Genomic DNA, 288358 nt, shown 5'->3' on the forward strand with positions numbered 1-288358 from the left:
AATAAACATCAGAACTGGCAACAGGCAGGTGCAACTGAAACCAAACATCAAGTACTATGGCAACAACAGACGAACAAGATGGCAACAAACAGACGAATCAGTCAAGCATCCCAAACTTTTGGATGACTTAATAAAATACGGAAGTCAAGAGACATCAAACAAGTAACAAAAGTAAGAATCTATGAAACAATGGTCCTCCCAATACTCCTCTATGGTAGTGAATGCTGGAATCTCAAAAGGGCTGAAGAGAAAAAAATATTAGTTACTGAAATGGGTTGGCTAAGAAGATTACTTGGAGTATCTCTGATGGATCGACTAAGAAATGAAGACACAAGGAAACGACTAAAACAAGATATAACAATAATAGACAAAATCCAAGAAAGAAGACTGCGATGGTTTGGCCATGTGACCAGAATGGGAACAGAAAGACTACTATCTAAAGCCCTGAATACAACGATAAAAGGCAAAAGATCCAAAGGATGGCCCAGAATTAGATGGATAGACAAAATAAAAGAGGACCTGAAAACCAAATCACGACAACGACACCAAACTGGACAGAATTGTTCGGACTCTCCATAGAGAAGTGGAAAGATTTCATTCGGCCTCGTCATCATCCACATAGATGATGGAAGAGAGAAGAAGAAGAAGAAGACTATGGCAACAAACCGAAATGCTTCACACATTTTTTTCTCAAAAGCATTCAATGAATCAGCTGAAATGATAAAACATTCTCAACATTGCAACAAGAAACAAGCGGTGATTTTACATAAATCTAGTATTCTCTCATTAAACACGACTTCCCCCCCCCCCCAAAAAAAAAAAAAAACACTTGTCAGTGGCTCACGGAAGACCACGAATCAGCAAATACCTTCGCGAGATATGCGCATTTTCCACTGTTATTCCCGTTTTCAAATATTTCACACTGAACGTTACCTGTATGAAATCTGATTGTTATTTTAAATTTATTCACATCTTTCTAAGTAATGGTCACTTCCAATTTCGAATCCTTTACTTAGTACTAAGCGAGATAAAAATGGATGTTAAATTGAAAAGAACAGTATGAAAGAAAGTTTTAAAAAGAATTAAAGTTGAGAAGATTTTACAAGTAAGTTGTAGACTCGGCTATACAAACTTTACTGAAGAAAAAAATGAAAGGAATTTTATAACAAGAACCAAACCTTAGAGTCTCAGTGGCAGACTTGAAAGAAGACTTTGACTGATTGAGCTAGGGAGGTATATATGGTGAAGTTTTCTGCAAGAATAGAAAAATAAGAACACCATGGTGGACTCAAGAGGTTAAAGAAGGAATCTTGAAAAAGAAGACAGCATATTAAAATCTCCTAGCAAATAAGTTGGAAGATTCCTTAACAGAATACCGAGAAAAATGTAAGAGAACTAAGCTGTATGTAAAAGTATCTAAAGAAAAGTCCTGGGAATATTTTGGTCAGAATGTAGAAAATAAATATCAAGTAGGTCGCAAAATGTTCTAGAGGCTATTGAATAAGCTTAGAAATGAAGTAAAAATACTCTAAAAGGAATCAAAGGTGATAAAGGTGACATGAAAACTGAAGATAAGGGTATCCTAGATGAGTAATAATTTGAAAGACTGTTAAATGAACCAAGCAGTGACAAAACTATACTATAAAGTTTCCAAGAAGAATTCAAAGAATTGTACATATGAATAATTGAAGTAGAAAAAGTCGCCAAAGACTTGAAATGTGGAAAGGCAACTGAAGTAGATGATATTCGACCAGAAATGCTTAAGTATTGGGGTGTAAAAGTTTTACAGTGGCTACACTGCATAATTCAGAGAGCCTGGTCAGAAGGTCGAATTCCAGATGATTGGAGTGGAGCTGTCATGGTATCCATATATAAAGAAAGGAATAAAACTGAATGTGAGAATTACAGAGGAATTTCTGTACTAAATGTTCCAGGTAAGATTTATGCAAGCATAATTGAAATGAGGTCGAGAAAAATTGTAGAAGACAAACTTGGACAAGAACAAACTGGATTCAGTACAAATAGAAGTTGTGAAGATCAGATTTTCACTTGAGAAATCGTGGGAATATGAAAAGGATCTGTACTTAAATTTTGTAAATCTGGAAAAGGCATACGACAAGATGCCCGGAGAAAAGCTTCTCAAAACATTTCAATTACATGGGGCGAATGGAACATTATACAGAGAAATACATAGTCTATATTTAAGTTGTCAATTTGAAGTTCGAATCGGAGCAAATACAGGAAAATGGTTTGATGGAAAATCAGGGGTAAGACAAGGATGCACATTATCTCCACTCTTATTCATCATCTATATGGATCACATTATAAAGAAAGTGGCACCAAGCCTGATATTAGAATTGCATATGTTAAACTTAGCTTTTTGCTTTATGCAGATCATGTTGTACTCCTAAACACATCTAGTGCAAGCCTCCTGGATTCACTAACAAAACTGACTAACAAATTTGGCATGAAAATCAGCAATAAAAAGACCCAAACTATGAAAATAGGCAGGAGCATAGAAAACTTCAAATGCATCCTGAATGGAGACCCTATAGAAGAAATAAAATATTTGAGCTATTTAGGCACAGTTTTTAGTGACGATAGCAGGTTAAATCTGGAAATTAGCAACAAAATAAGCAAAACTGGTATGGCGGGTAGCCAGCTGTATAAACTTATAAGGAACTAAAGAGAAATCAGTCAAAACCAAACTAGCAGTATACAAGACAGTGTTTAAACTAGTTTTAAGTTATTCATCTGAGAGTTGGGTTAGAAATAAAGCGCTTGATTAAAGACTAGTGACCACAGATATGATAAATGAGGGTTCTGAAAAAAATTAGCTGAGTGAACTGATCATTAATGACAGAATCATATTAAAACGAATATATTAGAAAGAGGCTTGTATTATTAGAATGCAAGAATGTGTCAGCAGAGCTAATAAGTGAGGAAAGGTTAGCAAAACAGATGTTTGATGCCAAGATGGCAGGAAAGAGACCCAGTGGCGTGTCCAATGTCTAAGTGGATTGATTTAGTCAGAAGTGACTAGAAGAATGAAATGTTAGATATGACAGTACTGGAGTGCTCACAAGTGGAAGAAAATTGTTGATGGGAGATTGATAATAATGTAAACGTAATCATATAGTGCTGTCATAGTAAGTTGAACACGCCTCGGGGACGTGTTCAGGAAATTGATAATGATGATGATGATCACTTCTTTCTCTTGATGGTGTGAAACACGTGAATTTGACGAAACTATATGAGTAATTAATGAACTATTTCACAATTCCAGCTGTTTTATATGGTAAAAATACTGGTAATATAACTTTCAAAAGTCGTGACTTGGGCAACGTCAATGATACCAGATAAGTAAAGCCACAGGTCATAAGAATATTACAGAAATTGTTACTCTTCTGGAAATTCATGTAAATCAGTGTTTATCGAGCATGATATCATAAAGTGAAAATATGATTTCAACGTGACGCACGTAGAGGGACACAGTTGATCAATGTAAGAAGAAAATGAAGAAAGAGCAACAGAATGGTAAAGTTCAATGAAGATGCTATAACTGGTGAAATGTCGCGTCGACAATCATGAGCTGCTACGAAGTGTATCTAAATGTGTCTGACACTTCCGAATAGGTAAGAGAGAAGATAACCATTGAGAACACTATTTCTATCTAACAAAACACTAAGAAATGCTGCTAAGGTAGACGTTTTAGCACTGTTCATCAGAAAACTGAAAAAAATGAAGCTTCATGGCGTGATCAATAGGGTTGTTTTATTTGAAATGGATCGAAATAGAATATTATGATATCGACAAAGTAAAGCCATGAAACCATTACACTTAATCACAGCAATGTAAGGCCATGATTGTGAGTGATACGGCGGATACAGCTTACCTGAACATTCTTGTCAATCATGAAGGATAAATTCCTGAAGAGAATTTATCCTTCATGCGATAGACACTTCCAACAAGATAACGTGCCACGTACGTTGCATTTAAGAATAGTTGGAGGAACATAATAGCGACATAATCGTAATGAATTCATTTCGGATCTCCATCCTGCTGACCTTCTCTGGAGTGTGCAGTGGGACTCTCTCTCTCTCTCTCTCTCTCTCTCTCTCTCTCTCTCTCTCTCTCTCTCTCTCTACCATACAGCAAACGGTGGAACTGCTTCAATTATCACATCCACTTCTGATAAAGTACCTGTGGAATGTTTGCGGAATCTCTTAAGTTGATGCCCTAGAGTACTGAGGATATTCGTAAAGCTCGGTTGGTGCAGCAAGCTTATAGATGGATGCAGTTTCTTCCTACAGTTATGTTGATCTCTTAATATTATCCACTGAGCTCGAAAAGGTCTCAAATGCAAACTTTCTTCGCATAGATTTACAAATAAAAAAATCATCGACAGCTTTTACAGGAAAAAAACTTTCGAAGTTTAGAAGGGAGCATGAGAATAAACACAATTCAGAGTGTAAGTGGGCCATTGAAAATCATTTACTGGGTGAAATATTGTTCACACACGAACAGTTACATAATGCATGCAAGATCCTTTGCCAATTTAAATATGTTTTAAATATAAGTATTGTTTTTGCAAAAAAAGTGCCCTACATGTGCTTATTTAATAATCTTATATGAATAGCGAGTAAGATTTTTCATTAAAAAAATAATAATAATAATACCCCCTTCCCCGAAGTGGCAGGGCCTTGTCGTGGCGGTGGAGGTTGCGTGCTTCAGTGATATTGAGAGCTATTCTAGCGGTAGCATAGTTACCATCAGAGCTACCCTTGTCAGACAGGTCTCAACTGAGGAGCCAGACTAACAGCGTTCCAACCCCCATCTTAATAGTGAAAAGCAAGAAGAAATCCATACCGGATCAGTCGACGCCCAGGTCGTCAAGGGCTGCATCAGACGTTAGGGATCCTGGGAATCAGGTGACAAGTGGGCTACAGGACCCTTTCTAGGCAATCAGGGCAGGAAGCCGAAAAGCGACTGGCAAGTTCGGAAAAAACCAAACGTAAAAATATACTGTAGAATTAAACAGAGAAGTTATGAAATATTTTTGCATATCAACACCAGAAAACCGGGGTTTTAAAAAGCGTATGCATTTAATTTGGAAACAAAAATTCCCCGAATCTGCAATAACAGAATAAAGAAAAGTCATTACATTTCATTTTTAAGGAAATTTTAATTTTCTATAACAAAATATTTACTGAACTTGAGCTGCAAGAGTTACGTAATAAAGCAACAGCTTCAGTAATAGAAAATCATCAGGAGGAAGCTATATCTAACTTTGGAATTGAATTAAATAAGCATCCAGCTGACAACATACCTCAGAATGTTTTGACACAAGTAAAGTATAAAAGGAAACCAGGGATATTAGAACATACGAACTCCATAAATGACCGTATAGGACTACCACCATTAAAAGCTTTACATAAATCCTAGCTAAAATAGTTTCTCTTAGATGCAAAGGCTGTGATAAAACCTTCATAACCGACAGTGTAAAGGAAACAAATCATCTCCTATACAGCACAGTCTATATCGTTACCGTGAAGCTTGTTGCAAACCGCAAGATCAAAAGCCGAGGATGAAATAATCCTCACCATGGAAAATCCGGTTAGAACGAAAGGTCAACAGGCTTCGAGTTGATCTAAGCAACTTAAAGAGTTTTAAAGAAGGACGGTTGAAAAATAATAACATCAAAAACAAAATGATTAACATATATAATTTGCTCAACAAAACAATTGCTTAATTTACCGAAGAGCTAAAACAAAGAATTATAGAGACTGCACAGAAAATTAAAATATATGAAGCAAGAATAAAACCAATATGTAAAATATATGCAATTTCGACAGTTCTTTTCTTTCAGTCTTTCCAGAGAAATAGAAATACAAATAATCGTTCACCAGAAAAAGAAGAAACACTCAATTTTTGGAAGGTAATCTGGGATAATCCTATTGAACATAATAAAGAAGCTTCAATAGAATCAGAAATGAAACAAAAACAAATGCAAAATGTTATTATCACAAAAGAAATGGTCAGTTCACAATCTAGAAAATGAAAAAAAAAACTGGAGTGCACCTGGCAAAGAAGAACTACACGGATTTTGGTTAAAGCATCTAACCAGTCTACATGATGGAATGGCAGAACCATTTAATTATTTGTTGCAGTCAGGCTCAGGCTCTGGATGATATCTGGGAGTACTTTTCTCTTCATGAAAGATAAGGATAAGAACACGGACTCAAATAACTATCGTTCAATAACATGCCTACCAACTATGCTTAAGTTGTTCATTGCAATCATATCAAATTCCACTTATCAGATAATCAGATTTATCCGTTTGAACAAAAAGACAATTTTCAAAAATCAAGAGGAACAAAAGAACAGATCATTATTAATAAAATGATTCTCAGAAACTCAAAAAGACGAAAAACTAACTTAAACATGGCACGGATAGACTACAAGAAAGCATTCGATTCCCTCCCACACTCCAAGATCATAAAATCACTAAAAATATTTGGAATTAGCAAAATATACGTTCGTTTCTGGCTGCTCTATGAAATCATGGAAAACAACTTTAATAGTGAATAATGCGCGATTCGGAGATATTAGCATTAAACGTGAAATTTTCCAAGGTGATTCTATGTCACCATTGCTCTTCAACATTTCTTTGATACCTTTGTCTATGATTTTGAAGAAAACAAAACTTGGATATGAAATTCCTAAACGTTATATTAAAATTTCCCATCTGTTGTATATGGATGACTTCAAGTTATATGGAAAATCGGCCCAGAAAATAGACTGTTTACTGAACACAGTTCATATTTTCAGTCGGGACATCAAAATGGAATTTGGTTTAGATAAATGAGCAATTTTATCTATTAAACGAGGAAAAATTAATGACACTAGCAATTTTAACTTTGATCAAGAGAAATATATAAAAGTAATTTCTGCTGACGTACACTATAAAAACCTAGGAATATTAGAAGCCAATGATATTCTCCACTCGAAAGTTAAACCACAGGCAGCATCAGAATACATCAAAAGAGTTAGAAATATTCTGAAAACAAAACTAAATGGAATAAACAAAATTAGAGCAATGAATTCTTGGGCTATACCAGTGATCCGATACACAGCTGACATAATAAATTGGACAAAAGAAGACCTGGACAAACTAGACTGCAAAACTAGAAAACTAATGACTATGCATCATGCATTACATCCACGAAGTGATGTGGACCGGTTGTACCTACCGAGGAGAATAGGTGGACGGGGTCTGCTGCAAGTGAGACACACTGTGGAAGAAGAAGAAATTGGTTTAGGAAATTACATCGACAATAGCTCTGAGCCAATGCTTCAAGCGAGTACACAAGAGGGCCTTCTAAAAGCAGCAGGAAACAAATCCGATTACAAAAAGGAACAACAAAATATCCGATAAGTGCGCTGGAAAAATAAACCCTTGCATGGCCAATTTCTTCGAGATACTGAGGACAAAATTGACGTGAACAAGACATGGCAATGGCTACAACACGGATACATTAAAAAGGAAACAGACGAATTTATTCTAGCAGCTCAAGAACAGGCATTACAAACTAATGCAATTAAAGCAAAATTTTTGAACATCAATAATAAGAGCAAATGCAGATTATGCGATCAGAAAGATGAGACTGTAGAACATCTAATCAGTGCCTGCAGCAAAATAGCTCGAACTGATTATAAATACCGCCATGATCGAGTGGCCCAAATGTTTCATTGGCATGTATGCCACAAATATGGCTTCCTTATTTCTGATAATGGTGGCAGCATAAAATAAAGACAGTATTGGAAAACGAAACAGTAAAAATTCTCTGGGACTTTGGAATACAATCTGATCGGCATTTGTAACAATAGGCTTCGCATTACAATTGTCGAATATGGACAGGTTTGGATTATTTATATTGCAGTACCCAGTGATAACAACATTAACAACAAAGAACTGAAAAAAAATTCGAGATCTGGGAATCGAAGTTAGCTGGCTGTGATTTACACACACCGAAGTCATCCCAATGGTTATCGGTGAATTTGTGCAATTTCAAAGAAGCTATTCGACTATTTACAGAAATTAAACATAAACGAAGCGACCCATATGATCAACTAAAACAGCATTACTTGGAACTAACCTTATTTTTGGGCTTCAAGTGGTATGTAAAACACTCAAGTTTGGTTTCTACAGTTAGGTTTCCAGATTATTTTAACCATTATCATAATCCAGAGTACTAATACTAATGACATTTGTACTAGCGGTTTACAGATTTTGGTGGAAGAAATATATGCTAGATGCAATTATGATCGAATCATAAATTAATCCATAAAATTTCGATCTGCATTCCTTAATTTGAAACCATAGACCATCAGAAAGGTATCTGATGATATGTGGCACCGCTGTCTCTCGGATAATTGTTATTTATAGGCGAAATAGCCGAGATAATTATAAGCTTTCTCAGTTGAAAGCATAACTATGTGTTTGTGATATAATGCTGTTTCGAATTCAAAATGAACGAATCTCATTGCCGGCAGAAAGTCTTTAGTAACTTAGATGAAGCATGTCTATTCATCGTTGTTTACTTTTTTATTTCTTTTCCCCATATAGAGATGCTCTGCATAAAGAATTCAAAATGAAATCAATTATATAGGCCTGTACTAATTATTTAAGATCTAATTGTCTCAGATAATTATCTAATTGTATGATGTAAATTATAAGACATTTAAATCCAAGATAAAACAAAAAGATAAATAAAGAAAAGGAAATAAAATAAAATTTAACAAACGGTGGATAAATTATCATTATACAATTTGAACATTAATAAGATAAAATATATATCATAGTTTAAAAACCATACCATGGAAAGTGGAAAAGCAAAGTGAATTTTAAAATAAACATTGCGTAAGGAATAATTTCCATCAAAAGGAAGTTTGCACTCGAATTATAGAATGTGAGTATTTTCCAAGAAAAGTCTAATTCTGAAGTAATTATGATCGAAAGTATAGATGAAAATAACAGCAAAGATGGAAGGGTCCTTTGCAGGATAGACGTTTGAATAGGTCTGGGATGTGAAGAAGATTTAAACTTCTTTTTTCACATCTTTCTTTTTCACCTTAAGGCGAATTAGCCGGTCTTCTAGTGTTGGCACGGTTTTTCCTCCCATAAAGAAAAAAAAATGGCCAGAGTTGAAGTTTGTTTCCCAGTTATTGTCTCAAATAAACACTAAATTTTAACACTTAGTTTAAAGTTTAAAATTAAACACCAGATTTACACTAAAGTATATATAATAATAGTTAGTTCTTCATTCTTGGTGTAGGTTTTGAAAATCCTGATATATAAACTAGTAACTATGGTAAGTCATCCATATTTAAAACATATTAAAATTGGAACAGCGACTATTGTAATTGAAGTCGTGCAAGGAGGAGCAACTTTTTTCTAGAGATAATCGGAACATAATCCTCGAAAAATAATTCCTACTTTTCGTTTATATGAAATATAAAACATAAATATAAGATTTAAGCAAAATGTAATTTCCTACTGATGCTTTGTAAACGTTATTTACTATTGGAATAAATTTACTTACTTCCTTTTGTGGATTAAAACTCCATTAAAGAGTTTATTTTTTAATTGATGTCTTTATTTATCATTAATTGCACCTTCGGATAAAAGCATTTTCCTGCATTACTGCATTGTCATGCCAGGAAGTAACTCTTGCTCCCCTACCTATTTTAAAACGTTATTAGAGCAAACCGTCGTTTTATTTTATTTTATTTTTTAACCCAAAGGGAAGCAGCCCATGTGCTATCCATTTGTCTGTTGCTCTGTTTGAATAAGAACTGTCTATTCATAATATGACTTCGCTTACTAAAACTGTTTCTTCTCATTACTTATTTGCCAACTAAAGCCATCCTGTGACATTAATGCTTCTCAAAACAAGGTTAACAGGCGGAGCGCTTAAGTGAGGCAGCGCACATCGCCCTGTTTTCTTATCCTTCTTTCTTCTTGCTACAAGTGTTCGCCACCTGGGAATGCATTACACAGCTTTTTGTTTTCTGTTCGTCCTTCCTTCCTTCCTTTCTTCTTCTCCCCCCCCCCCTTGCTAATAATGTCTTTGATAAGATACGCAGTAGAATATCTATTTTGACACGCACAATACCGTTTTTCTGATCTTCTTACTTCAATGCAACAGTCGCATCTTAAAGCCGGAGTATAAATTTAATTCTCTGTCTTCTTGAACGAAGTTATTTTTATTTTATTTTATTTTTCTTTATTCATAACAAATCTAAGCACACAAAAGATTTTTGAACCAATAGTAAAGTGGATCGTGGTTGGATTACAGTTTGAAAGGAAACAGAGAGATTATTCACATCGGGTTTAAATAAATGTAATATTAGTATTTTTAAAAATATTCTTGAAAACAAGGTTGCTTTCAACAAGAGAAGGAGAAGGGATTACTAATATCAAAAATTAATTCCCAGTTGATTTCTAACAACATCCATTCACGTAGCATTCTAATGTCGAAGAAAATAACAGAATTACGGCATTTGTACGAACAATACCAACACGCTCATTAGAAAACAGAAAGAAGATTACTTGGAACAGGAATGATCATTTTAAAGGGTTTTTAAACGCATTTCTTGAAAAGTAGGAGTAGGAGGTGTTCTCTTATCTACAGTAAACAAAATGTGAATTTAATAATGAATAAGTTTGTGAAATATTCATATATCCCTACGGTTCTTGTAATGCAAACACTTTACTTATGATAAAAAAAAAATATATATATATATACAGAGAGAGAGAGAGAGAGAGAGAGAGAGAGAGAGAGAGAGAGAGAGAGAGAGAGAGAGAGAGAGAGAGAGAGAGAGAGAGAGAGAGATGGGTGTGTTATACGTTAAAGATACCAAGAAATTTTATACTTGGTTTTAATCCTTTTCCCAAGTAAGCAAAACAAAGTTTTGAGCGTGAAATATATTCATGTCTGAGCTACTTGTATATAGAGGCTAATGACTTCATATCACCTGTCTTAATATATAACCCACAATGCAAAGCACCCCCCCCCCCCTTTCTGGAGTGTTTGATGCAGTGCATAATAGGAAGGGCCACTACCCAGAACGGTTTCGACCTTTATTGAGGTCTCATCAGTAGGATCCATGATGCATTGCATTACAAAGTCATTAGCCTCTATATACAAGTAGCTTAGAAGAGAATATATTTCACGCGCAAAATATATTGCATATATTGCAATATATTGCGAAATATATTGCTTACTTGGGAAAAGGATTAAAACCAAGTATAAAATTTCTTGGTATCTTCACACACACACACACACACACACATATATATATATATGTGTGTGTGTGTGTGTGTGTGTAGTTTATTTTTATTTTCATTTCTTACTTCTATTACTATCCTATTCTGTCCTCTCCCACAGTCCTTAATGAACCGTTGGGTCACTCATGGCTGAGCCATGAATGTCTAATGGGCGGTAAATTAGACAGATGGCGCTGTCTTTGTATATATATGTCCTATGTCTGTATCCTGCATGTTCACGGGTCCGGTTTGACTGTTTGCGGGATGAAAAACCCCAGGATAAACTGGGGAAAAAAACCTGCTGTCCACGCCCAAGACCGGCTAACTTTGCTATGGCTGAGGAGGATCCTTAAGCTCCTCACGTCTCCGACAAAAATCGAACCTAGGACACTCCTTCCCCAGGTTGCGAAGCGCACAGCCACTAAGCTAACCGCGCGTACTTTCTACTACTAGAGTTATTTATTCATATACAGATGGAATGTTTTTGATATTTTGAAGTTTAATCATTACTGATGTAATATCATTTCATTTCTCTATCCAAACCCACGTGATTTTTCCAATAGATAAAATTCAAAATTCTTTCCATACGAATTAATGTGTTTTACCAAGAGAAGCCTACAGAGAATTAAACGTGCTTGCAATTTAATTTAATAAAGATAATTTGCGGAATTTATTTAATTTTATTAAATAAATTTTGCGATAATCATAATAATAAATATAAAAATAAAAATAAATTAATTTGTGGTAATCATAAGTTTTTTTAATATTTCATAATAATAACAATCTCTCGGTGTTGATATTTATGGATGCTTCTATGAAATTATTTTTTATAAAAAATAAGGTCATGATTGTTTCAAAATTATGATGGTTAATATTCTTACAGATACTCTGCTGCTAAGTAAAAGGAAAACCAATAACAATTAGAGCAAGCAAAAATATGAACACAGTGGTATTTTGAAACTATCTTCCAGGACTGACAGATAATCTGTCGGTCCTAGAAACGACATTAGAAAAATATTACTGAGGCATTACTACTTTTCCATGTACGCAATTAGAAAGTATTCTTTGCACACCAATATTTATTGTTATTTACGAATACGTCACAACCTATTAACTCTAATATGTGTACGTAATGCAGCGAGATCTTTCTTTCAGTTCCTTATTTTTGATGATTGCCCATGATGGATGGAGAAAAACACAAAATTGTAAAATTTGATGAGTTAGATTTCGCTTTAATTAAGTTTTTTTCATGACACCTGCATATGATTATATTATCCTATATTTTTAAGTGTGATAAGTGGGATTATGAATGGCAACCGCTTCGTAAAGAACAGAATAGTCTACTTTAAAATAAACCTACTTCCTGGCTTTCATACGTTTCATATTTCGTCTAATATTGGCTAGGAATCTAGACGTCGACTAGAGTTACGGCACTCCTCAATTAAATTCAAAAACTGGATTAATACCAGAAGGTGACCAAAGAGATGAGAACGACAGGATTGCATAGTTAAGTTCAAACCGAATTTAATTTCTAAAAATAGATAAATAAAGGTTGGAATGAATGTTCAGTAAGAACGAATTTTGATTAAATTATGAATTTCATTCTCAAAATTACTTGATATGACAGGTCATCCATTATTTTAATAATAGTTCTACTTTATTTCTAAGTTTTCGAGATGTGGAAAGGATTCTTCCTCACAAACTGAATGCGATAGGATGAAAAAGAAAGCCGCTGATACTCGTTCCCGAACTAAATACCTCACGCACAGTTTTTCCTGGATAATAACATATCTGTCAGCATTAGTGCTGACACAAAAGGCAGTAATATATCTTATTCGAACGGAATAGCAACGATGGATAGTGAATAGCAACACAGAGAAGAAGCATGAGAGATGCCCTATTCAAAACCGTGTAATGATGACAGTTAATGAAATGACTAAGAACATAACTGCTTCAGACCAGTGAATAACGAGATCGTATCTGTTCTAAATAATTTATGGATATAAAGTTATTATTACTGATTTTTTAATGTGACTCCCTCTCACTAAATGTTGTAACCTATAGCATATGGGTATCGTGGATAAGCCAGGAATGTTTTTGTGTATTTTTTTTATTATTTTTTTTACGGTTTTTGTATTTTATTTATTTTTATATAATCTGGAAACCTCGTTCCAGAGATGAAACATATAACTTCGAGTCACCTAAACCTTCTAATGACGGGCTGTGGTCTAACAGCCGGAGATTAAATTCATTTCCCACCTGCTGGTGTAATTCTTTGTGATTATCTTACTTTTAAAAGCAATCTCCCAAAGAAACATTGTAAATCTGTGATAAGCTAATAATAGCGGATAAGTACGGTAGTAGTAGTAGTAGTAATCAATTGATAAAGTGATTTCTTTCTCTTTATTTTAGCATTTGGAAGTTGGCACCTTTACTGGAAAAAAAGTGAGTTTGACTGAAGAAGCAAGAAAATTGTCTTAATTTTTTTTTTCAGATTTGTTACTCGAAAGTGTAGTCTTATTGTTTCAGTTAATCAAAGGAATGCAATGCTAAATACTAATTTGTTTCTTTCTATGGATTATCATCCCCCTAAATTACCCCATTCATTTATTGAAGTTCACTGTCTATTTTCTTATTTAAAATTTTTAAACTGAGGATGCGACAACTATTCTGTTTTCTCGTGTATTCTAAGGATACACTCAACATTCATTGTCGCAGGTGGACAAGGATTATGTCATCTGGGGATGCTCTTAAGAACAAACATTGTTCTGTTTCCATACCACTTCTGTCTCTAATCAATAGATTACTGAAATTATTGGCTTGTTAGTATAAAACACTGTCAAATTAGACAATTGATTTTTTCAATATTATTTTAATCAAGGAAATCTTCCAATGAAGTCTCCAAGAAATCGATTTTGTATTACTATTTAGCATGGAAAAAAATATTCACGAAACAATCGGCGAATATATCATGTGTCATCCATTTTGTATAAGTAAGACATTTGATCACTCACTAATTATTCTGTAGTGGTCTGTGTACGGTTAAAATCTCATTTAAATTATAATAATTATAATATTGAGCATTGATAGCTTCCTTAATTTATCTGTCGAATAGGTGTAGCCAAAAAGCAAAACAAGATAGAAGAGATGCCTCAAGTTATAATCCTACCATAAACGATATGTTCTGATAATCCTGACCATTCAGAATTATCGGAAGATAATCAGTGACGTTTCATCCCAAGAAATGTTCTTTCGGGGTTAACAATTCCATCTATAAAGATGTTTCGGTATACAGGAGTTGGATTCTAAATTATTAGTAATAGATTTGCTCCCTTAGGTTATGAGAAAATAGTGTGGGCATTGTGAGAGTAGCAGAAAAATTCACAGAATTGTACTTACTAAAACTAAAGATAGTAAATATATGGATCGAAATACTCAAGTTGTTTGCAAAAATTACTCATAACAGAGGGAAGCAAAATGAAACAACATCACCACCACCAGGAGATATTTTATCTTTTCCCATATGATTTCTAAAGATGTAAAAGCATATAAAATACGAATATGTAAACCTCTGGGATGTTGAAAGAACATGTAGAAGAACAGGAAATTTGAATCACAGTGTTATGTTATAGACGTGGAATGTATGGTTCGAATTTAGTGTTATTTATGACTTAAGGTTATTCTGTTTATACATCTTTATATCAAGTGTTAATTAGCTGCAAGTCTTTCATTAAATATTTAACTATTGAAAAACAGAAAATTAAATAAAAACTTTAAAGAAGAAAAAAATTAAAGTTAGTTTTGTTGTTGTTGTTTTAACATTATGTACACTCATATTCATAAAAATTATAAACAATTACAAAATTAATTTAAACAACTTCCTAAAATTTCAGAATCCAGAAGGACGAGGCAGTTTTCTGTATCTTGTTTATCTAAATTAAGAAAAAAATTAAGAATTTCATACAAATAAGTACTGCAGCTGCCGACATCATTATTATCTGATTTCCTCTTCATATTTTAATGTTCCAATGTTTTGCTTTTATTTCTTCATTTCTTAACCAGAATTCTGTATACGTAGGACAATACCCAGATGCGTTTTGACTGAAAGTACCTTTCTTTGAAATGACCTTGTGCCTCAGTTCGGCTTTTCATTATGTTTTAAATGGACCAGTCCTCAATAATAACGGTATGCATTAAGAATCAATCCTGAATCATATTGCTACCACTCTGTTACTAATGACAGAAAATACCATTTTTTTCTTTCCTTTGTGACATACATGAGGCGATACCCAACTAGTGAAATTCACTCAAGTTTTGATGGATTAAGAAAATGAAAGCAATAAGACAATAAGCATTTGCTTCGTGCTCAAGAACTGAATTTGTAAGAGTTCATGAGTTATAATAATTTAGCAAACGATTTACGTAAACAGAGTCGAATGGACTCTATTCTATCAATGACCGTATCAGTCTCTTATCAATTTTAGTTGCATTATTAATTTCTACAAGGCTGAAAATTACTTTCAAGAGATTAAGAATGGACTCTACTTTATTAGATAGGTTACAATTAAGAGATATTTCATTGCACAAGTGTTGTTTATTGCGAAGTTTTAATTATCAGATTCGTCTGACGCAGGTAATTATAAATGCAACATAAAACCATGTTGCATTGTATTTTATTCTTCAGTTAATCAATTCGCAAGAACCCTTCTCCCATCCTCAGAATAAATGCCTTGGGATCCAAGTACATCGTGTTTAGAAAATTCATTCAAAATTAAGATATTCAGACAAGAATATAAACGTATGTAAAATGAAGTCAAAGTTGTTTATATAACTCAATTAGTTTCAGTTATTACTAAGGGAAGTTAGACAAATATTGTCTAACTTGTTAATGTTACATGTTTGTTAATTTTTAGGTACGTTCGGGTCAGATTTGTAACGCGGAAAGCGAAGCAGCATCTTTGTGATATGCCTATCAACTGTACATTCTCAGACTAACTTGTTAAATCTGCACAAGTAAAAGAATACAGAATTTCGAGAATAAAAAAATCGTATCACGTCTATACTTTCACTTGTTTTATGAATATTGGTCAGGTCTTCTTTTCAAGTTCTGAGTTCTAATATCCTCTTTATATCAAGCAAACTACATCTTAAGATACTGAGAAATCCTAATTTTAAAGTTTAAAAAAAATCGGTTTGTCGTTGTGGATTTGAATTTCTCACCTCTCCTCATATAAACAATGTACCCGACCAACAATATTCTCGAATTAAAAAAAATAACTAAAAAATAATTTAAGATGAATTTGTTGGAGCTCGGTAATGCCAAGTACCAGCGACCGTACATTCGATCTCATCACATATAAACTTATGGCTCTGCATTACCAATGACAGTTTAGTCTTTTTCTATTCAGAATTATTTAATAAATAAATTACATGCATTTGTTAGAAAGTGTACACATATTGTTTAAAGGAATCATCCACGCCTTTGAAATTGAATTATTACAAACAGTCACTGAACTTAACCTATTTTGAAATCTTTTACACTGTTCTTCCAAAAAAGCATATCTTCCTTAATTTACTTCAGAACACAAAACTACTGAAATATATAGTAAAATTCTTTGAATAGTAAAATAAACGAGGAATGAAATAACTATTTAAGTGAATTTTGTTTTTTTTTCATAAGAAATGTGTTTTTGCACTTGACCTAGTTCGGAAACATCGCATATTAGTCATAAACAGTTTCTGGATAAAATGGGGCAAATTACTTTTCAGTTCTTTTATGTTTCTAGTAACAATGTCAAAAAAGATCTCAATATTGTTGGCAATAGCCATTCTGATGAAGTATTTCACACTTGGATGCACGTGAATAGTTAGCTCGTGTGTTGTGCACCATCTTTCTTTGAAACTAGGAGATTTCTAATTACAGCGAAACCGATCATCCATTTTCTTTGCGTTCTTTTTCGTTCTTTTCTTCGAGAAAAGTTCGTTTGAAAAGTGATATCTTCTTCCATTAAAATTAAAAGTTCTCCACCAGTTTGGTCTTCATTATCATATTAATTAACACTTTTGTGCGCTCATCGTGCATTTCAGCCTTCCGACAGCTATTTGAATACGCCAATTTTCACGCTAACTACTTTATTAAATGACACTGAAAAGAATTAAAATTTTTAAAAGTTACGGATGTACTTAATGAGCTTTTTTTTTAAAAAAAATGAAGAGACGTTTAGAAATCGAAGGCGATTATCTTAACGTGTGGAAAGAAATTATACTGACATTGGGAACAATTGCCACAAAGCATATCTATCTCATATGCGAAGAGTACGCAAAAGAGCTTGAAACACGTTATCCTTAAAAATTAATCATGCAATTTGGTCACATAAATTACCAAGAAGTAATTTTTGTTTTCTTGATATTTTGGATATCTTATCTATCATGTTACTCCGTTACTCAAGGGAAGAGAGAAGTAAAAAGTGTGATCTTTCCTATCTCTAAAAAATTAGCTTAACTGTATAACCCTTTCTACCCGGACGGTATTTTTTAAACTCCCCCCCCCCCCCCCCCAACATACCAGAGGCCTCAAGATCTATAGCAAACAGATGGTATTTGTGAGCTAAATGTGATGGTGCAATAATAATGGAATCTGAAATCAAAATATATGGGAAAAATGTAACAAAATTAAAATTTGCGGATGACATTGCATTACTTGCAAACACAGAAGAAAATATACAGCCAATTTCTGATAAAATAAAGGAGGAGTGTATACAATTTGCATTAAACATAAATATAGACAAAACAAAAATTATGCAAATAGGAAAAAGAACAATCTGAAAATTGAAATTGATAGTAAGAATTTAGAGCAAGTAGAAAACTTCACCTACCTTGGAGGAGTTATTGAGTACAATGGTGAAATTACAAAAGATATAAACAGACGAATCAGTCAAGCATCCCAAACATTTAGACGACTTAATAAAATATGGACGTAAAGCGACATCAAACAAGTAACAAAAGTAAAAATCTATGAAACAATGGTACTCCCAATACTCCTCTGTGGAAGTTAATGATGGAATCTCAAAAAGGCTAAAGAGAAAATATTATTAACTACTGAAATGGGTTGGCTAAGAAGATTACTTAGAGTATCTCTGCTAGATAGATTAAGAAACGAAGACATAAGGAAACGACTAAAACAAGAAATAACAATAATAGACAAACTCCAAGAAAGAAGACTGCGATGGTTTGGCCATGTGACCAGAATGGGAACAGAAAGACTACGATCTAAAGCCCTGGATACAACGATGGAAGGTAAAAGATCCAAAGGATCTAGAATTCGATGGATAGACAAAATAAAACAGGACCTGAAAACCAAATCACAGCAAGGGACACCAAACTGGACAGAATCGTTCGGAGTCTCCCTGGACAGACAGAAGTGGAAAGATTTCATTCGACCTCGTCATCATCCACATAGATGATGGAAGAGAGAAGAAGAAGAAGAGAAGAATTGTGTTTGGCAAATTAATCATTCTTATAATTCATTTGACTCCATTTATTTTAATTATTCACCTACGAAGACTTTGAAAAGTTGTAACCTCAGTACATGAGTGTGCCAAGAATTGAATAATCTGGTATCCTACTCTAGAGATCAAACATGAAACTTTTTTCCAAGTTATTTTAATGCTTCGATTAAGTAAGGAAACGGTTTCACACCAGGCGGTGAAAATCACGCACCACTTCAAGACATTAGCAAGCATTTATGTCCGCAGTGGGATTCGAGCCGACAGTCTGTGTTTTTAGAGTTGAATCGTTATCCACTCAGTTTATTATTATTATTATTATTATTATTATTATTATTATTATTATTATTAGCAAACAGATGGTTTGTGGATAAGAGATGCCAAGATATTCTTGAGGAAGTTACAAACTTCAAAGCCAATACAAATCAAAAGCTCAGAGAAGACATAGAAAGACTGCCACAGTGGAAAACAAAGTCTCTTAATTAGTTCAAAAAGAAGACCGCAATAAAAATGAATGTGAACCATCAAAACAGATGCAATAACACCAGAATATACCTGCAATTTCACTTTGATGAGACCTTTCAGATCATTAATTTGACCTTCCAAACATCAGCCTACTTCCAACACAGCACTCAAATGAATAAAAAAAACTAACCGGTGTCATCCTTAGATAAGTTGATTAAAAAGTTTTGAGGATGCAAAAACTGTAAAATATATATAAATTACTGTTATACTATAAATGCTGTGAAAAAAATGTAATCTTATTCAATTGGAAACTATAAATTACTATATATAGTAACTATTATTAACACAGTATACAAAAAACGGAAAAATTTGTACAAAATTCCCTGTAAAAAAAAAAAACTAGAACAACATGTTTTGTAAATGCAAAATATGCAATCATAACTTTAATAAAAAATCATTGAATTAAAAAATACTATTATTATTATTATTATTATTATTATTATTATTATTATTATTATTATTATTATTATTATTATTATTGCAATCTACTTCATAAAATACACAACAGTAAAAAATCCATATGAGAAGAAAAGTACCATGCAAGTTACTCCAAATTATGAAATTCTGGAACTAATCAGCCGTGATGATATCGTGACATTTTCATTTGTCATACGAACCGACAAATTCGAAATTGTCGTGATTACAGCGGCTGCTACTAATTTCAAAGTTATGAAAGTCATGATAAATTAGCAAAAGCAATTCCACTCGCATGTACTTCATTATTTTCTTTGCTTAATAAATTGAAAATTCACTTCTAGAAAGAAGCGAAAATGTCAATTTAATTGAGTAACGACATCTAGAAGAAAGAAGCAGTAACTCACTCAATAAACAAACAGAACTAGTCTCTTCAAGGGTATGAAAAGTTTCGTATGACTAGATCTCCTGACTACTTTCTTATGACATATTCTTTTCCTATGCAGTTTTTCTATTCCCATCAGTGACGTGAGGAACTTTATCTGGTTTCGACGAAAGGTAAGTAAGCAGATCTCATACAGAGGTAGGGGATTTTTTCACCCGGAAACTCGGGTTTTTCGTCCTCCAGAACAGGCAAACCGGTCCCGTGAACACACACGCATATACAAACACAGGGCACCTCCAGGAATAAGGAATAACCAACCTATTCCGTAGGATTTCGGTTGCGAATGTCCACATGGTAAAATGTGTCGGTCTACGCGTGAGCGTAAATTAGGATTAGGATGGGAGTAAAAACTTAATGGAGACAATGGAAAATTCAGAATCCATTATGTTCCACACCCAGTAAGAATTTCTTCTACTCATACATTAAACAAGAAGTAATGGTCAAATTGCGGTATACGAAGCTAGAACTTCAGTGTAAAAATTTTGTATTTTGTATTATTTATTTCGTATTATTTTGTATTTATTTCACAGTATTTATGTATGTATGTAATTATTTATTTTTTCAATAGTAAATAAAAATTTTATCATAAATAGTTAACCTATTGAATTAAATGTTATATATTATCCAAAAAATATTTTATTGTACTTTTCAAATCCTACGTATTGTATTTTAAAAATTTCTTATATTAACAATTATTAGAATGTTTTCTATGATAAAAATGATTTTATTGCATTGTTAAATAAACGTTATGAAGTATAATTCTAAATATGAACGAAATTATAGACGAATTCCAATTTTAAGTGAACTGAATGGGTCAGGAGGGTGGTTGGCTAACCGAAAATGTCAGTTATGCTAAGAATAGAAGATAAACGTCGCTCTGATATTTATACATTTTGGTTGTATTAAGTGTTTTAAGTTCATAATATGCACATATTAAGTAAAAATCATTATCAATGGAAAAAAAAAACTTTAAAGTTAACAGTAAAAATGGGGAAAAAGCTAAAATAATTCCTTTTTTTTACTCATTGTAGTGAGTAAAACATTCTTCACGTCAGTTAAAGCGGAATTTGGGTCAACTGATAATCAGTTAATTCCAACTCTCCTTTAGAGATTCTCTCTCTCTCTCTCTCTCTCTCTCTCTCTATATATATATATATATATATACAGGGTGTTCGGGATAAATTTGACATATTTATAATTAATTATATTTTTCCGTAAGTTACATGTATTAACACACACTTCTCTTCATTTAAAAGTTTGGACCCTTCTTCATTCACATACAAGATGTCAGAAAGGATGGATAGCTGGAACCCACCTGAATCATGGAAGAGAATAACTTGTATCATGATGATTCGTGCCCGCCATCAAAATAAGGATATTACGACTGCTGCCCAATGCTCCCTGAATACAGTAAAAACAATCAGGCATGAACTAGAGACTTGCAATGGTGACTACGAGGATGTAGCAAGAAGAAAGATCCCTAGCAGACGATCTGATTGCGTTCGTACAGCAGAATTCCTCGCAAATCTGCAGGAACAGGTGTTGAAGAACCCTGGCATTGGAATTCGGGCTTTGTTCGTGGAGTTGCTAACTGTAGTCAAGCCCTGGATAACAAGGGTAGCCAATGGTAGGCCGTATGTATGGCAGCAGGATTCGGCCCCTTGCCACACCTCTGGGAAAAGTCAAAAATGGTTGTCTGACAATTTCTACGACTTCACCAGTCCAAATGTTTGGCCTCCAAACTCCCCAGACCTTAACCCCATGGATTATTTTGTATGGGGCGCAGTTGAAAAAGACACCAATCGCACTTCCAGTAATACAAAAGCCCAGTTAATGGATAAAATTAAAACAGTTTTTGCGGCCCTTCCCAGGGAGACTGTAGCATCAGCTTGTTCGAGGTTCCGAAGCAGAATTGAAGCTGTGATCGATGCTAATGGTGGTTATTTTGAGTAAATCTTGTTGATAGTATTGTAATTAACTCTGCCTGTAATGTTTTTTTGTCAATTCATTAAATTTAATAGATACAAAGAAGATTTTCTTTTTCCTTACGAAACTGTCAAATTTATCCCGAACACCCTGTATATATATATAATATATATATATATATATATATATATAGTATTCTGAATAATAACAAAACCAACAAATTCCCTTTCTACTTAATCGATATAAGTGTGTCGAGTTCCTATTCCAATACCTGTTGCATCGTTCAACTCTGTCAACGAAATGACATTTATAGATTTATATATCTGATGTTTAGAAAAAAATACTTTGCATTTTTTAAAAAAAAACCTCGACGATCTGTAATTAAAATAAAAAAAAATCTTTACCGCTTCATATTTCAAAAACTCAACTCATAAACTGAATTCTATTTTTTATTCGATCTCTTTAACTTATATGCAAGTATTCGATCTTCAATCCCACAATCATAAATTCTCATTCAGTGTAAGCGTAATATATTAGTGTTTCTTCTTCTTATTTTTTTTACTTTTTTATTTTAATAACGCCAGCTTTCCATCTTCATCGTTGTACATTTCTGTCAGCATCTTTATCACAGCTATATGTGTCATATGACTCATTTCGTCTCTGCCAAATGCACTCACTCGCTGCGACTATCTTTAATTCTGTGACAAGGTTAAATGTACTGTATCTCCATACACTCGGTGGTGTTAGTTCGCCTCTACACCACATGTTGCCTAAACGCGAGACATTGACAGACCGAAGTAATAACCAACGTCATAAGAATAACTAATACAATCGAATAGCCACTTGCACCTGGCTACTGTAAAAATCTCGACTCGTAAGTCCATTCTTAGAACAATGTGCCTTGTTTCCTCCTTGAACGCGAAAACGAGACGAATTCGCTTCAGTGAGCAGCCGACTAATTTCGCTGACCTCGTTTCGCCTGCGACAGTAGTTGAATTTCCGCGTCAAGTGAGAAGATGAGAAGAGAGATGTGCGAAAGACAGACAGAAAGAGAGAGAGAGAGAGAGAGAGAGAGAGAGAGAGAGAGAGAGAGAGAGAGAGAGATGAACTCGAAATGAAGGGAAAAGCATTCGCGCTTTCCCCTTCCAAGAAGGTGTACTCGGCAGCTGCAACACGATCCACATCATTAGTTCTGCCGGCCGGAGAATTGCAACCAAAATCTCGGCAATAAGTCGAACAAAGAACGTACCGGAGTGACACAGTCCGGGAGGGTTCACTGGAGCGAAAGGGAAAAAGAAAGTCTTACCTAGACGATCGCGTTGCGCTGGCTGCTAGTGAGATCGGCAAATGACGTCACCACTGTACGCACACACAACGCCAATGTTGCGCACACGGCGATTGCTAGGCTATCCTTTTTGATTGGAAGGGTAACTTGTCGGCTGAGGTACGCTTCCTTTTTAGTGGCGGTGCCGATCTTGCAGGCGAACACGCATTTTTGGCGGACAAGTTTTTTTTCTTCCCCCCCCCTCTCGCAACTTGTTTTTGTGCATCCCGCTCTCGAAGCACGTTCTGCATAACAGAACATTTTGCAGGTTCTACGAGACCAGAAAGAGCAAAAAAAAAAAAAAAAGAAGCAAAAAGAGGAGAAAAGTTGCACGCTTACGCAAGCACTTAGCTCGTGCATCCGTCTCTGTCTTCTTGCATTCGCTCCTGTTTCAGTACTGCGAGCTCCTCTTCATTCCTTTTGGATTTTGGTTTCGTGTTAAATGACACTCCACATCTGATTGCAAAACGGAAAAATGGCACCAAAGTACGACCGGAAAAGGAACACACAAAAGACTGAAAGCAGTAAGTGGACTCTTTTTCTACTTCTTTCTTTCTTTCTTTCTTTCTTTTCTTTGATTATTTGTTTGTTTTGATTACGTTTTTCACTTGCACGAGTAAGATTTGAATGGCGGTCAGCGATTGAACTCTGGACATGCGCGATGTATCTACTTATAAATGAAGTGGGGGTTTTCAGAGAGTTCGCTAACCAAATAGGAAGAGTGATGTTCTCTGTTAAAAATATTCTTGGATTGGAGAAATCATATCTTCGTGACATTAATAAGACTATCTGTTACCATCCAGAAATTGTAACTGAACACTAGCCGAAAGACAACTAAATATATAAACTGCTTAATACTGCTAGTTATAGTGGAATTCTCTGTTTTCTGTCTGTGTATATGGTCGTGTAGTGGAGTCATGCTTATAGATCTACTGCAAGTTGGAAACTCCCGAAGTGTTAAAGATATTGAACGGGCGCCTTCTCCCAGAATTCCACCCTTTTAGTAGACTTACACTTGTAGCTGCAAACAACAAAGTGGTGTAGTGTGCAATGTTCGGTTAGGAGAAGGAAGCATTCTTTACAATTTTCACAACTCACATAGTTTCTGACATCATAGTTCGTGTGACCGTGATGTTCAACGGCCAATATTTACCTTTTTATGTTAATTTTCAATGATGCTTCTAATTTTACATTTCCCAAGGATGATCCAGCAAAACAGAATAAAAGAATGCACTTGTGCAACATTGCAATAAATAAATAAATAAATCAGCTAATAGCGGCAGTCTTCGCTACACTTATCCGATGGGTTAATATACTTGCGCAATAATGTAAAACAGAACCTCGTTATGTCTGATATCGGCAAAGTTTGTATGGAACAATATTCTTCGAAATAACCAATGGCAAACGTTTTGGACTTAGTTTCATATATTGACTTGCAAATGTGCGGATCACTAGCTTTCGTCAAGCATATGTTATTATCATATATTATTAATATATAATTATTATACAGAATTAAATAGAATGATAAACAGAATAGCAAAATAACGATATTTAGTATTAAAATTATAATATTCACTGATACTAAAATTGCTAATGGTATTTGAAAAAAAAAATCATCTCATTAATTTTGATAGGATTAATTTTGATTCTGATGAGAATAACATTTAAACCATTTGATTGACCTGAAATAAAAAAAAAATCAAAGAAATGTTGATTGTTTAAAAACTCGTTTTATTATAAAACAATAATAAAGTTGTGGTTTGCTCTCATACACCTTAATAATGGGTCTATTTTCTGAAAATTACGAGAGATAACTGCATCTAAAACTGAAAAGGTGAAAAAATAAAGTACCTTCTTATTATTATTAATAAAATATCTCAGAAACTATTAAACATTACGCCGAAAAATCAGTGAGAAATTTCTTCTGAGTTTTGTTGTCTACAAAATCAAAAAATAAAAAATCGCATTAGTGAATATTAAATTAAAGAAAAAAAATGTATTGTTATATGATTTCGATTTTTTTAAAAATATTTCTCTTATATTGATTTCAACCAAAATTTATAATACTACTAGAATACTGTATTTTTCAAACTTTTATGGATGAAACTGCTAGAAAATATAACACACCTTAATAATAACAATATTCAAGGTGAACTACCATTGTAACATCACACAAAGTTCACTTCCTGGTATCCTTGTTCTCTCCGATTACTATATGGACGTCTAAGGATCATCTTTCAACATACACCAAGAATAGCACATATTATTGCTTCTCTGATCTTTCACTGAAAAGATAAAAAAAAAATTCTTAATAGCATGGATACCAACAAGTCTCCTCACGCAATTAGTATCCCCAACTATGGTCGAAGTTTGCGCTCCAAAATTAATACTCAGCCCGTCTATGGATGCGCTTATATGTGTCTTCCATTTTGGAGACAGCACGGAAGAATGACTAAATTCAGTCCATCCCGTAAAAGGAGTAAATATTGACCACCAAACTATCGACCCATTTCCCTCATCTGACATCAAACAATGAAGAAAGTCATCGATAATCAACTTCTTCACCTGAAAGGTTACCGATTGCTTAGCGATCACTAATATGGTAATCGCAGTTATTTCGATACTCACGAAGCCAGCTGTTAACTCGAATTATCCCCATGGATCCCACAGTCAAGGAGAATGTTTCCATTCTGCTAGCACTTAGTGTCATTTTGAATGATTGCATACTATTTGAAATTTCTCATATCGTTATTTGTTATTTGAATTTTTCACCAATTTATTTATCTTTCCAACTGCTTTTATCATTAAAAAAAGTCAAGTCGCTTCTATGCTAAGTGTATCCATCTGAACCTGGTAATTAAATTTTAATTATCAGTTTCAAAATCACGAAGATTTGTCATTACGTTAGTATTACGGTACCTGCACTTCCCCTTTCACGCACAGAATCATAACACGCTTGAATTTCAAAGGAGAAAGTTTTTTTTGAGTAAGTTTTCTTTTTTGCATTGCGAACTGATAAATTCAAAATTGTTGTGAATTCAGGGAAATCAAAAGTGATTGATTCGCACTGACTAAAGAACTTATTGAGTCTCACAACATACCAAACAGCAGATCCTTGAATGAAAGTCAACTTTTAACAAAAAAAAATAATAATAATGATTGTCTTGAAAATTTGTTTTATCAGAAGAAACAGATGAAAACCAGAACTTTTTAGTTCACTATGAGTCCTAAGAAAAGAAATACGATCAAGTGCCAATACCTTTTACGACTCCATTCACTATAAAACTATTAAAAAAAAAACACGAGAGAAAGAGATTCGTTTTAAGGCTTTTTATTCTCTTCCATTGTGGTGTCTTCCTGCAGGTTATCAAATGTTACCCATAGCAACCAAGCGAGTTATTCAGTAAAGCGATAGTAAAACCATCTGAATATTTTCACTTTTTTTTTTATTTTACTAGTCCTCAGCTTTTGTCCTAGGTAAAAGAAAAACGTTTCTCAAACATTCAATCTAAAGGACTTAAAAAAAAAAAACACCTTTTTACTATTATTGCCTTATAAATGAATTAAGCGCGAGCGTAGAATAAAAAAAAGTCAAATTTCGTTTGCACAGAAATGCATCTGTTCTGAACCATAGGCTTTCTTGTGCCCGAGACTGGCAGTTATTTGTTACTCTGAAATGAACGATCGGTACTTGCACTACAACTTCTGTTTCTCTCCTGAAGAAAATACGTCTAATAATATAAATTTACATCCGGATCGCTATCTGGAAACTTTCAGCGATGACCACTGTTAGGTGAGCAAAGACAGAGAAAGGTTTTTTAAGCAGCAACAGCTGGAATTCCCAAATTTCTGGTAAAATCGATAGCGTGGCGAATACAGGACACGTAATAAGGCGAAATCCTGTTACTTCGGTATTTGTTGGGTAGCAACAAACCGCGCTGGCGCGTAGTTGAGTGATTTTTGGAAAGTAATTTATTTCTTAAAATTAATTTAATATCGGAGTTCTCCGACTGTAGTCGAATATTTTTGGATATCTTGACAAAGATGGGTGAGTATTCTGAGTTTCTTCTTTCTTTGTAATTAACGAAAATACTCGGATATTCTGAATTGCTATATGCAGAATATAATAATTCATAATCTAGATATTCGCGTAATCTAAGCTGATTCATTTCATGAAAGGTCTTAAGAAAAATTAGAAGTAACCGATCACTGATACTACGCATGTGGGGACAAATTTTGGCACTCGGTAAAAATCGAACGGCTTATGAATAATATGCATCATTTAGATATCTATTAACGATCATTTTTATAAGCCTAGCTTGATCAAGTTTTGTTTTCTAACATTTTTGACAGTAATTCATTTAATTATCTAGCTTGTCTTTTTTTGGGGGGGAGGGGGCAATCTAAATAATTTGTGAACTGAATGTTATCAAAATCATTTGATTTGTCATTGTTTATAAAGCATGAACCATTATTGATGTTAAAATTGACGATATCAGTAGCTCTGTCGGTATAGACGAGGCTTTATGGTTGAAAAGACGTGGATTTGAATTCTGTCTAACACGCGAAGAATCTTTCTCAGGGCTTTTCAACTAAAGGTGAGTTAGCAAGTCGCATGTAGAGGTGAAAGAGTTTTTCATTCCATAAACTAGGGTTTTTTCCTCCTGCAAACATAAAGTACTTATTTGATTGCTACCTTATACTACCTACCTTGTCGTTACAAGTAAGTATTGCAGTGTAGCAGATGAATGGCAAGCCGGCTGCATTAAATTGCCTGAAAATCCTAATCAAGTAATTCAAACTCGTCTAAAACAGGTTGACGCCTTTGATAATGAATTATAATTATATAATATAATTATAATTAATCCCCTTATAATGTCCTTTTAACCCTTAATCAGGAGATTTAACCCATCTAAGACGAGTTGAATCCCTTGATGAGGGAGGCGATCGCAAACATTTCCACGACGGGCATTTCGATCATATAAGAAGAGAAATATTCAACCTTTTATATCTTAAGTGATTTTTATTTTTATTTTTATTTTATTTTTCTGTTTAGCACTGATGCATTTTCTTATGGGAATTCTATCATACGTGCGTCATTGTTTGACGTAGCACGGTAACTTGGCTGTTTGTGAAACCCGATAAGTACTTCTAAGTAGCGATTACTTGCCTTATGATTTTTACGTTGCCAATCTTTTTGCTATTTAAACTGTGACTTAAGAAAATTAACCAAACGATTATTCCTATCCTGATGTTTGCGTTCTTTTGATGGGAATTTGTGATATTTCCTAACTTTCCTTCAAACGTTGAATGTCATATATTAACGAATTTCAAAGGTCTAATTGTACCATAAAAAGTTCTTTTGTAAGCAATTCTTTCATAGTTCAGTCTAGACTCTAAATTCCAGACTGAGCTCATTCAGGCGTTTGAAACGTGAAATCACTCAACAATAGAAACGTGACCTATTGTTGCCCAGAATCGTCCTTTACTGACTGCAAACTCAGTTTGCTGAAAGTTTTAGACACGTGTTGTTAATTGCCTTCTTTATTCTTGCTGTTAGCTAAAAATATTATACTTTTTTTTTTGGAGGAGGGGGGAATGCTTTAGTTTATTTAATATCAATTCGATTATCGATATAATGCAACCAAACAGAACCTTTAAAGTAATTAATCCAAATAATACATTTTAGCAAAATAAATACCCTTTGGTTTAATAATCCATGTATAAATGGATCCTAAGATTTTAAATACAGATTTATATCAAAGTAAGAGGTCTATGTATTTCAATAATCCTTCTGAATTTAAGAAACAAAAAATGTACAAGGTTACTAGTTATTAATTTAAAGATTAAAAATTCCTTTTTTGACATTTGTACGACAAGCTTTTGTTCAATATAAAGGGCATTCTCACACTTTTATTAAACATTGAAAAACATGTAATCAAAAAGAAAAGTACATACGAAGAATAACTTTTACAAGCTTCCATAAAAGTTAATTTTTGTTTCATGCATTTATTAATATCTTGAAAGGCTTGAAAGGCTGTCTTTCTGTGCCGGATTCTGTGCAAAATGCCGTTCAGTTTGCTTTGATTCGGGATTCATATTTTAGTTTTCTTCTTTAACACCGGGAGATCAAAATGAGCATAATATAACTAATAATACAGGTATAACATTGAATACTTAAAAATTTAAATATAAATAATAACAATCCACGGTTCTTACAGATCTTTTAAGCCGACGATTGACCAGTTTGGCCTCATAACCATAATTTTAGGTTTAGGTTTACGCCAAAAAACATTTTTTGTGAGTACATTGCACGCCGGTTTGTAGGATGAACAACCTGAGTTTAACGGAGGAAAATCCTGGAGAGAATCCGAACCCGGGTTTTACCAACCGAAGGGCTTCCTCGAAAACAGGTACGCTACTTTTACTCAAAATAAGTACAATAATTGTATTTTTAGTGTATATATTTTAAACGATTTATTTTGATGGATTTGCATAAGATAAAAATTTAAACCTTTTTGAAGAGATTGTTATAGCAATCAATTGTGCTGTCATAGCTGCATGCAACATAGATCGTAAAAACAATGCTTGATGGGATATAATATGACTTTCAATCTTATTATAAGAATGAATATGCATGATACGAGGTTTCCGCATCAAATGCAATAAGCATAGAATGATGTCAGTTTTCTATTTAGTAACGCGTATCAAATGAACCTTGAGTATTGTGAATGCTGCATAGTTTAAATTCAAGCTGAGAGCTTCAAAATATTTCCGTCTTAAAAGTTTGGTTTGTTAAAGATGAGGGTGTTCTGATTTTCTAAGTTTTGTAAGTCTAACGTGTAGCAATATCTATTTCTTCGTATAAGATTTTCCGTCAAGAAGATAAAATGAAAATTATTGATTTGGAAGAATTACGAGAACGATTAAGTCAGGTAGAAGGGAGGAATGTTGATTACACTGGTTAGTTTTATTATTTTGAAATTAATTATCTAAATTAATTCTAACGTATTTTATTTCGAGGTGTTGAATCCATCACGTAAGACTTTCTTTTGTACAGTTGTCTACGGTTCCACAACTTTTTCCCCCCTTTGGAATATTTCATCATGAATTAGTTATGATAATATTTTAAAATTATTCTTACTTATTTGTTCTTTTGTAGCTATTTTGACTCTCAGTGTACAGGTTCTGGTTTGAAAATGAACTGAACTAGGCATGATTTAATCAAGTTTAAATATTTGTCTGGACTGTGAAAGAACTGTAACGTAGTCTGTCTGAGTTCTCATTTTAGCTCAGACGAAGCCTTTGAATATCTCGATTCATTCATTAATCCATTACTATGACGTATTGAAAAGTTATAGACACTAAAACAAGCACGGTGCAATATTTCTGTGTGTGTGTGTGTGTGTGTGTGTGTGTGTGTGTGTGTGTGTGTGTGTGTGTGTGTGTGTGTGTGTGTGTGTGTGTGTGTGTGTTTTCTTGAAGAACTAAGAGTTGCATTCCTTGAAAAAAAAACGGTGTCGGGAAGACTATTACAAAGAACAGTGGTAGAACAGAATAAAGGAAAATGAGGAGAAATTAGTTAGGCTTGGAGATGAACTGCTCGTGGATGTTGACAAGAAGCTACACATTTTTTTATAGATTTAGAGTAAAACGGAGGACTAGTGGTGGTGAGTTCTGTGGAGCAGCACCTCTGAAAATACCTATAAAAAGAGATAATGCAGTAATAGAACATTTATGAGAGAACCCTTTAGAGAGGGGAGTTTTCTATTAAGTGCATACTTTCTTTTCTTTTAGGGCGCACCCAAAATGTGAGAACAGTATTCTATGATGGAACGAATTTGTGATTACAGAGTGTTAAGAAAGTGCTGAAAGAGAAAACCAGAGAGAGAGAGAGAGAGAGAGAGAGAGAGAGAGAGAGACCAAGAGAGAGAGAGAGAGAGAGAGAGAGAGAGAGAATGAGAGAGAGAGGTAATGTTTTCAACGAAAAACGTGTACCGTTTTTTTTCTTTGTTATGTTAAAAAACGGGAGTTTTAGAATGTAACAATTTTAGAACGATAAGTCTTATAACACACACAGTAAAAATTCTGGCACAAATAATTTTTGAGAGAATTAAGAATAAAATAGAAAAAGAAATGAATGAGGAACAGTTTGGATTCCGAACCAACAGAGGAGCTAGAGAGGCTATAACTTGTCTAAAAATTATTGGAGAGAAAACACTAAACCATGGTGGAAAGTTGTTTTTGAGTTTTCTAGATTTTGAAAAGGCATTTGATAGAGTGAAACATAAAAGGCTTTTTGACATTCTATAAAACCCAAAAACCCATAAGAGTCAATAATAGATATTGACTCTTATGACCTGGAAATTTTAAAGATATTATATTGGTCATAAACAGCGTTAGTATGTGTAAATTGAGAGGAAACAGGAGAATTTCCGGTGGAGAGAATAGTTAAATAAGGATGCTTGTTATCATCATTATTGCTTAATCTTTATAGTGAACAGATGCTGTAGACAAACACTTGAGGATTTAGAAGAAAGAATAAAAATAAATGGAAGAATCTTTAATAACTTAAGATATGCAGATGATGTAGTGGTGATGGCAGAAAGTGAAAATGGATTACAACAAATTGCTCAAAGAATTGAAAACTCTTGTAAAGAGTACGGACTAAGAATTAACACAAAAAAGACCAAGATAATGATAATGGGCAGAAAAATAGGAGATATGTAAAGATAAGATGTGGAGGAAAGATTTTAGAAGACGTGGATAGATTTCAATATTTAGGTAGCTGGATCTCAGAGAAAGGAACTTCAGAGTTGGACATTGGAAAAAGAATAGGAAAAGCTAAATCGGCATTTATGGAAATGAAGAGAATTTCAATAAACAAGAACACTATAATAGGTGTTAGAATTGGAATAGTTAAAGCAACAGTTTGGAGTATTGCAAGTTATGGAAGTGAGTCATGGACACTCAGAAAGAGTGATATGGAAAGAATTAATGCATTGGAAATGTCGTGTTATAGAAATATGGAAAAGATTAGCTATACACAAAGAATATCAAATCAAGAAGTTTTAAGACGAATTGGGATGGAAAGAACACTGCTAAAGAATATTATGCAAAGAAAGACCAGATTTGCAGAACTTCTTCGGGACACCTGACAAGAACTACATTACAAGGGAAAGTTGAGGGGAAGAGAAGACGTGGAAGACCAACTAGAGAGTGGTTCAAGCACATCGTCGAATGGAGTGGTTTAAGAATGATAGAAGCGACAGACAGAGAGAAATGGAGAAGAGCTGTTCATCTGCTGCAACCCTCTTGCTAGAGGATGCTACCGGAGGACGACGACGATGTTAAAAGGCAATGGATGCATGTGTTTATGATAGAAAAACAATGTGAAAGTCAGGCCATGAACAGAACGAACTGATCTTTAATGCTCAGCAACTGACAGTATCAAAAGAAAGGGGGGAGTGAAATAAAATCTTTCTCCAGACAGATGAGAAATTTATATTTTGATAGCATTAAAATTCACTAAATTATCTTCACATCACTTAAAAATTAAGAGGAGATCACTATTTAAGTTATTGATTATGGAATTTAGAAGCTTGAATCATTTTAAGTACTGCAAGATTTCCAACTGAAAAAGAGGAATGGAGAGGACTATCATGGAAAAACTGAATCAGAACACAGAGCACTGGAATATTCCATCATTGATAAAAAAAAATCCGATGACATTTCTCTGTCAATTCCGACCCACCATGATACTACTGGACATACTAGAGACAAAACTGATTATAACACACAAAGGACAGGATAAAATGATACGTTGACAAGAAAGCCGGCATGTCAGATGCGATCAAATACATTGAAAATGTTAAGAGGAACACTTGAGTTTCTTCAAACTGTTTCATGGATTGTGTTCAAAGCTGGGTGAAGTTGGCTAGAAGATCTGCCATTGAGATTGAGAATGGTTGAATCCATATTAGGGATTGCTAATTAAAGGATGGATCTCTAGGTAGTGAAGAAACTCACCGTAGTGAACTTCTCTATTACTTTCCAGACTATAGAGTTGAAGTCAATAGGAGGGTAGTTTGATGGTTGACTTTTATCTCTCATTTTTTTAGGTATGTGCAATCAAGGCTTGACTGCATGTTGTTCGGCAGATTCCTGATATGTATTGTATAGGATATTATTCATCATAATATTTATGGTATTAAAAATTCATCATAATATTTATGGTATTAAAAATTCATCATAATATTTATAATATTATATTGGATGTTATAATTCTGGAGCAGCAAAAGTTTTTAGCTGGATTAATTTTATTAGTTTGGATTGGATTAGTTTTACAACTATTAAGATGTTTTCAGGTATTATTTTGGCATAAGAGGAGACATGCAATGATCATTCATGATAAAGTAGGAAGAGCTTGGCCTGGTCGTAAATATAAGAGTTAGAGAAAACACAGCAGTCTGTTTTAATATTAGGTGATGTTACTGTTATACATTGAAAATGTAAGAGAATTTGCCTCTTACATTGCAATGTGGAATGGAGGAATACACTTTTCACATGATTTCAATTATCTGGTCATAGGATTAGCAAAAATTGTTCGTCTCTTTGGAACAGAAGAGCGAAAACAGTAATGCGATCGTGTAAAGAGGGGAGTAGATATCCTGGATGTCATTCCACTGGCATCGTAGTGACATATAAGACACGAGGATGAGATTCGTTAGGAGAAGGTAGATCTGCAAAAAAGGAAACGTAGATAAGACTGAAGTCAGAGTTACCAAGAGGAGCTAATATTTAAGTAATTTGGAGGAAGAGGTGGATAAGAAAAAAAAAGTTGTTCGGAGAATGTTGAGCATTGTGCATTCGGATTGGTTGACGAACAGTTTGTGTTAGAACATTACTAACAGCAAATAATTCGACTTTACTTCCAGCTTGGCCTGTGAAGTTAGAGAAGGGGAGTCAAAGAGAATGGAATATTGAAGAATATAGAGAGAGAATATTGAAATTTCTAAGGAAATTTCAATATCCACGAAATTGTTATATAGGTTATACGAATCAACTTTCAGAGATAAATAATCAAGGAAGTCCGAACGCATCATTAGGAGATCTGTAAAGGTAAAAAAAAAATGAAGGCAACAAAGTAGAACAAATAAATTTGCATCACTTTAATTCAAGGTTTAGGAGCCTTTGCCATAGAATGTCAAATATCACAAAATCAATTATTTTGTCCTTTTTACTAAAGGCATTATGCAGGATGTAAGCAGGACCGTTGAGGTAAACTGATGTTGCGGAAGATGCCAGTTGATGTTCGTAACGAATAATGGATTGGATTTTGATTCATATCATTAATGTTACTATAGAATCTCCAAATAATAATAATAATAATAATAATAATAATATTTTTTACAATTACAGGGTTTATTATCATGCAGAGTATTTACATACGAGGGTGGTCTGAAAAGTTCTCGGCCTCGACCATAGATGGCAACACTATCGGCACGATTGTTTTTTTTTTAAGTTGGTACATCTGTCATAAGCATCCATGGGAAATTGGCAGTCATTCTATCAAGTAGTTTGTTTTATACAGCTGTCTGAAGCAAATGTGTATCCCTCGAAATGGATAAAATTGCGTATCGTGCGGTTATAAAATTCTTTGTAAAAGAAGGTTTAACGCCAAAAGAAATTCATTCGAATTTCATAAAAGTTTATGGGCACTCTTCTCCTTCGTTTTCGACAATTAAGAAATGGACTGCCGAGCTTACACGTGGCCATACCAGCCTTGAAGAAATCCACGTGAAGGACGTACAAAAAGTGTAACAACACCAGAAATCATTGAAGAAGTATATGGTATTGGATGACCGGCAAGTCAAAGTGCTTGAAATTGCTGTGACTGTAGGCATTTCAAAAGAACGTGTAGGATATATTTTTCATGAAGAATTGCAAATGAAAAGGTTTTGCGAAAGATGGGTACCCCGCTTGCTCACAGCAGATCAAAACTCACTTGCATGAAAATCTCTGAACAGTGCTTGGAGCGTTTTGACAAGAATAAAACTAATTTTGTGCATCGATTTATTACTATGGATGAGACTTGGATTCACCATTACACACCAGAATCCAATTAGCAGTGAAAACAGTGGACAGAAGCCAGTTGTTCAGCGCCAAAGAAGACAAAGTCGGTTCTATCAACAGGAAAGGTCATGGCATTGGTGTTTTGAGATGCTAAAGTCACTTTGTTTATTAGTTATCTTGAAAAGGGTAAAACAATAACCAGGGAATATTGTTCCGATCTTTCAACCAGACTAGACGATAAAATTCGTGAGAAAAGACCCGGTTTGCAGAAGAAAAAAAATCATCTTTCATCAGGACAATGCACCTTCTTCACAAAGGTGTTTTGGCAATGAGAAAATTAAGGGATCTGCACTATGAATTGTTGGCACATCCACCCTATTTCCCAGATTTGGCTCCCTCTGACTTCTATCTTCTCCCAAAACTAAGACTCTTCCTCGCTGGTCAGCGTTTTTCTTCGAATCAAGAGGTGATTGCAGCTGTAGAGGGGTATTTGGCAGATCTTGCTGAGAACCACTATAGGGACGGGATAATGGCCTGGAGTATCGCTGGAATAAATGTATTAGTCTGAAGGAGGTTATGTTGAAAAATAAAAATAATTTTGAAATTATAAATTCTTTTTTTCATTGTTAGGCCAAGAACTTTTCAGACCATCCTCGTATATATACAATGCGTTTGTGTAGAATACAAAGATTGAGTAAAATGCAGAGTACTTAATTCTTTCTTAATGTAAATTTACATTATTTTTATGGCTATTTAGCTTATTTTTGTTTATTAATATTTACTTAGAGGAGTAACATGGGATTCTTCCCAGAAATAATACCCGTAAATATACATTTTTTAAACTACCTAAATATCTATCCATCGTATTTACATATGGATTAGTAGGCATGTGCATACAGTTCACTCTACTATGCTGTAATACAACACGTAGTTCAATCATCATCATCAAATTCTGATATGTACCCTCAAGGGGCGTACAGGATATTATAGTACTGCATGAAAAACTTACTATTCTGTCATGTTTTACCATCATTTTATATTTTGGTTTAAGTCAATAAGAGTACAATTTGTTCGGCTAAATCCCAAATTGCCAGCCCATCCTCGTCCGTTCAGTATCCAGATAGATACCCAACAGGATGCACCAGGAGAAGGTGAGGATTGGACATTAGGTCAGAAACACTGGTCGGTTCTCCGCATTCCTTGACAGCAGGGGTCTCAAACTGAAACGCAGCAAAGGGCCAGTCAATTAGATGTCTATCAAAAGCGGGCCGTATTCAATATTATTCTATGAACCAAAACATAAACTAAAAAAAAAGAAAAGCTCTAATAAAGGCCCTTTTTTGCCGGGCCTTAACAGTTATACCACCATTTAAATTTTAAATTTATAACAATTTTTATTTTTAATAAAAATTAAATTAATAAATATTGCTAACTGGAAAGTATTAATAATGTCTGTACATTCGTCAACTGTAATGGAATGTAAACTCTACAAAACGTTTTATTTTTTCAAGCAATATATCTTGGAAGTTCTTTGCTATATCCTCGACATGCTCCGCAACTGTATTTCCTGATGGGCTTATACTTTGAAATGCTTGCTTTTTTTTCCGGACATATGATTTCGACTGCACTTAAAATACAATTTTTGATAAATTCTCCATCAGTAAAAGGTTTCGAAGCCGGAGCAATTATTTTACTTATGACGCTACATTTAACAGTAGCATTACTTGTTGTGATAACATTCGAAAATATCCTCTGTTGAAACCTCAGTTCATTTTTTAAATCTTTAAGTTTGTCATCACGCATCTTTTCTGTATATTTATCACAGCCTTATGGTTTGTTTCATAATGGCGTTTTAGGTTATATTCTTTCACCCCGGCGACACTTTGTCTACATATCAAACATGGAATATTTTTACTTCCACAAAGAAATATGCCTTCTCCCAATTTTCTTGAAAAGTTCTGCCTTCTTGATCTATTTTTCTTTTTTTAACTTTAAATTCAGACATTGTTATGGGAAAAAAGTAAGTTATTGAGGTAACTTTTTATTAACACACTATCATATTACAATGATAACCTGTAACTTATTGACATTGTATCACGTGGCTTAAAATGGCTGCGTGACAAGTGACTTCCATTCAGTTTTGCCAACATCTGATGATAGAAACATGGTACAAAGAATTGTACTAATAAGTTTCACTGTTGTTTAAAGCTGTCATAAAATATTTAGAAGTTTAATCCCCGTAGAAAATTAATTATTTTATTTAAATAATTAATTTAAAATATTTAGAAAATTAATCCCCGTAGGATGTTAGAAACATTGATTTTTAGAAATTAACATGTTCATTGCCAATCACGCGATGCGAGTTCTCAGCAAACGGCCGATCACGTGGACGTCGTTAACTAAATAAAAAAATAAAAAAAAAAGTTGGCCACCACACGAAATTCCAATTTTCAGCTTGGCAATGAACGATATCGCGCGATCACGCGCTGCGAGTTCTCACCAAACGATCATGCGTTATCGCGTGGACGTCGCTAACTAAATAAAAAAAATAAAAAAAAATTTGGCCACCACACGAAATTCCAATTTTCAGCTTGGCAATGAAAGTATTAAATCATTAAGGTTGCGACTGGATCCGGCCCGCGGGCCGCCAGTTTGCGACCCCCCCTCCTTTAAAGGCTATGTGGAGGTCTCCTCTCAGTTATACAGCTTTGACCCTTAAGTACTCTCGAAACTTCTGCAAAGCTTATCTGAGGAAGACAATAGATGGCGCTAATAATATTGGTGAAGACAATTCACATAGGTCAATACTACTAATAATAATGAAATGATTTTATATTAATATACATACTTTTCCTCCATTTTGTCTTTTCTGTTTTTTTTTCAATATTTTTTTATAGATTCTGTATTTAATACAGATATTTTAATAATAATGATTTTCATTATTATTTTACTTCTCTACAAAAATTCAGTATACAAGTTATTAAGTACATTCTTCTTGATATACTGGTACTTGTTTGGTTGTTTCTTTGGGTGGCATTTCTGTCTTTCTGCCTCAAAGCTTCTGCAGAGCTTATCTGAGGAAGACAATAAATGGCACTGATAATATTAGTAAAGTTAATAATAATAGTAATTAATAATAATAATAATTATTATTAGGTGACACCTCCAGGGTGTCCAAAGACTCATCGACGGAGGTCACCTACTTTATAACTGTCTGTCTCCACCAACTACATCAACGCCATTTACTATCCACCACCACCACCACCAGTATTTTCACAGACAATCACAAACATGAATGCCCACGATGGGATTCGAACTCAGTCTTTTGGCTGGAGAGTGGATATGCTAACCACTTGGCCAACCAGGTGGACTATTACATAATAATAATAATAATAATAATAATAATAATAATAATAATAATAATAATAATAATAATAATAATAATAATAATAATAATAATAATTATTATTATTATTATTATTATTATTATTATTGCATTAACAACAAAAATACCTGCCAATGTTCCGAAATCAAACCTGTAACACACGCAAAATACCTCGGTCTCTACATAGATTGCCTCCTTAAATGGACAAAACATATAGAATACCTACATACCAAACTCCGGATCATCGCAGCAAAACACTTCCAAGTAAAAGACATTATTCCATCTAACATAAAAAACTCCTATAACACGGTATCTGTGAATCCCTACTCAGATACGGTATAACAGTCTATGCAAACACATCAAACAGCCACCTAACAAAATTAGAAACATTACACAGGAAAATTGTGTCAACAGTGATTTGAACACCTTATACGCAAAATCCAATATCTGCCCAGCACATGGTAATACACAGAATCCTGAGCATTAAAAATCTGAAACATTACATAACATTAATGAGGAATTACCGTACTTCAACATCATCTATCGAAACAACAGAGACACATATTGTATAACACGACCTACAACAACTCTTTATATCCATACACCCTTCAACAACTCATACGGTTCTTTGGTGAGATCACCTCAGATACCCACGCTACTCAACAACCTACCAAGAAATTTAAAACACCTACATAACTACAGAACATTAAAACACGAACTCAAAATATACCAGCAAAGTTAATATACCGTTAACACTAATACACACATCACAAATCACCAGCACAAATCATCCAATGCCTACATCCCATACACAAACAGTAACAACAACATAAATAGTGAAAGCTAAATCCCACTCTCTTCATAAAAGCTAACCCAAGCTTCGAAGTAGGCGGGATTGATACGCCTCACTCATCTAACGTAATCCTTATTATCAAAGAATGCAGATTATGTAACAAAACAGTCAGTAAGGTATATAACAATGATGAAGATACTGATATTAAAAAAATGTGTATATGTAAATAGGCTGTATAATAATAAGATATGATATTGATTTTGAAAAAAAAACATTTATGTTTAAAAAAATCTCTGTAGTCTACATTTGTACTAAACAGATAATGTAATAGTATACTTTTTTGTATATATGTAAATGCTCTGTATGGTGATAAATAAAATGTTATTATTACAAAAAAAATAGAAAGAAAATACTAGATCTGTTAGTGAACGTACTAGAACACTAAAAATTTATAAAAAGTACTAAATCTACGAAAGTACTAGTGGTGGTCGCACTGGGCGGCACCCCTAAGTCCTGCGTTGTTCAAGAGTCAACTGCATTTATATAAAATTATTCCACAACGAACATCGCTAATATGAAATCTCTCTCCTAACACAATAAATGAACCCCTGTAAATTTATATGTGAAAAAAAATATATAAAAATTATTATTATTATTTATTTATTTATTTATTTATTTTGACAAACATCTTTGACAAACAGAACGAACAAATAACAAAAAATCTAGCGAATATGAAGATTTGGTCAAACATAATAATTTAGCAGTGATAGAAGTGTTGCAAATGGTTAAAGACATTAAAATGAGCATTAACGCACTAACTGACAGGCAACACAATTTGATGAAAGAAACATCAGCACTCCTTCAAGAACATGATTCCCTAAAACTACAATACGAATGTTTAAATCAGCAACAACGTAAAGATCTTGTCATAAACGGTCTTCCTGAAACTGCACTTACAGAAAACCTCAGAGACGTAGTTTTAAAATTAGGCCATGCAATTAATATCCCCTATCCCCCTACAGCTTAACGACATTCAGACCGTAAATCGGATTCCTAGGAAGACAAAAAACAAGGCTCCACGACCTGTACCAGTCATAATTCGTCTTACCAGCAAGTCCACAAGAGACAATCTCATAAAAGCCAGCAGACAGAAAAAACCAGTTGCCAAGGACTTGAACGCACAGCAAGACAATACACCAACCTTCCTATCCGAATATTTAACACCATTCAACCAGAATCTGTTGTACCAAGCAAGGAAAACAAAAACAGAAAAAATCACCAATATTTGTGGATCAGAGATGCCAAGATATTCTTGAGGAAGTCACAAACTTCAAAGCCGATGCAAATCAAAAGCTCAGAAGACAAAAAAAGACTGCCACAGTGAAAACAAACAGTCTCCTAATTAGTTCAAAAAAGAAGACCACAACAAAAATGAATGTGAACCATCAAGACAGATGTAATAACACCAGAAAATATCGGCAATTTCACTTTGATCAGACCTTTCAGATCATTCATTTGACCTCTCAAACAACAGCCTACTTCCAACACAGCAATCAAAACAATAAAAAGTATCTAACCGGTGTCATCCTCAGATAAGCTTATTAAAAAGCTTTGAGGATGCAAGCTGAGACATTACATCTCAAGCGAGAAAAACAGAAAGAAAAAAAATATTACATTTAAATGCTGTAGTTACATCGCTAAAATATAGTAACAAAAATTCTAAAATATAACATTGCTATACTATAAATGATGCTATAAATGAAATCTTATTCAATTGCAAACTATAAATTACCATCTACAGTCAGTAACTATTATTAACACATTATACAAAAAAAAAGGAAAATTTGTAGGAATTTCATTGTTAAAAAAACTAGAACAACATGTTTTGTAATTGCATAATATGCAATTATAATTTTAATCATAAAAATCATTGAATTAAAAAATACTATTATTATTATTATTACATGTTTGCAATTTTTAGAATTTTAAATTTTGTAATTTGTATAATTTTATAATGTAATTATTATATGTATGCAAGACATAATAAAGTGCTTAAAAATTAAAAGAGATCGCGGATAATACCTCGATGAGTCCCTAACTCCCTGGAGTCAGGGACTCATCGAGGTATTATCCGCGATCGTATAACCTCCGTTCAAAACTTGTGACGCAAATACGATGAAATATGCACAAATGCACGTATGAGTGGGGACATAATCGCTAAGACTCAAAGCAGTAGGGCAACCCCCTCCACACAACCTCCAGTTCCCCTGCTTAATTACATAATTAAGAGAGATAATAAAAATATATATATATATAAATATTATTATTATTATTATTATTATTATTATTATTATTATTATATTTTGCAAGGAATGTAGTTTTTGGCTTTAGAGCGGGATTTTCGTTGTCTTTCACAATTTTTGTTGCATTTTTGATTTTTGGAGATTTTTGTTATCTTTCGTGGGAGATTTATTTTAATCCTCAGCGCCACTATTACTTATTATGTTATCTTTTCTGATTTACATAAAGTTGGAAAACTATAGAGCAGCGGCATGCAGCAAACGTGAGGAACTTGTGCACATAACTCCTAGGTAGGTGACTGCCCATATTTCAGGCGATAGTGCCCGACGCATCTTGCTATACACGAAGTCTTCTTCCATGAATAACCTGGCCGGGTTACCAACAACAGAATTATTCGATAGCTGGTGGAGAAACAGCTAAGGTATTAGCAAGTTTCAGTTCGTTTCTATGTACTACCCTGCGGCTGTCCTGTGTAACTTCTTTACTTGGGTACATCGCATGGAGGAGACGCTGGTTCCCCCTTGTTAATTAATTAATTACGGTGTGTTGAGAATGTCAGCAAGACTATCATCTGCACTGCATATATGACTAAAAAAGAAGGAGGGGAAACTGGTAACCTTACTGGAAACATCAATAGCCAGTTCATGCCAAATCATACACATACACAGTGATGTTTTACAACGCCATCTATTACCCACGGATCTAGTCAGTATATCCTCCAACTATAGAATATATGCTTATATTCTTCTTCACCCATAGGCTATGTAGACCATTGGGCACTATAAATATGACAGTCCTAGCACAATATCTCCAGATGTTTCTGTCTTATGAATGTAACAAGTGAAGAATGAAGAATTAATCCATTTTCTAATATTATATATCCAGAAGTTAAGACCTCTAATTTAGGTAAACTAATTAATCTGACTATGCGGTCCAGATACCGGAGCTGTTTCTGACGTATTTTAGAGATGACATTTTCTTCTGTTCTAGCAATGGAGGGATTTTACTTCTAACCTCGTCATTTGTTAAGTATGCCCTGTATGGTATCTTCAACAGTTTTCTCTAGCACTTCATCTCGAAGGCCAATCATCTTCTCTTTAGCAATGTTCAACTCTCATATCCATATAATAATACAGAGTTAACAAGGGTATCGACGAGTTAGAGTCTTGTAGTTAGCTGTACTTTATTATCCTTCCAGTGCGGCTGTAATCTTTGAAGGTTTGAAAGGTTTGAAGGGTTGAACAGTTGCTTTAGCAATGTGTGCTTTAATATCATGTTTAGACCGGCCATCTCTGTGTTGTACGCTTCCTAAGTAGGTTAAATCTTTCTACTTATTCCAATTTTTCATCATCAACGGAAATTTTCATAGGCTTTTGCCCCTTTTTGATTTGTGAATGATGATCTTTAATCCATAATCACCAAGTGTCTTAGAAACCCTGTCTGTTAATATTCTTGTAACGGATGTTCATTCTCTGTTATTAGGCCATTGTCATCGGCGAATCTGAGATTATTAATTTTTTTTTGCCGCGACTGTAATTCAAATGCCACCGTTTCCCAAGGCTAAATTTATATATCCCAAATGAAAGTTAAAAAGCATTGACGAAAGTGTGCAGCCTTGACGCACACTTCTTTCCGTTTTGAAAGGGTAGCTCTTGTTTCCATTGATTTCTATTAACATTTCTGAGGAACTGTAAAGAGTTTTAATTAAGCATTTTTATTATCTATCCCATATTGGTTCAGTATTCTCCACAGTGCCTCATGCTATACTGAATCAAAGGCTTTCTGTATATCTATAACGTTGTGACATACTATTTTATTATGTTCAGAATATATTTCTCCAGTGAGATGTATTGTAAATACATGATCTATTGTACGACTGTTTTTACGGAATCCTGCTTGGCTCCGAAAGTATACTTTATGTTTTCCTCTCAATCTTAGAGAATGAGATTTTAGGAAATGTTTGCTTGGATGACTGATTCAACTGACAGATTCAGGAATCAGAAAAGAGGTGCACCAATCTTTAGGTGCACCTCTTTTCTGATTTTCTAAAGTAGTTCTGCTGCATTTTCGTGTTTTATTGTTCCACACATCTTGGCAAGTTTTGAGCAAAGCACTCACTTCCCCTTGCTTTCAGTAGTTCTGAAGTTATTCCATCTATGCCTGGTGATTTTTCCATCTTCAAAAAATTAATTGCTGCTTCTACTTCTCTCAAAATACGGAAGTTTCCTTCATCCGATGTCATTTGTATTATGTCTTCAAGGTTTTGATTGTTAAGCTTATTGTCTTCTTAGAAAGGTTAGCTGAGTAATCATGCCAACACTGCAAGATTTCATTCTTTCCAGTCAAACAGCTGTCATGTTCCTCCTCAGTTGACCAATTTGTGTTAGTGAAGGATTTTGTTAATCTCCATTTGGAATGCACTTTTAGGATTTTCTTTGTAGTTCCTCTTCAGTCTTTCACATTCATTCAGAATTCAGTTAGTTTTAGCTGTTTTGATTTGGTTTCTTATTATTTTGTTTAGTTCTTTATATTTTCCCCTGCTATCATTATTCTTGTTTATATGGATTTTAAGATTCTACTTTGATCACATAGTATAAAAGCATACTTAAAAGTAGTTCTGCTGCATAATAAAATTTTCTACTATGTAATAACGTAATTTTTTGTTGCATAATAGAAAATTTTCTATATCTATCGCATATGCAAAAACTGTGAAGGAGACCCTTGAAAACATATCCAGTTTATGGTAGATAATGTAGGACCACTACTGTAAGGTTTGTCGCAATTTAAAAGTAATGAATGAATAACTACTGGATATGAAAGCAACATTTACAAAAAAAAGCTTCGTTTTTGCTTAGAAGACAGTAGAGCAGCGGTGGAACATTATGTGATGAAATTATATGGCATTAATGAAAAGTTTTCACATCAAGAAGAGCGTCATAAAACACGAATACCTCTTTAAATCCAACCACAAGAAACATTTTGGCCATCAGCGCATGTTAAACTTGACTTCATTAAACACTTTAGACCTGCCTTTCAGTTCATAACTGCAATATTCCAAAAATTTAAAGGAAATAGTACATGCTAATCCTCATATAAGAGGACGAATTAAAATATACAAAAAAAACTCACTAAAACAGAACTTCTTCCTCTTATTTTTGATCTATCCCTCCCTTAGGGATAGATCGAAGAATAAGAGGAAGATCCCTAAAGTTCCCTGATTAGGGATCACAACGAATTAATACAGCCGGCATGTGATATCTCTGCTCGTACATCCCCTAATGGCAAGTATTTATGCCTGTAGATCTGTGTGTTAGCGAGGCTGGTTTGCCTGTTTTGAGTGATGCAAACCCAGAATTTCTGGAAACCCTCCACTTTCGTACGAGACCCGCTAATCATCATTTTGAAAATATCGGATAAAGGTTCCTCACGTCATAGACGAGATTAAAACTCGGATCTTTCCAACCAAAGAGTCTCCGTAGCTCAACTGGTATAGAGCAGCTCTTTGTCTATGACTTGAGGAACCTTTATCCAGTATTTTCAATTAAATGATGATTAGCGGGTCTCGTACGGAGGTGGAGGGTTTTCCAGCAATTCTGGTTTTTCATCACTCAAAACAGATAAACCAGCCTCGCGAACATACAGATCTGAAAATCGTTTAGAGATATTTTTGAAAAGTTTCAGGACAAAAAAGAGAAGCTGGAAATTATAAAATAACTAGTTGATCAATTTATTAAAAAAATACTGCAAGATGAGGGCAAGGATGTCACTGAAGATTAATTTTCTTCATTCTCCTTTGGACTGTTGGTTTCTTCCACCAACGGTCCTCTTTACCCACCAACAGTCAAAGTGCATGAAAGACGGATAATGTTTATTTCGAAACAAACAAAACAATTCATCGTGACTTGTTGGGACAAAAAAAAAAACATACCGAAGGGTTTCTGTTCGTACTACAATGCGATATATTAGACATGAACTAATACAAAATTCTCATTAAAATAAGCAATATGTTCATTAGCGAATATCAATAGCAGTTAAGTTGCCATTTTAGTATTACAAAAGCCACGAAGGCTATTTGGGCAGTACATTATGTCTATAAAATGCATGTTCCTCCGGTCAGTTTTCCTGTTCTGTTGGCTAAAAATCCTGCTGCTTCTATATCAGACCAGCTAACTGACTTTCCATTTCCCTCGCCAACGTTCCTCACCCACTGGACGGAATTCGAGCTGTATATTCCCACTTGACGAGCATAGGTTTACATCTCTGTAGTGTAGTGTAGCGGGAAGAAAGTGAGGAATCATGAGCTTTTTTCCTCTGGATGAAGGTGAGATACTAGATCCCATACAGCAGGTTTTCTTTTACTCAAAACATTTATACAGCACACCGGCCAGAGAACATGCGATTAGCAAGTAAAACACTGTGTTGGTGTGATAGGTGCAATGTAGAGTGGCCTGGGACTCCAATAATAATAATAATAATAATAATAATAATAATAATAATATATATATACAGTATATATATATATATTTTTTTTTTTAAATGTCAAATAATACTTTATTATTGTCAAATGAATCACATATATATATATATATACATACAATTTATATAATACATATAATACATACAATTTAAGAGATAATACTACAATTTTTTACTTGTGGATTCAGATTCCAATTTATCTCATACTTTGTACAGTGAGCAAGTCATATAGTTCAACAATTCGTGTTATTAGTTAGTAATAACAATTTTTGTAATAGTTTACGATCAATTAGAGTTCAGTTACACAGGATAGATTACACGATTATCTATCTATCTATCTATCTATCTATCTATCTATATATATATTTTTTTCCCAGTAAATATCTTATTTAAATTGCATAAATAATGATATTAACAATGTGTTTTACATCTTTTTTCACATTCATATTTGCAATCATTCATTTAAATTTACACGGATTCACTTTTTATTAAATCGATTATAATATTTACTTGTTTCTTCGGGCGGCATTTCTGATGTCTTCCTCGAAGATTAATAATAATAATAATAATCATTTTTAAGCACTTTATTATGTCTTGCATACATATAATAATTACATTATAAAATTATAGAAATTACGAAATTTAAAAATTCTAAAAATTACATACATATAATAATAATAATAGTATTTTTTTAATTCAATGATTATTTTATTATTATAATTATGATTGCATATTATGCAATTACAAAACATGTTGTTCTAGTTTTTTTTTTAACATTTTTTTTGTATAATGTGTTAATAATAGTTACTAAAGATGGTAATTTATAGTTTGCAATTGAATAATATTACATTTTTAAACATCATTTATAATATAACAATATGTTATATTATGTTATAATAATAATCATAATGATAATAATAATTTTTTTTTTTTAAATAAATAATATTTTTATTCATTGCTAAAATATTTACACATATATATATATACATAGTTATCTTGAGTATAATTTTATTTATACTCAACATTTTTCTGCATTGGATTTTAGTTAATAATTTTAATAACACTCTTTACCTCTGTATTATGCATTTTCAACACTTGTTCTAATATTAATAGCAATGATTATACGGAATTGTTTTTTTTTTTTAGTGAATAACTAATATAATAATAATAATTTGAGAGGCATTTTGGGAGGCATTTCTGATTTCTTCCTCGAAGCTTTGCAGAGCTTATCTAAGGAAGATAATAGATGGCGGTGGTTTCGTGGTTTTGTTTCTATACCGATGGCAATCCGGGTGTTGATTTTACTGTCTGTTGGTACGTGTTTGGAAGGACTGCTATTACACAGTTTACTTTTTTTTTTGAAAGTAGGATTGGATTTGGACATGATGTTTTTTTTTGTGTGTGGGAGAGAGAGAGAGAGAGAGAGAGAGAGAGAGAAACAGGAATTTCTCTAATTTTCATTCTCGCTATAATATTTATATAGCGCCTGTTTCAGCTCTCTGTATGTCCCTAGGTTTCTGTCGTCGAACGGCAGTTTGTTTATCATGTCAGGGTATGTAAAAGTTTCGAGTGGCTTTGCTGTGGTGATCGTTGTACTTATATGTTATGTAGTTTGTTGACTGTGGTCTTGTTATCTGATATGTTGTTCTGGTTACTCTACAGGTTCGGCCGTAGTAATGTTTTAACATGACTTAAATATTTTGTGTTCTGTCCATGCTGCCCGCATAAGTGTGGGTTGTTCCCAGAATATCAGTTTTACTATTTTATCTTGCAACCATTGTAACCTGTTAAGTCTGTAGTCTGCACAGAATGCGTATGATGTGATTGCGTATCTTAAAATGTTTTCACATAATGCTTTATAAATTATATTTTTATGTGTTGGGGCTGTGTCTTTTAATCGGTATAGTTTGCTTGCTATTATCCTGAGCTTGTTGTGTAGGTAGTTTGTATAGCTATTCCAACTTTGATCAGCATCGAAGTAAATTCCGAGATAGCGTGTTACTTTCACCTGTGTGATGGTTGTGGTTTTAGGTTCAGCGCTTTGTGTTTAGGAGGATGAATGTTGGATAGTGAGATATTTAGTTTCTATGGGTAGGGTTTGGGGGTTTTTGAATATCATTAGCTTTGTTTTTCCAGGGTTTATATATGCCGTTTTCGGTTAACCAGTTAGTGATTTGATTGATGTTGTTGCATATTTGTGTAAGCGATATTTGGGTTGTTGTGTATGGATACTATGGCCGTGTCGTCTGCGTACTGGAAGATTTCACTTTTTAAAGGAAGATGGCTTATGTCGTGTGTGTATATGTTAAATAGAATGGAAGATAGGACAGCTCCTTGCGGTACTCCGCAGGTTATCGGTACCTCTTTGCTGTACGCTGATCCTATACATGTGATGTGCTTCCTGTTTTTCATGTATGCTTTAAACCACTGGAGTAGACGACCTCCGATTCCGATATGCGTTAGTTTCGTTAACAAGGTTTTATGTGTTAGTGTGTCAAATGCTTTTGTTAGGTCAATGAATACGACTAATGTTATTCTGTTTTTATCCAATGCAGCGTTTAGTAGGTCTGTGAAATTTTCCAGGAGTGCTGCTGTAAATTTTTCAACATATGTAGAGAGTTTGCAATGCACGATGCGCTGCGTGATTTGGTTGATTACAGACAATGTGGCGATGGGTCTGTAATTATTATGTTTCTTTTTCCATGTTTGTGTATGGGTGTGATTAATGCTGTCTTTAGTGTTTCAGGTATGTGTCCCGTTTTATTTAACAGTTTTTGTATAACAGGAAATAGGTTGGTTGAGTGTTTCTTGATGTCTTTTGGTCTGATTCCGTCCATCCCCGGTCCTTTGTTAGGGATAATTTGTTGATTTACCAGTGATAGTTCTTCTTTTGTTACCGTGGGGAATCACATCGACTGGGTTGCTCGTTAATATTTTTTAAAATAATTTTTTTATTGATTTCTAAAATATTTACACAATTAAAATAATCGTCTTTAGTGAAATTCCAGCTTGTAATTTTTACAAAATTCGTTTCTTTTACCATGTTTGTAAATTGGCTTAATTTGCAGTTTTTAGTTGTTGTTGAATAATGCCTGTGTCGAATATTATGATCACAAGTCTTAAAAATATTGGATTTATTTGTTCAAAGCATGTGTTATAAGGTCTGTGAGTCTTATTTTGTCTATTTCTGGAGTGATCTTTGGTTTTAGTTGTATGATTGCTTCTTTCAGTTCCTGTTTTGTTATGGGGAAAATACATCGTTTGTTGTTGACTTTGTGTCGGTAGTTTTTTGTTGATCGATGGTAGTTTGTCTTTTTTGAGTTGTATGATGTTGTTTGTGAAAACATGGTTGAATGAGTCTGCTAGTTCCTCTTGGTTTGTGTCCTGACCGAAGCTTTTTGCAATAAAATCTTGTGCTGAAGTTTTCTTTTTTCGGGTTACTAATTCGTTGAGTGTAGCCCATGTTTGCTTAATGTTGTTATTTCCATGAATTTTTGGAAGTAGTAGCGTCTGTTTGCCCTACGAATTTTTGTTGTTAGTTTATTTCTTGTGTTTTTGTATAAGGTTTGTAAATGTGTGTTACTGGGTGATTTTTAAGTCTTTTCCATAGATTTTCTTTTTCAGTAATAGTATTTAGTATGTCGTCATTTATCCATGGATTGTTGTCTGTTTGTTGCCTCGTTTGTGTTGGTTTTGTTGCTTTTTTGTATATTTCTGTGAACTTTAGTTGAAAATTCTCGTATAATATTACAGGATCATTTGTTTTAGTAGGCAATTCCAGTCTGTATTTTTTACATGGTTATCGACAATGCACTTTAGTATGATCGAGTTTTGTTGACGTTTGTGGTGGTGGGAGGGGGGGAGAAGGTAATAATAATAATAATAAAAATTTTGACAAAATTTATTATATTCACCATATATAAACAGTATTTAGAAATATACAATTAATATGTAGGATGGCCATAATTAAAGAGAAGGTGTTCAGAGCCCTGTGGCGAAAAATGTATTGGACAAAATTCAACCAAACTTTACTGGAAAAAAAGGTACAAAATTCTGCCATTAGCGGACAATTGGCGCTAGATTCCTATGATATTTGCATGATCTCACTGTTTCTACTGACGAGTTGGTGGACATAAGGAAGACCGAAATGAAATCGCGTCATTCTGATAAGGTTGAAGTGTGCTATGGTTCTATGGATCTCACCTTACTGAAACGTGCGTTGCTAGTCAAGTTTTACTATCAGCAACGCGGTAACACTAATGCCGCGCATCGAGAATTCCGGCATTTCAAGGATAGGAGAAAAGGTCTAATTACAATAACAAATCTTATAAAAATGATTTTACGATTTGAAAATAGGGGATCTTTATTTACAAGTTTATGAAGCTGCAACTGTAGTCGTAGAACCTGGGATGAATAATGCACAAGGGTTCAGCAGTAGCTCGGGAACTTGCCATACTTGATGAAAATCCTGCATTAAATGCTGTTTCTCTCTTATAAGTCTTCGCATACTCAAGCTTTGCTTCATGGTGATGCGGAAACTCGACTGCAGTTTGCCCTGACGTTTTTAGCTCGAATAGAGGTGGATGATGCATGGCCGTCGAAGATCTTGTGGAGTGACGAGGCACATTTACTGAACGGTGGTGTTAACTCACACAATTGCTGCATTTGGACCGCTAATAACCCTCATGTGTTCCATCAGACCTCTTTACGCTAACTGAAAGTCACAGTGTGGTGTGGTTTCACTGCATCGTTCATTATCTGTCCGTACGTTTTCGAAGAACTCCGTCCGATAGGATCGGTGACTTGTATCGCCTCTGCTATTAGGTATCGAGAGATGCTACTCAACTTCGTTGTTCCACAACTGCAGCAGAGACGATATAGGATGGAGCACCACCTCACATTAGATTGCCGGTACAGCGAATGTTAGGAAAACACTTCATGAAACACATAGTCGTGCCTTTTCCACAGCATAACCACCTCGTTCGCCTGAGCTCAACCTCTGTGACTTTTGGTTGTGGGTCCATCTGAAATGCGTGGTGCATGAAGGACATGATCCTGATTTAGCAATCTTGATGCGTTCCGCTGTAGAAAATGTGATTCACAGAATGCATTTCATAGAACATCTGGAAGGAGGACATACTGAACCACATCTGTATGTTATACAAACAGAAAAATTGTTTTGTTGTGTCTCTTCTAGCGATTACCGTTTAATAAATCCCAAACCATGCTCTTATAGCGCCAAATGTCCCTTGCTGGCAGAATGTTTTATTTTCTGTAAATAAATACCCCATTTTCCAGAATTTACCCAAATTACACTAAGTTTGATTGAATTTCGTCCAATACAATTTTCGCTACAGGGATCTGAACACCTCCTCTTTAATTATGACCTCCCTGTACTCTTATACCATTTTTATTCACTACAATTATTCGTTACAACAACAACAGCAACAACAACAACAACGCAATAATAATAATGCTGATTTTACATTTTTTGCATACATCTTTAAAATGTATTATTTATAATGAGTGAGACCTTTACATTTTAATAATATTAGTTCTGTATAAGGCATAATGCAATTGCCTGCATCCTGGAAGCTGAGGGGGATATTTATCAGTTATTGCCTATTAATTTGTTGCCGTGTTGGCCATAGTTCAGATATAATACCACTGTATCATCATTACACACGCGCGCGCACGGGCTCGCAGGTACGCACGCACACGCGCGCGCGCGATACCCAAGAATGTAATAATGCAACACTCAACTGCATCTATTGTAATAATAATAATAATAATAATAATAATTGTTTCTTCCAAATGAATTTATGCAGTAGTAGCCAAGAGGTAATTCAAAGGTGTTGCTAATAGTGGAATAACAGCAGTGTTTTACTAAATAATGGAAACGTTAATTCGTTACATTCTAACAATTTTACTTTAATTTGAATGCAAGATTAATTAGGGAAATTACAGTGTAATAAAACTATTCATTCTCCCCCCCCACACGCACACACACGTATCGGTCCTCATTTTTATTTATTTCAACTATGTGAGAATTAAGTATTTTTCAATTAAAATGTTTTCGACAAGTCTCACTTTGATTACTTACATTCAAGGAATTAATTACCAAAGAATTTCTTCTTGCTTCCGCACCTTAGATCCATTCTCAATAGTAACATACTCTACTGCAGATTTGAAGAGCTTTTATCGTTTTAAAAAGTGTAAAAAGTGTTTGCCATTATGAATACTGTTATTCATTACTCCAAGTGGGTTTGCACCAATCTTAGAGTGTTTTCCAGTTGTTCACACGTCATTAACTTTCTAGAGGAAAAGATTTTTTTCATTCCCTTTTAAACTATGTGGTGGAATAAATATATTCAACAAACATTTGTTATTAGCATATGTGTTTTTTTCTACGGAGGCAAATGAATTGCATCACACGTAATTGCTGCTCAGAACTGTGCTGATTTTTAAATAGTTTTGATCCTTTAAGCTGAAAGGTTCGAAATCCACTCCTTCTAACATCGTTTTCAAACCTCAAGGAGGTTTGTTGGCAACATTTATGTTTTAAAGCGACATCGTTTGATTAAGTAACAGTGTTTATTTTTCATTTCTATTGATATTACTCGAGTACTGCCTGCTATTTATTGTTTTTTTTTCCAAGCCATTAAGGTTGTTTCAAAGAATTTTAGAAATTCTTCGAAATTTAAATGCAAATGTTTACTTTACAGATGAGTTCATTTCTTTCCAAGGTGCATATTTTTAAGAAAAATCATTGAGGTTTTCCTCCGGCTATTTCGCAGTGTATCTTAATTAGCTGCATGTTTCCCGTCTTTAATTTTAGTTTACTAAAGAATTTTTGTTTCACTAATTTATTAAAAAACGATAACAGCATTACCAAACACTTATTTATACAAAACACAATTTCACTGTCCTTCTATATATATTTTTATTTTTTTTATATAGATTTTGATATAATGCATGACCATGTTTTTAATTCAATGTTACAGTTTCTATTATCCAAACCTCAGTCCATAGCAGTCTTCTTCCTTATGTTAGAGAGGTTACCATAGCAACGAACATCAAAACAATTTTCTTACTGGCGCCGCGTACAAATTATTATATAATTATTTAACTAGCTTTCAGCATATCGCCTGCACTAAACAAGATGTTTATTTCTTTCGGTTTTGCGAAATAAAAGTGGATGTCATCGATCTTTAATTATTCCTACATTTTTGTTATACGAAGAGAGAAGTTTATTACATGTTTCTGTAACGTTTCATTAAAGTATTCTTTTTTTTTTTTCTTAATAAACAATTCTATGAAAGGAAAAAAATCTAAAATGACAGTCAAATTTCAGGGGTGATGTACACAGAAATGAAATCTCATTAACTGTAAAAATGGGATCTTAGATAATTAAAATATCCATCTTTGAGCTTTTATTCAGAAAACAAAACAACGTAATTACAAGCTACATGGGCATTTATCGAATTTAATTATTTAATTTTAATTTGAAAACTCCCCTTGACTGTGTGAAAGCAGTTTTGCTTTCGAAAGATAGTAATGAAATCTCGTGCTTTAAATGAACACAGCTGACCCCTTTTTTGTGATTAGGCTATAAACAATCAGATGCTAGAATTTATCAGATTTTCATTTTTTTTTTTAAAGATCACATCATTTACGCACGAGATAATATTTTATCTATTATATTTTAAGAAAAAAACGTAGAACTAATTTTCGTTCTTGGTAAGTATTTATTATAATAATTGAAAGGAGAGGCTCGATTGATATTATTCGAGCACTGCCTGCTGTCTAGCCAAATTTAGGTCAATATTTTTCGATAGGATCTCTTCATTTACTAATATCCCCCCCCCCCCACCACCGACTGTAATAATTTTGAACAGGTGTTATTGAAATATGAGCTCCGTAGGTCAGTCGGTTTCGACTATATCCTTTGTTTGAAAAAAAAAACCTTGGTTCAAATCCCGCCTGCTACGTGAAGAACCTTTATCAGGGCTTTTCAACTGGAGGTGAGTTAGCTGGTCTCATATGAAGTGGTAAGTTTTCAAAGCCTGCATCATAACAGATAGATTACTAAGACATTCTTTTTCACGAGTGGGATAGAAGTAATTGAATAATTTCTTCTTTACTGATCTCTAAAATCGCTAATTACAATCGGATTTCCGACATTATCCAATGTGATTATTGGTCATCAGATGGAACCTCTTTTTATGGTAGTAATTATGATGATATTTACTTTGTTGTGTTTGCTCTTTACTCAACCGTTTCTTTAAAAAAAACCCATCATCCCCAACAGTTCCTTTCCTTTATTATTACTAATACGTAGTGCCTTCATGCTGTCAAGAACTCGTCGTGATATTACACTCCCCACAACAAAACCTCCTGCCTACACTACTTAATCCACTGTCTAACGCAACACAACCCGCACAACGTCAGTCACCGTCCGCGCTATAAAATCTCCGTAGCTCAGTCGATATAGACGAAGCCCTTTGGGCGGAAAGACCTGGGGATGAATCCCGTCTAGAACTCGAAGAATTATATTAGGGCATTTCAAATTAAGGTGAATTAGTCGATCTCATACGGATGTGATACCGCAATCAGGCAAACCAATCAGGAGAACACCTTATCTTAGAAATTTTAGGATACTTGGAAGGCTGAGTGATTAAGTGCCTCCTATTTTTGCATTTATTGAACACAACCTACTATTTTTGCATTTATGTCATCTAAGGTGCACTGGTACTATTTTTATCTGTTAACTGCGTGTGTGCTAAGCCGGATTTGCCTTTAGGTGGGATGTAAATCTCAAGTTTCCGGAGGGGAAGACTACCACTTCTACATGGGATGGATTCAACTCACCTTCAGTTGAAAACGCCAACACACCAAGATCCCTTTCGTCGTGACGAGGATAGAATTCAGGTCTCTTCCAATCGAAGGGCTTATTGTCGTTTTTCTTCTCGCTAACCTACGAAAATGCCTTTAATGATATTCATGTAAAAGTGGATTTAAGTTTAGCCATTTGTCATTGTATGAGAATTTTATTGCTAAAAAGTATGTTTTTTTTGTGATTGTATACGATTGTTATTTTCTTTGTTAGAATATGAGTTTAACATTCCCCAAACCTTAAAGGATTCCTCCCCCCTCCGTCCTCAAAGCTTGTTATCTTTTATCGATCGAAACAAACCAACAAATGACGAAAACAGGAAATCATTAGCGACTATCATAAAAGCAGTATTTCGTAATTACGTTCTTGAATTTTTATGCAAGAATTCGGTTCATATTATTTGGCTTAATTCTTCTATAAATGATCTAACTGAAATAAGAACAGCGATCTAAAATCTCAAAATTAATTATTACTATTATTATTTTATTATAAAGTCGAATTATTTTCAGTTACGATTGTTTTGCCAACAAAAACGAAATTATAATGAAAACAAGCATAAAAAGAAATTAAAAATTATTTCTTGAATGTAATTATTAAAAGAAATGAATTTAAAGAAATTATTTCTAGGACTGATTTAACAACGAAAGCACTGTAGTCAAGGATGTGACTAAGTACATTTCTTGCCAAAAAAAAACAAAAAAACACTGTAACTGCGTTTACATGCAATACATGTGGAAATGGTTCAGAAATGAATTTTCGTTTATCAATATTTTCTTTATTGAACCACGTAGGATTATTATAATTTATATACTCTGCTCAAAGACTGCACTTTATATGTGTATGCGTATGTGTGTGTGTGTGTGTGTGTGTGTGTGTGTGTGTGTGTGTGTGTGTGTGTAATATATATATATATATATATATATTATTTTATTTTATTTTTTTTAAGAATAAATATTTAATGACTTAAACCGAGATAAAATATGAAGTTTTAATGATAATGATACAACTAGTTTCAGCCTTTTACAGCCTTCTTCAGGTATCCACTAAAGGTAGAACACAGTAATAAAAATTGAAGTTACAAAAAACTGAGAATTACAGGCAAAACATGCAATACATAATTGACACAAAAACGTTGTATTTTTCAAGTTGTTCTATCTAACGCGCTATTGTTTGTTGCATGCGAGCTTGCAAATTCTCGTGAACGTCAGTTTTGAACAACTGCAGTATGACTATCAGGGATGTTGTAACTCAAATTGTTGTTCAAATGTTCAGGATTAAGCAGGATTTCCCTGCACCCCACGATTTTCCTTTCAAACTCATCACTGAAGCGAAAAATGTTTAAGGATTTATTCCAGCAAACTGAGTGACTCTGTAGATCAATATGAGGATTGTTTGAGAAAAGAACATGACTGGATACGGCAGATGCATGTGATCTTTTATAGGAGATGTCTCTCTTATGCTCCTCTATACGAAGTTCAACAGATTTTTTAGTCTGTCCAAAATAAGGAATATTACAATCGCACCACAACTTGTAAACACCTGGATATTTCAGGTTGTGATGAATAGGCTTCGGATGGCTTATAAGAGAACGGTCTTTAGGGAGTGTAGTGAAAAACGTCCTGATGTTGTATTTTTTAAGGACTTTAGCCAATTTATTGGAGACTGAACTAATGTAAGGTATTGAGATGCTACTTTTAAAATCAGTAGTTTGCGTAGTACACTGCCTAGGAGGATCCAGAAGAAATTTCTTAATCGTTTTTTCAGAATATCCATTTTGTTTAAAGATAAGAGAAAGGTGATTCATTTCTTTTTTGAGCTCATCTGGTTCATTTAAAAGAGAGCGTGCTCTGGGTCCTAAGGTAGAAATAGTTCCGAGCTTTTGTGGTGAAAAGTGATGAGATTGACAGTGCATGTCTATATATATATATAATCAGAACATCACCGATGAAAACAAATGAATTTGGGATTATTGGAAGAAGAGGTTTTAATATGTTCCGAGACCATTTCTTTAGCACCTTTGGAAATAACATCCAAAACGAGTCACCTCTCCAATTAATCCGCAGGTCAACGAATCTCTGGCTCTTAAGCGAATGCCTCTGATGTTTGCAAGCCATGTGAGGTTAATAAATTCATTCATTCTGGTAACAGGAACTTAAGCAGAAGCTCTTTGGTTTACTTTTCTGATTTAATGGCTGTATATATTGTTTGAGTAAGTTACTGAGCTAGAGGGACATCGACTGTTTCTGGATATGGTAACGGGATGATTTCAGTGTTAATCTCCTTCGAGATTTGCCTTACGAAAACTCTCTCTCTCTCTTTTCACTGTTCTTTATTGTACATTTTTCCGACTGATTTATATGATTGTTTTATTTTGTTCGAAAATTAAATAAACTATTTAAAAGATACAACAGTTGCTGCCCGAATTATAACCCCAGAGAGCAGAGACACTTAATAGATGCTGAAATCCATCCAATAATAACTGTGCTTAGCTCTCTGTTTGTGGTATAAATCATATTTTTTCAAAGAAAAATGGATACTTAGCAGTACGTAATCATTTCTGAACGCTAACAATTTTCAATATTCTTTCTTTCAATTTTTATTCGGTAATCGTAAAGCATATTCGAGAGAGAAAAAATCTTATGTAGTTAAACGGCGTTTAATCATTTGTACTAATGGCAAGAAAGACACACCGAAGTTAATGGAATTTTTTTCTAAATTATCTTCTTTACAATCCTTCCATTGTAAATGTCGTTAATGTCACGCACTAAAAATCTTCCCTTTAATAGCTAATATAACGATAACTCTTATGATTTATAATTCTTTGGTAATGGATAGTTTCTATCGTCTGCCAGTATTACACGTTGCTATGGTGACCATTGTTACCAATGTGCCATTGTTAAGGTTTTCTAATTTTGTGATCTATTAATACCTCTAACGTTTCTGCAAGCCATCGTTTGTTGATTCAAGATTTAATTTCGAGATTTCGCAATTGTTAAAAATTCCTCACAGTTTTTTTTCCTATAATTTTCTATTCAATAAGGTCTCTTTAATAATTTATATCTCAATTGTTCATCACTGTGCCCTTTCATCTTTTGCTACTCTTTGTACATTGTAGATTATCCGAAGCTATTAAAATTCTCGGTTGTAATTATAACTAGTAAACAATATTGCCACCTTTGTTTTTCATTTTTTATTGTTTGCATTAGTTGATTAAAAATATCCTGCTGAGCACTCTGAGGCTCAGATCTAAACATTAAGTGCTAATTTCGCATAAGCTCTTTGAGACTTAAGGATGTTAATTTAATTGTCTTGTAATGATACACTTTAATTTAATTCAAATACTGAAATTAGAAATGACTACAAAACATTTTTCTCACTAATTAATTTCATTATACGGTTTTAGTGAATTTTAGTATAAAAATCCTTTCTGAAATACAGAATAAGGCAGCAAGTTCGCTGTATTGCTTCCCCACATTTCTTTCTTGACAAAAATTGAATCTCTGCTTCTGCAGTGCTTTGTTGTGGATCTGAAGGCGCAGAAATTCATCGAAAATACTTCCCGTTATAGCAACAGTGTTTTGTCCAAGCAAACCTTATACAAGTGAATGCTCATGTTCAAAAACGAGAACGATCACAACGCCCAACCACATCAGCAACTGAAGATCATTGAAAAAAAAGCCCGGATACCTATTTTTAACAGCAGTCGAAGAAGTGGAAAACTAACTGCAAATCAATCACAGTTTTCATTAAAGCAGTCATTCTGCTAGACAACAAGAGGAGATAAAGAAGCGATACGAAGGCGACTACTCACCCCGGTGATTTATTATTTTTTTGTTTCGTTTCTTTTCTGAGGGCTTACAAATATCCTGAGATGTATTCAAAACTAAGGATCTCTTTCCACACACCACACTTGATAAATTTTTATCAATTCAATTCATATAAATACTGATTAATTCTGCTAATTTTTATATGATGATCTCATACATGAGAAGTCGGTCAACCTATAGTACATTTGTTAATACCGAGAATGAGAATAATTCTTATGACGACCTTTTTCTATATCTCGTGAAGTGGTTGATTTAACATGCAAATAATGGATTGTGTTTATAAACATTTCAGACATTAAAGAGTGAAGTACTTTAAATTTTATTATCCTCCTGCGCCTGTGTTGCAATGTAGATGCATGTTTACATAATTATCCTACGTAATGTTTTCTGCTATCCAATGAGAGGCAATTTTTTAAATGAGTAGTCATCTTCTTCCTTTTTTTTACCTCTGTGTTATTTTTAATGAGGATTCTATTCGACGGTTTTAATTATTATAATCCAACGTATTATTTCAGATATATATTTCAGTAAGGAAATACCGTGAGTAGACATATTACTTAAAATTATAATAACGGAATTAACTCACGTAAAATATTATTTATTAGTAGAAGTTTCGCCTGAGTATCACAGGCATCTTCAGTACATGTGAAAAACTAATTAAACAATAACTGACAATTCCAAAAGCGCCAGCCACCCAAATTGCTAATGTAAGATAATTAAAAACAGGTCATTAAATTTCCTAACTTATTTAAAAAAATATTAAAAAAAATATATATATATATATACTGTATATATATATATATATATATGTGTGTGTGTGTGTGTGTGTGTGTAGCTCAGTGGATGTGGCGTTTGCATACCACGGCGCTTGGCCGCACGAAGGAAAACTTGGTTTCGAGTCTAGTCGGCGAAATTTTTCAAAGCCTTTTTTCGACCGGTTCCCGAGTTAGTCGATCTCTGGCACGAGCAAGCGGGTTTTTCGTCCTGTAAACTCAAGAAAATCGACCGTAGAACCCACATTATTTCAGACATTAAATATATTGTGTTAGGGTTAGGGACCACGAGATGGCGGCACATTTGAGCCGTCTCTCTTCACTGCGTACCGCTTAATTAGTGATAGCCTTGGACCATCTATCTCTGATTGGTACCAGTGGAGATTGAATTGCCCACTCAGTCTCCAAAAAGTTAGATAGGGCTAAATGGCCTCGCCTACTTCCCGTATACGGGAATAAAAAGGCGTTAGCTGATTTATATATAGATATATACAAATTAAAAAAATTAGGAAAGATTGGCTGATATAAAAAGTGCTATTTCCGACAAAGGGGATAGACGTAGACCATCGGATCTGTTTTAGTTGGGAGAGTGAAGCGAAGTTTCACATGTTTCTTTATAAAGCCGTTCCATGAACCAATGAACTCTATTTCTAGTGTTCATGGCATGCTCTGCAAGTCCAGACTGTTCAGGCTCAAGGTATTGGATATAAGACTTGTGTTCTTTTAGCTGAATAAAAGCAGATCTACCTGTTTGTCCGAAATAAGATAACCCACAAGAGCAAGGAATCTGATAGATACCTGGATATTTGTGAGAAGTCGAAGCTTGTCCTTTGGAGAAGTGAGAAAGGTGGAGATTTTTCTGACTATATATATATATATATATATATTATACGAAAAAAGCTATAGGAGCCGCTACATTATTTCTTTATCATTTTAATTTTAATGTAACATTTCATGCATTGGATTTATTGGAAGAAAACGAAATATATACAATAGAAATGTAGTAATAATTAATTATTTTAATTTTAAACAGGAAAGATTACTTAATATTGTACAATGATAAATGGGTTGATATGGAATCATTTACCCCGATTACGTAACAATATCCTTGATGATTATTTTGCTGTGGAGTCAGTGACTTTGTCGAATAGCATTGTTTAATTTATATACTAACTTTTCTCTACATTTTATTCATATTTTATTAAAGAAAGGTTTCTATTATAATTATTTAGATATTACTTTAATCAAGGATAACATACTTTACATTTTGAAACACAAATTACCGCTTAAAGGAATTTACTGCTTCTTTTATTTTGTCCCAAGTGGTCCATACAGACTTACAGAAAACTCAAATGCCTTTTCTGAAACACATTTCCACATTTCATCGTGAATTAAGTGGATGCATTCTCTGTTTAGTGCGCATCTCCTTCAGAACATTTTAGGACGATACTTGAAAAATAAGAAACGGGATAAAGAAGCGGATTTAGATTGTTTTGCGTGTAATTAATTAAGTACGGCTAAAAATGGTTATTTTTTTTTCGAGGTGTAGGCAGCTGCAATCACACAAATGAAAGATAATTGCTTACCGTTCCAGATGGGATGTTCCAAAACATTTTTAATTATAACAACTGCGAAAAGTTTCTTTTAATGAGGTTTTGCTGGAAATTACTAAATCACGCCTCTGAAAACATGGTCCTGAAACACGATAATAATTGGTTCTAGTAATAATTCGAGACGTGGTTCTAATGTACCACGTCTCGATTTTCTCTTTTGTTTTGCATCGCCTTTCTTATCCATCCGTTAAGAGTTTCTGTGCTAAAGAAACAGTCCGAAATCGATGTGAGTAATAAATTTACTGGCACACGAACACACGCAAGAAAATTAGTAAGAACAATTCAATTTCTGGGGGATAATTACAGGCCTAGTTAAAGCGCCATTCTAATTTCGACAAACACGTTAAATGAAGTGTGGGTTATTGATATTTTAATCACATGAAACATCTCTAGTAAAACTGCAAGCACATCTAGATGGCGATAATAGTTCATTATTTACAATATATTGATAATAATAGAGTTAAGTATTTTATATATGACATGAAGGAACGAAATATCCTACAGATGAAAGGAAAGATTTATCTGAGTTAGTAAAAGCAAAAATAAAAGAACGTAGATAGAAAGGTGTCAATGATTGTATAGCGACAATGTTCCTAAGCGTAAGTCAACAATTGTTAAATATTTTCACTCTAGATTAAGAAAATGTCTTCTGTTAATCTCAATGACCAGTTAGGGTTAAATAACTTTCATCAGCTAATGTAAAATACATACTGATTGAAAATAAATCGTGCAAGTTCCAGAATTCAAGATTTACATGCGAATATTTTTGATTTATTATAATATGGTTAAACGATTTAATAACCCACCTTCCGTAGAGAAATGTCGATGAACATAACAGAGGGGAGCAAAGTTTGGTCGATTGTTAGCGCCTCTGCTACTAATGGCTCACGAAAAAAGTTAAGCAAGTTTGAGCGCGGCTAGTAGTTGGAAGGGATTAAATCGTTCGATGCTGTTGGCACACTCTTCCTCAATGAGTCTTTGAACTCCCTGGAGGTGTCACATAATAATAATAACAACAGAGTGGAGGATATCTAGATCGATACTACATCACACAAAGTATTTTGGGAAGAACATTTTGAATTTTGTTTTCAGATTAAAAAACAGCAGCTTAGAGTATTTCAAAAATATTTTAATAAATATATAAATGCAATAATTAAAGAATTAAAAATTTTAAATATTAAAAAAAAATTCAGTGCAGTAAGAAATCCGTTAAATTAATTGCAGCACACCAGCTATCAAAGTTAAAAAAATAAACAAAGTATATGGACATATTTTTACGTTTTTCTTTATTTTTGTTGACATAGAAGAGGATTTGAAGTTCTGTAATATTCTGTGAGAGAGAATTCAAGAAGTCTTGAAAAAGGTGCGCAACAATTTATTTAAAAGAAGACATTATTATGTCTTCTTATCATATTATTTAGCTATGGTTACCAATAAACAGGTATTTGGAAGAGAGAGAGAGAGAGAGAGAGAGATACGGGGGGGGTGAATATATCTGTGTATGTAACGATTAAAGGAAAAATAATAAAATACAGTAGAATGGTAAATTAGAAAAAAAAGTGAAACAAAGTGGGAAAAATAGCAAAAGCCTTGAAAGAGGTAAAATCTTACTCGTTCGGTTTTCGATGTACGAAGCCATTATCGATAAACAAATGCAGCACTTTATTTCTAATTTTATTTTGCTTCCGAAATATCTCTTTCTTTTCTATAAAGGACTATTCATCTTACTCCAAAAAAGACCGACTGATATCATAAATATTAGTATCTTACTGCCGAACTGTTACAAAAAGACAGAGAAAAATACCAAGCAGACAGAAATTTCTGTCTTGCAAATGATTTTCTTGGAACTATTTTCTGCTACAAATGCCAATTTCACTTGTGGCTTGATCACTCTTAATGCGCGTATGATGTTCGAGCCAATCGAATGCACTGCTGTTTTCTTTTCCTAAGGAGATCTAAGGATAGAAAAGATTTTCTTAAATTAAACTCAGAGTTTTAAATTGCCTTCCCCCACCCCACCCTCATCCTTTTTGTTACTACTACAACTGAACGTTGTAGAATGCGAATAATTCCAGAAAAGCTTGTATTAGAGAGATATGTGGTGCCTCGGACTTATTCTCTGGGAAAGAAAAAAGTAAACTTTTTTTATTTGATTAAAAAAGTAAAATTAAAGCCACAAATCATAAGATTACTAGTGTATTAGCAAGGAAGAAATAAATTTTAAAGAAACATTAGTGGAGTATTATTTTAATAAGATTGCCAACACTAGTTACTTACACCAATATATCTTAATTATGTTAACTAAACATTGAAATTAAATTAAATTGAAACTAAATTGAAACATTTGTTTATAAAACTAGACTATTGAATGACACAAATGTACAATAGCTATATGAACAAAGAATTAACCAGTATCTAGATAAAATAAAACAAAATGAAGAAATAGAAATAGAATGGCTTAATATAAAAACGATACTAAATGCAGCAGCAAATGAAAGCTTAGGAAAGACCAAAAATTTCAATAAAAAGAAAAAACTGAAGATCTGGGATGATACAATCAAAGAAATAATCAAAAAGAAAAAAGAAGCCTATCACAAATGGTTAAGCAGTAAAAGATTAGAAGATGAATTAGAATATAAAAGAATAAGAGCCATAGCTAAAAGAGAAGTCAGAAAAAGACATAGAGAATCATGGAATAAATTTGTTTCTAATTTAGAACACGATTTATATAAAATAAGACCCAATGTATATAAGATTTTGAAACACCTAAATGCAGATACCAAAGAAAACATAAAAGTAAACACTGAATTCAAATTAGAAGAATTTCTAAATTACTACACAGAACTGTGGACAGACAAATATTTTAAAAAAGACAACTGGCAAACAATTAACGAAAATGAAAAGGAAATAACTGAAGAAGAATTAGAAATCAACCTGAAAGAAACAAGAAACGGAAAATCACTTGGAGAAGATAAGCTAGGTTCAGAACTATATTAATATGCAGGAACAAGATTCAAAGGAAGACTCCTATTGTTTTTAATTAAAATTTACTCAACTGGTATCCTCCCAATAGGATGGAAAAAATCAATTGTGATTCCTATCTTTAAGAAAGGTAATAGAGATGACCTAAAAACTATAGAGGTATCAGTATACTAAATTCATGTTACAAAATATATAGCAGAATCTTAAATAACAAACTAATGAAATATTACGAAAACTTTATTCTAGAGGTACAAAATGGATTTAGAAAAGGACGATCATGTATAGACCCAGCCTTCTGCCTAAAATTAATAATAGAGAAAAGAAGAGAATATAATTTAGAAACACATATTGCATTTATTGTCTTTGAAAAAGCATTTGACAAAGTTAAAAGAAACATATTATTTAACATATTAAAAGAAAGATAAATACCAAATAATATCCTAAAAGCTGTCACAAGTATATATGAAATAATCAAATACAAATAAGATTAAATCACGAGCTATCATATACAAGAGAGATAAACCAAGGGGTCCGACAGGGATGTCCCCTTTCAGCAACTCTTTTTAATATCTACTTAAATGAAATAATAATAAAATGGAGTAAAAATTTACATCAAGGAATTAAACTTTCACCTACAGTTAACTTAAACACTCTCCTCTTTGCAGACGACCAAATAATAATTATAAATTCTGAAGATAACTTACAGAAAGCTATTTTAAATCTAAATGAGATATCCAAAGATTATGGTATGATAATATCAACGGAAAAATCAAAAACTATGGCCTTTAAAGGACAAGATCCAGCAAGAACTAAAATAGTATTAGATAACAAGATCTTAGAACAGGTGAATTCATTTAACTACCTAGGATGTATGATCACTTATGAAAATGAAAAAGATATAAACATAAAAATTGCAAAATATTTAAAAATAACAGGTGTAATTAACTCTATATTTAAACCAAACCTAGTTCAAAAACAAACCAGGCTAAAAGTATACAATATATTAGCCCTACCGGTCTTAATGTATGGAAGCGAAATCTGGACAATAAAAAAAAAGACAAACAAAGATTAAAAACAGCAGAAATGAAGTTTATGAGAAAAACTGCAATGTATGCCCTATTTGATCACAAAAGAAACGAAGATATTATGAAAGAATTAAACCAAGAACCAGTAATTGAAAAAATTAAAAAATATAAACATAAATGGATGGAACACGTTCAAAGAATGAAAACAGAAAGATTACCAAAACAAGCCTTAAAGTACAAGCCATTAGGAAAAAGAAAACCAGGACGTCCTCTTAAACGATTCAACGATGACTTCTAAGGCCGGAACCGGCCATACTAGACCTAAATCCTTGATACGTATGATGATGATGATGATGATGTTAACTAAACTCGAATATCGATACACAGTTGAACATTTTCAGAATCACGGCATAAATAATAGATCCATGTTAGTAAAATCTGACGTATGCATGCACGATGACTGTCTCTTTTCTCTCTCTTAAGATTCCGCGCCGCTTTCCATTACTATTTCAATGGTAGCAAAATTTGTCTGCGTTGGTTCTTCCAGCTCGACATCTTTAATTATCCAATTCTGCTTGCGATTGAGATCTTCGCAATTACAAATTTACCATGTTCGTTTTCCATAGACATTCACTTAATATTTTGTCTCTCCGTTTAGCAAATTATATTTGATGAACACTTACTTCTTTCCAGCTTACCATCCCTAAATGAATTTTTTTTAGCTTGTCTTTCATTATTTTTCAGATTTTTTTTTTTTTTTAGATTGACGATTTTTGCTTTCGTCTTTTCGCTAGATTTACAGTCTTTTGAATAGCATTCAGTTGAGAGAATACTTCCCGATAGCTCAATTATCTCTTATTTTTGTTTAAATCATCCATTATCTCAGAGTCAATCATACCAAAATAATTTCGTATCCTTCAAAAATAAATAATATGGCATGCTGATAAAATTTTTCGGTCCAGTAATTTGTCATTTTCCAAAGCAGCTAAATATTTCTTAAAGTTGCACAAATATACTTAACGGTGGAAAGCAAGAATGTTTCACTATGGGGGAAGGGGAGTTAGGGACAGAGATGCTCACCAATCCCTGTCCCTCAGCTCATGGCAGACTTGGTTCTCGAAAATGAATTGATCCATTTTCGATGGTATTGTAATTATTGTCGGAAATTTATCGAAAATAAGTATACTTTTTCTGAAGAGGATAGCATGTGTTCTACTAAAAGTGCAAAATGGAATTGTTCTTCTGGCTTTGACTGCAATACATTTTTCTCGCATTTCTAAATTTCTTCTTTCAAACATGATTTGAGCCCAGATATGGTTAAACAAAAGGAAGCGCATGCGTGTTTTTCGAAAGTGGAATAACATCTTCAAGAGAAAGTGAAGGCTTCATTTTTCATTCAATTCCTCCAGCACGTATATGAAACATTGTGAAAATCCACACACACACATTCACTGATTTTAATGTGTGTGTGAAAATCCACACACACACACACATTAAAATCAGTGAATTAAAATCAGCGAACTTTTCTAAATTGGAACGAACAATAATTAAGATCTAAACGATACCAATTAATTTAATACTGCAACAGTTCCCCTTTTAAATAAAAACAAACAAAAAAAAAACACAAAGATAGAAAGATACTTCACAATGCAGGAATTACGTCCCTCCTGCCAAAGAATGTACTTTTCACCATGCTCTCTCGTAGCGTGTTACATCAAACATAATGTTAACTACTCTACCAAACATCTTCTGCAGCTAAAGTTGTTTTCTGAGATGACACTTTTATTCGTACAATACAGACAGAACGGGGGCCTTGGAGCACACGCATTTGGTAACTATTGCAGACTGCGAAGAACAGAAATAACTACTCAATTCTAACAAAATTAGATGAAGATTTTAAGAATTTCACTGTTTTAATTTGAAGTTTTAAATTACTGGAAATTTATAAATAAAATATCTTTACACGTAATTATATTTCAGGATCCGGACGGCATGCCACGTGAATATTATTTGATTAGTTTGGTATGCTGCACTAAAAAGAAATAATCACATACTTCATATAAATTAATTCTCTATATTTTAGTCGATATATATATATATATATATATATATAGATCCAAAATTGGGCTTCACAAAATAGATTTCACTTTATAACGTTCTTTCCAATTAAAATCCAGCATTCTATCAGTTTGTTCCCCAAGTTTATATTTTATGACGAAACGAAATCATTTGAGTGATTATGTTGAGAAATTCTTCCAGTAATTTCGTATCCGTCCTCAATTATCTTCCTGCGAAATAGAAAGTCACGTACATTTCAGTCAGGATCGTTGCCAAGAGTAGTTTCAGCTGGGCATGAAGTGCGATGCGATGACTTGACAGACATTTCACATACGAATCAGCTACAATTGACGTCTCATTCATATGACATTGTGAACTTCCTGGAAATCTTACTATTTGCAGTTTGGCAACGTGCTTGTCCTTTACTGCTATGATTGCTTTAACGCAAGGTTTTAGAAGAATTTCTCTCGACTGTTCCGGGAAATTGTTTCACCGGTTTTTCTTATGTTTTCCTAAGAAATGATTACAAATATAAACCTTTTTCCCCCCCACAGGACTCCTTCAAAATCTTGATCAATTTAGATTTTGTTATCATGGATATTGTGAAAGATATTTTACAATTTCGGGATTCAGTACATTATCCACATCACAGGTAATGTTTTACAAATTATTGCAATTTATAGGCTAAAATAATATTGTGCTAATTATTTCGACTTCATAGCTGCATGGTTTTAATATTTATATTTGTCGCCATAATCTAAATTGTCGTATGAACTAGCCCAAGAGTCTTTTTTTTAACTCTGATTTTAAGGTATTACTTCTGAAAATCATCAGGTATATGCTGTATCTTTTCATTGCATTTTCAAAAGTTGGATTGTCAGAAAAAGTTGAGAGTTTTTCTTAGAATGGATCAAGTATTTGTATTGAAGCAAGCTATGTTATATTTTTGAAAGATGCTTCCTGTGTTATAGTTTTATTGGTTAAGTATTTGTTGAAGGCCAAGGTTTTTTTTTTTGACAGTCTCTTATTTGTCAATGATACTGCCAGAACTGTATTTGCATGGCAGTTGGTAAAAAAACGTTTTTGAGTTAGAAAGAAGTGGATTTGAATGCCGTCTAAGACTGAAGAAACATTTAGAAAGACTTTTGAACCGAATATGCATTAGACCCCTCCATTCAGGTTTTATCTCCTCAAAACTAGAGTTATTTCTGTCACAAAACAATGCGTCTGTCCTAGCTCACTAGTAAACTCTAGACAACTACTCCAAGAAATCCAATTACGAACTTGTTTTCTTTCTATTTTCACGCCAGTAGTTTTGATATTATTTTTATAGCAATTTCTCGTTCAGATCACGAGGCAGAGGGAGAATTTATATGTACTCGGAAACGTATTGTTTCCAGACAAAATATGCAAGAAGGAAAGCGAAAGAACAGTTCTTTATGTAGACAGCGAACAATCACAAAAGACGAACATTTGATAGCTATTACAGTTGATCAAATGTGTTCAATGATATCTCTTGCTAACATCCGGTTCTTACCAATACCCAGGGGATGTAAAATAATCGACAACAGTTACCATTTACTGAACTGCGTGCAGACATCACGAAGCCGTTTTTCCAAACTTTAATTAGAAAGAATCTGTGCTTCTCCACAGAATGATGGTTGCAGAACGGCAAGTTATTTTTAACCCATTGGGTATTGACTATAGGGGCAAAAGAGGAAAACGTTTCTTATTTGACCGTAAAAGAAATGCTTTATGTTCACAGTCTGTAAGTGAAGTAGACGATCTGTGATGACTTCTTTAAGTCCTGCTGATCTTTTACCTTCGGTTTGTGGATTAAGAGTATTTTTCAAACTCAAGCAAAGCATGCTGGATGACAACGGCAAATAAACTTTATCTCAGTCGGACGTTCAGGCTGAGGGGGTGGGAGTGGGGGCGATGAATAGAAACGTATCGATGTTTCCTGAGATGGAAGAACGGGCTACCTTTCATCGATCGCTTGTCAAAGACTTTCTGTTGCTATGGAAACGATCGAAAGCATCCCCCCTTCGATTGATCTTAAGGTATATAGGTATTATTAATCACACTTGGCAACCATTACTGTCTGTGGGATGATTAGAATGATCGGCGTATTTGTTATATGGGCATGTGCTGTAAAAACGAAGCCAGCAATTTATAAGCTGTGTTGGTGTGTGAAGGAAAATGGAGTATTAACAGGTTGAAATATCTAACGACGTTATAGTAGTGAAAATCGTTTAGCAGGAATTCAATTTTCACTCTGATGAATAAAACCTTTAGTTTGCGTTCATCTTAGTTGAATGTAAGTTGGACATCTGCTTTTTGCATATAACAGTTAAATTAAAATATTCTCCTATGGATGGTATTGGAAGACACACATATACGTTACAATATATTATTATAATATCGTAATATTTCACGGTTATATTCGACAAAATGTGTTGTTTGCTTTATATCAGACTGAAACCGAATGAGATAAATTTCTTTAATATTCGTCCCATGGAAAACTGTGGTGGTGATATATCTGTGCTTTGCAGAGGACGTGAAAAATTATAAAGTCTCTGAATAGAAAGGACTGCAACAAAATAAGGTTTATTCAACAGGATGTATGATTGCCAGCCTTGTTGACCAAGTGGGCAACATTTCGCTCTCAAACCGATAGGCAGGCTGTGGATTTGAATTCCATAGTAATATTGGTGTTTCTGAATACCTTTTTCATTATCGGATGTGAGTCCTGGTTTTCCACGTTTGATCTCCAGAGCAGGATTGCTGAAATATCTAAACTATGTACTAAAAAGCTCGATAAATTTATAACCATAGGTAGATATTCATAAAAAATAACTGCACTTTTGTCATCAATAAATAAAAATTGTATCTATTTTTTCAGCAATTCAAAGCCAATTTCTCTCCTAATCGGTCCGAGAATTTTATTGAAAGAATTGTAAGATAATAGAAGCTTAATATACAGAACAGAGACTTATTTTTTTAAACAAAAAAGCAACTTTATCTTTTGATTCGATGTTTTTCCTCCATGCGGGAATAAGAGAGTTTGGAGGATTCGAGGCTATTTTATAAATACATAACAAGTTTTTCCCTATCCAGTCATTTCCAATTATTTTGTCACTTCTTTGATGCATTCCCCAACGACCAGCACATGCTAGATTCTTCCTATCTTTCGTCTGTTCCCATGAAAGATCTTGATAATGAATGCACATATTCTGTTGAAACTCAATATGTAAGATTTTGAGATAAAACTGTAGAGCAATGTTAATTTTCTGCTTAATTAGACAAAACAATGACTGCTTACTTTGTTTGGTTTTCATGTAAAGTGACAGTCATACATTTTCATTGCCCAAGTGAAAAAATGTGTCTCTACCGAGTAACTTCACAACGACAGTGCTGATTGGAACGGCCAAATAAGTTTAAAAATGAGGCTAGTATTATAAGTCTCTTAATTGCTTTGTGTGTTTTGCTTGTTTTACTGGCGAAAAAATATTTCCATTTCTATTTGAGATAGGCTAGCTCACCTTAAGATGAAAAGTGTATAAAAGTAACCTACTTCTAGAATGTACTGAAACCTAGGTTTTGACACAGGCGGTTGAGATACCCTTTCGGCACCGACGATTTTATTCGCACGCTAGGGTTATTAACTGTGCCCTGTGAAAACGTGATATTGCTCTCATCTTCTTACCTTTTCTTTACGTATGATTATGGAACAGTTGTTTTGTTTACGATAGTTTACGCAATGAAATTCATTTAATTTATGAGGCATACAACAGAAACTATTAAATTTGAATATCAAGATACACCGTGCAGTATTACGTTGTACATGCACGCTATGAATTCTTTGAAGTTTATTCTAGCAATTATACTGCTTTCTTCCTTTGCGCGCGCACGCACGGACACACACATTATTACAAATGTTCATATAATTTATGTTAAGAAGTAATATAGAATATTGTAGGGTAATGGAAAATTGTATTGTGATGTGTTGGATTTCTTTATTAAAAAGTGAGACATTATGATAGCTGAACACCAGTGATTGGAATTCCGACTGTGTACCTAAAATATAATATTTTATGCACCATACAATTTTCTTTTTCTCAATCTCATTTTAAATGCTATTTATCACACAATCTATGTAAGTATAAAATTATCAATAGCCGTTTATTATTTATTATTATTATTTTTTTTTCTGTTTTCAACAAAGATTTGGGATGCTTGCATCATGGTTTGAAATTTGTCTGCTTAAAAATATAGGAGTTCAAAGATTACCAAATTTAGAAGATAGAGCATAATATTTAAAGAACAAACTCGACTGCTGTTTAGTTTAAAGGTTCTACTCTCTAAGTGTCAGGAAAAAAATGAAAGTTTCTTCTATGATTTGTATAAAAAGCATAAGAATGTGATAGCTCGTTTAACCGAGATATCTAGAATTAACGTATTCTTGATAGATCATGTGTACCTAGCAACGAATTCGTAACTTGTGATTCCTACTTGGCTTCCCCACATGACTGACACTGACCAGTGTTAGCGGGTATCTCAATATGGCTCCCTCAGTGCTTTATTGCTTCAATACAGGCTCTGATAGGAAAATCGTGTACCATTAACGATGCAATACAATATCCCAATATCTTTTTTTTTTTTTTGATCCTGAATTGGCAATGGAACTGATTGTGTTTTTCATAATGAGGATCCAGTGAGTGAAAGAATTATATGATCGTTTGTCAAGCTTTTCGTTAACAAGCAGAGTCTACCGCTGGACAATCCAGATTTTGCTGCCTTCTCAGCTTTCTTGTCTCAGCCACAAGTTAATGACAAGCTCTTTGAAAATGTCAAATTTAAGTTGTTACCAAACATAATTGACCAGAGTAAAATTGGAAAACTATGAAAGATGTTGTAGCAACGTATGCAACGAATTTTATTGCGGCTTTTGTTGTAATGAAGTCTGAAAATGCTGAAAAGAATTTTCAAAATCATAGAATGAATTTAAACTCTGTTCCGTTTTGAATTTTAAAACCATCTTTCATCTTCAGAAGTGTGTTGATGTTTATTATCCAAAACCGATTATTAGAAATGAACAGAATGGAACTTTAAAGAAGGAAATGTAAGCTGTGCACATTTTCTTGCAATCTGTAACTTCTTTAATTTACTTAATGACTAAAAAGGGAAATTTCATAATTCCCTTACCTCTAATTAAGTGTACATACGAAAGTGAACATAAGAAATGAGAAATGTGGACAATTAATCCTCTAAAAGTATATGCTAATTTTGTATGTACTCACGTGACACAAATAAATAATCTCTTGGAGCATTCGTAGATTATCTCAAAGAAAGAATGTGTAATATTGCATACCCATTCGATGATATTTACTGTTTAACATCGGAAATTAAGTAATGTTAGGCAACCAATACTGATTAATATGCTATATTATTTATAGAGTAGCAGTATTTATAATAACAGACGTAATATAGAAAAAAACGTCTTCATATTTTAACAAATTGGAGAGAAATGAAATGTCATTAAACCTAATTCTTTCTTTTTATCTTCTATATACACACGTATGTAAACAAAGGAGAACTATGCAGTTCACACATGGGAGAATTATATACTCGATATGGACATCCAGATATAAATTAGCGATTAAAATTATCCAAATAAAATATCTGTATAAGCATTTAAGACGATTTGGAAAATAAACATTCCAATAAAGATATTTTACAAATTAGTGATTAATATTAAATCTCCAAAGGGAAAAAAAAGAAAGAAATCCACGAATATTCTTCATTAAATAACAAAAGAAATTTGACAGACAAGGAAATATTCTTTGGAGTTTCTCATATGATTTACATCATCAAGAAGTGTCGTGAAACTATTCCAAGAATTACACGAAGTATATTTCAGCTCCAGACCCATTTCCTAGATACTACATAGGAACACTGTAATTCCGCGCATTGTTTTCACATTCACAGCTCCGTAATAATTCTACGAGCATTCTAAACCAGCACCATATATGTCAGAACTTCGAAACAGCAAATTCCAAACCGGAAAAAGAACACGTCAACATAAAGCTGAATGTTTCTCGCGTGCTGTCCATCTCTGTAAGCTCGTACTTGTGATTTAATATCGCTCTCTACTGTAAAACCTCCTCCCAACGAACTGATGTATTCGCCATTTCTTTCATTTCCTTGCAAAAGACTCTTCCTTTATAAGGGAGGAGGGGTATGTGGGGGGGAAAATAAAACTCTGCGTTGCATACCTTTCCGTTTTTGTTAGTTGCTAGGAGACCAAGAGAACATTATGAACGCAAACGCTAGAGTGGAGCAAGAAAAGTTTATGAAGGATAAAAGCCTAATTAGGTTGCGCAAGCCATCAAAGGCATTTCATATGACGGTACAGCAAGGAAATAACTTTTACCAAGGAGTATTGTGCTCAAGCTTTAACTGTTAGACCTCTTACTTCCGTGTTAACATTCAGGACTTTTAACTTGGGTTTCAGTAAACAGAAACGAACACACACACACACACACACACACACACACACACACACACACACACACACACACACACACACACACACACACACACACACACACACACACACACACACACACACACACACACACACACACACACACACACGCACACACACACACACACACGCACACACACACACACACACACACACACACACACGCACACACACACACACACACACACAAACAGGGTGGAAGGATATTTTCTTCAGAGAAAGCAAATGGAATTTTTTTATCACCAGTTTGAGAAAGATTTTTCACGAATTAATTTGAAGAATACACAACAATAGAGAGAGAGAGAGAGAGAGAGAGAGAGAGAGAGAGAGAGAGGGAGAGAGAGAGTCATGTGTGTTTGTGAACAAGCACCCATATTTTAACTCATAAAACAATAACATCACTTGTAAACTCATTTCTTTGATAAAATAAATAAAATCAGACCCTTTGATAAAATAAAACAAAATTTATAGTTATTGAATAATACATAATAATCTATTTTTTATTTATCAAATTAAGAAAAAATCTTTTTTAATTAAGAAAGGCTTTTCTTAATTCGAGGGGAACATATCAACCCGATCTCCGTTTTCAGTTTCTTTCCATGCACTGCTGGATATGCTGGATATAGACTTTCCCTCAAATGTTCCGTTGGCTTTATCCTTACCTGATGTCCACCATCTTATGCTAAACCATTGTAAATTATCCATCTGTTTTTTTCTTTCCTTTGGCGAGCTTTTCTCTTCTTAGTATCTACGCGGTGCTTAATTTTGTCCACCTTTTGTCTGATAATCTGCTAACATGGCCACCCAATCTCTATTTACATGCTACTTCAAATTATTTCAAACGGTAATTGGTAATATTGAGTTAATTAAGTCTGTCGGAACACTCAAAAACTTCTCGAAAATGGTTCTTTAGAAAAGGGCAATTTTTCTGGCCCCTTCTTAGTTCTATCCTTACACACTTTGACTTTTTTTTATGGGATTGGGTAATGAATTAATTGTGCAGATAAAAAAGTGGCTTCCTTTCAAGAACTAAAAGAAAAAAAAATAGAGATGCTATACTTACAGATACCTTCTTGAAGAGCCAATAGAAAAAGCTCTTTTAAATTTCCAAGCTCCGAACGCAGCTTGGAATAAACGTTGTTCACCCTAAATCAAGAAATTTACATTCCAAACTGTCCTTCACAAAAAAGGGACAGCTCTCCGTCTCTTCTCTCTCTCTCTCTTTCTCCTATAAATTGCGTTTAAAATATGCATTCTTTTGTGGAAATGATGCATTAATAATATTTGTTACAAATATTATTAATGCATCATTAATATAAACATCGCGAAGCTCTTAAGACGCTAGCTGTAGTGATGAAAGAGCTAATCTAGTTAGCTATATAATCTACCTATAACCTAGATCTCGTCTAACCTAATTTCGAATTTCGTTAATTCGAAATTAGGTTAGAAGAGATCTAGAATTTGTAACAATATATATATATATATATATATATATATATATATATATTGTTCCAAATTTACTCTAACTGATGGATGAATTATAATTATTTCAATTGTTTATTGTATTCGCTTAACGCAGTTTCGCTTACCGTGCATTAATTGATGGATTAATTAATCGCGTTAAGCGAAGCATTCCTGTATATGTCGCCCTATCATTAAGTTCATTTATATGAAGCAAATTACTATTCGTAAAGTTCATCGAGCGTGAAACATCGAGGCAGATATGAAACGTAAGATAAAAATAATTGAGTTAAATTTGAATAATTTATGAGTTTATTGCAATTGAAATTATGCGTCGTTTTCTCTGTTTCCCACATATTGATTTAAACCTGCCTTTATTTAGAGGATGCGGATAGCTCTTTACTAGCAGATATGCAGCTCAGAAGATAACATTTGATTATACGTAAAGTCAGAGCCTTCGTAACTGATTCGATGTCAACAAATCCCTTGGTTGAAAGACATGAGTTTGAATTCTGGCTAAGAGGTAAACAAATTTGATAGGTGCAAATCCTGCTTTCAAACTAAATCGTCAAAACTCTGACCAACCTTATTATCGACACAACAGTTCTTCAAGAGAAGAATACGAAATTTGTTTTGCAGATTTTAAAAGCGAATTTAATTCTATTAGTATTTCTCCAGGATTGGCGATGACACACGAATATAATATGATCATTTGTGGTGATATATGCTATTATTATATACAACATGCTAAGTTTTTTTCCCTGATTGCTGTACATTGGTTGTTATGTGAATAATAAGTAAAGAATAAATTCCCTCATTTTACCCTTTGTATTGACCTCTCTCGTTAAACAGTGGCTTTACGAAATATGGAAAGGTCTTGTCAGTGTTTTGTTATCCAGCGACAGAAATTAAATTTCAAGTGAGTGCACTTCACATACGTGCTTTTTAGTATAACAAAAACCCTGCGCTTTTTAATTAGTTAGGCACTTAATTAACCGGAGTTGAAGTAAAAATGCGTCACCTAATTTGTTTTCAAGCCGTATTTTAACGGGCACACTCCATCCCCCACCTCTCTCCTCTTTTTCCCTTTCGCTGTCTCCTTGAAGTATTCACTCTTACCGACAAAGAACGTTACAGACATACACAAGGACGGTCGCGTGAATAATGTCCTTGTTGCTAGGTGACCGTCAGTGCGTTGCGTCGGAATTATGATCAAGACAAGCAGCGTCAACAGACAAAATATTGTAGTCATAAAGTCGGAACCGGTCTTCGATAGTAGTGCAAGACACCACACCATGACTGATGTTTATTTTAGGGCACGTTGTGCAGAGAGCAGCAGTTAAAGGAGCGGGCCACAGATTGTATTGCGGATTCGAAGATTTCGGAGATCATAATAAGAAAAGGTTCTTTATCGTATGCCATCATTGATTTTAAAATGAGCACGGCATGGGAATGCAGAAGTATAGATTTTAAAAGACTTCTGTTACGAGTGATTTGTAATGGTTCTATGAACTGAAGACTTTTCATCTAAAATATACATCAAACACATAAAAGAGAGAATACCTCTTTATTTCTTATTAAAGTAATAGTTTGCAATTTCTTTAAATTAGTTAATCGGAATAGTGTCCCTTCAGTATCTAACTGATTTTCCATTTTCAAGATACAATAAATTGCGTAAGTTTAGTAGTGCATATTTATCTGCATTACTGATTAATGCTTTGCATAAACGGCTACGTAACCCAGTAAATGTCAATGAATTTGCTATAACAATTCTGTCACAATTAATTGGCATCATGAGAAATTTAAAAAAATTAAGAAAAATGTTATAAGAAAAATATAGTTACTAATAGTAAGTGATTTGAAAGATAAAATTGATAGAAAAAGGTAATAAAGTAAAAAAAAAAAGATAAAAAGAATAGAAAAATCGATAGCATCTCGCTGTGAAATATTCACAAAATCAAAATAGATAAATAAAATCTTTGCAAATTTTCATTACTAGTCTCTTGCAAATCATCCTTCTCATTATCTGCTACTTATCCGAATTTGCTCAAATGACTTTCTCCCCAGTTCTCAATCCTTGTTCGTCGAAGAAGGGTTGAGTCCTCTGATAGGAGTTTTAGGAAATTTTAATACAGCCGGCTTGCAATTTTTCTTCTGTTGCATCCCATAAGGGCAAGTAATTAATTCTGTAGATTTATGTTGACCGGCGTTTTTCAGGAACAAAAAAAAAAAAAAAAAAAAAAAAAAAAAAGAATTTTTCCGGAGGGGGAAACCCTCCACCTTCGTAGGAGACCCTGTTAACCCACCTTTTAATTGCAAAGTCAGGAAAAAGGTTCTTTGCGTCATCATAGATGGCATTCGACCCCAAAGGAAAGCAACTGAGGTATGCAGACTCAAATATAGACAAAGTTAAACCTGGAAGGAAAATGCTGAAAATCGCACTAATGCACAAAGGAATGTGTTTCCCCGGTGTTAGTAAACAACATTTTCCCCCTTATTCATATTTCCGCCTTAAACATTTAAATTATGTACAGTTTTAGTTTCGTATTTAAACTTAAATTAACTTATACCCATTCTATAAACTTCAAGATTTAAATAGAATTTAAAATTTTAAATCTCACGTGGATAAATGAGTTTATTAGATATGTAACTGAGCTTTATTGGATAAGTTGCATCTCGCTTTCCTTTATACAAGAAAATACTTATATTACTTTTTTAAAAAAGAAAAGAATCAACGTTACTACCAAGAGGCCTTTACCAACAAAATTAAATAACCCAGAGGCATTATATAGCGCTATAACTGAACGAACGTCACAGTTTTGCAGCCGGGAAGAAAAGACTCGACTTTGCCTTAACCCTAGACTGTTTATGCTGAAGAGCATCACTTCCATGTCTCCATCAACAGTAATTTGAAGCTTGCTGGGAATGTTTGCTTGTCATTCACCAGTAGTGTACGGTACAGGCGTCTCATGGGTCGTGTAATGTTGCCTTTTAATATCTCTAGAGGGATGCGCGCGCAACTTCAGTTATGGAAGTGCAGCAAAGTGGATGTTAACGGATTCATAGAGACCTTTTTGCTTAATGAACGAAGGGTTGTGAACTGCTTAGTTACGTGGAAGCATCGAGCCTTTATTGTACGTGAAAAATTCCCTAATCATGGAAGAGTATGACAATATAATCTGAAACGCAGACGTCTCGAATTAAATATCCAATCACTATCCATGTAGAGGAAGTTTCAGTAAATTTGATTATGTTTTCAGCTATTTTACTGTGCTGTCATGAATCCACCAACATTGTTCAGTGCTTTAGTTTTGATGTGGCTTATCATTTCAGCAGAGATTGTTTATCATTTAGATATATTACCGTTTTAATAATATATCAACCTATCCATCTTCTCATTCAGATAAATTCAGTTAGCGTATACTTTATAAATTCATGAAAAAAATACTATATATATTTAATCTAAAATTACGCAATTAAGTAGTTTTAATTCTGACACGTTTATTCCGTAAGTGACAGATGAAAAGAAATTAAAAATTGTCTGTAATATGTATTGCAGTTACGTGACAACTGTATTCGGTGTGCGAAGAATTTAAGCCTTTTTTTAATGACACTGAGCACTCTCATAATGGTTAATAAGCTGGCAAACGTGATGTTTGTTGAGGTGCGAAATGGAAGAAGCTAACTGTGCTAGCTCTATCATTGCTTTAAGGTTTTTTCGTGTATTCACTTTGCTCAGTTTATAAAAATTATAATTATTAAAAAAAAGAGCAGACAAGTTAACAGCAGAGAATCATTTCTGTAAGAAGGACGTAAACAAAATATGAATTATTTAAATACAACGAAACATGTGATTGAATAGGTTGTGTTAACAAATTTTGGAATTAACAGTAACCCATTCGAATAACTTTTATGTTATAATTTCTGTTCCAATACAAACACAAACTTTGTCTTAAACAAATTTGGTATTTTTTTTAAACCATCGCAACTGTTATGAAGACTTAACTTCATATTGACTTTCGACCTTCTATTTTTCTACTTAATAAAGAAAGAAGTTTTAGGCAGTTGTTTAAAAATTGCTTATTCATTTTTCAGCTCAAATCGAATAACAAGAAATATTTAGAATTCTTATTAAATTTCTTTTTTTGAAAGGTATTGGAAACTTTACAGTATTCCTAGACCTCTACTACCCTGGAATGTTTCTAATTCCAAGCTAGCCACTTTTTTTTCCCTAAAAAAAGAATTATTCGTTTGAGGTAGTTGCATATATTATTAAACAACTTTAGGAAATTAAATGAAAATAAAAGGACAAAAATTCAGCAGCGTGGATTCAACAGAATTTTGTTTTAAAATTCTAAAATAAACAATTTTTGTGTTCTTGTTACAACAACAACAGCGTGTGTGCATGCGCGTGCGTATTGTAACAAGAACAAGCTTATACCTAACAGAGCAGCGTTTCTAAAGTTTCTAAAAGAACTTTTTTCTGTTTTTTTTCATTATTCTTGCAAATGTGCAGATATTTCATTTAAATAAAACCAGTTTGAATCCAGCTGTTAGCTGCTGCTTTCATTAAGCTCATATGACCCTGAACTACTCCAATTAGTTCAGCTATCTTTCTTACTTTTTCTGTATTCCATGCGAATTGTTTTCAGTTATACTAAGACGTTTTTATTTTATGATCTCAGGTCAGAAGACTTACCCAAATGAGATTACCGGTCATACATTTTGCTAGATTGCAGAATCCAAATGAGAAACGAGTAAAGCCTGTCCATGTTGCATAATATGACTTCGTATAAACCCAATGAACTCTGTGATATTTATAACAGTTAAGCAGATCTGCAGGATCAGTTTGTTTCTGAATTGTATGCCAATCTTTTGTTAGTTTTAATTTGCTTTCGTTGTTGCCAGAGTGAATAAGTTCATCAGTCTAAAACCTACAGACTGTGGGTTCGATTCCTACTGTGCACTGATGTTTGTGAATGTTTTCATGTGGTAGACAATTTTCATCGTCAAATGTAAGAACCCACTTTGCTAATTGAAGTTGTCTGAAGTGGCTTGAAGAAGACCAATGTTTGGTCTTCAGAACACTATTTTGGAGTTTTTTAATTCTTAACCCAGCTACGATTCTAAAATGTGCTGTAAGTCATCTTTGATGAGCGAAATGAACACAAAAATATGTTCTGTGGAATTTGGGTGTTTTACAGAAGTTCTTACCTGAAAAGTCCTTATATAAGTTCTCACATCACAGACAGGAATCGAATCCAGTTTGCAAACAAACTAGCATCATCGTTGCTAACTGAATTATGGAGGATTACTTTTTCTTTATAAAAATGTATAAATTTAATTTTAACAGCTACAGAATCCAAATAAAATATGAGGCAAATTAAAACAACGTTGAATGAATGAACACAATCTAGTTAATCTATGAAATATGACCTATGAAAATAGAATTCCTCTGCCATTTGCATACTGCAAACCCATATTGAAATTCTCGATCATTTATATCCATCAGCACCTCTTCTGCAACTTAATATTCTGCGATTTTCGAGTTAATGATACATTAAAAATAGCATGAAGGTTTATGGAAACATCGAACTTAATAACGTAAACAGATATTTAAAGAGGGCGGAGCACTCAATTTTGAGTGTTTGTAGTCGTTTAGGACTTACCTGAAATGCCTCTAAAAACGAACTTCAGCAGATTTCCCGTAAATCATTCGTAATAAATGATTGAGAAAACAGACGTTGTCGGTGACTTTCGAAGTTTGCTGTTAACAGCGATAATGATCACAACGGTACGGTGTCTAGCAGCGTGAATTTGAATTCGGTTATCGTTTGGTTACTGAATATGTTCGGTGCAACGCTACTAGGTCGATTAGACGGATATACTAGTAAAGGCATACGATGCAAAAATGGAATCTATTACACAAATCTCAATTACGTCACGTAGGAAAGTTCTTAAAATGCTCGTCAATTAATGTCTAAATCGAAGACTCGAGTTGGATTTATTTCAGAATTACGATTTGGGATGAAAGATTTAGACATTAACTTACGATCATTTTTAAGAACTTTCCTACGTGACGTAATTGAGGTTTGTGTAATAGATTACATTTTCGCATCCCCTTCTTAATAATTCTAGCCCATCATGTCATTAACATTTCTGATTTCGTATTTTATAACTCTCAGGATCGCAAGCAAGAAGCAATTTCTTTTCTTGGAAAATAATAATTTCTTATTTTTTCCGTAAAGATGTCACATATCTACCCATCTTTCTTATTTCATCATTATTTTATTTTATTTTTCCTCTACTAACTCTATTGGCATTACATAAACTTTAAACATTCAGTATGCGGACTGCTAAAATTCCGAAAAGAATCAGGATCCGCATATGACCTGCGCATTCTCCATTTTCTAGTTTAATGATAATATTACGCAGGAGTTCACTCAAAGCCAATATTATTATGAGATGAATATTGATTGCTTTAACTGAATGTGTGTGTGTGTGTGTGTGTGTGTGTGTGTGTGTGTGTGTGTGTGTGTGTGTGTGTGTGTGTGTGTGTGTGTGTGTGTGTGTGTGTTCTTGTTTCGATTTAGTGTGGTGTTGCTTTGCTTTTGCAGGTTTTGGTATTCTGAAGATAAAACCGACATATAACAAATGCTTCTATACCTTTTTTAATTAAAAAAGCAAATGCGATTAAAAAGCAGATATAAATAGAGTAGTTTGATTCAAACTAGAGATGCCATGTTTGTGAAGGTTATTACATATTCATCTATGGGTGACAGCGGTTCATATTCGAGTTTTCTAAATATAGCGTTACTTGACAGGTGGAAAAGACGAGTTGATAACAGAAATAGGCTGACATATTTAATTAAAAAGCAACAGATTACAGAGGATTACACTCTGTTGTAACACGACGTAACATTTGTCATGATTTATTTGTGAAAGAGTGAAAATCATATTGTATTGTAACGGAGCTTAGACTTAGCGATTACGGTTGAACGGCATATAAATATCTTTTTTGTAATATTTGAATTTTTATTATTTATTCAAGATAAAAATATCTGAAGTTTAGTCCTGAATATGAAATTTCTTTTTTTTTTCAACTTTTTTTCAAAGGCGAACACAAATGAGAGAAGAGTACTTAGCAAGCTTCAATCAGTGTCGAATACCATCAAAGTACAATATGAAATCAGGAAAAAGTACTATTTTATTCATTATTATCATTTTCATCAACATCATATTTTCATTTTTTTTTAATGTTAGTTTCACACATGAAATACTATATGCTAATACATAGATTCATATGATAACTCCAATACGATTAATAGTTCATTATTGCTAATATCTTTCCATTTCATATCGAACTGATCGAAAGAACCCGGCTCTTTCATCATTCATTTTGGAACTATCATATCGTCCTGATTATCTTTGCAATTTACGTGTTTTTTTATTGTTTTCCAAATCTGCTGAAATGCCAAGAGATTGCATTTTTAATGCTATTTTAATGTATTTTTAAAGTAAGCATACATATGCTTACTCTACTTTCTCTACTATCTTAGATTATCTCTTCACACACACACACATTCGTGAATATCAATAATGTTACACTTTTTTTCTGCTACGTTTATTTTTTATAGAATTTTGCCACTGATATTATTATCTATTCACTACCTGAGTGTTCCTTAGAGCTTTACGTTTAGTTCTAGTCTTTACTCAAATATTTATTTCTATATGGGCTCTCCGATCCTATGTTAAAACTGAGTTCAGCGATATCATGCGAAATTTGACTGAGCTCTCTCTCTCTCTATCTCTCTCTTTCTTTCTCCTTTGCTCCATTTAAATTTATTGGTTTGTTACCCTGCTATACTAGCATTATTAATTCTTGAATTTCCATGCAAGCTGCGCTCTACACTAAAATCTTGCCAAAATAACTAAAATGTTTACTCTGTTGGTTTTCCTATGAGAATAAAAGTTACAAAACTTGTTTTTCGTGTTTATATTGTTGATTTTTATAATACATTTTTTTTAAATTATTAAAACCATCTTGAGCACCTATAAGTAACTAAGACCACGACAGCAGTGTATTATGACTGAAAATTGCATGTATTTATCTTGCAAGTTGCTGTTTTCAGGGATGAAACACCAAATATTCCTAGAGGGAAAATCTTTCCACCTCCGTATGAGATTCGCTAAACATTAAGATGAAAAACCTTTCTCACTTCTAAACAATATTCTATCCTCAATTTTTCAACCAACTGGTATCGGTGATGATGACTCTGCTACGATGAATTGTCGTATGTCCTCATAGCGAAGAAATCAGTTTAATATTTTGAAAAGTTGACATTGGGTTTATTTCTCTTTAAAAATGTATTCCACATAGATTAAACAAAACATCAGAGAGATTACATAATCTTGATGTATATGTTAGTTGACCCCGAAATCCTTCTATTCTCATTCAATTCTAACTGCTGTCTAATATCTTATGTATGAGCTATTTACTGTTCTATATAATGTTTTCTTTACATTATACACATTTAGCATTTCGAACAATTTTTTCCAAGGCTTTATCTTTTCATGATCTAAAGACATAAATTGAGAACTGCGTTTATATTTCTCCTTGCTGATATGTTTGATTAAATTAAACTGTGATCCTTTGTATCTCTTATTTGTTCTGAACTATATCCCAGCTTCTCTTCAACAACATCTCATAATCTCTTCTCAAAGATCACTGCATAATTCCTAATTAAAACTGAACTGTAGCCTTTATAATTCTCACGATCAGTTTATTTATTATTTGAAATTGATTCACTGAGAGCTCTCTTCAGTAAACTTAGATTTTACATCTGCATTGCGTAATGGGTTTGAATCCCATCTAGGATTCATCTGAAAAGTTCCTATAGAAGATTCAACTATAAAAGGCTGCAGAACTCATAGCACAAGTCTGTTCGAGACTGGGAGAAGTTACACTTGTCCACCCACACAGATTATTACTCAAAACATCAGTAATACCTTATCTGCAATTTTATATGATCTCTTTCATGTTAAATTTCTGTCTGGCGTTCTTCCCCACAGGATTTTCAACATTTCAGTAATACTCATAACATTTCGCGACGTTTGCAATATTTATCTTCTATATTTTTTCATGGTCTCTTCATAAATTAACTGTATTACATTTTTCTCTGTATTCTCTGATGATGTTCAGTGATTCACTTGTCAGAAAGTTTCTATTTCTTTTTTGTTTCTTAATGCTTTATCACTTGAGTTCAGTACAGCATTCTTTTGTTTGTCCTAGGAGATTACGTCACCACATGTATCTTTTATATATATATATATATATATATATATCTCATATGTGATGAGATATGAGATGCATATATCTCATATGCATCTCATATATTATATATATATAATATATGAGATGCATGGTGTGGTTAGCGTATCTGCTCTCCAGCCAAGAGGCTGCGGGTTCGAATCCCGCGTACACATGGATGTTTGTGATTATCCACTCTCCCAATATGGACTAGGTCACCATGGGAGTAGTAGACCCAAAACCTCCCTCAATGGGAGAGGCCTTCACCCTGCAGTGGATAGAAATATAGGCTGTCAAATATATATATATATTAAACGAAATATAAATAGGCACTCATCATCGAAAAAAAAGGTAAAACCAGCCATTATGTTGAAAACAGGTTATTTTAAAACAAGTGAGTTTCATAAAAACATTAAATATAAAATAATTTATAAGGATGCAGGAGTATTAGTATTCAAAACTAAACACACACACGCCCACACACACACGAATGTACATATACTCTATTTCTCCAATCGGGTGCATCATAAAAATATGAGGGTCGGATATAATGGTATCGGATATAACGGTCGATTTTCGCCACGTTCCTTACAGCTGTATTCTGTTATCAAATTTAGTGAAATATTCTAGCAACATAATGCAAACGGCATTGATACATCGGAATAAAGATGAGGATGGAGCTTTAGATAGATGCAACATGACTACAAGTATTCATTTCAGAGATGGTTGAAGTGGACTTATACCACAAAAACTACTCGCAATATTTGACACTTCGAAATACTGAATTTTTCCAGCCTGTTTTCATTGGATTAGAATCCAATGAAATCTGGTGGAAGTCCCGCTTATATTTTGTGCCGGAACTGCGCTGTTCCGAACTGTGAAGCATAGTAGTTCAGGTATCTTAATGTGGGGATATTGTTTGTGGTATAGAAGTGCTCTGCTGGTTTTTATCAATAGTACTATGAATACAGAGGTATGCACAGGTATACGTCTATGTAATGGATAAGCTGCACTATCTGCCTGGAATACTACGAATACATAGTAAAGTTTACTATGTATATCAACATGACCCTTAATAGACTGGCCTCCTCACAATCCTCTCTAAAACCAATTGAATACTAGTGAGGTGAAGTGTTTTTTAAAATATTATTTTGTACTGTTATCAGTCATTGAAGAAAAGTGTTTATTTAATTCCCAATGAAATTTAAATTATTTTGGTAATTCTTTTCACAATGTTATTTTTCGGTTATTCTTTCATATAATTTATGGTTTATTCCATTTTATTATTAAGATTTTTCTAACGACCTAATTTGTTTTGTTAAAAAATGCATGCTCGGTTAAATCTTCCTTATTTAATGTTTTCTTTCAATAGAAAGGACTTCAATGACAAGTGATACATCCTTAATTCTTGATTTCATGCTTCAGATATTAATATTAACGTTTGTCATTAATAGTGGTATATGCTACTCACTCATAATGAGTAGCACCGTCTCAAAACGACTGACCAACATTTTAGATCCTTCATCAACACATTTGATCGCTATGATACAAATAGCGAAGGCAGTAAGAGAATCTTATAAAAGTGGTGGGGCACTGTTTAGCAATGGGTAGACAGCGTATTGAGATTCATGATGTTCTAAAATCAACACATTTCTTGGCAATGGAGTTTAGTTGGAAGCTGTTTCTATCCACGAAAGGTTCAAATCTTATAACACATTTTAGCACAGGAGGTGGATTAAGGCTTAGATAATCTGGGAACCGTACTCTAAGACGCGAGCATCAAACTTTCCAATCTCCAATAAGCAGCACTTGGTCTCATACAACGGGAAGAACATCACAATATCATCTATTACCTAAAGAGCATCACAAACATCCGTGTTGCAGGCAGAATCCAGCTACCGGCTTGTTAGTAACAAAGTAGTTACACTGTCCACCACTGCAACCACGTCCAGTAGAGTAAAATCATCGTGTCTTTGGCCTGGTTTGGCCCATATTTAAGGTAAAAAAAATCATTCATGAAGGTCAAGGCTACCGCAACATCTAGCACTTCAGAAAAGTCTACCTAAAACTAGTGGAATTCTTTAAATAAGAATCCTACTGATTTCGGAGAAATGCATCTCTTTGCTCACGCTTCTGGGTTAACAGTTTTCAAGGCGCTATCGACAAACTACTCAGTTCCTACTTGGGATGTTTTTGAAACTGTTAATTAAGGCCAGATGAACAAGTACATTCTTAACTACTATACCGTTCTGACTGGAAGGATTTCTAATAACGATACAAAAATTATGTATTGTGTAGGGATCGTTCTGCAGAACTTCAAGCTTGTATAAATTTGTTTCAGACCATAGTGCACCTATTTCTCTTTGTGTGTTTAAATGCATATGATAAATATGTACTAGGTTTCTGTAATTAGGGGGCAATGTATATTGATATGAAGTGTGTAGTTGATAGTAAAGTACTTCAGAATTTTCAATAGATTAAAATCACCGAGTACTGTAACAAGTTTCGCCCTTATAGTGTGTTTCGCTGTATTTGAATAACTGTATTGAATGCATTAAAATTCAATACAGTTTTACATTTTCAATTCAATACATTCAATACAAGACAAAAATTCAATACATTTTTACCTTAGATGATGGAGCGAAGAAGCGCAGTTTATAATATTTACACCATTTGTAAGCATACTGCCTTGCATTTAGCAATCACAGATTCGAGCAAATGCGTTAGCCCACAGGATTTTGAATCCTTCAAGGTTTAATGCAGTCGAATGTCAACAGTGAACACTTCACAGAGTATTTCCTACACATAAGTGGTTTGGTTCTGAATAAATCTTTTACACTATTAAGTCAACTATTGAGTATATCCGCTGCTTAAATGCGACTCAGGCAAAGAAGTGTGCTCATGTATATCACATAAGGATATCTCAAAGACGGTTCTTTTGAACTGTTTGATTTAGCTACGTTTCTTGACTGACCACACATGGCTTTTAAAGTAGACTAGGCCTCTTCTGTTTAATTTAACGATTAGTCTGTTGACTCAAAACATTTCTCGGAATGATCCCTAGTCATACGACTACTCTTGGTATTACGGACTAGTGCTGATAATGCCAAATACCTTAAAGTCATCGAAAGTATCGTAGAGCTACTTACTACCGATTTTTGATTTACTCTTTCTAAAGTCTATTATTATTAATCATATCCTGGACCGTAGAGTATTCTAATATATCGTCCTATTTCAATTAAAAATTTTATTCCGAAATTTTGATTAGTTGGACTGGAACACAGAATATTTGAAAACGGTAGCACAAAACCTCGTAATTCTGTTACTAAAAGATGAGCCTATGGTTGCCATGAAAATATTACGTCACACCAATCTATTATGAAAATAAACTTTTATTATTATTATTATTATATAAATAAACTGTGCAGCATATACTCATACAATTTTTAGTTCCAATAAAAAATCAAAAATATAAATCAGATTTAAAGTCTTATTTTATTATTATTATTTTTTTATTAAAAATAAATGAATAACATATAAGTCAAAGATTAATATAAAGGAATGAACATCATATTTATAATTATGACCGGTATATGTATACGGGTAATTAATGAATATTACCGAAATGCGTATACCGGTAATAAAATTTCAGCAGAAATGGATTGTGCGTCGTGAGAAAGCGATATCTGAGGAGAAAAAAATAATTCCAAAATTAATCATCGAGGGCGCTGTATGATGCACCGAATTAGATGTAATTTATTTTCTAATTTTTTCACACTTAATGACAGAACGCAACTTGTCAGGACTGATGGTGCACACATGCTGCCTTTCAGCGCTGGCAAGTTTTTAGGATTATCCCGATAAACCCTGCCTTTGAGATGTCCCAGAGCCAAAAGTAAAGTCACAGAAGTCAGATCAGGTTAACGACGCGGCCCATGAAGTGGGAAAAGCACGGTTGATCACTTTGGTTTCCATGAAATGTTCTCGATGAACCTCTTGCACGGATCGACCAATGTGTGGAGGGCCAGATCCTGCATGAAAATGACTGAATCCATGCACAGGCGCTGCTGTAGCTGTGGTACGACAAAACTGTTTATCATATCGCGATATCGACTCTCGGCAGTAACTGAGCAGGTCACATGACCCGACTGGCCAATGTCCTCGAAGAAGAATGGTCCAATGATAAACGAAACTGTAAACCCTCACCAGACAGTAAGTTCGGGTGAATGCAATGGAATTTGTTGGATTGCATGCGGGTTTTGCTAGTCCATATCCATACCGGAAATTATGGGAATTCATAGTTCCGTTTAAGTGAAAGTGAGCCTAATTTCTCCACAAAATCATCCACGGCCATGAAGCGTCCAATTCCTCTCGAGCAAGGAATGTTAAAGAGATTGTTAATCGACTTTCAAAGTCCTATGGGCGCAACTCCTGTGTCAGGGTTATCTTGAATGGGTAGAAATGCAATTTTCCGTAGAATTTTCCAGATAGTTGTGTAAAGCACAGCCGTGTGTCTTAATACAGCACGTTCACTGCAGGAACCAACGCTGTTGATCATGGTTTGCTCCATAACGGCAGTAGCAACTTCATTCACTTGTTGTGAACGGATTGGTTTGCGACTTCTGCGGTTTAACTCCCAGCGATCCCATTTCTTCAAAACAAGTAATCATTCTTCGCGGAGCACATGGAGATAGTGGACATCGTCGACATTTGTTCAGGCTACGAAATTCGGGGAGTGCAGTACCAACATTGCAATTGTTTAGGTAGTATGATTGTTTGTGAAGAGTATACAGCTTCACGAACGTTTGGGGAAGGTTAGGGCCATCACTGTAGATGGTATTAACAACCAGAATGACGATCAAAAATTCCGTGTCTATCTTTTTAAACTTTCCTGTCACCTGTCGAGTTGCGTGATGTGCAAATTCCATACAAACATTTGTTGTTTACAACGTCACCTGGTGGTGAATTTTGGACTCCCCCTTCGACATCGCGTCCGCATGGCGCACAATGTATTATTGCAAAGTTTCGTAAAATTAGGATCACTGGATGGCTCTCCACAAGGCCTTAAACAGGGAGACTTTAATTTTGATCACCCTGTATAATAATAATCACATTCATTTAAAAGTAAAGAAATAAAAATCATATAAATATCTGCTTATTGTAAAAGCGTATATCAAAACGTTTAAGGTGAACAATTCAGCAAAGCAGTATTATGAAGAGCAATGCAGAGAATAATGTGTCGAAGCCGGAAAGGTTTAGGTCACGAAACTGACGGAAATCTTTTAGATGAACAATAGAAAACCACCGACTGTCTATTGTTTCCACAAAGACAAGAAAGTTTGTTGTATCGAGTCCTCTGGACAGCCATTGATATTTGAGTGCAATCTCCATATAAACAAGGATCTGAACTGAGTACGAAAGCCACCAAAGCTTGGTTCAATCCCGAGGCTGTATTGAAATGGATTCGCTACAATCAAAGTCTTTATTTTAAGAACATTCATCCAATTCAGTTTTCTTTGGGAAAAGTTGCTTGTTTCTGAAGCCGTTTATTTCTCGAGTGTCTGTTGAAGACGTGTTTTCTCAGGGTGCACTTGCAGTGCTCTATTTTCTTTTTCTTTTCTCTGATTTCGAAGAATCTTGAGTCGTTTTCGGTTTCCACTTTTGTTCTATTAGCCAAGTCTTTGCCTTAATCCCACTTTCCGCCAGGTTTATTTCTCGAGTGTCTGTTGAAGACGTGTTTTCTCAGGGTGCACTTGCAGTGCTCTATTTTCTTTTTCTTTTCTCTGATTTCGAAGAATCTTGAGTCGTTTTCGGTTTCCACTTTTGTTCTATTAGCCAAGTCTTTGCCTTAATCCCACTTTCCGCCAGGTAATTGAGCCACTCCTTTACGTTATCTTATCGACGTTTGTTGTTTTTTTTCCCTCTTGTGGATAAATGTCGCTGTAGTTTTGTTGAACTCTCTCTCTCTCTCTCTCTCTCTCTCTTTCGATTCTTTGATATGAATCAATTGCAAATTACATGTTCCACACTACATATGACATTATAACAATTTTTTAGAGAATTAAGAAGGAAAAGGAAATAATGTGAATATATAATTTTTATGGAATCCCGAAGTAAACCTAAGTAGTATATAAATAAGCAAAATAGCCGCGAAGACTTTGATAGGCCAAAAACCTCCCCAAAACCCTGGTTTTCAACCCACAAACCAGTCAGAAAAACATAAACATAACCATTTATAAAAATAATTTCAAAGCTAGTGTATCACGCAATTAACAGAGATTTGCTGGTTTGTAATAAATTTGAAGTAGTATATTACAAGATTTTTAGTAATTGTATAACCATTGAATAGTAATAATTCTGTTTAATTTGATGCAGATTTTAAAATATGTTTGTTATTCCCGATCGCGAAAAACGTTAAAGAGATAATGGGATAGACTTTGGTTTTTTTATTTTAAAATAAGTCATTTAACATATTTAATAACCATCCCTCATAATAGTTTCTTATGTTTGTTCATAAATGTTGCAAATAGGTACATAAATACGGACACTCTCTCTCTCTCTCTCATTCTGTGTGTCGCATTTTACAGAAGTCCATTATAATTCAACATATCGCGTGGGTGTAAAGATTAATTCGTTAGAGTCTATACAAATGTGAAAAGAGTGCGAACTTTATCTTTTAATGTAATATGTATTTATGTTCTCGCACCATTGCAAATTGAACAGTGACCATCATTTTGCAACTATATTTTATTCCGGTCGTTGATTACAGTGGGAGTTCAGCTATAAAAGTACTCACGCAAGAATCATTATTGCAATCCGATCTCATATAATTTGCCCTTTCGGTTTGCTACTAATTTTTAAAAATAAATGTCACAATATGGTTTAATACTTAGTAACCACACTGGTTTCTCGCATTCGTCCACAGTTATTTAGAATAATTATCGCTATCGAAGTGTTTCTTGTAGAACATTTTCTAACTGCTGTATACTTTGTGCTTTCCTTCTGAAGTTGAATCGGAACCCGCATAATGTGTTTCATTCCTTCAGTCGTCCCGTGCAAAATAAAAACGTCCACGATAGTTTCTGACAAAAAAACGATAGCTTTCGTATGATCTTCCTTCCCTGAGCTATTTTATTCGGAGCCACCTCTTCGCCTTGTTTGCGTCAAAGCTAATCGCATGCAAGTCATCGAAATGCAAGCGAAAACCTTCCCATCCTCTAGGCGATTTCTGGAAATGGGGGGAAGGAAGCCGAACAGTTGCCTCAGGTGGTGGCGGCTTTGGTGGCGGCAGAGGCGACGGGTGGCGGCGGGTTGCAAGAGAAGAGAACGAGCTGAAGGGCAAGAGAGCCTTTCTGTCGTGTCGATATCGATCGCTCAGCTGCCCGAGAGGACGTCCTTGGCTCTCTCGGCCGGCGTAATAGATCGGATGATGGTGTAGAGCCGACAGTTATGGCCACTGTCTCCAGACGCTGGTGGCTCGTGCACAGACCACCCCCTGGCTGAAGGTTTCGGATGGTGGAAGGTGCTGCAACAGCCGGGCGTTCAATTCACGGACGGAAGGAGGATGCGAAGACCTGTTAAAAGAACTGAGATGATTGTTGCTCTAAGAAAAGACTGGAGTGGCGACGTCGTATACACTTCCTCCTCCTCCTCCTCTTGTGGAGCGGAAGGGCACTCGCACTAATGTTCCCCTAGCAGACTGTACAGTGAAACCTTTCAGACCCCAAGTTTACCTTTTCGTCCTTGTTCTCCGTCGGTGCTGTGCGTGTACTCCTAAGGATTAAATGTATTCTCCGTCGAAACTCGGGGGAGGTGAGTATTATGAAAAAAATAGATATTCTTCTGTAATTTTCGTGTTATTCGTTCTGTTTGAATTACAAATTTTTTCTCTCTTCATATTCCATTTATTCTCTTACTCTGATCTATCCGAAATTACTTATCATTTTAGTTATTTTTATTGTATTTTAGGAAGATAATACATTATCATTGAAATTATATCTTAATATTGATTTCATACATTCTCTTATTTTCTGTGATGTGGTTATCGGTGAAGACACTATAACTTTTGTTTCATTATATATATATATATATATATATATATATAAATATTATTTTAATAGATTTCATTAATTTATTCAGTTTTTAAATTTTTCTGCTTCCTTTTGTCAACTTTCTATTTCTTCATCTTTTATATCTCTTAAGAATAGCTACTGATGTTACCACTATTGATTGATACTGAAATTAAGTATGCTAATTTGGTTGTTTGGCTTTAGTCTCAGTACATACGGTTTCTGCTGGTTTCATTCGTTTGTTGTCTCTGAAAACTCACCGTTATTTGTCATCTGATCTAATGAATGTACAATAAAATTTCAGTTCTGTTTAAGTTATGCGACACTTTCTTAAAGCAAACCAATTTCCTGTACATCCGGAAAATTAAAATAAAAAAGAAAGAAAAAGAAAAAAAAGTCGTAATTTTGATATTTAATAAAAACTACCTTTTAAGACCAAAATCATTTAAAACAAACCATTAAAATCAATTCGTAGATATCATTCAAGCAAGTTAGTTATTTAAACTGAGGCTTAGCATCTAATGGATGTAACAGTAGCTTTAGAAATTGCTACTATCGATGAGGTTGTAAGAAGAGAATTATGAAATCAGAAGGAACTAGCGAGGACGATATCTGAACTTAGAGAAGGCGGAAAAATTAACATAATTTAACTCAATTGATTACTTAATTAGCCTAATTAAGGTTTCGAGACGAAGCGAACATGCGTAAACCTGTAATGACTTTGTGGCTAGACTCAGAGTTTTGTGAGAGTAAACAAGGAATTATGGGCAGTACGTAAGTTTGTTTCGTTTAATAATTTTCTGAATATTTTACTGTCTAATCTTCAATGATATTTGAGCTGCGATATTCGTTTATGGTGTTCTGTGGATGTCCACATCACTTCTCATATTGAAGTATGTGACGTGTCTTGTTGGAACGGGTACATATGCTTACTGGGGTGGGGGGAACAGTACTTTTGTGTGCAATCATCCCACAAGCGCAGCAGCACGAAATATCACATTTGATGAAGAGGAACAAATGTGCTTTTTTTTTAAATCAAAACGTCAAGTTATTCTAAGGAGGAGTAGCACAAAGGATATGCTTAATCCCCAATTTCAGTACCTCTTATTAGCAAAATGGCTTCCATCGAAAATCAATTTTACAGGATGTTGTTTTATTTTGTAATGTTGCCAATATGAACTTCATAATACAGATTCTCTTTCTTCCCTTTCCTTTTCTTTACGTCAATATCATACGTTACGTATTGTATTGAGCATCCTATTTAATATTTATGTTAAACAATGGTGATAGAACCTTAGATACACAGTAGACGTATTGTAGACAGTGCAATCTTGCTTCTTTCATTGGCCGAATGAAATTCATCTGCTATTTTGTTGCCAACAGTATGCAGCATTTTTCTTTCTTTCTTTCTTTCTTTCTAGTATTGTTGCTGGACTGAAAAGACCGGAAGTAAAGAAACTAAAAGTGAGAAGAACTATAATGTATGGTCTTTTCAACTGAAGGTGAATTTCTCCAACACACACACACACACACACACACACACACACACACACACACACACACACACACACACACACACACACACACACACACACACACACACACACACACACACACACACACACACACACACACACAAATTAACAGGCATCTACACTGGTTTCATAGCTTTATTGCTTTTACCGCTCGGCCAACCAGATCGGCTATGTAGTTGACCAAAACAGATATTTAACCTAAATGATAGTAAATTGTATTTATTTAAATCAACGCTGTCTTTAATAAGCATGATAATGTCATTCGCGCGTCCTGCTGATCCATTTAAAACGATCTGATTCTGTATCTGCTTAATTGATTCTTCATATAATATTTATGAAACATTACAGTAAAACATTTAGAAATAGTTTACTGTTAAAATGTTTGCACCATTTTCATGTAGTAAATGTCTTATTAAAATTTCCATAATTTATTTAACAATTTGTAATGAAAATCAAATAGCGAATCCCAAGAATATTATCATAACTTGCAATAAAAAGGATGAAAGAAAATATTGTTACATAGGTTTTCCGTTCTGGTTGGCCGAGTGGTTATCGAATCCACTTTCCACCCAACAGATCGTGGCTTCGAATCCTCCCGTGGACAGGGAGGTTTATGAGTGTTTTAGCTGGATAGGACTTTCGGATTATGTAAAAAAATATCAAATATATATAATTAATAAAAATAGAAATAAAAGCTTAGCCCACCCACGATACAAATGTAGTATAGCATTACAAAATGCCAAATAAGCATTACTTTTTACATCAGCAAAACCAACCCTTTGAAATCCATCTTTTCTTCTTCGTATATTCTATGTATTGCCTTCATCATTTTTCATGTGGCTCCCACCCCACGCAAGGTTTTTGTAATGCTATAGTAAAGTACATTCGTATCCTGCGTGGGATATATATATATTTTTGGCGTCCGCACGGTTATCCTAGCTGCTATGCACTTCGCAACCATATGTCTGGGAAAGGAGTGTCCTGGGTTCGATTCCCGTTGCCGACATGAAGAGGCTTAAGGATCTTTCTCAGACATAGCCAAGTTAGCAGGTCTTGGGCGTGGACAGTAGGAATTTTGTCCCCAGTTTATCTGGGGTTTTTCTCCTGCAAGCAGTTAAACTGGCCCCGTGGACACATGCAGCTACAGCCATAGAATACACTGGAAGGCATAGGGCTAGTCACCTTATCCTTGGGACGGGTACGACTTAGAAGGACTTAAGATAGCTCTGTAACAGGCCAGTAGGCCTAACACGTATAAGGGAGAAGATACATTTTTTTGGTATTTTTTATATCATCTGAAAGCCCTACCCACAAAAGAGTCATAAAAATCCACATCTACCGGAGGATTCTAACCCACGATCTGTTGGTTGGAGAGTTAGAAATATAAATGTCTTTGCGACTTCAATAAAGATAAGACAGACACATTTGATAGCATAATGAGCACTACATATCACATATTTAAATGCTTATTTGTATCATCTTCAATGAGAGATTGGATGCATTTTAATGCTATTTCTATGGTCTGCGATCCTAAATGATTTCAGATTTTTTTTTCTTCGAATAACGTTGATCCTGAAACTTTTTTTTTCTTAGGAACATATAGCTGTCATTATGCTAACACGTGTGTCTGTGTTATCTTTATTGAAATCTCAAAACATTTATATTTCCTACTCGAAAGCTATCTTTCAGTTTCTTCGCCAACCACTCCTCTTTCCTCTCGCAACTATGTCTTGGCTTAAAGTGCGAATCCGAGCATTTATCCCCTTTCTGTCAGAGACTGCGCGTTATATCATCCCTTTTTGATTTTCGATGGTTTTAAATTCTTTTACCCTTATCTATGGATTTCGTTTGTTTTCAGTACCACTCTTCCAACTCAAATAACCACTACCGAAATTATTTTTCAGTTTCGTTATTCAAATTTCAATTCCCTGCAGTCCAAATGCCTTAATAAAGAAGCAATTCGCCTTGTTGACTTTAATGTACATCGTTTTAATTAAGTTCTTTCTTCTTTACTTTTCTTGGAAGAAAGGCCGAAACATTTGATATTAGCAAGCACCTTACACAAATAAAATAACATACCCATCAGAATTCCTATTAATGTCGATATCATTTCATTGGGAAGATTTGGGCTCGTGTTTGTCTAGAACACGAAGAATCTTTACGTCTTTTCAAGTTAATTAGCTGATGTCATGTGGTGGTGGTGGTAAGGATGTTTCTTTTCTCAAAACGCTGTTTTACCCCCACAAACTGAAAGAAACTAAAAGTGCGAAGAACTATAATGTATGGTCTTTTCAACTGAAGGTGAAGAACATACCCAATTAATTCGTATTTTATAATATACTGGTCTTAGGACGTTAGTTGATTCAGCCATAACCTTGAACCAAACCAAAACTAAACTCAATACCCTTGATCTTTTCTCATTAATAGCATTTCAACTATACTGTCGCTGTCACTTCCGTCGCTGGTAATTCTAATGAATACATGCTACAGATTTTCGTCCAGGCAGCTTTTACATTATTACTTCACTAGAATTCTTTGGCCGAATAACGACAAAATTGAATAATATCCGAAATCTGCCTTTAGTCTTCTGATGTAATGAATATAATTATTAATAAGAATATCATCACTCTCGTCTAATCTTGCATACAACAGAGTTCTACTTCCTTAAAAGCTTTCCACCTAATCAATGATTGTCATAGTGGAATCCAACAGAACTTTATATTGTCTGTTTCTATATTGTTTCTATACAAATGCTATGTAGGTATTCAGCGAAAATCAGGCAGTTGCTCTCTACACATCGCCACGACTACGTATCCTATACGTAGTTTTCAGTACCACTCTTTTCAATATCACTATTTAGCTTGGAATTGGGACTAGTGGAAATCATAGTAAGTAACAACTTCTATTAAGCCAGTATATTTATTATGTCTACTGCCTATTTCGGCTATTTTGTACGAGAAAAACTCCACTACCATCATATGAGACCAGCTAATCGATCTTCACTGAAAAATCCCAACAAATGTTCTTCTGAACTTTGGATTGGACCCAATTTCAACCTAAGGGAAAATTCCGCATCTTCCTTCTGACTATGCTGCAACGTAGTGCTCGTGTTCGGCATAGAACGTCCTCTTAATCACTTAGAAACCAGGTACTTAAGAAATTGAGTCTCTAAATTTCTGTCTGGTTTCTCATTTTGTCTAAAAATGTATGTTTATAATCTTCAACTTTCCCACATACGCGTCTGTTAATTTGAAATTCTTTTCTTGGAACATAATAATTTTATTATTTCATTGACTGCAAACTTATTAATGATTTTATGAAATACAGCCCTCTGTTTTCTTTCCCCTCTTTTCAAGAAGTACGCAGTGTGTCTGTTAAATAATCAGACAATATTCGTATAAAAATAAACAACTATAGGAAGGGAAGATGAATCATTATTTATTTTCAATATAATCGCTCCTTAACTCGATACAACATTTATATAGTTCATACAGATTGTCTAAACACTGATGGTAGATATGGCGTCGAGCTCGAAGGTCACTCTCTTCGTGATCTCTACTGAGTCTAATCATCATCCTTTGAAAATTTCGTTTTCAATTTCAGAAACAAAAGTCTGCCGGTTTCAAATCGGGCGAATATGGCTGGGTGTTGGAGCACTGTGGTGAATCTGGAAGCGAGAAACTGTTTCAAGTTAAACGTACGATGTGTAGATGCATTGTCGTGCAGCAACACCCAGCTGTTTGTTCGATGCTGCTTGCTTCATGCTTTGATTCAGACGTTGACTGGCCTTCCAGAACAAATTCCTTATGAATAATTCCACGAATGGCTAAGAAAATCAGCATTGTTTTGACTTCTGCAGTCGAACTTTTTGCTGCTTTCAAGAGGTCCCCGCGATAACCATTCGATGTTTTGCCTTTTTTCTCCAGGTTGTATTAGAAGCACTACGATTCATCATCAGTTACTATTCTCTCTAAAACAGTGCCAACGTTGTCAACCGTTTCGAAGTTTTGAAACGAAGCTCAAATACCATCTCGCTCAATGTGTACAGGAGAAGTAACGCAATTCACATGCGCTCATTGGGGAGAGCATACTCTAGCGGTTAAACGGATACACTATTATTTTCAATGCTGTTTATAACACAACCATAAACGAGCATACTGTGGATGCAATAAGCAAACAGGTAAAACTGATCTCAAGAATTTTTATCTCGATTTCCCTAAATGCTGATTTCTGTGTCATTTTCAAATACAAAAAAAAAAGTAGGAAGTTGAAGGGAATCCTTCAAGAAATCGATACAACCTTATTTTTCATCAAACCCCACTCTGGCTATTCTTATTTTTAATATCAATCTGATTCCCAGTCAGTAATTCTCACCTATTCCTTACCATAAACGTATTAGATCCATAGATTCCTCGATATCCAAAAACAGCTGTTTTTGTTTGTTGGTGCTTCTCATTTGCTGTTCTCAAAGAGCTGCTCATCTCTCCGAAAATAGCAAATTTGTCCTCCTGCTACTATATTTGAGGAATTATTTATTTCATCTCAAATTAAATTTGGTTAGATGGAACCTCGATGGTTTGGTTAGATTTAAAGTAGTCGATATGTTTATAGTTTTTTTTTTCACAGACGTAATATTATTCGATAGTGATTTTTGAAGAACGTAAATGTATTAAATATCACAATGATTCTCTCGGAAACATCACAAAAATAGAAAAATTCAACTAATTCATTCATCAGTAGTTCTAACAGGCACTTAAGCGCCCACGACCTTCCAACTATTCTTGGATTTCTTAACCTTAATTCAAGGATAAGGTGGTTAGCCCTATGCCTCCCGGTGTGTCCTAGATCTGTAGATGCGTGTGTTCACTGGGCCGGTTTGCCTGTTCTGGGGGAACGAAAAACCGGAGTTTCCGGATGAAAATCCCCCCCCCCCCCAGGCTAACTCACCTTTAGTCGAAAGAGAGAGACCAGCTCAAAGTTCCTCACGTCACTGACCGGAATCGAACGCAGGTCTTTTCGACCAAAGGGGCTTCGTCTATATCTATACTGACTGAGCTACGGAGGCTCAAAAAAAATTCAACTTGAATCATTATAATACTGTTTAGCATGTAAATAATTATAAGAATATGCTAGTATGACGTACACTTAAACATTACCTTTTGTTTTTAAGTCAGTCCTAAGTAGTTCAAGACTAGATGAAACTTTTTTTGCCTTTAGGATTCCGTTATGTATTCGCAAAACTATCTGAAATTATAACAACCTTCCTCTTGCTTCGTAAATTTTTTAAAAATATTTCCGATCGCCATTAATTTTTTTCCTTTCAATTAATTAATTAAAAGTCTTTGCCAAAAGGTTTTAAATTATAAACTAGCGTTTTATGTTAGTAATCTGCTTAATTAATAGACTCAGCTTTATAATGGAAATTTCTCTGATAAAAATACAAGTAAATTAGTCAGATAAAAAGAAACAAAGAAGGCCATAGAAATAATATACTTTATGATTACAGGGATCTATTAGGTGATCACAGAATCTCTTCGTATGAATATTTTTCAATGCTTATCTGATTTATCGCTAGCCATATTTCAGTACTTCACTTGATTTTCTAAGGTAATAATTTCGTGCAAAATAAAATGCAAAAGAGTGGTTTAAAGAGGTAAAACAATTAAGGTCAATGACTTGAATAAGGGACCAAACCGCAATTCAATTCTCATTCTAAAGGGTTTTATACATGTTTGGATTCGTGAAAACTTAAAGTTTGGTAAAAGTCCTTATTTTTAAATTTCTCTTTTGTTTTAAGAAAATTTAAAGATGGTGAGTGCAAGATTATCAGCGCGTGAACATTAGAGAAAAAGTTCTGATCAGCTGAGAAAACCGAAAGAACAATCCTTGATCTTCTTCCCCTTTTCTCTTTTTCACAGACAAATCTTTGTGCATATTTTTTATTCTCGCATAAAAACAAAATTGCATATTTAAATAAATGCCATATTTATCTGTGAGAAAAGAAGTATTACGTCTGAACCTTGTGAACTACATTCCATATATGTTAAAATGCATTTTTAGATATACTAAAACCTTCTATTAAAAATAAAAGATAATATTTATGGAAAATTGTTCAGTGACGCATTCGATTTAAATAGTATAGTGCTGCCACCTTTCTAGCAAGAACTCACTTCTGTACTGTGAATGTCCTGCCTGATATCTGAAGTTGTTTTAATCATTTCCTCTTGACCAGTATTTTTTCACTTCCGGTAATCAGCCAATTATTTACTGCGTGTTAAGTATAATGCAATGCAAAGAATTCTCACCACGTGCGCTTATTTTAATCAGTACTTTTCGATTTAAAATAATTCTTTTACTTTCCCAGTGCAGTTTAGCAAGTTTTCACCTCCATACGACTGGCGGTTCTGACCAATCAAGCTAAGATAATTCCACACCAAACGATTTAAGCTCTGCGCAGGTTTTCATCAGGATTCCTGTCACTTGCAGCTCTCGTTCAGAATAAAGAGATTTCATTTCAGAAGAACTACGAGGCTTTTAATTATATGAACAGTGGCGGTGGGTGTTTTGTCTCTTATTAAACAGTAGAGTAGTTTTAGCTTTTCAAGATTTTCACTGAGAAGAAGTGGACATTAATGACTGACAAAATAATAAAAAAATATTTAAATCATATTTTCAAGAAATAAAAGTCTCCTTGACTAGATTTAGTATGCTAGTCATTTCGAAAAAAAAAAAAGAAATATAAAACAAAAAAATTGTGCAAATGAAACACTGTTTATTTTACAATATTTTTTAACTCAATAACTCATTCATCAATATTCTTATCTTTATATATAATAAATATTGCTGTTTTTATAAACTGTCGGTATTCTTCCCAGATAAGTTTCCATGGTGATCTGATAACCATTTTCTAAAAGTGTATGCTCTTCCTTCGGTCAAACATGGATACCTTTTGAATAAAATAAAAAAAATGTTTTTCAACCTTATAATGTGTTCCACAGTAATACAATCAAAGCCTTTACTCTTATAGAATTATAAAAATATAAAAGATACAATAAGAAGAAATTTAACATCCTCAAATTATCATTTGTTATTTTTATGTGAATTTCTCCAACGAAACTTTTTAGCCTATACGTTAGTGCCATGGGTGAGTGAAGGATTAGATATCCCTGAACCCTTGTCTTTAGGCACTTAACATTGAACCATTTTAGACAACTTCAAGCCTTGAGTAAGCAGAGTGGTAGTCATGCACCAGGATCTGAAGTTAATCTGTCACCTAATGATAGAAAACAGATTTGATTACCACTAATGGCCAACCAGGCAGCTAATTTGTGTATTTGTTATTTGGATACTAATTATATTTGTATTCTGTCGTCCTCGCAAGTGTAATTTTATTTTATTTTTAATTACAGCAGAAGAAACTAAGACTGTCGATGTATTATGTCTGTGAATCGTGTATGTTTTCGTGTGTACTATCTCCAGCTATAAAAAAAACATTTTTTTTTTAGGCCGTTCCATCCCACGGAGGATTATTGGAAACTTATACCGCTCTTGGTATCATTTCTTGCGCCGCTTTTAACCGAAAATTTGTGTACAATTTAAAATACTTTAATCAACATTCGTGCTGCAGTTGAGGGATTCGAACCAACTGCCAGACGCGATTCAATTTGACATTTCTTTAGTGTAGCTGAGACATCGATATTTGTCTAAACTGTTCGAAGTACGAATCTCCTCTAGAAAGCAACAAACTTGGAAGACTCATCTTCAACTAAAGTTGAAGATGAGTTAGTCTGAAACGAATTGGGTTGGGTGAAATTATACCTCAAACAACTAAGGCTATGAGATCGGAATCAATTAACTGCATATTTTCACTGGCTGCTTTGTATTTTTACATTACGTCACACTAAACAGCATCGCAATTTAGTTTTAAAGTTTTCTTTGCACGCACGCACGCACACACACACACACACACACACACACACACACACACACACACACACACACACACACACACACACACACACACACACACACACACACACACACACACACACACACACACACACACACACACACACACACACACACACACAGGAATATCAGACTGTAAAAACTTCATATCCTGGCTCTAAAATTTGTCCCTGGCGATCAAAATATGGTGACTGGGACAAATGTAATTATAGAAGCTATTATATAAGTTCCGGGGACCTTTCTGTTAGCCTAAATGACGTTCACGAACGTTACCTGCGTAAATAATTAAATGATTAATCCTGCCTCGATTGATAAATTAGTGCATGATTAAATTTTTAAAAACTGCTTGGATTTCCTTTATTTATTCCATTTACTTTATTAAATATATCAGCAGGATGCTTATGTTTACTGGCAATCGAATTACGCAACGCATCCCTATTAAATAAAATACTTCAATTAATTTCTTCATTCTCATTTGTGTTTCCATGATTTTCAATTAATATTGGAGCTATGTTATTATGTTTTTCATTTAAGAGTCAATTTAACACGACTATCTGCTGTCTATGAAATTATACTGAATCCATTATTATATTTCTAAACTGTACTTAATTTGTTTTCTATCGAGTCGTCAAGGTTGTCAAATCCAGCAAAAGATATCTCTTTAGAAAATTTAATGCCAGTTTTCTTTCGGTATTAATAATGCAATATCCTTATTTTTCTTACTTCGCTGCTATCTCGGTTCGAACGGCGGTTTAGAGTACGACAGATTCACGATATCTATTTAATAATAGATTTACGTCATCACATAATTTTATGTGCTGTGAGCGTAACCAATGCAATCTCCTTCAAACTAAATACGTGCATTCGTCATCGAATTGTAATTGTTGAGCCTTAAGCAATGAAGAATACGTTTTATCAGGACACGTGTTCTACTGTATTATACAAGTGAAGTCAGGAAATAATATGTGACCATAGGATTAAACATTGGTGAAAACACAATAATATAAGATCTCCCAAGTGATAAAATTAACTAGACAAGAATAACTACCTTTAGAAATCTTTAAGATATGACAAATGTATTACCTTAGCAATTCAAAACATGTCTTCGTTGCTTTTCCGGGAGCCTAGCTTAGATAACGTTTTAGTCGGCAATATGCCTGAAAGGGCTATTTGTAACTAATTCTTAATTATACAACGTTCATACTACCAAAACCAAAACATGTTTCAAGGACCTTAACGCACAAAATCTTTCCGGTCAGAATGACTCACTCGTCTCCAGGTCATCATCATCATACCCATCTCGCTCAGCCGATTGAAAAGGCTGTATAGTGATTTTTCGATACATATTACTGGAAACCCAAGCTCTCTGGACCAGTCACGATATTCTTTACGCCAGCGTGAGCTGTTCAAGTGCTGACATTTGGTTCATGTGAATTTTTCCTTCCGCAGAAATTGAGACTGTGCAACCCTTTTCATAATATGAAAAGTTTGCGCAGTCTTAATATGGAAAGAGTTTCAACTATGAATCTGAATCATTGTAGCTTATAGGCCATTCGAACTCTGATTGTTCATTTCCATATTCCATATGGTCAAATGAAGGACAAAAATAGGCATCCGCATTGGCAACACCCAGATCCATATACTCAACTGATCACAACTGCAGAACCGCTTCAAACAGGTACTTGGCAATTGGAACAGCATACGATCAACCTTCTTTACTCAGAGGGAACCATCAACCAAATGGCTGTGAGTATGCTGTGACACACCTTCAATGTACTGACACCTCTCACATCCCCCCCCCCCTCCCCAGAAGATTTTCTCCGTCACATTTAAAAGACAATCACATGTTTAACCGAGAGAAAAACAAACTGGACACCCTAATAAGAACTCTGCAAGTCATCGGTAAGGGAGGCCATGGCCTGGTCTTCCTTGAAGACAAACTTATGATAATTTTTATTATGAAGACACTTCTCTCTCTCGAACACATTCTGAAAGCATCCATCAGAGGACTCACGCTATCCACATTATTCTGAATGGTCAGTGCCGTACCTTCACCTCCCAAACTACTTTAACATTACCGAGATGATCTACTACGCTGGAAAAGTACAGATTCTCATCCGACTGACAGGATCAATATGATCACTTGTGCTTGCAGACAACCAGTTTTCAAACTGAGAATAAGTCCCACTTGCCAAAACTGGCAAGCTTGTTTTCCCCTATATTTAGCCAAGCGGGACTAAGAACCATCGGAGACCTCTTAACCTAGAACCTAAAGTGGAAAACTTTTAAATGTCTACTGCTGTAAGTCCCTAAAGAAAACAAAATATCAGCGGGTGAAAACTGCCATTAAAATATAATATTCGTACACCTAAACCGAATTACTCCTGAAAACATAATCATCTGACGCTTTATTGTCGTTTCTTCCGTCAAATTCAAGAAAATATATCACTTTTTCACGTCAGTGCATCTAATGTTATCCCCTGCATACGCATCCTCATCTTCATCCTGTTCCTTTGCATATGACTTTGTTTTCCGTGGGATCTCTAACTAAACAAGTGTATCAGACCAAATGTAAACATACAGTGTAAATTGGAGTGTGTAAGACGTTGTCTTACACACTCCAATTATGCTCCATCAATCTCAACTTAGAGAATCGGATCTCTCTCTCTCTCTCTCTCTCTCTCTCTCTCTCTCTCTCTCTCTCTCTCTCTCTCTCTCTCTCTCTTCTGCAACTTCCCAGGTACTTTGGAACCCACACAGCTGATATATCCTGCAAACAAAGTGATTATTAGCTATGCCATAGATACTACTTCTAGTTCCTGCAACCACACACAAAGAACCAAGATGATTACTGATATCTACTTCATGCTGATAAGAATAGTACCACTATCACAAGGAAAGAAGAACTGTAGCCAAATTCAACGCACAATGGAACCCAACTGGGAGCTCATTTCTGAACTGGAGAAGACGGGGTATACATCATGTTGCTGAAACTTTTCTGTATAATATATTTTTGTAGCATGTAAATAGATTTTTGTTTTTCTTTTATTCATTCAATGTATATTTTAGCAAGTTAAATAAAATAGATCTGTTTTCATACGCTTATTTTACGTTTCCTTTATTTAATGTACAAAAATCATTCTTGCTTCTCACTTATAGCATGTCAGAACTAAATTTTATGCATTTATGAGGCTTCGTTTTCTTCTCTCAGAATTCTGTTTCAGTTCCAGACTTCTGTACAGTGAATTCAAGACTTTTCTGTAGATACTTGAATGATACTCAGTTTATCGAAAAGAAATACTGCTTGAAAGATAACGCTAGTATATATTTTATTGCCTTTGCATGTCGCATTCGGCTGCCGTTGATAAATATTGTACTGAAAGAAAGATTCGATTGATGCTGTTGTTACTGATCTCTTTTATATAGCTAGAGAAATATCTTTAGACGAGAGGTGAAAGAAAAATTTTATAGGATTTCTTTGAATCTTCGCCAAACCGACACATCCTGGATGAATTCTATTGTCTGCGGATACGTCGTAAGAAAGCAATGAGGTGAATATCTGTTAAGAAGAAGATATACTTTAGCTACAATGTGGGCTATTTACCCCTCGGTATTAATGAATTTGGATCATAGGTAAAATCATTCTCAATATCGAAATCCATCTTGAGATTCCTAATAATTACTTATTTTTCTAGTATGCTTTCTTCCAGTAAAAAACCACGTGACAATGTAAGGCGAACCATCTCTCTAAAAAGTTTCCATGTACTCCTTGCAAGAGTAGTGAAAAGAACTCTTGCTTTCCTCACAAAATTGCATTTAATTTAATCTGCCACTGCACTTTCTCAGATTTCGTTACTTCTTGAATTTCTAGAGACATTCTTTCTTAGATACCTGACCTGCATTCTTTACACTGCGAGCTTTCACCTGACCGCATCAGCACGTTTTTGTTTTTCCGTTCACTGAAAACCTCATTACGTTCTCGTTACAAAACTTTTCCTTTGTTGAGCGAAGTTGTGTAACTGGTTCTGCTGACGTCATCTCATGTCTAATATTGTTACCGTCGCAGCTGTTGCCGCGCCTTATTTTCTCTTTAATTAGTAGGTATTAATACCGGTATATTTGCGGTGAACATCTCTTGTAACGAAGTCCTTTTTTCATTTGATAGAGACACTTATAATTTAAAAAAGGAATCATCCCGAAATGAAATTCAGCCTTCATTAATATCACTTTGCTAGAAATGTTGACAAGCACTTCGGTTTTAAATGACACTGTTATTAATAGTCAAACATAAATATGCCTTTTGGTGTTGTTTTGTTTTTATCCTAACAGGTTACTGGTCAATAAACTGCCTACAATCGATTCCTTGAACCTTAAATGTTTAAGAACATTTAATTGGAGCATAGTCTTTCTCTTGAATAACTGGAGAATATCTGACTAATACTGACTCCTGAAATGTAATCTTTATTTTGTATTAAAATAAAATCAGTTAAAGGCGTATCAATAACAGTTCCCATCGTACTCTGGGAATGTGGTTTCACTGCAAAACATAAAAGCCATGCATGTAAGTTCAGCCCATGATTATTTTTAAATTTCATGAAAAGTTATCAAGTTAGTATACCAAATAATATACCTCATTACATATATCACATCTGTGTTCAAGTTCAAAATTTGAAATCTAAATCCATTTGGTTAAAATAAAATATGCAAATTATTCATTCAGAAAACAGACAGAAGAATCTTCATATCGGCATTTTCAATTCTACTACGGAAGTAGTAGAATTGTTCCTCTGAAACTCTGATTTTTATTTAGACATACAGATAAAATAATCAAGAGAAAACAGGCAACTTACAGACAAAAATGCTATTGATGGAGGAGAGCTGTAGATGGCATAGTGTGTTTGATGGTAGTGTCGATTTTCGTTACATACACATTTCACAACTTCTAATGAAAAAGCCCTAAAAGTACATACCGGCCACAGAATCAGAAACTTTTATTTAATACAGTGTTGAATCTCTTTTAACGACTACCAATACCGATCATCTTCAACCGAAAAATAGTTCGATGAGATATGAGTTGAAAACGTCCTTCATTAAATGCTTCTCTCAATTGCCCACAGGAAGTTCTGTTTGTTCATATACAAGCCTTCTCAGATCGGATCGTTTTAGGATCACAGTTACGCATTTTAGCCAAGAAATGTGGATTATGTTACCACTGATTAAACTCCAGGGATATCTCACCTTTTGATAAAGCACTGAGCGTTGCTGTTTTTAAAATCGTGGCTCCAGCCAGACGGACATTCACCATAAGTGCTTTATCAAACTCCGAAGGAGCCTTTGTTTTTTTACCATTGTGATCAACATTATTTACGATTACTGGCCAACAGTATTCCTAAATAATTGCCTAAATTATGTGTTGAGGCACGTGACCAAATTTTTGAATATATGTTGCGTATATGCAAAATGATGTTTATGTATATATATGCATCAGTGGCAGTATGCATGATTATGCTTTTACCACAAATGGATTAAAATATTATATGTGTTAGTTTTATAATCGGCTTGCATATCTGTTAGAAGCTTTTCACAAGCTTTCGAAGGGAAGAACTTGATTCCTCTACTGACATCGATCCTTGAAGAAAACCACCTGCTAGAAATTGATAAGTGTTGAGAAAACTCGATGCTTCAAACGTAAAATAAGACCTGGGAGATTTATGAATAACTAATTTATATCCTTCATGAAAAAAAAAACAATCTATCTTAACATTTCTGCTCTAACACTTAGGATCTTTTAATCTCAAATAACACACACACGCACACACGCGCACGCACGCACGCACACACACACACACACACACACACACACACACACACACACACACACACACACACACACACACACACACACACACACACACACACACACACACACACACACACAAAGTTTTAAGACACTAATCAGCAGGATTATCTCCCAGTGCATGATAATTATGGCTTTCCACCAGTTCGAAAGCTGAGATGCTATCTACTTTCCAGAGGATAAGAACTGCAAACATTGCTTAACAGTTAACATTTAAATATCAACGGAACATTTACAGCGAATGTGTAATGTGTAGATAACATAAACCATTTCAAAATTTGGTATTCGATAACCACTAACAAATGTATTTGGGAATTATTTGTATAGAAAACATTCATTAGAAGATAGAACTTGGCAAAATTGAGCATCATTCTGCTAAGAATATTAAAATGGTATTTAATAATCACCCTGTAGTCTAAGCCTCTGTCTCCAGATGTCAGTTCTCACAGCTGTAATTGACTGCTTCAAAGAGCCGTCTGGTAAGTGTTACAGAAAAATCTATTTCTGCCTTCATCAATTCGTTTCTGTTCATCTCCCTTGGTTCTTTCTACTCTGTCATTAAAACATTTGGTCAAATGCTATCTTAAAAGCAACAACGGTCAGTTGTGTGTGATGGGGTACTTAAGAGAGCTAAGTTTGTTTCTGCCTTGCGTGACCAGACCGATAAACTGCTGAAAAACATGGAGCTCGAGTCTTCTTCTTTTCATCGTCAGCACGAAGAACAAAGAAATGAGTCTATCTGCTTATACACGGTGGTTGACTCTATGTTGTTTTATCATGTAGATATCCTTTCTTCTATTTTAGTCCATAACTTATCATTATGAACCAGTTATGACCTAGATTTTTTTTTATGGACACTGTGAAACCTGTTCTTCTTGTATAACATAACGTAATCTCTACGGCTTTCAGATGGATGTCCTTTTATCGTGTTGATACTCATAAGGAACACTACCCAATTAAATTGCAAGATTTTTGTAAAGATCATTTGATTATCTTAATTTCAGCATCTGAATGGGAAAATATATATTCCTTCAACTCTTCAATTCTTGATTTCTTTACTTGAATTCTTAAACTTTTATATTTTGTTATGCTGTATAACAAAGTAAGTAATAGATTAAAACGTCTATGGATCGAATTGTTGAGACAAGGAATGATCACAATAAATAGCTAGGTTCATTCTATCTCTCCAATAGCTAAACTAAATAAGTACACTTTAGCTACTCCTCAAGAAAGGAAGCAGAGTTGATTACTAAAATTTTACTCTGCAAGAAAATTTCCTTTGCAAACGTCAAATGTGAGGTTAATACGATGAACGTATTAGTATTAATACGAGATTAATATATTAATATTAATATAAAGTATAAATACGAGAACGCGGTTATAATACGCCACATCTATGATCGCCGCCTGGTTGCCGAGTGATTAGCGTATCTGTTCTTCAACCAACGGGCTGCGGATTCGAACCCTCGCTGCGGGTTATGATGTTTGTGATTGTCTTTATTTTGGAAATAAATTTCATTTCCCTGTGAGTCCAATTTCTAGCTTATTGCAGGTCTGATGTAGCTTGAAAAAGGTGCCAGAGTAGGGTTTCTGGATTATGTAAAAACTAAATAAAAATACTAAAATATATATAATTAATAATAAAAACAATCTATGTATAGTAATAACCTGATTGGAAGTTAAAAACAAAATACACATGTGGAACGTGAAGTATAAAATTCTATTATTGCCACTTCTAATCGAAGTTTGGTTATTTAAGTATCTTTAGTGATATTATGGATTTCGGACACTCAGGAAATACTTCGTACACATATTGTGGTATCTAAATTCACACTCCCATGTTTCACAGCTAGCTATTCAGATGAAGGATAAACAGGTAATGAATTATTATTCCTTTAGCCCTAATGGTTATCAGGATAATAATGATTACTCTGTTTATATTTGAAATATAATCGTTTCGCCGATCATCATATGATGACTGGGAAACATCGCACCTTGTCCAGGGCTAAACGATGTTCTTTATGAGCGATTTTGTACTCAATTCTGAATAAAATCTCTAATAATTCCTCACAGGTCGCTTTTGTTCTTAATGTATTCCCCGCATTTTTATAAGTACTCCAATCCAAATTACACCGTACTGAAATAACATATTTATCAGTAATTAGTAAATGTCTTTAAGAGAATACTGCGCAATTATCACGGCTGTTATTTGATACAGAATACAGAGAATCTATATTCCTTTAACAATCAATAAAATTATTTGTAAAATAAATATATGGTGCTATGTTTGGATGATTATAGTTGTGGTGATCATGTGGATAAATCATATTAGCACGATGACTGCAGTTTGTACATAACGGTATGGCAGATTTTACATTAACCCGATCAAAATATTTACGCACCAATTTGATCTGTTTAATTATCATCGTATTTTCAATATGAACAATTAAACCAAAATAATCAGGTTTCTTCCAAACACACGCCTGTTTCTATGAGCTGTTTAAATAGGCTCAGTCATCCATATTTAAAAGAAGAAATGTTCGAATCACTAATCTGTTTTGATAGGCTTACATTTTCAATAGAAAGTTTGACCTGCAGCACCAACTCTTGCTTAATTATAACACTAATGCGATTATCCTATCTAATTAGAATGGTCTTATTCAGAAGACAACTGATGTCTTGAATTTCACCCGCATAATTAACCGCGTACAAATGTTGTCATTTTAAACCTCGATTGAAATACATAATCACAAAGAAGAAGATGTCAAAACTTTTAAAGTTAACTTCGTAATCGATTTTCTACCGAATTGATTCCGTAAGTGTGTCGCCCGCATAATGAACTTCTATTACGAACACCTCTGACACGTTAGCATCTTCCTAACTGCCTCCTATTATCTTCATTCATGCAGCCCCAGTGTTTCATCTTCGGTAATCCTCTTATATTTTAGCCCATAATTAAGTTTTTCCCCATAATCTAGCGAAGGAACACACTTGGCTCGTCTTGTAATCTTTTTCAGTTCCGTTTTCGCAGTGTTCACCGTATTTGGGAGTGGGGATGGTCATTTATTTATCATTTTTGGTAATCTTCCTAACGAGACTAGGCATGTGAAATTCATTACACATGCCAAGAGAAGTCATTACTTTTAGCGTCTCTTCGCTCGGTTGCATCTTTCTCTTCCTTCCTTTAAGCTATTTTTGTATGTGTCTATGTATTAGGAGGGGTTATTATCATTTGAGTTACTTTTTCTCCACAGGGTTCATTATCATCTTGTTTGCATTCACAGTTTTCTTTCCAAGAAGAATTTCTTTTCCTGATAATGATTTCTTCTTTAATGGCTTCTCTCTCTCTCTCTCTCTCTCTCTCTGATTCAGTTACTAGTGGTTTGTTTTCAAGTCTGCAGACAGATTAATGGAAAATTATCATCTGAAACAAAAATGGGCACAGCCTGTACAATCCACTGAACACATGTCCGCAAACTCTATTCAGGATCGTCTGCTCTTTCCTGACATAACCCAGCAATGACGTTTCTCGTTTTTTATTATGAAACTGATCAAAAGGTGAATGTTGCATATGACATTTCAGTATGACAGTCGCTAATGCATTGTTTTAACTCCAAGTATTTTGTGAGTTGAGTTGGATGTGATGACGCATAATTTTGTTGAATTTCTTTTTTTTATTTTTGCTTCGCTTTCTGAAAAAAAACTTAACTAGTTTATTAAATACTTCATTTAAAGCATGAAAATCTATTTTCTTACTTTAATTAATAAGGAAATAATGTAAAAAGTAAACCAGCATGTCCTCGGCGAACAGCCAGAGAATAAAAATGAGCTAATTAAAGTGAAAAAAAAAACTCTTTATTTAAAAATTTCCAACTAGTTTTTTCACTAAACTTTCAACTAGTATGGATAATAAGAGTCATGCAGGTTTTTTGAAAGATTGTTGACAATTAAAGTGTTTCATTAATGTGATAAAATTTAAATCTGAAGCTATAACGTTGAGGTTTCTGTCACAACTTCTCTGTAAGTGAGTTGAATCTCGTAAATGACTACGCAAGTAATTACAAATTTCAGGTATTCATAACTGAAGAAGAAGAAAAGTTATGTTAAGTAGGGAGGATGAAACCTTCAATGCAGTGATATCTTTGTGGGGGAGGTACCAATGTAATATGTTATTTTCTAATTGCATTTTGAAGAGCAAACAAGCCTGATTTAATTCCTTTACATTAAATTGCATTCCCTGAAGGCCATGGAATTTCCTATTGTTTATCAACCGCACATATCATTTAATTTAATTTTTGTTTGAAACATAATATCATGTCTTAGACATAGTGGACTTTTTAAAATCATTTTCTATCTATTATACGTCAACAGTATGCATTTTTTATCCGCTAAGTGGAGAATGACAGTCTGTAACTTTTTTTTTTTTTTTTTTTTGCAGCTACTGTGAAGTTTCATTCATGGAATAATGGATTTTAAAGATACAATATCACAGGGTAAAAAAAACTGAAGACAGACGGTTATCATTTGCCACTGTAGGCACACATGCATAAAAGCAAGTTCAGCTACAGGCACGTTATTCTGAATAGCAACGATAACCTTTATAAGCGGTGGTGCGAAACTGAATACAGCAAGTGTGTCCGACAGACCTTCCCGCTATCGAAGTTCTTATAACATAAGTGAATGATGGATTAGGTGTCGAAGTTTCTGTCAACACCTTCCGCTAGCTCACGGTGCTCGAAGAAGGTAGTTTCTAACCTCCTGCTAATCTGCAGCACAGGGTGATGCTTCACCTTTCCGCAACAAAGCCTCCAATAGGATCCCATCAATTTGTTTTGAAAGTATTCTTTCCCTCAGCGATCGTACTTTCTCATCCCACTACGATTACCAAGCCTTCGACATAAAAAATAATATACTTTTAAAAAAAGAAGAAATATCGCTTTTAATTTAGCCAGCAACAGTTCAATCAATATTTTCCAAGATGCTGTGTATTTTGTACACAGAATCTTAGAAATCGTTTGAATTATCAATGAATAGAAAGATATATTAATTATCCGTAAGTAAAAACTTTAGAAGTAACATTCCAGCGCTGTCTTGTCTCTTAAAATATCCTTTAATTAAGAGAGAGAGAGAGAGAGAGAGAGAGAGAGTAGTTCATTTCAATCAAATTATAGTTCGATACTGCAAGCGGATTGTTTACCCATCTATGTTTGCTTATCTGAGTCTGTATATTATAATTCGGGGAATTATTTCTAGATGGCATTCATATTTTTCAGTCTTGAATTATTTCCATATCTTTATTTATATACGTAGATAAATAGGTTAGACGGAAAATGGTAATTCATCGGTTGATCAATAGATGGCACAATGGTCCCATACAATTAATGCTAAATAATTGAATTATTTCTAAAGTCACTTATTTTATTGTGCATTAAAGATACATTGTTTATAGATTTCATCAACTGGAAATTTAATAGCTATCTACTCCATCTCTCCACCTTATATTTCTCTTCCACTGGGAGTTCCTCTTTGCTACTAAACATTACGCTATCTTGACTTTCGTAACCAATACTTTAATAAGGTATTACAGACACTTAGCTTCTTTGTTAGTCAGTTGTGAATTTATGAAGAGACAAATCAACTAGCAAGAATTTCTTTCTTTAGTCTGTGACGTAATACAAACTCAGTTGTTTTCGACGTTGAGATAATTACTGCATGATGAAATGGATACTTTTCTTAGGTAAAAGGCCCATCATGGAGAAGAACGTGCAGACTTTCGATTTCCGTCCATTTAGTCCACAATGATTGCGTTTACGTCATCACCATCTAACCACCAATCCTAAGTGACCGTATTTAATTATTTATTATGCAATGGACCAGGAATGTTTACTAACCTGCAAGGCAATCACTACCAATTAATGTACTCTGCTATAAGAATAGCGCAGGCTCGGATAGTTGTAAATAAAAGGACAATTACAATCAAAAAGGTGAAAACTGTTTATAAATCTTTAAGAAATCAAAACAGTGTCAGAGTAGCAAATTGATGATTTCTCCACCTTAATTTTTCTAAACTAAATGACACGAGACACGAGCATTCTCTTCATGTGCCTTCATTGATCATACAAAGCCAGTTCTGATGGAGAAATCGATTGACGCAACACAATATCGAGAACGTAATTCATAATTGGCGTTCTCTGTTTCATACGTGAACACTGTGATAAGTTTTCTATAACAACAACAACGACAGTCACAAAATGTCCAACATTAATATTATTCCACCGGTCTATTGGGATCTTTGCATGCAGATAAATTCTCTTCTAATAATGTTTTGGAAGCATAATAATGTCCTGTTATTATTCATATCAGTAATTAAGAAGAGAAACACAGAAATCGTTGTTGCTATGAGAATTAAAACCTTTAAAATCAACTACAGCAATAATTTTGCTTTCTTACATTTCATTCCGATTCATAATTAGCTACGGCTGACTGACAAAGCAATTCAAAACTAATGACAGTAGAAATTGAAATAAACACACCTAGAAAATATTCAGATTTAAAACATTTCTAGCTGATATCAAACCATTCAGTTATTTTTGCATTTTCATTCCATCGAAATAAAACAGAATCTGATTGCATTCCAAACTGTAGTGTTTTATGTCTCAGTTCGATGCATGCGAAGATGATGTGAGAAACTGATGCAGTCCAATTATTTCAATAATAAAAAAAAAGGACACGCGAAAGAATTTACTGCGCTTTTAACGTTCTAAAAGTTGTCAGTGTAAAGTAACGTAAATAACAGTCACAGAGTCGTTTTCTTCGCTTTGAAAATGAGTTTTGTTAAAATCTCTTCTCGAGTCGAGAGCTTCTATGTTCTAACTGTAGCGCACGAACTGTTAGGTTGATTACAGCTTCCAGATGGCCACGAAAGACAGAGAGAGAGAGTTATGAAAATAAAATGAATTCCAATAACGTTATGAAACTGCTTTCAGAATATCAGAACAGTAAATGTTAAGAACTTTTTTATAGCTTTGGAAAACAGAGCCATAAATTTAAATGTACGCAGCTGTGAATGGAACATAAATGAAATGTTTAAGTATTGAGGAAGCTTCTTCATTTTTTTTTTATTTCTTAAGAATGGAATATACTCAAGCTTGGATTTAGTTTGGGTTAAGACTCTGTTCACTTTAAAATCTCAAGTTTCATTATTTTGTCTTCTTTTTCTTCACAAAAGTTCATATATAGGCATGCACTTATCCTTACAATTAGAAAAACAGTCAATGACTATTTTGTCTCTTTGGGCGAATACGAATAGCTAAGCTGCAAGTATAAATTAATTAGTCTTTTCTATAGTTTTTCATTATTCCCTTGTTGCAAATGTTTTAGTATCGTCCTTAACACCACCAAAAAGAGGGCAATAGTAGAATCATTGTTTATATTATGTAAGTCCATCTCAAGAACTTTATAACTTGCATGGTTGTACACCTATCATCCATATAATATCATGTAAGAGATAACAATTAGCCAAAAATGTCACCTTAGAGAATAAACATGGTACGTTGCTATCTACTTATGGTCCCTGTTAAGATGCACAGTGGTTTTTAATGCTAGTAAATGAAAAACATTCCTGACTAATGCGACATGAAACGTAAAGCTCACATAGTGGCAAAGTAAAAAAAAACAGCAGTGGTTTGCATTTTGAATATTTGTTTTTTAGTATACTTTCTGAATTGGTACAATTTTATGTTATCAACGCTTCATTACTATTACATTATTGTTTTAGCATTATTTTATTAAATTTTTGACAATGAGTCAACATAAACTACAAGCAACTCTTTGACTACTATTCAAGAAATACATTGTTGATGTGTTTCCTGAAATGCTGACGGTTTTACTCATTGAGGGGAAAACAATAAGAAGTCTGCTCCGTAGAACAGAGGTGGGCGAGAAGTTAATTTATTAAATTGATGCTAAAGTGTAGACGGATGATGAAGGGAAGTTATGTATTTTTATATAGTTAGAGGAACGTGTAAGAATGGCTAAGACCAGTTAGACGAAGTAATTTCCATGAAAATATCTACAGGAAAGTGATTAAGAAGAAGCAGACACCGTCTACACCCTTTTTTAGACATCACGAAGCATTTTAGATAGTTTTTGACACAGTCTCCAAATCGAAAATGGCATTCCGAGATCAGGTAGATTTGAGAATTAGACATCGTCAGAAACTGTGCAAATGAGCAGTGATGTCTTAAGTTGAAAAGATGATCCTACCTTTGCTTGGAGACTCAGGCTCTATGAATGATCTGTTAGTGCCAGGAAAGGTCAGAGATGCAAATCTTAAGTGAAATTGGATTTTGCCTGAGTATTGTTAAAGGACAGTGAAAGTCAGATCTTCGTTATGAGAAATAAGATAGGACGGGATTTTCTATCATTTCAGTTTTTCATCTCTGTTTTATTTTAAATTTTTTATTTCTATATTTAATTTGGTTATCGGATGTTCGGTTAATTTTAGATTTAGATTTGCTTTGATTTAATATTAGATTACACTCAGGTAAGTCTACCAGTGGGTATTACTGTTTTATCATAGTTATGTAAATTTTCCTAAAACTAGACTGAAATTTACACTAAAATTTCTCATCACTCAATATTATGTTTTACAAACGATCTGCAGCAGTCAGCATAATTGAAACTCACAAAGATAACAACACTATGGCATTTTCCATGATAGATCTGATGTGTGTATAATATATACTGTCGTGCTGGAATGTTGTTATTCGCATTAGTCCGACATAATCTGACCTTACAAAACGTCATGTCATTAAATACAGGTTGTACTTGTTTTGTAGCAATTTCTGCGGTCATACAGTTAAGCATAACTGCAGAAATTACTACATTTTGTCGACTAGATTTTATTATTCCCTTACATTACAAACATCTAATAAGTTAAATTTTAAACTCAAACAAGAAGTTCGAAATGAAACTTGCAGATTTAATTTAAACACGTAATTTGGGGCCTCTTTGAATATCTTAAAATACACCAGCTGTTGTTGCGCATACTAAAGAACTGTTAATATGTTAGATAACCTCTTTTAAGAACTTTTAAAATGCTGAGGATTATTGCATACGAAGAGATTATCTTATTTTAATTTTTTTCGTCTCTCTCTCTCTCTCTCTCTCTCTCTCTTTCTCTTTCTCTGTACATACGCTCTTTTCTCCTTCTATTTATATTTAGCTCAACAATGAAGTCATCCGATTTTCTGCAGAACCATCGTTTCCGCTTTCCGTCAAGCAATTGCCGTAGCAGTAGAATAACAAAGGACTCAATCAGTCGGACTTCCTAGATATTTGATCTCATCGAGAAGAGACGAAAAGGTTTTTCATATGCAAAATGTTTAGGACAATCGTGAGGCTTCTGTTCTTGCGAACTCGCGCTTCGTGCTATGTCTTTCAGTTGCCCAGAAATCTTAAGACTGTTTAGAACTTCTTGAAGTTCTCCAAAGATCAAACCTTAGGAGTTAAGAATGAAATGAAATAAAGTGAACACTGCCAAGTACTCTTGTGTGAAATTCTTCCAAATTTTGTAATTATTCAGAGTAAAGCATGCAATTGCAACTGTATTCATGGAGCTCAAAAACGTTGGCGTTATCTTGATGAGCGTTTAAATAGTGATTTGCGTATACAAAATTGATTTCCTTTAAAATGAGTTGGTCAGACGTTTAGAACTATTCTATTGCCACCTTTTGGAGCATTTACCACTGTAGATGAGCCGTGGATTCTGTTTACAAACTAGTATTTACAAAATGAACTATTCTATTAATCACAATTAAACCGCAAAACGTAATTAAAGCATAAAAGAAATTCCAAGGTGCGAAATGTAAATTTCACACTATAACAACTGTTGGCCGAAAGCTTTATTGTGAAGTCATGACAGAATTGCAGAACTATGTTCCCGCATTGCACGTTTGTACTACAGAGATGCAGCATCAACAGGGGCAACTATATCTTGTCGATACAACTGCACACGCTTTTTTCTTTCCTCTTCCCTTTTGTAATTTTATGTGAACTTCACTCACGCGAGGTTGCAAACCGCCTGTAGTAAATTTTATGTCTTGAGTGGGATACTGTTCTAGAGGCAAAACATGGACAAAGTTTCAAGCCATTCACAAACATATATATGTACAGTGGGATTAGGATCCTCAGCCTATTGGTAGGAAAGGAAAATGCTCTTCACTTGGCCAATCAAACTGGCAACAAAGAGGCGCACACTCCGAGGTAGATATGGACCCCTAGCCTAGAGTTCTTCAGTACGTTGCCGACGTGGTTATGAGTTTGCACGGGTTGTCTATGAATATTTTTAAGTGGGAGAGGAATTTCATCATCCAATTGAGGCATGAAGTGAAGTGACTTGAAAAAGTTACATGGTTGTCTCTAGAACAAGCTGTCGGTCGGGATTGTGTAAGAAATAAAAATAATAAAAAAATACATAAGAAAAAAATTTTAATATGCAGTCATATAGTTATAATGGAATATATATATATATATTCCATTATAACTGGAATATATATATATTCCACACACCTGGAATATATATATATTCCAGGTGTGTGGTGCGCTTCCACCGAATAGCAATATCACCTATGTCATATTTTTGCATTTATTCCCCTTAAAACTCGCCTAATTGCTTCCACACTTCGTGTGATTCCTAAAAGTAAAGACAGTATAGTAATGCTTCATGAAGAGGGCACTTTTCCACTCGTAAACATTGCGTTACATTCGCGTAAATAGCCCGGGTGTGCGTTCAAAATACATCCACATTTGAGCCATTTGAAAAGCTGTACAGATGGCGCGGAGGGTCAACTTCTTAGCGTTCAAGTAGTTTTAAACCGTTCAGAAGGCGAGGCACCGTGAGCTCTGAGACAATAGCACAGCACCTAGAGGCTGTGATTGGTTATTGTGTCAACCAATCCATTTGAACGTTGTCATTTGTCATGAGTTGCTGTTTTTGTTTTCTGCGTTTCATCTGTTTCGCGTGCGTGACGTATGAACTTACCTGGTAGGCAAGTTATTATATATAATATAGACAAGTTTTTAATATATAATTTTCTATAAATTTATAACATAATTTATTTGTCCATATTTACAGTGGGAAGCAGTATTGCATTCGAAGCGGTAAGCCTCGTCTTTCTCTTCCAAATTTTACACCTTTGAGATACCAACCCAATATAGCGTTCTACTTCATTATTGTTTTCTAATATACGGTATCATAAAACAAACAGATTGGTCCCCACTCTGCTCAGATTAGGTTACGATTAATTGATAAATTAAAATATTCAAAGTTATCCTACAATTAACTGCATTAGACTTAGGATGAGCACTGATGTACTATACACTCTTAAAACTTTTATACATCGATAAAAATGCAATTATATGGTCAAAGTGACATGAATATTGTAGCTCGGGTTGCATAAGCCACGACAGACAGTACCCTACAGAAATGGGCACTCGACGCAACTGACACACACACACACACACACACACACACACACACACACACACACACACACACACACACACACACACACACACACACACACACACACACACACACACACACACATAATAGCTAGTTTTTTCATAGATGGGACTGGTGATTTTGTTCACAGCGAGGTTTTCAAGCGTCATAGAGAAAACAATAATATGTTGATCATCTGAGTGTTTTAAATCAATTTAAGTTTTTTCGTGATGCGGCATATAGTGATCTGTTTGATCACTATATGCCGCTATAACGAAAGACACGCTAGACACATGTACGAAGTAGAAATAAACAGTGACTTGTGCACATTCTAAGCTTGTAAGTTAAAGTTAGCCATATTGTGATTGGCGCCAACAGGTTCACCAACGGGAAAATAAAGGTTTCTTCAGATACAATAAGCAGTTCATCTCTGTATTTTTTTCTTTCTATTGCGTCATCTATTAAGAACAACTTATGGAAAGTACAGTCTGTTATCTACTCCAGAAAGACATTATTTGGAATATTGTTAACAAAAATTATTTTAGTCTTCAGAGTCTTCTGTGATTTGGAAGCTTTTAGATGAGTGTGTTTCGCAAATTACGTCACGTATCGCATGGATTATTTCTGTTTTGGCTGTCTCTGCACCTGCACGATATATAATATTTACCTCTGTGTTAACATATTTTAACGAAAATTTAATCTTTGGGATCATCACAAAGGTTGTCGTATTAATCCACAATCGTATTACAATTGTGGATTAATTCGAACCATTTGCGTGTTAAACATTGGAATGAACGTTCCGAAAAGACATGAAATGGTTATTGTATTATGAACAATTGATTTTTATATAATTTACGACTCCTTAAGGTTTGCAAAATCACAAATTTAGCTTATACTGGATCGTTTTGGGTGGCAAAATTACGCAAAACGTTTTGAGATGATGCCAAGATGTATGAAAAAAATTGTACATTGCTTAAAGCCGAACATAGCTTCAGATTCAATATGCGATTACGAACCGCATTTTTATGACTGTACGCAGTTATTTTTGTAGTTGTGTATATGAACGTCAAGAAACATTTTATGCATCTATTTAATGCTTTTTATAAAATTTAAACACTCACAGAGGATCAATTAATTCATAAACCATTGGTTAACGAAACATTAAATAAAATTAATCCCATTATTATGTAGATAAAAGATCAGATACATAAATCGGATTACACTGAACGCTTTTATGGATCTCCATCTTTCTCTTTGTTCGTGTATTTTCGCAACTGATTATATGTAGGACATACGACGTACATGTGGTGCCATCTTGTGGTCTTTGAGGAAACAGACGATGCAAACTCTCTCGTCACCTATTTCAGCTTCTCACCGAACGATGCATTTTGACTTACGATGTGTCTTGTTTTTTAATATATCCAAGCACTTAAAATTAAGTATAATTTTTTCTATGTGTATGTATGTGAATTTATATTCTCTCTCTTTCTCTCTCTCTCTCTCCCTCCCTCTCTCTCTCTCTCTCTCTCTCTCTCTCTCCGTCCCTCTCTCTCTCTCTCTCTCTCTCTCTCTCTCTCTCTCTCTCTATTTATCTATATATCTATCTTAAACGCATGCGACGAAATTCCAACATAACTAACTGAGCAAGTAGGCATTTCCAATGTAAAATAACTTCAGAGCTGAATTTTTAGTTAATTCCCAGAGGGAAGGTGTTACGAAATCGCATCTACAAGTGTCGAAAAAAGCGAGCTTATATTCTTGTGCATGAAGATGCCACCGCTAGATCCATACTCAGTGGGATTGCGACACTCCATTCTGCAAGTGGCTGCCAAAAACGAAGTGACTTTATCGGGAAATCAATACAAATCGGGGCGCACTCATTGCCCAGAGACCCTTGCGAGCAACTATTATTCGCAGGACAAGATAAGAATGTGATTTAAGACAGTAACCACCATCTTTTCTATTGGAGAATGTGAAGTGAAGCTTAATATCTCGATTATTCTTTTTTCTTTCTATTTTACAATTTAAGATCCTGTTCCAAAAGGCATTTATAGTGCTGCCTGGAGTAGAAAAATTCTGTCCGTCTGGAAACTATTCACTGACTGAAGTTCCCAACCAGATTGAACAGTTACAGGTAGAAACTAAGGACTTAATCTGTTGATTACCACACAGCACGATAACTGAGTAAGAAGAGTTTGAATTAATTGTCCCATTTTATGGCACCAACGGGTTCTGCTTACGAAAGACAACGATATGCTGTTTGTAGCTCAGCGGTAAGATACTCGTCCACTTTCTAAGAGCTGTTTAAGATTCTAAGATGCAACTCGGGCTGCTTTATGCAACCTGAGTTGCATCTTCAGCCGACAATCATATTATAAACGTGACCGCAAGAAAGAAAAACTAGAAAGAGTACAAAATCCCTTTAAATATCAGTTCTTTTTAGGTAATGGAAAAAACAAACACATAACAAATAAAAAAAATACGCACGCTGAAGTATTTGTTAGAAGGATGTAAATTTCTAATGCTTCGTAGAAAAAGACTATTTTTTAATATATCATGGAATTTTTGGAACTTTAAGGGTTTCATGAACTCTTACTTAAACTTTGAAGGGCAGTCGTCGTGTAATTTAATTTAGTTTTAGTATTAATATTTAGTATTAATTTCAAGTCTATATGGACTTGAAATTACTATAATCAACGAAGACTCATCGCTGGAGGTTGAACACAGACCACAATAACTCTTGCGTTGAAGAGATTCAGTGTTGGAACACTCACTCCGGAGATGCATTCCGTTCATTAAATACTCGTGAAGCAAAATTCTGTTTATTTCTTAATCACTTTCGCTTTATTTTTATTTACTTTTTTATTTACTTACTCTTCATCAAATAGATTGTGTGTTTGAGTCCCACTGCGATCATAGATATTTGTAAATATGTTTCGGTGGAAGATGATTTTTATCACTTGATGTAAAACTACCACCTTGCTTATTGGAGGCCTAAAATGTCTCGAAAAGGTTCAATGATTAATTTCTAGAGCAACGTTTCAAGATTATCTAACTCGCACCCCATTCACATCACTAAATGCATCATCGATTTATAAATTTATAATTGTTGGGTGGGATTCACAATAAAAACCCATTTTTCTATGCTGAAATGCATCGCTCTCACATATAATTGCATTGCATTCGGTAACGAATAGTCGTTGTAAATGTAAAGTCGAATTTCCGAAATGATACCTTCCAATACGATGGCAACATCTCTATAATTAGTTATATACAAGGCAGAAACACGAATTAAAATCTCTACCATTTAGCAATGTTTTAGCAATTTTTTACTAAGTATGTCTGTGGAACTCTAAAACGATTCAGTGAATAATTATTGCTAATTTTTCACTTAGAGTATAGGTTAGATTCCACGCAAAATAAGAAAATAAAGGCTTTTCCTAGTCCATGATTTATGCTCGTTTTCAATAGCGGCTTTTATGACGCAAACGAAATGCGTGTTTCTACAGTATTCACAACCGTACACAACCGCTGACTAATCCTAAGGTTTAAAGTATTATGTCATCAAAGCTGCTTTTTCTTAAAGAAAAATATTAATGCTACACATGATTGAGATTAAGGCATTAATACAGTGTTTCGGTTAGAAGCTGCAGATACAGAAGCTACTGAAGAAAGAGCTGCAGGTTAATTCCTAAGGGTACATTACATGAAGAAGGCTGTTCGAAAGAACAGGAGAGGAGGGAATGAAGGAAGAGAAACAGAAATATACTCGGTGGGTATGCTCTTGGACTGTAAATAAAGGCATGAATATTTTCATAGATTTTAAGAAGGAAAACAGAAGAATGAAAAATTCAGCCGTTCCTTAAGTAAATGACATAAGCCACTTCAGATGAACACTGCCATTGAAATGTATCCTAGGTAATGTAAAAAATGACAGAGAAGAAGAACGTCAGTGAAAAACTAACTGGAGCGAATCTGTGTATGTGAAAGAGAGGGAGGGATCATTAATTAAATGAAATGCCTTCATATGGAAAGCGTGAAGCATTTCAAGGAGATTTTAAGGTCATGGATGTGATGTGTTTATGCCAGGAAAATGTGGATACGCTTGTTAATCCAAAAAAGAAAACTATGATCTCGTGTGGTCTGGAAATTTCGGTACTATCAAAGAGGAAGTAAGATCCTTCTTATAAGAAGGAAGACAACACTGTGTTGCATTTGTGGCATTGGAATTAATTAGGTTGTTTTTATCCCATCAGGAACGGCGTGGTATTCAGAAATTAATGTATTGGTTACGGAAAAGTGCACTAAAACCAAAGAGAAAGATAATAAGTGAAAGAAACACCTCCCCATCCCTTTTATATTAGGAAAGAAGTTAGCTCACATTGCATGCGGTCGGTAAGGAAGATCTAAGAAGAAGAAGAAGAAGAAGGTGGCTATTCATTTGCATAGGAAGTCAATTTCCTTCAATGATGGAATTTGAAAACTGTCAACTTTGTCTGAAACATCAATGTGAACTGTGTATTTCTTGCGTCTTTTCCTTTGCACATGCTTAGAAATGGATGACGACGCGAGCAAGGAAGTCTCTCGTGCTTTAAAAGCGATGGATTCTATACTGGTGTTCATTAATTATTAAATGAGTTTCGAATACCAAAAACGTTCATTCACTTCGTTAGTCTGACCTTCACCACATAATAATTTTTAGATTAAAAAATCTCTTCCTATGAGAAGATCAGCTCATCATCATCATCATTTGAGAACCCTTTAGAAATGCCCCTATCGTCTTTGAAATAATTCGAACCTAGGTTATTCTAAGTAAAGAACACAAGTCGTGGAATATAAAAGCATAATCAAACTTTTAGTCAATTTCTCTAGAAGTGTGTTTTCGATCTGCACCGAGACCTCAGTTTTCAGTATTTGTGAGAGTAACAGATCTACTTTTACCACACGACGAAATAAAGTAATATTTAACCCACTACTTGGGTCTTATATATCGTAATATATTTTTGCTGCAAAGATATTGATAAAGATATTGCTGCAATAATATATTATTGTTGAGTAATATATTATTGTTGCTAACCCTCAGGGTTATTTATATTTAGTAGTTTGAAAAATACATTTCGTTGTTTTCTGTGGATATTTTAAGAAAAATAAATTCCGTCTCTATTCTGATGCCCTTTATTCATTCAAAGTATTGATAAGAGAGATAAGACAGCGAGTTTCATAAAGAATTCATGATGAATATTTTTCGAATTATTTTTGTGCCTGAGTACCGATACAAATAAACCGCATACAACTTTGAATTTACTAGTAGAAGTGAATTTTGCCACGTCTTAGTAAAAATTCATCTACTTTTCCTCTGAATAAATCGTATTTGCTCTTGCTGCATCTATATTTGTCCTTTACAGATAAGCGCAGTATTCAGCCTTCGATGCATTATGGAGAAGAAAGCTTAGAATAAACAGAACGGACGTGGCATTTTTCCTTGCCACTAATAATATCTGGCAGCACGTGTACGTAGAAAGGAAGGTGATGGGAATACCGCTTGCAGTTCAGTGAAAACTTTTCATTCGTCTAATGGACATTATGAACACGTCTTGCTATCAGTTATGCTACGCTGTTGCAAAACTCCAACGGGTGACCTTGCCATTGCCATGGCAACTCATTGTTTTTCCTTATTAAGTCGCAGATATTTATTGTTACAAAGATTTGTGTGTGTGTGTGTGGGTGTGTGTGTGTGTGTGTAGGTGGGTGGGTGGGTGGGTGGGTGGGTGCGTGCGTGTGTGTGTGTGTGTGCGTGTGTGCGTGTGCGTGCGTGCGTGTGTGTGTGCGTGCGTGCGTGCGCTCGCTGTGTTCATTAATGGAAAAGTTTCTGTCGTTGGTTAAGTAATAGACTCGTGATACTTGTAATATAACTTTATGTCTAAACATCTTAGCAAACCGTAACCTATTTCTGAAAATAAAAAAGCTTTCTGTGCATTAGATACTGCACTAATATTAGAGTGAACACGAATAACGAAATTGGTTTGTGAGATTTTCTAGATGTATGTGGTATAGGCAGCTGGCTTTATTTTGTCATTTGCATTTACTTCAGGTTTCGTTTGTTTTGAAAACGTACTGTGTTCTCTTTGAAATGTAACCTATTCATATGTTAACAAAACATCTGAAACACCTCCATTGTCAACTTTTATGAAGCACATTAATTCAATTGTTAGATGCAACAATGGTTATAAGTTCATTATGCGAAATCATTCATTGCTGCAACAACTTGAATTGTTGAATATAAAATTTACTGCATTCCATCCGCAACAATGACACAATAAAGATTAACACACAACCAGTTTATAATTCCAATGAATTTATTACACGGTTCATTTTAAATCACATCTAAAATGCCACAATCAGTATTATAGTGGCGTTGATTTTCCTCTAGAATTTTCCATTCAACAAACATCTGCTTTCTATCACATACTCACTCGTGCGAAACTGAACAATATCTCGTTTGTGCCGGTGGGTATTTTAGCTGATGTTTTCGTCGTCCTCTGCATTATTACACCTGCTCTAAATCTCTTCCGCCATTCCCACCTGTCTTTTATTTGCTATAATAGCATGACCTCTTGGAAACTACTCCTGTACAGAGCTTGTCACATCCAGCTGTGATGAGATTTCTAAAAATAGCAACAGTATGTATGTGTTGATCCCAAGTGATTACCTTCAACACGTCTTTTTTGACGTCAGGAATGCGATTAGATTTTTTATTTTTATTTTTATTTAATATCTTAGGTATTATGAAACGTAAAACGACGAAATTTTAAATTCTGTCAGATTCCATTTATAAATAGCTACTACTGAGCGTTGTGTTGAATCACTGACTGTTGTTGCAATCATTTATTTATCAGTACTTCTAAGAAAAGTACTTGAAAGGATGTAATACTGGTCTTAAAAACTTCTAAAAGCTCTCTGTCGAGTCGTTTATTCACCAGGGCTTTTTCTGTTGTTGTTGTTGTTGTCGTTGTTGTACTTCGTAAAACTGTCTTTTCCTAGTCGAGTAGTCCGAGTAGCATTTCCCACATAACTGCTATCGAACACAATAAAGAGCGGAGCGTTATCTTATCCTCTCGAGCCATTTGCTGCGTGAGTATCGTGCCCTCATTGTTGTCTATCTTGCGATGCTCTTTCTAAGCCTATTGTTGTCCGACTGCTAAACAATTACTAGAGTCCTCCAGCTGACAGTATTCAGAGCTTGTCGCCAACCATCTCTTGTGTATTTTTGCAATTAAGAGAACTTAATTAGAGAAAATGTTCGCCGGTTAATGAGGAGGATTATGCGTCTCGAACTTAGGGATGATTCCTTATTAGTGTCGACTGTAGGACGCCACCAAAGGGTCTGGTGTTTGTGTCGTCGGTGTCTGGCGATGCATTCAAGTGGTGATTTATTACATGACGTCGTGACGACTGTAAGCAATAAATTGTTTCTTCCACATCATTACGGTGTAGTTCATCTGCGTAGTATGAAAGGAAAGAGTCTCCCGATACAGGTAAGATGGTAGTTATACACTGGAGACCCAAGGTGGATTGAGAGACTGCACAGTCCACGCGCAGACTTTCACGCCTTCAACAAGGGATTTCGAGTAACCACTTCAGTAGATGAAGTGGATACTTCGGTAGATGAAGTGCATCTTTGCAAAATGAGTCAAGGATGGTACATGATTAATAACAGGGCATTGTACGGTAATAAATCCATTCAGTCAAGTTAATAAATTCATAGGTAATTCATTGATAATTAACCCATGAATTTGGTAAAGTATATTTTAATATAAGATACGAGAGACTCAAGTTTTAATTGTTTTTATTTATTCACAATATCTCGGCTATTTTGGTAGTTAACACTCTGTTTTATCTTTTTTTCTTCACTGATTCTTGGCGTTTTAGTTTCTTGAGACTTTTAGTTTGTCAAAATGTTTGATCTGAAACAAATTCTGACACCCTCAACTTCTAAGAACCTCCGATCGACGTTAGCTTACGCTCGCTATCTCTTCTTTAAGGACACATGCAACGAATGCCTGTTTGTTGTGAATCTCCGTCATTCCACATCTATATTAAACGTTTCTATCCTGTAAAAAAGACCGTGCAGCATATTAGTGACCTTTCAGAATATAAACAGCCCATTTCCTCTGGAGCATGAATTGCAAATAGTAATGCGATGTATGCGCATGTCTACAAGTCTTTGGGAAGATAAAATTCTACTAAAAACCAAACATCCAAAATTGCCTGTCAGTTCTAGATGTAAAGAAAGCACAAACACATCAAGTGCTGTGATGGCAATTAGTAAGCAATTTTTATTTCTTCCTGTGGTATTATACTTAATAGCACAGCGTTTAATACCATTGAAATAGACGTTCACGTATTCGAAAATATTTTTGAATATGCACAGTACGTGTATTGCTACAATATAGTATACCGATAATAATTAGATCCATATAAATTAGGTTTGTAAACATCATTATCGTGATCATCACATTATCATCATGATGATCATCATCAAAATCCTGATATATTCTTGTATGTGTGTGTGTGTGTGTTTGTGTCAACAACTGTCCTCTTAATCCTTAATCTAATATTTGTCAGATCTTATCATTTCGGTATTCACAGGTATTCTCCACAGCACTAATTGACCTCGTCTTGGTCTTCCTCTGGGTCTTTTTCTACCATCCGGGAATCAAGGCTCGTTTTTTTAAATATATAGATGTTATCAAAAATCGTTATAATTTAAAACACATGAGATGTTTTTCATAAATTCGAATTTTGTTATTTTCGTTTTTAATTAATTGTTATAGAGCATGCAGGAAATTTTAATGATTTCAAAATGAATTTGTTTCGTAATGTGAAAGTCTCATTATTTAATGAAGCTTACGAATAGTGAACAGAAAAAGTGTAGACATTGTAAAATCATTTCTGATTTTTTTTAAAAAAATGTAGTTTTTTAAATAAGAGCACTATGGAATCAATGCTAGAACTTAACATTCAATCATTTTAAAACAAACTGTAAAATATATTTCGATTAAAATATTATCGAATATTATCGATTATAAAAGAATAAATAAAGGATAATTTTAAAATAAATGTTTATAAATATAACAAACTCTTCATACTTTTTATAATAATCAATTAACAACAATGGAAAAAACAATCTTAAAATTGGCATAAAAGGTTAAAAATTATAACTATAGAAACATTAAATCAACTATTTGAGCTATTAATTACAACTCTCTCTCTCTCTCTCTCTCTCTCTGTCTGTGTGTGTGTGTGTGTGTGTGTGTGTGTGTGTGTGAATTCACGTGTAAATTGTGTTTTTTGTTTGGCTAGTTTTCTTCTTTTACAGGAGTTCCACTATTACTTGAATTTACAGAACTAAGGACTGTACGCCAGTCTGTAGATATGAATATCTCTATTAAAGGTATTGAAAGCGACAAGTTCTCAAATATTCTGCAGCGGAAGAACTTACTAAACGGCTTGTTTTCGTGATCTCATATTTAAGAAGAAGTAATCTTTCGGTTCTTCTTCGGCGTGATTTAATATTCCTTATGCTTAAGAAACCAAATTAGATTGCGCAACCAATGCTAAAGCAGTTTGCTTTGTTTTTGTTGTTTCTCAAAATTGATTGCTTTTCGAGATATCTATTCTTCACATCGGCGTCTAACAGAAAGGAGATAACGATTCTTATTTGAGTTTTCGGTATGGTGACAGTAAACATCCCATAGGGAATAATAAAATAAGAGTAAATTCATCCACCAATTTTGCATGTTCAGTTCATAACTAGTTTTCCTTCCTTGAGGAAACTAGCGTCAATGGGATTGTTTGTTTGATCTAATATTTTTGCAAGATCTTTTATGCAAGGACAAAAGAAATGTTTTGCAGGTTTTCGTCTGCATGCGTGTGCGTAAACTCAATAAAGGGCTTGAAATTTTTATCTTGTTATGTCAAATACAGCATGAAACTAACTGAGATGGCAGTTCCTTTTATGAACGCCATCTAGAGAGCAAAAGCTGCAGTACTGCATTATTGAGACGCAGAGATCTGATGTCTCTTTTAGCGATATGACTCGTTTAACTTCTTTGAAAACTGTACTCGAACAATCCCGCTGAAATGGCAAAAATGAAGTCTTTATTTTCAATGTATACTAATCTGAAGTCTTTGGACTTGGCGTTATTTGTTTTGTATTTAAATATCATTGGTTTCTGTGGAATGGCTCACGGATCTCTTAAATAGTTTCAGCTCTTCTTTCGTTTTCACAATAGACTGTTAATGGTTTCTAACAAAGCACCGCTTAATCATAGTTAATCTACATGATAAAGATGATACTGATGTGCTTTCTTCTTCTTCACGTCATTAGAAACTGAGCTTCGTACATGGAAGAGCCTGAGGAGACACGAATATATTACCCTATTAAGAAATAAATAAAAAATGCCTGCAAAACAGATAAGCATAAATTGTCACATAAATTCCAAGGAAACATATTTCTACTACATGCTTCCTTATAATTCACAAGGAAGACCTTATGAATTATAAGCATCAGATTATCATTTAGAGAGCAAATGAATAATCTGAGCAAGAATAAAAATGGATGATCCTGATCAAGATTCCTGCTCATTTGATAACCCTATTCAGGAAATACTACAAACAGAGATAACATGACATCTCACGATACTCGCTATGGAATTATTACGATAATTCCATAACGTACCTCTTTGTGTGTGTGTGGGGGGGTAGAGGATAATTACGATATTCACCCTCAGGAGGTATGCAGATGAATTACGATAATACTACATGAAAAGGTTACACCATTACTAACCGCCAATCAACAATTTTGCTCTACATTAACCTGTTTTCCGTCATGATTACAATATTATCAGATCTTATCTTTCTATCTTCTAAGGCACATTTTACGGTATCAATCCACCTCTAGGCCCACTATTCAGGATATAGTTGAAGGTTTCTATATTTATGCCTAAATAGGAATGATATAAATTCATAGTTATTTCCATATTTTTTGTATTTTTATCGTTGCTTTTCATACCAAATTTATTCCAACAGTTATTCAATTTAGTTAAGGAATCATGCATCAGCATAAAGTAAAGAGTTAATCTTAACATATTCAATTTTGATATCCGGTTTAATACCGTTTGCCTTCATAATGTGATCTATATAGATGATGAATAACAGTGAAGACAGTGTTATCTCACACCTGATTTAACATCAAACCACCCTTATATACCTCCTAACTACTGATTTACAGCTTAAATAGAGATTGTATTGCTAAGTGTTGCTTGATAATATCCCATTTACTCCATATAAACGTAGCGTTTTGAAGAGAAGGGCTTTTGGCATATGCCTTTTTAAGATCTACAAAACTTAAATACAAATCCTTGTTATATTCCAAGATTTCTCAACAATTTGTCTTAAAGTGAAAATCCAGCTTGTTCTTCACTAAGCTTCCCATCCACAATTCTTTGTTTTCCTTGCAATTTGTAGCCGTTTTGTTTTCAAGTATACTTCCATAAATCTAATCAGGAACACTCAGTAGGGAAATTCCCCTGTAATTCTCGCATTTAGTTTTATTTCCCTTTTTATAGTTGGGTACTATGAGAGCTCTACTTCAGTCATCTGGAATTCGACCTTCTGACCAAGTCTTCTGAATTATATAACGCAGCCACTGTGAAACGTGGCTGCTTTATTTAATCTAGGACATCCATATTTGAGCATTTATGATCGAATTTCATCTACTAAAGCTATATTTCTATATTTCAGGTTTTTTTTATTAATGTTTCTACTTCAATTATGGATACATATTCCTGATGGAAGTTTTCTACCGTCGTGCTGACACTGCTTGTTTCATTTAGTAGATGTCTGGAGTAATTACTTTCTTTGAAAGTAATTACTCCAGACATCTAGGACATCCTAATCTTCAATTTTCATGTCACCTTTATCATCTCTGATTCCTTGTACAGTCCTTTCCCCCTCCATTTCTTCCATTTCTAAGCGTTTTCAATAGCCTCCAGAATATTTTGCCATCTTCCTGATATTTATTTCTATGTTCTTATAAAAGTCTTTCCGTAACTTTTCTTTAGCTACTTTTACACACAGTACTTAGTTCTCTTATATTTTTCTCTGTATTCTCTAAGAGCATAAGCTGACTTACTTGTCAAAAACTTTCGATATACTTATAATGTATACTATGCGTACTATTAAATAGTAGCTAAGTTATCAAATCAGTAGGCTGCGTTATTTTTCGAAAAATATGTTTCTTAACCATCGAATAGACTTCAGGAAAGTTGTAGTCTAAAGTTTTCTGAGAAATATTATGATGTGAAAGTGAAGAAGATGAAATCTAAGATCAATAAAAATTCCACGATAAAGGTGTCATCAGCATTGCAGGTTGTTCTTTTTCTATTTTTGGATTTGTTTTAATAGAGGATTTCTGTTTTGGTCTTTCCCGCGATTTATATAATTCTTTCAAACACTTAACTTGCTTCATATATTAATAACACCAAGGAATAGCTAATAACGATGGAAACAGAGGATAATTTTATACGCGCGCCCCCACACACATGGGGACTAAAACCATCTATCTCTCATAAAAAGTAATAAAGAGTTTCATGTACCAATTGAAACAGGATAGATGATTGAAATTTCTCCAAGATAAGGTACTTATGTAGCCCCGATGGTGCTTTTCACGGTGCAGACGCAGTAATCACCGGGTACAAATCACCTTCCAGGTGCAAATCTTACTTTCCCACCCCGGTCCTTTTCACATTGATAGTGCCGAAAGATATGTATAATGCATACCGAAGAAGACGTTATGAGAACCTATTCCTTATCTAATCGATAGTAAGAGACAATCAGAAAGACTTTTTCTGAAGTAAAAGAGAGAAAAGAGATGCAAATTGCAACTTATACCTAATTCAGTTTGAGAAATGATTTGCGAGTTTTCACACTTTCATACTTAAAGTTGCGTATACGAACGGATAAAGAGTAAAGTTCAATCGTTTCGCAACTTTAATAGTGTAGGATTTAAATCAATCACTAGTTATGAAAATGGTGCTGAATGATGTCGTCGGTTCTTACAAAAGTGAATCCTATTTAAGTGTTTTTTCTTTCTTTTTTTTTAGTAAGTTTAATCCGAGAACGACCTTCGAGTTTTCTGATATTGAGTGCACATCCGTAAATAGTTTCTATTTATATTTGAAATATTCTTATTTTGCTCAAGCATTATTAAGTGTGTCTTTTTAAACTTGAGAATAGAGATTCTTTGCCATAATTTCAGGCTTAGACTTCTTTTGAAAATACCGACTTAATGATAAAAGTGCCAACTTAAAATAAAAATAAGTAAATAAAAGATTTAACTTCCAAGCGCCATCATACGACTTGGGAAATAGTGATTGCTTAAGATGATATTTGCGAATTCATATCATTTCATATCAGATCAATATTTGCAATTCGCAAATATTTGCGAATTCATATTATTACCATTCAGACTTCCACGGCAGTACGAGAAGATCTTTTTACGACATCGCGGTTACAGAAGAACCAGATAGCTCTTCTTCAATTGAAAGGTGCAGGGAAAAGCTTTACCACTTCTATGTGAGACAAGTGGAAAGGATTTTTAACTCTGAATATGAGTTTTTGTTATTGAGAATAACATTCACTCCAGCCGGAGAACACACACTCAGTTTCCAGACATGACACACTTGTCTCTTGGCGTTAGTTACCTGTCTGCTTTCAGGTTTGAGAGAAATGCAGTCCGCATTCCACGAAAATGTATGATAAATTGCATAAATTGTTGATCTGCAAGAAGAGGATGTGCTCCTGGCATTCTCCCAAGGCAAACGTTTTGAAAAGCACTTATTTGCAGAAAATATCGAGCAGTGGATGAGGAAGAGGGTTTATTAGAAATAATAAATAAAAAAAGTATTACTTTAAGGCATTTTGAACTGAAACATGTAAATAACATCAACAAGAAAAAGAGAAAATAAATCCCCAAATGTGCCTGAATCCTATCTCCAAATGCCAGTTTTTAAACCTGGTTACTAAATTACTATGTTATGTAGCTTTAAATATCATAAACATAGCAATTTCGCATATTTACACTAAAGAAATCACTGATGTTGTACACAGACAGTTGGAGTGCATGCTGATGATTCCATTGAACAATGTTGTTTCAGTGCTGTCATCTGGTGTGTTAATATTAAGGCATGTTAAGTGAGAGTGTAACGAGCTGTTTTTCTTACTGTTCTGTTGGCGCTATTTGTTTTAATTCGACGTTGCAATACGAGTGAACAGTTTACTTTCAGTTATGTTTTATGACAACTATTGTAAACGTTCGGATATGTGTATTGGCAATATTTATTTAAAAGAAATAACCTTTAAAAAACTAAATCAATCAAATGATGTGAATGTAATATAATATTAGCTCCTTCATAAGATTCAAATGGCAGAATCCCCGACTTAAAACAAGCTTATTATTAAGCTTTATTATTATAAAGCTTAATGAAAATAAAATGTTTCTCTCTCTCTCTCTCTCTCCGTCCAAATTATGTGCATGCATTAGAACTTCATCCATCTTCCTTAGGCAATAGGAATTAAACTGCATTAAAACGTGCACTCCTATACCGACTGCAATATTTCATCGCAGTCGCTTTGAATGCATCAATTTAGAATGCATTCAAAGCAACACATTTGGCTAAGTTTTATTTGTAGTCAACCATCTCCCATTTTCGCCTCTTCCTTTTCGAATTTCATCCGACACTTTCAATCTCATCTTTTTTTCCGGATTATGTGGCGCGAAGGTCCGTAACGTACAGCAAGTCTATTTTACTGAAAAACATGGAATGAATGGTGACAGCTCAAATTACACTTCATACCATGCGCTAAGTTGTGCGTCGTATAGACGAAGCATTGCTTTCTTGTCATGTTTGTCTTCCACCTCACAAGTTTTGGCGTTCTTCCCTAAGACTTGCAAACTCCGTTCGCAGTACTGACAAATGTCAACAGGGATTTGTAGTAAACTGAACTTGGACAGTTTTGACACGAAGTGCCGGTAAACACGCTATTGTGGCAATATGTTTGCATACACTAGTGTATGACGTGTTGTTACGGAGTGCCAGGAGGTCATCAGAGAGGAGATCACAATGTCTCGTTCGATGTTGTCGTCCAAATATCGCGAAACGATCCACATTTTCAAAACACATAAGCAATTCTGACAGTGTACATATTGTGCTACACGGAACACCAATTTTGATTATAGTTATTGTTATAAATAGCAAGAGAGAGCGTACATTATTTATGCCCAGGTGTGATTGTCCCGCTGAATGTCGGTATCGGTATATGCCCACAGATAGACGGTTTTAGCTTTTAGATCGGAAAGGATCGGAATTCTATCAAAACAAACTAAGTGTTTGTTTTGATAGAATATCGTAAAATGTTTTTAACGAGAGCATTGGACTATCTCTGTTTTCTACGTAGCAAGCAAAGAACCTTTTTTTTTTTCAGTTGCAGCAAATGAAGAAAATTCTTAAAAACAACACGTGAAGGTTTAATATTCAGTGCTTTTAGAGATGGATATGCATTTATCAACATTAGCGTCAACCTTTTTTAGATATCACGTCTAGAAAAAAAATAATCAAGTCATAAAAAATTCTCTTGAGACAAAGAGAGTTAAAAGTAATTCTGAGGCATATTTGCATCACTTCTAAAGAAGCTAATCATGGCAAACTTAAACATTTTTATAAGTAAATTCCAACAAATTGGTAGTTTTCTCTCTCTCTCTCTCTCTCTCTCACACACACACACACACACACACACACACACACGCACGCGCGCGCGCAGCGTTTTTTCCCTCAAAAAATAGATAAGCTTTTTTTTATCTTTTGCATTCTTAAAAGCAGAAGGCATATGAATAGTTTAAGCATTGGCAATGATGTATTTCTAAGAAACATGTGCACTTCAAAACTACGTTTGAAAAGCAAAGGAATAAAAAAGAAGCCTAAACATCGAAAAAGGTATAAAAAGAAAATTCTTTGTTTGTTCTTTCATTAATAACAAAAAAAATACGTACGTAATATTTGAAAATAATGCTTCCTTAGCTCTTATCAAGCAATATTATTACAGCGAAAATTTCCCGAGTACAAGAAATTACATTTAAATTGCAAAATTTCTTAATCTTTCAAAATAAAAAGAAAAAAAATGCATGTTAAAGCCAACACTATGTTTCGGGTTGACTGACCTCGTTAAAGTGAACGAAGCTAGGCAAAACAGAGCTTAAGCCCATTATGAAACTTTTTTCAGCAAGTCTTAGGTGATATAAAAACTAATTATAAAGACAATTTGCAAGCTTAGCTATTTAGAAGACACTACTAATATCAGAGTATGGTATGATCTTTAGTGTAACAGATCCTGAGGAACATCCGAGAGGGCAGAAGTGGTCTGTCTTTGGCAAAGTTTGAGGGGGAAGAGAGCAGATTCTTTGGTTGCAAAAGGGTTGGTTGAGTTCATAAACCATTTATATTTAAAACTTGTATATGACTTTGCATTTACTGTAGTAAATAATATAATTTAAATTAAATAAAAAAAGTTATGATATTAAAGTAATTTTAATAATAATTTGAAATCAGAAATCAAAATCACCGAAGCGATACAAATGTTTGTTATCGTGCACATAAGGTTTATTAAGGAAGATGTGTCGAATAAGTCATAGCAGCCACAGCAGTAAAAGGTCACTGATATTAAACGTATCACCTGAAAAACTCACTGAAGATGATAAAATTAAATGTGCGTTTTCAAAGTTATATCATAACTTTATACATGGATGACATGAACGATGTTCGATTGATTATGTGGTGAAATATTTCATTGAATGATATTGAAAAGAGGATATTATGCATCCAGGCATATTTTATGACAAATATATAGAAAGAAACTCAAAAGTTTCGAAATTTATCAGGGTGCATATGAGAATTTTTCCCATTTAGATTTCTGCCTAGTCTCCGATGAGATTCAACAGTCTGAAATAGCTGTCAGGGCAGTGACCTATTCTAAGCACTAATAAAAGCTAAAATATGAACTCCTGGGCAGTCTCTGCCTTTTAAGTAGTGCAAACTGTCCACATGGATGCCGACCGAAGGTTATCTTCTCATAAGTTCTCTAGCAAATTTCGAAACTTTTGAATTTCTTTCTATATTTGGCTATAAAATTTGGATGGATCCATAATATTCTCCATTTGATTTTTTCGCTTTGACCGAAGTTATTTTCGGTCAAATGCATTATATTTTCCAGGTGTTCTTTTTTTCCATTTAGGAGTAATCGAAGCTGGACAGGTTTCAGAATAATAAAAAAAGCCCCATCTTCCCCAAAAATCCCGAATAACTCTGCTATCATTCTGCCACAAGAAAGAAGTCCTAGTATTATAATTTAAATTAGTTATAAAACTAAGTCTAAATTTTCGCTCGACTTGATCTAGCTACATCGAAATAATTACACACGATCCCCTTTAAAGCTTTTCTAGTTCTAATTTCGCGTGTAAAATTTTATCTTTATTAAAAGAAACAATTTCGTTTGATATTTTCTCGTGTAATTAACTTTTCTAAGTGTTTTTGCTTCTTTAATCCTCATCTAATGATGTTGATTTTGCTGCAATAGTTTCCTGTTTGGTGAGTAATTTTTAAGCGTTAATCACCTTGATGAAATTTCATTGCTGCCCTCTGTAAATTAAAGTCGACACGCTTTTTTTGCATGCGTATTATATTTGCATCAACACTCACAAGTCTTTAAGAGTAACAGAATATAGTTGTAACATGAGGAGATCTCGTACGCTGTTTTTAAGACTTCCTGTTCAAACGGAAGATAAAAGTTGCCCCTAAGCGTCATATTTGGATTATTTTCTAATTATTTTTGTTGAAAGTTTTATAGCCAAAAATTAATGTTCTGAAAAAGAGGTGATTATTCCAATTTAATAACAAATATGCTTATATTAAACAAGAACTCAGCTACTAAGAAAAAATGACTTCATTTTTAATGAAGTTTTAATATTTACGTTAATATTAAAATAAACTAGCAATAATTGCAATTTTGTATTATTTAAAATGTATTTAAATAATACTATTCTACCTAATCATAACAAGCGGAAGCTGCTTGATTCAGAGCACTTCTTTTATTAAAATTAATGATAAAAATTAAAATTAAATATTAAAATATAAAAAGTAGTAGAACAAAAATAACTATCCCAATATGACTAGTAAATTAGCAAGAAATAGACCAGATAACTTTACAAATCCATACTATATTACAATACAGGGAAATATACATGTGAATATTGAATCCAGTTGTACGTGTCGATATCTCAGTGCTTAATCAGTCATGTTTTAAATCCTCATTCAGGCACCTTTTATGCTCGAATTCTGAATTATGTTATTGATTTAGTGATAACAAAAGTGCTATTTTAGATCTGAACACAGTAAAGTTACAGAATATTAAGAAGAGCAAAAATTCAAGACAATAGAGATCAGTCCTGTTCATCACTTCTTGTCTCGTCCAATCTGAGGTCGTTAGGAAATTGATTGCCATGGCAACCAGACTAACGCTCTGTGATAGACACTTGGATTCGAATCCCTTCAGGAAAAAGTAGAGCAGTTTTTGATTTTTTTTTTTTTTAACTGAAGTGCGTAAATTAGTATGCAGTTGAGGTAACTTGATTATTTTTCCTCTGGAAAAGTTTTGTTTAACTTTGCTTCCTTCCCTCTAAAGTTTAGAATCTAAATAGATGAGCTGGTTTAAAATACACATCATAAAATAGTGCCACGAGACTACGAGTACTTTTTTTTTTACATGTTAGTTATGTAACATCCGAGCTCCTGGTTTAACGTAATGTTTATAAACAAAATGGCATATTGGAAAATCCAATCGCAATGTTGCTCTGAGCAGTTCTGAGTGTCGTTTATTTGTTTAAAACGTTTAAAGAATTTTAATTGCTTATTTTGCTTCCTTAAATTTTATTTGTTTATTTAAATTGTAAACGAAAAAAAAGAGGAATGCAGTATGTCAAAAGAAGTGAACCGTTACACGAACAACCTCTTAGCATCTGAGGGATTCCACAGGGACTGAATTAACGACTCTCCTGGCGTGATGAAACGGCGTTTGAGCATTGCAGAGGTCGGCTGCAGAACTTGAAGAAACAACGAGCATCAGACTTTCTCTTTACTTCTTATAATAAATTAGCTACTCGTAGTCCAGTAGCCATTTATAGCCCCAAATACGTAATAGCGCTAAGGAACAACGTATTAATTATTCTTTTTTTTCTATTATAGGATCAAACCTCGTAGGGAAGTTTACAACTTCAGTGAAAAAGTTCGTCCAAGAAGTGGAATATGGTAAGTTTTCTGTCTTACAATTCTATGATTATCAACTTTCGCCGATAATTACAAGTAAGATCTAGCTACGGAATTGTTTAAATTATTGATACGACTCATGTTTATCTCCAGGACATCCAATAGATTAAGACAGGGGTGGCGGAATGACATGTTAAAATTTAGAGCATTAAAGTCTGGCAAAAGAATGTTGCATGGATGAAAATATTTAATATCTAGGTGATTATTAATTATACAATCAGGCAAATTAATACCAAATATGATAATAACCAGAAAAAATAATAGGCTAAACTTTTTGTTAGTACTAAGAGATAATATCGTGATATTATCTCTTATTATCTCATAACAGCGTACTTGCTCTTCAACCAATGGAATCGGGTTCGAATTTCCCCTTGGGTGGATGCTTTAGGTGGGCGATGAATTTCCTCCTGGTAGACCACTCCTTGTTTATTGGAGAAGTTGGCTGAAGCTCCATAGTTGGACTCTAGGACGGAGTAGATAATCCTTAGCTTACCACGATACTAACACTAATGTGTTGTACGTTACCACCCTTTGATGGATGGGATTCACATATGAAAGAAGAAAAAAACGGCTAAGAATGAGTAGCATATCCATTGATAAGTGTTACTTCTGTCTTTTAATAAATAATGTCGTTTTTGAATATTATTAGAGGTAGATGAAAAAATATTTATAAGAGCACCATATGGAAATGACTCCGGTTGAGAGCTTATCATATTTATCTTCTCAAAATTCTATGAGACTTTATTATTAACAATAGGAAGCAATGACAATTCTTGCATGCGATTTTGCAATTAATTCTAATATTAATATTCGTAGCTTATTCTTATTAATGTTCAGACTTCACATCATCAAATGAACAAATTTGGTGCAACTCATGAATAAATGTGACATGGAGTAGAAAGCCCCTCGATGCTCATTAAAGGGAATTTACGTTTAAAAATCGTTATAACGTATGTAATAAGAAATAAATTCAGAATTTAGGGATTTTGTTTAATGTGATTTCGGTTCATTCTAATATTGGGTTTTTCATTAAAATGCTATATATTTAAAGAAGATTACATAGGTAATATGTTTTATTCTATACTTTGTAATAAGAACATTTACAAAAGAAGAAAACTGGAAGCAGCAAACGATATAATTTAAGCATTTGTATTGTAAATATTTAATGAAAACAATGCTTATGATATTTTGCTATGATGCAATAAAAAATTGGAAATTTCAGCAGAAAGTATATTTTGAAAATGTAGAGAATATGCGCATGTAAAATAATGGAAAGCTTATACTCGGAAGAATTTTTTAAAAAATGTTTTATGTTATGTATCCACATGTAATATATAGTGCATATGTAAGGTAAAAATAATGATAAGCAAGACAAATACCTATTTCTTAAAGAAAAAATGAAACTCGGCTAATTCCGTGACATTTAAGAAAAATTTAGAAATTTAAATATTAAAGAAATTTGAATTATGGACAAAATTAATACAGTTTGTTCCAATATAGATGTTCATAATTAAAGTATCCCTGGTTAAGGCCTTAGAAGGATCGCCACACAGTGATCCAAATGCTGCAAAACCTTGCAGGAATACATTCTGCGTCATACGAAAGCGATATCTGAGAAAATATGATCATCCAAATTTAACCACCAGGGGCGCTGTGTGATGTACCGAATGGAGATGTAGTGATTTTTTCGTGTATGTAAGAAGGAGATAAGTGATACATGCATAGGTCACACATTTTTATTCCCTTCTATTATGTATTCATGGGCTGTTCAATGTGCTGTGCTTCCCGGTATGCCACAAACTGCATCCTTTGCACAGTGTGTTCAACTGCAGAACGCATGTGGTAGGGACTGATGTTTCTCACATGCTACGTCATGCTGTGATGTCTTTCAGCGCTGGCAAGTTATCAGGATGATCCCAATAAACCCTGTCTTTACGAAATCCCCAAAGCCAGAAGTCACAGAGAATCAGATCAGATGAATGAGGCGGCCATGCAGTGGGAAACGCACGGCTGATCACTCTGGCTTCCGTGAAATGTTCTCGAAAAACCTCTTGTAAGGATCGACCGATGTGTGGAGGGGACCTATCCTGCATGAAAATGACTGAACCCATGCACGGACACTTCTGTAGCTGTGGCACAACAAAATTGTTTATCATATTGCGATACTTCTCGGCAGTAACTGAGCAGGTCACAAGACCCGACAGGCGAATGTCCTCATAGAAGAATGGTCCAATCATAAAAATTGTGGGTATTCACAGCTCCGTACAGGTGAAAGATAGCCTCATCTCCCCCACAAATTCATCCACGTCCAAGCAGCGTCAAACCTCCACTCGAGCGAAGAATGTTAGAGCGAATGCCAGTCGACTTTCAAAATACTCTGTCAAGGTTATCTTGAATGGGTAGAAATGCAGAATCATCGTTAGAATTTTCCAAACAGATGTAAGGCACATCCGTGTGTCTTGACACAGCACGTGCACTGCAAGAACCAACACTGTTATTCATGACTTGCTCAACAACGGCAGGAACATTTCATTCACTTATGAACTGATTGGTTTACGATCTCTGCCAGGTCTAACTCCCAACGATCCCGTTTCTTCAAAACGAGTAATCATTCGTCGCAGTGAACACGGAGATAGTGGACTTCATCCATTATCTCCGTGTTTTTAACATTTCTTCAGGCAACGAAATTCGCGGAGTGCAGCAACAGCATTGCAATTGTTTAAGAAGTAAAAATTCACTAGCAAAGCAAGTTGGGGCAAGGTTAGTGCCATCACTATAAACAGTATTATAGTACGCACACAGATACGAGACTCTTCTAAACTTCTGCGCATGTCAACAGAAGGAGAATTCATTCCGATAACAGGGTAATCAATCCGTATTGTGGGATGAGTTGTTTATTATTACACGTCAGAAAATTAACTTTTCTTTTATGATCATTGTAGTTTTTAAAGTGGTAACTATTTTGCTTGCATAACAGTTGGAAAATTTTACCTATAAAGCACGTGATTTCGCGTGTTGTTGACCAATTCGTTCATCACCTTGTTTCTTTCTCCCCTTCAACATGAATTAACTCTTCTTGGCAGTCTGCCAACGATAGCTCTCGCTTATGTGGCCAGACCATAACAATTAGATTGAAGGGAAAAATCCTATGTCTATGTTTTTAACCCTCCTGGTGCCTTCAGAGTTGCGTGATATTGCAAATTCCATGCATTCGGTTTACAGCGTTTCCTGGTGGCGAATTTTGGAACTACGTTTTTTTTTGTTTTCTCAGATATTGTTTCTGCATGACCCACAATGTATTCTTGTAAAGTTTCTCAGTATTTGGATCACTGGATGGTGCGCAAGGCCTTAAACAGGGATACTTTAATTCTGATCACCCTGTACATGGGATGTACAAGGATCATGTACTGAACCACCGCCTCCAGAAAATATTTAAATTTCGCTAATCAATTTTATTATAGTCTCATCAGGAAACCAGTCGAGTTTCCTCGCATTATTATTTATGTTTACGTTCGCTGCTTTCCTTGAGTGTTTCTTAATTCTGTTATCAATCTCTAAGAATGGATATACGATACTTGTGAGCGGTTGACAAAAGAAATGCAAAAGGAACAATTACTTCTGTCTCTCTCTCTCTCTCTCTCTCTCACACACACACACGAATATGGAGCGAAACAGAGGAGGTTTTAGAAAAAAAAATATGCCGTTAAATCAACATTTTGTGAGGTCGAGAATTTTTGAAAATATTGAAGTTGAATCAGATGAACGTAATGCACTTTGTTCAGTCGTTTCCAATCCATATTGCACTTCTCATTGTTTCTGCGCACAGGGAGGGTGTCTGTTTACCGAAAGAACTGTTTGTCTTAACGCCGTAGGCTGTTACGGTTATTGCATTCACCTTCCTCTACCAGTTCAACATGATTTCTTTCTTTTTAACATCTTGTCGCTTGTTTACGCCCGTCCTACTTTTCCGTGATTGCCTTATGCGCTCTTGTAGACACAAGATGATACGCAAAATGTACTCGAACAGTTCTCCGAGGAACTCAATCTAAAAGTGGATTTATAATTAAGCACAAGAGCGCTGCAGGTTCTTGCTCTTCTGATAAACAGATGCAACACATTTTGCTGCATAAAACATAAGAAAAAAAATTGTCCCGGGAGTCTTTAAGTACGTTACCGAGACGAAGAGGGATAACTATGAAGTGGAGTAATTTGTTCTGCTTTCTTTCTTTCTTACAAAATGTTTTAGTTTTGACTTTCTTTTCATCTCTCTTAACATCATGCAAGATAGTGGAGACTACTCTTAAATGGCGCCACTAACTTGAGAAACGGATGTGATCTTTCTCTCCTTTATTTTTTATATTCTTCAAATTTAATGGATTTTTACGTTTCTCTCTCTCTCTCTCTTCATCTTCTTCTTATTCTTCTTTTTTGCGGGTCTCGCTTAGTGCTTTTTACAACCCGCGACTGCAGTTACCATGGTGAACTTTGCATTAGTCAAGACTAGATGCGTGCTTCTAAAATCTCATGTTTTAACAACTGTCGAAGATGATAGTGTATCTGTTATTTAAAGTGGTTTCTTTTTCGAAAACTGAATAACGTTTTGTTGGCTTGCACACCTAATTCTTTCCGAAATGCAAGCTAGTAGAAAATTTATGGATATCGTCATCATTTTTGTTGGATATACTATGACAGATACTGTGAGATATTCTCATTGATACTATGACAGCCAAAGTATCCAATAGATTTCCTTATTCTTTAAAGTATGTTAGTTCGAACTGGATTCACCTCAATTAGCAAAACTGGCATTTTACCTTGGAAGTGAGAGTTCACTAACATTACTAATCAATGCTAACTAATGGCTTTTTTAAAGATCATTGCAGGTTACTGGCATCTAGTTAATAGAAATTGTTGTCTTCCATTACTGCAGCATAAAAATTTAAGAGAGACTGCTTTCAAATATTTCTGAAAATGTTACAAAGGTCACAATTTTCCGCCGTTTCCTTTTCGTCCATTGAAATGAATCAGAGATGTTTCTGTGCATAACCTAACGGAGTTCAAGGGATATACAAACGGACAACATGAACTGCAAATGGAGCAACATTTAATGATATTCTGCATTGGCAAAGTAAAGCAGAAGAGCTCTGGGATGAAAATATCGAAATCAGGATTATATTCGGCAAGCAGCTGTAGATTGGAGAACCTGAGAATGTGTGGATACTAGTCACCACCTCAACTGGCTTCCAGACCACGATACTAAGATGTTGTACAGCGACAAAGATATTTCTCGAGATATTCCATATAAATTCGGAAGTAAAGCATTAGTAATACCAGATGCATACGTGGTGCTGTCGTTGGCATTTTTTCTTGCTGTTAATGCGCTGTTTTCCAAAATTAAAAGAAAAAGAACAGTGAAATAACAATACCTTGAAAGCCATAAGAGGTATATATATTCAGTAAAATATCAGTCGATGTCCGAAGTTTTGATAATAACAACGTATGTGTGTGTCCATACAAAGAATAATAAATGCTTTGTCTGGGTCCTAATAATATTACCGTTATCCACTGATGGGATTTCTATTTCCAAAGTACATATTCTCTCCTGCTGTGGTCGACTGTGCACAAACGGAATATGGTTGTTGCTTTACCCCCCCAAAAAATGATTCATACCATGTAATTAGGATGTATTTTGCCTGAAGGCATAACTCTCTTTATCGATCTTGAACTGGAGCCTTTATTCCTGGTAGTTTTCGTCACTGGATTGGTATATTTTTTCCAAGTTTTAACGACTTTTGAAAATTTGGATAAGCTATTGTATCAATACTAATAAAATGTGACGGTGTTTACTTGCTAATATACATCAGTGAGACAACAAAGACACGTGTGGGTTGTTCTGCTTTCAATTTTGAATGTCGAAAGGTTTAGGGGTAAATCACTGATACCAGTGATTAGAACTAAACAACTTACAACTAAAGTGATTGTGTAAATTACAATGATTGGCTACTATTATTACAACTGCTGCATGCGTCCAATTTTTCAAGAAAGTCGCGTGACATGACTTGAATTTGAAAACTGCATTTGGCATTTAATCATCCAAACTAAATATTCCCTAGATTATCTTGTGCTCACTTATATACAAATTTAATGAGCGCAGAGAAAACTTGGCTGAAGAATACGAGTGTTTTCTTCTAGATCGGTGTTCAATTCCTTGTGTATTATTTTGTCGACTGCTCGTTTACATAATGAACAGAGTGCACATGATGTATGTATGTATTTACAATGAATTTTTTAGAATATTCCTTAATTTGAAATTTACGTACTTTCTCTCTCCCAATATCAGAATAATGGAGGAAGAAACTCCCAATTTGTGTACAGGTAAGACGTAATGCTGAGACCATCATCTGATGCAGTATCGGAACGAAGTCTTTGTAGTAGCCTATACGGCGTTTAGGTTTTCATTTGTTATGTACTTAGCATGATCCTAAGACTATAAGCATGGTAGATTTTTTTATTAGCTCTTAGGTTTTCGTTATTAAGCTGAAGAGAAATGTGGCTTTCTTCTGTATAGGAACGTTAATTTTATCGTTATGTATCTTACGCTTTGAGAAAGTTCGGTTAAAGTTAAAAGCAGTTAAAGTTAAAAAAAATTGTGGACAATTAAAAATGTCACCGTTCTTATACGGTGACATTTTCCTTATTTCCTTATGTGGTCTGAGCTCAATAAACTGATAAGGCGGCAGGTAATTTGGCTTCAGAGAAACTTAATTAATACTCTAACAGAGCAGTTTATCCTATTCTTTGTACAATTGATTTTTTTTTCCGTGATGAAAATCCAGAGTTTCCAGGAGGAAAGATCCTGCTACCTCCATGAAGCTAATTCACATTCGACTGAATACCGCATACAAAGATGCTTCGCTTTCTAGAAAACGACATTCGAGCCCACACTTTTTCAACCATTTGATTTTTCTTTCTATCTCTCTTTTGTGAAAGTGTCACAATTTCATAGCGCTCTTTGAATAACGTAAATATGTCGCATACAGATTAATTTCACTCTAACTGGATGGTTCTAATAATTTCATATTGTATTGTGTGTAACGTAATAGGTACATTATAATACAGCAATGTTTAGTATTATTTTCAATATCAGTTGAAAATGAACCCCATCCCCCTCGTTTTGCTCTAATTGGCATATTTCATTGAGAAATTGATCCGAAACGACACGATATAATTATTCTTCTTTATCTTGATGAAGTTTAATGAAAGTTTAGAAATAGCTATTTTAAAATGTATTCAACTATTTTCTGTAATGCAAAATTAGGTAAAAAAAAAAGACGAAAAGAAATGATATTTACAGTACTTAACTTAAAAACTGCTTTAAGAATTGTTGCGGCTATGCAAAAATGCTATTACGAAGTGCATCCCTTTTTTATGACCTTCAATGTTTGCTTCACGTGCAGTCATCATCATCACGAACCATGGGCTCACTGCCCGTTGATATCCGAAGCCTGCTTCACTATCTTCTTCCACCTTTCTTTGTCCAGTGCACAGTGTCGCAGTTTTTCTACACCCATTCCACACCAGTCTTTTATATCGTCTATACATTACCTGTATGGTCTACTCTTCTGTTTAAACCATCCAAAATACCAAACATAAATATCTTCCGGTCCTCACTCATTCTACAGATGTGTCCAAATAATTGTAGCTTCCGTTTTATAATCTTCAGCATTAGATTTTGTTTTGGTTGTATCTTCTGATAAAGCTCGTCATTGGTGATTTTATGCACCCATCCTATTCTTAGAATCTTCCTGTAACAAGTTCTTTCAAATTCCAAAATTATTTTTCTTGATTCCTTATTTATTACCCACGTTTCAGATCCATACAGTACACCGCTGAAGATGCATGTTCCCAGTACTCTTAGTTTTGTTTGCAGGTTGATCACTTTACTTTTCCAGTGTTATCCATGGCCTTCAGATTTGTTCTTCCCTTTGCAAATCTGGTCTTTATTTCTTTTTTACAGTCCAAGTCATATGTCAGTTTACTTCCCAAATATATGAATTGTTCTACATTTTCTATATCAGTTCCATCCACTTGTATCTTTTGTTTCATGTTCTTCTCAACAAATACCATTGTCTTTATTTTTTCCAAGTTCATAACAAGTCCAAATCTCTTCCCTTCCTCATTTAACAGTTTCAGTGTTTTTTGTAGTTCTCTTTCGTCTTCTTCAATAATAACAATGTCATCTGCAAATTTCAGATTGTTAATTCTCATTCCGTGTACAAATATTCCTTTGGCATCTTCTTTCATTTTATCCATTGCTCTTTCTAAATGTGCGATGAAAATGCTTGGTGATATTGGGTCTCCCTGTTTAGTACCTCTGCTTGTTTTAAACCATTTCTCCAAATGATCACATATTCTAACTGCTGCAACTGCATTCTGATAAACATCTTTTAATATAGCTATTAATTTTTTTATCAATTCCATAGGATTCCAGAACTGCTAATGTCACTTTCTGGTCAATACTGGCAAATGCTTTCTGAAAATCAACAAAGCAAGTATATATGCTTTTGTTTTTTCTCCTAGCTTTCTCTGCTATTAACCTCATTGCCAAAATGTGTTGAATTGTAGTTCTATCCTTCCTAAATTCTGCTTGCTCGTCCGCAAGGTATACTTCAAATTGTGTTCTCAATCTCTCTTTCAATATGATCATCATCACTTTACAAAGGTGACTTATCAAGGCAATTGTTCTATAATGTTTACATTCTAGCTTATTTCTTTCTTCTGTAATGTCCTAATATTGATTTCACCCACTCCTCTGGCATTTTCCCTTCTTTCCAGACCATATTAGATAGCTGGTGCATTTCTGTAACCATACTTTCACCACCATATTTAATCATTTCTCCAGTAATGTATAGTTACCAGGTCGTGTTTTAGCCGTCCTATTGCTTTTTCTACCTCTCCTCTTAAAATGTCCATATCATGCTCATTAACTGGTGGTGATATCTGCTTCAATTCTTCAGTCAGTTTCCCAACGCTATCTGAATCTAGTTTTTCTTCATATAACTCACTACATTATCTTGTCCACCGCTGTACAATTGTTTCTTCATTCATCAATACTTTGCCTTTTTCATCTTTAATTGTGGTCTGTTTGGGTTGCAACTTTCTATTAATGGTTCTGATCATTTTGTATACCTCCCTTGTTTTATGCTCTCCATAATACTGTTCTATATTGTTTCATTGGGCTTCTAACCATTTCATCTTATCCATTCTGACTGCTTTTTTCACCTCATTACACTTTCTTCTATATTGCTCTTCTATTTGTTCTGATGTATCCCTACTTATCTTCAACATTCTTTTCTCCTGTACAACTTTAGTGTTTTTTGTCTAATCCATTTCTTCTTGATCTTCTTCTTCTTCTGGTACTGTTTCTTCAACTGCGTCTTCTATCGCCTTCATTACTCTTTTCAATCTTAGATTCAAGTTTTTTCTTTCTCCACACTTTTAAGTTTAATTTCTAAAAACTGTTCTGTACCTTCTTCCTATTTCTGCTTCACTTATTCGTGCTGTATCTCCTCTATTCTGATGTTGGGGTTTATATTTCTTTTTTAATTTCAACTTGATATTTGCAATCACTAAACTATGGTCCAAGTCTATATCCGCTCCTTGAAAATTCGACATTGCTGTACTGATATTTTCCATCTTCTTTTAATCATAATCACATCAATCATGTTTTTGGTTTTCCCATCATTTAATTGCCACGTCCATTTTCTACACTTCTTTTGTTGGAATCTTGCGTTATAGGTCATCATCTCGTGGTCCACAGCAAATTCTAACAATTTTTCACCTCGTTCATTTCTTTCTCCGAAACGATATTTTCCCATGACTCTTTCCCAACCATCATTATCTATTCCAACTTTGGCATTCCAATCTCCTTCAATAATTAGTACATCTTGCTTTGGTATTGTTTCTATTGTCTCTGTCAGATCTTTGTAGAATAGGACAATATCTTCATCTGTGCTGTCAGATGTGGGTGCATATATCTGGACTATTGATATGTTGAATGGCTTTGCCTGAAAGCTTGCTACTATCATTCGTTCATTGACTGGTTTGTAGCCCAACAGTGCCTCTCGAGCTCTTTTGCTAAGAAGGAAGCCAACTCCTGTTTCGTGCATGGTGTCATGTCCTGACCATATTACTTCGCATCCATTGATCTCTCCAGATGATGTCCATCTCATCTCTGCCAATCCCAGTATATCCCACTGATATCTCTTCACGAAGCAGTTCTAATTTTCCTGACATTCAGAGTGTCCACACATTCCACGTTCCTACTGATAACAGTTCTGTTAGTTTCAGTTTCTGTTTCGTTTCGGTATCCCACTTTTCGATCCAACGCCGATCGCTCCATTGGTATCGCGGGCCTTGTTTATCCGGGCGACGCCCGAGCCGGGATGTTGTAGCTGTTGATTGTATAGGCATCAGATAATAATCGTGTGTTTTCTTTACGGTCAGAGCATCGACACTCATCTGACCGACCCTCCTCCTTTATCCAGGCTTGGGACTGGCATGAGACCCCTAAGGATCCCATGGCAAACTACGTCTCAGTTTTATGTGCAATGCGGACATAAAATTTTTCCGCATAAGATTACAATTAAAATGGCTCAATTAAACCCAAAATGGAGATGACTCGTTAGATTTTAATATCGAATTTAAATAATCAAAGCCGAGTTACCGTAATCTATAATTTGAAAGTTTTGCAATTTGTTTTCCACCTCTTCAAACGATCAGGTTGAAACAAAAATCGAGTCGGTGTTGATAGATTCACTTACAGAATTAATAAAATCCGACCAAGCAGAATGGAGGATTATTATGCGCTGTTATCCCCTCCAATTCCCCCCCCCCACACACACACACACATACACACTAATGTGAGAAGACTCGAAAATGAAGAATAAACAGTAAAGGGTGTTTATGCATTTTGCATTCAAAAAAATAAGAAAAAGAAAGCAACACTTCAGGCGTCGCACATTAAATCGTACATTTAGTAAAGCACCGTTTACCTAAACAGGCACTTCGCTGTCTGCACGCACGAGCTCGGTACCGCTATCGATTATTTTATTATCCCTGTGGTCGTAACCTGTGAACATACACGGAGCGAGACCACAGTGTCCAGTGACCTTTATCCATCCCCCTCCTCTCTTGCACAACTACGTCGTCACTTCATTACGGTTTCATCGTAGCGACAGGCGGCCTTACCTCGTTCACGGAACCGCTCTCCTTCCCCTCTGAGCTCGCTTTCTCTCACTCGTCTAGTTTTGAGCTCAAACTTTCCGACTCGTCGCACTCCACCCCGCAAGGCGTGTTATCGTTCGCTGATCTTTAACCTCGTGGAATGCTATAATTGAAACTCGGAAACCCGTGAGTTTGCATCGTCTTGACATTTTCGGTCAGACTAGCGACAGACTGATGTCGTCGTTTAGCCAGTCAAAATACAGGCTGGTTCTGTCAACAGTCGGCCGTAACCATAAGTTCATTTTTGTTTACGAGAGAGAACCGATTATAACATCATGTTGATGTTAGTGACCACGTCACTAACGTCATCCATTCATCGTGCTGCTTTCGTTTTCCCTTCCTTAACTATCTCTGCTACTTCAGCGCCATGGTAGACGAAACTTTAATAGCATGATGGACGAACTGTGATGAGTTTTACGACCAATGGCGACTCATGGCTTGAAATCGTAGGGATGCTGCAACTTTCGAAACATACATACACACTGTAAGTACAGTGTATACGTGTTTGGATAAAATATCAAAATTATGGTAAAAATTAAAAAAAAAATTACGCATGAAAAAAGATTGTTTGTTATCGATAAAATTATACAGTTTGGTATAATTAAAAATTACTTAAAAATAAAATCCATTCCTTTAATTACAATTAAAGGAATGGATTTACAATTGTTGGACATTACAATTAAATCCTTTAATTGTAATGTCCAAATATTTAAAGAGACAGAGTAAACACGATAAGCACTACGAACACTCTACTACTGGAGCAAACTGCATATAAACAGTAGCAGTGGAACTGCGCGACGGACAGTGCCGCATTACGCTAATAGCTCGCATCTCACTATGACATGCATTTGTTTGCGCGCGTAGCAATATGACACTGTGGTAAACACAGTGCTGCAAGATGGATTTTTATAATTTTTTATACAAAATAAGAGAATTGTAAAGGATTGTTGATGATAAAATTAAATATTACAAGCAAATATAAATAAATTAATAACTATATTTATAGATAGAGAAAAATTGGGATGCTGCAGTTCCGCAGTGCCTATGTACGAGTCGCCCCTGTTTACGACCAACGTCTGCAAATGAGGAACGATTGCATATTAAACATGTAAATAAATAAATGAAGCTGTCACCTGAGTAGATCAATTTGGTCTTCAGTTCCATCGACAAATAGTGCGCTAGCATTCTTGTACAGTGACGTCATTCGTTATCTAATCCAATCGAAATTCACAGTTATTTTCATCCTATGCTTTATCGCTTTATTCATCTACATTATTCACATAACTTTGTATGATTTCGAATCCATTTGCGTTTTATTTTATGTTTATTTTTTATTTTAATCCCGCTCAGCCTAGAAACAGAAGAGGCCGCATTTCTCAGATATATCTTTTAGGAGGTAAAATTATTTTAATAGGCCGTAGTCATATTCATAGGATACATCATACGCTTGTTTTCCTAAATGCATGATTAGCACTTCGAGAAAGTTACAAAACAAAAGATTGCCTAGAGACGAGCATCGTACCGAATGTAGTTGCAGTAGTAGAGATCAGTAATTTAGAAATTTAGTCTTCATTTAATTACTTCTTACTTAGCTTTAAATAGATTCGTTCTCTTTAATATTAATATTTGCAGTTAAAGCCTCGTCTATTTCAGCTGTTAGGATTGTGATCGTTCTTTGAGTGGATGTGTAGTAAGCCAGAGTAGATTATAAATGATCTAAGTGATTATGGGAATGATTAAGTCAAATCGAGTTTAGAAGGTGCCTGATTAGCGATAATGATGTGATTATTGAGAACGTGCAAGCCAATAGCAAGTCTGATTCATTGGTGGCATGAAATTAAATAACTTTATATGCAATCAATTTAAATATATTTAAATAAATAAGATTTTCCTTTAATTTTTCTCTTTTTTTCTTATTTTACTCTTAAAATACTTTTATTTTTTAACTAAAGTGGAATAAACTTGCTTTTAATACTATTTGTTAAAAGCATTTTAGCAGAGGACACGTTGCAGAATTGACTTTTTACGTGATTTTAAAACTTCCACTGATTTTCGGTTCAACGTTATAGATTCGACGTTTTCTTTTGCTAATTCCTTCATTTGTCATTTAAGACAAATCTATTTTTCTTTATAGCATCATAAAGTCTGTATAGTATAATTGCAACAAATATTCATGGGGCTACTAGATGTTTATTAGAGATATGCGTGTTAGACATAATATAATGTTTTAAATAACAGCTTCCCACATGTAAGATAAAACTAATATAATTTATTATTTCTGTGTATTTCGCTTATATCATTAGCTTCATTCTGGGAGAAGGCAAAAGCATTGGCTACAATATTTAAATTATGAACACATGAACGAGTCATATAACATGCGTATAATATCACTTGTCTCGGTCGCAGCTGAAGAGTAGGAGGAATCATTTTCGGAGTTCAGAGAATTGGGCATATATGTATAATTAATTAATTAATTAAAAATTATAAATAGTTAACAGCAATAACTTCCCAAATCAGAAGTAAGGCCTGTGCCTTCAGGCTCCAAAAATCTTACACAACCTTAATATCTTTGGATTCTAATAACAGCAGAATGGCCAGTTTGTCCAAAGTAGCAAAGATGAGAAGAACAAGGTTTTTGATAAACACCAGGCAAGCATTGAGGTGATAATGTGTCTTTAATAGGTGATAAGAAAGATGACAACTTCCAGGCTGGTTTGAAAGTGGTATACAGATGATATCTGCTAAGGGCCCTTGTTATTTGTTTAGATGTTACTTTGCGAATCCTTTTAACATCAGATTGCAAATCCTTTATGCGAATCCTTTTAATATCAGATTGCAGTCTGGAAGAGGGATGATAATTATCAAATATTTTCTGCATCAAGGGTCTCTCTATACAGTAAGTGTACTGGATTCAAAGTGAATGCAACAGCAATCTTCACTTTTTTGGGTACTTTAATGCATCGTAACTCTGCTAGTGAGCCTCCGTAGCTCAGTCGTTATAGACGAAGCCCTTTGACCGGAAACACCTGGATTCGATTCCCATCCAAGACGTGAAGAACCTTTATCTGGTGTCTCTTTCGACTAAAGGTGAGTTAGTGGGTCTCATACTGAGGTAGGGGTTTTTCCAGCTTAAACCTCGGGTTTTTCGTCCCCCAGAACAGGTAAACTGTCCCTTGAACACTCATCTACAGACATAGGGACGCATAGGGCCAACCTTATCCTCGAGAAGGTTGTGTTTGCAAGAATAAGAAACCTTTATACGGTAAAAAGGTAGAAGAGGAGGATTAAGAAAGAATAAGAAAGAAACTCTGCTGGTAACTTTGAATTTGCAGTTTACAGGAAACCATCCTTTAGAGGCAGATATATCCACGCATCTTCACATCATCATCCTTCACAAAAAAAAGTAATCATCTAAAGCCTTGTCCACCGATCTCGCAAAATTTGTTTCATGAGTCTCTTCCACTAGAAGAATTAAATAAAGTAAATATTATTCTATTACTTAATGGATGCAGCGAGAAAAGAAAATATTTGATAATTATCATCCTTCTTCCAGACTGCAATCTGGTGTTTGGATCAGCGTATTCTACCTTAAAAGAACATCTGAACAAATAGGACCCTTCGCAGATATATTTTGTAGCCCGGAAGTTGTCATCTTTCTTACCGCATATCGAAGATACATTATCACCTCTACTTTGGTGTTCTTAACTTGATGTTCTTAAAATTTAAGAACATCAAGTTAAGAACTTGATGTTCTTAAACACAGAGTTCACAGAGATGCTATACTATAGTAAGTTCAAAACTGATCGTCTAATTTTTGAATCGTGTGAATCCCTATGCCACCGTCCTAATCTTAATCAGACAGACTGTATGCCTGTCTCTAAGTTTTGGGAAGTGAATACTGTTAATTGTGAACATTTTTAATGAATTAATTAATTATACATCTATACCAGTGGTTCTCAAACTGGGTGCCGCAAGTATGCCACAAGGGCGCCGCAAAATTTTGAATCGTTTATTTGAAAAAAGCAAAATATTCAATTTGCCACAAATAACTAAATCAAAAACAAAAAAATTATATATTTTGATTTTAATGGATGAAGCATGTATAAAAATTATAATTTTTTGCATCACTCATATTATATCCTGGGATTTCATTAGATCACCACGTGTCGTAGTAACTAGATATGTGACGGCACATAAATACTGGGGAAAATGAACTAATGAATGGTTAGTTGCCCTGCTATCTGTTTTAGTATTTCTCTGTTCAGTGTGACAAGTATTATACATGATCATTTCCCCTAAACAAAATCATGAGTCTTTTGTCATCGGTGAGAATAAACGAAGTACGATATTAAAGTCGTTAAATTCAGTGAGTAGAGGTTTCTCTTATTGTTATATATTCCAACTATAACGAGAGACATCGTATAAACAAATGTTTTTCCTTTTTACATCCGGAAAAAAAATTATTTACTTGAAATAAATTTTAAAATAAAATATTAAAGTTACATATGCCCTTCAAAATCATGAATAATTTTTTCCTTAAAAAAAGAAGAAGTGAAGATTCTGACGATCAAGAAAGGTCTACTTGTAGCAAAGCTAACGAACTAATTCGCACTAATAAATTATCAAAAACTGATACTTGCATTAATGAAGATTTGACTATTTTTATCGTTCAGAAACAAAAAAGCACTAATGAAACAACAGAAACAGAAAGAATAAGTTAATGTAAAAAGGGAACAATGAAAAAGAATGTAAAAACTCGTTTATATCAAGAGAGCTATCTAAAAATTGGATTTACGTGGTGTGGTGATAAATTAATTCCCAAACCTAAGTGTATTTTGTGTGGTTTGGTTCTATCAAATGAGGCTAGGGTTCCTAGCAAATTATTGCGACATTTCTCCACAAAACATGACAACTTGTCGAATAAAAATCCTGAATATTTCAAAGAGTTAATAAGATTACAAGAAAAACAAAGTAAAAGTTTTGTAAGAAAGTTCACAATTTCCGACCGAGTTCAAGAAGCGAGTTATTTAGTCGCTGAAATGATTGCGAAGGAAATTAAGCCTCATACTATCGGCGAAACCTTGATTCGTCCGGCCTGTTCAGCAATTGTGAGAACAATTTTTGGTACTGAAGCAGAAGAAGAAATAAAGAAGATTCCATTATCAAATGATACTATGAGTAGACATATTAATGATCTGTCAGTCGATATTGAAAAGTCAGTTATAACCAAAATAATCGAATCAAAATTTTTCAGTTTGCAGTTAGATGAGTCAAATGATATCGGTGGTAAAGCACACTTACTTGTTTTTACTCGATTCATTGAAGATTATAAAATTATCGAAGAATTTCTATGCTGCAAGGAATTCGAAAAAACTACGACGGGAAAAGATGTTTTTGATATAATGAACACATATTTTAATACAAATGGTCTATCTTGGAAAACTTGTGTGGGTATATGTACAGATGGTGCACCTTCTATGGTTGGAATTACAAAAGGGTCTGTTTCCTTTGCTAGAAAAGAAAATGAGAACATTATAACGATTCATTGCTTCATTCATCGTGAATCATTGATGGCAAAGACAATAAGCTTTGAATTAAAAAGTGTATTAGAAGAAATCATTCAGATGGTTAATTATATCAAGGCCAGACCATTAAAATCTAGAATATTTGCAGGACTATGTGAGGAGATGCAATCTCATTATAAGAATCTTCTTCATACCGAAGTAAGATGGCTTTCAAAAGGTCGTGTATTGGATCGTTTTTTTTTGAAATTAAAGAAGAAATATTAATGTTTTCCAAAATGAAGACAAACCAGAATTCTATAACTTATTACAAGATGATTTTTGGTGTTCCAAACTAGCCTATTTAACAAACATATTCGATCATCTGAACAAGCTGAACTCCAACATGCAAGGAAGAAATGAGAATATTTTGACATCTACAGATAAAATTAAAGCTTTTAAAGATAAAATAAAAATGTGGAAGATAAAATTAAGCACCGACAATATAGAAATGGTCCTTAACGTTGCCTCCAGAAAATGTAAGAACACTGATCTGCAAAAACATATTTACAGTCATTTAACATCGTTAGAAGAAAAAATTGACTATTATTTTCCAGACATTTCAGTCGATTTATACGATTGGATTCGAAATCCATTTGTAGAGTCAACATCAGCAATGAGTGAGTTAAGTCTTATAGAAGCCGAAGAATTAATTGATATAAGTAACGATCGTACGTTGAGATTGAAGCATTCAGAAATGTGTCTGAATTCATTTTGGATAACAACTATGAAGGAGTACCCCAAGATAGGATTCAAAGCACTTAACATCTTATTGCAATTTTCTACATCTTATTTGTGTGAACTGGGTTTTTCTGCACTCGTAAATATTAAAACAAAGAAGAGAGAAAGACTAAAGGCCCTTGAAAATGAGATGAGAATATGTCTCTTAAAAACAAGGCCTAATATCAAAGAAATATGCAAACAACACCAGGCACGTATTTCACATTAAGTTCATATTTTATTATCTGAACCTTTATAATAGCTTTTGTTTTGTATGTTTTGGGGTTGTTTGAAAATAAACCAATTTAGTTTACATAAAATCTGTTTTCTTTTAAACACACTTTCCTTCATATCCTTAGTATCTGCAATATCAATTTATTTATGGGTTATATATGCGAGTCTTTCAGAATCCATTAATCGGCACTTTACACTCTATAAAACGCAAATAACACTAGGGGTGCCGTGAAATTTATTTATTGATTTTAGTGTGCCGCCAGACAAAAAAGTTTGAGAACCACTGATCTATACCCACGTCTCTGAACTCTAATACAATCGCAACCAAGACACGTGATATTATACTCATGCTTTTTGACTCGTTCCAGAATATAAATGTTGTTACAGTTCGTCTACCTTCTCCATGAAAGAACGTCTTGACATATTGAGCGAAATAAATAGGAGTAATAAATTATATTTAGTTTTTTCTTACATCTGTGAAACGGTTATTTAAAAATATGATACTATTCATGTGGCTGCGTTTAATAATTAGAACCAAATTTCTGTTAAGTGTGGTCCAAGATTTATTATTCGGTATTTTGTAATACGAAGGGCGATAAAATATTTCTGGTCTTGCGTCTGCTAGATCGAACTGCTGCAGTTTAATTCAACACTTTTCCATTTGATGGAAGCGGAACAGAATTTATTAGTTCATTAGTGGCTTATTTCAGAACTTCGATATTGAAAAGTAATATTAAAAACTTCTTACATTGAATTTTGAAATATACGTTGCTTATTTTCTATCTTTAAAGGAATTAATTTACCATCGTATTTTTAAATTAATGCGTAACACTTACCATTTTTGTTTAAATGTAAGCATACTACGGTAGATTTCTTGTCTTTGCTATTAATTTATGCGAGATGTAATGTGTTTTTAAAGGATGGTTATGTGTGTTGTATCATTTGCATTTCTACTCCATCAGAAATGACAGACTTGAAAACAAGATGACGCTCTTGAATCATATTATGCTTCAAACGCTGTAGAATAGAATTCAGAAAGTTCGTTTTTCTGAAAATATGATGAAAATGACATTATTATCTTAGAGAGAAAAAAATGCAAACGGGAAATTTCTTTTCATCACACATCGTGTTATACGTAAAAACAAAACAATACAAAAAATAAAGAAAATAAAAATTTAAAAAATTAAAAATCTACCGCCGCTTCTTTTGGATGGAAATTTAGAACAGTTGTTAATATCAATTCAACTGGACCGCATTTTAATAGATTTTGATATTAAGATTTTTTTTTACCTATGTTTACGTTTTTTTTAATTAACTGTTTTTTAAGCATTTTATTCGAGCAACAACTGAGAACAGAAAAATACTGTACAATGAAGTATATTAGTTTAATATAATAAAGATAAATATCTCAACCAAAAATGAAAAATCAGTGAACCGAATACTTCTATTTATTAGAATTATATGTCAACATAAAATTTCGTTATGGTAGTAGGAAAGCGCAGTATTCTAACAAGAATACTTAAATTAGGGTAAGCATCGTAAACATGGAGAGAGAGAGAGAGAGAGAGAGAGAGAGAGAGAGAGAGAGAGAGAGAGAGAGAGGAAACCAAGATTTTATTATGTTTAATTCTCTTTTCAGATCACACCCGAGAAGGGGTGATCCAAACGAACGATCGCCTACGAATCGTGACAGGGAAGGTAAATGTTTCCTACAACACAGTCAAGTCTGCCTTAACCACGCTTCACGATAAATACGACACGTCCAAGGCTGAACGGAACATGTTTCGCAGGTACACCATACTGAAGGCCATGATTAAAGAAGTGATCCAATTAGACGCCCAATATTGGGTCCTCTTAGACGTCCCCAAACAGGATAAACAAGAGCAGGTGACCACCTACGTCCTCCGCGCATGCGCGGTACTCGAAAAGGCAAACGAAACTAAACCTGGAGAAACGGGCAAGACTCAATCAACACAAGCAGAGGAAGAAGCCAGAGAACGAGAAAGGAAGGCAAGAATTGAAGGTAAGTCTGAATTGAAGGTCCTTGTAGCTCGACACAGGTGCGTGCTAGAACCTTATGCAATCATGGCATCCAAACTTGTGATTATAGAAATAAATTGAAAAGCAAAAGGATGGTACTGCATTTATGACCTTTTGTTCGTCTCGTCTGGGGAATTTTTCGCTTCCTTTCGCTTCAAAGTGTGTTCTTCATAATCCGTAGATGTCAAATTGAGTCGTTTCCCAAAAGGAATGTCTTTTAATCCTTGTTAATTGCAAGTAATTCGTTTACTGCTTTTATAATACTAGTAAGTCAAAACGAGTATAGACTCAAAACAACGGCGGCGGCAGCGCTGTTTCTTTCATTCGCAATCATTTTAAAAGCCATAATCCTTCGTTGTTTCCTCAAGTTACATCCCATATTGCAAGATCGCCCACTTAATTAAAGGAAAGTCCACTCTGACTCACGCATTCCAGAGAAAACTTTCAATTCCCTACACTGTTTTAATCTCATTCGTTTTCCATTGAATTACAAGGTCGCTTTTAACACGATTCCGAAATGTGTGCAGACGTGATGCCTCACACTCTCCCTGCTCTTTGCCACACGAAATTACTTAAACAGAATGAATTAATATTGTCATCTAATTTCAGCTACTCCAACATATGTTGGCGGATGAAAAATGTATGAGGAAAGAAAGTTCCCACTTCCAGCTAACTCGCCTTTTATTTGAAAAGCCTTTATAAAGTTATTCGCATCCTAGATTGGATATAAATCCTGATCTTTCCAACCACAGACACGTTTTTTCAGCTGCGTCCATTTGTTTCAAAGGTGCCTCTAAGTAATGACTGTGAGAACGTGCTGCATGACGTAATATTCATGGTCGTTTGATTTAGTCGAGAGAGAGAGAGAGAGAGAGAGAGAGAGAGAAGCAATGTCTAGTGAAGTCATATTCTGTATCTTTTACTAAACCTGGACTCGATGAAATAGAGCTTTATTTTGGTGAAATAATTTGTGGCTCCTCTTCAGGAGAATAGCCTCCTTCAAATGGTGATGATTATGTTTTCGCACAGTTAAATAGTATGTTTGCTATCACCCCATTCCACGTTGTGGAATGTTGCAATGCCATACACTGAACTCCTTTCCTCCGAACATCTCCCCCTTCTCTTGGGCTCTAGAGTCAAACAGTATGTGTTATAATATTTCGAACGACCACCCAGCCTTTCCACCAAGCTATGTTATTCGCGGAATGTTTGGTCAAAGGACTATCTTTCAGAGAATGAAGCAAGGATTTTGCTTAATCCTCGTTCTATTCTTAAATGTCTTAAACATATCCCTAAATTCAAACCACTGAAGGATTCCACAATGCTAAATGTCATTACAAAGATATCAATTAGAAAACATTCACAATTCATCGTCACTCAACACTTTTCCTTACCCAGTCGAATCTTCATTACGACCATTAGTTCAAAGACTGTTGAAACGAAAGTTGAAACTCAGTGCTGCAGTTCTTCTGTACTCAATAACCAGCTAGTAACTAGACTTTGTAGAAATATAATTATCATCACCAAATATGGTATTAAGATCTCCACTGAAGATCAAATCTTTTCTTGGACTGTCTTACCTTCTTCAGTTCGATAGGGAAACCACATCTATAGCTTCCTCTATGTCTAAAAAAATGCATGTACTTTTACCCTCAAGATATTACTTCTCCCCTGCTTAACTTCTAATACCTGAATCCCAAATTCGCCCTACCTTAGAATATTGTTCTCACTTATGGAATAGTGCTAGCTTCTGGGATGATTCAAAATAAGGTCAAAATGGTTCCACTGAACTGGCTGCTATTCTTCCACTTTCCTTCAAGTCAATAAAACACGACCAACATCTGATTAATATCCGTTCCATGGTTTTGATTTCAAACACATTCTCATCCTCTCCTTTAATTCCATCTGCTTTAAACGTCTTCTTCCTGCAGCTTTCTGTAAAAACTGCACTTCAAGTTGGCCAAAAACATCTCAATAGGTTCCTGTTTATATGCTGCACAGATATGCTAAGGCTCTAGACTCTCGTGCGTGGGATTGACATGAAAAAATAACAAAGAACATCTTTAGAGCTCCGACCTCTTCAAAGTTACTTCTTGAAGTTACTGTTGGACAACGACCAGCGACCTCTACCTCCGGCAATCAAGATTTAAAATTCTACAGGAGATTTGTATTTCTCAGTGCACACGAGTGAATCTTCAAAATCTTCTTACTGACCCACTGATGTTAGTTGGTTTCTTGCGGTCTCTCATCAGGAAACTTCAATTACTCCAGGTGACAACACCACAAATCCAAGAAGTACCCGAATTCATACTTTTTTACAATACCAAATGTGTTTGAGAGATCCATTTTATATATAAACTTTAAATCGGAGCATTCTGGGACAACTGACATAACTAACATCGACAGTCTGAGATGAATAATTCACCTATTTAAAAAAAAGGAAAAGAAAGGAGGAATAAAAAATGAACGATAAATAATCCATGAATAATCACCGTTGATCTAACTGATATTCGTAATACGAAATGCTTCCTCCCCCAAATATACGTCACCCGTTAATATCCACCACCCATATTTTATCTTTTTTTCTCTTTTATTCTCTGATATCCTTTATTTCTTTTATTCATTTTAAATACATATTCATATACAAGCACACAGCAATGCTGACATGTAAAACTTTGGAATGGGGCAGCCATACTATTAGGTCGTCTGTTTACAAGATGAATCGTCTGTCTGTCAGTAATCTACAGGGTAGCCATAAATTAACTTTTCCTCTTTGGCAGTATCTGTAGCTAAACCTAATACACGGAATGAGACCACATTTTATATTGAGACTTTCAAAGGCATGGGGAGATAAATTCCGCGAAAAAAAGATTTAGTATCAAAAGTCGCCCAAAGGGGAAATTTTGGCGTTGGCGGAGCCGAAAGCAGTCAAATATTTGCAGTAAACGCGGGCAAAAAAGGATATGCAAATTTTACTATGCGTATGTGACAGCAGGGCCACCAATTCCACTTAAAAAGGAATTCAGAACGTTCAGGTAGTTATTCGAATGATTGACGAATTGTGCTCAATATGCGTCCTACCTTGCCTCAGCGTGCTTTACATGTTAAGTTGTATTACCTTAAACAGTGCAATGTCGTAGCTGCCCTTCTGGAATTTAAAAGGCTTCATAACCTGTGTACAGGTCCTATGTCAGCTGTAGCACTGAGAGCTATGATTAAGAAGTTTGAAGAAACTGGATCACTAGGAGTTAGACCTGGCAGAGGACGGAAAGCAGTGCAAGAAGAGACAGTAACAGACGTTGCTACTACAGTGTTCGACGACACAGGGACCAGTACTGGTCCAAGGGCTCGTGCCATAGCTCACAAACTTGATATGGCTTATGGTACAGTCTGGAAAATCTTACAGAAAATGCTTCACTTTTATTCGTATAAGTTCAGTCGTATGCAAGCATTATGTACCGCAGATTATGATAAGCGCATGACCTTCGCACTAGTGTTTCTTGCACGAATGGAGGTCGGCAATGCTGACTTTGGAGAATATTGTGGGATGATGAGGCTCATTTTAATCTGAATGGGTCGGTCAACACTCACAACTGCAGAATTTGGGCATCTCTGGACATCCCCAAGCGATCCAGCAAGTACCACTGCATTCTCCAAAAGTAACCGTGTGGTGTGGATTCCCAGCCGATTTCATAATAGGACCATACTCTTTTGAGCGTATTACCCCTACAGGTCCTGTAACCTGCTCCAATACTGGAGAGATTTATCGACGAATGCTGGAAAATTTTGTCATGCCTGCATTGCAGCAAAGACAATGTTTGGACTCCATAATTTTTATGCAGGATGGAGCACGGCCACACATTGTACGTTCAGTACAGCGCCTTTTACGCCAGCATTTCAGTAATGAGAGAATTATCAGTCAGTTCTTTCCAACGGCATGGCTGCCTCGATCCCCGGATATCACTCCATATGACTTGGCCGTGGGGGTTTGAAATCCGTTGTGTATGTTGGTGGCGTTCCCAACTTGCATGTCTTGAAAGAGAACATAAAACGGGCTGTTATGAACATCCAATCCGACTCCTTACGCTTAGCTGTAGAGCATGTCGCACACTGGATGCAATTTGTTGTACACAAGAAAGGTCAGCACATTGAAAGTCGTGTATGTGGCCCAGGGGACCCTGATTCTGATGAATAAAACATTATTTCCTGTGAGTTCAATCACTACATTAATTTCTGTGTCTCTCGCAAGTTTTTGTTTTAGTTTAATTATTATTATTCTAATTATCATTGTAACGCGCCACATATCCAGCTGTAATGAGTGACGCGGCTGTCGCTTACACCGTCGAAATGTTATTATTCCATTTTATCTGCCTTCAATGTAATTATCTGCTTGTTTTCGGCTCCCCAGCGCCAAAATTTCCCCTATCGGCGAATTTTGGCACTCAATCTTTTTTTCGCGGAAATCATCTCTTCATGCCTTCAAAAGTCTCAATATATAATTTGGTCTCATTCCGTTAATTGGTTTTAGATGCCTCCAAAGAGGGAAAGTTATTTTATGGCTATCCTGTACATCAATATTTTGCATCAATTCTGATATGATGCAGAACACTGTAGATATTGTAGAGTACTAACACTCGACATCAAAAATGAAAAGATAATGTGAAAAATAATTATATTTATTTACAGGTATAACGATTCATGCATTGATAACGAAGAAGTAGCAATATGATTGCTTATGGTAGCCTAGCCTAGCCTAGTCACTAATGAATGAATCGTTATATATATATATATTTAAATATTTTATGCTAGTTATTTAAATTTAACTAATTAATTAATAACAGTTAATTTTATGCAGCTATGATTTAATACTGCTTCTTTACGTTGTTTACATAACCCCCTGCGAATGGCGCCATGTACGGTCTGTAAGTGCGTAACTTTGATAAATTTTAACTTTTGATAACAGACTTGGGTATTTTTTATGTTGGTAAACGATAAAATAGACTAGTAAGTATCCACATATACGAGTATTTTATGCGTTCATAACAACCATAACTTTTTTTTTTCTTAATTTTTTCGATTATTTCTAGGCTACGCGGTTCGTCTGCGAGTTTTTTCAAATTATTGCAAATCTACAAAAACTTTTCCAATATATTTATTCAAAAAATTCCGTGCAGTTCAAATCCCCGTTCTTCAAGGGTCAATTGTATATTAATAACTGAAAGGTGTCATTGTATATCACATATCTATTTTAATTATATTAAAACTTGCTTTAAGATTGTAAATTTTATATTATATTATATTATATTATATTATATATGTAATCTAGTGAGCCAACGCCATTTCACAAGGTACTGAATTTCGTTTTACTGACAGCGTAAAGGTCTTCAACCTCCTTTGCCGTTGAAGAGTTGTCCTTGTATACAATTATTCAGCGTAATGTGTATTGGAGAAATTCCTAGAAGGGTGACTCAAACTCTTATTGCCTGATTTCGAAATATTCATAATTATTCAGCTTTAAGTAAAACGCTCACGTGCACAAGCTTGCATACATTCATCAAAGCAAGGAGGAACCCACACAAATATGCCAATTTCAAAGTTTTCTGTGCTTTCAATTAAAAATAAGTCTCAAACGACTTGGCTTAATGAGCTTTTATTAGCAAATATTACTGAGAGTAGTGAAGGCATCACAGATGAAAAAATTATTATTATTGTTTTTTTTTTTTTTTTTAAATTTCAACAGCAATCAGTCAAAATTTAAAGGTTAACCCAACTGGCGAGAAGGCTTATCAAGTAAACAAACTAAAGTTTTAGATAAGAAACTTTAGTCACTGGAAATTACGTTCTTAAATTATTAATATTTTTCTAGAAGATTTATTGAGAAAATTGCTCTCTGAAATTCAAATACCCCACATTAAAATTTAAATGACGGAGAGGAGGAAATAATCGTCATCGTTTGAAAGTTATGTTTTGATTCCTAGTAGGAAAAACAATTCCGTATAAACAGGGGAAAAAAGCTTACAAAGACAAGTTATTATAGATTAATTTCTTCAGCTGCTTGAAGGAACTTTATTTCTTCAGAAAAAAAAAAGGTAAAAGAAAAAAGAAGAAACGAAGAAAAAAAGAAGAGAATGAAAATAGAATTAAAAACAAAAATCGTAAATCAAAAATCGATACTGTTTTTGAATTATAATTTTTAATAAGTCACAAAACTTTAAATCAATTTTTGATTCAACCAAAAGTTGTACAGCGAAGTAGGAAACATAGAAGTACGAAGAAATGTCGTCTATAGTAAATGTCTTTGACGGTTTCACCTAAAATAAATTTACGTTTCATTGTATGAAGATCAAGAGAAGAACATCAATTTTATTCATTTTGCAATCCATTTAGTAATGATCGTTTTTATAAATATTTTCTTAAATGCATTTTCATGTTTTTACGAGTAATGTCATTGATGTATGATATTTGGTTTCTGAGGAGCTAATTTCTTGATTCAGAAATGCGGCCCTGGCAAATCCTGATGTATTTCTGCAGTGAGAGATCCTGCTAGTCATTGAAAATTATAGGATTAAGTGAATTAGCAACATGTTTATATTTAAACACGTATGGATGAACCACACATATTTTCCTCAAGTAGGATTCAGACGATAATATTCAAGAGAGAGAGGGAAGACATATCTGGAGATATAAATGTTATTCAGACAAACTTTAATTTTATTTTATTTTCTCCTTTTAAACCTCCTCTCTTTCCATCTCAGCATCCATCAGTGAATCCTTACTGCTTTTTTCTTGCAGGTGCCACAACACAACACATTGAGGAGGAAAACACACAGCTCATCAATGACCTCTACCGGTTGCTGAAGAAGTACGCAAATCTCCGGAACATTATCCACGAGTTGCACATATCGTACAGGGACGCCAGGATGTATCCCATATTCCCACGTTACACCATGCTGAAGGAGATGATCAAAGATGTTCTCAGAGATCCTAATTACATGGAGGTGTGCCACGAAGACACCGGATAGACCAGGATGGCGTTAGACTTTTATCTGACAACCAGCCGTTGGTCGGATGATTCCTTGTGTTCTCACTCCACAGGAGACTTCGGTCATTCACGGCATGCACAGCCGGGATCTGCCACCGGTGCTAAAATAAATAATAAACGCTGTTGGGGGGCGCTGCTGTTGCTACTATTACTATTACTACTGCTGCTGTCAATGCTCATTGTCTGTAACGATGTGCTCTAATGGGATCCCTTCCTGCTAGAGTCGCTGTGGTGTTTGTTATTTAAGCTTTATCAAGAAAAAAAAAGAGGTGACGTCACTTTACCGCTTCCGGTGCCAGTTTTAGCAAATGACTTTAACCTCATTCTTCCAGACTTTTTGCAGCGACCATAAGCAAGAGTCTGTTTGTTTTTAAAGTTAATGGCTAAGAATTTTATCCGTGTCCATTTGTTGTTGATGGTGGGGATGTAAATGTTGTGGAGATGATATGTAGTATGTAGGGTGGTCGCCTAGCAACAGAACCGCCATTTCTATAAGTGGGACATCACATCCCATGACTGTGTTAAGATGTTATAGGCGATAGGCTTTATACAGTTATTTACTGAAGTGGTGTAACTCTCTCTCTCTCTCTCTTTCTCTGTCTATCTTTCTCTCTTTTATAAATGTCTTTCCTTGGGGATCAGACCATCAAATGTTTGATATACGTGTGCGTTAAAGGAGTTTTGGTCGAATCATTTTTCCACTTTTACATTTCGAATAGTAACAAGCTAATTACTCGTATATTAACCAGGGTGAATATTTCCAATGGAAATGTTTTATCGATCCTAGCGTCTGTTTTCAAGAACGGTAATGTATCGCTGGTTCTATGGCTTAACAGAAGTCAACGAAATGTTTAAGGAAATCAAAGCGTGCGTAACCAAATCACTATCTTTTCTTTAAGGAGATTTCAGAATTTTATCATACAGATCACTCTCTCTCTCTCTCTCTCTCTCTCTCTCTCTCTCTCTCTCTCTCTCTCTCTCTCTCTCTCTCTCCCTCCTCATAGCATAGCTTAGTATATTTCGATTACATTAGCAGAAACGGAATTAAAAAAAAAGAAAATTAAAAGAATATCGGAATTTATTAGGAACATGTTCAGAGATTTTGGCACTCATTTGCTGATACTCAGGGACATTAATGGCTGGGAACCCCTTTTAAAACATAAACATATGACAACAAAAAAAAAACGAATAAAAAACCTATAAAAGCTTTCTAGTCGAATGATTCCTTGGACCACAGTGTCTGGTTTTGTTGTACATACAACAAAATGAGTACTCTTATTTGATATTAGATAGGGAGAAATCTGCACTGAGAAATTGCGTTGGCCTGATATAATGTTTATGCAGATCAATGGTAAAATACGCAGCTGGGAAGTGTACATAAGAAAGTCTGAGGCGAGTGAAGGGATTAAATTTTATCAGGTAGGAGAATTAGGCTCTCATTCTTATCCGAGTAACAAAATACTTTGCTGGAATGATCTTGGTATTTAACAATTCCACTCATTTCTTTTTACTACAAGTCAGTAATCTCTCATAGATTAGTGGTTTGTAACGAGCAGATCAGAGTGCACGAAATTATCACTGGCGGGTAATTAAATAGAGGACTTTTTCTACAGAATATGTGCGTGAGAGAAAAGGGTTTTAAAAAGAGGAAGTAAAAGGAGAAAACAGTTAATCCGGAGTTGAATTGTAAATTTGTGTGTGTGTGTGTGTGTGTGTGTGTGTGAAAGAGAGAGAGAGAGAGAGAGAGAGAGAGAGAAAGAGAGAGAGAGAGAGAAAGAATGATATTCAGAAAGATCAAACAAATAACCGAACTTTTCTACAATGCGGATTTCAAGGAGGATTTAGGGGAAACCACAACCAGTTCAGGAAAACATATTCCAATTTTTCTCTATAGATAATATTTGTCAGGGATTTCCAGTTGGTTTTCAGTTCTTTTAAATAACTGCCAAATGAAAACTGAAAACTTACATCACAAAGCAGATTTTAGATGAATAAATTATGTAGTCACTAGTTGTTTGGAAGAAGCAATTCTTTTCATTTATTATCGTTTTAACCACGGATCAAACGCACGCCAGCAAAATGAGAAATTCATGGCTTGCCTATAGCAGAATAATCTGAAATTAATTAATTTATTTATTTAGCATATGGCTCACACATGAAAAGTTACATTACATTAATCCTTAATATATGGACGTAGTAATAGACATATGTACAATAATAAGACATGATACAGTCATAAAAGAGACAATCAAGAATAGGCTACAACTCTATGTCTAGGTTGATTATCCAGTTAACTGCACTTGGTGTAGCATGGATGAAGTCTGTCAGGTTTCCACTGGATGCACGTTGGACACATCCTGCTGGAATATGAGGAATTGTCTTGCGGGGTGATCCATAGTCGCACCTGGGTGAGGCAATCATGCCTCATTTGTAAAGGTGGTCTGCACATCTGCCATGGTTAGTGCGGATTCGATTAAGGGCAGACCAAGTTTTCCAAGGTAGGTCAAAACCCGAAGGTTTTTGTGTTGGGTCCACTAATTCATGGAAGACCCCTGTTGAAGTTTTACACCAGGACTCTTTCAACTTCTCCTTCATGTTGAAACTTGTCTCTGCAAGATTTTTTGCTGTAAAGATTGGAGGGTGCCTTGACTTTAGCCTGTTTATTTCTAGGGGTCGGATGTCTTCATGGATTGGAAGATTTTGGATTTCCATGATTTTGCTGTATTCATGTAGAAGAAAGTTGGATCTGCGGATGTGTGGAGGCGAGATGTTGCTTAGCACTGGGAGCCAGTAGGTTGGGGTTGATTTTACAGTTCCAGAAATAAGGCGCATAGTGGAGTTAAGCTGGGCATCAACCAAATACACTTGGGCGCTGTTCAGCCATACGGGTGAGCAGTATTCAGCTGCAGAGTAAACGAGGCCAAGAGCCGTGCAGCCAAGCGTTGTTGCTAAGGCACCCCAAGTTGTTCCACATAGTTTTTGCAGTATATTGGTTCTTGTTTTTAGCTTGGATGCTGTGTTAATGAGATGTGGTTTAAAAGATAGTGTTCTATCTAGAGTGACGCCCAGATATTTCGGGAATCTCTTGCAGTTTTGTGGTTGAAGTAGACCATGAGTTCTTTGTTAGCCTGGTTATTGTTCAGGTGGAAGCATGAAACGTGTGTTTTTGCTAAGATTTGGGCGTAATCACCATTTGCTGAAGTATTCATCTAGGACTACAAGGTCGTTTGTTAGTGTATCTTCCATTGTAGTACAACTGGTGTGTCTGGTGGCTAGTGCAATCTCATCAGCATAGCAAAACTTCTTGGAGGCTGTATTAGGCAAATCTGCGATGTATAAGTTAAAAAGGAGGGGAGCCAGAACTGACCCTTGTGGTAATCCATTATCCAGTGTTCTTTGTTTACTTTCGTTCTTATACACACTTGGAACAGGCGGTTGCTTAGCATGTTATCGATTAGTTTTGCTATTGTTTTGTATGGGACTGCACGGAGCAACTTGCAGACTGCGCCATGCCTCCAGACTGTGTCATAAGATGTGGTAAGATCTACAAAAGATACAGCTGTTTTCCGGCATTGTTAGTAGCCTGCCTCTATATGTGTGGTGAGTGACAGAAACTGATCACAGCAGCTTCGTTTATGTCTGAATCCGGCCTGTTCCACTGGGACTTGTTATATTATCTTAGGGGCAATTCTATTAAGGATGAGCCTTTCTAGGAGCTTATAACAGCTTATCTGAAATTAAAACGGAATAAAGATAAAGATTAGCAGTTTCAAGTAACAATATGTAGACAATGCTACTCGGTTTCTTCATCGGCAGTTCTGGATAAAGAATTCTGTCCGGTGCAAAGTTTATTCGAGCACAGTTTATTCGATAGGCTCTCTCCAATTTAAAGGATTGTGTTCTATTTGTAAAATAGTCAGCACTCCTATGTACTATCGTGCATTTCAAGTATTTTACAGTATTTTACAATGCGTAACGAAGTGGGGTGTCAACTAAAAAATCATTCCGAAAACGATAACTTTCCATGCAAATAACGCAACGCATTTAGTTTGTCAGAAAAGTAAGAACTAAATATTGCCTACAGCGGAAAGTTTAATCACATCTCGTTTCCGAAATAAGGAGTGGAATCTCTTCGGGAATATCCTAGACGACTTGGTATTAAGTTCTGTTGGCATTCGAAATCAATTAATCTGTCAAGGTAAAGACGAAAGGAATTCTAAAATTTTAATTTTTGTCGTGGTAATTTTATATAGGAATGGAAGAAAAAAGACGATATTGACAATCGTAAGATTTTTTTTAATCAGGAAAATTATGGCCTTTGTTTATTATTTATTTTTAAGAAAAATGGATTTCGGAGAACTGCGCCATAAATAGATTTTACAGGTTCGAAGAGGTGTTACAACTTACTCCTTCCACAAGGATGCACATCTTATGAAATCCTTGTTAGCGAAGTCCATGTTATTAATAATAAATACAATGTGTACCATACAGACGAATTGATCGTTTGAAAGTGTCCGTTGTTCAATTGCTCCCACAGTCCCAGTGGAGAGGATCAGGTTTTGTTTCAGTTTTCACACCACTTCCAGTTGTTTGGTCTTGGAAAATAGACGCTTTAGCGACTCTTTAACCTTGTGTTAAGACAATAGTAATCTGATTATTTCAGTATACTTTATTTTGCCAGATTATACTAAACAACATGGTAACTAAACAGGAAACATATTGTAGTTTCCCAACTTTGTTGTTCAGTATAACGAGATTTATTTGCTTTTCTACGGATACCGGGATTACTTAGGTTTTAATTTAGGCCCACGTAGCTACAAGAAATGCAAATAGTAGGGTGTGTCCATCGGGATTTGATAAAAGCAAGAATCAAGAAAGAGATTTATGAGGAAAATTGCGATATATCAAACAGTAATATCCGCATATGATAGCTTCAAATCAATTATCAGCTGAGAAGTAATAATAGCTTAATTTTTTTTTATTCTTTAATAATTCCTATCCCATTTTTAACTCGATCGTTTTTAACATATTCTTCAATTGATGGTCTTTTCACTTCCTTTCATAATGAAATTCAGTGGCATTATATTAATTACAAGAAATACTTATGATTTATAATAGAGAGAGCCATCAAGAAGATTAGATAAAAGTAGTGCTAATTTTCCATATGCAAATGTAACTTTTTCTTTGACATTGCTAGATCATTTTAAAAATAAGTCATTCACTTAATTTAACCAACATTTCTAGCGAAAGAATTTTTATTTCTCCAATAGGATTTACTACATAAAGAATAAGATATTAAATCGACCCAACTCCTTTAACGCCATCTCTCAACTGCCAATAAAAAGTCCTGCCTTGTGATGTGCGTATAATATCTACTATTTCCCATTAAGTGTTGGTTTTATTGTTGTAATGGTATTGTTAGTTGAACTGATGCTAGGTGTCTCCACAATCGTCTTTACTATGGTAACAGGAAAGCACACGCAGAGCGAACTTCTACATAAAGAGATTTGTTAGTATGAATGTGTGTTATTCTGATACGCTTGAAATTCTTTATCTCCACATATCAGTGTTAATAAGTATGGTCAAGTAGATTTTTAATATTTCATATCAAAAGTTTATTCCGTATTTACTGGCCGCAGTCAGTTTCGCATATCTTAAAAGAATGGAGTATCTTTGGTCTTTCTGAAATGTCAGTGTTATGATATTAGATGATACATATCTTAAAAGCTTATTATTTAAGATATATTTAAAATATGACATGATTGATAAATAATTATATGGCATCTATAATTTATTCGTGTATAAAATTTAAGAGAAATATAACAACTCTTGTGCTTAAAATTAAACATAGAAAATCCATACACCATTATAAGTTTTAAATAAAATTATTTATAAGAATGAACTTTTAAAATATTAAAATTTGAATGCAAATTAGAGATGGAACTTAGTTTTTACAATGGGTGGAATTTTAGATACATTTATTTACCAGAATTAATTACATAGTTGAAAGAATGCTTGTAATTAATAATTAATATACGGGGTTCAAAATTTACCAAGTTCTAGTTACATAACCGAAATGTAGTGCAAATCGGAAAGCATCACTGACTATTCGCACTTGTAACTAATACATTAAATACAATCCATGCTATCAGTTGAAATTCTAAGCGAAAAAATACTAAAATATTGAAAATAAGGAAAGTTGAAAAAGGTTGTTAATATACTTATTAAGAGTATTCTATAAGCTTGGAATTAATGCATCAGTAGAACGGCGACTGAAAAATGTGTTTTATAAAAAGTATATTGGTGGAATCGCTTGAGATTAGTGTGACCTCTGATTGGGCAGCATAAACAATATTGCGAGATTTAATGTTGAACAAATAATGAGGATCAAACGGAATACTCTACTTTTTTTTAATATGATCCTTTTAACATGATGCTGAGGTTATCTTGTCTGACGATGTTATTGCATATTGAATTAAGGCAATCATTAAGCGCATTGAAACAACATGAACTGTATATGCTTAAAAAGGATACCGTAAAATTAAGCAGCTACAAAATAACGAATTTTGAGATTTTGATCATACTCTGTGTATTAAATAAACAACATTAAATAAGTCACTAAAGGTTTTTTTTTTTTAAATAAACGATAAATTATATCAGTACTCATTTTTTGACAGTCCCACTAAAGATGGGTTGAAAGTCTGTAGTGCCATGATTGGGCGCTCTATAGACCAAACATAATCTCTAGAGAGACTCAATTCCAGTCAAAGATGATGGTCTCTCTACGAACAACGTCTGCAATTTAAATACATCCATGATCACGATGGGATTAGAAAACACAGTCCATAGAATCAATTGTAGAAACAGGGAGATATTCTATTGAACAACCAGGTTGTTCATATGTTAGTTCGAGTGTAGTACCAGCAAATTCATTAACAATCTATCCATTTTTACGGAGCACATGAATATGGAAATCAAAATGAAAGTCTAAGGCTTGTATACATATAAGACGTTTTTACAATGTTCTCATTTTAAGGTGTGAATTTTAGGGTTTGAGAATTACTGTTTTTATGGAATTAAAAGTAGTGCTTTAGCATTCCTAGCATCCATTTCCTGAACGGCAGATTACTGGGCCTAATATTTATATATGTAGACAACCGATTTTGGTAAAGTTTAAGATTACAGTTAACGCTAAATGAATAAGATGCGGAAATCATGCCGTTAAAGATTACTCCTTATCTGTAAAAGGGGGGGGATACTTAATCAGACCTCATAATTAAAATATAAAGCATTGACCATGGATTTTCTTCACTGTACAGTTGTTGGATTATGCAACAAAGTGTTAGCAAGTGAAAAAAAGTGGTTGTTATGTTTGGTTTGGGCAACTGTAAGTTACATAATTATGGTACATCACATATTTAGAAAAAGGAACATATCTAATAAAGAATCTAAGAGTATATTTTTCTTAAGAGAAAACAATTTTAAACAACGCCTTCCTATCTTAAAGATTAAAAGAACGGAACGTATATATTAACTATATTTACCGATCCCTCACAGTTTAGAAGCCATGCTTCTATTTTTGATAACGATGCTATTCTAAAATAGGACGCAAAAGATCAAAAATAGGTGAAAGAAAATTTAACTGCATCATAGAAACTTATTTCTATCTTAATTATTAGAATTCTGGAAATGCAGATCTATTTTTAAATATATAAAAGTGTATAACAATCTCATACTGATGATGGTGGGTATTTTGGAAAAGTTCTTCCATTGTATGAATATAGGTAGATAGTTCAGTATAACTGTGGTGCTATTTGTATTCCTTGTTGGTGTTCTTTGGCGCTGTGCCAAACATGCCTGTGGAGTGGTCGTTTTTGGATATCTGTGATATGCTGTACTGTCTCTTATGGACAATTGACCAAATAAAACATTCCATCAAGTCGTTGTATCAAATGATGTGTTGTCTTATTGCTTTTATGTATACACAGCTATACGTAATAGATAATTATGCTGAATTAAAGTTGAACAAAAGAAGTAATTAATAACTGTAAAGGGAAGCGATTATTTTTGTAAAAAAAGTTTAAACTGTACTCGTTCATTAAAAAAAAAGAGTGGAATAGAAGTGGAAAGAAAGAATAAATAAAGTAGAACAAGGTAAGTAGAAAGCTGGTGAGTATATTATTAAAAATATTAAGAATTTTTCCATTTATTGGTTTATTTTTTAAAATAAAGTAGTGCAATCAATAGAAAATTAGAATTGGTACGTGATGTGTAAAATTCAATAGTGGCAATCGTAAAAATATTGAAAGCATCATTGAGAACGGAAAATAACCGCCGATGAATGATTGCAGTGAGACAAGAAATTGGAAACAGAGTAATATTTTTCTACCCTTAAGCTGTCATATTCGTCCCCAGCACAGTGAATATCGTCAATTTTTCATCATCAGAAGACTTCCTATTGGCGATTCGCTTGTCATTTTTAGACAATATTTCATTCTTTAATATAATACTGTTTATATTTCATGATAAAATTTCAAAAATTATTCCTTTTATTTTTATACGATACCTTCCCTCTTTTTAAAGCGTGCTATTCTGTACAGAAGTAGCATTTATATTCAACTAAGAATCCTTGTTTTTAACACGGTTGTTATTGTTACTGGTTGAAATGATATTATTCCGATATTGATCCGTTGAAGCTGCTAAGAGAGAGAAATGGGTGATATTCGCCATTATTCAGAACTATGGAAGGTATTTTATCGTCACTGTAGATTTTATGATCGTTATCATCAGCTTAGTGTACAAAGATGATTTATAATATTTCATTTTGATGAATATAAACCATATAAATATAAGTGCGTTGATTTTGATAGAAAGCTATCTTAATACTACTCGTTATTAAAATCAATTTTTTTTATGTTCTTCAGCACTACAGAATTTTCTTTTATATAAAGGGGGGGGGGACGATTTCTTCCAGTCACACTTTTTTGTTTATATTACATCGCGAATTTAATTATTACAGTTCAAGGAAATACACAGAAACCATCTTAAGATAATCAGAATACACAATAGAATTAATAAAAATATGCAATATAAGTTTTAAAATATTTAAAAAATCATGAATTAAGGAAATTGTCCTATTTTCTTAGAAGTGACTTTTAACACACTCTCTTATTTTCTAGAGGAAATAAGAGAGATTTTAAACTATCACAAAAATAAATGATAGTTTTTTTAATGTACTATTATTTATTATTTTTTAATAATCTTTCTCATATATTTTCGCTTATTATTGTATATGTTTTGTAGCTTGCATTAAGCACAGAAAAGTTTGTTTCATTCCATCTAAATTGCATAGCACGGAAGTGACAGGTGATTTATTTAACCTGAAATTTCATATTATATAAATAAATATGGATGTCACTAGTAGTTAAAATACTTTTCTGTATCTTCAGTTAGTGCTAGAGAGAGACGAGTCACACCAAAGAAATCTACTTGATTAGTTCATTGTTTTTCTAATAAAGCTGCCACTCGGTGTACAGTACAATATTATGCACGAGAACAATACCTGATAAGTCGCAATAGATCACACTGGTGTTGTACAGAAACAGATTTATTGCTACAGAATAACTGGGTTGGAATGAACACTTCCGAGCTACTACACAGATAGCTGTTTACGTAACGCTTGGATCCCGAGGGAATGAAACCAAATAACAGCTTCAATCACTCTGACACCAGTAGTAACTATCTCGTTGGAGATATTTTCTCTAGACCACAAGTCCTCTCTGGAATGACTTGCACTGAATATTAAATAAGTTGTTTCGCTCCCGGTGAAGGAATTTTTTTTTATCTTAAGGAGAAGATCAGAGAAAACTTTAAGGGTAATGGTGGACATTATATTTAGATATTTTATTCTCCGTTGGGGTAGCTTATGAGACAATAAAATATGGATACTCTCTCTCTCTCTCTCTCTCTGTGTGTGTGTGTGTGTGTGTGTGTGTGTGTGTGTGTGTGTGTGTGTGTGTGTGTGTGTGTGTGTGTGTGTGTGTGTGTGTGTGTGTGTGTGTGTGTGTGTGTGTGTGTGTGTGTGTGTGTTGGCCTTCTCCAGCTGAATTTTCAGTGATGAACACATAATAACTCATGCACTGAGAGTGTAAATGCGAACAACATATTCAGCAGATTTTCCCATTACAACAATGACTGGTCAACTTGCTCTTCATTCTCTGATGAGTAACTTGCTTTACAAGCAGGAAGTTCATTGACTGGCTGTCCTCTTTCTTGTTAGCGATTCTAAATTAAGGATGGACCTGAAGAGGAGAAAAGTTCAGCTAATTCAAAGTTGCACTATGGAGTAAGTATACACTGCAGAAAAAAATTATGATGATGGTAAAGATGTGAATTTTTCTTGATGCATAGCGCAATAAATTATTCTAAATGTGGACAGAAACCTCCAGTATTTTTTGCACTTCCAAATGCGTTGATTGCACAACTCAAATTATTTTTGTTTAATGGTTGCGCTGAAATCCATATTAACGATATCTAAAGTCCTCTTAAAAATGAATAAAAACATTATCATATTATTTTACTATTGACTTCAACATCAATCAAAGAAAAATATAAATAAATATATAACTATCTTTATATATATTAATTTTAAGCTTTCTTGTTTTCCAATCCTGAAAAAATTACTACAGAGAAGTCGTGGTAATTAGTAGATTGCTAAATCAGCAAAATTCTAATACCTGATATGTGAGCCCTTTATTCTAATATTTCTTCAGATTTATGAATAATATAATGTAAAAAGGTCCCCCCCCCAAGTTTAAAATTGCCCGCATTTAGAAGTTTTAACTTTTATTTTTTAAATCGCATGATTTTATTCGTTTGTAATAAAAATAATATTTTTTGACAATGACAATGACAAGGTTTATTATCATGCAGAGTATTTGCACACACGCACTCATCTATTCTATATACAGTATATATATAAAGATAAGCCGAAATTTGAAACGTTTTTATGTCACGTTTTTTGTCTCTTCATTGTTTTGAAATGTCCAACAATGTGTTTGCCTTCATGAGACAAACACATTGTTGTCTCATGTTTCGAGTCATCAGAATTGAAGGAGAACCGGCTTACCATCCCGGAACTCGGGGGGGGGGCGCCGTAGGCCCCAGGGGAGCGGAGTCCCCCTAGTGTATATATATATATATATATATAAACTAACTAAATATTTCGTCTTTACATATGGACTGGCACGAATGTGCGTACAATTCATTACACAATGCAATAATACAACACACAGTTCAATAGTAATAAGAATAATAATGGAATGATTTTATATTAATATACATAATTTTTCTGCACATTGTCATTTGTATTTTTCTTTCAATAATTTTTACACATTTTGTATTCAATATAGATATTTTTAATAATAATGATTTTTATTATTATTTTACTTCTGTACAGCATACAAGTTACTGAGTACATTGTTTTTTGATGTACTTGTTTGTTTGTTTGGATGATATTTCTGTTTTTTTTTCTTCCTCGAAGCTTCTGCAGAGCTTATCTGAGGAAGATAATAGATTGTGGTGGTTTCGTGGATTTGTTTAGTACCTTACCATTGCGAGTCAGGTGTAGATTTAATTGTTTATATTTATGTTGACTTAGCCATAGCCAATTTAGCGGTCTTGGACGTGGACAGCAGGGTTTTTTATCCCACAAGCAGGCAAAATTTCCCCGTGAACACACACAGGATACAGTCCTAGGATATAGTACGGCAAGGAAGGCAACGGGAAACCATCTTGCTCATAGTCATTTCCCTAGATGGTGATTATTATACTATATGTTATGTAGTTTGTTGACTGTGGTCTTGTTATGTACTTTATTGACTGTCGTTTTGTTATGTAGTTTGTTGACTGTGGTCTTGTTATGTACTTTATTGACTGTCGTTTTGTTATGTAGTTTGTTGACTGGGGTCTTGTTATCTGACATGTTGTTCTGGTTACTCTGTAGGTTGGACTGAAGTAATGTCTTAGCATGACTGCATAGTAGCATAAGTGTTTCACCCTAAATATTTTATGTTCTGTTCTTACTGCCCGTATAAGTGTGAGCTGTTCTCTTTGTTCCCGGTTTAGTCTTGTTTACAATTAAATTAATGCCATAGCATTCTGTATACTCCTTGAGGATACATATAATATTTATTTAGAATTTTTATTTCTGTTCTTTTCATTAGTCTCACTCAGATTTTCATAATTCCTTTTCTTTATCGATTTTACGTTCCTTTTAATTTAATCAGGATTGCACCAGCTACGCTTGCACTGTGAGCTCTTCTCATGTGAATTTGAGATTAAATTTTTAAATTTTGGAATAATTTAAAATATCCTTTGATCATCGTGTCTCTAATTAACAAACCTTAGTGCAGCAAGCAAAATTGCTCAGAGCAGTGGAAATATTTATCACCAATCTGTAAATATTATGAATTTGGATAATGATGGAAATGAATAATTGATAACATTTGTGTTCTTTAAAAAATTCCAATGTATTGTTCGTCATCTTAATAATTCGCAGAAAAAGAACTCCAATTGAAAGTATTCTGGAAATGCATCACTTTGGGAATTCTTGTGGAAGAATCATCATATTGCAGAAATACGTCAGCTCAGGCTTCACTGGTCACAATTTATTACAGTTTACATTAATTTAAATTTAAGAGCGCCGATAACACCAGCACTGTCTGCTCAGGACGCTAATGTAACCGAGTTCAAAATTATTAAGCAAAATAGATATCGCCTAAAAGTTTACGCAACTCGGTAGCAGGAGGTAGAAATTAGTGCACCAGGCGAGGTTAATCTACATTTTCCTGGCATTCCACTCGCACATATGCCTGAGCCATCGCTCTCTCTACCTGTTTCCACCGGTTGACGAGCTACAGGGAAAATTAAAATGTCGTCGTTCTAACAGCGTATTGGCGTTTCTGATTTATGTTCGTATTTCCTCCTGCGTTGCAATCATCCATCGATCAATGTCACCTCGTCAGCGAGGTTATTGAAATACGTCTTTGTTAGAAGTGAATTTGATTCCTGGACGTCTCTCTTTCTCTCTTGCTTTGTAATTTATATTCGCGGTACAAATTTTCTGGAAAACGTGATTGAAACGTCAGTTTAATGCAAATTAAAATATAAACGAAACACATATTAGAATCACTACTTGCAATGTTTATCTGTGTTGCCCAAACATTCGGTTACTTTATGACGCAAAATCGTTTACATTATTATCTTAAGAATAAACACATTGCTTCGCAGAAAGAGAGAAGAGCGAAATAATGATGAAGAGGACGAGCGGATAATTATTAGAAATTAATAAAGTAGAAAAAATGCAACGAAAGTGAGAGACTCTATACAGAAACAGACAGGGAAATTAATGTAAGTAATTAAAAGACGTAAAGAAATCGATGATGATGCTACAGTGGACAAGAATGTCCAAATATCTGAAAATTAAAGATGGCTTAATTAATTCCTATAATTCATTTGACGCTTTTTCTATCACCTATTCTCTGTCATCAAATAATAAATTAATAAGATCACTTTTTCAGTCAGTTGAAGAGTTTGGCTTGTTTGGTCTTCGGAATATGACAGCATAAAATATGGAAAGAATAAAATGTATTGTCTTTATCCAATTAATCTAAATTTCTATTTTTTTGCAAAAATATATTTTTATGCTTTTCATGCCAAAATAACGGAAATGTTTCGTTTTGAAGCCGAGTTTTATTCCTACCATTAAAATTTCCAACAGATTCATAAATTTAGTTTTCATCATTAAAACGTAAACACAGAAGTAAAATTCACTTTTCGTTAATTATTATTATTATTATTATTATTTATTCACATAATTGATACACAGTCAAAACAAGATTTAAACAACATTATTTAAATAACAAATATTATTTAAGCAACAATTTTACTGGTGATACAGAACAATTCAGATTCTACCCAAGAATCTAAGAATAGTCCGTCAGGTAGCGTCGTAAAATATGGACTGTTCTAAGTAATGCTGTTTTTTGTAGGTCATATGGGGTCACTTCGTTGATGTTTAATTGCTGTAAATAGTTGGATAGCTTCTTTGAAATTGCGCCAAGTGCACCGAAAATTATTGTGATGGCTTTGGTGTGTTTAAGCCACAGCCGGACAACTTCGATTGCCAGATCTCGATAATATCGAGATTATTATTATTCCAAGCTGTTTTGCTTCGAATAATATCCTGAAATATCCTGCATAATATCTAAATATTGATATTATTCAAGATATTATTTGAGAAATCATGGGAGTATAATAAGGATTTATATTTAAGTTTTGTAGATCTAGAAAAGACATATACAAGAGAGAAGCCATTCAAAACGCTACAGTTATATGAGGGTAAATAGGACATTATATCAAGCAATACATAGTCTCTATTTCAGTTATAAATCAAGTTAGAATTGAAGGAGACAGAAAGATGGTTTGATGTTAAGTCAGGTATACGGCAAGGGTGTACATTAGAACTGTTTATTCATCATCCATATGTATCATATTATGAAGGAAAGCAGTATTAAACCTTATATCAAAATTGGAGATGTTAATCTCAGCTGTTTACTTTATGCAGATGATGTTATACTTTTAAATAAATCCAGGAGAAGTTTTCAGGATTCCGTAACCAAATTGAATAACAGCTGCAATAAATTTGGTACGAAAATTAGCATTAAAAAGACAATAAAAATAGGTAGAAGTATTGAAAATATCAACTGCATCCTAATGGAGAACCCCATAGAACAAGCAAAATATTTCAGCTAGTTAGGCACACTTCTTTAGTGAAGATGGCAAATTAAATATGGAAATAGACAGCAGAGTTAGCAAAACTGGTATAGCAGAAAGTGAACTGAATACATTTATATGGAATAAGAGACATAGAGAGGTTTTAGTCAAAACACTAAATTAGCTGTATACAACACAGTATTCAAACCGATTTTAACTTATGGATCTGAGAGCTGGGTGAGAAATAAAACTCTTGATCAAAGACTAGACGCTATAGATATGAGAGTCCTGAGAAAGATTAGGGGAGGGGACTGAACACATGGCATATAAATGGTACTAACTTATTCCAAAAAAGAAGTAATTAGGAAAAAAACGTGATATTGTTAGCATTCAGGAATGTGTTAGCAGAGCTAATCTCGGGTGGTATGGTCACCTAAACAGAATGGGCGAGGAAAGATTAGCAAAACAAGTGTTCTCTGCCCAAGGAAAATACCAAGATGTAGGTGTATTGATACAGTAACCAAAAGTGCCTTAGAAGACAGAAATATAAGATCCGATAATATTGGAAGGTTGACAGATAACAAGCTGATCCCGAGGAATATTGTTGATAGGAAGTCAGTAATGATGTAACTTTTCATGTAGCAGTATCATAAGATAATCTACCCCCCCCTTCCCCCCGGAGAGTATATGTCAGGAATTTGATGATGATGATATTATGCAGGATATTTTAGGATTCAGGAGCAATCAAATGGCTATTTGCATCGTTTCGCAATAAATGTATATAATTACAGAACTTTTTCTTATCTTTGAAATCATGAAAAATAATGTTTCCGTTGCCTTTCATCGCTATGCATTGTCATCTTTTTTAGATTCGCGATATTTGATTTAAATATTGCTCTTCAATAATCCCTTCTATTAGAGGGATTATTTAATTAGTCTTTTTAAAAAAAGAAAATTGTAACATCTACTGCGGCATTTATGTTGAAAAGCAGACCGTTGTAGTCAGTAGTGTATCTAGAGCTTTTGCCCCCCCCCCCTCTCAATACACACCAAAAATACTACAAAAAGTCAAAACGACGTATAGGGAAATAAATTAAAACACTATGTTTATTTTTGAAGTAAAACTTTAATTTCAACATTCTAAAATGTTATTTTTCTTGCTTTTCTGTTAACAAAATCATCGATGATATTGGCGAAGTCTATTTCACAGTAATGTAGGTAATTCTTAATCAATTTTATTTAGAAAAACTCCTCTCACAACTAGCAACACTTACAGCAATTGTGAGGAAAATTCGCAGTAGTATTACAATATTTGGAACTGAGTTCTCGAGTCTGCATTTTTGAATTAACTGCAAAAGTTCAAAATGATTCAAAGTGCCGCCAGGGGCGGACCGCCCCCCTCCAAGGCCACCCCCTAGCTACGCCTCTGGTTGTAGTCAACAATTCAAGAAAAGAAAGAAGTTGTACACTCAGAACAATTATCGGATATAAAACCTTCGTCCTACTGTAGTTTGATCAAGTCATAGAAATGCGCACATATCACCCATCTCTTCCCCCATTTGTCTCTCCATCTAAAAATAAAATAGGATCAGTTTTCTGTTAACAATTTTAAAATGAATTCACATCGTTTTGTTATCTATCTTGATGAGTAATTACCTATACATTTACTTCGTTCCTGCAATTCATTGCTACGACACTTGAATATTTTATGATTATTATCAGAAGGAAACTTTCGTATTATCACTAGCTCTTCTACACCATTAAGTGTACACCGAAGACTATAGAGGATTGTGTAACACGCTATCGAATTCCACTGCTGCTCATCATCAAAAAGCGACGCCTTCTTTAATGACAATCTTCTGGAGAAAATTGCTTCATTTGATCTAATAGCGCAAATGGTGATCGCCCGTGCGTATTATCTGTGAATCTACTTGCACATATCAAGCGATATTTTCGATGGTATTAGAGGTTGATTATGCTCCAAGGGACCTACCCGGTCTGCAATTTTAACGGCTTTCGAAAGAAAGAAAACTTGGAAAACTCCCACGATAAAGAAGAAAAAAAAATTGCTTGTCTATTCTATACGCTGTGCAAATCATGAGTTATTGATATTACACAATGACGTCATCGAGTCACGCCTTTGAGCGAAAACTTCCACAAACAACAAATATTACAGAACCTTCTCAGTCTAATGATAATCCTGACAGAGTTATTTGTCTTCCTGAGCGTTTACTGCAGTAACAGCAACGATTTTTCGAAATGTAGTCGTAATTTTGTGTGCGTTTTGAGTTTTGTTTTTGCATTCAACTTTCGGACATTTATCAATATATGTATGATGCATTGGGGAAGATAACAGGAAGAGAAGTGCTGTCATAGATCGTTTGTGGACTGTTACCTTTTGTAAGAAATTTTGAAAGATCGCTTCATTTAGGATTATAGCTTAGATAGCAAATGCTGTTCATATGCATGCGCATGGATCAGACGTTCTTGATGCCGAAGAAGCGAAACATTGAAGATGCGAATTTAAACTAGAATCCTCGTGGATTTTAACTAGAATGTTTTAAAATTTAAACTAGAATGTTTCGGTTGAGATAAAATCAGGTTGCAAACTATGTTTTTTACTGAAGAAAACTCAGATTTTCTGGTTGGAAAATGCTGCCGAGAAAAAAAGACTGGCTGACTCACTTTCAGATGAAATACAAAAATAAACTTCTGAATATTTCGCCACTTGAATATTTTAACACAGTTAAAATATTCAAGTTTCAGTCATAAACTAGAAACAAACTTAGGCTGAAGTCAGAGGAAGCACTCAAAAAGTATCTATCAATAGCCGCTGTTGGAATCAACAAACATGCTCTAAATTATTTAAATTAAGGGGATATTAAATCCCACATTGTTTTAAAACCGAATAAGAAACTCAAAGATTGGAATCAGAGAGTTTCTTGCCGAATATAGTAAACAATAAAGTATCGGCGACCACTAGGGTGAGCTAATGCAAGTGACCCTAGTACGTAGTACAATACCGGACAACTCGTAGCAAAAAGGCTGAAACCGGTCTGGGTAGTGACCTTCCACCATAATGTAATAACAGCATGCATTTCCTAGGAAATGTGTTTTTACATTATGGGAAATACCTAAGAATAGCGATCAGAACTTCACCACCTTTGCTACGAGTTGTCCGGTATTGTACTACGTACTAGGGTCACTTGCATTAGCTCACGCTAGTGGTCGCCGATACTTTATAGTTTACTATATTCGGCATGAAACTCTCTGATTCCAATCTTTGAGTTTCTTATTCGGTTTTAAAACAATGTGGGATTTAATATCCCCTTAATTTAAATAATGTTTTCATTGCCGAAATGAAGCTTATTAGCTCTTTATATTTAAGTATGCTTTAAATTATTTATTTGCTAATTTAAAATATTCAGTCTGGTTAAAGTTTTTTTCTAATTTTGCATTTTTCGAATGTTGCAAATTTATTTATTTTTTATAAAAAATAAATACATTTCTTTATTAGTATAATTAATTTATTATATAAAACATAAAATGAATATTTATTTATTTATTTTTTACTTAAAACTGTTCAGTCTGGTTAAATGTTATTTTCCTAATTTTGTATATTTTTCAGCATTCGCCAAATATGAAACTTTTATATTTTATATTTTTTTTTATTTTAGAAATATATTTATTTAGTAAGCTCAAATTTTAGCTACTCTATTCCTTAACGTAACTAAGTATGGCTTAAAATAGAAGAATCGCTATGAACTGTTCAACTATTCAAAACACCGGATATACTACTGGATAATCCGGAAGTATTTCCAAATATTAATCGTTGCTTTTTTGTCGAAATAAAATTCTTCAAACCCAACAAATGACAAATAATATACAACATGATAGTGCAATATTTAGTGTTCTGAATAAGAACACTCAACACTATCATTTACTCCGAATATACAATTGGCTTAATCAGCTGATTGTATTCGGATTCATAGTAGATCGAAATTATCGTTAATATAAATTTCTAACGTGTATAGATTAAAGAAATTTTAATCTGCTGACAGTTGTTACTCGGCGAAGTTTAATTTTTTGGGGCGTGTAAAAGAATTCTAATTTCTGAACAGATTGCAATCTTAGATTTTCTTTCTGCATTCGGCACTATATTCGGTAGAATTTGTTTCCATTAAACTGAAACACATACAAAAATAATGAAGAATTCATGTTTTGGGTGTTCTATTCTCTTGACTACTTTGAGAAACAAATACACAGTTAAAATATTCAAGTCGATGCACTTTTGTGCCAATGGATCAAAATGCACAAACATCAGAGAACAAATATCATTAATATTCCAACTTAAGAGGACACATTCTAATGGAAACAGATTATTGCTGGTTGCGGTTGCAATGAATACAATATTCTGTCTTGGAATCTCGAGAGAGAGAGAGAGAGAGAGATTAATAATAATGATCTTATACTAGAGAAAAATATAAACAAAAAAATAAGCAAAACTACGATAATTTCGATTAAGATTCTAAATAAATTTGCCTAGATCGGAGATGATGCATAGAGTTTACCTGACTTGCCCATAAAAATCATTTTTCCCTAAAAATGCTGCATGATGCCTTACTTCAGATTGTCTAATAACTCATCTGAAGCAAAAGGTCTAAAATTGCTACCTGTATAATCGCTATGAACTGTTTGATGAACTCGGCAGTTTGATGCTGCTTAATAACCGAGTTCACCAAGGTTTAAACTTTTGCTGGATTTGAATTATAAAGAATATGAAAACGATCGAACTTCAGAAAAAAAGGCTTCTTGAGCTCATTGCCTGTAATACTGTTTCTAGTATTTCAGCATTACGGTATTCAAATCCCGTGAAATAGACGGGATTTTAAGAAAGTATCTCGTATATCAAATTTCATCAAAATTCGTACAGCTAATGAGGGATTGTTATATGAGTACGTGTGAAAGTGAGGAATGAAACACGAGAGATAAAAGTGAGAGATGCACATGTTTTGAGATGCACCTAAAACATGTTGGCAAATTAATGTAAAACGTAACATTGTGGATGGTTTCGAGATATTAAAATATGCTAATGAAAAATAGGCAGAATTAATGCGATAACTTAACTGGACGCGAGTATCATTCGACGACTGTGTGTGTGTGTGTGTGTGTGTGTGTGTGTGTGTGTGTGTGTGTGTGTGTGTGTGTGTGTGTGTGTGTGCGTGCGTGCGTGCGCGCGCGCGCAGTAGGCGCTCTGCAAATATTATTATTAGATCAAATAGATTTTCGAAGGCTGACGGATAGACGTAACAGTTTTTGTTACTTGTTAATAGAAAAAAATAATAATCGATAATCTTTGCCAGCAATGAAATTGCTGTGAATGTAGCTGTCACTGCTTCTGCTGCAGTTATCGACAATAACGCTCATTACGAATTCAATAAGAATTGCCATTTAGCATAATTATCTCATCTCCCCACCACACACCTTACTATATGTCTCTGTAGTACAGTCGTGTTGACAACGCCACAGTTGGATTCATTCAAATCCTGTCTACAATGCGACTAACCTTTAATCAGGCCTTTCAGGTGAAGGTAAGTTATCCGGTCTTATATGTTATCTCCATGTAAGAGATAGATAGCAGAGATTTTTCTTTCAAACAAGCCAGAAACACACTCGAATTTAACATAAATATCCTGGCTTCTGAACTTTCGGTCGTAATTTCAAAAGTTCTCGTTAAAAGTTCAGTGAAAATAAGTAAGTTCATTTTGTTCTTCAATTGCGTGTGGACGCATGAATGCTTCTTAATGTATTGCTGCTGTTGAATAATGATAAAAACGTCTTAAGTGTATTTTTGGCATTGCAGATGCGTTCCAATCATTCAATAATATCAAGTACCACGAAGTTTCATATTTTCCATTCTTCGTTTTATTTTGGTCATCAGAGGGGTTGCAGCTGGTACTCCGAATCCATTTCATATCAAATAACGTAATCATTTGCAAGAAATGATATTAGTTGGTATCAGTGGCGGCTAATCTATAAGGGCTGCAGGTCTGCATTGAATGCAGCTCCAGCGTTGACTATACTAGCCAGTACTATTCGCCCTTATAGACAGGTCGCCACCCACTGGTTGGTACTAAGAAAATGTTTTAGTTATTGTTTTGAAAAGATAGAAACTCAATCAAACAAACAAAACTTTCTAAGTGGCCTAGCACTTAACCTAATGGTTACGTGCTAGGCCATCCACATCATGAAAGTGGATGGCCTAGCACCATCCACTTTCATCGTGAAAATACATTTGAAAGGATGAAAGTACTGCCATTTTCGTGTGGAATCCCAGCAAATTCCACATGAGATCGGTTAACTCACCTCGATTTGAAATGTTCAGATAGTGGATTCGAATCCAGATCTTCACAACACGTATCTGCACGGTTGCCTAACGGAAGGTCTACGATACTCTCAGATGAGTTGATGGACAACAATGATTACTTTCTTATTTAAATCAGGGTATAGGTTTGTGAATATTTGGAATTTTTAAATAGTTACGTTCGGGAAAATTATTCGTGTATTCGAACTGAGACAGAGCAATTAAGGCAACCAATGTATAATATCAGTTAAATTCTTCCGGCCGGTTTCGGGATCAAAAAACCCTGCTATCCCATGTGAGACTGGCTCTTTCCAAATGAATGGCGTCACTGAAATCGACTGCGCTATGGAGACTCTTAGAGACAAATCAACGAGTCCTTTGCTACTATCAGTTAGAAAGCTTACTCTTCTTAGATCTATCAATACAGAAATTAATTTTAGAATACTATGTGAGATATTGTATATGCGAGATTAAAGCCATCAGTTCGTATTACTAATGCCCATCAATAATTGGCATGATTTACACTACTGAGAAAGAGTGTTGTCCAGGGTCGAAAGACAGTCAGCATATGTGTTTCGCAACATTCGTAAATTCACGAATAGTTAGCTTTTGGTTAGTTGAAGAGATAACGTACACCCACTCTCCAACCAATGAGTTAACGGAGCTTCCATATCTCACTAGGTATGGACGATGCCGTTTCATTAAAAAGACCTAGATTCAAATCCAGTCTAAGATACAAATAACTTTTATACAGTATGTTTTCACCTCCAGGTGAGTTTGCCGGCCTCATACGGAAGAGCCAGATTTATCTTGTCAGTAATTCGGGCTTTGAATATATATATATATATTCTAAAAAACCATAACTGTCAACAACATGGATTTTAATTTCTTTGTAAATGTGTTTAGGTGGGAGATGAATTGCATTGCCTGGCATGATTATATTGAAGTCCTCCCGAAGTTGCTTGAGCAAATTCCGTATTTGATCTCTTACTCTTTCTACTAATGTAGTATAATTTCACAGACTCTCCTGGATGAGATGCACATAAAAAATAAAAATAAAATCAATATACACATAAAAACATCTGCACCCCAAATCTGTCATTTTTGAAGGATGAGAAATTCACTTAATCCGACAACAGCTCTAAGTGACTCACCGAAAACTCTCAGTGGATCATTGAACGAAAGCATCTTCCCTGGGACCGAAAATGTGTAATAACATAAGAATCACCCACAAGGCTGATTTGGATGTTGAGAATACTATACAGCATCGTGAAGCAGACAAAGTGATGCTTGAATTACTTCTTTCGCGTTATTCGCAATCGAGTGGCTTATACACAACGCAACTGAAATCGATTGTAGACGTACGATTGGTAACATGCTGGTAAATTAATGGACTGGATTGAAAGAATATGTAATGAACTTTTATAATTCAAGCTGATATAAACCCTATAAGCAGATTCACTGCGAGTACTTGGACACGAAGGCTGCATATTTTACTATTTATGTCAGGTGAAATTCATGCTGTTACCACAGACATGAATACTTGGATTGGAACGTCTTTAATAAACTGATCAAAGGGATGCTCATTTTGACAACTGAAAACGTGCCTGAAAATAAGATTTCGGTTTGAAGAGAAAAGAGAACTCCTATCAATTATGCAACATTTTAAGGAAGATTACGGAAATATTTTCAGTAATATCTTAACAGGATTTTCGGCATTGTTATAAACATAGGATTAACGTCCACGTAGTAGTGAACGTGACTAAACTATGAACCGAGGCTTAGCACGTGCAACTAGAAAGTAAGCAGAAAACACACAAGTCTCTTTCTGGACGCTACTGATAAGTAATAATAACCAATTAACAGAACACACCGAAGTTTGAAGTATGTTCGAAGCTTATTCTTGAATGTTCTGATATAATTCTCTTAGAATTACTTGGAAGATTATGGTTAAAGGAAGGTGCCACATTATCACAAATTCCAAGTGACAAACAAGTTCTCTTCTTCGGCTTCCACAAGTAAGTTTCCTTGGTTATTCAATACATTTGATGTAATGAATTCTTATAACAACTGAATTGTTTGTTTATTGAATTATTCTGCACTCAAATTCAATTAACTAACACAGTTCTGATAAGCGATGATAAAAATAGGCCTCGAAACGAGTGGATTTACCATCGCTCAAAATTTTACACTTCACAATCTTCACAATTAAATTTGCCTTCGTTTAAAACAAAAGAAATACAAAATACGATTTTATAACTAAAATTAAAAACAACTTTAAAATAATGGACCGTGAAAAGAATTATTTTTTAAAAGATTAATAGAGGTTGCGCGAGAAAGATATATTACAAAAAACATCAAAATGAAATTACCAACGAGAATTTATTTTATTTCATATTCCACCAATGTAATTTAAAAATATTCTTACGCGAAATATGTACTGAAAGACGCAGCGAAGCATAAAAAAAATGAATGTTTTGAAAGGAAAAATTATTAAAATAAAAACAACGATTTATCTTGTTGACATGTATGAAATTGTTTATGGAATAATAAAAATATTCTCGAGAAATGATGGAATTGACGGTAATTTTCTTGCTTTGAATCATTTAGGATGGATGAAGACTCCCCGAGTAGGTCGATGATTTAAAATAGAGTCGCTTGTTTACGTACTTTCCCCTTTTCCCAAATTATATTATTCTTTGCCGTAGTACTAGTAAACATGCGGCCTTAAAAACGTAATCGTGTTTATATGCAAATATACGTATACTTTAGAAGTGGATGCTTTCTGAAAAATAAGAGGAGATTCCTCTTGTTTTTCAGAAAGAAAATCTGATCACCATGTGATTCTGCCGACTGGCTGAATTTGTCAGAAGAATGGACAGAAACGGTGTATTAAATTTTCGATGTTTTTACTGTACAGCACACGCAGAAACCGATTCTAAAAATGTATGTTTCCAGAGTGTAAAGTGAACACATGAATGCACATTAAAAGTGGTGTGTGTGTTCTTGCACATTAACGAACTGCTTTACAATAGTATTCATGCTCTTAACATGAGACCTGAATATGTCGTTAAAACAAAAATTAATAGAAATGATAGAAGGAGGATTCCTAATCGGCTGTTATTATGAGGCCGGTACATCGTGATGGGTTTGCATTTTTCCTGGAACTCATATATTCGCCTTTTATTAGTGATTTCAGTTGGTTCTTATTTGAGACCAAGCTTAAATTTGATATCTAATGAAAACCTGTGACGTATAGTTCGCCCACCACTTCTGGGTCCCTTCTTGGCTTTGTGCCAAGAATAGTCGATTCATGCTGAAGGGGAGAAAGAAATGAAGGATGTACGATTTGGTCGCCAACATGCGAAATCACGTGCTTTCTTGTCTGTCGCTGTACTAGCTTGATTTTTGTTCTCTTTTTGCATTATTTTTTTATTATTAATTTGTATGATGGATCCAGTACAGTCAACAAGTTCTATTGTTACACGTTTCAATAGCTTTTGCAAAAGAATATTGAATAATGTGCTGACATTCTACGAAAAAGAATCGTCAGAAGGCCGTCTTCTCGTTCCCCTTTCTCAAGTCATAAAACGTGCAAGTGCAATTGCGGGCGTATCGGGGTCGACTGTTAAAAGAATTCGTAGGGAATCAAAAGGTGAAGGTAAGCCAAAATTTAAATCTCCTAAAAAAAAAAAGCGCCAGAGTAAAACCATGGAAACCGTGGCTTTGAATGATTTTGATGTAGACGTTATAAGAAGAGCTATTCACGAATTTTACGTATTCGAGAAAAGAGTGCCAACTGTTCCGAAATTGATTCCTGTGCTTAAAGAAAAAATTAATTTTCCTTGGAAAAGAGAAACTTTAAGGAAAATACTTCATGAAATCGGATTTTGTTTTAAAAAGTCCCATGAAAAGGAAACTTATCATGGAGCGAAGTGACATTGTTTTATGTAGAACGCAGTATTTGCACGTATTAACACTCTACGTACATTTTTCCAACTGTTATACAAGCAAAATAGTTACACTTTAAAAACAATGTTCGTAAAAGAAAAGCTAAATTTTCCGACCTGTAATAATAAACAAACTCAGTTTGTTTATTATTACCTCCCAGAAGACAGACTGATTACCCTATTATCGGAATGGATTCTCCTTTTTCTGACATGCGCAGTAGTTTCGAGGGACCTCAAATCGGTGGGCGAACTATATCACTGCTGACGTCGAAGGCTCGTTAAAAATGTCAAGGTTTACATTAATGCTTCATTTATTTACTTAAAATTCAGGAAATTTAAAAAAAATTTTTAATAATTAGAATTTTACTTAAGTATTAAATTTGAACTTTTATACTAGTCCGATATGATATGAATTTTTTTCTAGTAATGATCCATGCATTGCATAGCTAATAACATCCTAACAGCCTAAGTTGTCCCGCTTCCATTACGTTAGCAGTACTAAAGAGTGTCAATGAAGGTGATAATGTTACGGCTCGATTATTATGGAAATATACCGTGATGGTGATCTGAAGTATTGACAATATGAAACAATTCTAAAAAAAAAAGCTTTGCAGATTTCGGATGTGCATATAATTTGTAAATCGTCAAAAATAAAACAATCTCCATTTTTAGAGAAAAGCAGTTTTTGGTGTTAGTGAAGCTATCGTTATGGTTAAGGTAGGCATAAAAATGAAGTTTTTCGGAAGAAATTAATTTAATTGCGCTATTTCTTTATAATGAGGGAAAGACACACCAAAAACATTACTTTTTTATGAGTGATAAGAGAGGGTTAACTGGAGAAGCCTTCGGAAATACTTCTACCATTTCAGAGGATTTTCTTAAATAAACTGAATCCAGCCGACTAAAGGACGTGTAAACCTACAGCATATTAACCTCGCCATGATTCAACGGTTACATAATCCTGGAACCTTCTCTCTCTCTCTCTCTCTCTCTCTCTTTCTCTACAGGTCTCCTTTATCACACTCAGTGATTAAAAATTATCTAAATTAAACCTACAGACAAGAATTAATGAATATGTAGATGAATTTATATGAATATATATGTAATTACTTTAAAAATAATTACTTTTAGAATAATCCTGATACGTGCTGAGCGATACCTGAATCCCGTGGCTAACCAGAAGCACTCCTATAGTGCTCATGATCTCAATTTATTGTAACATCCGACTGGATGATGTGCTAAGTCACAAGGCACACATCAAGATATGCAATAAGTAAGTATTTATGCAGAATGCTTTTGGCTATTTCTTAGAGTCCATTTACAGAGTAGATGAGACTGCTAATGCTAATATTGACCTTCTTCTATTAGATAGGAGTATCTAATAAACTGGCTATTCAGTATACATCTATCATATTAGTGTTAATGCATGCGCAGTATTCCTTCCGTACTAGTGTATCATTAATAGGTCGTGAATACTCCTCCATAACCTATAAACCCTTCTATCCATGTAAGACATCTTGAAATATGTTAGTATCACATGACGTGCTGCAGATAATATAGTGATGTATTGCTGCATTAATAAGATCGGATGCCATTTTATGTTTATCAAGTACAAGAGACCCCCGGATGAATAACACTTGAGATTATCGTGAAAAAAATATGCAGTGAACTAAAGGATACTGCGAGCAGTGAGGCTTTTGTGGGAGCATCTTTTTCTTCCAAATGCTTGATTCCGTCTTAGCAACCATCACAACGTACTGCAACGCTAGCACGCTAGTGTATAGCGCAGTCGGACCACTGCAGTGTCTGAAAGGCTGCAGCTCAAACTTCGCCTTATTATTTGTGTTTCGACTTCCGCACATGTTGCGATAATTTTCCGGATGACAGAATAAACACACCCTTAACGACAGTCAAACACACTTTTAAACAACTCCAGTCCCAGACGACGTTTTCCCTCCCTCCACTTCCTCCATCCCCGTATATACTGCGAAATTGAGCATCGCGCGGTGCACACGGACGGCATTTACACAGCGGCTGCCCTTTTGACCTGACGGGAGACAGTTCCCAGTAAATCTTGTTCCTTAATGGTAGTTTGTGGTCTCCGTAGGCGATGATCTCCATTTGGCCGTGTCAGCCTTCGTTTCCGAGCGGAGAGCAGAGGCACGAATGAACGCTGTGTATATAAATTAAAGCGTCCCCTTATTGTCTTTCGCTGGGGGTGGATTATGTGCGCATGCACTATCGGACAAAAGCAGTATTGTTGATTCTGCAGCTGTTCTCGTTACGATAAGTGTGAGGGATGAAGACACGCAGCTCCTGCGCGAAGTGATTCTGGTAGGCCACGCTGGGTGTGCACAATGATGATGGCCGTTAGTGAGCTCGTTTGCGAAAGGAGTTGAGAGAAAGGTATTTCATTGAATAAGTGGTCGTGAGTACGTGGATATTCCACTAGAGGGCCCTGTTGTTTGATTCAAACCTTCCATCATATGCTCTCGCTTTGTTCTAAATAACTTCTCTAATCTCCAACGTGGGGGGGGGGGATATCGTTGTATACTTCCCACAAGAGGGCATCGCGGATCTCATAGAATAATTGCTGGCATTTTGTTCCTCTGGTCACTGTTAGAAACGAAATGCTGAGGGACAACGAAAAGAAAAATTTCATCACTTTCCGCTAAAGAAGATTACTGAGAGGGACAGAACTTCCGTATCATTTTCGACTTCGACACTTTCCTTTAGTTGAAAGAACTGGGTTCGAATCCTGTGTAGGAAATGAAAACTCTTTAAACTAAAGATGAGTTAATTAAATGCAATGAATCGTGGAGATTCGTTGCTTTTAATGGATCGCGACCATCGCACATGATAAAATAAGCGTAATTTTATCTTGTAAAACAGATAAACAGGCTAGAAGAACATACGCAATGACCAGGCAGGATGCACTCATTACATTAATTTTATCTGCTTTAGCTGTAATTTCAAAAAATAAAAGAAATAAATAAAAGAAAAGAAAAACCGACATTGGCATGTAAATCCAAATTAGAATCCCATTGTTTCTAAGCTCTTCTCGGTGATCCAAGCTTTCTGACATTTTAAAAAAAAATCTCTAGAGTGGGTCTGTGTTGAACCAGCAATAAGTTCCGATTGCATTCCATTTCATTGTGCTATGCCAAAAAAAATGTGTGGGGTGTAAAATTTACTTGCAATAACACAAACATTAATGGGTAAATTGATGCATAGGGTATGATGTGAGCTTTTGATTCATAGCACAGTATGGCGACTTTAAACTTTTCACATTGTAAGCATTTAAATATCTTAAGAGTTTTTGAAGAACGCTTGTGATAATGCAACGAAGATTTTAACTCCATCTCTGAAAAATAAGACAACGGTCAAGATTGGCTTGCACTCGATTTTGTTAGGCATTTTAGGTATTATTTTAATCAAAGAAAAGGTCACTTTGCGGACCCTTTCTTATATAACTGCCAACAAACCTTAAGGGCAGAACAAACAAGGATCAACTAGAATAGTCCATAAAAGATCTGCCCGATCCTCATGTTCATGTTCTGCAAGCATATCTGCACTTTTGATACCAACATCGTTGAATTTGGACGTTTGTCTGGATATTGTTAAAATGTTATTTGGTCTATCATCGATGGAATCATATTAGTACATATGTGCATTACAAGGGATGGGGGGAGGGGTTCCCTTCCAAATCATCCAAGTATTATTCGTTACCGGATGTGGAAGGAAGGAAGGAATAGTGGAAGGAAGAATTATTTCAACGAAAAGTAATGCATATCAAATATTCATTATACATTATTTAAAGTACATTCAAATTATTAATCTTGAATGTTCAGAAAATTCATATTATTAATTTATTGATCGCGATAACAATAAATAACTACAATAATTATAAAAGTTTGCTGTTATTACTACATTATTCCATCATATATATTCAGAAGCTTCATATTATCAAGTACGTTAAGCCACAAAAGATAGAAATAGTGTCTTAGTTTAAAGAACGGAATTATTAGTCATGTGCTGGATGGGTGAAGTTTTCCATAATTGTCTGTAATAAATTAGTCTCGTAGTCTTTCCTGAAATGATATTGATTTTTCTCAGAATTTTATAAATATGTATCCATCATTTTATATGACATTTACTTCGTAATGAAATTTTAGGATACAATCATTGCCTTTGAAAGATACTGCTCTACATGTGTGTGTGTGTGTGTGTGTGTGTGTGTGTGTGTGTGTGTGTGTGTGTGTGTGTGTGTGTGTGTGTGTGTGTGTGTGTGTGTGTGTGTGTGTGTGTGTGTGTGTGTGTGTGTGTGTGTGTGAAAGAGAGAGAGAGAGAGAGAGAGAGAGGATCTCAGAATGATTTCTTTCTGAAATAAAAATATCTAACATGATACCTAACTAATTATTCTGTGCAACAAATCGCCTTATTTTCTAGACGTGATCATTAATTCTGTATTCTTAACTATTTCAAGATATTCATCGCTGCTACTTCTTGTATATTTAGAATTTTGAAGAAAGCTAAAAAGGCCACTTAAAATTAATGAGGATTTGAAGAGGTGTCGTGTGTTAGAAAAATTTTCTACTGATTAGCTGCTTGTAGCAAACTTCCACGTCTCTCTTTCTCTCTCTCTCTCTCTCGCTCTCTCTTCTTCAATCGGCGAGCTTCTCGACCTGTTTCTATAAAAATTTCTTTATTCCTGTTTCTATATTTCTATGTTACTAACATTCCAAACATCTAAAGGTAATAAACGCAGTCGTATTCCGAAGACACTGTAAAAATTTATTTCAGCATCCTATTGATGAGCGTGCAACTTTAATTAAGAGAAAAATCTCACGAGACGAAGTGATTAAAAATTGTTATTTCGCAATGGAATTATTACGTAGCATATCATTCCTCACAGACAGAGAAACAAATACTGAACCTACAGATTTCTCTAATTTTCCATAAAAATTAGAGACATTTCTTAGGACATTTTCAAATAAGGCCTAGTTAGTGTATCTCAGACATTCATGTGTTGTTCTCGCTATTGTCCTATGAGGACAATTCCGTAAGGAATATTTGGCAATATTCGGTTCCAGCAATGACATATTAGATGAGGGATGGACAATGGCGTATGCGCCAAAAGTGGTGAATTAGATGATTAGAAGTGGCGCATTGGACTCCAATGATAATAATAAAAAACTAGTCCTATTTATGCAAAAAGTATTAACCAAAAACATTTGTAGAAAATAAAGCTAAAACTTAGTAATTATTTTTAGCGATTTTATTGTCGCAGGTTTTTGTCAGTCAGTTTACAATTGTTACTCGTGCGCTACGGGAACGTTTGCAGTTTTGTACTTTATCGAAAATCAAGCCTTGTTTTTATGTTATTAAATCAATATATCATGTCTATATTAAATGTATCTATATTAACATATTTTTACAGGGAGTTTTTAAGAGTACAAGAGCTGTATGGAGCATCCGAACTCGTATGTATAACAATTGGCGCATGGAACGTAAAAAGTTGACCACCGTTTAGATTATTACCATTGCACCATCTACTTGCAAGTAAGATTCTGCCAACTAGCGATGAGTATAATCTTTCAGCTGTTGCCATATCCATACAATATAACTGATCGGCGGCTTATTACTTATGAATAAGAGCACACGACTGATTTTTAGTCCTGGATTTTTAATCGAGAGTAGTGCTCTATCCTCACTTTCAAGAATTTCTTGTTCAGTCTGTGCATGAAGACCGCACTTTTTTATGTAAATAACGCTAACTAACTTGTTTTCCGAGCTGGAGAAAATACTACTTCTGAAAATTATACTTCAAATACCGAATATTGGCTTTTAAATTTCAAAGATAAGGAGACATTGATCTAATTTCTTTTTCATTTGCTCAGAAGTAGCTTCATTTATCCTAAATTCTTGGAAATCAGCCAGTAGGTAGGCAGCTGTTAGCTGGTGTTGTCATCCTCGAGGCTGAGTACATTCCCACAAATGCTGGATAAGAAGCCATATTTATAATCTTCCTTAATATGTATTTCTATGTACTTATCTGCGTTCTACTCTCAATTTTTTTAAGTTCCAGGATTCAAAACGAAAGTTTTTTTCTAGAAAAAAACACCTACTTGCCAAAAGACGGCTAACTGGTTAATTGGTTTAAAAAAGGCGTACAAATTGTTCTTTTGGTCAATGACTACATGAAAAAAGAAACTTGGCATAAGAAAGACAGGTATACCATCTTTCTTTGTTCGGCGATCTTAGCATCATTATGCAAAAATACTTGGGAGGAAGGAAATGAAGGTGAAGTGGCATTTCAGTATTCTTACGAGAGATGAAAGATGTCTGAGGAACAAAAATAAAATGCTATATATTTAGGAAAAAATACATGCTAATTAATTATCGTCACTAATATTATTCATAAATAACTATTGTTTTAGGGCATATGTAGTACCGTCGAATTTTATTATTTTAAAGTTTGCGACAAATATCTTAAACTTAAGCCGAAACTTTATTTTGCAGTTTTGCTATCTCTACAACGTCAGATGAATTTTATGTTTCTTTGTTATATGCTTTCGCGAAGAGTTCAACAAATAATATTGGATTTAATTTATATAAGCACGCGCATACTTATTTCCTTAAATATAATTTATTCGTTTTATCAGAAGATAAGGAGACATTGATCTACTGTATAAATCGGGTTCAAGCAGTATTTATCTTTCTTTCTTTTTTTTTTAATCATCTATTGCTTGTTCACAGAACGTGCACGCCCATGCTATCATTGAATAAAAAGTGTCGCAGAATTTATAGAATAATAAAGCATGTAAGGAACGAGCATCCTCTATTGAATGTTTTTTTTTTTTTAAAAGGAGCACAGCATAAATTGAATATCACATTTTTTTAATATTTGCTTTGAAATATTTAGTAAAAAATCGATAGCTTAGACATAATTAATTTTGGTCTGGTGTATTGCAATTGTTAGCTCTTGTTCATTGTTGGTTTAAAAAAGGCGTCACTTTTCTGCACAGTTTGATATTAACCGGAGGCACAGCTACTATAAAAAGTAGAAATTTTGTGCTCATTATCAATGGGTGATGAATAACATATACAAGCTAAACAATGAAAATGAAGGAAAAAAAGTTGGAAAATTCACAAGGTATATAAAGAAGGAACTGTGTTCACAGGTCACGTGGATAATCTTTGATAAATAGCAAAAGTTGCTAACAATGAAACTTTTTTTTTTTTTTTGAGTACGACAAAAGTCAATTAAAAATAATGAAGCTTTTGTGACTCGTCCTTGTTAATGAAGAAATTAGAATATGTTTTTATAAGCATTATGATAATAAAATTATCATTAATAAAATATTATTTTCATTCAATTCTGTTTGCTTGAGACTCCGATTCCTCTTGCTGCATTATAACGAAATTAAGACGCCAAAAGACTGCTTAGATCAACTTATATCAAAATAAGATCAAACCTTTTTAACAGTATTTTTCTATCAGCAATGACCTCCGGGCGAGACATGGAACACAACAAAAAAGAAAGAAGAAAGCCCCTAATAACAACCCAAAGAAAAACAGGAAGAAGAGTCTGTAATATAAGCATAAAAGATCGCATAAGACAAACTGAAATAAGAGAAAAAAAAGACTACTGTATACATCTTGGGAAGGAGAGAAGATCCTGAAGATTCTTGATTGGTCTCGGAAAGTGGAAACTTTATTCAAAGGCTCGTAGAATGTGTGTCTTTAAAATGCCTTTGACAGTTCTGGCTAGCGAAACGTCTGCTTGTAAATAATTAATTGAGTTGGTGAATTAATTATTTTCATTCCATTTCCACGTAGTTTTTGTTCCAGACACTCCAACATGAATCACAAGTACGGAAATTCAAATATGTCAATCTAGTGTAGGGTGATTAAACTTAATATCGCCAGAATAAGCAATGTTATTACATTGAACAACATTTTTTTTTCTTGCTATCCATGGTTAGACTAATATCATTTCTGCAACTAGAGATCGGTAGATTTCACACAAACTGGATAAATGACCAACCGTTGCATAATAGTTTTCTTGTTCGTTACAATTATATCATCAAAGCAAACAAATGAATTCGACGGGGAGGAAGTCTATGAAAACCACGCACATCAGTAATCACTCCTAAAGCTAAACCAACTCTACACAATGGTAACGTGCTAACTGGCCATCCGTTACTTTACGTCTGTCAGTTAATTTCCAAAAAAACGGACTGAACGCTCTGTTGCCATGGAAACCCCACTTTATTTGCGTTATTCTTTTCTTGGTAAATGCCCCTTCATGCACCTCTCACCAAGATTTGATAGATGAGATGGTTTGGCAGATAAGCCCGGGTAAGTGTTGTCGATTAGAAACGTGGAAGATATTGCCAAATCTGCAGGTGAGATAAATCAATCGCAGGTCTTTCTAGAAAAATATGACATAAAAATAATAAATAAATAAAAGCAGGAATAAAACCAGAAGAGAGCCATTAGCAAGAGCAGAGAAAGAAATACAGAAGCTAACGACTGTCCATCGGAGGAGAATAGATGGATGCTAGATGGGAACAGGATTCATGGCATTGAGAAAACAGCAATCACGAAATGCACTTTTTCTTAAAGAGCATCAATAATGGCCGAGAAAGGGTTAGGAGAAGCAAATATTTAAGAAATAAATAATGACTACCATTTGCTTATCATGGGGAAAAAAGCGCTGTTGCAAATAACTTAAGGTTGTTCACCAAAGTGTTACACGAAGGTTTTCCTAAACTCCGAAAAACACGATAAAAAGAAATACCTGAACCAGTATGGAAAATTTTCCTGATAGCTTCTGTGTTATATTCGATCTTCTAGATGTAATATTCTTCTTCCATTAGTTACCTAAAAAAAGCAATAGATGACACTAAAATGGCAAAATTGATATCCGGAATCATTACTAAAACTAAGAATGCGGAGAAGTTAGCTGAGGTGGGCGGACATTAGAAAACATGTTGGTCAATCGAAGAATCCTTTTTGTTTATGCCATAAAAATATTAAACATCATGGATTAAGTTAACCTTGAGAGAGTGGCATATGCTTACCTTTCCCTATTCCAGTGCTGCTGTAGTGACTATTGTGTATTTAAAGGTGCATGATGTTTTTTTTTTGTTTTTTTTTTGTAGTTGAGCTTACACTTCGATGTAGTGTTGTATATTAAAAATTCACTTAAAGTCCAACAATGAAAGACAAACAATATTCGAAATGAAAGGGTTTGAGAACGGCAACGTGAATACCGAACGTGATACAGTGAGTTTTTTTTTTAGACGTGTCATTTTTAGAGAAAAAAGACGTTGAAAATGTCCATGTATCTGTGTGTATTGTTATACCATCTGGCCTTTCAAATGCATGTTTAAAAGCCACAACGATTTAGTATTCTTCATGCATGTAGCAATTTTTGAAGCTCTAAAGTAATACTTCTTGCATGAATGGTGTACGAAATAAAGAAATCAATATTCACTTCATTTGTGTTGTTTCTCGGTCATTTGAACTACTTACAGAAGTGAAATTTTCACCATTAAAATGAACAACTTGAAATTTTATTTACAATTTTAGTCAGCACATTTGGTCCCTTCACTTTGCAGACGTTTCATTGGTAAATGATTTCTTCCTAAACATTGATTCCTTGAATACATCATGCACATTCGGTAAATAAATAGAGTCCGATTCTTTTTTTCTTAATTGCTAGATGATGATTCCCCCTTTCACTTCTCTTAAGAAGGAGTCTCTGGCCAATTAGTAGGAAAATAATGAGTTAGCAACAAGAATAGGCTTAGGCACTTTAAATGACTGCATAAGTAATACATTTGACTTCAGTAGCATGAATTATACACTAGCACTAAAATTGTGTGTGTGTGTGTGTGTGTGTCACCCATGACGTATTAAACTATAGTACATTAGTACCATGGTTGGGCTAAGATTTTTTTATTTTTAGATTTTTTAAATTATTTTTATTTTTTACAGACTCCAAAACTCTTTACTCGCTTATCACCTTCGTCTGTTGGGAATAAAGTACAAGGAGAGTCATCTTAGATTTAATTCTTATTTTTTTATTGCTAACTAAATATCGAGAAAAATCATCGTGCTATTTTTCAACAAAAACAAATTCTATAACGAATGTCATAACTTAAGAAAATCATTTTTCCTTTTTTTTTATAAATAAAAAAAGCTTATTTAAGCTTTTTTTTATGTTTATAACTATCATTGTTTGATATTTGATTTGATTTGATTTGATTTGAAGTCAAAAACTAAAGGTGTTCACAACAGTTGCATGCTGATCAGCACAGTAATATACATGCTGATCAGCACAGTAATATACGAGCATAATTTTTTTATTTTGTTAAGTTATTTTCTTTTTCTTCTTTAAATTTCTTTCTTAGATTTTATTATCTAAATTTTCTGCAGACATACTTCTCTATCCAATGAAAATGCTTGCATAAAAATTCAAACGAACCCGACAAACAGTCAAACTATTTTTCCCATTAGCATCAATGATGCGAACTGCATCACTGGAGAAAGATACCTGCAAGAAATATGCAATTTAAATGCAAAACGACGCTATTTGGCAATATAATACTGTTTCCATCATTCTCATAATAACATCACCCAAACACGTAAATATTTTTCACAGCAAAAATTAAAAAAAAAAAAAAAAACTAATAGAAAAAAATCACACAAAAAAAGATGTATGCTACGGCATTGTTACATTTTAGGATATTCATATCAACTGGATATCCAAACTACTTCTAGTCCCCGGCTGGTTGATGATCAGATAAATTCAACCGAAAGAGGCCTCGCGACAAAGAAAAGAACGACAAATTCAGAAGCCCAGAGAAATAGTGTGATGTATGCATGGCAAGTTTAATTACATAGGAAGATACCTGCAGGAAAGATCGATATATGGAATTTAGGAAGCGGGATACTGTTTTCTTTTCAGTAAGCACATTCATCGATTGTATCTTTTTAGAAACAGATGTTGTTATCAATATTTCTTTCCGATGCGTATTTTTGTATACTTCAGAGGTAAATATTGCGAAGGTGTATTGACTAGGAATGTTGCAGAGATGCAACAGTAACCGGCACATTTTTTTTTTTTTTTAATTTAACGAACTCCGAGAAATATTCGTAGCGTATAGGATGAAGGATGTCTGTTGTGTTATTTGTGTCGTTTACACGCAATGCATCCTGGGTGGACAAAAACGTCGAAATTTAAGTAGAATATCGCGTGTTTCGGACAATAATAAACAACCAATTAAGATAAAGAGAAATAATGGACCACTCCTAACGAAAAATGACAGATAATGCTGACAGAAGCATTTGAAAAAATGTGAAATGTTAAGAAAAGTCGTTAGTTTTTTTTGTTTTTTTTTGATGGAATCATTAATACTGTTGCAGCAGTTTTATTTGAGTAGTATAACATCAAACATCAAATAGTTTGAAACATAAAAAAATTAAAAAAATTTTAAAAACTATTTAATGCTACAACCCGAATAGTATGTAAACACATAATGAAATGTGGAAGAAAAACTTCTTTTAATTTATCGTTCCTTCGAAGAAACTGTAAGAATTCGTAAAATTGTAATTTGAAGATAAGGGAATTTCCTCAATAGGGAAGATTAAGAAGAACAAGTAGCACATAATTACAGAAACAGACTCATCTCAGTGATAGAAATAAGTAATCGATTTTTTCCCCATAATAAGAATGCTTGCGTTAGCACCAATGTGGTGTTCGCTGTCTTTGTAAAAAGAAAAAAAAAAAGATTTTCTTTTAATCCACCGCTTACGGTTAAAAACAGATCAATATTTTTTCTAGTTCTACCTTTTTTTTTCTTTCTCTTCTACAAAGCAAACTGAGCTACAATGTTGAGCTTGTGTACGCATGCGCATCCAAATATGCTAATCTAAGAAAATTGGGTTCGGAAAATCACCTACTTTCCAATGCACTATCGTAACATTTAGGATAACCAATGGTGAAGTATTTACTACTAGTTTAATTTATTCTGCATAATTCAGAGTGCTCACCTCACTCCCGGGTGTAGGGAGTTGCAATTTGCCGTTTATCACCAGTAGTTTTTCATATTCTATATGCCATAAGTTTCTATTGCAGGCTTTAACAATACAATTTACGTCTGTGCAGTTTTCAGGTCTTAAAATATGAACCCTCTAAAAAGAAAAATATGCATGGATATTCTGTCATTATTGTCAGTTTGGACCTTCTTTAGTTTCTTCTTGCAGATAATATTCAGAATCTATATGGAAGCCGTTGCATTAATAAAGAGTAAGTTTTTAAGCTATATTTTGAAACTTTCATCAAACACCAACCTTGTGGTTAGGAAGCAATCTCGCTCGCGATATTATGCTCAGACGTAAAAATTTTATATTTGTAAATAAATAATTGGATAATTTTCCCTGTAAATTTTAGTGAAAAACATGTTTAGATATGCAGGATTTTTGTGTCAACAATTTCTAAAATAAAATACCTCAGCATACTAGATCAGAATTTACTGAATTATTCAAGCATGTTAAATCAAGCATAATATTAATGTTTTAAAAATGTCTCACTTTTTTTTTCCTTTAAAGAACAGAAGTAGTGATAGTACAGATGGTGCAATGTACAGATTGTAGTAGTGTCATTGTGTGTGGAGAGGAGTGTCCTCCCATGATGTGTCTTTCAACTCCTTGGAGGTGTCACATAATAATAATAATAATAATAATAATAATAATAATAATAATAATAATAATAATAATAATAATAATCTTAAACACACTAAAGTTGTCCCAGTAGTTATCGGTGCACTTGGTGCAATTTCAAAGAAGCTATCCAAATATTTATATCAATTAAACATCAACGAAGTAACCCGTATGATTTAAAAAACACAGCATTACTTGGAACAGTCCATATTTTACGACACTACCTAATAGACTATTCTTAGATTCTTGAGTAGAATCTGAATTGTTTTGTACCACCAGTCAAATTATTGTTTAAATAATATTTGTTGTTTATATAACGTAGTTTAAATCTTGTTTTGACTATATATCAATTATGTGAATAATAATAATAATTTAATCCAGCAAAATATTTTCCTTCTGAATATTTCTTAAACATCAGTTATACAGTGATAAAAGTTTCACTCAGTCTATTACGCCAAAAAAAAAAATAATAATTTACGTGGTATATTTTTCTTTTTGCATTTTGCATTTTTCTTTTCTCACAGCATATAAAGAAAACCACACACAAACACACACACACACATGCTCACAATGAAAATTCTGTTTCCATTTTTTTTTTTTTTAATAGCGAAGCACCGCATTTTATTTATTTTTCCCATAAAACTTGAAGTGATTTCTGTTGTAATAAAGCAGTGTTAGATAATACCATTATCTCAGATATGTCGCATGGTTTTGCTTCCTTTGGGCTTGTTCAATTACCATACATAGCGGACTGTTGTCTTAACAAGCTCTCGGGTCAATGCACTCTTCACGATTAGCTCATTGCAGAGCGCAAGCAATTAGCATGGCTCTCGGAGACATACGCAAGACGAACTGCTTCAGAAAGAGAATTGCATAATTGCGATTTTTGTAGAAGTAATTGATTTCTGGTGCTTCTAATCACGTTGTTACCCATAAGACAGTAATTGTTGACAACACTCTCATATTAACACTCCTGTGTGACGGGACTGACATAACTAGAGAGAGAGAGGGAGAGAGCTGGCTTCAGTGTTAAGTTGCCATACGGAATGAAGCGAGTTTTCATCAAAAAAAAAAAAAAAGAAAAAGATCGTACTCATTATTACTAAGTTCCTCAATTGCCTTGCTTACGATTACCCAAATATTTAATTTCTTTATGAGTAGTTATGATTGGTGAAACAGTGATGAGATTTATTTCTGTGACATAAAATTGTAGAGGGGAAAAATGGCGAAGGAAAAAAAAACCAAAAGTTCTTTCAAGCAGTTTTGAATGGACAAATGGATATTACACACTGGTATAAAGGTCCACAAATTGTGTTGATCGTGTTAATTAGCGTGATTTTAATAGAAAAAAAAGATGCTTACTACGTTTACGAAGGACAAGGACGTTGATATTCACTTCATATACTTTTTTGTGATGGAAACAGATTGGCAACTGTAGGAGTACTGATCGCGAGTCTCAACCATATTGTTCCCAGCTGATACATTCTTTTCATTAATCGAATTGACGTTAATTATCCCGTTCAAAAATTATTTGATTGAACAATACAGTGCAGTCTTTTGGAGAAGACACCCGGCGCATATCCAAATCCACGGAGTAGTTATTAAAACGATTGTTTTGCGAACACTAATTAGTCAAGAGCATTTAGATTCCTTTACAAGAAATGGAGCTCTTTGGCAGATTATGAACATTCTATTGTTCCTCTGAAATCCTGACGTCTGTCGATGGCATTTATTCTCAGATATTCACTATCGGTCAAGTGATTGAATCTTACTTGTAATGGACATTTACCGTTTGATGAAAATCCCTCATGCAATAGGTGAAATTAATTTCCAATTCGTTTTGGAGGATGTTCCTTTATTGATGCAATGACAGCGTACCAGACAAATCTCCCTACGTTAAGAGGTCCCCTTGGATCTCTATTGCGTCTGTTGAGGATGTTTTGCTTCTGAGAAATTTACAAGCTGTATTTGGAAACAGAGACCAACAAGAACAATGCGAACATAATTGATACTTGAGAAAATGCGTGTCTAAATTGAACAAAATGTTCCGAGCAACTATTATAGGAGCTTTTTGATGTTCATTTCTTCAAATAATTGATTTTCCAAGATGAGAGCAAGAGCACTATATTCTATCTTTCAGTTTTTCTTTTCCCATATTTCTGCATTTGTTAGAAATCGGACATATGTTCATATAAACGTTGATCTTAAAGTCAGAATAAAGAAATTTATCCCTGAAATTTCTCAGAACCTCATCCTAGCATCGACCAGAATTAACCATGCATGAAAATAAGCAATTTCAAGGGAACACCATTGCACCTTTTTCTGTCTGACTTCTTGCCATCTTAATGTTAATATCTGCTGTGGTAGGGGGACGTTGATGATTGGTTGGTTGATTTTTGGATTCACAGCAGTAGTCTCGCAGTATTTCATTGCGCGCGTAGAAGAATACTAGGAATAAAAATAACCAATGAACAGCCCTAAACGTCTAATACAATGAGGTTGTGTATTGTATAACAACTTCCATGACAAAATTCTGGTTATACTTCTTAGAATTTCTTATCAGCATACCATCTGATAATAGTTTTATTATTCTTATGTTTTTAAAAAAATAACAATGGTAATCGAACTTTAACGGTATACATACTGCCTGAAGAACTCAAATTTCAACACTGAAGATGGTTCCCACGAAAAAAAATCCAATTCGAATTGACGTTTTCCAAGTATGTTGATTTAGTTCCATTGAACTGCATGACTAATATCGGTGCCATGCGATGCGAAGCCATACTTGTTTGACTCTATGCATTTCATGTCATCTTCATATTCTTTAATTCTGATTTCAGCTGGTCGCCAGTTTGTCCAAATTAAGTGATGACACCATCAAGATACCTGATAATTACTACGTAAGGATAGAGGAAATTATCTGTCTTTTGTGATAGTTAGAAAGGATGATATTTTCTAATCTGGACTGAAGATAGTACGTTGGTAATATTTGCGAAGAATTTATGCTTCGCTGTTCCTTTAAGATAATGTGTAGTAACTGTTTTAGCGTCTAATTAAGGTATTGCTTAAAAATATAACGAATGGACTAGATGTACCCATCAGCAATGATGTCAGTCCTTATGTTGTTTATTAATATGATGTTATGTTATTTACGAATATGAATTATTATTATTATTGTTGTTGTTGTTGTTGTTGTAAAGAAATAATTTATTTCGTCTATAAATTCTTCAAATCTGTTGTCCTTTTCCTTTTTGGAAGTCATAATTTTTTGCGCTTATCATTTTATTATTTTGATATTTTTGATGATATTATTTGAATTTATTATTAGAAGAAAATATAAGGATAAACTTCGATTAGAAATCTACCGAAATAAACATATTATGGTAGTAATAAACTAAAATAAAAAAAAATAACATAAAGATTCCTAAATAATAATTATAAATGAAGTATCCTATAAAATACTACATCTCGTGAATGAATAATTATTCCTAAACCTCCGCAACAGATATAACAGATGAAATCCGTTTTGAACTCTTTGACTCATGTCTGGAAAAACACGAGACGCACGCGTTATCATATTCGTGATTCATTATTAAAAAGTTTAACAACGAACCATATATGTGATACACATGTAGTATCATAGTTCATATCAGATTTGCTTCATTATTCTTTAAAAGTCATTTTTATTATCCGAACGGATTTACACTATGTTAACAAAAATATTGGACACCTTATGTACCATGCACATTTTGGATCCTACCACATGCAAATAATCGGGGAGTGTCTGCATAAGTCTGGTAATAAAAGATAGGATGTGTTGCATGTTTTGCACTGTACTCGATGTCAAGATGTCACGTTCAGCTGAATTGACAGACTTCCGACTTGGCATGGTAATTGGGTGTCGCATCAGTGGTGGATTGCTACTCGTCTCAGTATATTAAAATCTACCGTAGCTTATGTCATTCGTAGATGGAAAGTTGATGGTGTTACCGGATCAGGAAAAGTCTCCCCACCGACACTCGCTGACCGAGATCGAAGGGCTTCTCGGAATGTTTTAGCATCCCGTGTATCATCAGCAGGCACCTCGCAGTCAACCTGAAAAATGCAGCAGGGGCATTTGTCAGCACTAAAACTGTCCATAGAGAGTCGCATGCCTTGGGTTACCACGTCAGCGCTGCTGCGGCAAAGCTACACATCCCTTCAACGCCAAATGACGTTTGGTCTGGTGTCTTTCACACCTTTCCTTGACCATAGATTATTGTAAAATGGTTTAGTGAAGCAACTAATCACGCTTCCAAATGTTTCACTCTGATGGTCATGTTTGGATCTGGAAATTGGGAATCGGTTCCAGCAGGACTGCATCGTTCCGTCAAGTTTGGTGTTGACTCGGTAATGGTATGGAGATGTTTCAGTTGTATGGGGCTTGGTCCATTGGTGGACGTTCCCCATCGCGTCTGATTGGCTAACTGGACATCCTGGACAACTTCGTGCTTTCGACGCTATAGAAATACTTCGGCAGTGACACTGACATGTTTCAGCACGACATTGCTTCATGTCATACTGCATTATGTGTTCGAGACTGGTTTCCACAAAACATCGTTGAAGTGTTGGACTGGCCGGCTCAAAGTCCAGACGTCAACCCCATTGAACATCTTTGGGACGAATTAGGACGCCGAATTCGCTCCAGACCACAGAGAACTCCAGATCGGCATCAGCAATGGGTGCAGCAGTCGCGAGGAATGGAAGAATATTCTTCTTTCAACGTATCCGAAATTGGTTGACCTCATGTCCCAGGGTAGCTATCATTCAGGAAAAAAGGTGGTCCCACTCGCTAATAAAAATGTAATATAAACGTATTTGTTACCACATTTAGTGTCCAAATCCATTTGTCAACATAGTGTATGTATTTATGCATTTTTTATTTGGTTTAATATGTTTGTTTCTTATATTCACAGTATATCACTTAATGACATGTGAACAAGATCCTGAGGACATCTGCTCATAGAAACAACAAAACCATCTGTGTAATAAAAATTAATTAATTAATCAACTAATTAATTAATTAATTCAATTTTGATGCAAGAATATACAGTGAAAAAATTACTTCCTTATGAATGTACTTTAAATGAGGTGATATTTTAGTTCAGTACGCTGACCAGAAACCTAGGCTGTTTAATTATTTAATATATATATAAAATAAAATAAAGTATTAAATTCTTTCGGTAAACAATAATAGTTCTTTATTCAATATCTTTAATCTGATATACTGCATTGAGCTATTCACAGAATATAAATGGCTTTTCCAGCGAATACATTCTATTGGAAAGGCAAAATTAGATTCGAAAATCAGTTGTCTCATCAAAGGTACAAGCTGTTTTCCCTATGAATAATAATTACTATCCTTTCAGATAACTGTCGGGTTAATTTTCGGGATTGCTTTCGGGAATATGCACGAGGCTCTGATTCAACAAGGGAAGTTGAGAGAATTGGAAAGCGAGGTGATTGTATGTTACCGTTTGTTGTTTAAGGTAAATTTTATACAATTTGTCTCTTTGTAAATTTTGTGTTCCTGTTTTGTTTGATATCAGGGACAACTTTTAAGAATAACAACACCATCGTGTTGATAAAAAAAGTTAATAAATTATCAATCAGATAAGGAGATGGAAAATACAATGAAAAAGTCACGATATTACTCTAATGTGTAGAGTATTATTTGCCTAATGGTGCATATTTATTTACATTTAAGAACTAAAGATCAATTTGTAGATTAAAATGCACTGTTCATTAATCCGTGTAGATTGATATATTTATAGAGAATGCAACAGAAGGTTTTGTTTTTATTTAAACATAAGGTAATACTTTTTTTGTAACGGTTATTGGAAACAAACCACAACGCCCCCATGCTTCCCAAGCAAGTTAGGTAATTTATGGATGAGCCATACATATAGATTTTTTTTTCTATGTGCTACTTGAAAACTATTTATTGCCTCTCTCTCTCTCTCTCTCTCTCTCTCTCTCTCTCTCTCTCTCTCTGTCTGTCTGTCTGCGAATTACAAGCAGGAGTGAAGAGCTGTGACCCAATCTATCGGCCAAGGAATATCCTTTATACTCCATAGAGGGAAACATCCGTAGATGGACCCAGCACTCGGGGGAAATAAACAATAAACACATCTACAACAAACTATGACAGATTTCTTAAGTGACGTGACCTTTCTCCAGACAGTTTGCCGCCTGCAGGCGATCTCTTTTTTTACGGTTAGGCGAACTTTCTAAAAATAGAAACAGGAGCATTTGTTGTTGTTAGCTGACGAGTGCGACGCAACTTAACTTTCTTCTTTTTCTCCCGATTCCGTTTCTTTGTTACGAGCACGTGATGAAATTATAAAGTTGCAGGTCACAATGTCTGCTGTCCTTTTCGTTATTACGTCAACAATGCATAAGAACGAATACAATTCTTGTTTTTGATTCTTTTTTTTTTTTTTTTTTTTTGCTTTAGGGACGAAGACAAAAGATTTAAAGTATGATGACGAAATAGGGAACGTAACAACCATCCGCCAGGACTTGTATCGATTTTTAAGTCAGGGCACGGTGTCCAACGACAGGGAAAGCTGTCTGCTAGTTCTGGCAAACGCGGTAGCTTCCTGAAATAAACTGTCAGCGCTACATACCTCTCATATCACAATATCATCGCCGAGTTTAGTAAGATACGGAGAGGATATCTAAGAGGAGAAGGGTACCGTGTTTTATTTTATCTTAATTAATTTTTTTTTTCGCTAGATAAGTTCCATATTTGCATGTACACCGACGCACCATTGGCTATGAACAGAACGTCTCCAACAAGTTGGCTGTTAATTCCCCTTCAATTTAAGGAATGTTTCGAAGCCAAAGTAATTTACTCCGTGACATAAATGAAGCTCGAGCGCGCGCACACACCCACACGTACACAATTTGTAAATAATGAATCTTCATACTTTTATCTTTATTATGATACTTCGAGTCAAACGCTTTCAAATTGCCCAAATTCTTTAAGCAGTCATTACGATAACAAATAATAATAAAAATGCACGAGCGCTCGAGTTTCCTGCAACAGAGAACGTTAAATGTGACTCATTTCTGTGAACTCGCTTTACAATTAAAGGCAGCCGATGGATGGTTAAAAGCAAACAAGTAATGAAGAAATCTGACAGCACCGTTTATTGCTAGTAATTCTGGGAGACGTATCTTTAACACCAAAAATAATCTCTACCGGGAGATTGTCGATGTTGTTTAAGACAGTTTCCCCACTTTCTAGCCTCGAGCGTTAACCATAAGAGCAAAACTAGTTCACATCGATAATAATCTGATACGATATTAACTTTATGGCTCGGTATGCAAAGTAGCAATATGTTATAAGCATTAGTCTGCCTGCAGACAGTGCTTAATTAAGCCTAGCTATACGACTGATCGCTCACGTGAAGGTGGGGGGAAAAGGGGGTTGCCATGATTGAATAGCATAAAATTCCCCTGCAGCCTACTGTGACTAAGTAATTGCGAAGGGCTCTGATACCATTTATTACAAGAATTAATGAACGATAAAATGACTAGATGTATGGGTACTGGGTTTCATAATATTTGTACTTGTATTTTCTCTGTTTTATCGAGAGAGAGAGAGAGAGAATAAAAAAAATGAATATTATCGACGTCATTGACTCCATTTCAGTTTGTGTGTGTGTGGTATCTGTGACGATATTCTGTGGAAAAAAAGACACAAAATTTTATGTAGCGCACAAAATGGGATTTGTTTACAACAAAAACTAAAATAAATGATAGCTTTAAGAAGAACTGCAATATTCCAGCCTCGATTTTTGGATGCCAGGATCGTTTTTGTAGATGAAGAGGCAACGAAGCGAGAGATAGGAGTTTGCAACTACTTCCGACGTTGTCGTTGGGAATAATTTGTGTTTGATTCAAAAAGAAAAAGATCAGATGTTACAAAATAACAAGTGTATTCTTGGAACAGTTTTTATTGCACTCATAAAAAACATCGATTCAGGAATTTCAGCAATGAAACAAAAGCTTGCTACCATAGAGATAAAAACACACATTGTTGAATTACATAAAGAGATTTACTACAACAATGTTCAGTTATTCTTTAAGTAGCGTGAACAACTAGTTTTTCCTCATGTCAAAGTTAAAACTAAGCTCAAATAGAATGCACAAAATATTTCGGTACCATTCAGATGCTTATACTTTGAAGTCCTCAAATTCTTTGTTTTATTCCATTTCTTTGAAGTACACATCATTAAAAGTTTTAAAACATTTGCTTCTAAAGTAATCATTCAATTGTTTCGGATAGGTGGAATCTATCCAGAGGGGGAGAGAGAGAGAGAGAGAGAGAGAGAGAGAGAGAGAGACTACTTTACATTTGTATCTATCTAGAAAGATGTTTATATAAAAAAAAAACCACTTTTTTTCCCAACAGGAAAGGCTATTGTTGTGTAATAAAGAAAGAAGAATTTTAATAAGCATAATTCTGATTAAACCTGGATTTTTAGGGATAGAAAAAAACAGATTTCTAGAGAAGTTAAAGTAATTAAAATCGTTTCACTATTATATGAAACCTACGAACTCGCCTTCAGAAAAGTCCTCAGGAAAGGTGTTTTTGCGTCTCCTAGACCGGATTCGAATCCGATCTAGGATTCAACCGAATAATGAATTCAACGTCTCTAAGTAAACTCCTGAAAAAAGCAAACTTTTGCAGGAGCGTTTTTATGGTACATTTTATGTCTCTCTATTTTATGGTACGTTTCGATTATTATTGATGTTTACCAGGAAATGGTAATAAATCACAAACTGCTGTTTGAAGTTCAGTTATGAGCGGTTATCATAGCAATAATTTCATTGTACAAAAGTCAGTTCAATTCCCTATCTGGATAAGAAATTTACAAAATTAAGTCTTAATGCCATTTAGTGGACTACGAAATATTTGTTTTGCAAGGGTATCGATTAAACAAGTAATATTTTATACAGATACGATTGAAAAGCCAATAATTTCTTCTATGATGCTACTAATTTTGACAATTTTGAAAAATTCAAAGAAATATGTTAGTTATGTTAGTAATATAATGATAAATGGCAAAACATGATGTGGACAATAGCAAGAATTACGGGACATTAGGCCCGTCGATTGGAATGGCCTAAAAGTTCGATTCTCGTCGTGAGGAGAAGGATCTTTATGTGAGTTTTTTTTTTTTTTTTTCATCTGAAAGTGAGTTAAACCCTACTACGGCGGTAGCACAGTTTTTCTCCCAGGAAACTCGGGTTTCTCATCCAGCATACACACAGATAAGTTCCAGTGCACAAGCAATTAAAAAAGTACTATTGTGGGCAGTATAGTGACATCATTCATAGATGGAAGGTTAAGTCGTTTTTATGGTGGGTTATCCGGAGGAGCATGCCCTCCCGTGATGGCTCCTGGAACGCCTTGGAAGTATCACTAATAATAATAATAATTATTAATAATGGCTAAATCTCTATTATGCAAACTGGTGGAAAATATCTTTAAAGAAGTTAGCTGGTGGTACTATATCACCCAGACTTAGTGGATATTGATGGACAGTACCATTTTAAGATTCTTACAGTTGGTAGTAAGGGGATAAGGGAAGCCAGAAGTATGGAAAGATCTAAGCTGATCGTGTGTAGGCAAGCGTTGTTTATTCGCTGTACATTCTTCAATTATTATGCTAATTTTATAATATCAATAGTTCCGTCTTTACTTGGTTGGCTAGTTGAGTTGTGTGTGGACGACGAAATGACAATGCACTCGCTCCTCCTGATGACAGATTACAAGAGGCAATGACAGGAAGTGGTTGCAGTTATTAATTTTTCTATTGTTTTCTAGAAGAAAGGCCAAGAAGAGAGAGAGAGAGAGAGAGAGAGAGAGAGAGAGAGAGAGAGAGAGAGAGAGAGAGAGAGAACGATACACCTTACCAGCCAAAGGAAAATTTACATTTAATATAAAATAAATGAATATTATTTTAATTTTATTTATTTCTTGTATTTTAACAGACTGGTATCCGACAGATACCAAAAGGAAACCTGGAAGACCAGCCTTAAGGTGGGAGGACCCAATGATTAAGAAAGTTGGAAGAAAATGGAGAAGAAAGGCCAAGACAGGAATAGTTGGACTCTTTACGACCAGCAGTCATGGAGAAATCCTAATTGAAATCACAGGTACATCAGGGTAATCAAGGTAATCTAAGATATATAATAAAATACTTTACTCATTTTTCGCTTTCTTTTATTCTTTAACTTTTGGTTTTTATTTTTTTTTCCAAATTTTAGGTTTCGTAATTTTAAATTCTGAATCAATATTTCATTCATCACCTTCGTCATTTACTATTTATATTCCTGTTTCATTTTCGGCTATTCAAGGCACGTAAATTTCACATAAGAACTTCGTCCTGAGCACCTTTCTCATGTTTCGACTCAAGTTCAGCTTCAGATGTCACGTCATCCCTATTTTCCGAAATTGCACAACTAGGTAAACTTTCCTTAATATAGTTTAAAAATATCTTTGATATTTCCATCATTACTAAAAAATAATTACTTTCATGGGATCAATTTTAATATCTCAGTGTAATTAAAATGTAATGCATAACATTAAAGATTGCTTCAGCTTATAAAGTTAACTCAACCATATTCGTTAATTGAAAGAAATAATTATTTCTTTCAATTAACGAAATTCGAAAAATGAATTTCTTACATAAAAACAATTGTGGTATAAGGTAAATTAATTCTTTTCTCCCTGCCGTATTTATTAAAATTATCACAAAACCAACAGAAAGTACGAATGCACTTTCGCATCTGAATCGATAGGGTTCATGACGGCCGAAAATGATTTCTCGTCCCGGTGGTAAAGTACGCATGCGTAATCATTCTCAACTTACTTTCTGTCCAAATAATGGTCTTTCTGATGAAATGATCAGTTCAAGCATTAATATCTGTTTTCACCAGTTTTAATCGGGAATATAAGTCAGAATTTCGATGCACCAATGTTGTGATCAGCAGTGGTGGACGAATGCATTCCAAACGGCCAACCACAGCTTATCAGGTTGATGCCTCATTATTATGTGAACATTTCCGTGGTAACCCTCCCTTTCTTCCATCCTGAGAATGTCCTTATAAAGTTAACTCAACCATATACGAAATAATTATTTCTTTCAATTAACGAAATTCGAAAAATGAATTTCTTACATAAAAACAATTGTGGTATAAGGTAAATTAATTCTTTTCTCCCTGCCGTATTTATTAAAATTATCACAAAACCAACAGAAAGTACGAATGCACTCTAGTAACGTCAAGTTCTTGGAAATAGACTGAATTTTGTTTACGGAACTTAGAGTAACAATTTGACGCTGTTGTGTTGATATCTACGTCCTCTTACAAATGCAAGTGTAAACGTTTATCAATGGAGAGAGAGATGTTTGACTTAATATGCGTATGTGCTTAATTGACAATCACAGTAATTTCACGTAGTTTATTATTAAAAATTATACTTGCTCGAAGACACAGAACGTTCAATGTTTCAAGCATGTGAGATTAGTTTCAATAGGTTTCCAGAAAAATATTAAAATTTTAATGAAATCTCATTAAGATATGCTATACACGGGAATCTATACATCTGACATGGACATGTAGGCATAAGTATGCGTACTGCCCATTTCCTAGCCACTTCATGCCTGCAGTAAGCAGGGCGGTGACCTCCCATCGGGCAATGAAATTCATCTCCCACCTAAATAACAATCATAAACATCCATAGACACAGCGGGTTCGAACCTGCAGTGTATTGGTTTGAGAGCGGGTATTCTAGCCACTAGGCCAACTAGGCCGGCATCAGTTTTAATTTTCTTAACTTGGTGTAACCTCTAACTGCATACTTCCTGATGTCCACCCTCATCTTCACTAGCCACATGCAACAAAAAATGTGAAGAGTTTCCGGCAAAATTAGTACTTTTAGTGTCGTAAATGTCCATTTGTAATCAACATTCTAATTACAATTTTTTTAAATCCATAATAAAAATAAGTACATTAAGGAATTAATTTTATTATTAAAAGTGAAATTATGAATATAATTTAATTTTCGATGCAACAAGTGCTGTCATTGATATTCACCTATAAAAATTACACCTCTCTTTTGATTACATGTGGCGAATGTGATAAAATGGTTGCACAACACTGCTCTATTTCATCGAACTCCGTGAGCGTTTAATTGATATACTAAGGCATAGACAGAAACGGTTGCAAAAAATTGAACAAAATAATTGTGTCTGTAGATTTACCGGTATCATTAGATTTTAAGCTTCCATAGCTCAGTCGGTATAGACGAAGCCCTTTGATCGTCTATACCGACTATAGCCCAACCATATGCCGGTCCCATGCCTGGATAAAATTGTTGGGGTTGGAGAAAGTAATGGTGAACTATCCTGTGAAAATCTCACCAGGAATACTTTGTGGGCAATGCCTACAAAGTCACCTACGGTCGGAAACGACTGAAAGGAAAGATCACATCAGATCAGATTAGATTTTAAAAGTCAATATTTTCTAAAAATACCGTTAAAACCGAAATAAATTGAGTAATCATTTATAAACAAATGTACCGATGGCTGAACGCTGCCTGAACAAACAGATGTAGTAATCGCTTGCTTTGCTTGTATTTTATTATCACATAATTAAGATACACAAGCTAAAACGATTATATGCAGATACTAGATGAGTATAGAATAATCTTTATGAATCTACTCGATTCGAAGAATATCTTTTACCTTTGTAAAAGTTGGTGAACTGTTAAATGTTAACCACCACTAACATGTGCAAGTTCCTTCTGTTCATCTGATATATCGAGGGACTTTGGCCGTTTGTTTACATATAATTTAGATGGATAAAAACTGAACGACAGATGTATGCAAATTCATACACAAACACCTGCACACTTTCAACTTATCGAATGTTAGAGAGATGACGACTGACATCTTCGATATCAGCACTCCATCTGTTTGTTCAGAAAGCGCTCAGCCATCGGTACATTTGTACCGATGGATGAGCGCTGTTCATGAATGATACAAAGTAAATATTTGTTTTTAATAATTCCGAATGACAAAGCGGCAAAATTGAATTAAATCGTTGGTATACTTAGTTGACAAGTTTCGCGTATGAGTCTAGCGAAATAATGCTATCGCATATTTTCATTCTTTATTGATGTTTTCAAGAGAAAAGTCAACTATTACATGTCGAGGGTTGTCATTTATTTCTACTTTAGTATTCCTAGATTGAACTTTATCTATTTTCAAAGGATATTCTGCTCGTAATGTAATGTTTATTCAGTAAATAAATTCAGTGAATTTGTATATTAATTGATGTTTTCATTTCTAACTTTCCTCAAGTTATTAAATCGCGCGCGCGCGCGCGCGTGTGTGTGTGTGTGTGTGTGTGTGTGTGTGTGTGTGTGTGTGTGTGTGTGTGTTCTCCCAACCCAATGGTGAGTGGAGTAGCAATGCTACTTTACCAAGGAATGCTTACAGAACATCAGTTGATTTTCTTGACCAATGGTATATCCTATATCTGTAGATATATGTGTTCATGGGGGCCAGTTTGCCTGTTTCGACCGAAGACAATCTCGAGATTCTGATAAAAAAATTTGTATTCCTCCGTATGAGACTGACTAACTCACCTTTGACTGAAAAACCTTGATTCACATAATTTGATTTGAACCAGATTTTTTTTTCAATCAGGGCTTCATCGAAACCTGCTGAGCTACTGAGGCTCGAGATTAACACTGAATAGAAAATTTTTAGGTCCTTTTTCCGAACTCTGTTGTCTTCGTTTGCTTGCATGATGTTCTCATGTGCACCCGATTACACACGATTTATGGGGACAATAACAACTTTCTTTCACATCATATTCTACACTTCAGCAAATTTCTTCCACACTGTAGTAACAACTATCTTATACATTTCCAAACCTGGACAAAATATAATTTAAAGACTGAATTTTATTAATGATTAACTGTAGAACTGTAAAACGAAATAAAATTCCACAATTGTTATTTCAGTTATAGAACCACTACTAAAACATTCAAGACTTTTTTTTGTTTCATTTGCGTTGTCGTGCAAATAGATAGTAATAAAAATCGTGAGTGTAATTATAAGTCCGAAATATCAATGAAATTAAAATTTCATTGAAATTTCATAAATTATGAACAGTTAGATGATCTCTCTTCCTGATTTGCAATTACTTCCCCTTTTGTCACAAACTGTCACATCAAATGTCAAAATATGTCAGTCCTAGCTTAGAACCACATCTTCATAAAAAAGCGAATACTCTATTAATACTGTAACTCGGTTAGTATTCATTTACTTTAAAAATAGCTGCGTATTTATAACATAACCAACCAGTGATTTATGTTTCTTTAAATTTTAAATTCTAAATAAACATTTATACGCAGATAGGTAGGAGTTGAAACGTATCCGAGTTTCTCCCAGAAACTTGAGTATGTGAATTATGGTAAAAATAAAAAAAAATAAAAATATCTACAACTCAGATCGGATGGGGGATCAAAAATCCTACTACCCGTTCTTAGTCGTAGATTTTTAACCGCACATCTGGGAAAAATCGGCTACTGGAACACATAGTTGCACGCATATAATTCTAGTTCAAATTAGGAACTTGAAATTGAGTAAGTTATCTGCTGTAATCTTTATTCTCATCACTTTCTATCTAACATGCTAACACAAAGGCATTCAAATGGCACAATGGCGTTGTAGATGTTGCTTACCAACCTCTTAGCATTAGGGCTAAAAGAGTTCAGTCTACTTCCGCTGGGAACGTAAACGAGATTAGATGATTTATTTATCTTGTTCCTTAATATCTTTAATTCAGTAAACCTTACAGTATGCTTAAAGTGTTATCCAATTAATATAATATGCTGGAAATATAACGACAGATTCATCTCATTATTCAGCAATCCCGTTCTTCCTGTTAACGGTATTCATTTTCCACATGAACATCTCAACGAAGAGAGTTGACTAAGATGACCTTGAAAGGATTAGGCTTAATTAATCTTCACTTGCAGCACAGATTACTCAAAAAATTAGGACGGTTATCAAATTCTGCGAAAAAATTTGTTCAAATAAGAGAAATCAAATAATTTCGCAAGGAAATATTTCGATTGAGACCCCCATATAGGGGCCTAAAAAGGCTGAAAGAAGTCCACAGTTGGTCTCTAGAGCCGGGTACCTTCTGTTTGATTTAACGTCTTGAAATATCTATTTATTTTATTTTTTTTTCATTTCTTATTCTCTTTCATTCCAAGCATAATTTGACAATCTATAAATGATTCCAAAATAAATGATGCACCCTTTCACTGAACTCTGATTTTATTTTAAATCTTAGCGAAAACTAATTTTGGAACGTATTTATTTTAAAAAAAATCTCCTTCCAGAATAAAATAAATAAAAAAAACAATAAAATGAAAATAATAAAAAAAATAATAATAAATACATTTACATTTTACTTGCAAGTACTTCGCTGATTTTTAAACCAACAATGATCATGAGAAAACGGGGCTTAGTTATCGCCATTATAAGTGCCTCCTTGTCGTGTCTGCGCATATCAAGAATTGGAATTAAAATATAAAAAAGGATGACGGATCAATTCATTATCAATGGTATTGTATTGAGTATTGTATGTCCTCTTTACACTATGAATATCTACTTATTAACATCCAATCGTTTAAATGTGAATTCTGTATTTTTTGAGGAAGTTTTTCAAAGCAAGTGCTCTACCATCCCACTTTGAATATGCTTAATAAATTAAATATTAAATCGGTATATCGCTTGAAGGAAATTTCTTAAAACTTGGGCGTGAGTTTAATTAATCATGAACATTAAGTAAACCAGTAGTAAGAGGAGGAGGAGGAAGAAGAATTTCTCCCCGATGTCTCCATAGTGTTGAATAACTTCTAGATGAAGATTTTCTCATATGCTTTTATAAGTTATAAATAAATAATCACTGTTACTTTATGAATAATCCTTTATTAATATTCAATGAGAAATTGATCCACTATTATCAGCGAATAAGTGGCATCATTGGCAATAGATGACTGAACTTTTCCTAAACTTTGTGCACGTGAACGTTAATGACCACTAATAATGGATATTGTTCCTACCCTCTTTGTCTTAAAAACACAAAGATAGAGCTACTTAAAAGCCACCTGGAAGGTATATTTCTAACGTAACACTGTTGAATTACATCTCACGGTGAGAAGAAAGGCATTCAAATTTCTTTTGTTCGTATTATTTTAAGTGAACATGTTATTTTTTTATGTACGGTGTTGATCTTTTGATGGATCAAAAGCTCCAAACCACGAAAGCACTTTCAGATACAGAACCACGTACTAAGCGAAGTGCTTTGGATCTGTTCTTCAAATTGTTGCATTTAATAGTTAGCGAGAATGGAGAATACACCTCACGTTTTCTGATCATTTTAATGTATTTAAATAATTGTTCTGTTCTTATTCCTAGTGGTCTCGAATGATAAATCAGATCAACTTCTCCTTCATTAAACTTCGTCCATCATTTTTGTAATATTTAATTTTATATGATTATTATTTTTTCTGAGCTTTTTAGCACTAGTATTGAATACAGATAAACATTTTGCTAGAAAACTGTTTTTCTGTATTCAATGCCCAATCAATTTTATATATCTGTACAGCTGTAATAATTTATAGCAGGTCAGTTTTTAAGTGCCTTCCCACCTAAGAAAAGCTCTAACCGTATTGTGCTTTAGCATTATTATTATTATTATTATTATTACGTGACACCTCCAGGGAGTTCAAAGGCTCATCGAGGGAGAAGCACCTAACTCTCCGTCTCAACTATTCAATCCACCAAGAACCACATCATCTACACCAACGCCAACTACTGCCCACTACTACCACCACCACCACCACTAGTATTTTCACAGACAATCATAAACATTCATGCCCACAGCGGGATTCGAGCTCCGCAGCGTTTTGGCTGGAGAGCGGATACGCTAACCACTCGGCCAACCAAGCCTGGTAATATGGGTGAGGTAACGACATTTTAGCTTATTTTTACATAGTTCGGAAATCCTATTCTAGAGACCAAACATGGAACTATTTTTACGTCACTCCAATAAATGTGTAGGTGGTCGTCTTACACCGGATAAAATTCACCTGTCATCTATGGATAATAACGAACATCCATGCCCACAGTGCAATTCGAACAGCAGCCTGTTCACTGGAGATCGGATGCATTACTGATTTATTTGTTCGTTATAAAAAACAATAAGTCTCAACGCTTTATAGAGGTTTTGGTGAATGTATTTTTTTTTTACTTTCGAAGACACCTCGTTGAAGGCATCTTTATGTGCCGCATGTTTATAAATAAACGTGGCTAAAACAACTGATTGAAAGTCACTTCACATAACAGAGCGGCAGTGAAGCGCCAAACTAAAAGAGAACTTCGATGAAAGTGAAGTTGCAGGTTCGAACTTTTATGAAACCGTCTCGCATTCTGTGATACACAAAATCACACGTGCACGCACGCACGCGCACACACACACACACACACACACACACACACACACACACACACACACACACACACACACACACACACACACACACACACACACACACACACACACACACACACACACACACACACACACACACACACACACACACAGAGAGAGAGAGAGAGAGAGAGAGAGAGAGTGACATTCACATTCTTTAGAATACTCAAACCCATCAGTTATCCATCCCTCAGAGTATGCCTGTGGAGAGAACACTAAACTTTTGTCTATTTTAGAAAATAACACAACTATGGGGTTGAATTTAAAACGAAGATTAACGAATCGATATTCAGCAACGCATTTCCGAACACAAAGTCGACTAAAAACCATCCAGAATGCAAATACACGTTGTCCTGCAGATCGGTTAACGTCTAGCTTCTTTTAAATGATATTAGCTTAAAATATCTTAGATGCACGTGGATACATTTAACTCAAAAAATCTACTCCGAATTGGAATGAGTAAATTTGCGCATTTAGCATGTAAATTTTGCAAATATACGCTAAGTGCGGAAACGGTCTACCTGTAGAGAATAATACGAAAGTTGTTAACCTTTATTCAGATGATTCGCTACTATAAGCCAACGAAACAAATTGTTTTTTCTATAGAGAATAAAATAGCTCCAACAATTCCATGTAAAAGTAACTAAATTATTGAATATTTTTGTGTAGAAAACAAATTAATTTAAGTTATTCATGTTGCTAGTTTGTATTTAAGCAGAAGCATTGAACTGGAAATAATAACTGGCATCGAATGATCTCACGAAATCGTTCTCAATTTATTCTGTCCAGCACACTATTGGTTTCCGGCTATGATGTTGAAGAGATCGCGTGCACACGCACACACAAACACATGCCCACAAGCGCACTTCCCAGTGATCATTGCATCCTACTTATGTCCAAGTTAGTGTAGTCTAAGCAAGCCAATACGTTCGCCTTATTACAAAGTTCATTTCTTTCTTCTTCTTCTTCTTATTCTTCTCCCGATAAGATCAAATGATTTATAAGAGAGGGATAACAGCCTTTCTTCAAGGTACTTATCTATCATTTAGTTTCCTACTGCGGTGGAAAAACTCAACTTATCACTGGAAGGTTTGATGACATCATTGCACTTAAAAAATAAATTTTAAAAAAGAGCATTCTATAAAATAATCCCAGAAAACTTTTACCAACATTGATTTAGATCACATGAAAGAAGAAAATTAAGTTTTGAACTTAGATAATGTCCTATGCTCTTGTCTCCAGGAAATCTTTTAAGATCTTTAAGTCTGCATTTTAATATGACGAGTATTACAGATTAAACCTGACTGATGTTAATAGATGGAATTGGATTAAGGTCTTCAGCGATGCATCACGGGCGGCCAGCACTACAGAATCCCAGAACTACAATTTTCTCACTTCTTATACATAACTCGGAAAGAGAATTAATGAGTGCCCATCTCAGAACCATTTTATCACGCTCAGCCAACTGCACTTCTTTCGGAAAGCTGTTTCTCCTGCTCGCTAAATTATAAGCAAAATTAATGGATTAGGTATCACACTTAATAAGTTAATTTTGGCCAGACTTTTCCAGGCTTTCCGTTTCAGTGGCGCATTCCATCCCTCAGTAATTGCTGTCGGGAGATTTTTGCTGGCATTTAATAACGGCATAGTCACGCCAAAGCCTTTCGAAAACGTTAGGATTGATAGTATCGTTGCGATGATTGTTCTTGAATTACAGAATATTAAAAACTCGACTAAAAGAACTTAATGAAAATTGCCCTTCGGAGTTTTCTGCATCAACTTAAAAACTAATGATCTTCTTATTTTAATATCGTGTGTCCTGTCATTAGATATTATATTCGTATGAAGATGAAGTTTTATCAATGTATAAGGAGGAAGTTAATGCATTCTTTCTCTCCTTTTCTGCTAGCAGTCGGTGAATTTGTAAGCAGATGAAACGTGAGACGCTCGAGTTCATCTGTTAGCAGATTATCCGACTTTTAGCATTTCTTTAAACATTAGAACACGCTACATGCTTTTATAAATTTCAAGAAGTTTAAATTGTGCAAGGATGAAGGATAAAATGAATAACTCTTTCCCCGAGAGAGAGAGAGAGAGAGAGAGAGAGAGAGAAATTTATCTGTGAAAAAGGATACCCTAATGAAATGAGATTTGGCTAGTGGAATAAGAACACTTATGACTTCTACATTTTAACGTTTCCAGTTGTGGAAGTGAACACAGTGGCAGTTTTATAACAAGAATTTTTAACAAACAGCAAAAAAACAATACGCCATAACAAATTATTTGTTACAGGGAATTTATATTTTCCGTTCCCCATTTGCAAAGGAATGCAAACTCAAACCATTGTGGAGGCAGAATATCGAACTGAAATTCCATAGTTAGTGCATGAATAAATGCAAAGAATAAAACCGAAGGAATACTAGAACATAAAGATGCATGTTTCCAGCACTGGAAACATGAATCTTTAGTGGTATACTGCATGGATCCGAAACGTCGGTAATAAATAAGGAATCAAGAAAACGAATTTTGGCATTTGAAAGAACTTGTTACAGGAAGATTCTAAGAATAGAATGGGTACAGAAAATCACAAATGAAGACGGAAGATACAACCAAAGGAGAATCTAATGCAGAAGATTATAAAATGGAAACTGCAATTATTTGGACATATCTGCAGAATGAGTGAGGACTGGAAGATAAAGACATTTATGTTTGCTATTACGGATGGTGTGAACAGAAGAGGTAGACCATACAGAGAATGGATAGATGATATAAAGGACTGGTGTGGAATGGGTGTGCAGAAACTGCGACTATGCACTGGAGAAAGAAAGGTGGAAGAAGATAGTAAAGGAGACATCAGGCACCAACGGGCAGTGAGTTCATGATGATGATGATGATGATGATAAATACTCGAACATAAACATTATAATTTACTGAACGTGAATGAATTAAGAAATTCGGATTAAAGATTCCAAAGGGCCGTTTCATGTTAACATTCATTGACAATCGTAAATGATTACACTCATCCGACTCGATTAGTAGATTATCTACTAATCTACAAACTACAATGTGTAGTTTGGCTTGGTGTAATATTGCACTGTTAGGCAAGACTTGGATTTACCAGTAAGTTTATGAGAAAACTTTCGGCATCCGAGTTGTCTTGGTTTTCATTACTTAAAAGACACGAGCGTCTCAGTAGTCCGTATGTTCGCCTTTTATTAGTTCAGTAAATTAAGGTTCACTGACTTTACGGCTGTTTTCAAGTACTAGTTCTCATCAAAACCTAAGGAGAACAAAACACTTTATATAATACCGTAACACTCCTATGTCAGAAAGTCAATTCATCATAAGTCAACTTTAGGGAGGTGCATAAGCAATAAGTAAAAGGTAGAACCAAAAATGGTTTAATTTTGAATAATAAAGAAAATAGAATGGAGAATATTACATTTATATTCTATAGCCAAATATAGAAAGAAACTTAGAAATCTCGAAATTTACCATACGACTCATGAGTTTATTGTATTAAAAGGATAGTGCTTGTTCTCTGTAGATTTTTGTCTGGTTTCTGATGAAAACCGATAGTTGGAAAGAGCTGCCAGGCTAGTGAGACATAATTAAGGTTCCTGGACAGATTCATGAGTCTCTTAAGTAGTACAAACCAAAGCAACTCCAATAAGACCGTTATATTCCCAATAAACTCTGTGGTAACTTCGAAAGTTTTTTAAAAAAGTTTCTTTCTCTCTAAAAAAAAAGCTAACGCCTATTTGTTCCCGTATAGGGAGTAGGCGGGGCCGTTTACCCTACTAACTTTTTTTGGAGACTGAGTGGGCAGCTCAATCTCCACTGGTAGCCAATCAGAGAGATATCTGGCCCAAGGCTATCACTGATTCATCGGTACGCAGTGAAGAAGACGGCAAGTTAGTGCCGCCATCTCGTGGTCCCTAACCCTAACACAATATTTTTAATGTCTGAAAATAGTGTGGGTTCGACGGTCAATTTTCTTGAGTTTACGGGACGAAAAACCCGAGTTTCAGGGAGGAAAAACCCGCTAGCCCGTGCCAGAGATCGAATAACTCGGGAACCGGTCGAAAAAAGACTTAGAAAAATTTCCTCTAGTCGGCGACTAGATTTGAACCACCAAATCCTTTCTTCGTGCGGTCAAGCGCCGTAGAGTGCAAACGCCACTTCTACTGAGCTACACGGGCTCTTCTTTCTCTATTGGGCTATAAAATATGGATGGGTCCATAATATTCTCCATTTTAATATCTTAATTATGCCAATTTGAAGCACTTTGGTTCAATAATTTAATAATTACATTTCTTTTGTTAAATTAATTAAAAAGGTACTATATATGTTGACAAGTGCAGCACATAAATGTACTGCTCTTGTCAACGATGAAATAATACCCATCATTACAACTGGCAATATTTCCTATTTAGCAATATTGCATTAATACCATAATGTTAATGACATATGGAAAATATATTCCTCCTCCTCCTTCTTCTTCTTCTTCTTCTTCTTCGGTACTACATCCCCATGTAGAGCTTTGGCCTTCCATTTTTGGGATTCATAACTCACTACGAGGTGGGATCATTACCCCCACGCTCAACCATGTATAATTGTCTGAGAAGCGTTGTGTTCTTAAGACCGGTTTGGTTGCTTTGCAGGAGGAAAAACTCCAGATAAACTAGGGAGAAAAATCCTGCAGTCCACGGAGCGCGTAACCATTAAGCTAACTGCGCGGACATATTCCTCCTCCTCCTCCCCCAAAAAATCAAAATTTTTGTTTATGCAGCGCTCGTTATATTGGATTTTTATTGCATTTTCATATCACAGTTTGATCACCTTGATCAAAGCAAATAATAACAATAATGACAAGTCTCATCTTCACTATTATGACGATAACACATGCAGTGTGTTATGGGAAGAAAAATTATTTTGAATCTCTATCTTGACGAAACAGCAAACATCAGATGGTATATACTTTCTGCAAGATAATTTTTAAATAGATGAAATATTTAATAGTCACGTGAATAGAAGAGCACAAAGATGGAATGATCATTTACTGAAACCATAAGCCAAACAAGCATACTTTATTCATTTATTCAACAACAACAAGACTTTCACACTCGAATAACAATGAAGAAGGAGAGAAAATCCAAAGTATTCAAATCAACTCTCCAAGTCTTTCATAGTATTGAAGAGTACGCCAACACAATGTTCAGTTTAAAATTTCTAAGAAATTGAAATTAGCTCACCGTGTAGCTTCTAGGAATTCGATGGAAGTTAGATCAAGAAAGCACTGAGCTCGTGTATTATCAGAAAGAGAGGGGGAATTTCTCGAAGATAGATACGAGACCTAACATGGATAGCAACAAGTTGGGTTATAATTACTGTTGAAGAAAGTAAGGCTATTTAGATTGTCTGTTTTGTGTGGTAAAAACCCAAGTCTCCAAGGGCGAATAGTTTGCCTCTTCATATGAAAAGATCTCATTAAGGTTACTTCCATCATGCATGGAAGATAATTGCTGTCTTTTCAATCGACGGCAAATATTCATTATCATCGCAACTACACTATGTAGGTAGCCGACGGCTTGTTTCCTGGTTGGTTGACGGTTAGCATAATCGCTCTCAAATCAACATGCTACGGGTTCGAATTTCGTCTTGGGCCAGAGTTGATACGACTGGTATTACTGAAACAAGAAAGCGAAAAACAGGTGGGGTTCTAAATAACAAATTAACTAATACAAGATGTTATATACAGGCAATAAACATCACAGAAACGAAAACTTAATTGTAATATTCAACACTAAACAGGAGTGCAATCCTTATATAGCAGATAATGTTAATTATAGTAATATGAACAACAAAAAATGAGGAATTGTTCAATGAAACATATTTGTGCCTATGCTCCCACAGAAAGATGAAATCGAGGAATTTGTCGAGTCATTAGGCAACCGGCTTTAAGAGAAATGAAAATTTGGTCATTCTTGAAGATCTAAATAGCAAGGTGGGAAATGAATACCAGACATGTAGAAATATTTTGGGAAAATTTGGAGATTACCTATTGGATTTCTCTTTGGGAGATTATTCATCACTGACGCTATGCTACAACATAAAGACGTACAAAAATTCATATTGGAAGAAGATATAAGAAATAAGAAAGGTCTTATTAGGTATATTATCGTCAACAGTGATCACCTCACTCTGGTTCAGGACACAAGAGTGTGCAGAGGATTTGAACTTGGAAGTGATCATCACTTAGTATTACGTAGAAAAAAATAGATATCATATTGAAAAGAGGAGAACTGTAAACTGAACCTTACAAATATCACTTTAAAAAAATGAAAGAGTTCGAAAACAATCACCAAACTTCAGAATATCAGTAGAAAACTCTGAAGAAAACATTGATTGATTCATCTAAGGAAGTGTATGGCGAAGTTGTTTCTAAAAATAGAAAAAAAATTCCATGGCAGACTCACAAAGTTGAAGAAGCAGTCCTGTAAGTCATCGTGTGCTCAGAGAGAGAGAGAGAGAGAGAGAGAGAGAGAGAGAGAGAGAGAAATGAGAAAACATAGCATTGTGTAAAAGAACTAAACAAAAGTTATGAGAAAACGTCGATAAGAATATAAATGATAAATATGGATGGTAGAAAATGATTCTGGAGACTTGTAAAAGCTTAGAAATGAGGAAAAACTACTGTGAAAGGAATCGAAGATGATAAAGATGACATGAAACTGAAGATAACAGATATTCTGAATGTCTAGAGGAATTACTTCGAAAAGTTACTAAATGAAAAAAAAAATCATAGAACGGTCGTAGAAAATATTCAAGAGATATGCAACCATAACTACATGTCAAGGTTGAAGTTGAAAGTTTGAGGTTGAAAGCCATCGGAAATCTGAAATGTGGTAAAGCCACCAAAGCAGATCATATTCGACCAGAAATACTCAAATATCGACGTAAAAATTTTGCAGCGGCTACGCTGTATGATTCAAAGAGCTTAGTCAGAAAGTCAAACTACAAATGCTTGGAGAAAAGCTCCTAAAGTTTCCACCGGTAAAATACGGAATAAATTTGAATGTGAGAATTACAGAGAAATTTCCTTAATCAGTTTTCCAGGCAAGATTTTTGCAAACAAACATACTAGAGAAAAGCTAAGAAATATTGTGAAAATAAAACTTAGAGAAGAACAAGCTACATTTAAGGCCAAACGAGGGCTTTAGAATCAGATTTTCACTTTAAGAAAATAGTGAGAAATTATGGGGATATTACAGGGAAAAAGAAAATGAAAAGTTGCCAAGACAACACTGTGTATATAGTCTAATGGCTGACAATATATCGAGCAAAACATGTATATTTGAGTAGTAGGTCAGCAGTTAGAATGGAAGGAGGTGCCAAATATCGTTATATATAAGAGGTGTGAGATAGAGGTGCAACACTATCTCCGCCATTATTCATCATCTATGTACATCACATTATGAATCAGCCACGATTTTGAAAACAGCAGAGATGACTGGTTTCTCAAAAAGTGAGATATCTCAGGTGTTTAACAAGCAGAAAAATAACCCACGTTGCTTGCCTAAGAGGAGTAAATGTGGTCCTAAGACAGTCTGTCAGGAATGAGAATCGCCGCTATCAGAATGCTTGCCCAGATAAACCGACCTTCTTGCGCGCAGCAATTGACCGAAGACTTCCTGATTTATACCTTACGGAACAGTGTGCAGGGAAAGAGAGAGAAAGGATCGGTACTGGAAGTCGCATGCTTATACAGAAATCACTGATGTCTATGAAAAAACGGAAAGTTTCTCTAAATTGGTGTCAGTGGTGTAGGAAAAACTGTGGCTGGACACTGGAAGACTGGAAAAAAGTCCTGTGGTCCAATAAGTCACGATACACCATGTACTGTGCTGACAGTAGGCAAAGTTTGGCGAGAGCCCATGAAACAATGAACCCCAGCTTGCATTATAAAGCACAACTCAAGGTTCTGTTGGTACGGAACGGGACCCCTTATATTGTCGGAAGGGCGGGTGTCCTCCAAGGAATATCTGAACACTGTTACAGATCAAGTCCATTCTGCAATGCTGACTCCTTGATTATATAGAGAAACCTGTGGAGAATTCATGACTAAATTTGACACACATGAGCCACAGTAGTAGGCTTACTATTACGTAAATATTTCGTCCTAAGCATCTTAGGACATCTTTAGTACAGTAGAACATGAATGACACACTAGGAATGACAAAGTAGGTACAATGGAATCAAAATTGTGTACAGTGGCGCGTTGCGGCCTGAACTGAAATTAAATTAAATTGAATTAAATTAATTAAATCACAATTAAGTTATTTTTACACAATTTTGTATGACAATTTCCCATACTTTAGGGATGGCAAGAACCATCATTGCGGTTTAGATTTGTTCTGTGAAGTAGGGCTTCATAACTCTCTTTATATAAGCGTTCATATTTATATGAAGATCTGTATAAGAGTTCTGTCTTTTCCCAGTGGATCTTGTGGTTTGGGTTTTCAACTCCGTGTTGAGCGAGGCCTGATTTTTGCGATTTGATGAGGCGGATATGGTCTTGATGTTCCGAAATGCGTTTAAAAACTGATCTGCTTGTCTGTCCATAATAACGGAGTTTACAAGAGCATGGAACCTCGTAGACACCCGGTAGTAGCATAGGTGAATTTTTTTTTTCTTTAGGTGAAGGTAACAAGTTGTGGATCTGGTTGATGGGTTTGTAGGTGGCAGCAAGATTGTATTTCTTCATAATTTTTGAGAGCCGTTAGGAGATGCCTTTGATATAAGGTATGGGAAAATTATGGGGTGGTTCTTGTCTAGGTTGATGTGTGGAGAAGTTGCTGATGATTTTTTTTGAGTTGTTTTGTGGTTGTACCCATTTAGCGTGGCTGTGTTTTTGATTATTTCCAATTCTTGTTTTAGAGAATCCTCGGAGGAGCATAATCTCTGCGCTCTGGTTACCAAGATTTAATGATGCCAAATTTTTGAGAGGGATGATGAGCAGAAGTATGGTGAATGTAGCGACCTGAAAATGTCGGCTTGCGATAGACAGAGGTGGAGATGGAACCGTCTTTTTTTCTTTGGATGTGTAAATCCAGAAAGGGCATGCCCTGTGGGAATTCTTTTTCTAATGTAAATTTGATGCGTGGATGAAGAAGGTTGATTTTATCTAAAAAAAACTGAAGTAGCTCTTGTTCAGAATGACTCCAGACTGCGAAGATATCATCGACAAATCGAAGCCAGAGTTTTGGTTTGGGTTTAAACGCGAGAATGTTTTCTTCAAGATGTTCTATAAACAGGTCTGCCAAGTTGGGTAACAAGGGGGACCCCATTGCTGTTCCCTTCTCTTGCTTGTAGATTTTTCCTTTCCACGTGAAGTAACCGGAAGTGATAACAAATTTGAAAAGTTCAACAATATCCGACGGAAATGTTTGATTTAACAGGTCTACAGTTTCTTTATGGGGGATATTGGCGAAGAGAGAGACGATGTCGAAGCTAATTAGTATGTCAGTTTTCAGCAGTGTCTTATTTTTGCGTGAAATTCTGTGGAATTTTTTTATTAAAGAGGTTGAATGGCCTGTGTGGGGACGGAGAAGGTTGGATAAGAATTTTGATAACTTGTAAGTTGGGCTGCTAATTGAATCAACGACAGGTCTGAGTGGGACGTTGTTCTTGTGAAGCTTGGGTAAACCGTATATTCTCGGAACTCTAGCATGGTATGTCTTGAGTTTTTTTTTTTTTTTTGAAGTTTCTTCACCTGTCGACTTTGTTTCATCGAGTAACTTGTTCAGTTTCTTCAGCTGTCTTTTTGTGGGATCATAGTCAAGTTTTGCATAAGCATTTGGGTCTCGGAGTAATAGATTCTTTTTTCGATCATATGAAGCAGTATCAAGAACCATTGTGGTATTTCCTTTGTTGGCTCTGGTGATTATTATGTTTTTATTATGTTTTAAGGAGGTAAGAGCTTTCAATTCTGATGGTGGAATGTTTAAAACTGAAGGTTTGGCATTGCAAATTATTTTTGCTATTTCAAAACGAAGTTTGTTGACTTCAATACTGGGAAGATGGCTGATATTTCTTTCAATGTCGTGTATGAAATCTAGATATGGGATACGTTTAGGGGGAAATGGCAAACTTATGACTCTTGATAAAACATTTAATTCATCTTCTGTTGAATTTAATTCATCTTCTGTTACTAGGCAAATTCCAACTGAAACAGGGTAAGCTACGTGCCCGTATCTCTTTTTTTAAAAAACGTGCAGACGTGTTAAACTTATTCCAATGTTCGCCAAGCTAAAGGAAGTGATTAAATCACCAAGTGCCCATAAAATCTATCAAAAAGCAAGACATTCACAACTGCTGAATAAGCTACGAGATTCCAAACAAAAATTGGTAACAAATAATTTAAAAATTATAGAACTAGAAGCTATCTAGATTTCACACAACATTGAAAGAAACATCAGCCACATTCCCATGATTTCCATAATGTTGAGTTTAGTAAGAAATACAAATTGCCTAATTAAAATTAAGCATAGTTTGTAGTTTGTAATAATGAATGACACATAACAGCGAAGTAATATCTGAAAACAGCGTCGAACAGTGGAAATGAACGTTTATGCATATTTTAACAGAAGTGTTTTCAGGATATTTTAGGCGTTTCCAGAATTATTTCAGAATATCCGGGTACCCAAGCTTGTCCAAGTAAAACAGATGAAACTAAAATACCTAATACTACCGAACTGAGTCAGCATTGTTAATCGGCTCCATATTATCCTCACTCAGTATACGAAATGCCATTGTGGATTGGGTTATCGATTTTTATCACCGTATACCAAAGAATTAGCTATTCTGTTCGATGCGATCTAATCTACAGAATATTTGCTCATATTCTAATTAGCTGTGATTATTTATTCTTACTGTAGCCACTATTTGAAATGGTGGCACTTTGATCTTTTGTGTAATCGCTTGTTGACCGACCATTCAACATAAATGAATTATGTATACATTTTCTACCGGAGTTATTTTCTCCATTGTGTATTCGCCTCGAAGAACTCGCCAGTAATTACCAGTATTTGTTGTACCGAACTCCTTCAGTTTCTTAATAAGTTTCTGACAAACAATTATCACGACTTTGGACACAATGCATAGGTGGCGCTGTTTTATAACTAATACAGAGCTGCTGCAATGTATAAGTATTGTATTGGTAGTAGGATTATTATTATTAGTTTTCAAATGGCTTAAAATGTTTCAAAGTATTCAGAATGTCTTTCAGATCTCCTGTGTGTGTGTAATGCGCAATGCGACTGTACACCAGTAGATTCAGAAAAATTCGTTTACTTCTCTAAAAAAATAAGAAGGAAAGAACAATGAAAAAAAGCCTGAAGGATATTATAGAGGGGTAGAGCGAGAGAGTAAAGGAGAAAATCGACCATGTCAACATCTCGACACTGACCGATGAGTCTGTGCCGTTAGCGAGAGATGTGAGACGTATGAAGACAGTGGGAAGGATTCGCTTAATTGGAAGAAGCACACCAGGCATCTCCTTCTGATCTATCCCTAAATTGAATAGACCATAGAGAAATCAAGTTACTCTGTGATATATCCAGAAGGTACAATTCTAACTGGATACACGAGGATGCAAGGTTATTATCAGTGAGTGCAAGGCAATCGCGATAAAGGAATTCTCTTTAGACTGTGATGGGTGCCATTTGCATTTGGATTTTTGTGTGCTAAAAATTACCATACATTAAATTAAAAGTAGGCAATATTATTCGAGAATTGTATAGAAATACTAAAGTTAATCAAATGTCACTTTTTCTTAAGAATGAAAATGTAATACGCACAAAGAGACTGACAATTATTTTCAACTTAAAGGTCATGTTTGTTCCTGCATAAAAATATTGTAATATAAAAATCCTATAAGGAGAGGAGATTCTCTAATCACAGCTTATTGTTAGTCATCAGATTAGCCAAATAAACGTTTACTTCAAGACATAATCAAAGGATTGATACACGCACAATGAATCAACCTCAACTTGTCATTGTTAACGTGAAGCCTTACTTTCTCTTATGCTCTGAGTTACAGCAACTTAATATTACTTTTCTCTATACCATATTTTATATACATGAACAACAGTAAAATCTGTATCGCATCGGAACTCGACATGTGCCCTTTGGTTGAAGAAGACCTGAGTTCGATTCCCCCCTCATAGCAATGTCATACGAAGGTGTTTCCTTCGGAACATTTTATTTTTTCATCTTTTGACCAACAAATTCTGAAAAATAGTCACAAAAATAGGGAAGTAAAATGGGTTCAGTAATGGAACTTGAGTGTGCAAAGCCCTATTTTTCGATGGATATGATAGAATTGTTCAAAGATTTACGTCGGTTATTTATCCGACGTAAATCATTTTACTTTAGTATAACACTTTTGAAATTTTATATTATTATTACTATATAATATACTAAAATAACATTTACTGAATGTCATCGAAATGGAATGCAGTTATATTTAAAAATAGGACGAAACGCGAGAAAATTAAATCCTTTGAATGAACGAGAATAATTTTGGCCCGATCATCATAACGTTATATTTCATAAAGCATGGATAAAAGTTTTCTTGTTGTACTTTTATGTGCATTAATATATATAATTTTATTTAATTTAATCATTTTTCGTTACGAATTTTGTTTAAAATTTTAGAGATTCTAGTAATTTTTTTATTATTATAATTATGTTAGTTATTCACATATGACTTTATGTTGACGCCGTATAGTTACTCCTGTACTTGATTGGGTTTTGGAAGCAAAGCCATCTGCTAGAAGAAGAAGTGGTAGAGTAGCAGATACCTTTCCACAAAGAGCTAGTAGGATCATCACAAGCATCCATGCCCATTGCGGGATTCGAACCAACAGCCTCTTGGATGGAGAGCGGATGTACTAACTACGCAGCCATCCAGGCCGGTTAGGCTATGTAACATGATTGTATTTATTTATTAATGGTGTGTTTCCTGACTGGTTTTCACGGCATGAAAGATTCCGAACACTAGGTGAGGGAGTGGGTAGGGTGTTCCACCAATTTCGGCATGGATGCTTGTAAATATCTTTAGGTGGGAAATTAACTTCATCCTCTAGTGTGAGACCACCAACCTGCTCAATTGAGGTCTGAAGTAGCCTGAAAAAATGCAATGTTTGGTCACTAAGGGCAGAGTTTCTAAGTACAGAAAAAATCTGCTTTAAGGTTTCTGCAAACCTTAGCCTATCCAAGGTACTAATGTATGATAGATGTAATTTTCTCTTTGGTGGGATTCATATAAACAAAAATGAGAAAGTTCCTGTTTTCATGATTTTTGTTATTCCTTAAACTGATATTTTTCATCTCCCAAGCAGATAAACCAAACAGAAGAACATACGGATCCTTGTTACTTCCAACAACTCCTATCCATCTCTAACGGAAATTGAATCCGGGTTTTTTCATCAAAGGTTGACGTCATCACTAACTGCGCTACAGAGGCGCTGTGAAAAATAAAATTGATAAAGGATATGTAGAAAATAGTAATGTGAAATAGAAATACAAACTTAATTTCTGTATATACTTTTAGATTCTAAGGATTTTTTATTTTCCCGGTGTTTAAATTGATATAACAAGCATTCTCAGTGGCGATATTTTTTTCCTAAACTTATTTGATCCCACGCTATAATGGGTTTCTACTGCACATAAGGAGTCTCTTTCTCTCTCTCTCTCTCTCTCTCTCTCTCTCTCACACACACACACACACACACACACACACACACACACACACACACACACACACACACACACACACACACACACACACACACACACACACACACACACACACACACGCTCTCCCTGTTTTAATCTAAAGTTGGGATCGCAGTTTTCGTTTGTTTTGGAATCGAGATGAACTTCTGAATAGAGTTTGTGTGTGGCCGTGATGACTCTGGAGTAAACGCTTTCGGTTTCGTTTAACCAACTCATTTCGATAACTTCCTTTCCATCTTTCCGCTTTCTTCCAGTCGTGGCAAGAATTATTTAATTCTCGTTTGCAGTATTTAATTATTGAAATTCAACTTTTGTTAAGACGGTAATTACTTTGTTTATTTAATATCCGGTGAAATTTCCCTGATGTTAATTACGTTTTATTTAAAATAATCCACAACGCCTGAGTTATTATAACTTCAAGTTTTCTATAAAATTTCAAACTTGAAGCAAGCACTTACACTTTATACATTAGTGGCTTTAAGAAGAGGCCTTACTTTTGAAGACGTTCTGAAGGCAGTAAAATTCTCCTAATATTTAAAATTGTGTTGACAGATTCATCTAAGATAATAATAATAAGATAATAAATTTATGCCGGTGTAGAGTGAGATTAGGAAGTAAGAAAACGCGATTAGCAGGAATATGATTATTGTAATATTTGATTAAACTAGTAGTATATGACCGAGTGATGATTATCTTGAAAACTGTCAGTCCAGTTACAAACTTTCTTTTGAAAGATGTTACTGGACTACAGTCATTTAACTTCGATTTTCTTAACCTTCTGAAAGTAGTGATGCTGCCACACGAAAGCGCCCAGTTTGGCTTGTAAACTATACAAAGAGTGAAGGTTTGATTTTCGAAGAGGCGCCTATATTAAAGAATGTAATGTTTACCTTTTAGATAAGCATCAAGAATATCAAGAAGATAGAAATAAATTGAAATCTTATTAAAAGAAATATAATTTTAGTCATAGTGTAGCCTCTGAACTTCATGTAGCGACTCCTGCAATTCGTATGTCTTTGTTAGTAAAGTCTCTGCTAGAAGAAGTCATAAGTCACAACTCCCTTTCCATGGAAAATAGGATTCGAACCCTATTGGGTGAAAAGCAGTTACACTATCCACTAAGCCAATCAGGCCAGCCAATCAGGAAAATTTTGAAAGTGAATTATACATTGAGTTAGCTTTCATTAGGAACACCACCTAATAACACATTGATCCACCTCTCTGTGCAATCACGGATCGCAGACGCCTAGGAACAGATTCCACAAGGTGCCGAACATCCTCCATGCGTAACTCGACCTACATCCGCTGCAGCAACTCCGTCAGTTCATGTTCATTCCGTGGAGGAGAATCAGCAGTCCTCACATCCCGTTCTAGATTATCCCACACATGTTCAATTGGGTGGGAGTTTCGCGACGAGTTTGGCGAACTCGTTATGTTCCTCCAACCACTCAGTAGTTGTTACGAGTTCGATGACACCGTGCGAAGTCCTGTTGAAAGATGGCACTGTGGTCGGGGTAGACCTCCTGCAGATATCATCATCAAATTCCTGCCATGTATCCTTAAGGGATGTACAGGATACGATTGTACTACATGAAAAATTTACATCATTACTAACTTCCTATCTACAATTTTCCTCCAAATCAGTCTATTACCTGTCAAGACTCCAATTATCAGATCTTATATTTCTATCTTCTAAGGCACTTTTTACCGTATCAATCCGCCTATATCTTGGTTTTCATCTGGGTCTTTTTCCTGCCAACCTGGCAGAGAACACTTGTTTTGCTAATCTTTCCTCTCCCATTCTGTTTAAGTGACCTACCACCTGAGATTAGCTCTGATAACACATTTCCTGGATGCTTCTGCAGATATGGACAGAGATAGTCGGCTAACAGGTCCCTGTAACATTCACCATTGATTGTTTGTGGGATGATAACCAACGGACCTAGGGCGTATCGGGAGAAATCTCCTTAGACCATAACACCACATCTGCCGTCCCGTTGAACCACAACTGTGCAACCAGGGGATAGGGTTTCGTGCTGTTTACGCCAAATGCAAACCCGGCCATGCTGAAGGAGGGTTTGCATGGACCAAGAAACGTACGTCGGCAATGGACCCTCGACAGATGGAAGAAGGTCGTCTGAAACGGGACTCATCACTTCAGATGACCTTCTATTGTCAAGGGGCCCATTGCCAACGTTCCTTGGTCCATGCAAGGTTGTTTGCGATGCCTTGTAGTCATCATGAGTACCGTTTTCATCTCCAGTTGTGGAACCAAAGGTAAAGAAAGGCACGGCGCATGGTGCATGTGGAAATGGGTCGAATTGTCCCGCTGTTGTATGGGTGGGTGAGCTGTGTGAATGTGGGACTTCGCTGCTGAGATACCAGTTGTGACACCCCACCCTCACCTTCAGAATCGTCCATGTGTGAGTGACAAATGTGAGCCCTTTGGATGGATGTCTGTTCATGGTTAATCCAGTTCTGTTACACCCTTTATACAGTAGTACGAGAGCAACCAACAAGTGCGGCTGTTTCTGAAATACTGGCACCTGCCCTCCTGGGCCTAACTATCCCAGTGGTCAATTGGCTTATTTTGCCACTTTTCCTCATTACAGGCAAACGTTTACTGATTACGTACAGAGAATAGGTATGTCCATTTATGGCAGCCGCATGTGACGTTGATATCACGTGGTACTTCGTTTTCGCGCCGAATATGTAAATCGAGTATGTCAATACATGAATCTTTGTAAATCTTGACATGAGTGAGCTTGATACGTTACCACGTAGGAAAGACGAACTTTGTTGAAGAGACCGTGTATTCTACTTTTATCAACCCTATTGGATTTCGATGGCTTGACGGCTGTTTCGAACTACATTCATGTTCATAGAAACCGTATCACCTGCTGTAACCTCGTTTTTTTTTTTTTTTTTTTTTTGTAATTAAATTTGAATGCCTATTTGAAAAGGGATACTAACACAATAATTGTTGGAAATAATGAAGAAAGTAATATAACATTTTTATTTTTGATTAATATCTGGCTCTTTTTAGTATAAGATGTGACATAATTAACAAATGACAACAATCTTGACAAATCTGCAAATATTTCAAAATGGAGCGGACAGTAATATTTTCACTGGAAAAACAAATACCTGTATCAAATTTAAGTTCAACTATACAGTTGTACTAACGTTCAAAGCTAAAAAATTCATTTTTTTTAATTTATTTTTTTTTGCTGTTTAGTATTTCGTGGGTTCTCTTCTTGCCTTTATTGCAGCTTGGCATCGGTGGGACATTGACAAAATCAATTTCCTAATGGAAATCAACTGTCAATTCATGGTTCCACACCATTATAATTTCTTCTTGGAGCTCCGGAGGTGTTTTCGTCTATTTCTTGTGTACTTCAGTCTCCATTTGGTAGCACAAATATACAATGGGGTTGAGATCTAGCTGTTTCCTGGCCACAGTATTCTTAAATCGAGTAAGTAAGTAACTCGATTTAAGTACGTAATAAGCACTGGGCTGCTTATTAACCTGCAACAAAAACCAAATCTTTTTAAAATACTAAACTCAGCTCGTATGGTACATTTCAGAGTTATAATTTTATAACTTTATATAAAGTTATAAAATTATAACTTTAAATAATTTCTAACTTTATATAAATTTTATATAAAGTTAGAAGTTTATATTGTGAAAGTTCTTAATTTAAAACTTTAAAATTTTCAAAGGCAAGACTATTATTTGCCAATAAAAGCTTAATGGATATTTCTCTCTCTCTCTCTCTCTCACTTACTCACTCACTCTCTCCTTCTCTCTGGCTCAGTAATTTTCTATTCCAAAACAGAAAAAATAACCTAAAATTAAAATTGAAACATCCTAATAACAAATAACCGAAAGGCAACTTTGAGACAACTATTTTTTAATATTAGTTTTGAAATGGGTAACCACCGCCCTGAGTAAAGGAAGCTAGTTTCGGATTTACGTTGCCATGCCTCCTACCAACATCATCCAGCACACACACATGCACACACACAATCCATTATTGGTGTAGAATACTTCGGTGCCATTGTTTTTCCTCCCTCTAGGTTTCTTTTTTTTCCTCCTCAAATATTCTTCTGCCATGTGGGTGTTTGGGAATGTTACTTTATGATTATCTCTGTTGAAAGAATGATCAAACTCCAAGCATCGCTTCGTTATCAATATTATAAGGTTCTTGATAATTTTATGCAAAAATGAAGTAGATTTATCCAATCAATTGTCCTTTCAGCCTTCGTCAACTGCAATATTCAGAATACGGTGGTAGAATTGTAAACGCTTTGCTAATGCCATCGTTTTGTTTCATTTACAAATCGGGCAATTTTTTTTTATTTCTTCCGCAATGAATAAATCGGAATAATATTTACACAAGGAGAGTATTTATTCTTCGTGCAAATATTCTAAGTAAATACAGTTCCATAGCGCAATGAGCCAATGGAGGCACTATAAGCGTAGCCGCACGTCATAGCCACAAACCCAGCATGAAGCAGCAAAAATGCAATTGTAGTCATTATTCTGAAACCGATATATAATGAAGATAATGCTACCACTCATTATACTCCCATTTTAAAGCATGAACTAAAGATCAAATAATAAACAGAAATAACTTTAAATCTGGGAAGTGCTGCCAGACGGCCATTCTTGTTTCGTGAATAGACAGCATCAATAGACAGCAGTTTACAACTAGAATTAATAGAAGAAAGAAAATATATAAAACGCAAAGAGAAAACAAGAGGGGGTGATAAAGTGCGATAAGAGTAGGAAGCCAGACGATATGGCCACTCTCAAGAAATCAGTCTTACTTTTATAACAGAAAATGTTCCGATTTTTGTGCAAGAATTACAACCCACACAATCACACCTTTGCGTAAGCCACCGTCTGATACCAAAGTATATTTTTCTGGGAGTTTTTACTGTTTTTTCTATCTGTTACAACGACTGCTTATTTCTCACCTGCCACAAACAAACATTCAGTGATTTTCTTTAAAATCTGGTCATCCATCATTTTATCCATAACTTTTACGGCTACGTAGAGCCTTAGTCCTACTGGAATCGTGACGTCAACATATCACTCGGAGTTACACGTGACGGCACGGGATGAATTGCCGGACTCGACGGCTTCCAAAGACATCAATCACTCCTGTTCACCCAGGGGGGAAATAAATAATGTCCTGCGAATCAACAAGCTTAGGCAGTCTTTGTCTCACTTCCTATACATGAAACATCGATATTGTCAAATAGCTTTGTAGTTGGAAATGATTCCAGGAAAACTTTCAGATAGGATATTATACGGATTTCGCATCGTGGGTCTTTATAAGAGTGCATGTAGGCGTTTTTTTCCTTTTCTTTCAAATACTTATATAGTTTTCTTCCTGTTCTCTCTCTCTCTCTCTCTCTCTCTCTCTCACTCTCTCTCTCTTATTTTCTATAATCGTTTTTTACTGTTTCTCTCTTAAATTTTTCTATTTATTATATTGCTGTCTCTCTGTTAACTTTATTACCCTTCATCCTGCTCTATGCCTTTAAATTAATCACAGAAGTTTCTTATTTTAATCACTGGATGAATCGGTTGTATTCTCTCATTGTCCAAGTTTTTCTTCATCTCTTGGTTCTAAAAAAAAAAGAAAGAAGTAAATACTTTCAGTTTTTTAACTACATTACATTTTTAATAGTTAAGATATCTTTAGTATAGAGATTGGTTAACAGTTTAGATACAAGAAATTTAACTTTCCATAATGTAATAACGCTCTCTCTCTCTCTCTCTCTTTCTGTGTGTGTGTGTGTGTGTGTGTGTGTGTGTGTGTGTGTGTGTGTGTGTGTGTGTGTGTGTGTGTGTGTGTGTGTGTGTGTGTGTGTGTGTGTGTGTGTGTGTGTGTCAGGATATCGTACTGTAAAGAAAAAAATACGAGCTTTCTGGCGAAAAAATAAATAAATATTTTTTAGGGGTGGCTCTGAACCAGAATTTCACTGGAGCATGAATGTTTGTGTACATCTTAAGTAACCTATGATTTGTTGACACCCGACGTGAAACCACAACTCTTCTCTTTTTTTTTTTTTGGGGGGGGGGGAAACCCCATCTACGAAAGGTTGTAAACATATAGTACAGTAGCATGGATACTACTGGTAGGCTAATGGATAGATAATCCAGAAACTCATGTCTGGAGACCAAATTTGAACTTTTTCAAGCCTGCAATGAATGCCATGTTAACCTCACACCGGGAGATGAAAATTATCTACCACATTAAAGACATTTACAAACCTTAGTCATGGTGGCATTTAAACTCACAATGCTTATGGTTGGATGGCGAATATGCTATACTCAACCAACTAGGCTGGCTTAATAATGTGTGTGTGTGTGTGCGCGCGTGTGTGCAGCTTAATTTTTTAATATAACGACAAATTTCATTGCAATACCAAACCCAAAACATAATAGACTTGGGTCGCTTTTTAACCAAGTCGATCGAACATATTTCTCGCTGAAGATTAGATATTGATTTTGTCAATAAGAAACATATGATGCATTTCTTCATAGCCGATTTCACTTTTACCTTTCTTTCTTCAGCTGGTTACAAGAAGAAGAAGAGATTCTCGTGTTCATCGCTGTTTATTGTGTTTATATATCAGTATGTACCAACTCATGATTATGATTCACTTAATTTTGTCTGTTTTGATGGCATATGTGATCATCTGTTTAAAAAGTTCTTAAAGTGGTTATTAAAACAAAAAGTTCATTTTAATATATCACCATTCTTAAGGAGAATTAACAGATCTTTTAGTTGCTCCATTCCTATAGCTGACCAAGCGGTGGAGAAATGGGAGAGGAATGATATCAGTATGTTCGTCTTGCCAGCCTTGGTTGGCCGAGTGGTTAGCGTTTCCACTCTCCACCCAACAGGCTTGGGGGGGGGATCGAATCCCATCATGGGCATGGATGTTTGTGATTGCCTTTATATTATAGATGAATTTCGTCTACCATTGTGATTCCTTTCCCCCACTTAGTAGCTTGAAAAACGTTCCAGGCCTGGTTTCAAGAGCATGGTTTCTTGATCATTAGTCCACTCACTGTGCTAATATACGACCTTTCGAGGGTGGGGGTCACATGAAAAAAAAAGTTTCTGCTCAGACCACATATTTTTACTGGTTCTGTGCCCTCATTGACCATTCCTATGAGTAGTTTTTGAAGTGAAAGTGAAAGCTAGCAAGTTTCATGCTTTGGCGATGCCCAATCTCTTCATATTCGTGTTCTGCTTTCTCATTTCTTTTATGCTGTCTTTTCTTTCCTTCTTCGATATGTGTTAACACCGACACAGCTTTCCGATTCATTATTTTGTTCTGCTTACTTGTGAACTGCATGCAATTTATAAAGTCTTATAGAGGTAAAGGTCATGCAGAATTAACTAGTGGTTGATTTTAAGGGGCATAATTTATCATCGTCAAAAACAATTTAAACCTGCCTTTTGCAATGGTCATTTTAGAAGTACGTAAATATAAAAAGTAGAAAATTCCGTAGTGTATTATCTTCCATGCACTCATATGTTTTTACGTTTTGAGAGAACATTCATTGAGATGGACGTCGTATTTGCTTTTAAAATATCAAAAACAAAACATCAAATAATACCCAATTCATATAATCGAAAAAACAAAATTCAGATTTTATATACTTTTCTGAAGACACCGTGACAAAAGCTACACATTCTCATATTTGATGCCCTGTTGCGGTTACGCTGCACTTCAGACAGTAAATATCAGTGTAAAAGGACTGATATTTCTGTACTTCTAGTACAGAAATTTCAGTCCGTAATGTAGAAGAGAAAACATATCCACGAAGAACAACGAATATCAGTGTTGTAGATAAACTCTTTAATGCCTTTCTCAACACACATAAATTTGCCATAATTTTTCTACCGGAGTTATCTGCTGTGAAATGTAAGGATCATATTCTCACACCTCGATAAACACATGTACCATCAAAGAATGCTTATCCTCCACCACGTCTGTATTTTTCCGTAATTCCTACAAGCGACTGTGGAATTTATATTCGTTATTATCCTGTTCTCTAAAATTCTGGGTGTCGGTAAAGCTTTTCAGAATGCGGAGCTTTAGTCCTTAAACAACTCTGTTTGCATTCCGTCGGAATTTTAAAACACCCCTTTCTTGTGGTATTTCTCTTTTGCATGAGTCGTTTGCTCATACCCACTCTTATTATTCTGGAAACAGCTACAAAGCCTTTCGATTATGCGCTGTGTGATTTGTTCTTGCACTTGTGAGTTTGCTTACATATGGATATATTAAGTAAAAATACTTGACGATGAGCGACTTCCTTCATCAATCACTTCGATATTAAACTCGTGAGTGCATGACTCTTTTCATAAGAAATATTATTCAGTTTCAAATTGGTTCTCTAAGTTTTAAGCCTAACCGCGAATGAAATATAAGCGTCATCCATTAAATGCAAAAAAAAAAAAAAAACCTAATTCAAAACATAAAATTTTGCACTAACGAACTCTTTGAAATCTCTCCCTCTCTCTGCCCCCCCCCCCCACACTAGCCTTTTCTTTGGTCGCTTCTGAGTTGGTCGATTTCATTGATAATCTCGGGCTCACTATTAGTGATGAATGAAAAACAGAGAATTGCTCCCAACCAATCTTAAAAAAATAATTAAGACTAAAATAAGATTTATTTAATTATTTCACCATCTCCGTAAATTGCATATGCTACTTTTATGAAAGACACGGTTCGATCCATTTAAGGGCAAAGACAGTCATGAAATATTAGTAGGAAATTAGATGAAGCAGTGTGTATTTTCTTAATGGGAAAACTAATATGACAAATTTTACTTCTCATATTTTATGCTTTCTTACATAGCACTAAGCCTGCGGTATAAGGCTAATGTATTTATCCTTGCATTATAGAGTCCACCAAGTTTCGAAAGGTCTTGTTCGGTCAGACATTCGTTAATCGCTTTTACAAATATTATCATTGTTGAGACTATTTTAAGTAATCACAAGTTGGACTATTTCAAAGTACTGAAAATTTTCCATTGTCGCCTTCTATGGCTACACAAAGTATAATGATTGATTCGTTTTTTTTTACAGCGGTATTTGCTAGGTGGGATGCTTTTTGTTAGCTTAAGCACGCAGCTATTAGTAAGAACTGGCCAATCAAAACAAGCGAGAACCCGCGGAGAGAATCAAAGCAACTTATGAGGAACACAGGAATAGCGGTGTAATCAATTTTTTTATATGACGTGAACAATGGACGAAAATGGAGTCAATCAAAAACAGCATGAGACTACCCTGACTGCTGATTATAGTGATGTTGTGTGGTAACTTTGTTATGTGATATGCGATCCTAATGAAAGAAATTTCTGAACACATCAGATAGCTCGGCAATTGCAATATATATATATATATATATACTCCCATTGCACCTGCAAGTGTTGCAAGTCTAGCTGATCCTGCACGTAGTGCAAGACTAAGGTAACTCATAGTAAAAATAGAATTAGCCCTGATCACTAATCTTAATATTTACCCTTAATGCAAAGCACATCTTCTGGAGGAGATGTATGATGCTTTGTATTAAAGGCAAGGGGCCACTACCGAGACCGGTTTCGACCTTTATTGAGGTCTCATCAGTGGGAGCCAGGCTAGAAATACCAAGATTTTAGTAATATAGAGCTTATAAGTATTTTACCACTACGTGCTGGATCAGCTAGACTTGCAACACTTGCTGGGGAAAACTTGACTTGTTTGCTCATACCCACTGTTTGTCTGTTTGCTTACTTGGGAAATGGAGTAAAACCAGGTTTAAAATAGCTTGATATCTTTAACACGCACGCACGCACGCACACACACACACGCACACACACACACACACACACACATATATATATATATATAAAACAACCAATAAATGTCGCTCTTTTTAATTATCAATTTTTAAATTATGTAATTTCTCATCTTCTAACTATTATGCAATGAATGTACAGTATTTTCATCTCAAGAGGCTTTCATCCCGCTTAGAAATCCACCAACAAAAGACAGCAGAACTCGAGTGTTTTTCATATTGAACTGTTGTCGGTCATAAATAAAATAAATAATATGTATATTGGGCGTTGGGATGAATACACGTTTCATTCTTCGCTATTTGTTCCGGAAATTATTTATTTATTCCCGTAATTTATTTTCAAAACCTTTAAACTAGAAGATTTGAACAATATAGCAACCGTTGCTAATAAATGATTTTTGTTTTCATATCGTACTGTGAATTAACATTACAATCATTCAATAACTTTCGCCTCTCTTCGTATTAAGAAAATAGTTCATGAATTTAAAAAAACGCAAAACATTTGGCTGCAATTTCCCTTGAGGAGTCATGCCTTGTATGTCCAGGCAGTGTTAGGAAGCGATTTAATAGATTTAACATACCTGTGATATATGTCCGGTTTTCGAAATTGAACACTTCGCTTCTCTCTTAGTGCGTGATATTTCTGGTGGATTTCTTGTTAAAATATTAACAATCCACCCTGACCACCACCCATCTTAACGGAGGGCGGATGTAGGCGTGGAGGAGGGGGAGTTTTACATTTGATCTCTGAGATTTCTTCAAACCGGATTATAATGGACTAAAGTTACTGTAATTATATTCACACGCGAAAGATTAGCAACCCATCGTGGGGAATGAAAATCACATAAAAACTGTACTAACAAGTACTCGGCTAGATATAGATAGATTAATGCTTTCATATTAAACGGCCAATACAATACCCAAGCGATGACATGGTTTTATACGTAACTGTTGTTATTGGTGTTCAACAGGACTTTTGTATTTAGTAGTGAAGCCTGAACAAGTTTATTTGAACTGACTTATAAACAATTTTTAACCTCAGTATACTATTTCTTAAAAACAGTTATATTCACTTATCTTTTCTAAAGTAAATACTTTAAGAAAATATTCAAAGTATATTTTTCATAAAAATATTAACATTTTTTATGAAAAAAAATGGTCAGTATATCTTTGGAAATTTTTTGAAAACGACCAAATCTACTAACATAGTAAGCATTTTTTTTTTCATTTGTAAACTGAAATAAATCAATATAAAGAGAAAAAGAAAGGAAGATAAAAGAATACATTAATATCTGTAATATAAATGAGCAAAATCATACTTTCGGTTGCAGACTGAATAATAAACAAATCCTGTAAGCAACTTGAATTTTCAGAATATCTTTCATATTAAAATTATACTAAAAAGACATTTCAGTAACAGAGATTGGAAGCTAACAGAAAGACATAAAAATGAAAAATCTAATATTGTTGGCAGTCAGTGATACCTCGTGAAATATTGCATATGTTGGATTGAAAGAGCAATACCATTATTGCTTCATTGCTCGTGTATGAAGTAACTGTTATTGGATGAGAGCGCTATCTTTCCGGATGCCTTTAATATAAATCACAGAGCGTGTAATTGCAGACGTTTTAAGTGGCTAGAAATATTGCCTCGACTCATGCAGGATTATCTTCCATGCTACTTTAATGAAGTCCTCCATGTCTGATCATATTTCGCTGTATTAAAACCTCGAAAAATTTGCCTTATTATGTGGTTAGCCTTCTTTAGATGAATTGTTTTCTTCGGCTAAGTATTGGAAATTCAACAACCATAGAAATTGTATTATTTTCTAATGCACAAAAAAAGGAGTTTTCTATCGTAAAATGTGATAGACTAGTTGATTAGAATGTGATAGAATTATAGAATTGAATTCTGCTTTATATCGACATTTTATTATTATTATTATTATTATTATTATTATTATTATTACAGTCAGGTCGGTTTTGGTACGCTGCATTCCTTTATTTATTTCTTCCTAATTAATTAACACAAAGCACACAAAACATCTACGAGATTCATTCACTGAGTAGATTCTGCATAAGTTTTGATGCACATTTCAATTCTTTTATTTGATTGTTTCCACATCCGTAGTGCAATTGGAAGGACGGCGATACACTGCGTCCATCGATGCGACAGGATCTGAGTTTGATTCTCTTATGGCAAAAGGAATTTCAATATGGGCTATTTTAATCAAAGATCAGTTAACAGGGTTTTTTTTTCAACTCTCAGAAACTCGGGATTTGCATCCCGCATACAGTGAAATCGGCAGGAGAACACACGCAATTGACAGCCATTGAAACACTATTGGTAATGGAGTCGTAGATGGTGTTGTGCGTAGTTGGTGGATTAAGTAAGTAGTGGACACGGTCAAATGTGTGCAGTATAGTAGAATACCTTCCCTCGATGGAGCATCTTCCCTTAAGACTCCTTGAAGATGGGATGTAATAGCAATAGATTTTCTTAGGCTCCGTTTCATTGTTTCTTTACACACACACACACACACACACACACACACACACACACACACACACACACACACACACACACACACACACACACACGCACACACACACAGTCGCATTTATATGTTAGTTGAGATTAGACTCACAAGAAAGCGGCATTTCAGTCGTATTTCATCGCATTTCAGTTAGCACGCCTCACTTAATATCAATTGCTACGAAAATAAAAATAATAGGTGGTGACTGACTAGACACACTAGTGAACGAGAAAATCGGGACTAGAAGCGGGCCCCGTAAATATCAATTTTATAAATTTATAAATTTTATAAATTCATCATTCACAACAGATATCCATGTTTTATTAATGACTGCAGAAATCTGTGAGAAATGCAACATCTAGTACTAGAATTGCAGATGTGTTAGTGAGAATAATGTCTTTCTCTCTCTTAATTTGAAATTTAGGAAAATAATGTCTCCAGATTAATTTTTAAATGGACAAATATTAATTTAAGAAAACTAGAATTATTTTCGTAAAGCATTGCAAAGTATAATTCCCATCAACAATAATATTTCATAATTAACTATACTAATTTGAGTAACTGCTTTTTTTAATGAAATATCGAAGAATAATAGTTTATAATTCCTTTCATATCATGCTTTAATGGAAATTTAATTCGTTTGATAGATAACTGCTTTAATTTATGAAACTGAATTCCATAAGATGACGTTGCATTCTCCCCTTTTTTTTTTAATATTGACAACAAAGGAAAGTGCATAAGAATTATTATGGCTTTCACGATTCTGGGCTTCTCAAAATAAAAGGAGTTATTCGGTTTTGTATACGGAGATAGCGAGGTTTTTCTCGCCGAAAGTCTCTGTTTTCCATTCTGCAAAACAAATAATCTGGCAGGGAATGCATGCATTTTTACAGGTGTACTACATTCGCCTCGCCGCCATAGTTGCTTTGTGTAATCAAAAAACAACCAAAAAACTGTTGTCTCATACACACCACGTTCGTAAAGCGGGTACGTCAGAGTCCTAAAACAGTTCTTCACAGCGTCACTGGAAGAGTAAGAAGGAAAATGTGGTTTTATTATTACTTTTTTTCTCTCACGCAACAGCCGTTGTGCAGATCGACAGACGTGCATGCTTGATTTATCGGAAGGATCAAACGTCATAACTACATTTTAGGTGACTTATTACTTTTTCTTTGTGCTTTGAAGAAAGTTTGATTTCTTAAGATAATGATAAATTAGTGCAGTCTTTTTAAAACCTCAACTTTTTATTATAGATATTTGGGATTGTTCACTAAACGTCATTGTTTTTATTTCATTATTCCCATTGTTATTATTATTATTATTATTATTATTAGTAGTAGTAGTAGTAGTAGTAATAGTAGTATTGAGTACTGTACTGTGATAATCGCACCATAATGGGGGGAGAAGTATCGCTTTGTTTTCGTTTACAGTGGCGGATTCTCACTTCTCACCACAAGACTTTCTTAAACAGTCACAGCAGCATTCTTTCCGATGTTGACTAATCGAAACACTGAAAAACTCAGATCGATCCCATTTCTCAGGTAATTTATAGTCAGAATAATTCGAAATTTACTAGCCATAAGAACTTGTTTACCATACGTTTATCTCAAATGATTTTAGTGTCTGCACTCGCATTCTGATCTTTCTCGAATTTATAAAGTACTATACGTCTAATGACACATTTTTATCACCTTCCTTTATATCAGAAAACTGAACCAAACATAAAAAATACATATAAACATTTTATTTTAATGCATTTCAGAAATTGATGCAAGGTTCACTTCTTTTTACTGTTTTAAATTTAAGAAAGCTACATGAATGTTTCAAAATTAAATTTTCAAACATTAAGAATCTTGATCAGTTATTCAGGCAAGCGTCGAGTTTTTAAATCGAATATCAGTTAGCGGTTCTTCGCTTTAAGACCATCTGTTGTCATCACTTCCCTACAATGGAGAAAATTAGATGCATCTGTCATCAATTAGGATGGTACCACAATGTGGAATTCCGACATCTTTCTCCCGCACGCTACTCTACTATGTCACTTTTAGGGGATAAAAAATCCTAGTTTCCAGAAGAAGAACCCTTCTACCCTGTATACGACCTGCGGAAATAAAAAGCCCTTACGAAGATTTATTGTGTCACCAAGTTCCAAACCAATTTTTCTATACGTTGCCTCCACGTCCGAATAAGTTACGGTGGGTCATGTATAATACTAGCCACGCAAATTTACTAATTAGAATTGTTAAAAAATACTGGTTATGTCTAAACTTATTAACCCAAAGCACGGTTAATTGATTTTTATTGTTTATTTTCAACAGAAAAATTATTAGCTTACAGACATATTTCTACCGTATAAGAACCTCTGCCGCTAAGTCTTTATTGATGATGTCCTTTGGTTGTAATGGCATGGGTTCAAATCCCCTCTAGCATGCGAAGAACCTTTATCAGAACGTCTTCAGTTGAATGCGAGTTAGCCATTCTCATAGGGCTTGACAGGATTTTCCTAGTGAAATCTTTTGGGTTCTTCATCTAAACATGCATATCGTCCAGAAAAATAAACACACAATTAATAGGCCACTGGCCTCAGAGCTTTAGATGCTTCGGCTCATTTCCCAACAACTGAAAGGAATGTTATTTTTCACTAACCAAAACATTTTCTTAAAAAAAATCAAAATTATTACTGTCTAACATACAGTGTGCTTATATGTCGCTACTCATTAGTGCCATGTACGTTGTCCTACAAATAACTAAATTATTGACATCGAAAGCCTTTGGATTTCTTTGGATTTCACAAAACAGTCTTCAGTCAAATAACGTAATTAAAAAAAAAAAGACAAAATAATGAAAGATTGTAATCTTTTGTATTTCTGGTTGGGATAATTATTGTCAGAATAGTGTGTGTGTGTGTGTGTGTGTGTGTGTGTGTGTGTGTGTGTGTGTGTGTGTGTGTGTGTGTGTGTGTGTGTGTGTGTGTGTGTGTGTGTGTGCCTGCGCTTTTACGGGAGCTTAAATTCGCATCGTATTATGATGCTAATTGCTTTCAAAACATGAACAACGCAGGTCCCTCCCACATTTCTTTTCCCTAATTTACTGATGGTCTGCTTTAACAATTGCCAGACCACTGCGCTTCACCTGGTACGAAATTAGTTTGCTTGAGTCAATTAAAGTGCACTTTGTGTCTCATTAATTTATAGTATTCTCCCCCTTCCCCCTTGTAGAAAAGCAAATGAAGAAAAGAGAACGTTAATTTGGTTGGATGCAACATTAGCCACAGTAATATAGCTACTTGTAGTTCATGATTCAAATGTCTATTTTTAAATTTTATTTATCTATTGTTTACAAAATCTAAAATAGTTTATTATCTTTCATGGAAATTATTCGTGTACAATACAAGACGTAAATAGTAATTATTACATTTAATCCGATTTCGGTGCTGCATACTGTACACAGCTTTGCATGCAGTGTGTATTTAATAATAATAATAATAATAATAATAATAATAATAATAATAATAACAAACAGGTTCAATTGAAGAGTGGATGACAACCAAAAGAACAATGGACAATTCTGATTTTGATAAACAAAGAAAAAGGAGCTGTTCCAAGTAAATACCCCCAATAATTGGCCTGCCAACATTTCAGTTAGTCACTAGACTTCGAGCAACTTCTATTGGCCAAATTATTATTTATCACGACACCAACTTTTGTTCTTCTGAAATTCCAGAAGAACAAAACACCAATTAATTGACAAAATGATTTTGAAAAATTCAAAACAACAAAAAGCCAACTTCTATATGTCATGGATTGATTACCAGAAAGCATTCGACTCATTGCTATATGCTTGGCTTAGAAAATGTTTAGAGATTTTTTTGAAGTGAGTATAAAAACATTAGAAAATTTCTAACAACAGTTTTCATGACGACATGGAAAACTCAGTTAATAGTGAATATCAAGAGAGGAATTTTCCAAGGTGACTCACTATAACATTGCGAGTTCATCCTAGTACTGCTTCCTCTAATATTAATTCTAAAGAAAGCTAGCTTTGGATATCAAACATCAAAGTAAGCAGGAAAACTATGGAAAACGCTGCGGATTTCTCTCCAGTCCAAATATCTTCACTGAAAATTCGGACTGTAATGAACAGTGACGCAATTTATTTGGATGATTTTCCGTATAGCTTCAGATCATCCATGTATAACAAACGTCACTGCTCAATACAGTCCGAATTTTCAGTGAAGATATTTGGACTTGAGAGAAATCCGCAGCGTTTTCAATAGTTTGAGGGAAAATAAGAGGCAGCAGAGGAATCGCATTTGTAAATGGAAGGAAGATTAAAAACTTATCACAGAATGAATCTTATAAATATCTAGGACTTGTCGAGACAGATGACATTTTGAGTTCAGAAGTCAAAAAGAAAACAGAGTTTCTGAAAAAAAAATAAAAGTTCTAAAGTCCAAAATGAATGGAGGCAACAGTGTAACAGCAGTCAATACATGGGCCATCCCTGTAATCAGATTCACAGCAGGGGTAATTGACTGGGCACAAGCAGATTTGGGTGCAATTAATCGTAAAACACGAAACTTAATGACAAGGGAATCATCCCTTGCATCCATGCAGCGATGTGGATGGCTTAAACAAAGCCAGGAAAAGTGGAGAACGTGGTCTTTTACAAGCGAAGCAAACAGTTGAAGAAGAAAAGAGAGCGTTGAATGATTACATCAAGAAAAAATGTTAATTGAAGCTTACAAAGAAAAAGTGGTGAATGTAGTAGATTCAAAAAAGCAGTACAATGAGAAAGAAATGCAAAAGTTCAGAAGATTGGAAAAATAAAGCACTCCATGATCACTACTTGAAAGTTGACATTCGCTAAACTTGGCAATGGCTTCAGCAGGGAAGCATCGAAAAAGAGAAAGAAGCTCTGATACTTGCTGTTCAAAAAAAAAGCACTACAAACGAATGCAGTAAATGCGAAAATTAAAAGATCTTCCACGACAGCAAATGCCGACTGTGCAGGGATAAAGAGGAGAGAATGGACCATTTAATTAGTTCTTGCAGCAAGATTGCTCATACAGAGTATAAAAAAAGGCGGCAAAAGCTGTACACTTGAGCTTTTGCCGCCAAAGTTTTTTCTACGCAAGCTCTCTGGAGATTGCGTAGGAAATGTGCTTTCCCAACTTGCAAAATCCCTTGGAAATACAAAGTTGAAAAAGTTAATGAAAATGCCAAGACATTATGATACTTTAAATAAAATTCAGACAGATGGATATCTTGAACATAATATGTCAGACATCACTGTAGTTCGAACAACATGTGTGGTTTATTCATGTGGGAATACAGGGGGGGATAGCAGAGATGGGAAAAAAGTATGAAAAACTGACCAAGTATAGGGATTTGGAGATTGAAATTCAACGACTTTGAAGCAAAAAAGCAACAACAGTTCCAATTGTTATAGGAGTGCTCTGAGCATACCAAGAACATTTAGAAAACATCTGGAAAAGTTCAGCCTCCCAAACAAAACACCATCTGAAACCCAGAAAATTGCACTTTTAGGGACATCTCACATTTTACGATGATATCTTGCCGATTCCTAGGGGCCCTTTGGATAAGGCGAATTGGACTCATTCGCCAGTCAAAGATTTCATTTATGCTGCTTCATGTTACTCTTTGACTGTAAACTCTGTTATCTGAATATAGAAATAACAATAACATGTTTTTTCTGAATATTGTTATTTGTTATTTCGTTAAAAGACATGCATTCTATCTTAAAACAAGGGGTGATAACCGAGTTGGTTTAATTCCGATTATTAAGATACAATTGCAAGCAGGACATGGAAATCTTGAAGAAATATTTTTGCAGAAGTTCATATATGTAATTAACCTAATTAACATCTAATAATCTTGTGCTACTCTTATGTATTAAACGGGAAGATGATGCTTTGATTTTGTATAGCACATTGTTAGTATTATTAATTTCGAAATTAGTATTATCAGCATAGTAGCAAATTAAAAAAAACAACTTAGGTTATGTAACTGATATATTCAATTTTTTAATTGCGTGAGCTCTGTCAGCTTTTCTTGTTTTGATGGGTGAAGTTTCCTGGAGGAAATGCATGCCATCTGTAAGAAACTAAGTTTAACCTGTAAGTAACTCAGTTTTATTTTCTACTGTGATTATATTTATATTGTGATTATGTTGGTTTATATCACTGAGTGTTGGGAGAATTTCCTAAATACGAACTACTACTAGCATACGGGAGTGGACTAACTGTCATTAGGAGTCGCCTTAACTCAGTTAACTCAGTTTCGACGAAGTCCTTTAGTAGGAAAGCCTTGGAATCGAATACCGTCTTGGAATGAAGAACATTTATCAGGGATTTTCACTTAAAAGTAAATTAGCCAGTCTCATACGGAGGTTAGGAGTTTTTCGTTCCTCAATACGGGCAAACCAGTCCCGTGAACACATAGATCTACACGCATTCGTCAATGGAGGATGCAGCAGAAGAGTGGCATAGCAGCTACTTTAGAACGCCTCGACCCCCTAATTGGGGGGGGGGGGACGTAAGAGGTGAAAGGAAACGTAAGAATTCTTATTGTTCGTTGTTGTCATGAGGCTGCGGGAACCTGAGAATTATTGGGGGGAAGTCTTTGATGTTGAGCGATCCACTTGGAGTCCACTGTTATTCAGCATTTGCATTAGTGATTTCCTTAACTTGTCTCTCAGCTCAAACTTCAATGTGTATGCAAATGTAAGGAATAAATTCACAATGAACTGACTAACACTGACACTCGTCTCAAAAATTTACTAAATAACGATTGGTAGGGTATCGTTAACTTTTGCTTATTACTGTTCTTCGACTGAAGAATTCATGCACCATTGGTGAAATAATGCCACTCATTTTGGATCAAAAGAACTATTTATTCCCAATAATACCTATCTAGGGATGATACGATGTCGTTATAACTATTTCTTAAAGCAATTTTTGGATTATTTGCATATATATAAAAAATATATGCAAATATATATTTTTATATATATGCGTATTAGCTTGTCATGTTAAACGTGTATGTGTTGTATAAATGTCACATGAGACTGTTTGCTCACCAATAGTTTCGTGTACATTACAGTACACTTTATCGGGAAAGTGAAGTTTTTTTATAAAAATTCTGTGTTTTACCCCTAATGTGCTTTTCTTAACTCATTCCTTGTATTTTTCTTTTTTAATTTCATTCTCCCGAAGAAGTGCCTTATAATGCACGTGAAACTGTTACAACTTCTGAAATAATTCTTAACAAAAATATACATAATAAAACACTTTCGTTAAGAATTATTCTAGCAGTTGCAACAGCAATCATCAACAAGAAAATCTTTGACCTAACTACTTCAACACACAGTTAAGAAAGTGGCTCCCCTTGTGCTTTACCTCCTTATTTCCAACAGTTGTTGTACAGGCATGCGAGGAAAAGAAGAAAGGAAAAAAAAAACACTGCAATACTATCACCAGACGTGTAACAAAAGAGTTGTTGGTCGCAACGATGCATTGGTCTCTGCTAGTGTTGTTGACCCAAACTGCACGTTGCCGTAATAAACGTCATGAGAAAATTGAAACCCTTGTTTGGTGAGCAATCACCCGTGGTCTATAAATTAGGTTTACGCAGTTCAGGGTTTTGCTAAATCCAAACGGCAGAATCTCCAGAGAATTAGTTGCCCTTTTGCAGTGGTACACTTCGGTATATCGTATATCACGTAGGACACATTATCAAAGATTGTTTTGTTTTGGTGCCGAATTCTTTTCAAGAGAACTATTATTTAGACACGACAGAGTCGGTCAGCTTCAAATTTCCGATTTAGATAAGTATTAATTAAATTAAAGAATGTTTAGCAATTCAGTGAGATTAACTGAGTAAAGGAAACTGACCGTTTTGCTCTATTTTTTAACATTTCAAATATTGCAAAATATTTCATGTATAAAAAAATAAAAAAAGAAAGGAAATGAGCAATATTTTTACAGCAGCAGTTCACGGTTCTTGCATTCACAGCGGCGATTATTGAATTCCACTAAAACGATTTTTGTACACATTCCAATGAATGCCACCTAAACGAAAGCAGCCGACAATTGGATATTCTTTTTAATCGAATTCTGTTTTGAAGAACACATGCTATTTTTTCCTGCTAGTTGCGAAGTTTTAAGAGTTGTAAATGTGTTGCCATAGTAACCTGCATTTCAATGATTTTTTTAACGATTCGTATTATATACAAGTAAGGAAATGGTGGTAATCATAAAATGGTGAGTTTCGAAATGCACATTCTTGTGTTAGTGACGTCATCGTTGTTATAACAATTGAACCAATTGCATTTTTTTTTTTTTTTGCCATTTGAACTGTAGGCATATTTTTTGCCTAGTTTTTCTATTAAAACGATCCAATTGAAATCAAAATTGAAATAACTTGAAAAAATTTAATGAAATCCCACATACCGAATTTTACGAAATTTCCTGAAGCCAGGAATGAATTATTATTATCGTTTCGAACTGTTTCGCAAACAAAAATGAAAAAAAAAGTAAGCTTGAACTTAGGATTGATTTAATAACGAAAATTATTTATACCCTAAAACCTGAGGAATTGTTTTAATTTCGAATTGATTTTCAATTAAAAATTGGGATTATAACCCCGAAAAAATGATTTTGAATTAGTCTTCAAAGTAAAAGTGATCTGTAATATTTATGCCAAATATTAGCAGCTCATTATAACTGTTTACATAGAATACAATTTGAAACTGTTGAGAGCTATTTTTCAATTGTTATTACTTGGATAATTTCCGGGAGAACTATTGATGTTCGCCAGAATTACATTGTTCAAAAAACTCTGTCGCGTAGTGGCAAAAAGAGCTGCTATAAACCTGCCATTCCAGTAATAATATAATATGATTATTATATCCATATGCTGGACACTAATAAAAAAATCACATTGTTGTTGTTCAGAAGCAACAATGTGATTTTATTTTCTGTTGGGAGAATCTCTTAACATTAACATACACTCCGTGAAATTGAATTTCAGCTTTAAGAGACTCTTTTACGTATATTATTTTAAACACAATTTTAATAGATTTAATTTCATAATAAAGCAGTATGAAAAATTGCATGAATATTGTCTTTAATGTCATTTTGATATACTGGATATATCGCCTTCCATACACCCTCTGTCCAAAAAGAAACCGAACTTTTCGAAAATAGAAGAAACTAGTGGCGATACCTGTTGTATCTTTTTGTTGTCGAAAGCGGCAACCTTCATTAGTGTTGTTTCAACTGTTTATGACGTTTGTTTCATTAGAAGTGGAGTTATAGTGCCAAGAGTGACAGTGTGTTTTGACGAACGGTTCGGTCGTCACGATATTCATGCCGTACGCGACGAATTCTCGCTATCAATTGCTTCAAAACTTCGAGATAAAATTCACCATTGACCGTTTAGGCAGGTAGAATGAATTCTTTGTGGATAATGTCCTTGGAATCTTAGAAACGAATCAGCATTTTCTTTACTTTTGACTTCTCCAAGCGACTTTTTTTCGGATGCTCCTCTTCTGGTGGTCTCCACTCAGAACTCTGGCACTTTGTTTCGGGCTCATACTCAAAAAACCACGCTTTCGTCACCGGTAACGATCGTTTCAAGGAAGTTTGAATCCTTGCGATCGGTTTTAATGAGGTCTTTGCAGTGTTCAATTCGATACATTTTTTGGTTGTCGAGATCAGCTTGTGGGGAACAAAATCGCGAATTCAATTTACGAAGGCCAAAACTCTCGGTCAAAATGTTGTGCACAGTTGACTTTGGAATCCTTAATTCATCTTCACGGACGATTTCGGGTTTTCCTTGAAGAAATCACGCACTTTTTGGATGTTAACTTCGCTCAGTTTAGTTTTTGGACGGCCCGGCTTTTCATCGTCCTCAAGCGTCTCACGACCACTTTGAAATCGCTTAAACCACTCATAAACTTGAATGGGGGATAAGAATTCATCATCGTATGCTCTTTGAAGCATTTGATGCGTTTTGGTAAAACTTTAACCAAGTTTAATACAAACGTCAATCGCAGCTCTCTGTTTGAAACTCATTTCCCGACCGTTCGTCAAAACACACTGTCACTCTTTGCACTATAACTCGGCTTCTAATGAAACAAATGTCATAAACAGTTGATACATCACTAACGAAGGTTGCCGCTTTCGACAACAAAAAGATACAACAAGTGGCGACATTAGTTTCTTCTATTTTCCAAAAGTTCGGTTTCTTTTTGGACATTAGGTGTATATATTTTTCAATTGCAGCGGATGAGACCTAACTTGACCACATAAAATGAAATAACTTCGCTCACCGGCTGAATGCGAATTCCCCTTTTACAATGTTGTTTCATGCACATAGCAAACTGGTGCATATGTGAAGTGCTTGATAGAATTAGCTAAAAGGTTAATGATGTTGATTTCAATGCATTCATTCCGTTTTTATACATTCGGTTTCTAAATACAATCCGTGACTTCGTGTCAAATAATGTGTTCAAATTGCTTTTCCATCTAAAAGATTACTATTGCAAGCATGTGATCTTTTAGACAAATCGTTTATAAGTCACTAAAAGCATTCTGCAGGCAAGCACTGAGTGGTTGGGTCTCTCACAACCTTGCATGTAAAATAATACACTTCTTTGTGCTTGGCAGGAAAGCCACATGTACAGGGGCTACTTGGGAAGATGAGCATTCACTCACTCCATATAACTTTGAATCTAGCCGGAACTGTTGGAAATAGTGATGCAGGATTTTCAGCATGCAGATATTTACTTTAACTATCCACAAAAAAGGTCGGTTGGCATGTTACCAATATCCGACTGTGTTAACGATGTAACTACTCCGAATACAAAAGGAGCAGTTAAGAATGTGCAATAAAACAAGATAACTCTTAATGCTCCAGCAGCTGTTAAGACGTGTCATGCATCCACAAGGTCTTCTAGCATCAGCGGTCGAGGCACATCTTATGAATCAATCAACCCTCTCCTTTTTATTAATAAACCGAAGTTAACAGATGTCAAGAAGCTGAGGGATGAAGCACTGACTGCAGCTGAATAACGAAACATAATGCTTTGATGTCGTTTCGATAAAATAAAGAACCTCTAGGAAAAAGAAGATAGTAAAAGAAAGGAAATCCACATTCAAGGACAAAAACTCTAAATGGATTCATCAACAGAAAGAAAAAGCCAGACAACAACAAAATCCTCTTATATGAATGAATTCCTCCTGGTAAGTGATAAAAAATAATATAAATGATGATCATTATTATTAATTAAGAATGCTATTAATGTACAATTTAAATTAAGAATGCTTTTATTTAATATTTCCAAGTAGTTCCTAATGACTTTATTCAGTCTTTCAGTTTGTGGTAAATGTCTCGGAGACTGTGGGTCTGGCAATTTCCATTGTGCAATTATTAAATTGGTGGATCTCAAATCTTTTTGCAGATAGTTAAGTTGTATATGCTTGATAATGTTGTTTTGTGTTTCTTTGTGTCTCTTTATTACATTCATAGGTGTACTATTTGTACATTTATTGTCACATTTGCAGTACTCATGCACAGGTGTACGAGGCTCTAGCTAAGGAGGGCCCCAATGATTAGGGTCAATTTAAGAGCCCCAAACAGAATGAAGGAGGAGCTCCGTAGTACTCTAGACCCTTGGGTCTCTGCCCCCTCGGGGAAGATGTTAGTATGGCTCTGCTTTTCCGCATTACTTTTGCAAGTGAATGCGCAATCTTATTAGCGTGTTTTTCGCATATTTTCATGACATGTCAGCGACTGGCATTTTCCCCCCATGCCATGTGCCATCATCCCAGAACAACAGGGGAGAATATGATAGTTCAAAATGGCCTTACTGCATTGATATTTCTTGAGTTTTATTTTTTACTTATAACATTTGACATTATTCATATAAATGAAGGTTTAACGAACATAACATCATAAATATTATCAAAATTAAGATATTAAATTTCTCTCTTACTTCTTGAACTTCTGCCTTATACGGAATAATATTGGATCTTTCTGTTGTTCTTTAAAAATCTTCTTCTTCTTCTTCTTCTTCCTTTCTAGTAATAGGCCTAATAGCCTGTTAAGGGCTCTTTCCATCTTTTCAAAGGCTTTATTTGTTCTCTCTTGAGGTCGATATCTCTATATCTCTTTTGGAAATCTTCCTTCACCCCATCTCACTATAAAGATCGATGCAGTCTAAACCAGATATTACCTGAAGTTCCTTTAAGATGTTGCTGTTTCTTTTGAAGTCTAGTCTATTATATCCAGCTGTTTTGCGCATGAATCTCATTTCAAAGCTTATCAGTCTTTTTCTATCTGCTTGAGTTATGGTCCGGGCTTCTGAACCATATGTTAGGTTAGGTCTTTCTATTGAGTTATGGGTTCTTATTCTTGTTTTCTCGCTTATTAAATATGGATTAAATATTTGATTGATAGTTTTTGTCATTCGTTGTATATAACTAGTTATTCATAAAATGACTAGTTATATACAACTAGTTATTTTATGTTGCATGCCTTTCTCTCTTTCATAAAATAAGTGCCATCCTACATATTTGAATGTATTAACCTGTTGTATAATATCATCGTTGATGCAAGTTTTGCTTCTAATTGGGTCTCGGCCTTTGAATGCCATGACTTTGGTTTTGGAAGCAGAGATTTCCATATTGCATGTTTTTTCTATTCATTTAATGAAAAGGCTGCTCGCTGTAGTTAATCGGTATTATCTTCAATTAGAACCTGATAGTCGGCGAATAAAATTGTATCGATGTTTGTGTAATCATTTATGTGAATGATTCACATAAACGAATGCCAAAAATTCCAAAAATGAATGTCTCCACTTTCTTATAATATTATTAATATAGATATTAAACAGGAGTGGCGATAGGTTACATCCTAGTCGGACATCTGCATTTATATACTGTGATTCAGATTTTTGTGCGGCTATCTTTATTGTAATTTGGATATTGTTTTATATATATATTGAAAATTGCTTCAATTAACTGGTTAGGAATGTTGTAATCTCTTAAAATTTCCAATAGTTTATTACAGTTGACTTTATCAAAATTCTTTTTATAATAGATGAATAACATATGAGTTCTCTAAATTGAATTCTCTTCTTTTTTCTATCAGGCAGCTTGAGAGTGAAAAAGGCGTCAATGCAGGATCTGCCTGGACGGAAACCGTTTTGTTCCTCTCAAAAATGATTTTCACAATATTTGGTTAAGTCCGCGCGGCTCTGCGCTTCGCAGCCATATGCCTGGGGGAAGGAGTGTCCCAGGTTCGATTCCCGTCGGAGACGTAAAGAGCTGAAGGATTTTCCTCAGCCATTGCCAAGTTAGCCGGTCTTGGGAGCGGACGGTAGGATTTTTTCCCCAGTTTATCCTGGGGATTTTCATCCCGCAAAGCAGTCAAACGCCTTGAGAACTCAACACTACAGAACATAGGATACATCGAGGCGTAGGGCTGACCACCTTATCCTGTGACCGGTTTGAGTTCCGATGATTAATAAACCTTCGACACCGCAAGGTAAAAGAGGGTAAAAGGAAGATGAGATCAGATATTTTGTTAATTTAATTTTTAAGAGACTTTTTTGAATATAATTTATATACGGTGTTTAAAAGGCTAATGCCTTTATAGTTTTGATATTCATTATTATTTCCTTTTTTTATTTGAAGATGGGGGAGATCATAGCATTTGCTAGTTTTCTTTAAAAATAATTAATTTATTTAAATAAATTTGCATATATGAAAATTTTTCTATTGTTCGTTGGTTATTCAGTTTGAATTCTAACTGACCTATGCCTTTCCGTGAACGTTTTGAAGTCGAGGCTTGCTAATCCTTATATGGATAAGAATGCGAAGGTTGAGTATTAGCAAGCTGATATTCATATTACCATTAAATAAAATCCGAAACGGTAACTTAACCATTAAGTAAAATCATAATCGAATTTTAATAAAGATAGTTTTATTAAAGATGATCAAGAAAGTAAAATAAATACTGTCAGAAAATTAAACACCGAAAATTGATAAACATGGAAAACATATCTGGCATATTTGAATTCGCAGAGAAATGGCTAAAATGGACATTTGTTTTCCTGAAGTCAACCTCAGAATAACTGCGTTCTCATACACGCACACACTCACACACAGAGGGAATTATTATGTATTAGAAGAGACTAATTTTTCCCCATTTTTCTCAAAATGAAAGAAAGTTGAAAAGCAAGAAATTTAATATTTAAATTTAACAAATAAACCAAATACAAAGAAAGAGTTTTAAGAGAAAACAAAACCTTCAATTGAATAATTCTTTCGCCGTGACAGAACAGAAAATTCCAGCTAAGAATTTGGAGGACAGCGTCATCCCGATGTCTTTTGATCAGACCTCGTAATAACCTTAAACCGAATCGTATTTGCTTTCTTCCAGACAGTCAGAACATATAGATTACTGTACCTCTTGGCCACAAAGAGTTCAGGTAGAATCGATCATGCCCTGTGGATAGAAAGGCCAAGATTCGAAATCCTGTCTAGGATACGAAAAAATTGGTGTCATTGTTTTTAGTTGTTTTGGCCGTATTTCCAAATCGCATTCGAGTCACTAAACGAGCACTGTTTCTTGTTCTGAAACCAGTTTGTTTATTTGCAGAAGTATGGACTCAAGCGAAGTGGAAACGATTTAATTTTTCAAAAAATATTGAATAAATTTACTTTTTAATAAGAATAGTTAAAATTAGTTTCTTGGTTTATATAAAATTACTTTTAAATACTTAAAACCATAAAATTCTTCAGTGGAACAGCGATAGCAAACTTTCAAAGTTGCTTGCAAATTTACATCCGTCAGTAAAAATGCAAAGAGCAAATAAGACTCAATCGTTTTATTTATTTATTTTTTATTTTATCTGAGAAAACTGACGATTTCCTGCAAGCATATCTTTTAAGACAGCTATTATCTATGGTGTAACACTGAGATGGAAATCATTACAAATTAACTTGATTTTTGGTTAATGAAATCTGACAACATCAACTTCCAACTTGGAATTTCCAGCGAAGTATACATTTGATACTTCTGTTTCTTCTTCATCACTATTTAACAGGCCAAATCGATTCAGGATCTTCTTATTTTTCTTATAAATTAATATCACTACTATTACCACGCATGCCATTACGATCCCAGGAACGCCACCTGTCGAGATGTCCTCACCTGCAAAATATAAATTCGTGATATACTTTCATAGTAGCAATTCTGGGAACATTAACATAATGCATATATTCATATTAAACAGTACATGTAAATGCACACCCGAAATCTTTCAGAGCATTGTGAAAACAATGCATAAAGATGTTTTTAATTAAGCTAGCTCGCTGATTTCTGAAATAAATGTGTTTAAGGTAAATGTATTTTTTGAATGTTTCAAATCGATTCTGAATGTAAAAAATAAATAAATAAAATAAAATAAAAATAAAAGTTATTTATTATTCATTTATAGAATTTACATAAGCATTACAATTACATATTTTTTGTAAATAAATTTCGTTTTTTGTAAATAAATTTAGCACGGTTACATTACACGTCTCTGCCATCTGTTTAGCTTCAGATTAATAACAAATATCTACTGATGTTCGTATTGTACTGGCTTATGCAGAGTACTGCACTGACAAACAAAACGAAAGGGTAAAAAGTTCGCAAAAATTCTCATTACGATAAAAATAACAGCAGGCAACTAATTATGTTTTATTTGCGGAAATTTATATTTACTCCAAGTAGTACAATTTCTTTTTAAGTTATTTCCGTTTTTTTTTTTTTCTTGAACAGTTGTTTATTGTTGAAAGAATTCCGATATCCGTCGAGGCATTGCAGATACTAATGATGTTCACACTTTTACAATTTATCAAAGAATTAGAAAACATTTAAATAGGTATACTAATTACAATTATTCTTTTCAGGAAGAATATGTAAATAGTATTGATGAAAATTAACAGTAATCAGATGAATACCATTCCTATAAAAGATACCTTTCCGTAATTTTTGAGATTTTTCTAGAAGCATTTATTGTTATGTTTTGAATCCTCATTTGTGGTTTTCAGTTTGATGAAGATGTAGAAAATTCAGAAAATTATATGAATCAATGTTTATATCGAAAATTATCATTTAGTTGAAGAAAATACCAAACATTAAGTACATGCGATTGTATTACTATTTTATTTTGCTCTCTCTCTCTCTCTCTCTCTCTCACACACACACACACGCACGCGCGCGCGCACACACACGCGCACGCACGCACGCACGCACGCACGCACGCGCGCGCGCGCACACACACACACACACACGCACACACGCACACACACACACACACAGATTGTCCAGTTAAAAGATGCTGAACATCTTCAATTCCGTATAAAAGGTAGCTAAGGCCTAAAAGTATTTGTGTGTGTGTGTGTGTGTGTGTGTGTGTGTGTGTGTGTGTGTGTGTGTGTGTGTGTGTGTGTGTGTGTGTGTGTGTGTGTGTGTGCTCATTGATTTATCCGAGGTCCGCTTAACACTATCAGTTCCTTTCACACGTCACTTGAAAAAGTGGGAGAGAATTCTATATATTATCTCTATAACATAGAGATAATATATAGAAATCTTCGTGTGTTTGAACTCCTGTACCGTTAAAAATACCAAAATATTTTGTTTCTCTTAGAGAAAGAAATAATGAAAGGATGATCAAGTCCAAGCTAATATCAGGATTGGTATAATCCGATCTCTATCGTTTAATGGCTATTTACAAATTATACCTGCGTGTTCATGAATAGAAATGAATCTCTCATTCTTGCGTAACCTATCTCATTTGGGTTTTCTGATCAATGGTGGATTAACACTAAATTTTCAAATTTCCAATAACGATACAGTGGATTATTTATATTTGGATGTATTTTTCTGCAACTCCATCAGAGTTTTGGATAGCAGAAGTTTATCATTCATTTAAATTAATTCGGAGTACTTCCCACGATTTAAATTATTCTGTGGAATGAGCTAATCCATTTAATGTCATGAAAACTGTAAAATTATCTAAAATACAAGTAATTCAGTAGTCAAATTATATTCTTAATTAAAATGTTGCACAATTTATTAGAGAAATAGTGAATATCTTAGAAATAAAAAGAAAATAATTTATCATCAATAATTGTGCTTTTGATTTATGCGCATCGTTCTGACACCATATATTTATACAAATTGGTTTGCTGACTGTGATTTTAGAATTGAAAATATATACATTATACTAAAGAATTTTAAATTCCTTGATTCATCTTAACAAAATAGATTCTTAAACATTTCAACTCTATTACTACAGAAATAATATACCAACTTTTACTACAAATATCGCGTATTTAATTTTATGGAAGCCATCTCCTTCAAGAAATTACGACTAGTTCCATTGCTTTCTTAAATAATTCAATTATCATTTTCCGAATGATAACTGCCTGATTAAGTTGTGCCATTATAACCAAAGTCGAATTGGTTATTACTCGGTGAAGTTAACTGCATTTGTTTCAAATGTAGATGGCAGTCAATTTGGATATTATTAACTGCTAGAAAGGTATTATCCTAATGGGATGCCCGTATAATGATTTCGATTAAAGTAATCGAAAACAGAAAAAAAATAGAAGTATTTTAAGTAAGCAAATGAACCGCCTTTCTGATGCGACCGTCACCATATCCCATGGCAATGCGGCAGATAAGTTGTTTTTTTTCTCCTGTAAAACATTTACGAATTCTGTAATTCCAATAAGTAACAAGTCAGAATTGAATACAAATCTTTCCGTCATATTGAAATCAAATCTATATTTAAATTCGTCCTAATAAGTGGTGAAACTCACGTGTTGTATTGTTTTAATTCTTATCTAATTAATCACATATGAATTGAATTCGCATGTTTCCAAGCGCCACATATATCAATATTAAGACGACATTGCTGATTCAAGACTGTCCACCATTACTGTGAGTTGTCATATTGAAGAAGGACAAATCTACCCCATCGCTCTGATTTATTGAAAGCACATCAGCGAAGAAAATTGTCTTCGTGTAAAGGCTGCCTTTTCTTAATAACAGTTATTCCTATTAAGAACTTTAAAAACTTATAAATATCTGAATCCGTCACCTCCATTAGTGCAATCACATAATCTTGCGTCAATGTGTAGTAAGAAGTATTTTGCTGAGCTGCACTATTTAACTTCCCACACATCCACGTTCTTTGATTGTAAGCTTCTTCCATTGGCACAGAAAATGTTTTAATTCTTCTACGTTTTCCCAAGTTTTAAGTGCATTAAAGTCGTTCCGATGTTTGTCACATGTGGTCTTTTCATCTTTCTTTTTAAGTCCTTCTCGCCGCTCGCTGACTTTCTTTCGCAACTTGAAATGAAAGAAAGAAAGAAACCGAGGAAATAAGAAACTCTCATAAGGAACTCACAAGACAAGAACTGTCAAAGGTTCAATGACTGGTACGATGTTTTAACGACTGTGAGGAGATATTCTTTGATCTCTTGCAGTGACGTTTGGATTTTTGAGAGGAATCTATAGAAATAAATTTCGTTGCGTCTGCCTCATAAGGCTCAGAAAATGCATAATTTATCATAATTCTTTCCTAGACTTTAATTACGTAATCTTTCCGTTTGTAAGACAATTGTTCAATCGATTATATACAAGACACGTGTGGAGAAGTAAAAATGAAACAATTGTCTGATTAAGGTTAAGGAAAGTCTACCGCACTTCACACTAAGCGATAGATTACAAATGTGTTAACAATAAAAAAGAGGAGAGAATACCTTATCTTAGATGTTATTTCGCCTATTATAATTATAATTTTGATGTAAAATATCAATTTCCATTTTATAAAAGCAAATTGCCATTTTTATGATTATTCGCTGTGTAACTTAAAGTAGCAAATTTCATTTACACACGCAACCTTAAATTTATGTGTACTAACCTCTAAATATGTACGAATCTGAACTATTTTCACCGTTAGTATATGACAATAATCAATGCTATGACTCTGGTGTTAAATAATTATTATTTACTCCGCAAATTCAAGTATGTTAAGTCGCTTGTCATTATTATGTACGAGCAACCTTCCAAAAATAGCTTCAATGTCTTTTCCTCGTACTTACCAACATATGCAGAATACTGCGCTTCACTAGATGTATTAGGGGTATCTGATTCTGATGGCCAACTCCTTGCAGGAACTTGGGTAAAGAAAAGGAATAAATACATTATTAGTTTCAGTCTAAAATGTTCGTATAAAAATATAACACTGCATTTTAATAAATTCAATGAATACTGTATACTTCATCGAAAATATTTTTAATTTTTTTTACGTGCGTTACCAATTATAAATTTATATATTTCACGATCTACTTGAAGTAAGAAAATTTTTATTTAATAAGCGATATGAAATGCTGAACAATAAAATAAAATGGTCAAAGACTGTGAATGTCGAGTTGTGATATTTTTACCTTGTAAAGTCATGCAGATGTAGCCGTTTTGATTTAAACAACTGACATCATTCCAAGTCGCATTAGTAGAATGCATCTCTACACACTGCTCGGTGATACTGCTGGGTTCTCCCTCGTACCAATTGACAAATTCCACAGGAGTGCGATCATACCAAACAAAACCACCTGCAGATGAAATTTACAGGGATAAAAAGAATTTATATTTTAAGATTTACAGAGTTATACTTTTGTCCATACCATGTCAATAATTCCAATCATTAGTACCTTTTAATTCTGACACTTTACTCTAAGAGAATGAAGTTGAATGTATCTTCATTACTACGTTCTATACCCTGTTCCTAGACAGTTTAAAAGACTTCATGCTTTGTCGTTACTGTTCTCTCTTCCAACACTTGAGAGATATATTACGTATATTTCTATAACTATTATCCAAAAATATCTCTTTAGGTTCTAATAGCCGTTTGATATATATACAGTGCTTCTGTATTCAACTGACATAAGTCTTTAAGATGTATTCTACACCTAAAAATTAACAAAGACATCCCATATAAACATATAGATCCGAAAATTTGGATCTGTATGCTTCTACAGCACTTTTTTTTTAGTTTTCAAACTAATAGCTGACAACCTGCAATGCAGATAGAAGGTGATATGCAGATAACAAAAATATAAAATATTACAAAATAAACATACATTCCTTGGTAACTATCAAAAGAAACATTGCAGGAAGAGCGTACTTCAGTGTAAATTATATTGTATACCTCCTATGAAGCACACTGCTTGGAAAGAAGTCAACGGGCACCATAGTGTGAGGTGCAAACAACCATGGAGCCTACTTTAATAAGATGTACAGTAGGGGGAGACCTCCTTTTGCAGCTGTCCTGCGCGATATACTTTTCACAAGCGTACGATAGCGATCAATGAGAATTTTAGAACGTTTTTATGTGGAGACATGTAATGAGATGCTGAGCTGTTATGGAGACCTTCCGTCCCTTGACTTCAACTGGCGCTCCATTTCGTCACACAGATGTTTAATAGAACTGAGATCAGGACTCTGTTCGACATTACAAAAAGACCAAAATTTTCCGCAAATGCATTACAACACAGAAAGCATTACTAGATGGACTAAGGGTTACATATTCAGCAAACTCGGTCCTAGATACTTAACAGAAAATACTTCAAGCCACTTTACACCTGAAATGAACAAGGTACTTTCCCACTAGTCCATGAAATTCATCTACCTCTTACTAAATGCATTTACATATTCACAAGATATCCATGCTTGTGGTGAGATTCGGACAGCCCCTAGGATGGAGAGCGGAAAAGCTTTTCCTCCCGAATTACAGACGGGAATAATAGAAATTTTGTTACAAATATGACCGGAACGTAAACATTTGAAATGATATAGTGTAATCTTTTTAATTCTAAGATTTGGTATGAAAAATTCGCTTAAGAATTCATCCACTTTTTATGAGATAAATTCAACAAAGAGTTCGCACGCACGCACGCACGCACACACACAGACACACCACATCTAGGATGGATTTAATAAACTGTTTGAGCGAACTGACTTGATTCTACTCGAACACAGTCGCTTCTCTGAATGTTAATAGATCTGCTGATTTCCAGATCATGTACTAAATTAAGTATAATAAAATAGAATCATTATTTGACTAATGAGAGAATACTGACCGTCGTGATTTCTTGTCATCCCGATCAGACTGGATTTGTTGAGCCCTTCAGAAACATGGTCAAGAGTTTTAATTCTGCTTCGGAGTGGATGCTGGAAAGTGTTCCTTCTGTAATATATTTCAGATAAAAGAAAATAATTAATCATTCCATAACTACTTTGATTAATTGGAAAGAACTCAACAAAACTTTCCTAGCTTAAAGGAGAGTTTAATAATAATAATAATAATAATAAATAGCGGCATAATAAGATTGCACAATACTTCTTATTTTCTTTCTCTCTTTCTATTGTTTTATCCATTTAAATTTTCACTAAAAATTAAATTTAGTGCATTTTAATACTTTCATCTTCTCAAAGATATAACTCTATGGAACAACAGATAGAAGGAACTTTTAGCCATATCAGGTTTGAATCAAGAACCAGACTTCCTATTGGGCTATTGACTATTTCGAATTATGCTAAAACACCTAAGGCTATGAAGCCGCAGGGTATTATACCCATTAATTGCTTGCGTTCTTTTGGTGGTTTGTCTATTTCATCGGATGAGAAAATCTAAGTTTCCGGTAAGAAAAATCTGGAGGAGATTTGCCATGAGATGTTGCGTGGCAACACAAAATCTCATTCTAATTATTCCAGTGTATGCACTGTACCCAAAATATTTTGCTCGCAACAATTTCGCTAGTAACGGTTACAATGATGTCGTCTCGAAGAAACGGGATTGAGAAGGATCGGAAAGAAGTTTTCTGAAACAACGAATCTCACAGTTGTCATTTGAATTGGTTAGAGAAGTCTTTATCTCTCGGCATCATAGTGAGCGCTTCTCAAGAGACTGCATTGTTCCAGCTGTGACACGTGGTGGTGGAAATGTGTTACAATACGAATACTTTATATGATACGGCACAACGTTATTTCTCCTCTGCTTTCTGTCCATGTGTCACGTCGAAGGATGTGACACATGGACAGAAATGGCACATATGGCACAGCATTATCCCATATGGCACAGCATTATCCCATGCTGTGCCATATGGGATAATGCAGAAATACCGGCTGAATTATCCAAGCAATTATACAATTCAGACAGGACACATTTATAGTTCAAAGTACAATTTTTCAACTGGGTAATGTTGTATAATAAAACCGAATATTTAATTACTCTTGGTTTGAACGCAGCAATGTAGAGCCCCTGGAACTTGTCGACGAAGAGCCCCATCTTATTCCTCCTGAATATTTTCGAGCAGGTGAGTGAAACATGTGAGAAATAATTTTTGAACTTCGACTTAGCTAGCTGCGTAAAAGCATTTCCTGCATGAGGTTTAAGGAAATATCCACAAAGTGCGGATATTTCCTAACATATCTCAACTTGGTTAACAGCTTGTCACGTAAGCCATGCGCCGCATTGCTTTATTAAAATGTCTGCATTGTAATTTCCGAGAATTTCTCTTTAGATCCCAATCCCATCAGTGGTCTAACAGGTACTTAAGCGCCCACGGCCTTTCCAAGTATTCTTGGATTTCGCAATCATCTCGAGGAAAAGGTGGTTAGCATTATGCTTCCAGGTGTGTCCTATGTCTTTAGATGCGTGTGTTCACGGGGCTGGTTTGCCTGTTCTGGGGGACGAAAAACCGCTGGTTTCCGGGTGAAAAAAACCCTACCACCATATGAGACCGGCTAACTCACCTTTTTTCGAAAGCGACCAGGTTCTTCAAGTCACTGAGGGAAATCGAAACCAGGTCTTTCCGACCAAAGCTTTAGATCCCAATACTTTCTTAAATGTAATGTTTTCAGTCAGGAATATTTGTGTTATTCAATTTTAACTCTTCTAATTTTTGTTAGCAAGTGTGAACTTCACACTCACTAAAACACCCAAACGCGAATACAACTTGAACGAATGTGATTGACTCGGTTCATACACTGTTGTCTCGCCAGAATATCGAATAACGACAACATTTATGCTTGCAATAAAAGCCCAGTCTTTTTGCGATTAAAATAAATTGCTCTACATTTTTGCAAGTTTTTTTTTAATATAAAAGTGAAAATAAAATTAAAAGAGCTATTCTATTAACATTACAGTTCATTAATTCAAGCCCCTTTTTGTGAATTCCATTTCTCTCTCTCTCTCTCTCTCTCTCTCTCTCTCTCTCTCTCTCTCTCTCTCTCTCTCTCTCTCTCTCTCTCTCTCTCTGTTTTCACTAACTAGCAGCAGACAAAAATCATAAATCAAACTTACCTTTTCTGAAGCAGTTAATATTTGCAGTACCCCAGGGTACCAAATTTTATCGACTGTTCCTTAGTATCAAAAATTACTTACCTTTATAACTCTGGCAAATGAAAGGTTTTTTATCAGTACATGGGGCATCGTTCCACTTTCCAAGGCAGTAATCACTAGACAACATCTCCACGCTCTGTCCCTGAAAGTTAATTTGAATCGATATTAACATATCGTTCACGTATAACACTAGTTAAGTAACAAATGTTAACCCTTACTGGATGTAATATTTATGGTGGGATGATTTAGCATTTTAACAAGAATGTTATTCCAAGCAAATATATGACCCTTTCTATATCTTTCATCTAGACCAGTGGTTCTTAACCTTTTCGAAGTCACGGAACACTTTTTATTATAAGAAAAATTTGGTGAACACCAAAAGCATTAGGGTCATAAAACTAACAATAAAAATATGAATTAACTTGCCTTTTATAAAAATGGAATTTATTTTAATGTGATACTTGAGCTTGTCTGCTTTTGCAGATTTCAGCAATATCAGGTCTAATACGTGATAAAGCAACACTCATCTCTTTGTCTATGTTAGTAAGTCTTTCACTCTTTTTAGTTTGGTTAATATTAAGAAACCGAGCTCACACAAATATGATGTTGAAAACTGATAAAATTTTCAGTGCCCTTGTGGAGAGAGCTGGGTATTCGGCTTGGATAAAAATCCAAAATTACTCAAGAGTTATTTCATATTAGAGTACCATCCGTTGATAAGGTAACTAATTGTTCTTCTTGTAACGAAAATTCACAACTCGATGTATTAACTGTGCCAAATGGATTTCGCATCCTGTCATAACTGCGTGTATTTAAGGAAGGAAAGTAGCTTGGAATCTTTTCTTCCAATATTGTTAAATTTTTATCCATGAAAAATAGTACCTATAAACGATATTCTATTGGTTTAGAAGTCAGCGCTCATAGAAGTCTTCAGTTGTTAGGATCAGAGTAACCAATTACAATCAGAACTGTATCATGTGTCATCTTTCACTGGCGGAACACTTGTAACCAGTTCGCGGAACACAAGGGTTCCGGGGAACACCGGTTAAGAACCTCTGATCTAGACTAAGGGTGTCCAACCCGCCCTGGACTGTTAGTAATGCGGCCCCATAAGATCTTAAACTTTTAACATTAGTATGCCATGTCTTTTTTTTTTTCGTTTTGATGCAGGCATTTGAGAATAGGTTTCAAGGTTTTCAGACCATTTTCAGTCGACATAAATACATTACCTTCGAATTTTCAAACGGAAATGCATATAGTCGCAATCAGATATTCAATTCAAAGAAAAATTTGAGCATGTCTCTTTGCTAGATTTTTATAAGACTATCTTCCCAGATAAAAGTATTCTTCGCTTCACAATTGCTTTTTGGTGGTACGTTCATTTGTGAACAACTATTTTCAAGAATGAATCATACGAAGTGTAAACTTTGATGAAAAATTTCTGACCAGAACCTTGAAAGCTCACTACGAATTGCAACCCCATCCATCGAACATCCGGAAATTGATCATTGGTTTCACTTAAACAAGGTCATATATCTCACTAATTTTGTGGTTATTCTGCCCTCTTTTTTAAGGTTATAATAAAAAATAAGGAATTTTTGTTACTTATATACATTAACAATATTATACATTTTATATCCGGCCCAAGACAATTCCTGTTTACTCAATGTGGCCCAGGCAAGTCACATGGCACCAACCTAAATATAGTTAAGGAATTACTTATTCCTTAGCTATGTTCATTATCCAAATATTCTAATAATACTCATTTCTTGTGCATATCCGAAAATCCCAAAGACAATTTCCGAGAATCATTACTTCCGATCTCTTTTGTCATCAGAAGCCAAGAAATGACTTCATCATTTTATATCGTCTTTTTCTCTTCCGCTTGCTTTATCTCTTGACTGCCTTATCCCTTTCCTTACGTGGCAACATTCCAGCTATGATATTATATGCATACTTAATTAAAGCATGATTACGAGTTACCATAATCCTACACCCATTCGCTAATCTCCGTGCCATCATAATTCAGTAAAATTAATTCCAAGGATCTCAACTGTTGCTTCCAGTTTCACTACCATAACATTGCCCTGATGCGATAAGACTGACCAGACTGGACAGATAATTGCCTTGTCGCCTTATTCACTTATAATGTAATGTTCCTTGGGACTTATTACATGGTATTTTATTTAAATTGCAATACGTAATATTTTATTCTTAATAAATATTCATGAAGTGATTACATTTTCACTAAATTATTCTACTTCATAATAATTAGGACTTCCCTTTATTTATGAAGGAAAACAAAGGTTTAGTGTTTATTGCTGTTTATTTGCATCATAAATATTAATTAGCTAATTGCAATATGCATTATAAATAGTTAAAAACTTCTTTCGCATTTGAAAGTATCCGCTGTTAACTGAAAAAAAAAACAAAAGCGAAAAAAAACTCATTTATATAAGTATATGTTTTTCAGTGTATTTTTTATATAAAAATCCTGGGATTTTATATTATTTAGTAGCATGATGAGACGGCTTCGCAAAAGAGGAAACAGCTCTACTATAAAATACTTTTTTATTACTTTTTAACATACCGGAATGATATAAGAGAGCACTTTTATGAATTGCGCACTTAGAAATACATCATACTCTTTCATTTAAAGATATAAATAAATATATACTCGCGTATATATGGATTATTTCTTTCTCACCTGTAAATCTTCGTAAACTGGAGATGGCTGATTCGGCGCCCAGTTTATGGGAGAATGTCTATGGGAGAATTATCTACCCAGTAGTACTCGTGGTCTAATACCAAGTTATGGAAACCTATCCACATGCTCATTTGGTAGTCAATGATCAGAGTGTTGAGAGAATCTAGAAAAAAAAAAGAGGATTATAACAGTAACCATAATATTAGACAGAATTCTTCGATATATATAAGAGTGGTGGAAGCGCCATTTTAAGCATCTGAAACACTTCAAAATTCAGTTAATTCAGTTAACTGAGTTAATCACATCCGACTAACGGATGTAAGCGATTAAGCATTTTTATTTATACCATCAGAGTTATTCTTTTGTATCCTGCGAAACTGTAACAGTGTCACATGAGATTACCTTCGTGATTTCTAGTCTTTGTTCTTATAGTCGGATTACTGTTTCTGCTATCCTGATCAAAACACCTCAATTAGAATCGTGAATAAATTGGACACCAATATGTTTTCAAGTATTGATGAAATCCCATTGTGCTTAAAACTTGTGCTCCGAAAATACTGTTCATCCTTTATCTTCCTTACAATCTTTCATTCTCATCTGTTATCTGCTTTGCAGTACACACAGAAGTAAGCTTATATTCAGCCTAATCAAATAAATAAATAAATACAACAATCGGCTATCAGAATACTGTCCTTAATTCATATTTTCGACGATAAGGAAGAATATTACCCAGCAGTCAACTTCATCAGAAAGTAGACTCACCAATTAGCGACCACCGCTCTACTTCATTCTCGTATATCCACAGTAGGTGTTCTAAGAACATTACTTACCTTTCGATACAAATCATGGAAAGATGTGGAGAAACTTGTGTGGTAGCTTTTGCCATTTCCAGATCATTTGATGAGGATCTGGTAGAGAGGTCTTCTGTCTTGGAGAAACAAGTTTTTCCCTTCCTCTTTCATTCCGTCTATTTCTATGTTCTGACGTAGATAATCAAGAGATCTTTTCATCCTTCTTAATATTTGTAACTGCTCATGTCTGATGTGATACGATAAAAAAAAAGTAATTATTCCTGTAAAGTCAAACTTTGCTGTTGTTTCCACTTGAAAATGATGTTTGTAATTAAGAAGGATTCCAAGGTGCCGTAATTCACTGCTAAGTGAATTAAAGCATCTTGTTTATTTGTTTTTAAAAACGAAACATGTACTGGCAATTGTACTAAACAAGTAAAACTGCTTTTTGCCAAGGAAACTTTATGTGACATTAGATTGACTCAAAGAAAATATATTTATAGAAAGAGGTATGCTGTCCATGAGAACTGATTTCTTCAAACTTAAATAAATAAGATTTTATTTCGCTTATTTTTATTTAATTTTCTATGAAGCCTGTAAAGAAGCCTAGATAAGAGATGGTTTCAGTTATCCCCTGATGTGTGACCATCATATCACCCTTTCTCATGGAGGTTTGAAGTGAATTGAAAAATTGTATCATGTTTATTCTCTATGAAAGATCTCTGCACTTTCAGTTTTCGGATTATTTAACCCTTAGTCTATCCACGGTAGTAATGGAGCATGTTTATAATGTTTCATAGAAGGAATTGGGATAAAAAATATTTAGTCTTTTGCAACCTACTGAAAGTTGAAGGTATCAAAAACTTTGAAGATTTGATCAATAGGAAACTAATCTTAATATTCTTGCAATAATGCCTAACTGTTTCTTCTTTGGAATGCCAGAGACAACTCAAGTCTGCATAACCCCACAAATGCCATAACAGCAAAACCATCCTACCTATAATGACTGCCTATCTTTGATATTGACAAGAATGAGGATGACTAGAAATAGAGAAAAATGTAAAACACACACGGAAAACTATCCTTAGAGTACCACACGCCGGGTGAGGTAATGAAAAAAAGAAAAAGAAAAAGAAAAAGAAAGAAAGAAAACTCACTTCACCCAACGAAACAAATTCATTCGATAGTATTCGCCTGATTATCAATTCTTGGTAACACGAAGTTGATAATTTAATAATTAATTCATTGTAATTAGCACAATGATGGAGCGTCTCACTGCTTACAAATCTTGGTTAATTCCAGGGTATCATACGAAACTGGCATCTCAAAGGCTCCCTGCGAACATAGGAGGGGGACTAAATATGAAACAGGCTGATTTCATAAATATTTTTCGCATATTAAGTAAGATTCTGAGATTTTTTTTACCAAAGAGTCGCTAATATCTGTGATGCAGAAATGTTAATGATTCAAGAACGTGATTGTCTTGATCGGACTACTTCAAAATTTCTCGGTTGTTCAATGGAATTGAGACTGGATTTTTGTATACGAAAGTATATTTTTCATATTATTGTATTTAAGTTAGTCATGGTCTACCAGCTATTTTATTGCTTATTAAGAGTCTTTCTTAATAAACAATAAAATTTCTCTCCCTTCTCTCTCTGCAATAATGTTGTCTTCATTGGAAGAGAATGACAGGATGCCTCTCAAATTTCAGAGTTCCGTATACTATGATTAAAAGACTTGAGCCAAACTTACGAGTATACGTCTGTCTGATCCATGGCTACTTTTGAAAACATGCTTTTTTTCACCACAAAAAAAAAGACCCTGAGATTACGTGCAATTGATAAATATACGTGACTCATGGGCTTAGTTTGCCTTATTGAGCAATATACCACTACAACAATCTTTATTAACTAGCTAGTTTTTAAAGATAAATCATGAGTGTCATTTATTTTATTTATTGATTTCTCCAATGTCTACACTCCAATATTATTATTACTATTATTATGTGACACCTCCAGGGAGTCTCCAAGGACTCATCGTGCGTAAGGCATGCTACTCCACTATACACAACTCACTGTCTTCTCCAGCCAATCCTCCAACTACAATACACGCCACTATTACTGTTAACATACGAAGCCATCTACTGCCTTCAACCAAAACAACAGTATTTTTTGTCTGTAAATTGCATGTGTTCTCATGACCGATTTGACTGTATGCAGGATGAAAAACCAGCGTATCAAAGAACGCCTTTCATCCAGTATAAGAGTTAGTAACTCATCTTCAATTGAAAAAAAGCTGATATAAAGATTCCTTTCGTTACGACGAGGGTAAAAAAAAACTAGCCTCTTTTCCAATCGAAAAACAAAGGTCCTTCCAACTACTCAACTTCCAAATTGCGCTACTCATTTTAATCCATATTACTGTAATCTATTACAACTTAATACACTATAATTAATTACTTTTAGCTCAGACAGTGTGGGCGAACTGACGCTGACGTCAACAAATCGCAGAAACATATTTGTTTCGGATGTCTACTATCTAGCCAGCACAATCACTTGAACTGTGACAAACTACGATGGATTTTTGTAGCTAAGCAGTTTAACTGAATTAATTTATTTATTTCAATTTTACAGGTTATAGCTAGACGACAAAAGTACAACATTAATATGAGAAATAATACTTTAACGATTTTAGTATGTCGAACCCTCAGAATGTCACTATCGAAATTTAAAAAATTATTTAAATTTATGGCATGAGACGGGAACAGGCCACATGGCCTATATTCCATGTTAGGAAGAAGAAGAAGAAGAGATTTAAATTTAGGTGGCTAGCTGGACAAATGTGACGTAATTTGTTTATAACCTGTATATATATGCAATATTTAAATACCTAGAGGAATAGGCATTTTGGCTGCTTGTATAGTAATATTTGGCATGCAACATACAAGATCGTTTCAACAATTTTATGCGTGAGTATTAGATTAAGAATTTATGGGTTGTAACGTTTGCTATTGTGAACACAAACTACCGCATACTTGAGTCTGAGATTGGAAAGTTCCGTACAAAATGATTTTATGTGCACATACGCGTACAAAAATTACAGGGAAGATTGCTTGGGTCCCTTAATGGATCCGATTTTTATTAGACAAATTGTGTAAAGAACTCTGTGAAGATAATCCAACTTTAGCAAAAATGACGATTTTAAACATTTTTTTTTGTTTCAATATTGGAAGGTTTAGCTTACTCAAGACTATTAAATAATAAATTAGTTGATAATAATGATAATAATTTCGATGTCTTATTTCGAATTCTAATAGTTACAGATCGATATTTCCTCTTGTAATGAATATACTCTAATATAAACAGACAGTGTAATTTTCATTTGCTATTCTGTTGTATTTTGTCTCTAATTTGATAATGCATTAAGAATGGTCTTGAAAAGAGAAAAACTTCAGCTTTTAATAAATATTTATTTTCAGCGTAAGTACTTCGTAATTTATAATAATTATAAAATACCATTTAGGCTCATGAGATAGTCTCGCAATCTTTCCTGAATGCATAATCTGAACAAACTGCTTGCATCTCATCGGATAACTGCTTTATTTGCTAAATATTAAAATTCGTTTTGATTTTGTTTTCATTTGCTCCAGGAACTACAAGAAATTTTCTGCTGAGGCGTAGACCATAATCTACATTACACAAAGGAGAATTTATAGTTTTTGTTTCTTCCAAATTTTATACACATAAATAGTTTTTTTTTTGTTGACAATGTATTAAGATGTCATACTAATTTCTGTCTTGCATTTTTATCGAAAACAAGATTATTTTAGTAATCTGTGTTGCAACAAGTAATCCCACATTGAAATGAGGAATTAAACCGTGAATTGTACAAACGTATTGAAACGTAACGCTAACAGATTGTTACCATAATATATTCTATTCAAACTAATTCACTTTGTTTGCTAAAAATTAGTAATTTAAGAACCATTTAATTTGCTGTAATTTAGCCCAATTATTATTTTTTTTAAGTTTAATTTTTTATTGACAGCTACAGTTTTGTATGTGATTATATTTAGTATCATAGCGCACACGTATGTTGTAATTTCTTATCTATCTGTCAAACTGAATACTTATATTTAGTTTCAACTTTGCCAATTTTATGACCTTTATTTTCAAACCATTTATATAGTTTTATCATATTATGATTCATGTCATTTTTTAAATCCTTAATATTCGCCTCAACCGTGTTGGTAGCAAAAGATGACCATTTTAAACATGGGACTATTCGGTAGGAATATGCAACACATATCCTCTCTTCAATCAACCCTCAGCTTAACGTGGTCAGTTTCAACACTGTTGCGTAATCCTGCTTAAAATCACATCTTCGCTAGCATTGAAGGAAATGCCAGCTACATCTCTAGACGGCGGATAACTTTCATCGCACGGTGAAATACCACCGCCTTGAACATAAACCACAGTAATTTACTAGTGAGCCAGTATCCCCTCCTCCATTCCAGGGTATAGCAGTAAAGCCATTCCGTAGGACTTCCGCTAGTAGTATATGAGACAGTATTTGATAGCAATGTCTCAAGAGCTTTCCTAATCATTTAGCGAATAATCCTGCTGCGTTACTTTTCCAGATTGTGCGTGGAGGGATTTCTAGTATAGAGTATGTAATAAATACTGTCATGGCCGCGAATGCACTGTAAAATGGAAGACATTCATGACTTTCATCCTTGAGCTGGACAATTCTCTCCTGTAATTAACTTCCTGATATATTCTACTACGAAATATGCTATTAATAATTGCGGAATACTTGCAGATTGGAGGAAAATCTCCCACAAAAAATTAAACATGAAAACTTAATAAAACTATCAGGAAACGTCAAAATATAACAGAAACCACAATAAATGTCAAAAATACAACGAAATAAAAAGAAAACAAAAAGCAAAACGACACAAAAACCAACCTCAAAAATAGAGCAGAAAACAAAAATATAACGAAATATATCAAAAAACAGCAAATATCAACACAAAAATGCTCCTTCATCCACTTTACCAACAGATGTGGATTAAATACGAGCATTAAACAACGCGAATCGCTTACATGCAACTAAAAATCAAAGTTATTTCTCACAGAATCTCAAGTGGCAGCCTCTTCAACTACTATCCACACCAGCTGTCCAAACTATATTTCATACGATTGCTTCCATCACTAAGACGGTACATGTACATTAGTCAAGCTGACATTCCATACCAGACACTGTCAGGTATAAAATTTCCTCTTTATTATCTTATGAGTGAAGGTTTCCTTGCCTAATTCTACTTCATTAATTTAATATCATTATCATTCTCGTAATTCTGATGATCACTCTGATCTTATTTTTCTTCTGAAGCGTTATTTTCTGCAAACTGATTCCCCAAGAAACATGACTTAGCTGGGCCAAAGTACTCACATTAGCAATTACTCATTTAGAAGATTTCCGCGAAAGAGAATTTCGTCCTGGAGATCATAAATAAATCTCTACTGGCATCATTCGAGGGATATGATAAAAAAAAACTTGCAAAATATCTTACAAAAATCACATGCTGGGATCAGAAAAACTGGATTATATGAATAACATATATCAATGATAAACTGATAGATTGGCCTAACTTCTAAAAACCACGCAGGATTAGAACATTCCATAAACTATTGAACAAAAATTTCATCTTAACTGAAGAAAATTAAAGAACACTTGGATCCTTTCAAACCCAAAAGCGAATCAGTGAAACATGCTGTAGATAAAGATCACTTAACCAAATGGAATAAAGTCAAGTCATTGCACAAATCTCACTTCGAACAGCAAAGAGTATTTTTGGAAGTAGCTCAAGTACTACAGAACATCTTGTCAAAAGTAAGTTTAAATACCGAAGTTCTCCACTAAAAGCCGACAGCATGAACACGTGACTAATTGTGATCATTTAATCATTTAATTTCATTTCCTTTTTTCACTTTGTAGGACTTGTCTTTCAACTTCCGAGGAACTGCAAGAAGAAATTCGTCCTGTAAATATTTACTTTAATTATCAACATATTAATTTTCATTTTGTTCCAGTCAGTTATTTTTCCTTCATTCATATAAAAAAGCCAATCGACGTTGAAAATTGCAATGAATTCGAATATGAAATATTGCTGACAGTAATTATCTAAAACACTCATTCACCTGTCAGAATACCACTTAATCTTCACAATTCTTACAACATGGACATTTACCAATGCCGCCTCAAAAACATACTATATCAACTCTTATCTTGTACATCATCCCATAACCCTGTCAACGTTTCATTTTCTATGGAATGCCCTTCGTCCTTTGCCTTTTTGTACACTACACAGATATCAAATAAAGTAACCTCAGAAATGTAATGTAAATAAGAAATTTATAAATTATGAATCAAGAAATCAGAAGAATATCAGAGACAAGTGAAGTTAGGTGATAGGAAGTGAACTGAGATTTTCATTCAAATGTGTTTTGGAAGGTAATCTGAGAACTTTAATTCGCAGATTACCTTCATCCCACTGAAGAATAACAAAGAAACAGTTGAGGATATTAATTACAGAACTCGAAAATTGAATTGTTTGAACAATACAAGGTTTGTGGAATCAAGAAGATTGTGGAATCAAGTAACATAAGGTAACATAGGCAGCATTTTTAACAGTCTCCTTAAAACTTTGCCATTCTTACTCCATCTTCAGTTTGGTATCAGTTTCCATTTCATCTTGAAAATGGAACTGCCTAATGTGCGCTAAACCAAGCGTTAATATTTTGCATACTCATTTTAACTGAGTCTTTCTTTAAGTTAGGGGTCGGCAACTGGCGGCCTTCATGCTGCTCAAACGTGCAATTTTGGCGGCCCATAATAGGTTGACCATACTTACATGGCATGTGGCCCATATGTTGAATTATTTAAATAATGTCGTCGTCGTCGTCCGGTAGCATCCTCTAGCAAGAGGGTTGTAGCAGATGAGCAGCTCTTCTCCATTTCTCTCTGTCTGTCGCTTCCATCATTCTAAAACCAGTCCATTCCACGATGTGCATGAACCACTCTCTAGTTGGTCATCTACGTCTTTTCTTCCCCTCAGCTTTCCCTTGTAATATAGTTCTTGTCAGGTGTCACGAAGAACCTCTGAGAAGATGTCCTGCAAATCTGGTCTTTCTTTGCATAATATTCTTTAGCAGTGTTCTTTTCATCCCAACTCGTCTTAAAACTTCTTGATTTGATATTTTCTCTGTATAGCTAATGTTTTCCATCTTTCTATAACACCACATTTCCAATGCATTAATTCTTTCCATATCTCTCTTTCTGAGTGTCCATGACTCACTTCCATAACTTGCAATACTCTAAACTGTTGCTTTAACTATTCTAATGTTCTAACACCTATTTTAGTGTTCTTGTTTATTGAAATTCTCTTCATTTCCATAAATGCCGATTTAGCTTTACCTATTCTTTTTCCAATGTCCAACTCTGAAGTTCCTTTCTCTGAGATCCAGCTACCTAAATATTGAAATCTATCCACGTCTTCTAAAATCTTTCCTCCACATCTTATTTTTACATTATCTGCTATTTTTCTACCCATTATCATTATCTTGGTCTTTTTTGTGTCAATTTTTAGTCCATACTCTCTACAAGAGTTTTCAATTCTTTGAACAATTTGTTGTAACCCATTTTCACTTTTTGCCATCACCACTACATCATCCACATATCTTAAGTTATTAATGATTCTTCCGTTTATTTTTATTCCTTCTTCTAAATCCTCAAGTGCCTCTCTAAGATTTTTTTCACTATAAAGGTTAAACAATAATGGTGATAAGTTGCATCCTTGTCTAACTCCTCTCTCCACCGGGAATTCTCCTGACGCTATTTGAGACCAATATAATCTCTTTAAAATTTCCAAGTCATAAGAGTCAATATCAATATTTTCTAGAATGTCAAAAAGCCTTTCATGTTTCACTGTACCAAATACCTTTTCAAAATCTAGAAATACCCAAAAAAACTTTCCACCATGGTTTAGTGTTTTCTCCCTGATAATTCTTATACAAGTTATAGCCTCTGTAGTTCCTCTGTTGGTTCTGAATTCAAACTGTTCCTCATTCATTTCTTTTTCTATTTTATTCCTAATTCTCTCTAAAATTATTTACACCAGAATTTTTGCTGCATGAGTTATAAGACTTATCGTTCTAAAATTATTACAGTCTAAAACTCCCGTCTTTTTTTTGGAATGGGGATAAAAATTGATCTTCTAAACTCCGCTGGTACTTCTAGTCCTTCATAAATTCCGTTAATAATTTGCGATAACACTTCCATAACTTTTTCACTTATATTCCTTATAATTTCTATCTGTATACCATCTATTCCAGGCGATTTTCCTTCTTTTATCTTTTGAATTGCTAGATTCAATTCCTCCCTCATGATGCATAGTCTCTGCCCACTATGTCCTTTCCTTTGATTTTCTCCTCTTTCTCTGTCTTCATAAAGTTTACTTATATATTCTTCTCACTGTAATATCTTATCTTTTTCTATCAGAATTTCACCTCTTTCATTCTTGATTGCTGCAGTCCTTTGCATCTTTCTCCTTCCTGTCACCATATTAATATTTTTATAAACACCTTTTATGTCATTTCTTTCTGCCTTTGCTGTTGTATCGTTACTTATTTAATCTAACTACTCTTCCTTTTTCCTTCTTATCTCTCTTTCCATCTCCCTACTCAAGTCTTTATACTGTTTTTCTCCTCTGTTTTACTATTAACTTTCTTGTTTGTGTTATTTTCCTCAAAATATTTTCCATCATCCATGGTTTCTTTCTTTTCTCTCTTTCCTCTTCTTTTTTGACTGAATGCAATTCTGTAGCAGTAATTATGCTTTCCTTCAGAATCTCCCATTTTTCACTTACACCATCATTTTCTTGTATATTTCCCTCGTTCATTTCTTCCCCTACTTTCTTTGAGAATTCCTTCACCGTACTTGGTATCTTTAGCCGCTCCATGTTCCATGATTTGTTTCATTTCCTTACCCTTTTTAGATTAATCCTCATCTTAGTTGACAACAAAGCATGATCTGTATCACAGGCTGCTCCTGAATATGTTGTCACATGTTTAATAATGTTTCTATATATTTTTTTTATCAAACCATACTCTATTGGATTTCTTCTACTATTCATATCTTCCCCTGGGGCTTTCCACGTATTCAATCTTCTTGGATATTTCTTAAACCAAGTGTTCATAACTGTTACATCATGTTTTCTACAAAACTCCAACAGCATATCTCCTCTTTCATTTCTCACTCCCAATCCATATAGCCCAACAGTATCTTCCTCCCTTTCTGTTCCGATTTTTGCATTCATATCGCTCTGTATTATAATTATATATTTTGTATCTTTACATTTCAAACTCCGTTGTATATCTCCATAAACTCTCTCTACTTTCTCATCCTGATAATCACAAGTATGTAAATATATCTGAATAAGTAGAATATTTCTTGATTTTGCTTTCACCTTTACCACCAAACCTCTGTCTGAGATTTGCCAGTAGTCTTCCACACATCCAGCCACTCGTTTATTCAATATTATACCAACACCTTCTAGATGTTGCTCTTCCCCTCCTCAGTAAAGTATTCTCATTCCATCCTCTGTTCTAAAATCTCCTTTTCCTTTCCATCTCACCTCAGCCATTCTTAGAACATCTATTTTCAATCTTAGCATCTCCATCTTTACAGTCTTCCAGTTTGATGTAAGGTATTCACTACACGCGATCCAAAGCAAAAATTACTTTTAGCCCCTTTTCCACATGAATACCTTCCATCTTCCAATTCTCCACCTCCCGTAGGCTTTAGTAAAGAAGATTCATATGACTGACATGCAATCTGGTCCATATCCATACTGGAACAAGTGACCTCCCTGGTAGCCAATTGCGCAGTTCCGGACCCAGGGGACCCATTCTGAGCTGTGCATCGCTCGTCATTTTGATATTTACTGCTCATCCAAACTAGGGAAAAAGTAGAAGCATAGTGGTTTCTTTCCCGTTGCCTTCTCTGCATGAAGAGATGAAAAAAGTGAAAACATTGATAGAGTCACCCCTATCCCTCGATTACTGTAATAGCATTGGGCGAAGGAACAAGAAAGAAGAAAAGGATAGAAAGAAATAAGAGTATGGACGATCCTACAGATAATATAACAGATGTATATTACATGAAATAAGGTATGGTCCAGCATCAGGTACCACGGGTTCCCCACTTCCGTACTCACTAAAGTGTGCCCTTGAGGCCAATTTAAATAACACATTTTATAATATGAATAAATAATAAATTAATAATAATTTTATATCTATATTTCGTGATATCATCGTGCAATTTGGCAGGAGTTAACTGTGTGAGTCATCATGAGTGGAGATAACAAAGGCAACTTCATCCGACGACAACCGAAATTTTGGCCTACTTTTGCATTCGCGTTCTTGGTCCGTCTTTTAATATAATTCAATAACATCAACTAGTATTTTCAGAGGATATATATTTGTTAAAAATAATTTCAAAAATGGGTTCAGTAAAACTTAAAATTGCAGATGAAGGAAGAAGGTTTAATGATGAATGGAACAGCAAGTTCTTCTTTATTGAAAATGGGGGTATTCTATTTCTATCAATGAAAAACGTTATGGACATCGTGATACAACTGTAAATTACATCCGACGCAACGATCTGATACACTGCTAATTTCAAGAATTCTTGATAGAAATAGAATTAGAGTGTAAGGACGTTTACTCAACTGTTAGAGGGTTAAGTAGAGGTGCTATGCTAAAATCAGTTTTAAATTTACATGAAGAAATAGATATTTTCATGAGGGAACACGAAATTACTGCTCTCAACTATCGGATAAAAAATATTATGTCTCTTGCATTTACGGTAGATGTTACAACGTACCTTAATGAATTTAATGTGAACGTGTAAGGCCAAGGTAAATGACTAGTCGAACTGTTTTCTGACATAAAAGCTTTTGAAGGGCAAACTATGTCTGTTGAAGAAACATATGATGGAAGAAAATCTACATCATTATATATGTTGCAAATCTGCATCTACAATTGGATGGCAAACACAAAAGGAAACTTTTGTTGGTATTATTGAAGATTTATAAACGGAATTTTCAATAAGATTTGTGGATTTTTATAAAAATAGCCTCGAAATGCGATTATTTTTGAACCCTTTTAATGTCGACATTGATGACGTACCAAATCAAGTACAGATGGAAGTTTTGGAGCATAATGAAACATTGAAGAACACATTTTCGTTAGAAAATGTTGAAAAATTTTATCGATGATTAGCAAAAAATTTGAAGAATTAATCAATTTCGCAAAGAAGAAGATGGTCGCATTTGGAAGCACACACATTTGCGAACAAGCATTTTCTGACATGAGTTTTAGAAAAAGTAAATTCTTCTCAACTGACTGATGAACTTTGTAACCTACAGGTTATAAAATGAATATAGATAATTTGGCTAAAGGAAAACAATCACAAAAGGCAGGTTAACAGGGAGACACACATATTGTGATGCATAAACTATATTATGCATCACAATATGATGCATAATATAGTTTGTTTTTATGTGATAATAAGTTCTCATTTTATGTATTCATTTCATAAATTCATTTTCATACTTGTTTCATATCTCGTATTTTAAATTTTTCTGTGTTTTTTTAAGATTGATATATTAAAAATTGATAAATGAAGTATTTTTTCCCTCACTATTTTCTCTTAATTAAACGCTTGCGACCCGATTATTAAAATTAAAAGTTGAATGTGGCCCGCCAATCTGAAAAGGTTGCCGACCCCTGCTTTAGATAATTGAAATCCAGATGAGGTTCTTTATTTCTACTCTTTGTCATGGCAGCCTGTGAAATTTTAAATGGGTGTGCTGCCTATATAAAATAAAAAAAGATAAATTTTTTCCTACTTAGTAACCAATTTATTAATAAATAAATATGTAGATTTATTTAAAATTTCACCGGCCGCCACTAATCTGGGTTTTATTTTTAATATTACTTTTAATTTTAAAACAACTGGATTGTGATCTATATTTGCACTTGAGTGCGTTATTGTATTCATAACACAATTTCGAAATTTTTTGTTATCATTATATAATCGATCTGGTGTCAAGTTTTACCATTTGGGATTTCCCAGGTATATAGTTGTCGTTTTGGTTGTTGAAAGAAGGAATTTGCTATTATCAAATTATTTTACTCCCAAAATACAATTAACTTTACACTTCTGTTATTCGTGTCACCAAGACCAAAATTGCCAGTTACTAAGGATGCTCTTCCTCCTCCTGTGAGTAAAACGTTTGCATGTCTCCCATAACATCAGAATATCATGTTTATTTATTTTTTGTTCCTCATAAAATTGTTCACCCTATTCATCACAATGGCTCTCGGTAGGCATATACCTGAAGAAAACAAATATCAAAACATTTTCCTGCAAGTTTGATTAGTATTATTCTGTCACTTACAGGCCAATATCCAATAAAACGTTTAGAAATTTCTTGTTTTTTTCTTTTCATTATGACCCAAACACTTGTTGCGTATTTTCATCTCTAGAATACATAAATGTCAAATCATCCCTTACAATTTTTTTATTTCCTCGCCATCTTGTCTTACCAACTTCAATTATGTATATATTCATATTTAGCACATTTTCTATTAAATTGTAAAATTTACCTATTTGTATAGTGTTTTAACATTCTAGGAAGTTATACGTAAGAGCCACTTTGTGGTTTTCAGATGAAAGGGATACAATTATGAGCATCGTGATGGCTTAGGACATCAACTTATTAAGATATATTTTTGGAGTTCCTCCTACCGTTCCTATTTTCGGCATCTTCTTCCCTGTGGTTATATCATCAGAGTTCATCGCAGGGGGATAAACTCTTCAACCAGAGATCCATAATATGCAGTAGAATGAAAGGATAGTGAGGCTCTCATCTCTTCCATGTCGCAGTATTACAGTCATTATAATCATTCTGATCCTGTCTGTAAATTTCGCGAAATGAGCATTTTTGACACCATTTGTTTTCAGCTTCAAGCCAGTACTGATAAGAGCTGCTTATCTCTGTCAAAATTTCATCATCGCCCAATTTAGCCAGATTTTCAGGGTTTCTATCTTGCCTTCATGACTATCGTAGCGGCTCGTGGACCAAAAGTTCCCACCCATACCTAATCGTTGCAGGCATTCCATACTTCTCTGTATTCCCCTTCCCACAACGAAGGGGAATACTTTTCCCTTAAAACATGTGGGGAAATTCCATCCAGTTCTACTGCTTTATTAACTTATAAAATACATTGTAATTGAAATGCATTCTCCACATGCACTTCTAAAACTACAAAACAACGGTCACCATCTCTGCAGTTATAATATCTGCGCTTTCTG

The 288358-nt window shown here is 34.6% G+C and overlaps 1 protein-coding gene across 1 annotated transcript; it reads left to right on the forward strand.

The window, feature by feature from the left end:
• Nucleotides 1-23633: 23633 nt before the first annotated feature.
• LOC150110409 (uncharacterized) lies at nucleotides 23634-167307 on the forward strand. Its single transcript, XM_090393556.1, has 4 exons — nucleotides 23634-23995; nucleotides 139287-139349; nucleotides 158805-159188; nucleotides 165998-167307. Exons 1-4 carry the CDS (start codon nucleotides 23947-23949, stop codon nucleotides 166225-166227), a joined length of 726 nt encoding a protein of 241 aa, XP_090249682.1. The 5' UTR covers nucleotides 23634-23946; the 3' UTR covers nucleotides 166228-167307.
• Nucleotides 167308-288358: the final 121051 nt, after the last annotated feature.

Source organism: Typopeltis vanoorti, chromosome 1 (assembly GCF_054136105.1).
Source record: "Typopeltis vanoorti isolate ZY-2024b chromosome 1, IOZ_Tvanoo_1.0, whole genome shotgun sequence".
Taxonomy (NCBI): Eukaryota; Metazoa; Arthropoda; class Arachnida; order Uropygi; family Thelyphonidae; genus Typopeltis; species Typopeltis vanoorti.

What these genes read in the sequence shown, in the direction of transcription:
- LOC150110409 (XM_090393556.1), top strand. Translation starts at nt 23,947, where the DNA reads ATGGCACCAAAGTACGACCGGAAAAGGAACACACAAAAGACTGAAAGC. An exon ending in CGTCCAAGAAGTGGAATATG is followed by an intron (nt 139,350 to 158,804) that starts GTAAGTTTTCTG and finishes TTCTCTTTTCAG; the next exon opens with ATCACACCCGAGAAGGGGTG. An exon ending in AAGGAAGGCAAGAATTGAAG is followed by an intron (nt 159,189 to 165,997) that starts GTAAGTCTGAAT and finishes TTTTTCTTGCAG; the next exon opens with GTGCCACAACACAACACATT.